The sequence below is a fragment of the Jaculus jaculus genome, chromosome 9 (assembly GCF_020740685.1).
Source record: "Jaculus jaculus isolate mJacJac1 chromosome 9, mJacJac1.mat.Y.cur, whole genome shotgun sequence".
NCBI classification, from domain to species: Eukaryota; Metazoa; Chordata; class Mammalia; order Rodentia; family Dipodidae; genus Jaculus; species Jaculus jaculus.
In genome coordinates, this window is record NC_059110.1 from 132,161,554 (window position 1) to 132,449,911 (window position 288,358).

The following is a 288,358-nucleotide window of genomic DNA, read 5'->3' on the forward strand; positions in this document are numbered from 1 at the left end:
AGCACCTTAACCCACTAAGCCATGTCTCCAGCCCAGAAGTTCATTTCTCACATATATGAAGATCCCTCAGCAAGGACAGGAAGGCAGTCTCTGCTCCACACGGTCACACAGAGACTCGGAGGCCCATGTGGGCAAGGTTGCTGAGCACGGATCTCCAGGGCAACAAGAGGGGGTGGTCTGCTGGGGTTACAGGACCGCTTTCTGTCCGTGTGACAGAATTCGTGCACATGATCCCCTCTACGAGCAAGGGAAAGGAGGAAATGCAGCCCAGCGGGAGGTATGGAAAGGAAAACAGTTTGAGGAAAAGCTGGCCAGTTTAAGGCCCCGGGTGGACATCTTTGGGTACCTCTTTCTCTTTTGCCAGCCCTCTCCCTAAGTTCTTAAAAGTGAGGTCTTTCTCTGGGACAGTGTCAACTTCTCTGTGTCCTGAGGCCTGTCCTTTGGCTCCAACATAATATCTGGTCTCATGTGTGCTTCAGATGTTCCATGTGTAAAACGGGCTCACGTTACCTTCAAACAGGAGGACCACGTTTGAGCTGGTCCCATACTAACAGCATCATTGAACACACACCCAGCAGGGCTGGCAAGTCCTTTAGGAATTGCCTCACCCCACTTGCTCATCATAGGAGAATTAAACCCAGAAAGGTGGGAGTAAGTAAAGGAAGGGAAGCAGTATTTTTTTATATAATTTTCATAACAGCCACGAAAAGGGAGACACCACCAGTGGGGGATTATATTGTACCCCAAACGGCTGTTACCAGTGTGTGGAGGCATTTTTATTTTTCTTGGAGAGAATGCAAGTAAATCAACTGGGGGGACACTGAGGAGGCTTACAAATAGACTCCGTATAGAATAACCTGTTCCAAAGACCAGTCCTGCCGAGGCTGAAAGCCCCCCACTACCCTGACTCCACATGGAGGGGCACAGCAGAGCCATCTCTTGTGCAAGATCACACAGAAGGTCTCACTTGCATCCAGGTCACGAGCCTATTAGGAAAGCTCGTGTGCTCCGAACGTTCCCTCTCCTCACAATGCCCTTAGATTTTTGTTTGCTTCCTCTTCACTGTTGAGCCACCAAGTTTCAGAAATAGAAGCTGAGAAGAGAAATGGAAAAATGGCCTTTGTCAGGGGTGAAGTCTTTGTCCCTGAATTTGGGAACAGAATGATGATTACCCCGAAGCCTGGCCCAGCGCGACACAGGGATTCGCAGCTTAGTGGTGTCCTCCTCTGCCCACAGCAGCTGCAGTGCCATGGCCAGACAGAGGGCCAGAAAGACGGGGATCAAACCCCAGCTCCCCCTTCCCTTCCTACCAGGGCAGCGCCAGTCAAGTCACCAACTTGCCAGAGCCCAGTTCCCTCTGTCAAAAGAGAGTAGTGCCTTACCACCAGGGCACGCTGAGAAATGGATTTAAGCAAACAAACACTCAGAAATACTCAGTTCAAAGGGTGGTATTGGAATATTCCAGGGCACTTGTTAATAGCACTTGTCCTGGTCAGCTTTACATTGCCGGGAAGAACCTCCCAGCCAGACACAGTTTATGGGAGGAATAGGATTTATTGAAGCTTACCGATCTAGAGGAAGTTCCTTAATGCAGGAAGAAGCTGACCCCTGTCACAGGCCCGGAGAAAAATACCACCAGCAGGACCACAGCAAGCCACTCCAGGAACAAAACAGCAATAGCAAAACAGCAGGGACCCAAGCTCAGACTTCTGTCTGCATTCAGATCCACCCCCCGTAATACCGTAGTACCGTAATACCGTAGTACCGTAATACCGTAGTACCGTAATGCCATAGGGCTGGGCCCTAGGATCCACCCACAGTGATACCTCCTCCAGCCAGGCCAGAGTTCTAAGTTACAAGCTTTAATAAACTCCTGAATCTGTTGGGGTGCGGGGACATCCATGCAGACTACCACAACACTCAAGTTGTTTCCCATGATGGATTGTTCTAGAACGAACCCTTGGAGGTCTGCTCTGAGAAGCAGACCGGTGACCACGCCCCCACCCATCCAGCAGTACAGTGGCACCTGGCAGAAGCCTCCTGGGGCCATCTGCTGATGTTCACTTACTCAGCCTTCCGTGTTTCCCAGGCTGTTAGGTAGTGATGCTCTTTTTTCTCTTTTTGGCCTCACCCAACAACCCCTGCATCCCTCCGGAGCATCCCTGGCTTCATAAACCTGACCCAGGCTGCAAAAGTCCAGGGCTGTCCATCCTCCAAGTGCCCTGGAAATCTGGCTATGCCAGCAGGGTATGTCCTTGGTGCCCAGTGAGGCACCACTGGAGCTGGATCCAAGGAAGAGATGAGAGCTCAGAAGCAGTCACATGACTCCTAACTGCCTTGGCTGGTGCCAGACACAACACCCAGCTTCCCAGCCCCAAAGATGGAAGGAAACACACCAAGGGAACCGAGAACCCAGAGGGGAGATGGAACACGTCTCCTGATGGAGGTATTTTTTATATTTGCAGCTTTCAACAGAACTGCTAGGAAGACTTTTGCAGTCAAAGAGGGTTGTAGGTTCCTATGCTTACGCCAGCTTAAGAGGGGCATCTCTCTCTGGGCTGGAGAGAAGGCTTAGCGGTTAAGCGCTTGCCTGTGAAGCCTAAGGACCCCGGTTCGAGGCTCGGTTCCCCAAGTCCCACGTTAGCCAGATGCACAAGGGGGCGCACGCATCTGGAGTTTGTTTGCAGTGGCTGGAAGCCCTGACACGCCCATTCTCTCTCTCTCCCTCTGTCTTTCTCTCTATGTCTGTCGCTCTCAAATAAATAAATAAATAAAAAGAGGGGCATCTCTCTCCCCGGCCTTTGTCCCCTGATAAGCATTCTAAGGGATACAGAAGCCCCTATGAAACACATCCCACAAATTAAATTGTGAAATGTCTGTGTTTCCTAATTCTAGAAATAATAAGTTTATCTGTTAAAAAAATGCAGGGCTGTAGGAGACCATGCGAGGGGAACAGGAAGTGATGAGAAGGGGCCGTGGACAAGGGGAAACATGTTGTATGAAAGCAGAAAGAAGATTAAATTGAGGGGAAGGCAAAGGAAGGGACAAGGGGGGAAGGGAAGCAAAAAACTTGTATAAAAGCACCATCATGTAACCTAATTCTTTGTGAGCTAATAAAAAAATTTAGGTCTCGAGAGAAGGCTCAGTGGTTAAGGTGCTTGTCTGCAAAGTCTGGCAGCTCTGGTTCTATCCCCGCACCCACATAAGCCAGATGCACAAGGTGGCACGTGTGTCTCGAGTTTGTTTGCAGTGGCTAGAGGTCCCGGTGTGCCCCTATTCACCCACTCTCTCTCTCTCTAATAAAGAAATAAAATATTTTTTAAAAATGTAACCAGGGCTAGAGAGACGGCCTGGAGGTTGAGGCAATTGGCCTGCAAAGCCCAAGAACCCAGGTCTGATGCCCCTGGACCCACATAAGCCAGATACATAAGGTGGCACATGTGTCTGGAGTTCATTTGCAATGGCCAGAGGCCCTGGCATGCCCATTCTCTCTCTCATAAATAAATAAATAAATAAATAAATAAATAAATAAATAAATAAATAAATTTTAATTAACAGTTAAAAAGAAATCCAGGGCCGGAGATGTGACTCAGTAATATAATACCTACCTAACATGTGAAAAGCCCTGGGTTTGAATCCCAACACCAAAATAAATCAAGATAAAACAAAATAAAATTTTTTTTTAATTTTATTTATTTATTTATTTGAGAGTGACAGACACAGAGAGAAAGACAGATAGAGGGAGAGAGAGAGAATGGGCGCGCCAGGGCTTCCAGCCTCTGCAAACGAACTCCAGACGCGTGCGCCCCCTTGTGCATCTGGCTAACGTGGGACCTGGGGAACCGAGCCTCGAACCGGGGTCCTAAGGCTTCACAGGCAAGCGCTTAACCGCTAAGCCATCTCTCCAGCCCAAAATTTTTAAAAAATAAAGAGAAAACAGGGCAGAAGCTGGGATAGGTCAGAGTGACGAGTTTGCTGGCGTTGAAGAGGAGAGGGGCCGTGACCCCAGAAGCGACCTTGTTGCAGTCCGGTTCGCATTGCGGGTAGAAATCACCCAACCAAGAGCAGCTTCTGGGAAAAAGAGATTTATTTTGGCTTACAGGCTCAAGGGGAAGTTCCGTGATGGCAGGGGAAAACGATGGCATGAGCAGAGGGTGGACATCACCCCCTGGCCAACAGAAGGTGGAACACAGCAACAGGAGGGTGTGCCAAACACTGGCATGGGGAAACTGGCTATAAAGCCCATAAGCCCGCCCCCAACAATATACTCCCTCCAGGAGGCGTTAATTCCCAAATATCCATCAGCTGGGAACCTAGCACTCAGAACACTTAAGTTCATGGGGGACACCTGTATCAAACCACCACATTCCGCCCCTGGCCTCCATAAACTGATACCCATACATGATGTAAAATACAATACATTCAGTCTGACTTTAAAAGTCCCCATAGGGCTGGAGAGATGGCTTAGCGGTTAAGCGCTTGCCTGTGAAGCCTAAGGACCCCGGTTCGAGGCTCGGTTCCCCAGGTCCCATGTTAGCCAGATGGACAAGGGGGCGCACGTGTCTGGAGTTCGTTTGCAGAGGCTGGAAGCCCTGGCACGCCCATTCTCTCTCTCCCCCTCTGTCTTTCTCTCTGTGTCTGTCGCTCTCAAATAGATAAATTAATTAATTTTTTAAAAAGTCCCCATAGTTTTTAATCATTCCCAATGATGTTCATACATCCCCATAGTCCAAGATCTTTTAACTGAGCCATAATACCAAAAAATAACCTCAAAAAACCCATAATGGCACAGAATAAATATTCACACTGCAAAAGATGGCATTGGGCATAGCAAAGAAACATTCAACCAATACAAGATTTAAAACAACCAGGGGAGCTGGAGAGGTGGCTTAGCAGTTTAAGTGCTTGCCTGTGAAGCCTAAGGACCCTGGTTCGAGGCTTGGTTCCCCAGGTCCCATGTCAGCCAGATGCACAAGGGGGTGCACGCATCTGAAGTTCGTTTGCAGTGGCTGGAGGCCCTGGCGCGCCCATTCTCTCTCTCTCCCTCTGTCTTTCTCTCTATGTCTGTCGCTCTCAAATAAATAAATAAAAAATGAACAAAAAAAAATTTTTAAAACAACCAGGGCAAATATCAAACTCTGTAGCTTCAAGTCCAGCAACTCTAACCAGTGACAAATCTTCAAGTCCGATAATTCTAACCAGCAACAAGTCTTGGCATTCCAATTCCGCCCCTCCAGCTAGGCTACTCACAGTCCTGGGAAACTTCATCGGGGCCAGCAGCCATCTCATAGTCCCGGCATCTCCACTGGGTCTCCACTGCAAGCCATGGTTCATCCTCATGGCCCCATGGGGTCTCTATGCAGACAACCAGCAAACCCGCTTCACACTGCCCATGGCCATTTCCAAAACACAAGACCATGTTGCAAACTCAATGACCCTCTTTCCAGCATTTCTTATACTCCACGATACCAGGTAGGATGCCAATTTGTTAATCCAGGGGGGAATAAAGCAGACTTTGAAGAACAGGACATTCCTTGAGCACTCAGGCCCCTTCAAAAGAGTCTACATTCTTCTTGTTGCCCCAGCACAGGTCAGCTAGCCCAGTCTCAAAGGTTGTAATCTCTCAGTTGCAGCTGAATGGGCAACAGTTCACCCAAAGATTTTTCTTTCTGTGCCATATCCCTCTGCACACACCAGTTCATTTCTATGCAAAGCAACCCTGCACAACTTCTCAGGACATAGGCGTAAGAGCAAGCTTCTCACATAAACTGCTTACCCAGTCCAGGCAAAGCTCTTTCTCACCCTCATAAGCCAAACCTCACAGTCCATAGTCCTTACTGCCTTCGGGTCTTCCAGCTCTGACCAGTTCATCAAGCTGTACTTACAGCACTGCAAGGCATTTCTTAGGCCAAGGTTTCAATTCCTTCCACATTCCTCTTGAAAATCAGCTCCAAAAGGCCAAAACCACATAGTTAGGCGTCTAGCAGCAATCCCACTCCTCAGTACCACTTTACTGTTGCAGTCCAGTTCGCATTGCTGGTAGAAATCACCCAACCAAGAGCAGCTTCTGGGAAAAAGAGATTTATTTTGGCTTACAGGCTCAAGGGGAAGCTCCATGATGGCAGGGGAAAACGATGGCATGAGCAGAGGGTGGACATCACCCCCTGGCCAACAGAAGGTAGACCACAGCAACAGGAGGGTGGGCCAAACACTGGCATCGGGAAACTGGCTATAAAGTCCATAAGCCCCCCCCCAACAATACACTCCCTCCAGGAGGCATTAATTCCAAATCTCCATCAGCTGGGAACCTAGCATTCAGAACACCTAAGTTTATGGGGGACACCTGTATCAAACCACCACAGACCTTCAGAGTGGGAACACAAGGAGTGGATTCTCCCCCAGAACCTCCAGGAGGAACACAGCCCAGCTGACGTCTTGATTTTTAGCCTGGTGAGACATCATGCACCGTGAGATAATAGATGTGAGTTGTTTGTATCTCTGAGTGTGACAATGTGTTCCAAAAGCGAGAGAAAATTAATACACTGTTCACAGACATACCTCAGTGCTTCCTTGCCATCATTCCTGATGTCCCATCTAATCTGTCATCTGTATCCTCACAACAGCCATTTTGACTTTCCCTGAATCCTTGGATCCTTCCCTATATCCTTACTCCCAACCTCTTGGGTCACCAAGGAAACAGAAGCCTTTAGAAGGTAACTCTATCAGCTCCTTGGGTCTCTTCCCCCTGCACCTAAATTTGTTTCATCTGTCTCGCCTTGACAGCAGAGGTAGCCCCCCTCTTCCTGTGCGATGCCAGTCCTTGCATCTGACCTCATTATCCCTTATCCCTTCCCCCTCTGGAATCTTGTTCCAATACATAAGCACATCTCAATCACCTCCTAAAATAGCAAGTTAAACTTCCGTTTAGCAAGTTACCTTCTCGCTGCTGGGACCAAACACTTGACCAGAAGCAGTTGATGGAAGGAAATGGTTAACCTCATCTGACAGTTTTAAGGAGGGGTTTGATTACGGCAAGGAAAGCAGGGTACGAGCAGGAAGCCAGCTCCCATCATCCCGTATCAGCAGCAGAGAGGAAGCAGCAAGAGTGAGCTGTCTAGCCCTGGCAAGGGAGGCTGGATTGTAAAATCCCAAGGCCCTTGGGGCTAGAGAGATGGCTTAGCGCTTAAGGCACTTGCCTACAAAGCCTAAAGGATTCAAGGTTGACTCTACAGGTCCCATGTAAGCCAGATGCACAAGGTCACACGTGCACAAGGTGCGCAAGCATCTGGAGTTCCGCTGGGAGTGGCTGGGGGGACCAGCATGCCAATTATTTCTTTCTGTCTCTCACCCTCCCTGTCATTATAAAAAAAAAAAAAAAAAAGCCAGTCTGTTGGGCTTACCTTAAAAAAAAATCTCAAGGCCCTCCCCCAGCGACACACCTCCTCCAGCAAGGCTCCACTGGCTGGGGAACAGGTATGAAGTTTAATCACAAACATGAGGCTGTTGGGGACATTTTACAGCCAAACCCCCTTCTTCCACATCACCTTCTAGATTTTACTCCTTCCTAGGCAAAGTACTTCCCAAGGATGGTCTATGCCAACAATTTATCTTTCCTCCTATTCCATCCATTCTTCACATATAAGAATAAATGATCATCCATGTTCTTCCTGTATTATTTTCCAGTGGGCAGTTTTTGATCTTTGCTTTGTCACATGTGATCTTGTAGACTGCTCTAACTTCCTAGAGATGTTTTCTCTGTCCTTGGCCTCTAAGACACCGTAATGGTTCAATTCTTGCCAGCTTGGCCAAGTTAGGAATGGAGTGAGAGAAGTGCTTCTTGGGCAGGTCTGCGAGGGCATTTCCAGGAAAGAGTAACTGAGAGAGGAAGTCCTTGCTCGGCAATGGGTGGCCCTTCCGCTGGGGGTCACATGGAAGGATGCTCCAGGAGAATACCGGGGCTTTTCTTCGTTCGTCCTGCTGCCCCTGCTTTTTGCCTGGCTCCCCGTGCGGCCTGCTTGCGCCCCTTTGCCATGGGACTGAGTGGCTCTCCGGCCCTATGACTCTCAAGTCCTCACCTAGCCCTGGGCACTGACCAGCTGCCGGAGTCTTCAGTTTTCCAGTCTGTGGACAGCTGTGGCTGGACTGCCCAGCCCAGACCTTGTGAGCTGACTTAATAAATCTCTAGGGAACCCTGACTCATACAAACACTAGTCCGTTTTGTTTTGTTTGTTTCTTTTTTTCTCTCTCTCCCTATATGCTTTGCTTTCATTCTATACTGTCTTCAGTTTGAGCCATAGAACCCCTGGACTCCAGTTTAGGTTTCTTCTCCTCCTCACCTGCACAACCTCATTATCTCTCACTATTACAAGCATCTCATTGAAACTAGTGACCTCTAAGTCCATATTTCTTTCTCTTTTTTTCTTTTCTTTTCTTTTCTTTTCTTTTCTTTTCTTTTCTTTGAGGTAGGGTTTTGCTATAGCCCAGGCTGACCTGGAATTTACAGTGTAGTCTCAGGGTAGTTTCAAACTCATACTGATCCTCCTACCTCTGCCTCCCAAGTTCTGGGATTAAAGGCATGCGCCACCACACACAGCTAAGTCCACATTTCTGGCTTGGATCCTTCCTTGAGCTCCAGCTCTCTGAGTATATACCTTTGGCAGACTATCCTGTTTTTCTAAAAGTCTCTTCCCCCTTCTGACATAGTGATAGAGACCTTTGTCTTGCTGTATGGACATCTAGCTAATCTCTGGTGCTGTTAGCCATGGTCCTGGTGAAACAGATAAGGGAGGACACACCCCTCCCAGAGGCGTTTGGCTAACATTTAAAGTTCACTGAGAAAGAATGTTAGTTTGGCGCTGGAGAGATGGCTTAGCGGTTAAGGCACTTACCTGCAAAGCCAAAGGACCTGGGTTTGGTTGCCCAGGACCCATGTAAGCCAGATGCACAAGATGGCACATTCTCTCTCTTTCTCTCTCTCTTTCCCCTTCTCCCTCTGTGTCTCTCTTTCAAATAAATAAATAAAAATGAATTTTTTTTAAATGTCAGCCAGCCTGGTGGCACACACCTTTAATCCCAGCACATGGGAGGCAGAGGTAGGAGGATTGCCATGAGTTCAAGGCTACCCTGAGACTCCATAGTAAATTCCAGGTCAGCCTGGGCTAGAGTGAGACCCTACCTCAAAAAATGTCAATTTGAAGCTGGGGAGATTGCTCAGTGGTTAAAGGCACTTGCTTGCAAAGCCTGATGGCCCAGATTCAATTCCCCAGTACCCACATAACACCAGGTCCACAAAGTGATGCATGTGTCTAGAGTGTGCAGTGGCAAGAGGCCATGGTGTGCCTACACTCTTTCTCAAATAAATAAATATGGTATTTTTAAAAGAATGATAACTTTATGTCTCAGCTTTGTTGTAAGTACTCCTTAAAGACCCACGTCAGGCACACGCAGCTGGCTGCTTGACTGACAGCTGCCTGGAGCAGAACCAAGTGACGTCCCCAAGGCAAGGACAGAGGGACGGAGGCAGGCTCGGGAGCAGCTGCTGTTATTGCCAAGGTTCCTGAGTATGGCATACCCACAGCCCAAGGTTGGGGACCCAACCACTACTTCAGGCCAGCTGTCTTGGAAGGAACTGTCAATCAAGCAGGGGGCTCCCTCAGCAGCTGCTCCAGTTGTGGAGACAGCCAGGGCTGTTTCAAAAACCTCACAAATAACAGGGCGTGGTGGCGCACGCCCTTAATACCAGCACTCAGTAGGCAAAGGCAGGAGGATCGCCATGAGTTCAAGGCCGCCCTGAGACTACATAGTGAATTCCAGCTAGAGTGAGACCCTACCTCAAAAAAACAAACAAAAATAAATAAATTAATTAAAAAACTCACAAATGCTCAGGGCGACTCTGACTGCACCATGGACATGCCCAGAAAACTTCAAGCCAGCAGATGACCCCCGCGGAAACTTCCTGCCATCAGGGGAACAACTGTGACTGTCACAGCCACTGCTCCAATAGCAGCCTTGCCACTGCAGGAGGGCTGGGGGCCTCTGAAATGGCTCCAGGAGGCTCTGCTCTGGTCATGACCATTTTGCTCTGGACATCCTTGAGGCAGACCTGGAGTGGCTCCCACCCATGACAGCTGTCACACGTGAGTACCCGTTCCCTTCTCATTGCTGGAACAAAACACCCACCCATAAGCAGCTTATGGGAGGAAAGGGTGGATTTGGGTTCACGGTTTTGAGAGAAAGTTTCATCATGGCAGGGAAGGCGTGGCCCGGCCGGTAGCCAGGGCATCACATCTTGTCACAGCAGCAGAGAGGAAGGCGTCTGAGCAGGTTAACGCTTCACACCCAGTAGGGCTGGACTAAGAAATCTCAAGGCCCCGTCCCCAGTGACTACACCCTCATCCTCCCAAAGGCTCTCCCAGCTGGAAACCAAGCAGGAGGCTTTCTCATAAGCATCTGAGGTTGGGGGGGGGGAGTGATTTACATTCAACCAACCTCCACGTGCATAACTGACCATATAAAGAGCACACTTCTTTTTTTTCTCAATTTTTATTAACATTTTCCATGATTATAAAAAGTATCCCATGGTGGGCTGGAGAGATGGCTTAGCGGTTAAGCACTTGCCTGTGAAGCCTAAGGACCCTGTTTCGAGGCTTGATTCCCCAGGACCCATGTTAGCCAGATGCACAAGGGGGCGCACCCGACTGGAGTTCGTTTGCAGTGGCTGGAAGCCCTGGCGCGCCCGTTTTCTCTCTCTCTCTCTCTCCTGCCTTCTCTCCCTGTCTGTCACTCTCAAATAAATAAAAATATTTTTTTAAAAAAGTATCCCATGGTAATACTCTCCCTCTCCCCCCCCCCCACTTTCCCTTTTGAAATTCCATTCTCCATCATATCCCCTCCCCATCTCAATCAGTCTCTCTTTTATTTTGATGTCATGATTTTTTCCTCCTCTTATGATGGCCTTGTGTAGGTAGTGTCAGGCACTATGAGGTCATGGATATCCAGACCATCTTGTGTCTGGAGGAGCACGTTGTTCCTTTGGCTTTTACATTCTTTCCGCCACCTCTTCCACATTAGACCCTGAGCCTTGGAAGGTGTGATCGAGATGTTACTCAGTACTCCAGCCACTTCTTTCCAGCGCTATAAGGGCACACTTCTTAGCATTCTTCTGGTACTCCGGGAGACCTCCCTCCTGTATGTGGCCCACTACCTGGTGCTGCCTCTCAGGTCCCCAATGAAGCCTCATCTGGATTTCCTACCACCCATGGGTCCTGCTTACTTCCCACCAGCCCTGCCTTGCCTCAAGACTTTGGGGACTGCCACTCGCTCTTACTGCTTCAGCCTCCCCCTTTTCTGTCACTTGCTGTATGCTTATAACCCACGTGGGTGCAAGACGCACAGATGTCCTGTTGAAGACCTCTCGACAGAGCCAAGCCTGGGCTGCAGGCCTGCTGTAATCCCAGTCACTCGGGAGGCTGAGGCAGGAGGATTGAAAATTCAAGGCCAACTTGGTTTACAGAGTGAATTCAGCTTGGTCAGCTTAATCAGGCCCTGTCTCAAAACAACGAGCAAAGCTGGGTGTGATGGCGCACGCCTTTAATCCCAGGACTTGGGAGGCAGAGGTAGAAGGATCGCCATAAATTCAAGGTCACCCACGTAAAGTGGGGCACGTAACTGGAGTTCACTTGCAGCCTGTAGGGGCAAGAGATCCCCGCATACCCATACACGCACATGCACACATACAAAGTGAACAAATTAACTTTTTAAGATTCCAATGACTTATCCAGGCGTTGTGGTGCACGTCTTTAATGCCAGCAGTCAGGAGGCAGAGGGAGGATCACAGTGAGTTCAAGGCCACCCTGAGACTACGTAGTGAATTCCAGGTCAGCCTGAGCTAGAGTGAGACCCTCCCTATGGCAAAACAAACAAACAAACAAAAATCCATGGGTTTGTAAGTTATCAGCTAGAACCAGTTCTTTGGATTGTGCAGACCTGGAACAACCCAGCCCTTCTAAGTTAACCCTTTACTGCATTCCCAGCGTGCCCTCTGCCTCGCCCTCTCAGAGCTGCCTTCACAGAGGACTCTCACTGACGATTCGTGTACAGCTGACCCACCAGTTTCTGCGGGGTTCAGCGGCTGTTTTGAAGTTGTCTCTGCATGTCCACCGTGGGATCGGAGTCTCCCTGAGCAGTTGTGCAGTTTTTTGTTTTTTATTTATTTGAGAGCGACAGACAGAGAGAAAGACAGATAGAGGGAGAGAGAGAGAATGGGCGCGCCAGGGCTTCCAGCCTCTGCAAACGAACTCCAGACGCGTGCGCCCCCTTGTGCATCTGGCTAACGTGGGACCTGGGGAACCGAGCCTCGAACCGGGGTCCTTAGGCTTCACAGGCAAGCACTTAACCACTAAGCCATCTCTCCAGCCCAGTTGTGTAGTTTTTGAAACAGCCCCAGCTGTCTCAACCCACCTCAAGGGCAGACCCTGTGTCTTTCTCACGCGATCAGTAAATGCCATCAGTTCACAACAAGGCTGGGCTTCAGGGCTATGACAGCAATTCCAAAAAGTCAATGCACCTTCCCCCAAAGGCCCTATGCTCCAAACATCTGCCATCTACACGGGCTTGATTTTTTTTTTCTTGCCACATCCTAAGTGTCACCCATATGATTAACTTCCACTCTTTCTTTAATTTGATGCTTTTTAGTTTGATCTTGCCCTTAAAAAATGCTATTAGTGGAAGCATGGCTTTGATAATTCTAATCCACATCAAAAGACATTTGTCCCTGGGCTGTCTGCTCTCCTCCCCTGGAGGGGAGCAGACAGAGTGTACTTTGGAAACTCCGCCTTTAGGCACAGACCTCCTAAGGCCTCTATGGAGGCAGACCCAGCACACAAGGGTCACCACGCTGTGTCCTGCCTGCAACTTTACAGCCCTCCATTCAGAGTGAGTTCTGGCCCATGAAGCCCCTCAGACGTCTTGGCCATCTTAATTGATTTGTGATCTGTGTGTGTGTGTGTGTGTGTGTGTGTGTGTGTGTGTGTGCACATACATGTGTGTGCACATGCACTTGGGACAGCAACTACAAAGGTCATGTTTCAGGCACCCTCTGTCTTTTCAGAGACAGGGTGTCTCACTGGCTTGGAGCTTACCAAGCAGGCTAGACTGGCTGACCAGCAAGTCTCAGGACTCTCTCTGCCTCTGTCTCTCCAGCACTGGGAGTGTAAGTGTTCACCTCCATGCCTGGCATTTTCTACGTGGACTCTGGGATCGAACTCAGGTCCCTGTGCTTGCCACACAAGCACTCTAGTGACTGAGCTATCTCCCCAGCTTGGCCCTTTGCTTCTCTGTTTGTGGACTTTTCAGTGAGTCAGGAATCTCAGGGGCAGAAGTCCTGGTGAGGGTCTAACCCCTGCTTTGGTTCACGCAGGACCCAGGCCCCAGCCACCTCGGATGCCCTGGAGGGTTTCAGAACCTGCATAAACAGGGCTGGAGACAGCTGTGGTCAGGGAAGTCATAAAGACTTGCAGGGAAGGTGGACACTGGAAGAGGAACGTTGCTGACCTAGAGGTCTTAAGGCAACATGATGAAGATGCACATATCTTGGGGTGCTAGAAAGCTAGGGGAGCATTTCATGGACTTCCCATGGCTGAGGTCAGACCTCATGACGGCAGCTTGCACCATTTCCTGCTTTGCTGGTCGGCATGGCGCGTGCGTTCTAGCTGCTCCAGCGGTAGCTGCCTCCCTAGGAAACCGCACGAGTGAAGGTAAAGGCGGCCCACTCATCTGGGTCCCCTCTGCAGGGCACAGGATGGTATTGAGGGACATATAGCAGGAGATAATAACAGATCAGGTGTGAACAGTTCCGGGAGTTAAGAGGAAGTTGTCTTGGGAGGTTGAGACCAATTGGGTGGAGCCTTGGTTTTTTGTTTGTTTGTTTGTTTTTTATATAGTATCTTATTGTTGTTGTATGGTTTTTCAAGGTAGGGTCTCGATCTAACCCAAGCTGACCTGGAATTCACTATGTAGTCTCAGGCTGGCCTTGAACTCATGGCGATCCTTCTACCTCTGTCTCCCGAGTGCTGGGATTAAAGGCATGTGCCACCATGCCCGGCTATAATGTCTTAAAATGAACACTTAAGACTGTTCTTGAGCCTAATGAAGCCCGAGCTCAAAATTGATCAGTGCATTATCAAAGAATGTTGACTTGGCTGTGACCTCCAGGCTTCGACATGAAGCCCACACTCTAGGAGATGATGTTCTCCTCCCCCTTAGTGATAGTCCCATCTTTCTTGAGAGAAGAAAAGTCTCTCTGGACAAATGAGAAGTGATTTATCTTGAGTGAACTGAGTGTGACCACGCCACTTTGAAGACTGTTGTGGAGATGTTGGATCTCAGGAGGCGGCTTCCTTTTCAACATGACCTCACCGAGGAACATCATGCCCTAAGACATCTTTCAGAACCTAAAAGCAAATTACTCATCTGTTCAGGCAGTACTAGATCTGCCCTTGTTGCCCTTTCCTGGGTCTCCTTGTGACTTTAAACCATTTGACAAGGTCTTTTGGACGACATGGTAGAGCAGAGTATTTGAACTCCTGTGCCCTTCTTTTAGCTTATCCACCCATCCACCCGTCCACAGTCATTCAATAACCACTTACGAAAGCTCTGTCTTGGGTTTAGAGCTGTGCTAAGCCCTTAGAGGAGAACTGGAATGGCTACCTAACATAGTCTCAGTGTCCTTGCCTTCTGGAAGTTTGCTACCCATTAGGGAAAATTGAACCATCTGTAGTAATAATAAAAGACATCCTGAGTCAATCGTCTGATGTATTGGTGTGCTCTGACTGCCCTAGCGGCCAGAAGTGCACTCTCTCCCAGTTCTGGAGGTTGAGAGACTAAAGTCGAGGTCCCAGCACATTCAGATGCTGCTGAGGGCTGTCTTCCTTGGCTCTCTACCATCTCACTGTGTCCTCGCACGATCAAGAGTGATTGGGACAGCTCTCAGGTCTGTTCTAATCCCATCATGAGGACTCCACTCGCATGACCTCATCTAAACCTAATTCTCTCCACAGGTCTCATCTCCAAACACCATAGCTCTAGAGCTTAGGACTTCTATTGGTGAATTGCAAGTGACATAATTCAGTACATAGCATCTGTCATGGGCTAAGCTGGTACACTCATCATCTTAATCCTTACGCTCGCTCCCTCTGGGCCTTTTGCCCTGTTTATATTATAGAGGAGGAAAGGGCAGCTTAGAGAGGCTCAGGACCTGCTGGAAGCCACACAGCTGGAGATCAGCCCAGAAGGGTATGATCCTGGTGACACTGGCTCCAGTCCCCAGGAAGCTTCTACCCACTCTCCTGCTGCCTGTGTGAGACGCTCCCCTGCCTGACAGCCCGGGCAGCAGAACATCCATCCGAGGAGGGCATGTGGTTTTGCCCTGCCCTGGCTCCCAGTAAACCCTTGTGATCATGTCCACTGACCTCTTTCCTGGACCAGCCAGGCCCTGGATGAACCAACCAGGAAGCCTGCCTGTGGCCTCTGAGCAGAAATGGTGTGTCTGAAGAGATTTAGCAGACAGCGAAGAGAAAGGAGACTCGCTTACAATCACTGGCGCTGCCAGCCAAGAGGAACACTTCCCACAAAGACAGCTTCAAAAGGAAGAGGCCATCAATCTGTAATGCTTCCACTTGCCAGGGTGCAGGGTTCAGCATAGACCTGCCCCCGCTGAGGGAAGCACAGTGAGAAGTTGCTCTGAGGCTTCCCTAGCCAAGACCTGGCTTCTTTGATGGCACCACAATCTCATCGTGACGGATATTGTGTACGTGTGCTGTACCCCGTTCATGGTGTTTCCTAGGACTCAAAAGACAGTGCAGGAAAGTAGAAGACATTCAAACACACACAAGAAAGTCAAAATTGTTCTTAAGGCCACGCATGGTGGCGCACACCTTTAATCCCAGCCCTCGGGAGGCTAAGGTAGGATCGCCATGAGTTCAAGGCCACTCTGAGACCACACAGTGAATTCCAGGTCAGCCTGGACTACAGCCACACTACCTCAAGAAAATTTTTTTTTCATCAAGCCACTCCACATTTCACTTGTAACATTAAACTTAGTTTATTATTATTATCATTACATTTGTATGAAAGAGAGATGTGTTTTTATGTGTGTATATGTGTTCCTGTGTGGGCATGAAAGTATGCTCCAGGGTGCATGTGGAGGTAATAATGTGGTAGAAAAGAAGCTAAAAGTTGAACTGATTCACTGAGTTACTCTAAGAGTTAATTGCTGAGGATCTAAACCTACCTTTGTCAGCAGATGGAAAAATTCTAAACAGAGAACTGTCCAGAAAGGGCCCAGAGGGAAGAGAAGAAGGAAAGACAGTTAAGGCTAAAACAAAGTAAAATGGAGTTCATAGTTAGGGTGGCCTGACTACAGAAATGGTTGACATGCAAATTGCCACATCCTGTTTATACACTTACCCCTCCCCTCAGCCACAAAAACTATAAAATGGAAATAAAATCTCAGCTGTGGGCCAGAGCTTCTTGGGAGAGCTATGTCAAGCTCTTTGGCCCCCAGGGAAATAAACTCCTGTACTTTCACTCATTCTGGCATTGGAGTGCAATTTCCAGAGAATTTCTGCAACAAGAGGACAAAGCTGAGTGTTGCTCTGCACCTTTCACCTTGTTTGAGGCAAGATCTCTCTGTTGATCGTCGCTACAAACATCCATCTAGCTGGTCCGCAAGCTTCTGCTATCAGTTTTGAGCACCACGGAGACTTGGCTCTGGTTAGATTAGTTTAGGGGTTAGAGTACCAGATACTCAACAATTACCAAGACTCCCCAAGACAGTGGCCGTTGAGTTCGTTGTCCCACAACAATGGACGACAAGCGCACACAAGTCAGAAGAGCAAGTGAAGTGAAGGGCTGTTTTTAGAAAAGAAAGTGGAAGTAAAACTGAATAGCTCCGGAGCTGGGAGGGGTCCCAAGCAGGTAGCCACCCAGTGACTTGGATCTGGGGGCCGTACCTTGAGCACACGTGGATTCTTCTGATAGGCTGATGATTTGGAGATGCAAATGAGGCATCAACTCTGGGTTAATTGGATTGGTTACCTTGACTGTATGGAAGGGTCTCATGACATGCTGGTGAGTTAGACAAAGGATTGTGCCGGCCAACTGGCCCCTGGTAAGTCAGCATTTAGTCAGGGCTTTTGACCTTCTGAAAGTCAGGGCTTTGGGGATTTTAGTTCCTGGACTTGGATTTCTGGACTTACTATAAAATCGCTGTTCATCCACTCTGTCAGGCCATACGGATATCTGATATTCATTTAGGGCCTGTAACCTTGACCAGCTGGCTGCAAAATGGAGGGTACCTTATTCCTAATTCCTGTAACTTCCAGTATTTTTCTGTCTCCTCCTTTCACCTCACTGTAAGAGGGATCACTATTGCATCTGGCTTTCACATAGGTTCTAGGGACCCAAGCTCAAGGACCCACACACATGCTACAGCAGGCACTTTACCCACTGACCATTCCTCCAGCCTGACATAATCCCTTGCTGCAAATTCTGTCACCAAGCACTGGAATCTCCTAGCTCTTTGCTATGTGTCTGGCTATGGACCATGAGTCTACCTGACGCCACCCAGCACCCTCTAGGCATGGGCAGAGTGAGGGCTTCAGGTCCCAGCTCCAAGTATGGACACAGTCAGTCTCCAAGCCAAGAGGGACAACGGCAACAAGTCCATCAGTAGTCCATCATCTGTGATAGACCACTGCGGGAATGCAGGGCTGTGGACAGGAGGAAGAAGAGCGAAGATGAGGCAGGATTGGAGAGAAGCTCTTGGGAGATTATATCCTGTGGCAGGAGGATGTTTTTGTTAAAGTGACGGCTCAGATGGGATTGCCCTGGATGCAGGCATGAGGTGTCAGCTTGGCCCTGAAGTTCATTCATCAGATAGCCCTGGCTTATCACATCTCTAAGCAGCCAATTCTTTGCCCCTCCCCTTAACCCGATAGATCTTGAAAGTGGCTCCCAGTTCCAACTACTGGTTCAGAGTTTGGGCTGTGAGTGTTGATATTTGGATTCACTATTTCCCTCTGTGTGATCTTACCAAACAACTTCACGTGTCTGAGTCTGTGTGTCCTTAATCTATAAAGTGGGAGTGAATGACAATTGTACTCACCCATGGGTTGGTATGAAGATGAGCCTGGTGACATGCTGTGTTCGTTGCTGTTCTCATTGCTGTGACAGATTGTCTGACAGACACAATTCAAGGGAGGAGGCATTTCTGTGTATGTGGTGTGGAGGGTGCGTGCACATGTGTTCATGGGTGTGTGGAGGCCAGAGGACAACCTCTCATGCTGTTCCCCAGCATCACCCACCTTTTTTAAGACAGTGCCTGTTACTGGCCTGGAACTCACCAAGTAGGCTAAACTAGCTGGCCAGTGAACCCCAGGGATGTCCTGTCTCGGCTGCCTCAGCATCAACATTATAAGTGCATACCCACCACCACCACCAGCAGTTTTTATTTTTTAACATGGCTTTGGGGGAAAGAGGTAAGACCCTCATGTTTACAAGACAAGCACCTTACTGACTGAGCTGTCTCTACAAGAGAGAAAGGATTCCACAGGCTCACAGTTCATAGGGTACAGTTCATCATGAGCGAGGAGGCATGACAGTCAGGACTCAGTCCCAGACATCAGGAGCTTGTGGCTCAATGTGTTACATCTCCACCAAAGAGGAAGCAGAGAGCTTTCTGGAAGTGGAACTGGCCCATAAACCTCAACTCAAAGATCCACCTCCAGTGAACCCTCTCCATCAGCCAAGCCTCCTACCTTCAGATTCATAACTAATCCCAGCACAGCAGCTCTTTTGGACCCAGTTACAGGACTGAGAAGAGAATGGAAAAGGATCCCATGTTCTCATGCTGGGTCAGGCCTGAAAACCAGAGGGAATCTTCCCGTGGTTTGGAGGGCAAAGTAAGACTTAAAGCGAACGTGCTTGCCGGGGAGGTGGGCTCCACGGCACCGGGCCAAGGTGCCTGTGAGGACCTCGGGCAAGTTCACAGGGTTCCCAGAGCTTCAAGATCAAGACCCACCTCACTCACCTCGGTCAGGCTGCCCTGACAGCATGAGACCGTTGGGTCAGGGAGCCTGTGGCTCTTGAAGTCCCTTGACCTGCCTTGGTAAGACCTTCCAGAGCAGGCAGATCCCCACACACCTAGTGAATCTGTCACCTGCCACTTGTTCCCTCCCAGTTCTACCCCACAAAGGTCTCAAGTCACCATCTGGAGCCTTCTGTCTTTGCCCCACCCTGGGAGTATTTCTGGCCACCCAGGCAAAAAGAAAGTTATGAAACTCGAGCAGAAGGCATCCTCGGAGACAAGCATTAATAGAAGCCTCCCTCAGGCCTCTGACACGTCTGGGCAGCTGCTCAGCCTGTCCAGTATCCCTCGCCCCAAGGCCAGCCCACTCTGGCTCAGCCAGGCACACTAAACTTAGCTTCCACCCTAAGCCCCCGTAGCCACCGCCACCACCTAGACGGCTGCCACCCGCCCTGGGAGATACGGCTGCCCAGAGCTCCCACAGCTCAGCGGTCACCATGTCCCAGACCCAAACACCGAAGGTGCGCGTGACCCTCTTCTGCATCCTGGTGGGCAGCGTGTTGACCATGGTGGCCGTGGTGACCGATCACTGGGCCGTGCTGAGCCCCCACCTGGAGCAGCACAACGCCACCTGCGAGGCGGCCCACTTCGGCCTCTGGAGGATTTGCACCACGCGCGTCGCCGTGGACAACAGGGAGGACAAGAATTGCGAGCGCGTCACGCGGTCAGGGGGTAAGGTACCCACTCTCTCCACCACCTCCCCACCTCTTGCCCTTCCCAGACGCCACCCCCCACCACCACCCAGGTAAGTTGCCCATGAAAAAGAAGGCACGTTCCTCAGCTTGGGAGCCGAGTGGCCAGCTGACCCTTCCCCGCAGTCAGAATGGAAAATGAGGCTCCTGAAACCACCCAGCAGCAGTCACTCAACCATGTCCCAGCTCCGTTCTCTGCCTGCAGAGCCAGGCTAGTGGCTTTGAGATCTGGGGCTGGAGGGACATGTGAGGTGGGTAAACGCCTTCCTCAGCTTTCGGGCAGGAGTCTAGGCAAGACTGCTGCTGGGTTCACGGGGGTGAAAGGTTCCTGATCGCTAAGTACTCAGAATTTCAAACTGCTGAGCGCAGAGCATGGAATCAAGCAGGGGCCCTGCTGGGGGCTGGGGCTGGCCCGGCGTGGCTACGCGGGCGCACGGCTGTGCAACGGGACGGGATGTGGTCGAGTCTGCTGCCTTGTTGGGAACACGCAGTCCTACTGTGCGCCCTCCACGCGCTCAGGTTGTTCAGTGCTCCTCAGCATGTCTTTGCCTGGTAACTTGAGGGTATTCCTCCATCCCCAGGACGAGATGGAGCCGCACATTGTAGGGGAGCTCCGTTCTCAGAAAACTACTATTACCACGACCAGGGGCTGTTCTGCCAGTGTGGAACCCTCAGGGTTTAGACCAAAGGGAGCATGCGTTACAGGAAAGAGCACGCCATGGAGAAGCAGAGGCCTGGGCTCCAGCCACCACTGCCCCCCACCCCCATCCTCCCAAAGACCTATTCTGGGACAGTAAGTCTTCTGCTTCACCTCCATAAAACACAAAACTTAAGCTGGGCGTGGTGGCGCACGCCTTTAACCCCAGCACTTGGGAGGCAGAGGTAGGAGGATCGCCATGAGTTCAAGGCCACCCTGAGACTACAGAATGAATTCCAGATCAGCCTGGGCCAGAGTGAGGCTCTACCTCGAGAAAAGAAAAAAAAAAAAAAAAGACTTGGACTCAGCGATGTAAATCCCCTTCCAGTACTTGCAAAGGCATCTCCAAGACCTCCACAGCATGTGTGACTGGCGGTGTTCAGAATGATTCCTCCCATCCCTTGAAACCTGTTCTTAGAAAGAGTCAGTGCTGACTCCCCAAAGATCTTGCAGTCTTGCATGTGGAGCAAAGGGCTGGCCCGCCCACTGCTCTTCTTTATCTTTTTTTTTCCCTCTGCTTCCTTCAGGAAACCCGGGTAATGCTCACTCCTGGTGGGCACCCAGAGACTTGTGAATACTCAGCTATCTTGGAAACACCGAGTCCTGGGACAGAGGGCTTTGACGGGCATGAGCATGTGCGTGAAGGGTATCGCATAGCATGGTGCCAGCGCCCTCGGCCAGGGCTGCACACTTGTAAACAGATGATTCATCCAGGCAATTCCCTGGGCAGGGCAGGGCAGGGCAGGGTGAGGCAGCTTCTCCAGGGACCACGCACCGCCGAGAGGGACATTTTGGTCCTGTCCACCTGTCCTTGGAGCCATCTGTCTTTTAAAGTTAGGGCAGATGAGCAGTGTCCACACACTGAAGAGACAGGCTGCTGAGAACTCCAGTCTCAGGGGACCACCCAGCAGGTCAAGGCTCAGCCTTGAGCCCAAGCAGTGTCTTCAGCCATGAATTGTACTGTCCACACTTGTGACGCCGAGCGCTGCCTCCCAATAATATTCCAAAGCTCACTCCTGCGTTCTCTTCTCTTTTCTCCCCTCCAAATGGACATTGTATTCCTTCATCCACCCTTCCTTGGATCTTTCTATTCTGCAAAGGGCTCGTATATGTCTCTCATTTGTTAACAATTATAATAATGGCACATTAAGCGTCGTGCTGTGTGTCAAATCCTGCTGCTGGTGCCTTGCACGTATCAACTTTATGCAATAGCAGAAAGGAAAAAAAAATGACAGGGGAGAACCCCTGCCCTGAATTTTCTCCTTCATAAAAGCAATGAGAATGCTGGGAGGAAAAAAATTACCAGATTCAACACTTTCAGAACTCTGGAAATTAACCAAAATTGTGTAACAATGCAGCAAGTGCTTATTAAAAAAAAAAATCCATGAGTCAAGAGAAACTGAATTTTAGGCAGCTTTTAACTTGCCCTGTTCCCATTTCTTCTCCCTCAACTCTTGCAGTCCTGAAAACCAACAGCCACCATCAGTGATAAACAGCAGCCTGGTTGACACTGGAGAGGACAGAATAGGATTGGATGCCTTCTAACTCCCCCCCAACCCCCCATTCCCCCCACCTCCCACCCCCCCACCCCACTGCCACCAGAGAACCCATCACCCACAGGGTCACTCCCTGCAAACAACCAATTGCAAAGCTGTCTTTGTTTGACCTATTTCTAATATCATTCCGTGCAAACAGTCTCAGGGAGGGGAGCATTTGTTGAAAATAATTACAGACAATTGTTTAACAGCATGGCTGTGGCAAGAGATAACAGATGGGGAAAACAATGGGCCAATCAAAGAGCTGGAGAATGAAATGTCTTCACAGGCCTTTGAAAAGTTTCAAACTAGCTAGGCTGGTGTCTCACAGCTGTAACTCCAGTGCTGGGAGGGCTGAAGGATTGCTGTGAGTTTGAGGCCAGCTTGGGTTACATAGTAAGTCCCAAGTACGCCTGTGCTAGAATAAGACCCTGTCTCAAAATAAAAAAGGGGGTGCTGGAGAGATGGCTTGGTGGTTAAGCACTTGACTGTGAAGCCTAAGGACCCCAATTCAAGGCTCAATTCCCTAGGACCCATGTAAGCCAGATGCATAAGGTGGCACATGCATCTGAAGTTCGCTAGCAGTGGCTAAATGCCCTGGCATGCCTATTCTCTATCTATCTGCCTCTTTGTCTCTCTGTCTATAGCTCTCAAATAAATAAAAATAAACATTTTTTTTAAAAAAAAAGAAGAAGGAGAAAGGCAGGAAAGAAAGAAGGGGCCAATATATTCCTGAGGAAGTACCTAAGTGGTAATATGCATGCAGTTAGTGGGAGATGTATTTGGTCCAAACATTTTAGAATATCTTTATTTATTAAGTGACCACTAAGTTAACAAGACATAGATTTTATTGATCCACATGATCAAGAAAATACTTTACAAGAGGGCTGGAGAGATGGCTTAGCGGTTAAGGCACTTGCCTACGAAGCCCAAGAGCCCAGGTTCAATTTTCCAGGTCCCATGTAAGCAGATGCACATGGTAGCACATGCATCTGGAGTTCGTTTGCAGTGGATAGAGGTGCTGGCAGGGCCATTCTCTCCCCCTACCCCCGTCCCTCTCTCTGTCTCTAATAGAGAAAGGAAGGAAGGAAGGAAGGAAGGAAGGAAGGGAGGAAGGAAGGGAGGGAAAGTACTTTTACAAAATTAGTCCAGAAGTAGCAACAGGAATAAAACTCAAGAAGGAGAATCAGACTTCCAGAATTGCCACATTATGTTATTAAAAAATAAAATAAAATAAAAAACATGAGCCAGGGCTAGGGAGATGACTCAATGGTTAAAAGCACTTGCTTGCAAAGTTTGCCAACCTGGGTTTGATTCCTAGAATCCACATAAAGCTGGAGCCAAAGGGGAACCTGCATCTGGAATTTGTTTGCGGTGACAAGAGACCCTGGTGCACCCATACATACATACACTAGTGCAAACAAACCTCATTTAGAAAAACACAAGCCATGCAAAGCACTAAGGTGGCGTGGGCAATATATGCGGGGGAGGGTGGAGCAGCCACTAGATTAATCTCTCAGGAAGTGCAGATAGTGGGCTTTTAGACAAAGACTTTAAATAGGCTGGTAAATACATTCTAAGAATTAAAAGAAACCATATAAAAAGAGTCCAAGATGAGGGCTGGAGAGATAGCTTAGCGTTAAGGCACTTGTCTGCAAAGCCAAAGGACCCAGTACCCAAGTAAAGCCAGATGCTCAAGGTGGCACATGCATCTAGAGTACATTTGCAGTGGCTAGAGGCCCTGGTGTGCCCATCCCCCCCACAAATAAATAAATAAATGAAGTATTTTTTAAAAGAGCTCAAGATGAGAATGATACCACTTGAAATAGATATCAATAGAGATAGAGATTCATTTTGAAAAATCAACTAGAAATTCTACTGAAAAGGATACTCATGAAATGAAAATTGCAATAGAGGGGCTCAAAAGCAGGTCTAAGCAGGCAAATAAAAATCTCAATGAACTTGAAAATAAGTCAATTGACATTAGCTAGTCTGAGGAACAGATAGGAGGAAAAAAATGGCAAAACTTCAGAGAACTATGAGATCCTATTATATACATTGTGAGTCTCAAAAAGGAGAAAGGAGAAAGGAGGTGTGAACAACAGTGGTTGAAAGCAACCCAAATTAGATGGAAATCTCAACTTTTTTGAAGAAGGTTGGCCTTTTTCAATATTTACTTATTTGAGAGAAGGAGAGGAAGAGGCAGAGAGAGCGAATGGGCACACCAGGGTCTCTAGCCACTGCAAACAAACTCCAGACACATCACTCTATGATGTTTGCCCAATAACAAAATTGTCTAATGATGCCTTTCTCAGAACTATACACATTGTTGAGCAGTGAAAATTCTATGAACTCATCTAATATCATGAAACCTCTAGGAGATCCATGCTTTCATCATCATTCTATGTTACGGAAAAAAGAAGAAAAAAAATGAAGCTCAGAGAGCTCGGGTCATTTGACCCCAACCACACAGTTAATGAGCAAGAATTTATATGTGAGGCACTGCCCATACCATGTATCTACTTAGACCCTATCTTATACCTCTGTATAGATTCTTGTTCTGTAAGTGGTTTTCATTTGACCAGGAGGAAGCTGAGCATGACCTAGCCACCAACACCACCCATATCACTAATCCAGAGCCTCCTTCGTCTCCAGAGCCCCCCCCCCATCATGTCCTCCACTAAACACACAAACACAGCTCCTGAAAGCTGATACCCAAGAGACAACAGAAGCCCTGTGGCATGATCTAGGGCAGCCTGGCCAAAAGCTGGTACAAAGAGACCTTTTCAGGCCTCATTCAGCCATGGAATACCAGAGGCTCTTCTGAGGACTGAGAACAGGAACTGACCAACGAGCCATGGAAGGATTGCCACGTACAAGGCCAACACTCGAGGTCAATCCAATGCCTCAAGAATGACAGGGGGAATGGAGACAAGGCTCAGCAGTTAAAGCACCTGCAAAGCCTAACGACCCTGGTTCAATCCCCAGTGCCCTCACATGGTGTGGTGCTCACAGATGGAGTTCATCTGTAGGGGTCAGAGGCCCAGCATGCCCATTCTCTGTGTGTGTGTCTCTCCTCTCTCTGTCTCCCTCAGCTTGCAAATAAATAAATGAAAGTAGGGCTGGAGAGATGGCTTAGGGGTTAAAGCATGTGCCTGCAAAGCTAGTGAATCCAGGTTCGATTCCCCAGGACCCACATAAGCCAGATGCACAAGGGGGCGCATGCGTGTGGAGTTCATTTGCAGTGGCTGGAGGCCCTGGTGTGCTCTCTCTCTCTCTCTCTCTCTCATAAAAATAAAACAAAATAAAAATATTATTTAAAAAAGAATGACAGGATGGGCTTCCCTGGTTCTCAGGGGAAAATGTGTGTAAGAAAGCCCCAGTGGGGACCATCCCCTGCCCTTGCCTCCTTCAGGCTCTGCCAATTAAGGGTAAGGCAGTAGCCTGCCCCAGTGCCCCAGTGCCCCATTGCCCTAGGGATCATCTTGCCCTCCAGCCTCAGCACGGGGGTTGAGGGTGTATTAAAGAACCTAGCTGCTCCTAAGAGTTCCCAGGGCTTCCTGCCCCTCCCACCCATCTGTACTAGAGGTCAATTCCTTAATTAACATCCTCATGGATGAGCAAGCAGCACTCCGCAGCTCTGGGCGTAGGCTTTGGGATTTTTTTCAGCACATTCTAGATAATTCTTCAGTCACAGTGGTTATACAGCATGTGGAAACTACTGTTGGGAGCAGATAAGACCTGTTTTTTTTTCTACAAAAAGGCATCAGGGGCTGGAGAGATGGCTCAGTGAGTGGTTAAGGTGATTGCCTGCACTGCAAAAGGCTAACGACCTGGGCTCGATTACCCAGGACCCATGTGAAGCCATATGCTTAAAGTGGTGTGTGCATCTGAAGTAAGTTTGCAGCAGCTGGAGGCCCTGGCATGTGCCCTTTTTTTTTTTTTTTTTTTTTTGCACTCTTTCTCATTCTCTCTGTCTCTTAATCTCTCTCTGCTTGCAAATAAATAAATAAATAAATAAAGGCACCAGTATATAGAAACTACTGAACTACTGTTGGGAACAGACAGAACTTTTTATGTATAAAAAGACAGCTTCCCATCAAGATGGTGTCCACCTAACCACGCCACACCTCCCAGGAGGAAAGATGTACACAGATCCTTAGGAGAGAATCAGCCCATCGCACCTCACCAGGGCCCCAGCTGAACCCACAGAGTGATTGGGGAAATGAGCAAGAGTGCTGCTTTCTTGTTGAACCTGGTACCAGCACAAGGGTGAAGGAGATAGACACAGAGAACACTCAACTCCTACTAAACCAGAGATCCAGAGACACAGAGGCTCCCTAGACCTCATCACTGAAGTGGATCTAAAATGAACCCACATGGCTCAGGGAAATTCACAGAAGAGGGGCAGAAAGATCGTTGGAGCCACATGTTGGGACATTATGCACAGAGACATTGCCTCTCCTTCCCCCCATAACTGATGGCCACCCCCACAATGCACAACCCACATTCCCCAACGAGGAGGGTCCCTGCAGAGTGGGGAGGACAGGGAGGAGGCAAACGATGGTACCAACATGGCTGTATTCACACTGTACACATAACTAATAAAAAAAAGGGGGGTAGGAAAAAAAAGACACCAACATAATACCCCTGAAGCACTAGTTCCTTGGGGTTTTGTACAAATCAACAAATTGTTTTTAATATATTAAATCTCCATCAACAGGCACTTGACTTGCTATGCTGATGCTTCCTCAGAACCATCCTCGGTTAATTCAAGTTCACTTTGAAGTGTAATGTACCCATTGTGCTAACCCTTTGTAATCGCCACACTGGAATCTGCGTAGCCAGTAACTGAACCAGAATATGGGGTGAGACAGTCCCTTCCAGCCCTCAGGCAAGCCCAAAATGAGTTCACTGTGGGTTTGTTTTTTTTTTTTTTTTTTGGTTGTCACTCTAGTCCAGGCTGAATTCACTATGTCTTGAACTCACAGTGATCCTGCTACCTCTGCCTCCCGAGTGCTGAGATTACAGGCGTGCGCCACCACATCCGGCTCATTGTGTGTTTTTATTCTTTGCTCTAGTGTATCCCAGACTGACTTCAAATTTGCCATATAGCCAAAGATGACCTTGAACTTCTGATCTTCCTGCCTTGACCTGTCGTGTGCAGGGATTAAAGGCATGCGCCACCACAGCGAGCTTTATCCAGTGCTGGAGATGGAACCCAGGGCCTTGTGCATGTTAGGCCAGCACTGTCCAGCCCTTCATTGTATTTGCCTTTGTGTGTATGTGTGGAATATGTATATGGTGCGGTGTGATGTGGTGTGTGGCATGTGCAGGCATGTGTGCTTCATGCCCGTGAATGTGGAAGCCAGGTGAGAAAGTTGAGTATCTCTTATTGTTCATCTGTGTATTTGCTTGAAACGGGGTCTCTCCCTTCCAGATTTCAGTCAGGGAGCCCCAGCAATTCTCCAGTCTCTGTCAACCCGCCCTCCCCAACTGTTTTTATAGACACTTATGGCCACGCCTAGACTTTTCCACTGGTTCTGCAGAGTTGAGGGCCTGAGAGGCCCTCACCCATAAGCGGCAAGCAGTCCTAACAACTATGCCATCTCCCCAGGACCCCTCCTTGTAGTTTTGGAAGAATAATCCTGTTCACATTTTTAAGCAAGTGAGGATCTATTTTTGGTTTACATTTTTGTTTTTTTTGATTTTACAAGGTAAGGTCTCACTCTAGTTCAGGCAGACCTATAATTCGCTATGGAGTCCCAGCGTGGCCTGGAACTCACCGCGATCCTCCTGCTTCTGCCTCCTGAGGGCTGGGATTAAAGGCGTGCGCCACCACACCTGGCTCCCAGTCAGTTTTATAGAAATAGAAATACTACACAAGACCATCACAATAGGAGGAAACGATGATGACATCAAAATCAAAGGGAGGCTGATTGAGAGGGAATATGATGGAGAGTGGAGTTTCAAAGGGGAAAGTTGGGGGGAGGGAGGGAATTAGCATGGGATACTATTTATAATTATGAAAGTTGTCAAAAAATTATTTAAAAAAGAAACAGAAATACTAGAATCATCAAAAGGCATTTGCGGAGATAAAGGATACTGGAGTAATCTCAGAGACTCCAATTATGGTTCCAGATGGCCTTCTTGTCATTGGCATCTCAACTGACTTGGTCCAAAGCCCTGGATATCTGGTAGGTAAAGGAGAGGGGCCCCTTGAGGCCCAGCTGCAAGCCCTTCCATGCACAGATGTTGAAGCTGGGGTAAGGAGCCGGAAAGGACGACAGAGAGGCAGAGGTGGGGAAGCTCAGAATCAGCAGAGACTGCACAAAACGGTCTCTCTTCCTCTCCTACAAAGCTTTACCTGTGACCAAGTGGCCCACTCAGGTCCTGCATCAGATAGACTTCCTTTTTTGTTGTTGCCATTGTCACATGTATATGTACCTACATATGTATGTGTGGCATGTGTGTGGTTGCATATGTGTATGTATGTGGACATGTGTGTGTAGAGGCCAGAGGTCAGCATTGGGTGTTTCCTCAATTGGTCTCCATCTTACTTTTTCAAAATGAATTAATTAATTTGCAAGCAGAGCAGAATACAGAGATGACAGAGAGAGAGTGATACAGAGATGAGAGGGGAGGGGGGGAGAATGGCCGCACCGGGGCCTCCAGCCACTGCAAAGGAACTCCTGACACATGCGCCACCTTGTGCATCTGGCTTACGTGGGTCTTGGGGAATTGAACCTGGGTCCTTTGGCTTTGTAGGCAAGCACCTTAACTGCTAAGCCATCTCTCCAGCCCAAATTTATTTATTTTTAGTAATAACTTCCATAAATATAGACAACAAACCATATTTCCCTCCCCCCACCCCATCCCTTTTTCCCCCTCCTAAATCATTCCTCCATTGAATCCCTTCTTCTTTCCAATTAGTTTCTCTTCTATTCTGATAACATCATTTTCCCTCCTGTTATGAAGATCTGTGTAGAGAGTGTCAGGCACTATGAGGTCATGAATATCAAGGTCATTTTGTGTCTGGAAGACAACCTTATAAGCAGGACCATCCTTCCTTTGGTTCTTACTTTCTCTTTTTTTTAATATTTTATTTTTATCTAATTATTTGAAAGAGAGAGATGCAGAAATAGGCGGGTAGAGAGAAAAAGAGAATGGGCACGCCAGGGCCTCTAGCCATTGCAAATGAACTCCAGATGCATGCGCCCCCTTGTGCATCTGGCTTACGTGGATCCTGGGGAATTGAACCTGTGTCCTTTGACTTTGCAGGCAAGCACCTTAACAGCTAAGCCATGTCTCCAGCCCAGTTATTACTTTCTTTCTGCCCCCTCTTACACAACGGACCCTGAGCCTAGGAGGGTGTGATGGAGATATCTCAGGGCTGAACACTCCACTGTCACTTCTTCTCAGCATTATGGTGTCTTTTGAGTCACCCAGATGGTCATTGCCATCTGAAAAGAGAAGCTTCTCTAAACAAAAGTGAGAGTAGCATTAATATATGGGCATAAACATCAATGTCTAGAGGGTAGAGTGGGTATACTATATATATATACATATATATATATGTATGTATACATATATATTATATATGTATACATATATAATATATAATATAATATATTATATATATAATATATAATATAATATAATACTATATACTATACTATATTACCCTGACAACAGTAGTTGTTACTTCCCAGCCATAGGCTTTTGACTAGATTTTCAGTACTAGTTATGAATTCCCTCCAGTGGATTGGGCCTCCAGTCTAATCAGGGAGCAGATGGTTTTCCCCATAGTAGACATGTCACTATTGCACCCGGTGGCACGTTTGGCTTGGCTGGCCAGTCATATGGCTGGCAGGGTCCACGGCTGGTTAAGACCATTGATGACTTCTCACACCCAACAGGCGGCCTAGCTCTTCCCAGCATCCTGACAGCTAGTCAACAGGGAGGAGGCTTCCAGTCCAGCTCCAGCTTGAATTCTCAGTGACCAGCAGTCCAAGCACACACAGTCTTCAACAGCAGGGTGCTACCCCACCCTCTAGTTCTGTCCACCTTACTTTTTGAGACAAGGTCTCTCATTGAAACTGGAGCTCACCCCATTGGGTTAGACAAGCTGGCCACCAAGCCCCAGGAATCCTGTCTCTACCCCAGCCCTGGGATTATAGGCACCAAAGCAGTGTGCATGGGTTCTGGGAATCTGAACTCAGGTCCTCACACTTACTCAATAAGCACTTTACCCACTGAGCACTCTCCCAGTCCACCACTTCCTTTGCAAATTCTTCTTAATATTCAGCTTTCCAGATACCACCTGTGATGGTTTATTTTGATTGTCAACCTGACAGGACCTACACTCACCTAGGAAACTGGCCTCTTGTGAGGAATTATCTGGGTTAGGTTAGTATCTGGGTTGACCTGTGAGGGATTATCTTAATCGTGTTAACTGAGCTAGAAAGAACCCTGGTATTCCGTTGACTGGGAATGTTGACTGTGTAGAAGGGAGCGAGCTGGCTGAGCGCCAAGCATTTACCACTGTGCTTCCAACTGTGGATGCTACATGACCAGCTGCTCCTGGTGCCCTGCCACGGTGGACTGTCACCTCAAACTGTAAGCCAGAATAAACTCTTCCTCCTTAAACAGATTTTTTTGTCAGGTATTTCATCCCAGCAATGACCATGCTAACTAATACACCACCCACTGAGGAAATGGGCAAGGATGGGCAAAGCTAGAGCACATGAGGCCTGCCCATCTGCAAGGACCTGTGCCCTCCCTGAACGATTCTAGCAATGGCCTAGCTTGATTTGATCTGAATGAGACCGAGGTCTGATGTGACCACTCTATCTTTCAGGTCATCAAGGGCTGTGAAAGGGCTTGTGGTCTCCCCCACATGGCCCTGAAGCCAACATTTGGTCCAGGTTCATGCGCTAAGTCCAACATGGTTCAGCTCATCCATCTCAGGTCCCAAGATCAGCACATCAGAGAAAAGCTAAAGGCTTCTAGAAGTCCCGGTGGCCACTGGTCCCTCATCTCCGTATGAGAGCTTTTAAGAGGAAAAGACCTGCGTGTGGGGGTGCTGTGAGTTCCAGGTCAGCCTGAGACTACATAGTGAATTCCAGGCCAACTTGGGCTAGAATGAGACCCTACCTTGACAGAAAACAAAAAGAGAGAGAGAGAAAGAGAGGAAAAGAGGAAGGAAACATTGTCCTGAACCATCCAAGGCAAAAATCTCCCCCAAATGTCCAGCCTGCCCCCTACAGATATGCAGCCTATGCCAGGGTGCCTGAGCTCAGCCGCTTTCCATCCTGACCCCCCACAGCAGTTCCTGCCTGCACAGAATGGGTCCTGGGGGTGGTCTGTCAGCACCTGACGGATGCTCTGACTCTCTGCGTGAGAGCTGACTTCACAACCCGAAAAAGCCAAGCCGTCACGGCCAGCAAACCCTCCAGGCAGCCTGTACCTCAGCCCCAGCTCGGAGGGCTTCTAATTCCCAGACAGCAGGCAGTCAGGGAAGCAACTGACCATGACAATCACTTCGATTCAGTTGATTTTTCTCGGAGGGTTTTCAATAACAACTGAAATTGGCCCTTAAAGAATGACTCAGACCTGTTCCTTTGTCCAGAGGGAAACCCAAGGAGGATTGCAATATAGCACAAGCCATTTTTTAAAATATTTTATTTATTCATCTATTTATTTATTTGAGGGAGAGAAAGAGGCAGGGGGGTGCACCAGGGCCTCCAGCCACTGCAAATGAACTCTAGATACATGCACCCCTGTGCATCTGACTTACGTGGGTCTTGGAAATTCAAACTGGGATCCTTTGGCTTCACAAGCAAATGCATTTACTGCTAAGCCATCTCTCCAGCCCCAGCACCAGCCATTTTAAAGAAGCTACTCAGGAGTATTTACAGCTAATGATCTAACACATAGACAAGGGCCTCACCGTGCTGGATAATAGTGGTGGTTGCTGTGAGAAAGAAACAAGCAGCCTGGATGCTGACATCACCACCGGCCGTCAGACGCTGCAGGTACCTCAGCTCAAAGGAAGCTGCTTTAAATATAGATGCTCATGGGGGGGAAAATGCCGCTTACTGCAGAGAAAGTCACTCCTGCTAAACCAAAGCCTGTCTCCTGATGTCAATGCGATCCTCTACTTCAAGAGAAGCAGCAATTGGAGTTTGGAGGAGTGAGAGAGGGTAGGGGGAACACGGGATTAAGTAGCAGTAAGGTAATATATCCAGACAGAAGGAAAGCTTTATAACAACAAGAGTCTGTGCAGCCCTGGGGCATTCTTCTAGAAGACACTGGGCATTGGCTTCTCTGAATGTTCAGATATAGCCTGGAGGTGAAGCAGGGAATTCACAAATTCAGTGCCATCTAAATTTAAAGGTAGGTGTTTTGTTGTTGTTGTTTGTTTTTTGGCTTTTAGAGGTAGAGTCTCACTCTAGCACAGGCTGACCTGGTATTCACTATGTAGTCTCAGGGTGGCCTCAAACTCACAGCGATCCTCCTACCTCTGTCCCCTGAGTGCTGGGATAAAGATGTATGCCACCTTGCCCAACTTGCTTTTTTTTTTTTTTTTTAATTCATACTGAGGGGCTGGAGAGATGGCTTAGCAGTTAAGCTCTGGCCTGTGAAGCCTAAGGACCCCGGTTCGAGGCTCGATTCCCCAGGACCCATGTTAGCCAGATGCACAAGGGGACGCACAAGTCTGGAATTTGTTTACAGTGGCTGGAAGCCCTGGCACACCCATTCTCTCTCTCTCTCTGTCTATCTGCCTTTCTCTCTGTGTCTGTCACTCTCAAATAAATAAATAAATAATGAACAAAAAGCATGGTGCACACCTTTAATCCCAGCATTCGGGAGGCAGAGGTAGGAGGATCACCCTGAGGCTATATAGTGAATTCCAGGTCAGCCTGACAGAGTGAGACCCTACCTCGAAAAACAAAACAAACAACAACAACAAAAAAAAACCCAAAAAATTTTAAATTAATTTATACTGAGGGAGACAGATCTACAGGAAAAAGACATCAAGGCAAGTCTTACACAAATAGAAAGCAACCTAATTTAGTTTCTGTTAAGAAACATAAAGTAAGAGACTAAGGAGGAGGCTCAGACAAGTGTTTGCCACACAAGCATGAGGCCCCCATAGTAGCAGCCCATCTGTAATCCCAATGCCTGGGGCAAGCTGGCTGGCTAGACTGGAGAAATCAGGGAGCTCTGAGTTCAAGCGAGAGAGCCTGCCTCAGTAAACAAGGTGACAAGGGCTCGAAGAAGACACCAGTTTGAACCTCTGGCTTCTACAAACTCACACACATGCATGTGCACCCACCAACGCATACATGCACCCACATGCATATGAACCTGCACATGCCAAAAAAAGAGAGAAAGAAAAAGAAACACGGGCTTGAGAGATGGCTTAGCCTTTAAGGCGTTAGCCTACAAAGCCAAAGGACCCAGGTTCGACTCCCCAGGACCCACATAAGCCAGATGCACAAGGGGGCGCATGTGTCTGGAGTTTGTTTGCAGTGGCTGGAGGCCCTCAGCGCCCATTCTCTATCTGCCTCTTTTCTCTCCTTGTCTTTCTCTCTCTCTCAAATAAATAAATAAAAACAAAAATACTTAAAAAAGAAACATAAGATGATATAAAGTAACCCATCTACTTCCTAAATCAAGGATAAAGAATATTAAAAGTATTCAACAAGGATTATGTTGACATTATGTCTAACTAACACAGAGAGAGAGACTAAAGGAGAAAATTATGTGTAAAATCAGCATGAATGTATTTATAGTGAAGCCCTCTCCTGCCTCCCCACCAAATCCAGGTCTCCGTTCCTACTATCCACAGACAACCCACAGCTTTCATGACGATGATCAGGTGGACAAGTGGCTTGACAGAAGGGGACTTGTGTAGGTTGTCACCCAGGCTGAGGTTCTGAGGGTCTGATAAGGTCACACGATGGTCACATGCAGCCCTCACATTAGGTTCTCTGCCAGCACCCAAGTTATCCAAGGCCACTCAGAAGAACCCTTCCCAGGGCAAAGCAGGAATACCCAACCTTCTGAGCACTGGAGTGTTCTGAAAAGCTTTTGGCCAATGCTGCTTTGCATAAATTAGGTGAGGGTGCTGGATCCTGATTGGAAACAAAAATCCAGGTCCCAGATTCCTTAACCTTGCCACTATTGATATTTTATTTATTTATTATTTATTTATTTATTTATTTATTTATTTATTTATTTATTTTGAGAGAGAGAAAGAGGCAGAGAGAGAGAGAAAGGAAATGGGTGCACCAGAGCCTCCAGCCACTGCAAATGAACTCCAGATGCATGCATCACCTTGTGCATCTGGCTTATGTGGGTCCTGGGGAATCGAACCTGGCTCCTTTGATTTTGCAGGCAAGAGCCTTAACCACTAAGCCATTTCTCCAGCCCCACTACTGACATTTTGAAATAGATAATTTCATGTTGTGGAAGGATGTCATGTGAATTGCAGGATGCGGCAGAGAGTCCCTGGCGCCAGGCATTGTCCTATATCCCCCTCCCGCACAGAGGGATCCCCTCACTGGGGGTCTCTGACTGGCTCTTTGCTGACCGTGTCCCCAGATCCCTGAGGCCTGCCTTGCGCTTGCGCCTGCCTAGTGGGGCTCAGAGCTCGCATGCTGTGTCTGCCCGGCTGGCGCGTTGGCCTTCGCTCCCCGTGCAACCCCTGCATCTGCTGGAATGACCTGCTGAGGGTCGGGGAAGCGTTCTCACCCAGATTCAGGATTTGGGGGAAGAGACGCAGCCAAAGGCCCCACTGGGCACTGGGAGCCTATGCCCTCTCTGCCAGCCCCCTGCAGGGCTTCCATCCTTCCTGCCAGCTCACGGGCTATCTCCCTCCTTTGCAGAGAAGAACTGCTCCTACTTCCGGCATTTCAACCCAGGCGAGAGCTCGGAGATCTTTGAATTTACCACTCAGAAGGGTGAGGCTATGGAAGACAGAGGCTGGCTTTGGGGAAAGGCTTCTGTCACATGCTGCTGAGCCAGGGAGTCACTTGGCAGGAAAGCGCTGACTCCTGCTCCTGATGAGAAACAGCTGCAGAAAAAGAAAAAAGGAAAAAAAAAAAAAAAAGCCCCGTGCCTTGTCACCTCCCTGGGCAGGAACACAGACGCAGTGCCTGAGCCTTGGCACTTACAATGTATGGGTGGGTGCTGGAAACATGATACCTCAGGCCCTTTGGTCAACAAAGCTCAGAGACCCACTACCATGGGGCAGAGCCTGGCCTGGCTGTTGCCATGGGGACGGTTGCACCCAGTGTGCATGATGGCACACAGACACACCTGTGCACACACTAACAGAGCCTCACATGCCAGTACGTGCGAACACATTGCCAGAGCCTCACACGTGGGGCACACACACAAATACCGACAGATACTTGCTCTGTCTCTCTCTCTTTCATACGCACACACGCACACACACACACAGAGCCTCACATGCACAGTATGACCACAAACTGACAGATCCTTACACATGGGGTGTGTGGCACACACACACGCACGCGCGCACACTGACAGATCCTCACACACATTCAGACACGCACTTGCACACCCTCTGACAGATCCTTACATACATCTCCAGGTAAGCCACCACACCCTCACACTCGCATGCTAGGTGACGCCTACACTCTGTCATTCTTCTTCCATCGTCCCCTCACCAATCTCAGACAGACCACCCACAGCCCAGCGCCGCCTTCTGCCTGTCACTCACGAGGAAAACCACTGGTCAGGCAAATCCTCCAGCCTCACATCTTTCTGCCCCTACTGGACTGTGTCCTGTAGCATCTGGCCTCACCCCTTCCCTCCAGGTGACTTCGAGTCAGGAATGAGCGAACCTCCCGCTTGGGTGTGAAGTGGGAATGGGGGATGCGGAGTCACCACTAGCCAGGCGGACAGTAGAGCCGGCCAGGACACGGCTCGGGGGGTGGCTTCAGTGCTGAGGCGAACCTCTGTTTTGCAGAGTACAGCATCTCAGCGGCGGCCATCGCCATCTTCAGCCTCGGCTTCATCATCGTGGGCTCCATCTGTGCACTCCTGTCCTTCGGCAATAAGCGCGATTACTTGCTGAGGCCGGCTTCCATGTTCTATGCCTTTGCAGGTGTGGCGGGGCCCATGGTTCCCCGGGTGGGAGAGGGGTCCCTGGGGGCAGGGGGGGTGTCTCTCTACTGCAGCTCACGCTTGCATTGGGGCGAGGCTCCGCCCAGGAGGGCTGGGAGGGAGAAACTCTGCTTTGACCATTTCCCCCAGTCCCCCTCCCCAAAAGGACACTGTCCTCGGGAGGGACCCAGAGAAAACGTCCCCAGAGAGCAATTAGCAATGGAGGGAAACGTGGCCAGTGTCTGGCTAACCTCTGCAGAATGTGCGTGGTGGCCTGTGGCAGGCCAACAGGCTGCTTGGCAAGTTCACAATTAGAATGGTGGTCCCAAAGGAGTTTTGTCTCCGGGTCAGAAGGACAGTGGACATGAGGGGGGGTGGGCAGGACATGGTAGGGGCACCTCGCTTACTGAGAGAGCTCTCGCTTTGCCCCAGGACTCTGCCTCGTGGTCTCGGTGGAGGTCATGAGGCAGTCGGTGAAACGCATGATTGACAGCGAGGACACAGTCTGGATCGAGTATTACTATTCGTGGTCCTTCACCTGCGCCTGCGCAGCCTTCATCCTGCTCTTCCTCGGTGGGCTGGCTCTCCTGCTCTTCTCCCTGCCTCGAATGCCCCAGAACCCCTGGGAGTCCTGCATGGACGCAGAGCCTGAGCACTAGCCTCCAGAAGCCGCCCCCAGCCCAGAACCTGGAGAGAGGAGCCCGGAGTTCATGGAATGCCCTGCCCCTCTCCACACTCGTCACAGGCTGCTGCTCCCTCACGCCCCCCCTCCCCAGCTCCTCGCGGGGTGGTGACGAGGCCTTCTGCCGACACAGCACGTGGACACGACCCAGACCTGCCCAGGGTCAGCTGGAACAGGGCCAGCAGGTGCGCAGACATCTGGGGCCGCTCCCGCTAGCACCCGCTTCAGCTCAAGGCCTCCCCCTGTGCCCGCTGTCTTTGACAAGCTGCTCCTGGTCAACTTTCCAAACCTTCCTGGGACACTCTGTGCTCATTCACCAGGTCTGAAGGTCACCTGTGTGAAGAGCCAGCACCTCTCTCTCTTTCTCTCTCCCTCTTCTTCTCCATGACAAGGCTCACTCTCCAGTAATCTAAACACCCCTTGGCTGCCAGGATCCCTGGGAAGCTTTGAACTGGGTAAAATCTGACTGTGGTTTGCAATAAAACTCTCAAAAAAAAAAAAAAAGACCAAAAAAAATTTTTTTTTCTTCTCGCATCTGGTAGAGTAATTGCTTCGACTTCTAGCCTCGGACACTGAAGGAAAGAATAGGAAGGTGACCCTCTGGAGTGCTGAAAACTTCAGAAGGAAGGGTGGAGATGGCTTAGAGCTCTGGAATCCCCATTCGTGTCTCTGGGCCCTGGGATTGTTTGGGGTGAAACTAGAAACTCTCAGACCCAGGCCAGGGTGTTAAAAATAGGAGGAGTTATTTCTAGAGTCCGGCATGCTAAGCATGCCGGGTCAGCACCGCACTGAAGTCCTGCTGCCCAGGGCCCAGGCTTCTGGTGCCAGGTTCTTGTTGCAAAGATCAGGAAGCCGGGCTTAGCAATCAGATGCTTAGGGCCACGCATAGTGCCATCGGTTAAACACCTCCCCCCGCACAAACCCCGCTGTACTTAACCCAGCCAATTCAGAAACTGAAGTCAGACTTGACTGGCAGGTGAAACCCTTATGGTCCTTACCATCAACACCAGCATAAAGAGCTAGGTTGCCAAACCTATGGGCCATACCTGACTTGCCCTCTCTTATGTAGCTGGTAAAATAGGAGTGGTCTTTAGAGCTTTAAAAGGGTGCTAGGATATAGCTCAGCTAGTAGAGTGCTTGCCTACCATGCAGAAAGCCCTGGGTTCAACCCTTTCCACAGCATAAGCCTGGAATGGTGGTGCAAAAAAAAAGAAAGAAAAGAAAAAAGCCATTTTAGCACGGGGAGGTGGTGGAGAGGAAGCACGAGGGCCCGAGTTCGGATTCCCCGGGGCACACATAACACGCCGGAAGTGCACACTGCCATCGCCGCGCTGGGGCGGGAAAGGCAGGGGCTCCCTGGGCTTAGTGACTCGCTTGTCTAGCCTGACCGATGAGCTCTAGTCCAGGCTCAGCAAGAGGCGCTGTCTCAGAGAAAGAGACGGGAACGGCTAAGGAAGACACTCTGTAGACCTCTTGTGAGGAGTCCACGTCACCTGGCAAGAGACCAGGGACTGCACCTTTAAGCTGTACGTTTCTTCAGGAAAAGACAATGCAGTAACACGGTCCAAATCTGTCTTTTCTGATCTCGTTTTCGTTAGCATTTGATAGGGAATCAGAACAAAGGCAATGGATCCTGCTGGCCTGGTGGCTTGGAGACAGTTTATGTGCTTCAAGATCTTGCCTCTCTTTGTAATGAGGAAGGATTCCGCCTTTGCCTCATTAGCGCCTTTCCATGTAACAGTTTGCATCTAAGTCTACCAAGCGCTGCTTTCTTCCTGAGCCTCCTCCTTTTGGATGACAACTGAACTGAAGAGAAACACAGAACAAGCAAACCATTAGCAGTGTGTGAGTGCAGAGCTGCTCCCAAGTTATATGTGCAGATTCCTCCCTACAAAATGACCTCATCATACAGAACAGAAAGCACCACCATTGTGTTCCCATCACCCTGGCTTCCACACACACATGTATACATATACACCCCCACATACAAACACACACACGTGCATGCATACTATATACGCATATGCAAAAAAAAAAGTCAAAAGAAGAACGTGTCGTGAATATCAAGAACATCACACAATGTGGAAATCATGTGAAATTCAAATTTCAGCCTCCATAAATCAAGTTTTATTGGCACACAGCCACAGCTGTTCTGATGGGTGTAGCAAGTGGCTGCTTTCATCACAACAATGTTGAATAAGCTGATCAGAGATGTTTTGCCCTGCAGAGTAAAAAAAAAAAATATGTACCTTCATCACTGGGTGTGGTGGCATACACAAATAATGCCAATACTCAGGAGGTCTGAGCCGGAGGGTCGTGAGTTTGAAGTTAGCCTGGGCTCCATAGTGACAGCCTGTCTCACAGCATAGAAGGTTTTTTAAGTTTCTGGTCCTCCGTGGAAAATGTTTACAAACCCTTGTGCCAGCTTTCTGTCACAGATAAACCTGTTTGAGACAATCCACTTCAGAGGAGGAGAGGTTTATTCGGGCTCACACTTTGAGAAGTTTTAGTCCACAGCGACTTCACGCAAGCTTCCAGACCTACGGGGAGGCGTACACAGTGGTGTGACGCCCCGCGATAGCCAGGAAGCCAGGAGAAAGGAAGGGGCAAGACTTCTCCACAGACATTCCCCCACGGACCCACTTCTTCTAACTAGTGCCCACTCTTGTGGGTCACAGCTTGGGTGGGCTTAGAATTCTGCAAGCCAGCGCTTCTCAAAGAATCTTACAAGCCACCAAGTCAGTGGCTTTCAAGTTCTTTTTTTAAAATATTTTTAAGACATTCTTTTTTTTTTCTTTTGTTTATTTTTATTTGTTTATTTGAGGGTGATAGAGGGAGAAAGAGAATGACACAGAGAGAGAGAGAGAGAATGGGCGCGCCAGGGCTTCCAGCCACTGCAAACAAACTCCAGATGCGTGCGCCCCCTTGTGCATCTGGCTAACGTGGGTCCTGGGGAATCAAGCCTTGAACTGGGGTCCTTAGGCTTCACAGGCAAGCACTTAACCACTAAGCCATCTCTCCAGCCCTCAAGTTCTTATCTATGACTAGCAAAGAAATGAAAAATGCAGACACAGAGAAAGGTAAATTATGAAAGATTTATTAAGGGAGAGTTGAGGTAAGAGAGGGGAAAAGTGGAAAAGCTCCCAAGTCAAGAGGAGTTTCCAAGAGCAAAACTGGGAAAGATCTCATGCAGAAGGCTGGATAAAGACCTTTTATAAAGTAGACATTCAATTAGTGTAAGCCTCATTGTCAAGTCCAAAGGTAAATGAAGAATCTAGGTTGGTTGCAAGGACTAGACTCAGAAAAGACCTGCCCACAGGTGCCAGGACCCAGAAAAGTCCAGGAAGAGCTTCCTATGAAGAATCAGGAAACTGATCTTAATCTCTCTCTCTGTCTCTCTCTCTCTCTCTGTCTCTCTCTCTCTCTCTCTCTCTCTCTCTCTCTCTCTCTATATATATATATATATATATATATGTATATATATATATATATATATAATATTATTTTTATTTATTTGAGAGAGAGGGAGAACGGGTGCATCAGGACCTCCAGCCCCTGCAAACAAACTCCAGACTCATGCACCACCATGTGCAGCTGGCTTACATGGGTCCTGGGGAGTCGAACCTGGGTCCTTTGGTTTTGTGGCAAGCACCTTAACCACTAAGCCATCTCTCAGTGGATCAGACTAGAGTTCTAGACTCAGCAGAGCAGGGCGGCATCCATGATCCCTTGGGTCTGAGTCCTGAGCTGAAGACCCGTAAAAGAAAACGGCTTTGTTTTGCCCTATTTGAGGGGTACAGCCCTGAATTTATAGAAGACACAACTCTTGGGATTTTCCTGTCTAGAAGTAGGCAAACTGCTGCTAGGAGCAGAGCCCCAAGAAGTGGGAGAGCTGACTCCTGGCACAGCCAGCCTGCAGCCTGAGGGAAAGGGAACTGAAGAGCAGTTGCAGCCATCAGTAAACCCACTGCTTCTGCTGTCATCGCAGCTCCAATCTTAGCGCAGCCACAGTTTCCTCTGCACACGGGTGCTCACTGGCAGGCCAGGGATATGTGAACAAGTAGCACATTGCACGAGCAAAGGACAAGGGACTTTCCACTTTGGGTAACTCCTAGACGTTTGTTAAAGGAAGGGACTTAGGCCGGGCGTGGTGGCGCACGCCTTTAATCCCAGCACTCGGGAGGCAGAGGTGGGAGGATCACTGTGAGTTCAAGGCCACCCTGAAGCTACAGAGTGAGTTCCAGGTCAGCCTGGACTAGAGTGAGACCCTACCTAGAAAAACCAAAAAAAAAAAAAAAAAAAAAAAAAAGGAAGGGACTTAGGGCTATGAGCTGCTGGGCCCTGCTGACCCAGAACACACAAACACTCTGACCACAAGAGCAGTCGCATTAAAGCCCATCTGTTGCCTTCAGCAGAGCTATAGGCCCTCAGTTCCTGACTCCTTGTCATCAGTGCTGTGGTCAGCACTTCTCACACACGTATGTTTGCTCTGAGTCTAGAGTCCAACCAGGTCACTGTGGAAATAGGGCAAGAAAAAAAGAAAAAGAAAAAGAAAACACCGCTTAAGATCAGTCACCATCTCTAAACATTGCTTGTCAATATTGGTCATCTGGGGCTGGAGAGATAGGCACAGCAGTTAAGGTGCTTGCCTGCAAAGATTAACAACCCAGGTTCAATTCCTCACTACCCCCCCCCACACCCCACCGCTAAAGCCAGATGCACACAATGATGTGTGTGTCTGGAGTTCATTTGCAGCAGCAGGAGGCCCTGGCATGCCCATTCTCTCTGTCTGTCTCTCTTCTCTCTCTGCCCTCTCTCTCTCTGATTGCAAATAAATAAATAAAAATATTTTTAAAAAATATTAATCATCTTGCCGGGCATGGTGGCGTACACCTTTAATCCCAGCACTCGGGAGGCAGAGGTAGGAGGATCACCATAAATTCGAGGTCACCCTGAGAATACATAGTGAATTTCAGGTCAGCCTGAGCTAGAGCGAGACTCTACCTCTAAATATATATATATTAATCATCTGTGCTACTCAGGCCAAAGGTACACCAAGGCAGAGGAAACCTATATTGCCTTAAGTAGGATTACATAGGTATAAGATTAACTTTAGGGCAAGTTACAAGTAAGGAACTTAGCATTTCGCTGCAATAATCTCAGGAAAAGTTATTTGTAAGGTCCATAAGAAATACTCCCACAGTTCTTTCCCACAGCTCATTAAAATTTTTTTTTCCATTTTACTTTATTTGCATGCAGAAAGAAAAAGAGAGAATGGGCATGCCAGGGCCTCTAGCCTCTGCAAATGAATTCCAGATGCATGCACCACTTTGTCATCTGGCTTTACATGGGTACTGGGGAATCAATCCCAGGTCATTAGGCTTTACAGGCAAATGCCTTAACCACTGGTCCATCTCTCCAGCTCATTATTTTAAACATTTATTTATGAAAGTGAGAGAGGGAGAGAGAGCATGCCAGGGCCTCTGCATGTGCCGCTTTCTGCATTATGTAGGTACTGGGGAATTGAACCCAAGCTTGCCTCTTGCCTCGTGAGTAGGTAGATCTACATATTTTATTTTTAATATTTTTATCTATTTACTTGAGAGAGAAGAGAAAGAGACAGAGAGAGTGTGTGTGTATAGACACACCAGGACCTCTTGCCACTGTAAACAAATTCCAGATGTGTGTGCCACTTTGTGTATCTGGCTTTAGTGGGTACTGGGGAACTAAACCCAGACAAGTAGGCTTTGCAAGCAAGTGCCTTTAACTGCTGAACCATCTTTCCCTCTTGGGTTGTTTTTTTTTTTTTTGGTTTTTCGAGGTAGGGTCTCACTCTGGTCCAGGCTGACCTGGAATTCACTATGTAGTCTCAGGGTGGCCTCAAACTCTTGGCAATCCTCCTACCTCTGCCGCCTGAGTGCTGGGATTAAAGGCATGTGCCACTATACCCATCTCTTGTTTTGCTTTTTGTTTTTTTATATATTTTATTTATTTATTTGCAAGGAGAGGGAGGGAGGAAGGGAAGGAAGAAGAGAGAAAAAAATGGGCACACCAGGGCCTCCTGCTGCTGCAAACAAATTCCAGACATATGTGCCACTTTGTGCATCTGGCTTTACGTGGATACTGGGGAATTAAACCCAGGCCATTAGGCCTTGCAAGCAAGCGCCTAACCACTAAGCGATCTCTCTAGCCCCCTTGTTTTGTTTTTGAGTATATAATATGTGTAGTTTGCATGGTGTCTGCATGTGTGTGTGTGGATGTGTTTGCCCATGCGCCTGCAAGGGGAGACCACAGTTGAACATGCAGGTCCTCTGTCACACTTTGACGTTATTTCCTCGAGATAGATTTTCTCACTGAACCTGGAGCTTTCTCAGTCAGACTGGCTGATCAGTGAGCCCCAGTGATTCTCCTGTCTGTACTCCCCTCAGAACTAAATTCATTTTTTTTAATTTTTTTATTTTTATTTTTTGGTTTTTTGAGGTAGGGTCTCACTCTGGTCCTGGCTAACCTGGAATTAACTCTGTAGTCTCAGGGTGGCCTCAAACTCACGGCGATCCTCCTACCTCTGCCTCCCAAGTGTAAATTCATTTTTAATTTATGCCCTGCCTGTTTTCAGAAAAGATCTGGGGGCTGGAGAGATGGCTTAGCGGTTAAGCACTTGCCTGTGAAGCCTAAGGACCCCGGTTCGAGGCTCGGTTCCCCAGGTCCCACGTTAGCCAGATGCACAAGGGGGCGCACGCGTCTGGAGTTCGTTTGCAGAGGCTGGAAGCCCTGGCGCGCCCATTCCCTCTCTCTCCCTCTATCTGTCTTTCTCTCTGTGTCTGTCGCTCTCAAATAAATAAATTAATTAATTAAAAAAAAAAAAAAGATCTGACAAGAAGGCAAGGCATTAATAAGCCCTTCGTGTGGAACGGATCTGTTAAACCAATGGCTGCAGGCAGAGGAGGATGGGCGGCCCTGCCTTCAGTTCGGTCTCCCTCAGCAGCGTCTGAGGCCAAGAATTAACCCCACGCAGGGCATTGATCCCACATGGCCGGGCAAGTTCCTTCTGGCAATTGCCGCTGAGGAAACAGTACTTTGCACTCTCTTGACTTTGCCCTTGACAAGAACTTTTGTCTGCATGGGAGACAGCTGACTTCCTGGACCTCTTTTTCATTTGGGTTTTAGACTCGTCTCTCTGGGCTCGCAAAGTGGTCCTGGGCTCTGTGGAGCAATGGGGGCTGGGGAATCTGCAAAGCAGATACGATATGAGAACTCTCCATCGGGAGCTAAGGAGCTCAGAGCCCGCAGTTCCAAGTCACAGACTTAAAGGGCAAGCCCACCGCCACCCTGCTGTCCCACTGACATGGACGCAAAGTGATCTCCAGAGGGGGTTCGGATGCCAAGCAGTGATTTCAAACAAAGCTCAAACGAGGCCAACGGAAACACCCAAGAGGCAGAGAGGTGACAATGTGTAACTGTCCATTTGGCGGGGAAGAAACTGAGGAAAGAGAAAGGGAAGAGGTCCATGCAACAAATGACAAAACGAAGGGTGTGGACGAGGCAGGCCACACGGCTGCCAGCAGCTCTTCAGGTGAAGCAGGGGGTGGACAGAACCACAGCTTGCACGCAGTGCCCCGAATCCAGGCCTGGCACTCTGGGTGGACGCCTCACGCGCCCTGGTACACAGGTTCCACTTTTCTGGAAGCAAAGCTGCCTGAGCCAGATGGCCCGTCACATCTCGCTGAGAGGAGTGGCCGGTCCTCCTGGCTGCCCTTAAACAGTACGAGATGGCTTCTGGGGAGTGTGTGAAAATGCAGTCCTGCCTCTCTGCCCACAGCTCTGCGTGGCTTTGATGACAAAGACCCCTTGAAAAGTGGAATTACTGTCTCTTCGAAGCAACTTCCTGCCAAGGTGTCTGCTTCAGGGAGCAGAAGTCAGTGGGTACTTGGGACCGGTGGACTGCAAGGATCTAACAGAGGGAGAAATAACAAAAGGAAGGAGAGAAGGAGGGAGGAAAGCAGGGAGAGGAGAGGAGAATGGAGGCAGGGGTGGAGAGGAGGGAGAAGAAACTGCTTCCAGGAAGTGATGTGGGCTTATGCGGTGCTGGTCAGCAGAGGACTCTGTTGAGATCCATGAGGACACTGGTCTACAGTTTTTGATATCACAGGACACACCTCAGCTGCTCACATCTCACAGCCCTTAGCTATGTCCCGGGCCGTGGAGGATCGATGCCTGGTGGTCCAGCAGGAAGTGAGCGGCAAAACCCTCTGCACTTCAGCTGTCCACGTGAGGAATCACATTACACTCACCAAGGGTGATTGCTCCATGGGCTCTTTGTTAAGATCCTTCCAGTCTAGAAAACAATAGTTTTAAAAAGAAAAAGAAAACATAAGATCTGGCCCCATAGTCTGAGAAATATGGACAACACCCTCTGTCTGGGAAGATGGCTCAGCAGGTAAGAGCACTTGCGACAAGCATGAGGAGCAGAGAGGTCTGAACTCGGTTCCCCAGGATCCGTGTAAATAGCTGAGTGTGGCCACAAACATCTGTAACCTCAGTCCTACGGGGCCCAGAGACCAGAGAAATACCGGAGCTCATGAACACCACCGCTCCACAGTCAGAGACAGATTTGGTCTCAAAGAAAAGATGTAAATGAACACACGCCCAACACTCTCCTCCGCCTCCATGTGCCCATGTGCACATGCACGCCACACACACATACATATGCACACACATGCATACCCAACACCACACCACATGTGCTATGCATGCAAAAATGATCATCATAAAACATATGTGTAACAACAGTAACGGCATTGAACCCATGCTAAGTGCTGAGCTACAACTTGATTGCTTTTTCTCCTCTCCCTTGTAACAACACTGAATGTTGGCGACTGTTATGATTCCCTTTCACAGAATAAGAAGCTGAGACCTGAAAAGGTTGTTTGGCTGAAGGACACGCGGTTGACAGCGGGCAGGACACTGAACTTCTGAACTGTCTGCTCCTTGCTGCACAGTGTGGGTGCAATGTCACTGGACTCCCGTTTTCTGGAGAGACAAGGTTCCCAAAGGAACCTCACAAGCTATGCAGACTAAACTCCAGATCATTCCAAATGGAGTGAGAACCAGGCCACGTCCATGTTAACACACCACTTTGGTACAGTAGCGACCTCCAAGGAGTTGAGGCTTGAGCTGGAACTTTCTTCTGAGGAGACACTAAAACAAAGTTCCTTCAGCTTTCTCTCTACAACTACCTCACCTTATTTTTTTTTTTTACTTATTTGAGAGAGGCATTGAGTATGGGTGCTCCAGAGTCTCTAGCCACTGCAAACAAACTCCAGATGCATGTGCCACTTTGTGCATCTGGCTGTCTGTAGGTACTGGGAAATCAAACACCAGCTGGCGGGCCTTGCAAGCGAGTGCCTTTAACTGCCGAGCCATCTCTCCAGCCCCCATTTCAACTTCTTGCATGTGTTGCATGAACTAGGACTTTGGCTCTGACTAGGACTGTGTAAAAGCTCAGGCCCCTGCGTTGTGCACAGACAGAATGAAACAAGCAAGCGGATTACTATCGCTTTTTTATGGATCACTTTCTTTGCCATATTGTCCAACCAAAGAAGATCTCAACTGATTCAGACATCAGGCTGCACGTGTGGGATGGTTTAAATTGTCAGCGAGGCAGGATGTAGGGTCACCTGTGGGGAATCATCTCTATTAGGTTGGCCTCTGGGCATTCCTGTGAGTGATTAACTTGATGAGGTTAATTGAGGTGGGAAGACCTACTTTAAGTGTGGGTGTCCTTCCATGGGCGGGGTCCTGGGCTGTATCAAGGAGCAAGCTTTCTTCACTCAGCTTCTTCACTGGGGACTGAACGTGACCAGCTGCCTCGAGCTCCTGCCCCTCTGCCATCCTGCTGGGGTGAACTGTGACCTGGCATTGTGAGCTGAAATAAAGTCTTCCGCCCTTAAACTGACTTTTAAAAGTATTTTTATGTTTATTTATTTATTTGACAGAGAAAGACGAAGAGAGAGAGAGAGAAAATGGGCACGCCAGGGCCTCCAGCTGCTACAAATGAACTCCAGATGTGTGTACCCCTTTGTGCATCTGGCCAATGTGGGTCTGTTGCAGTCTGGGTCGCATTGCTGGTAGAAATCACCCAACCAAGAGCAGCTTCTGGGAAAAAGAGATTTATTTTAGCTTACAGGCTCGAGGGGAAGCTCCATGATGGCAGGGGAAAATGATGGCATGAGCAGAGGGTGGACATCACCCCCTGGCCAACAGAAGGTGGACCACAGCAACAGGAGGGTGTGCCAAACACTGGCAAGGGGAAACTGGCTTTAATACCCATAAGCCCGCCCCCAACAATACACTCCCTCCAGGAGGCATTAATTCCCAAATATCCATCAGCTGGGAACCTAGCATTCAGAGCACCTAAGTTTATGGGGGACACCTGAACCAAACCACCACAGGGTCCTGGGGAATTGAACCTGGGTTATTTGTCTTTGCAGGCATACGCCTTAACTGCTAAGCCATCCCTCCAGCCCTAAATTGATTTTTTAAATTGTTTATTTATTTTTAAGCAGAAAGAGAGAGAGAGAAAGAGAGAGAATGGGTACACCAGGGCCTCTTGCTACTACAAACAAACTCCATATGCACAATGCCACTTCATGCATCTGGCTTTTTGTGGGTATGGGCAATCGAACCCAGGCCACCAGGCTTTGTAACAAGACCCTTTATCTGCTGAGTCCTTTATCTCCCCAGCCCTAAATTAATTTTTGTCATGTATTGTGTCTTAGCAAAGGTCACTGCTACAACTTGTTTTCCATGAAGTCCAATGTCAAGTGTATGTCTTCTTCAGAGTGTGCCAGTTACTCTACAGAGTGAGTTTTTCACACAGACACACACATTCCTATCCTCACGGCTTTCAGGAAGCAGAGGCCAGGGAGGATCATGAGCTCAAGGCTAGCTTGGCCTACGTAGAGTTCTAAGTCAACCTGACTATGATATCTTGTCTAAAAACCAAACAAACGGGGCTGGAGACATGGCTTAGTGGTTAAGGCATTTGCCTGCAAAGCCTAAGGACCCTGGTTCAATTCCCCCGGACCCACATATACCAGATGCATAAAGGGGTGCACACATCTGGAGTTCATTTGTGGTGGCTGGAGGTCCTGGCATACCATTCTCTCTTGTTTGTTTGTTTTTATTTTTGTTTTCAAGGTAGAGTCTCACTCTGGCTCAGGCTGACCTGGAATTCACTATGTAGTCTCAGGGTGTCCTCGAACTCTTGGTGATTCTCCTACCTCTGCCTCCCAAGTGCTAGGATTAAAGGCGTGTGCCACCACGCCTGGCTCCCATTCTCTCTTTCTCTCTGTCTCTCCCCCCCCCCTTCTGAAATAAAACAAATAAATAAAAATTTTAAAACAAACAAACAGGACAATGACACATGGTGAATTCATTTTTACCAGAAATGGTTTTAAATGCATATGCTTCAATTGCTGTAGAAAGGCACGCTCTGATCTGTCTTATGTACTTTAAGACTTTGTTAGAGAAAAAGGATCGAGGCGCCTCACATATTCATGCAAAGTAAGATGACACACATTTATTCTCCTGTGTCCTGGAGGTGAGAAGGTAAAATCATCCTGGGAGACTGAAATCCCGCCTTAGCAGGGTTCCGCTTGCGGCCCCTCGAGATGAACATGCACCTCCTGGCCTGCTCCATTTTTCTGACAGTCTGCCCATTTCCCTTGGATTACAGTGACATCACTCAGATCCCTGCTCCCATCCCCACCTCCGTCTCTGTCTCAGCCAACCTCCTCCTATGAGGAGCCCGTGATTACACCGCAGAATCACACTGTCTCAAGAGCCGTCTCTTACTTCCCCTCTGAAGTCCTAATAGCTAATAGGCGGTAATGCTGAGTAAGTGCATCAGCCGGGATGCTGTCAAGGAGAGAGAAGGGACAGGGCCAGGGCCAACTCACGCAGACACGCTACAAGGGCAAACGGGACAGCACCAAAAAGCCTTTGGAAGTGGAAGTGTGTGAAAGAGTTCTTTCCTGGTCCAGTCCCCGCCCCCCCCCCCAGCAAGATGTCTGCTACCAAAGTAGACACCCCCCCAACACACCACGCCTCAAGTCAGGTTCATGATACCAAGTCAGCTGCATTCACCACAGCAGAGCTCAGGTCTGCGTAGCTCTGAGAAGAAATGATTTTCTCAGCTGAAAGCTTTAATGACAGACAGATTTCCATGAGTGCTTTGCCACCTTTAGTTACATTAGATCACAAGTTTTTCAGAACAGTTGGTCTTCCACCTCAACAACTGCAGCAGGCCAGTGGGAATTATCGTCATATAGATAGGTACATTAGCTTTCCATGGTTGTAACAAATATGTTCATAAGCTTTCATGGGAGATAAATCAATATAAAAAGAAGAAAAGTATTTTGGCCCACAGTTTTGGAAGCTTCCATCCATGACTGGTCATCCCCATTGCTCTGGGCACAATACATCATGGGAGAATGCATGATAGAAGAGGCCAGTCACCTCTTGGCAGGGAAGTGAAAAATAATAAAGCAATCCCAACATCACATGTTCTCTCTCATATGTGGATCCTAGCTACAAATGGTTGGACTTCTATGTGAGTAGGAATAAAATTCAGTAGCAGAGGCCAGTAAACTAGAAAGGGGATATGAAGGGAATAGAAAGGGAGGGAGGGGGGATTTAATAAGATGGCATTGTATATATGTAAGTAGAAGAGCAGATTAACGGGGATGAAAAGGCCTAAGTGAGGTCAGAGGAAGAGATTGAGTAAAGGAAAGGTGGAGGGAGGGCTAAGCAAATCTAAAAGAATATAAACAAATCATTTGGAAACCTACTTTTTTGAACAACACTCAGAAGCCATAGATTGTTACTAGAAAATTTTCAGTGCTAGGAATGGGATACCTTCCAGTGAGTTATTGGCCAGGGAGATCCCTGATACTCCCAAAATATTGCAGGCCATTGCCGAGGCCATTGGTTTCCCAGGAATAGATAGTAAGACCCTATTGCTGAAGACTCCACATACTTGGGCTGCAAGGTCACTAAGAAATCCTGCTGGAGCTGAGCTGAAAACCTCCTCCATGTAGACCAGCTGACAGAAAGCTGGAAAAAGCCATGCTGCATGCAGTTCAATGGGAAAGAGAGAAATCACCAGTGAAGATACTCAACAGTGGACACTGCAAGCCTTATATTTGGCCAGCCAGGCCAAATGAGCCAATGGGTGCAATAGTGGCATGTCCGTTATGGTGGAAACCAACCACAATATAATTGGACTGGAGGCCCACTCCATGGGAGGGAATACCTCCCTGATACTGAAAACATACAACAGGGGTAGTCATGAACCCTAAGCGTGTAACGTCTGCTGCTGTCTGGCTAAATGTATATACTATGCTCACCAAACTGCCCAGTAAGCACTTCGCTTAATGTCCATAACCATATATCAATGCTACTCTCACTTTTGGTTAGAGAAGCTTCTTTTCAGATGGAAGAGACCTTGGGATGACTCAAAAGGCACCATGGTGCTGAGAAGTGACAGAGGAGAGCTCAGCACTGAAATATCTCCGTCACACCTTCCAAGGCTCAGGGTCCATTGTGGAAAAGGTGACAGAAAGAGCCACCTCTTAACAGAGTCAAAGGAAGGGTGGGGCTCCTTACAACATGCTCCTCCAGACGCAAAAATGGCCTTGGATATCCATGTCCTTACAGTGCCTGACACTACCTACACAAGACCATTATAATAGGAAGAAAAGATCATGACATCAAAATAGAGACTGAGAGGGGGAGGGGATATGATGGAGAATAGAGTTTCAAAGGGGAAAGTGGGGGAGGGAGGGAATTACCATGGGACATTGTTTACAATTATGGAAGTTGTCAATAAAAAATAAAATTTAAAAAAAGAATAAAACAATCCCATCATCCCCTTCAATATCATGCCAATGACTTAAAGACCTCTCAGTAGAATCCCACCCACTAGAATCCCACCTCTTAAAGGTTCCACCATGTCCAACTGCATCCACGCTGGGACCATGCCTTTAGCACACCAGCCTTTGGGACATACTTGACCAACTGTAGCACTCTAGAAATAGATGTCACTCCTCGGAATAAAGTCTACTTGCTTTCCCCAATTTCCAGTCATCTGTTGTGTCCCAGGTTATGGAACTGACTTTAAACCTGGTCCCAGAGCCAAGGAGATTGAATCCACAGAATTTCTTAGAAAAGGCCTTGGGGACTGGGGACATGGCTGAGTGGTCAAGGGCACTTGCTTGCAAAAGCCTGACAGCCCAGGTTTGATCCCCTAGAATCCAGATGTGCAAAGTGGCACAAATGTCTGGAGTTCATCTGCAGTGGCAGGAGGCCAACCGTGCCCATTCTCTCTCTCTCAAATATATATCTATATCTATTGATCTTCTAGGGGGGAGAGAAAGAGAATGAAAAAGTCTTGAGCCACAGAATGCACTGCTAGAAAGCTCTGTGGGACAGCAGGTGGACTGGAGAACCAGAGACAAAGACAACACTTCCTCCTGTGGTGACGTGAGTTCCTCTGAATCTCCTGTACGTGTAGAAAGCCAAACTGGTTGGGCATGGTGGCACATGCCTATAATCTTAGTCTCAACAGGTGGAATCAAGAGGACTATGTGAGTTCAAAGCCAGCCTGGGCTATATAGCAAGCCCAGACTCAAAACAAAGAAAAAGAAGCAAACCAACCTTTGAGACTAATTGGTGCGTCTCTGAGCTTCCTCAGCAAGGGTTCTGATCGAAACGTGTAGGCACCGCTCGCATCTATAAGGTTTGTCATCAGTATTTCTGCTCAAGCATGATCCTCTGAGCAGCAGGCCAGCCATGTCCACTTTCCAGAGTCCATCACTGGCTCCTCCTATCAACCACCCATCACCACCCATGCCACTGTGTGATAAGGGATTCGCAGCACAGCCACCCCCTCAACAATGGTTTTGTATCAGTTTATAGAGCATAGGTTTTACTGAGCCAAGGGTGAGATCAAACCACAGGTTTTGCAAGCTGCTCTGCTCAAATTTAATTACCTCCCTCTGCAAATTCAACATCAACCAGAGCTTCACACAAAGGAGAGTTCCGTGCGTTCCCCGGAGCTCCGCATGAGTGAGTAGGTGGGTACGTGCCCACAGATGGGGTTGTGCTAAAGGAGGCAGTATCCATCAAAATTGACAGAACCATGGAGAAACTGTCAAACAGAAGGCTCTTTTGAGACCTGCTAAGATGCAAAGTAACTTATGGAGGCTATTGTTCTGCCAAGCTCAGAGAGCTGCTGAGCAGTGAGTGGAGCCATCACCGGTGCATCAACTCCTCCTTCCCCTCAGGCCATCACTCCTGCTGAATGTTGTTACCTGTCCACACTGTGGCCAGTGGAGGGTGTCTTTGACTTGGTGTTTCCATCAAACCTTGATGTCCAGTTCAACAAACATCCCTAAAGGCCGGCTCTGGGAGGGCGGCGCAGGGCTGTGAGCACATGATCTCTGCCCCCCAGAAGCTCATACACTTTTGTATTTACCCCTACAAATGAACGCCAGATGCTTGCACCACTGTTTGTGCCTGGCTTTATGTGGGTTCTGAGGAATCAAACCCTGGGCCAGCAGACTTTGCAAGAAAGTACCGTTAGCCGGGTGTAGTGGCGTATGCCTTTAATCCCAGCACTTGAGAGGCAGAGGTAGGAGGATCACCGTGAGTTCAAGGCCACCCTAAGACTACATAGTGAATTCCAGGCCAGTCTGAGCTAGAGTGAGACCCTACCTCCAAAAAACAAAAATAAATAAATAAAGCACCTTTAACCACTGAACCATCTCTCTAACCACTCACACACTTAATTTTTTTTTAAATTTTTACTTATTTGAGAGCAACAGAGAAAGAGGCAGAAAGAGAATGAGCACATCAAGGCCTCCAGCCACTGCAAATGAACTCTAGATGCATGCACCACCTGTGCATCTGGTTCACGTGGGTCTTGGGGAGTTGAGCCTTGAACCGGGGTCCTTAGGCTTCACACGTAAGCGCTTAACCGCTAAGCCATCTCTCCAGCCCCCTCACACACTTTCTGATACAAAGACTGAGAAGGACTAATTACAAGTACAGAGAAGAGGCATTCACATCAACTGGGTACTGTGGAAGGTGGAATTTACTTAATCTTGATTACTAAATACAGCTCCCCAAAATAGTCTTGGGTGCTGGGGTGATAAGGGCAAAAAGACAAAGGAAGGAAGCAAGCGAAGGGCTTGTTTGGGAATGGTGAGAGGTCTGCTGTAGCTCGGGTGTGGCCTACCAGGGACTATCTGGACATCTGGAATGTCCACCTAAGAAAGGTAGGGTGTAATGGAGAACCAAGGATGGCTTTTCAGAGTGGCACAATCAGATGGTTCCAGAAAGGTCAGTTGGTGAGATAATGGAACCAACAGTTCTTTGAATGTAAAGTGTTTCCATTCATTAGGGAACTGGTTAGGATAACCAAGTAGTTTCCAGACTAAGTTCTTCTCAATTGTTTAAAACCAACCGCAGGGGTGTTTGCGTGTTCCTAATTAACCAAATTCATTGCAAGCCACTCTTGTTCCACCAGCCCAGACTTCCAACTGCACCTGTGCTTCATGGGGTTTCTCCACTTTGTAGTTTTGTAGGCTGTGATTATTTTTTACCGGTTATAATCTCATGTCAATTTTTGTACTAACACCATTCTCAGAAGCGTACTCTGGAGGGCACCAACATAGCAAAGAATTAACACCTCATGTTTACATTTGCCCACTGACCATAGAGCCTTGGGGTGCTTCATTAGAGCAGACTGCAGCTCAGAAAGTCTTTGAATCTATCTAACCTCTATGTAAGACACCTTTTCTTCTTAAAATTCCAAAATTGGTGTTTTGTCATATTATCAAGTAAAGCAAAATGCCTTGCTTAAAACCAGAGAATTCTGGATTGTCCTTGTGCAAGAATGACCATCCTAGGTGGTTACAAACCCTAACCACGGCATCCTGAAGCTGCATGCACAGTACCATGTTAATGGGACGTCAAAAGCAACATAGGTAACACAAAGCAGTCCGTGACCTGTGAATGCGTCTCAGAGTTGCATCACAGTAAATTTAAGTGATTATCTCTCCCAAAGAAACCAAGACAATTCAGGGAAACAGGGAAATTATCCCGACGACCAGTGATTATTATTATTACTTGCAAGTGGAGGGACAGAGAATGCACGTGCCAGCCTTCAGCCACTGCAAATGGACTTCAGGCGCATATGGTGCCGGGCATCTGGCTTTATGTGGGTACTGGGGAACTGAACCCGGGCCATTAGGCTTTGCAGGCAAGTGCCTTAACCACTGAGCCATCTCTTCAGCCCCTCACTTTTTTGCTAGTTGAATGAATACTTGTCACATACCACTACAAAGTGTATCAGTATACCTATAATGACATACTAATAATGTATATTAGGCTTATGATTTTTAAAATAAATTCTGGACCACCTAAGTCTAGAATTAACAAATTACTTTATAAAACCTAATTTATAATTTACTAAAGTAATTCAGATCAATGTTGAGTGGCACTTTGAAGAAAGTTCATTTTTCTCACTGATCTCAGTCACCTTGAAACTTGCAGGAACTTAAAGCTTAAAGCTTTTGCATCTGCTCAAATTAGGATGTAGAGTCACAGCCTGACAGCCTGACACTGGGCTCTCAGTTACGTGGCCTTGACCATGGATGAATTTCTGCAAGACCTTTAAACTCAGAAGTAAAAGGACACAGAAGTTTTGTTCACACAGAATAAATACATCCTCAAATTATTAAAAAGGCATTTTATTATAAATACATTTTAGTTGTAGCAGTAAAATACATTTTGTGTTACCATGAATCTTTTAAAACAAAAGAACTTCACTGAGACAATAATCACACTGTAGAAACTGTAGACCCCCGGGTTGAAAACTTGTTCTAAGGAACCAACGTTGCTAAAGTAATTCCAAAATCTAAAGTGGGAGGAATGGAAAAAAAAGACAAAGACAAAGAAAGGAGGAAAAAAAAATCCTTGGAGAATAGCTTTGGGGTTACTTAATGGTACAAAGTCATTTTTACTTTTAAGAATAAACTCTAGGTATTAGAGCCTCTCGGATGAGGTATTATTTACTGTGAAGGAAAGTAAGTTATAATTTTGCCATAATTGTTTTTCAGTGGACGACTGCACAACTGGTGTTCAGAAGAGATGGAAACTGACCAGCTTGGTTCATATTGCTGCCCCTCCCCCTTAGGAAAGAGTTCCAAAACAAAACCCAGTGTGAATTTGCTAAGTAACTGATCCTATAAAGTTAGTTGATCACATTTAGAGAACTGTATTTTAAAGCATTCAAAAATCCTGTGTCACTAATAGGACCCATTAATAAAACGCAAACCCCCAAACCCTTTTAATTTAGAGACTATTTTAATCACCATATTTAAACCTAGGATACAGCTATGACATATAACCAGTACCTTCACGGGTGTCTCAAGAGGATCAGATCAGATGACTGGCACAGAAAATCAGATACAGTACATGATGTACATAATGTCATATATATGGATTTACAGGATCAGGTGTGATCTGGGTGTATGAAAATCCAAGACCCTCCTTCTGTGTGGGGGAGGGGGTGCTGAGAAACAATCTCGGGTGTTAACTGTTGTTTTGGAACTTTAACATGGACAAAACAGCCCTCTGACCTACCAAAAGATATAAAATGGTCTTTGCATACAGGGCGTCATGCGAGGCAAACTTCAAATAAACCAAAGTCCCTGTAAGCCGGGGTGCACGGGGGGGGGGGGGGGGGGGAAGCTGTGCCGAGCACACCCACCTCTCCTCACTGAAGCTTTCCCCGGTGGGCGGTACTGAGGGTTATGAATTCCAAAGCCGTGCATTCTATGATGGCCATCGCGTGTTCTTCTATGCCTAAGTCAGTCTACATTCTATGACCTTAGAAACAGATTTGTTTTCTTGCTAGTAACTCAGTAAGTTCAAAGCCAAACTAAAAACCAACAGCAGGACCCAACCCCCACCCCCACCCCGCCAGGTGCAGTCCAGGGTGAACACAAAGAGCACCAACACCAAAACGTAAACCGATCTGAAGACCTGCTGGCTCCCATTATCCTGCAGGCAGCTCCTTTCTCAGTCAACTTGCTCATACGTGTTCACCCGTGACTCAGGAATAACTCGTGCTGTGAAGGTGGTAGATTCCCCTAGACTGTTATGCAAACATATACAGAATCTTTAAAAGGTAGCAAAGAAATCAGAGACAATCACTTATTTTTCTGCCACATACAACACCTCAGGCTCTCCCTAATACCTGCGGGGCACGGCAGAGATTCCAAAATAACTCTGTTAACCTGAGAAACACATAATTTGAAAGCAAATCATTTGCCCTCACTGCCCCCACAAACACACCAAAAATTAAAATATAAAAACACAAGCTACAGAATACATTATCTGGGGACTATCTATTGTTTTGGATGCTCCTTGTCACTGCCATCTTAGGACAGGGATGCTTATACTGAGTGCCGTGATAACTGCAAGGTGCATTCTTGTGACAGCTGATGGCTTCTTTCCACAGTGCTCATCTCCGTGTGTAGGGATGAAGGTTGACTCAAAGCATATGAAACAAACACACAGGCTTCCAGACCACAGCGGGGCAGCCGTGGACATAGACCAGACTTGCCCTGGAACGGGAAAGAGCTGCTGCACCTCGATGTCGAGGAGCAGTACAAAGCCCCCACGGGGGGGTGGGGGGAGGAGGGCAGCAGCCAATCAAAAGGTAGAGAGATCCTTTTTCCATGAATGAGCCATTCATAGTGTCAAGATTATTAAACTGACTCAAGAGCTCACTTCCTTACACCAAGCAAACGAACGTGTAAGGCTGCATTCAGACCTTACTTTCTCTGGTTGATCCTCAAAGTCCAGTCCCTGCATGGGCAGCAGCAGCAACCGTGGGGGTGCGTCCAGCAACCTGTACTTCCATAAACCCTCCACGTAGGCTGAGGCTGGTCCAAGATTGAGAACCACTTCCCTCCCCCCTCCCACTTTGCTTTATCCTGCTTATAATTCTAAAACCTTAAAACACGATAGATTTTTAAATAGATACTACTGTGTGGGGACCTATGCAGTTTGTCATCCTTTTCCCTTCACTTCTCAAACATTAAATTATCACAATATTTCATAAAAATCAACAATCTCTTAAAAGGTAATATTGACTTCCCCTCCTATATATAGTTCTAAGGCAGGCAATCACATGCTAGTAGGCAAAATAAAATACAGAAGAGACCTCATATATGAGGTAGAAATAGCTCAAAAGACTCCCCAAAACATAATGAAAACTTTCATAATATTGTTTAATGAACCCATAGAATTATATAAAACTTACTATGCTTTATGCTTAATATCTGTATCAAAATAAAATCTCTCTGTTGAACAAACTGCAAGTGAAGTCTGATCTAATACTCTGACTACTGAAGCCACCTGGACGTCTCTGGGCTTGCCCCACACTGCAGTTTCAGAAGTTTAGACTACCACTGTAACTAGGTCTTAACTGAAGTCTAGATTGTTCTACTAGGTGCCTCCCTTCAAAAATGTTTAAGAAACTGATGACTGTTTCTTTCAAGTTCACTCCAAAATAGGCAGTTTTAGGTGGTTCAACATTTCCAAATGCTACATTAAAATTGTTTTCCAATCTGTTTAACTTGATATTCTAGTTTAAAGTTGTAATACAATGCCACTTTCTGATGTGTGTTCTAATACAGCAGAGGGTTAGTAAGAGCCCTTCCCCTCAATGGTCTTGAGACTGCTAATTAAATGGGGGAAGCGGTGAGGAGTATATTTGGCAGCTCTGCGGTAAACTCTCAGGTGTAAAATGTGAGGTGCCTGCTGTAGTGAGCACTTTCTCTGTCAAGACAGCTTGACGTGACGGACTCACTATGGAAGATTTTAAGCCAAAAAATCCTAGTTGAACATTATTCACTTTTCCCTTACTTCTACACAGTTTAGATATGGGTTGGATGAAAAACAAGGGCAAGAGAAAATAGACCCACTAAGATCTTCAGGAGGACATAAGGGGTGACCAAGTAGATCCACTAAGATCGTCACGCCAGATTCAGGAGGACATACAGGGTGATGTGAAAACTGAGAGCTTTCATGCAATAATCGGATGGTTAGAAGACATCGTTATCTGGTTAATCAGAAAAGACAAACCTCTGAGGAGCTGGGGAGGGGGAAGACAGATAGCCTAATTGACATCTTACAGGAGTCATCTGTATGTTTTAATGTACAGAACATTTTGAACTTGTATGTTGGCAGCACTTTCTAGGGCTACCTTTTTTAAAACCACCCCACAATGGATGATGCTGTCATAGACAGCTCTTAAAAAATGACTACTTTAGGAAATCAAATTTTCTTCGTAACACCACAAACTGATCTTCAAATTTTTTTCACACCCTAACTTTTTGCCAAAGTGGCTAGAGATTCATTCTTTTATGTTTATAGCTTTGCTCTTGGCATGAAAAAATATTAAACATATAAAACCAACTACTCTAGGGCAACATAATACTATATATTAGCTACAAGTTCAAGAATTCAGTTAGGGCTCTCAGCAACTTCAATGCCTCCATAAACAAGAAAACCCTTCATAAATAGGTTTCTGAAATTACTAGGTTTAATTAGCTAACACTTATTCAGTGAGAATTCTGCTGATTTTACTTACTCTTCAGTTCTTTGAACTGAAAAGACCAGGTGATACTTACATCAAACCTCAACTTCTTCTAGGATTTTATTTAAAAAAAGAAAACCATGAAAGAAACAGTTTGATACATTACATACATAATATTGCCTAAATATAATGGATATCTGTGTGAAGAGAGGAGAATTAAGGTCATGTTGGTTTAAATGGTCAATAATTAACTACTGGGTGAGTCAAAAACAAATTCTGCTATAACAACTTGGCAAAGCATATGCCAAATTGGCAAGCAAAACTTCTTTCAAAACCATCAAAAAAAAAAAAAAATCCATGATACAATGAACGAGGTTTGTGAAGTATCAAAAAAAATCATTTTTTGGAAAAAAAAACACCAGCATCTGAGCAGGAATAATTTACAGACTGTCACCCAAAAGAACTGAGAGAAGAAAGGAAGAAAGAGAGAGGGAGGGGGAGAGAGGGAAAGAAGGAAGCAGAGCTGAAGTTGAAATGAAATTTTAAAAATGACACAAATAGAAACACTCTTGGTAAGAATAAGCTTTAGAGTGATCAAAAAGAGCAAAGAAGTTAAAAAAAAAAGGAACAATTAACCACAGAAGAAATCTGTTCTAGAATAAAAGTTAATAACTCATATTACCAGAGTTTTTCCTTAAAAATGTGTGTATACGCGGGAATACACACAAATATATACACATACATATGCATGTTCCATCTGAGCTCTGAAGTTGAACCTAGCACATGAAATAGGAAAACAAGTTATTTTCTTAAGTCTGGCTTCACCCTGAAAACAACGAAGAGCAGCAGCAATGCAAACGAGCAACGGCGCTCACACAGTCTTGCTGGAAACCACACGCCGTTACTACAAACAACAGACTCCTTCAAGCGTGCAAAGGCAGACAGTGCTGAGTAATGCCAAGAAAAGAAGCTGAGGTTAAAATAAGCACTCTATCCAGAACAGAAGAAGATGGAAACCACACTCACACCCTTGACTGGAAGCAAGAGACATGAGGAATGCTGGGAGACTGAATGGCAGACAGCTAGCAAGTAGCATGACCGATCACTTTTTAGAAACAGCCCAGCACGGGAACACAGGTTCCTCAGCCAAGGCTTCCTTCCCATCAGCAATATTTCTACATAAGATGACAGGGTAGAACTATGTATAATATAAATAACTCAAAAACTGTTATTTTTTTTAAAGGTTCAAGTATTTAAAAAAGAAAACAGAAAAAGGAAGGTGATAATCTCCTGAGGACAGGTGAATTGGAAGCCCTGGCAGTCTGCATACTTCCACATTTGTCATGGTCTTGTATTTCTTTGGGGGAGGGGGGCAGGTCTGGGGACCATCTCTGATGAGAGCATTCTTTTTCATAGACAACCTGACATTGACCAATCGTAATTTTCTTTTGAGCTATGTTTTGATTTGGAGCATATAGTTGGAAACAGAGCAGCCCTACAGCAAGATTTTTTTCTTCTTTTGACAAAAGTATGCAGATCAACATTTGATAGAGTTAAGTGACACCATCTGTCCTTGCTATGTGAAGGCTTGCATTTGCTATCTCAATGGAGGCTCAAACGCACACACAGTGGGGCTGAATTAAAGAGACAGGCTCCATTTTAACCAAACACACCTTCCATTCTGTGCTGTGTGAGAATTACAGGGGATTCTGCTGGTCAACATAACCTGCCCTCTAGTCATATAACACACTAAGGAATTCTTCCTTATCCTTGTCACTTTCATTTCAGCTTAAAACACTAATCAGTAAATATAGTGTGGCCTACCCACAGGAGTCTTCCAGAAAGCTGTTTAAATGATTATCAGAAATTTGGGCTCATAGGAGACCTTCCCAGGCCCCATCTCAGTTTTTTTTAAAGGATATATTATAGTTCAAGATATCTCAGAAATATAAAATTAGCACTACTGGATCAGGAAATGATACGGACATGCATTGCTTCAAATGTGTTACAAGACCACCAGTATTAAAAAGGTAAACATTTTCCTTACTGGAGAATATTTCGAACAGCTATTCAAATTTCATATTTTTGTATGAGCTCAATTGGAGAATTCTTAGGAGAATCGAAAGACATGAAATGTAAGGGTAATTTTCAGCCCCAGATTTTGATAGGTTTTTGCAAACATCACATTTTTTTCTTTAATGATGTTCCTCAAACAAAACTAGCAAAATATTTGAGTTGTCATGTATAATGTCATATTTTAATGTAAACATCAAATAAGGTACCAAAATTTTTACTGGAGGGAAAGAAACCCAAACCTTTACACGGCACACTTCTCGATGCCACTGGAGAAGGGGCCGGGCTACAAATGCTTACACATGCACAAGGATGAAAAAGGATGTTCACTAAATTCACGCAGTTTTCAAATAGTTATCAAGTCTACTAAGCACCAACAATCCTAAAAATTTTTCAGCTTCATGATTTGTTTAAAAAAACCACACTATCAAAGTAACATTAAAACAAGCTTAAAGTGTAGCTTGTCCAAAAAAAAAAAAAAAAAAAAAAAAACTAAGTATGCCATTGTTTTTTTTTTTTTTTCTTTTCACATTTCAAAAAACAGTGGCATACGGAACACACAGGCAAAAAATGCCTTTAGCTCTATCCTGCACTGGATGGAGATTACAACAGCACATCACGGAGTCTAAAACTGTAAGTTTTAGAATGCAGCATCCTGTCACAAAAAAGCTGATAAAACTTAAAGTATTTAGAAGGTGCTGCCCCTTTATTTTTTTTAAAAAATTTAAATGAATTTAATAAGCAAAAAATAACATACATTTGTACATCAACTGGCCATTTCTGGTACAGAAACCCAGCATATGGTAATATTCTTGAATAAATGTAAATGCTACTTACAGTTTTTTTTTCTTTTTAAATACATTTTAAACAAACTTTTTTTCTTTTTTCTCTTTTTTGTATAGTTGCACAATTAACCTCTTAGCTGCTAGCTTGATGCAAACATATAACAACAAATTTAAAAATATTTTTATTCTACATAAAAGCTGTCAAAATTCTGACTCACATTGAAAATGCAAAATAATGGAATATACTCTTAAAAAATTAGTTGTAAGTCTAGCAGCAAAGCAATTGAATGAGAACATATTTTAATATCAAAACAAAGGGAATTGTGCATCTATAGATGAAGTCCAGCTACCTTAATTCTACTGATGACAAACAGAAATTCAAACGTTTTCCCTTGAGGGGAAAAACAGATGATCATTTAAAATAGGAGTAAAAGCCATTACTGCCCGAGGAGCTCCCCAGGCTGAGTTCCTGGAACAGAGACAGGGGATCGCTGCTTTTCTTGGCCTGCTCAGGTGGGGGCCTGGGCTTCGGAGGCGCCCGCAGTGCACTGGCGTAGGACATGGCGGGCTTGCTCCCCACAGAGCTCTGCTGGCTGCTGCTGTTGGGCGACTCCGCGATCTGCTTGTGGGGCATGAGGGGTGGGAACTGGCCGAGGCGCTGCAGCGTGCTGTAGTTGAAGGAACTGGACACCTCCGCGTTCTCAGGCTTCAGGGGGTCCTCAGGGGGGCTGACAGTCTTGGGTGGAGCTACAAGCAGAGAACAGGAACTTTTCTACATTATCAGTTCAGGGCAGGTTTTAAAGTGATTTTTTTTTTTGGGGGGGGAGACTAATAATAGCAGCAGCAAAATAGTGGAGGAGAGGAAGAGAGGGAGGAGAATTTACTGATTTTATAATTTACTGATTTTATAATTAAGATGTTTCTCAGGAAATGCTAGTATAACAGACATGTATTGTTTCAGACCTTAACAATGACAAAATAACCCCAGAGGAAAACAGAAACTCACATACAGTAGGTACGGATGAATGTTTAAAATGACAATGTCTCTAACCAAGAAACAAAACACAGATTTTTATTTTTGGTGGTGCTGGGAATTGAACCTAAGGCCTCAAGCATGCTAACCAAACCCCCTACCCCTGCACTATATTGGCAGGACCCAGAGCAAATCCTTTCCTTCCTTTTTTCCTTCTTTCTTTCCTTTCTTCCCTCCTACCCTCCCTTTCTTTCTCATTGACAATTTTTATGCATGAATATAACAAGACAAGATCTTTTAGACAATTTTTCTGTCCATTGTTCTAAAAATATGCGTAATGGCAATACTCAGAAGTGGGTCAGATGTAGAAACAATGGGTTCACATTCCAGGGATGAGCAAAGTTAATTTCAAATATAAAGGTAGATACTACTGGGCAAAAACCCATTGCACAAAGATGGATGTCTTCAGCCTAAAAAAAGGACACTAGAGAACGGGAGGAGCACAATTGGTTTTTGTCATCAACACAGTAAGAAGTAGGAACAAAGAAAAGATGAAAATATCATTGTGTCCAGCCAGTTCAGATTCCCTGGGCCATGTCTACTTATGGTCCTGCCTATGCTTCTCTCTCAGCCATGGACTGAGAGTCAGTTTATGAGAATCCAAGGAATAAACACAGGATGTCTACATCCTTGGATGTGAGACTCTGCTGTCCCTCTTATGGCTTCACTTTTACATAGTGCCTGGCCAATGCTTTCCTGACAACAAAATCCTTCAAAACTGGTATTGGCTGAGAACACTCCCACATGCAACTCTGACAGAACAAAATAAACAAACATACAATTCTGAAAACAAGTGTTTCCTAAGCAAAACAAAAAAATTTTTCTCTTAACTTAGAAATACGTTTTAAGGGCCAGGCTAAGAGAGATGGCTCAGCAATTAAGGTGCTTGTCTGCAGAGCTTAACAAGGTTTGGTTCCCAGTGCCCACATAAAGCCAGATACACAGTAATGCAGACACATCTGGAGTTCATTTACAGCAGCTGGAGGCCCTGGTGCACCCATTCTCTCTCCCTCCCTGCTCGCAAATAAATTTTTAAAAATCATTTTAAATATTTTATTTATTTATTTAAGAGATAAAGGGGGGGAGAGAGAAAGAGAAAGAATGGGCATGCCAGGGGCTCTAGGCACTGAAAACAAACTCCAGATGTGTACGACCCCTTGTGCATGTGGCTAATATGGGTCCTGGGGAACCGAACCTGGGTCCTTTGGCTTTGCAGGCAAATGCCTTAACCGCTAAGCCATCCCTCCAGCCCTAATTTTTTTTTTTTAGTATCTATAGGGTTGGAGAGATGGCTTAGCGGTTAAGGCACTTGCCTGCGAAGCCTAAGGACTCATATTCTACTGTCCCAATCCCACACAAGCTAGACACACAAGGTAACGCAAGTGCACAAAGTTGCACAAGCACACAAAATGGCTTATGTGTCTGGAGTTCAACTGCAGTAGCTGGCCAATTTTCTCTTTGTCTCTCTCTCTCAAAAATCTATACATAAATATGGTTGGCTGGAGAGATGGCTTAGTGGTTAAGGCACTTGCCTGCAAAGCCTAAGGACCCATCTTTGACTCTCCAGGTCCTATGTGAGCCAGATGCACAAGGTGATGCCAGCGTGCAAGGTCGCACATGCACACAAGGTGGTACATGTGTCTGGAGTTCGACTGCAATGGCTAAGGCCCTGGCACACCAATTCTCATGCTTGCTCACTCATCCTTTCTCCCTCACAAAAAATAATATCGGGGCTGGAGAGATGGCTTAGCGGTTAAGGCACTTGCCTGCAAAGCCAAATGATCCAGATTTGACTCCCCAGGACCATGTAAGCCAGATGCACAAGGGAGTATACACATCTGGAGTTTATTTGCAGTGGCTGAAAGCCCTAGTACACCCATATTCTCCCTCTCTCCCTCCCTCCCTCCCTCCCTCCCTCCCTCCCTCTCTCTCTCTCAAATAAATAAATAAATAAATAAAATATTAAAAAATGATATTGGTAAAAGATCAGCAAGAAATATGGTTTAAGGGCTGGAGAGATGGCTTAGCGGTTAAGCGCTTGCCTGTGAAGCCTAAGGACCCCGGTTCGAGGCTCGGTTCCCCAGGACCCACGTTAGCCAGATGCACAAGGGGGCGCACGCGTCTGGAGTTCGTTTGCAGAGGCTGGAAGCCCTGGCGCGCCCATTCTCTCTCTCTCCCTCTATCTGTCTTTCTCTCTGTGTCTGTCGCTCTCAAATAAATAAATAAATAAATAAAATTAAAAAAAAAAAAAAAGAAAGAAATATGGTTTAAGTTCCATTACTTCTCTTATTCAGTCACAGGCAAAACAAATCTATTTCAAAACAGGGATATGCTTACTAACAAAATACACCATACAGACCTCACCAAGGCCAAAGCACTCCTTTGAGCTCAAGAATGGGGTGGTGGTTTGAATGCAAATGCCTCCCCCCCATAGCGTGAGGTATTTCTGACTACAATTAAGCTTCCTATTTAAGTCTCTAGCAGGCAGAGCTCTGCTGAAAGAGGTATGTCACTGAGGGTGGACGCTGAGACTAGCCTAAGATGTCCAGAGTCAGCTCCTGCTTGCTGGTGTTGGCTGTTGTCTCTCTGCTGTGGTTGTATGATGAAGTAAGCCAATTTCTTCTACCATAATGATGCTTCCCCTGGAATCTTCAAGCCTGAAATAAACCACTGCCTCCCGTAAGCTGCTTCTGGTCGGGTTTTGTCCCAGCGATGAGAAGGTAACTACAACAGATGGCAATGAAACTAGGCAAGGGATGTGGGTCATGAGAAGGTGCTCGTTTAGTATGGTTCAAGCCCCAGCACCATAATATAAGAGGAGAAAGAGAGACAGACAGAGAGAGACAGAGGTCGGGGGTTATGTCAACAGAAAGCTCCATTAAACATCCAGGAGTCATGCCAGGTGTGGCGGCGCATGCCTTTAATCCCAGCACTCGAGAGGCAGAGGTAGGAGGATTGCCGTGAGTTCAAGGCCACCCTGAGACTACAGAGTTAATTCCAGGTCAGCCTGGACCAGAGTGAGACCCTACCTCAAAAAAACAAAAAAACAAAAAAAAAAAAAAAACTCCAGGAGTCAAAACCACAGCTTCTGGAGACGCAACCATTCCTCTTACCTATCAACTCCCTGGGCTGAGCTGTCCTGCTGGATCCATTGCATGGAATGTTCTGGTAGGAGGCAGATGAAGTGGCGTTGGCCCAGGACTCGGGGGGTGGGAAGCTGAAAGAAGGTGGGGTGTTGTGGTCCTGCAGCTCTCTGCCCTGAGCCAGACTGTCTTGGGGAGTGCTTGTTTCTTCAGAACACGGCTGGGCTGGGCTACATGACCTTCTTCTTTGGTACAAGGGCCGACCAGGTCCCCTGGGCTCATACTGCACAAAGTAAAAGGACATTATTTAGTAAGTCAGTGCCCCTCCTCCTATTCCCCACATCCTTTTAGGTTCAAAGCAATCTTGCCTTGCAAGGCAGAAATTCTCAAGAAAATTCTCCACTGTGACAGTGATTCTTCCTGAACTCCTCACCTCACTTTCCCAGGAAAATAAAGTACGATGATGATGATGATGATGATGGGCAGCCTACACTAACATGGTGTCAGGGAACTTGGATCCAAAACTCAGTTCTGTCCTTTACAGCACAAATGACAACACGTCTAGCTTCAGATTTCATATAGCAAGAGAGAGTCGAAGCAGCTGTCTTCAGTTCTAAAGCTTTACTGATATTTCAAGAAAGTATAAGGAAGAGGCAGATGTGCTTCAATGTGAAGCCAGAAGTCTGCTGAGTCTCAGCATACTTGAACGTAGTCATCTAGCCTTACCTCATGAGCCTTCCTAACTCCTGAATTTCTTTTTCCTTAGACATGGTGGCAAGATATGGTTCTTGTCTTAACACAAGCACTCCTGATTCTTCTTAGCCAATTAATTGACACAGGGTGAATACTCATTACCTTCTCCAAGTACTTTTTAGGTTTGAAACCTAATTAACTTACTTATATTTTTCCCTTTCTAAACTTCCTAGAGTCCACAGCCCAACCTCCTTTGCCCTCCCCAGAAGCCGTCTGACAGCTATTTCAAGTCTCCCTACTGTCGGCAAGGCATCTCCAGCCGGCTCCTGCCTGACTGTAGTGGGTACCAGGTGTCAATGCTAAGGGGTGCAGTCACGAGCCAGGCTGGCTAGACCAGCTCCCGCCTACTTCACGCACGGCATCGCCCCGGACAGCTGACCAGGGTGGGTTGCACCCAGCACCCATTCTGCAACTCTGAGAGGACTGGCTCAGTGAGGAATGGGGAGCATTTGCATTGGCCCCTCTTATGTATAACTGTTTTACTGGTCACATAAAGCATTCAGGTCTAACTTTTGAGTGATAAGGAGGGCTTAGCTATTGTCCTACCGTTCCCTCTCAATAATGTTAACATCTGCCATTCCACTACGGTATTTCTGACTTGTAAGAATCTTTCTTGGGTGCGTGCCGTCGTCGCGGACCTCCAGGGCCCTTGCGAGTCCGCAGCTTGTGGGGGGGGTGTGGGCGGAGTGTGACGTCAGCGCCGGTCCGGCCTGCTGTCCCAACCCCACCCTGCGTCGGGGTGGGGGGCCGCCCGCCTGATTCTGCGCCTGCGCCATGCAGAATGTCATCAACACGGTGAAGGGAAAGGCTCTGGAAGTGGCCGAGTACCTGACCCCGGTGCTCAAGGAATCAAAATTTAAGGAAACAGGTGTAATCACCCCAGAAGAGTTTGTGGCAGCTGGAGATCACTTAGTCCACCACTGTCCAACATGGCAATGTGCCATGCTATAAAAGGTGCAAACAGATGGAGTATTCAAATGAATTGGAAGCTATCATTGAAGAAGATGATGGTGATGGGGGATGGGTAGATACATATCGTAATACAGGTATTACAGGAATAACTGAAGCAGTTAAGGAGATTACACTGGAAAGCAAGGACAGTATGAAACTTCAAGATTGCTCAGCATTGTGTGAAGAGGATGAAGAGGAAGATGAAGGAGAAGCTGCAGACATGGAAGAAAATGAAGAGAGTGGATCGTTGGAAACAGATGAGGCTACCCTTGACACCAGGAAAACAGTAGAGGCTTGTAAAGCTACAGCTGATGCTGGAGGTGAAGATGCTATTTTACAAACCAGAACTTATGACCTGTACATCACTTATGATAAATATTATCAAACACCACGACTATGGTTATTTGGCTACGATGAGCAACGACAGCCCTTAACAGTTGAGCTCCTGTATGAAGACATCAGTCAAGACCATGTGAAGAAAACAGTAACCATTGAAAATCATCCTCATCTCTCATCATCTCCTATGTGCTCAGTTCACCCATGCAGGCATGCTGCAGTGCTGAAGAAAATTATTGAGACTGTTGCAGAAGGAGGGGGAGAGCTTGGTGTTCATATGTATCTTCTAATTTTTTTGAAATCTGTACAAGCTGTCATTCCAACAATAGAATATGACTACACAAGACACTTCACAATGTAATGAAGAAGGCAGAGAATCCTAATTAGTGGCTGTGATTTTTTTTTAAAGAATTAACCCATAGACATGACCATTGACCACATTCACCAATATGTACAATTTCTCTAATAAAAGGACTTATGTTTATGCATTAAATAATAAAAATGTTTTACTACCAGCCTTATTTGTTTAATAAAAATGTATGTAAAAAAAAAAAAGAATCTTTCTTGGGCTGGAGAGATGACTTAGCAGTTAAGGCTTGTCTGTGAAGCTGAGGGACTCAGGTTCAGTTACCTAGGACTCATGTAACTCAGACGTGCAAAGTGGCACATGGTTTGCAGCAGCTGAAGGTCCCGATGTGCCCATTCTCTCTCTCTCTCTCTCTCTGATAAATTAAATTAAAATTACTAAAGAGGAAGAGGGAGGTAGGAGGAGGAGGGTTGCGCAGCAGCAGTATCTTCCTCTAACAGTGTTGTTGTCAGTCAAAATTGGATTAAAAAAGAGGGCTGGGAGATAGCTTAGTGGGTAAAGTGCTTGCTATGCAATTGTGAGGACCTGAGTGTGGATCCCCAGAGCCCACGTGCAGCTGGATGCTACAGTGAGAACACCTGTCATCATTCATGAGAAGGGAGGTAAACGGGAGAACACTGGGAAGCGTTAGGCCAGCTGGCCTGGTGAACTGAGACGTGAATAGTAAACAAGGTGGAAGGTAAGGAGCAACGTCCAAGGTTGTCCTCAAACCTTCACACTCACACTGTGGCACACACCTACACTCATGCACAAACATACACATTCAAAAAAAAAAGCTGATCAGGCCCAGCAGGATGTCTTTGCAAGTACAAGAGCACAGGTGGACATTATCAGGACAATAAGTGGGGCAAACTGAGCCTAGGCATCTAGTGTAAGCCTCAGACCAAAATCCCAGTGGGAAATAAGTCAGGGAGGCAGGGAAAGGCGGAGGAGATCCATCCTCTCACCTGGCATGCTGTGCTGTGAGAGGCCAGGTCACATCTGTGTTTCCAAAGCCTTAGCTACCTGATCGGAAGGTGAGGAATCAACTGCCATCTGGTTCATTCCTTTTCTCACATATTAATGTTCTCTGCTTCTTAAAATAACACCTAAATTCACCTTTCATTTTATTTTTCTTTAGAGGCTATTTTTTTCAGTGGTGAAAATCATTTTTAATTTAATCATTGTTTTAAGACCATCAAGCACTATATACTTAGCAGAAACCATGACTTTGAGCAGCTCAGCCTTAAGTCAGGGTCCTGAGCACAAGAGCCAGACTCCCCCAAGTGCTTCACGTTCTTTACGACACACAATCCTCCAAGGACTAGGCACAACCATTTGTAGAACCCCCCACCCTTTTTAAATCAATGCTTCTAATGAAGACAATTAGCTCTTAAAATGAGGAGTTTCTTTTCACTGTCATACTGGGAACTTCACCCTGTCACAGTCTGTAGGGGTCACACTCTGTAAGTCTATACATGTGACTGTTGATATACTAAACTAATGCCAGCTGCAGCCTTGGAAACAGCAGGTTCTCAGAGACTTCTGAGGACATGGAACACTCAAGGCAGTCTGGTGGCCTTCAGCCACTGACTTCCATAAGCCCTTTTCTTTAAACAATGGACACATAAAACAGTGGGACAGGCAGTGAACAGACACGATCCTCAGGAAAACAAGAAATCAAAATGAGACAGAAGGTGGGTACCAGATGAGACATACTCAAAATCTGTAGAATGTGTACTACTGTATCTGCCATGCAGCTGTCACTCAAATCCCCCAGGTGACACACAGCAGGACCTGGATCGGGCTATGTAACAGCTGTAACAGCTCCTAAGCAGCTAGTGACAGACTGATGTGCCAATAAAATACGAAATCCAATTTCAAATCACATTATGAATAACTGATCTTTTTTCTTTTTTTTAATATTTTTTGTTTGTTTTTATTTATTTGAAAGTGACAGAGAGAGAAAGAGGCAGAGAGAGAGAGAATGGGCACGCCAGGGCCTCCAGCCACTGCAAATGAACTCCAGATGCAGCGCCCCCTTGTGCATCTGGCTAACATGGGTCCTGGGGAATCAAGCCTTGAACTGGGGTCCTTAGGCTTCATAGGTAAGGGCTTAACCGCTAAGCCATATCTCTAGCCCTGATCTTTTTCTATTAGAAAAAAAAGGCAAAATGAACATATAGATTAAATATAAGACAGAAATTGGCACACAGAGCCCAGGCTGTCCTAGAACTCAAGAGTACTAAGAATACAGGCACATTGTATGATACCCAGCTTAATATTTTACCTTTTGGTTTTTTTCTTTCTTTTTTTAAATATGAATTTATTTATTTGACAGAGAAAGAGGGAAGAAGGAAGGGAGGGAGAAAAAGAGAGAGAGAATGGGCACACCAGGGCCTCCAGCCACTGTAAATGAACTCCAGATGTGTGTGCCCCCTTGTGCATCTGGCTAATGTGGTTCCTGGGAAATCGAACCTGGGTCCTTTGGCTTTGCACAAAACACCTTAACTGCTAAGCCATCCCTCCAGCACCCTCTCTTTCTCTCTCTCTCTTTTTTCCCAAGATATGCTCTTACTCGAGAGCTCAGGCTGACCTAGAACTCACTCTGTAGCCTAGGCTGGCTTCAAATTCAGTGATCCTCCTACCTCAGTCTCCCTAGTGCTGGGATTAAAGATGTGTGCCACCATACTTGGCTCCTTAATATTTTCTTAATTGGATAAATAAAATGAAGGTATATTGCTATAGCTATTTCATACAACATAAAGGCAAATGTGTAGAAAAGTGATTTCCTAAAGGTATGGCAAATATAAGCAGAGATACGCTGTTGGCAAGTGATAAGCAAATGCTTATACACACCAAAGAAGCTAGCGGCAGCTTCATTTCTTCTTTCTTCATTCCTAGGCCTGTTTCTGCCTTTTTGTACAGAGCACCATTCCTAGTGTTACACCGAGTAAGGGTAGAGAACACAAGCCCTTCTCTCCTCCTCCCCTCCTCTCTTTCCTCCCCCACTGCCTTCCCCTTCTTCCCTCAACACCTGGGATCAGAAATGAGAAGAGCCCACGCCTCAACCTCTTAGAAGCTGGGCACCACTGCCCACCAGTCTCCCTTCTCTCTAATCTTACAGCTTCGTCACTCACCCCTGACTACAATGGTAGTGACTGAACATGTATAGGTGCTTTCTAACAGTAAGTTAAGGAAATTTCCTACTTTGCCAAATATTTTTACTGTGACTAGATGTTGTGTTTTGTCCAAACATGCACGAGCCAGAGGTTTATCTCCTCCCCCCACCAGTGATATCTACTGATAGAATGATGGAATCTCCCTGCTATGGACTGCTAGTTCAGTAGACTACATTGCTTTTATTTCGAATACTGCATAAATCTTGAATTTCAGGGATAGGCACCACAGGGTCCTGGTTAAACCTTTTAATCTCTGGCTGATTTCAATGTACTGTAAATGGAAATCAGTCGTAGTTTTCTTTTTTGTTCTGTTTTTGCCTTGTTTTAAAGTCAGTAATGTTGGCTTTCTACAATAAATTGTTAAGTTTTCCCTTCTACACTTTGGCAAAAACTACAAATTAGTAAATTTTCTGCCTTATATAATTGGAGAAGCATCTGAGCTTGGCATTTTTTCCCACAGCACTTTAACTATAATTTTTTTTTAACAGTTCCAAGACTACTCATGTACCATTTATTTCACTGTTGGTGAGCTTTTGAGTTTGCAGCTTTCAGGAAGGTGCCACCTCATCCCCACAGCCGTGCTGAGGCGCACAGGGCTGTCTGCAGGGTTTCTGTCCGGACCCAGTAACGCCAGTGGGTCGGCAGTGTTCCTCTCCTCTCCCTCCTGGTATTAGTAGCTTGTGTCTTCTGTTCTCTTTGTTAATCCTGCTGAAGGGCTACTAGTTTTATTTACCTGTTCAAAGAACAAACTTGGGGTTTTAATGACTTTTCTCTCTTCCTTTCTGTTGTCAATTGTATTGAATTCTATTCTCATCTGTAGTCTTTTATAATTCCTTAGGATAGAAGTGTAAATTACTGACTGAATGCAGTAATAGACCCTTGACACTGCTTTAGCAAAAACACATTCTCACTTTTATTCAGTTCAAAATGTTTATAACACATGGGTATCAAAAACATAAATCAGAATACAATTCTTTAAAAATTAGTGTCTAAAGATAGAACAAGATATCAAAAACTGTATCTACAAAAATTAAAAAATTCAAATACATAATGATAATTAATAGTGGTTTTCAAAGTGGAAAAAAAAGATGGATCACAAGGCCTCAATGATCATCTTTGAGGCCTGCTAAAGCACTAATTTATGCCTCTGAAAAGTGATGAATAAATAACATGAATTACAGGACTGGAGAGATGGCTCAGTGGTTAACGTGCTTGCCTGCAAAGCCTAATGACTTCAGTCTGAGTCCCCAGTACCCATGAAAAGCCAGATGAACAAAGTGGCACATGCATGTGGAGTTTATTTAAAGTAGCTAGAAGCCCTGACATCCCCATTCATTCTCTCTCCCTGCAAATAAATTTTTAAAATATTTTTAAAAAGAAGATAAAGAACATGAAGACTGGAGAGATGGCTTAGCAGCTAAGGCACTTGCCTGTGAAGGCTAAGAACCCAGGTTCAATTCTCCAGTACCCATGTAAGCCAGATGCATAAGGTGGTGCATGTGTCTGGAATTCGGTGATAGCAGCTGGAGGCCCTGGCACTCATTCACACTCTATATTTTTTTGGTTTTTTGAGGTACGGCCTCACTCTAGCTCAGGCTGACCTGGGGTTCACTATGTAGTCTCAGGGTGGCCTCGAACTCAGGGCAATCTTCTTACCTCTGCCTCCAGAGTGCTGGAATTAAAGGCATGCACTCCACGCCCAGCTATAAATAAATATTTTTAAAGAAATACATGAATTAAGTATTTATCTGCCTTTCCTATGTAGATTGTATTTGAAGGAGTGGACAAATTTTCAGTGATGGAAATTCTCCTTTATAGAAGAAAAATAAACACAGGAGAAACTGAAAGAAATTTAAAATACCATCTGCCATCTCTAATGAAAAACAGATTGAAGTAACAACCACCAACAGCTGCTGCAATTGGAAAGGTTGCTGGGTACTATCAAAATTGATGGATCAGACTAATAGGATCCAATCACTAACATCAGAGAGCAACTTGCCATCCTTGAAGTAGGAAAACTAAGACACTGTCTGCATCTTTCTCCACATGCATATAAAATACAGTTACTGAAAACAGGACCATATTACATAGTACTTGTTAATTTCTTATTAAAATATCATACATATGGGCTGGAGAGATTGCTTACTGGTTAGTGCTTGCCTGTAAAGCTTAAGGATCCATGTTCAACTATCTAGGTCCCACATAAGCGAGATGCATAAGGTGATGCAAGCATGCAAGATTACACATGCACACAAGGTGGTGCACGCATTTAGAGTTTGATTGCAATGGCTGGAGGCCCTGGCACACCAATTCATATTCTCTTCTGTCTGTCTCTCTCTCATTAAAATTTTTTTTAAATCATAAGTATCTGGGCTGGGTAAATAGCTCAGCAGTTAAAGGCTCTTGGTTGCAAAGTCTGTTGGCCAGAGTTTAATTCTCCAGCACCCACCTAATGCCAGTTTGTAGAGCCCTGTGAACCTATTTCACAGAAAGTAAAGCACAGACACCTTTAGGTTTTCCTTCTGACCTCCTTACATATACCTGGGCACACATTCATGAATATACACATGCACACACACAACTAAAAAAAAAAAAATCCATAGCCGGGCGTGGTGGCGCACGCCTTTAATCCCAGCACTCGGGAGGCAGAGGTAGGAGGATCGCCGTGAGTTCAAGGCCACCCTGAGACTACAGAGTTAATTCCAGGTCAGCCTGGACCAGAGTGAGACCCTACCTCGAAAAACCAAAAAAAAAAAAAAAAAAAAAAAAAATCCTTCTGTACTATGAAAGCTTTTTCTATTATATTAACTGATTTTTTTCATTTATTTAATAAATGAACCTATTTAATTTTCCCAAGATTTAAATAAAGTATCAACTATGGACCACTCATGATTTATTTCAACTTGGTTCAATTCAGTTCTCCATAAGGTTACAATCTTATGTCTAATGCACCTATAATTTGGTAAAGAGACACCTATAAAGAAAGAAATCAAGATGGGTTGGGGAGATGGCTCAGTGGTGAAAAGCACTTTATCTGCAAACTTGAGACCGGAGTTCAGACTCCTAGAACCCAAGACAGCCAGACACAGATGCACCCAAAGTCGGGTGTGGGGCGCATGCTTTTAATCCCAGCACTCAGGAGGCAGAGGTAGGAGGACCACCATGAGTTCAAGGCCACCCTGAGACTACATAGTGAATTCCAGGTCACCTGGGCTAGAGCAACACCCTACCTCAAAAAACCAAACAAAAGCCGGGCGTGGTAGCGCACACCTTTAATCCCAGCACTTGGGAAGCAGAGGTAGGAGAATCACCATGAGTTTGAGGCCACCCTGAGACTCCATAGTGAATTCCAGGTCAGCCTGGGCTAGAGTGAAACCTTACCTCGAAAAACCAAAAAAAAAAAAAAAAAAAGTGCGTATCCACCTGTAATCCCAACCCTGCCTGCAGGAGTGGAAAGCAGAGTTGTAAGAATCAGAAAGCTTGCAGGCCAGCCAGGTCTGGCATTTTCAGTGGTAGAAAGCAAGAGGGATACTGCCTCAAGGTGAAAGGCAAGCACTGACACCCCAAAGTGGATCTCTGGCCCCACGTGCACCAGAGCATGCATGTGTGCATACATACACACCCTCTCCCTCCCCCAAAAATCCAGGATGAAGAACCAGTAAGGCAAAAGGCAGGAAAATACATGAAAAGAATGAAGAATGCTCTTCCAAAATTATTTTCAAAGGACTGTTTTAAATTTACTAAAAATCTCAAAATAATGACAACCTTCCTAACATGTTCACAGAAAAAACGAAACGAAGACAGAGAACTGGCCCAGCAGTCAAGTGCCTGACTAGCCCACATAGAGACCTAGGTTCAATGCACTGGAAAAAAAAAAAAAGTTATGAGAAAAATGAATAAAATCTGAGTAAATGCTTGAAAACAATTTCAATAATAAGCAAGTTCTTTTCCACTGAGCTACTTCCCCAGCCTAAAAATTCAAAATTTAAGGGCACAAATATAAAATGCAATAGAAAGTCATAAAGTCAAAGAAGTCTTTCCAAAAGTAGGAAAAATTAGAAGAATATTAAGATGTGACAGAGAAAAAAGATTTGGAAAATCCTGGTAGTTCAACATCTTATCAACAGAAATTTCAGTAAAAAAGAAGTTGGAGAAAAGATATGGTAGGAGGTTATCCAAGAAGTAAGTAGTTCTATGTAGCGGGAGGGCTTGAGTCCTTTAGCACTGGCCCAAGGCCTTTCTACAACCTGGCGACACTTTCCTCTGTTCCTCAGCAAGCAGCCCCTGCCCACAGGCAACTAAGTACAGGGCGACAGAATGTCCCCAGTGGGACTGAGGAAATGACCGTCAATCTTCCGTCAGAAATTCCTGTAGGCTCTACTAACATAGTAAATCCTGATTTATTCTGCTTCCCATCCTTCCTTCCACTGCTACAACATAGCCCATTCCACCATTATCTGTTACCTAGATAGCCATGACATCCTTCAATATTTATTTTTATAGTACATTATATTAACAGAATTAAAAAAATTTTTAGGGTCATATCAGTTTCACAAAATTCAGTAATAATAAAAGTAAAAGTTTACCTTAGTTTCTAGAGCCGCAGTACATTTATTTCTGTATTTTGTTATTGTTTTTCCTGAGAGAAATGTACACTGAAATGAAGTGACTTTCTGATAAAGTGCATTAAAACCAGTTGAGGTCTGCACAAAGAACCATGGGAAGCCTCTCACAGGCCAGGCACATGCTACCAATTTGCATGTGGTGTTTTTCTGCCGAACCATCGCATTTTCCTACACCCAACACAAGTAGCAGAGGAGATAGTAGGATGAAGACCGTGTCACAACTAAGAGAAATCTACCAGAGTCACTGTCACGACATTCTGGGTTACCTTCCGCTTACTTGGCCCTTGAATTCTTGAATGTGAAACAGCCAAACTATCAACTATAGAGCAAGCCATCTCTCCCCAAGGAGAAGACACCAGCTTGGGCAGCCAGGAAGAGAGTTCACAGGAAAGGTTTGCCCTTCCTCCTTAAACTATATGCAATTTTTTCTGAAAGATCAAAATTACCGTCATTAAATAAAGTTTTGCTGGCTTTTAAAAAAGAAGATAATGCCAGAGAACTTTTGCTTTATTCTTAAACAATACTCAAAAACTAATTGCTTATGGTTAATTTTCTGATGTTGGAGATCTCAGAATTAAATATCTGGGAAATCAGCCGGGCGTGGTGGCGCACGCCTTTAATCCCAGCACTTGGGAGGCAGAGGTAGGAGGATTGCTGTGAGTTCAAGGCCACCCTGAGAGTCCATAGTGAATTCCAGGTCAGCCTGGGCCAGAGTGAGACCCTACCTCGAAAAACCAAAAAAAAAATAAATTAAAAAAAAAAAAAAAAATATCTGAGAAATCAAACATTTTAGCAACTAGGTCTGGATGGATTTCAAAGCCCAAGCACTGCAAAGGAACCTTGCTTTCCTAACCTCTTTCTCCAATCCCCCTGCCAGCAAAAAGGGATAATTTTATGACTAAAGGGTTTTAAATCCCAAGAGTTATTTGCTTTCCCCCCAAATCCAGTTCTACATAATTATAGTCCTTATTTCTTGTAATGAAACCTACTCTGTGAAAACGTGAAGGACAGTATGATATTCCTGAAGCAAAATAGACACAAAAGTCAGGTGCGTCCACTCCACCAGCATTCAAAACTACCCTTACTGCATATGTCCTTCTGTCTGACTCTCTCACTGAACAAGGGACTGCCATTTGTGTGCAGACTAGGAGACCAGTGAGCCCCAGCAATTCTCCTGAGTCTTCTGCTCCCACAAAACTAAGGTTTTAGGCATGTGTGGCCATTTTACATGGGTGCTGGAGAACTTAGCTCAAGGCGAATCAGGCCTTCATGCTTGCAAGGCAAGTTCTCTTACCCACTGAATCATCTCCTCAGCCCCTGTATATAAAAATCCTTCACACTGAACAACAATATTATGTTACTAAACACACAATCACTACTTTCAAATTCTATATCTAATACCTCTTCCTAAATATCAAAACGTAATTCTCATATTTCAAATCCATTTAATATATGAAATCTAAACAAGAAAAAAAAAAATCAATCACAAAATTTATGTACAAATTTCTGTTAAAGATTAGTTTAAGCATGAAAATCCTAATTTCCTTTCTATTTTAAGATGTATCTGCAATTGCCAGATGTGGTGGTGCACGCCTTTAATCCCAGCACTCGGGAGGCAATGGCAGGAGGATCACCGTGAGTTCAAGGCCACTCTGAGACTACTTAGTGAATTCTCGGTTAGCCTGAGCTAGAGTGAGATCCTACCTCAAAAACACAAAAAACCAAAAAAGTATCTGCAATATATGGGGCTAGCCAGCCATTTCACATGTATGTGTGTAATAAAATAAGTGGGGGAAAAATCAGCATATTACTTAGGGCTCTATTTATAATTATGCTACCAAGACTTAATCACCAAGGAACAGCTAAACACTCCAGTGAGATTTCCAGGTCATATTAACTATGGTGCCAAAAACTTTAATTAAAGCTGAACATCTCATTGGAATGATGAGCTTTGACAATTTAAGCATGGTAAGGGCTGCCTTATTAATTTGGTGACCACTGGCTTCGTTGTGTATACTAGATGGCTTACTAGATACAGTACTGAGCAAAGCCAACAGCAGTATCTCCAGCTGGTTCACAACACAAGCTGTCGGCTATCAGGACCTGCTTCTGCACTAAGAGGAGGCAGCAATCACCTCAGCAATCACCAGCCACAGTCTCCCAGCTTCCCTGTACAGTGTTAGGCTCCACAACAGGGAACTTGAGGGGCAGGGATGGCAGACAATAGCAGTCAAATCAAGACTATTTACCTTCAAATGTAGGTGCCAGATAGCCAGGAGTGGTGGCGCACGCCTTCAATCCCAGCACTTGGGAGGCAGAGGTAGGAGGATTGCTATGTGTTCAAGACCACCCTGAGACTACATAGTGAATTCCAGGTCAGCTTGGGCTAGAACATGACTCTACCTCAAAAAAAAGGAGGGGGGGAGGGTTGTGCCAGAAAGAAAAGATGAAAATGAATGGGGCTGGAGAGATGGCTTAATGGCTAATGCACTTGCCTGCAAAGCCAAAGGACCCAGGTTCGAGTCCCTAGGACCCACATAAGCCGGATGCACAAGGTGACACATGCATCTGGTGTACCTATTCTCTCTCATAAATAAATAAATAAAAACTTTAAAAAAAATTAAAAAATGAACAACACCCTTACATCAGAGATAAAACTTCCTACAGTTTAAGCTACACATTTAGTATAACTCAGAAATCTAAGAAGTATTATAGAGGTGTGAAAAGAAAAAGAGTTCACGAAGACATTCTGAACATTTTTTTAGTAGGAAACCTTTTCCTCTCCTATCTATCCCCCATATAGAAACTGGAAGGAAAAGGGTAATATAGGAGATTTCACTGTGTTCCTTGGTTTGTAGTGTTGGCCAAAATACGTAAAAAGACTCTAAAGTTAAAAGATGGTAATTTGCAGGAGGGGGGAGGGTATTACCATGGGATATTTTTTTATAATCATGGAAAATGTTAATAAAAATTAGATAAATAAATAAATAAAAATTTTTGAAAAGAGTGTGATTTTGGTATAGAAACAGAAGGAAAGAGTAAATTCACAGTCCAGAAAGTGATTTTAGTCCAGAATATACTTAAGAATAGCATCTTCCTCAGGTGAACAAAGAGTTACCATGCAAATAAAAATTTTAGGGCTAGAGAGATGGCTTTGTGGTTAAGCACTTGCCTGTGAAGCCTAAGGACCCTGGTTCAAGGTTCGATTCCCCAGGACCCACATTAGCCAGACACACAAGGGGGTGCACGTGTCTGGAGTTCCTTTGCAGTAGCTGGGGGCCCTGGCGTGCCCATTCTCTCTCTCTCTCTCCCCTCTCTCCCTCTCCCTCTCCCTCTCTCTCTCTCTCTCCCCCCCCGTCTGTCACTATCAAATAAATAAAAATAAACAAAATTAAAAATTTATAGGTAAACACTACCCTTAAATGCTGGAAAGAAGGCTACATGGACTAACTGCCTGCTGCACAACTCTTGAGCATTTGAGTTTGGATCCCCAGACTCCAAGTAAAAGCTGGCACACACGTGTGCATGCATACGAAACAAGTTATAAATAAATAAATGTTATCTTGTTCCCCCAGAGGTAGGGTCTCACTCTAGCCCAAGCTGACCTGGACCTCACATTATAGTACCAGGCTGGCCTTGAACTCACAGTAATCCTCCTACCTCTGCCTTCCCAGTGCTGGGATTAAAAGGCATGCACCAACACTCTGTAATTTTTTTGAATTATTTTTAATTTCTTTTCATTTATTTATTACAGAGAGAAAGAGAGGATGGGCACCCCAGGGCCTCTAGTCACTGAAAACAAACTCCAGACGCATGTGCCACCATGTGCATCTGGCTTACGTGAGACCTGGAGAATCAAACCTGGGTCCTTAGGCTTTAACCACTACACCATCTCTCCAGCCAACACTGTAATTTTTAATTGCCCCTGAAAAACTCTTAATCATGTCAGACACAGAAGCCTTAAAGGCCCAGAAGCTAGAAATTAACTCTGTTGTGTGTCTGCACTTTCTTTCAGTAGTCCTCCTCTCTGCCCACTCATCGGCTGAAACACAAGAATGACACAGTGTCCTTATAAAGCATCCAGCATTTGATAAGGCAGTGCCTTCTAGTCAGAGATATATCATAATCTAATACAGGTATGAAGATAACCAACTAAATACTCACAGACAATTACAGTATAATCCCTAACGTATACTAGTATTTGAAATCAAACTGGAGGAGTCTATTAATCCACTGCCAGGTAAGAATGTCATGAAGCCAATTCCAGGTAAGAAGAGCACTTTGGGTGTACCAGCCTCATCCAAGCAGCTAAGGGCCACCCCCAGTTTTTGCTGCATTTCAGCTAAAGGAGGAAAACCTATGCATGGAGTTAGGCATTTGTACCTAAATAAGAGTGCTCTAAAAATTAAAAACAGCAAAAAGTGTTATAAAATAGGACCAAGATCCTATTGAGAGTACCCTGACCTAGTGAAAAGACTTGGGGGGTGTAACAGCTGCCAGTGATTGGTAGGGAAAGTGTTTCAGGTTTTCTTACCAAGTAATCCTATGTTAACTGATCATACATTCTTATGAATGGATGGTAGGAAAGGCCAAATTCTATGGTAGCTATCTTTGTATAGTAAAATTACATAAGTACTCTAACTTCTGTATTTTCTCTATTGGCCATGTATTTTATATGTCCAAAGAAAATAAAAATTAAAGCTGGGCATGGTGGTGCACGTCTTTAATCCCAGCACTTGGGAGGCAGAGGCAGCAGGATTGCTGTGAGTTTGAGGCCACCCTGAGACTAAACAGTGAATCCCAAGTCAGCCTGAGCTAGAGCAAGACCCTACCTTGAAAAAGAACAGAAAGAAAAATTACAAGTGGATGTTGGTGATAGATGTTTATAATCTCAGCATTACATTGGCCGAGGAGGAAGGAGGATCACCATAAATTCAAAGTTTACCTCAGTTCAAGGTCAGCCCGAACTACATAGCCAAACCATGTCTCAAAAACAAAAACAAAATTACTACAAATAAAAAAATTAGTGAAAATAAGATATGGAGAAAAACCCCATCTCTGTTCAAGTTGACTGCTGAGCTAGCATCTACATGTTTCATCCCACAGACCCAACCTACAAAGGTGTATGGCAATCAGAGACCACTGTAGGGAGGAAAGCAAGATGTCTTTGTACTGTTAAAGTTGAAGATATTATTTTAAAAGGATGGAAATAAACAGCAAGAACATAAGTCATTCATTGTGTGAATGACTCACACAAAATCATTTTGAACTCACAAAAGTTACCATAATACGCTAAATATGTCAGAATCTACAATGTGGTAAAAAATATTTTCCTTGTCCAAAAATTTTTCAGTGCTGCAAGTTAGTCATCACTTATAAATCCTGAGTACTAAAGCAAAAATGACCAAAAAAATGACCAAATGTTTTTGCAATGCAAACCAACTCACTGGCAACTCAAGGTACCTATTTATACATTCATAGCTTCATACAGATACCAAACATTTAGGGGCTGGAAAGATGGCTTAGCAGTAAAGGCAATTGCCTGAAAAGCCAAAGGACCTCAGTTCTCCCCAGGACTCATGTAAACCAGATGCACAAGGTGGCGCAGGTGTATAGAGTTCATTTGCAGTGGCTGGGGGCCCTGACACACTAATATTCTCATTCTCATTCTCTCTCTCTGCCTCTATCTCTCAGATAAATTTCTTACAATTTTTTTAAGAAACTAAATATTGAGAGCACCAGGGAACAAAAAAACTTAAAATTCCAAAATTAAGGATCATTTAAGAAGATCGGTGAATAAAAGAGATTATTCAGTATGAAGTATTATTTAGTAAAGTATAAACTTCATAAAAGCCTGGGAGGCCAAGTGTGGTGGTGCACACCTTCAATCCCAGCACTCAGGAGGCAGAGGTAGAAGGATTGCCGTGAGTTCGAGCCCACCCTGAGATTCCATAGTTAATTCCAGGTCAGCCTGGGCTACAGTGAGACCCTACATCCAAAAAAAAAAAAAAAAAAGCCTATAAACACTGCTGCGCATGGTTTTCCTACATATTAGAAGCTCATTTAGGAGGCTAAATAAGACATGAGACTGCTACAGTGAAAATGGCAGGTATGGAATGCCAGTCTGCTCCTCCACATAGAAAACACAAACACATCAAAGGCATTGTAAACAACTCTGGGACCCCAGGAATGAAAAGCTTACAGTTAACTGGGGGAATACTCAGACAAGAAAACCGAGAGAATTTCATAATGGCAAATTTTGTGGTAATTTAATTTATTTTAGGTCGCATACTGTGTCCTCAGGTTCAGTGATGGTCTTGAAGAATAAATCCTGAACCAGTACCAGGGGGACCAAAACAAGGCTCATTCTCAACAGAGTAATTATATGCTCTGGCTTGCCTTATGGCTCCTTGGAAAGACTACATCGGAAGGCCTGCTTTAGCTGGGAGGGGCAGCTCCACCGACACCCCACGATTCGGGGCTTGAGGCGGTGAGCTGCCCGTTCAAGAAGGCTGTGCTGGTGCTGCGCTGCGCTCCTGTTTCAAACGGCAAGCTGGGGCAGCGACACACGCCCGTGATGCAAGCATTCAGGAGGCTGAGATGGGCAGTGAGGTGTGAGAGCAAGAGCAGCCCGAGCTACGTAGCAAGAACCTGTCTAAACAACACTATAAATGTTTACTCCGTTTTAAGGTATCTGTGATGGATAACGACCTGCCCTTTTGTTTTCTGTTTTGTTTTGTTTTTCCAGGTGGGGTCTCACTCTAGCCCACTCTGCATTCTTAGAGTGGCCTTGAACGCATGGAGATCTTCCTACCTCTGCCTCCTGAGTGCTGGCATTAAAGGCATGTGTGCCACCACGCCCTGCTGTACATTCTTATCTTAAATCACTAGAAACTTACTAGGAATAGCTAGGCAACATTTTATAGTCCATACCACATGGCAGGGATATATTCCTATACTTTTCATATCAATGAACATATGTAATGATGATCTTCAGCAGTATCTAAATATTTTAAGGCTAAAAATTCAATTTAACTTAAACTACTTAGTTTAGCAGAGTCAACTTTATGTTAAATGATTATAGATCCAATGTGTTCTGACACGTAGGGACTGGTTACACTGGGTTATCAACTGCCCCAGTCCAATAAAGCATCCAGAAAAGCAGCAGGAGAAAGAACTGGCTCTTGGAACTAGCACTAACTAACAAATTTAAAATAAAAAGTTAAGTCACTCAACACCATTTCCTCAGATTAGAAAGGACATGGCTACTTTAATGTAAGAGTTCTCAAGTTTCAAATATTCCTAAACAACAGCAATAAAATCTCCTAAGGGACTTGATGTTTCAATGATATCCTACAAAATCTGAAAAGTATAATAAGGTAAAAGGAACTATCTTTAAAAGACTACCATACTTACTACGATCTCCTATTAGTAAATCAATAAATGCTGGTAGTGTTTCTTCACAGCCAACTGCAAAACAAAAATGTATGCATTAGGCACAAAACCTTTACCTCTTCTAAGCTGGGGAGCGAAGACGACGACACTGCTCGAGATGACAGCGGGTGACGTGGCTCTTGACTGACGGCATGCGGGTGATTCTGTATTTGTATAAACGGGCTCTGCGGTGGCCTGTGAGGTAAAGGAGGCAAGCCATAGGGAAATCCTGGCCCTATTAGGTGACTCTGTTGCAGGTTGGCAAAAGTCCACGCTCCATCAGGTGCCAGGTACTTCAAGGGAGGAGGGGCAAGGTGTTCAGACGGCAGTGAGAAGGGGGAGCTCAGGACCTGAGGCGGAAGGCGCTGTGGAGACGCCGGGTTATTGGCTACTTCAATGTCTCTGCCATTGCCACTCAGGCTAGAAAAGTGGCCACTGTGATCGGCAGTGGAAGGGGGTGATGGGATTGCTGGTGGGCTTCTGGCCTGGACTTGTCTATACTGTAAAAGTCTCGACTGGGGTGGTGGCATTTCTGCTGGTTCTCGTGCTTCTCCTTGATCACGATGAGACAGCTCTCTCACTACGTCTTGAAACCTACGAGATGACAAAAAGGAGAAGATAGAAAGTGAAGAAGAGGATAGGCAACCACATGATGCATTTCTACAAACCAAACGTAACGCTTATGTTACCATCAACCAATCCAAGTGTGAGCATAACAATCAATAGATTTGAACTGGAGACACCATAAACATACCAGTTACCTGATTTCTTGCTTTTCCTTTTGAAGAAAAAGCAACTGTACCTGCCTATACCTATGTGAAAGTCAGAAAAGGTCACACTATGATGATGGGCCTTTACCAGAAGAAATTAGGAAATATTTCACATCATGCACACAACATTGGCCAGACAAATAAGCTCAGCATTCAGAGCACTTGTAGTGACAATAAGGTCTAGTCTGCAGGACTAGAAAAAAAAAATAGTAACAAATTTCTAATTTTTAAAATAATTTTTATTTACCTATTTGAAAGCACAGAAAAAGAGAGACAGAGAAAAAGAGAATGAGATGGGACACATCAGGGCCTCCAGCCACTGTAAACAAACTCAAGACACATGTGCCCCTTGTGCATCTGGCTTACGTGGGTCCTGAAGAATTGAACCTGGGTCCTTTGGCTTCGCAGGCAAATGACTTAACCATTAAGCCATCTCTGCAGCCCTGACAAATTTCTAATTTTTAACCACTAATTTATCTTGTCCTTATTCTTTGTATTACCACTGATAAAGCAATAAATAATAAGCAAACAAAAACCCAACCCAAGCCGGGCGTGGTGGCGCACACCTTTAATCCCAGCACTCAGGAGGCAGAGGTAGGAGGGTTGCCATGAGTTCGAGGCCACCTGAGACTCCATAGTGAATCCCAGGTCAGCCTGGGCTAGAGTGAGACCCTACCTCGGAAAAAAAACAAAAACAAACCCAGCCCAACAATAGTATGTTTCTCTTACAGAAGGCCAGCATTCAGTTTCTTCCAGACAATATTCTAATTCAAAGCTGAAAGAACTGCCATCAAGAGGCAGAACACAGAGCCATTTCTGGTCTGTGGGATACCTGGAGAAGGCCGTTTCTGCCTCATCTTCAGCACTGCCAGTGAGCTTCCACTCTGTCCTCACTGGAGGCTGACGCAGGCCCATGGGTGGCTGAGGAAGGTGCTGAGGGTGGGGGTGGGGGTGGTGCGGGTACGCAAGACTGCTCTGGCTGAGGTAGGCCCGCTGCTCGCTCCACTGCTGCAGCCGTGCTTGCTGCTGCCTCAGGGCTTCCAGAGCTGCACTCCCATGTATTCGATCTGCAGAAATGTTTGTGGGAAAATTAAGTCTTTGTGAATTTGGGGCTTCAAATTAATTCTTTCAAGCGTCTTTACAATCTGATTTTCAACCTGAGGCCAAAGAAATTGCTGTTTGAAGCCAGGTGTAGTGGCACACGCCTTTAATCCCAGCACTCTGGAGGCAGAGGTAGGAGGATCACCATGAGCTAGTTTGGCTTGGGTAGAGAGTATTGCCAGAAAAAAGAGCTGTGAAAATGATGATTTTCCTCACTTGCATAAACACATAATGTGACATCAAGTTAATGCTTAATATTCTATCTATATAGTACTTGAACTCGAGTCTGATTATTACACCAAGTGGCTGGTTTTGCTGGAATTTTTTTTGAGAAATGAATCAATCCTGACCTAATTTAATACTGTATATGGTAGGTGTTATTTTAAGCAAACCACCTTCCTGTTTTGTGGATTTGATTCCAACTCAACCTAGTTGTGTATTATGTGAGATCCTAGGGCCTAAGAAAATTGAAGATGACTTCCCAGAGGCGATGGACAGTATTTTGAGTTGAATCTTACAGAAACAGCTGGGACATTCTGGGAAAGGAAGGACACTCTGACTAAAGGTGACAGCTTATACAAATTTTCAAAATATTTATTTGAGAAAGAAAGAGGCAGGTAGGTAGACAAAATGGGTGCAACAGGGTCTCCAGCCGCTGCAAGCACACTCCAGACACATGTGCCACCTTGTGCGTCTGGCTTATGTGGGTCCTGGGGAAATCAAACCTAGGTCCTTAGGCCTTGCAGGCGAGCACCTTAACTGCTAAGCCATCTCTCCAGGCCAACTGTTTTTAAACTTTTTACACATAGTTGTACTAGGTGCTTACCTAAAGCCTCTCCTATGGGCAGACCTGCGGCGCTCTCATCAATGAAGTTGTTCAGATGTGGAGGAAGGAGGGGTGCGGGCTGTGCAACGGCTCTCAGAGGACTGTGACCATCAGGCAGCATGGGAGGGGGCTGCTGCTCTGGAATCACAGCCTCTGTGGGAGGGGACTGTGGTCGGTGGGAAAGTGCATTATTGAAAACAGCACTGCTAGGGCCTGCTTGATAGGCAGGAGAGAGCTGAGGTGGTGGCGGGGGCTGGGGGCTCAGCTGGCTGTGGGGCTGGACTACCTGATTTGGCTGGGGCAGCACTGGATTTGCTTGTTCAGGCAAATTATTCTGCTGCGGATTTAACAAGGTGTGGTGCTGAGGAATTGGAAAGGGTGGTCGTGGTAGCGGGGGAAGCGGATGGAAATGGCGATTAGGGATTGCGTACTGTGCATGGGGAGCGGGAAGAGGAAGACTTATGTGTCTTGGGGTGAGATTATCTTTGCGAGGAAATTTGGTATTGGGATAAACAACAGCAGGACGTGATTCAGGACTTCTGTTTTGTGGATGTGACTCCAACTCAACCTAGAAAAAAAATAACAGGAAGCCTTTTAAACTGAGAGACTGGGCTCAGTGGTTCTTCACCTTTTCCAACCACAATGCACTGAAGATGATGTTCTGATCAGTGACAGCGGGAGTGGTAGGTGCTCCATCAATCATTTTCTGACAGTCAAATTAAAAAATAGGGCAAATGAAAAACAGTATATTAAATCTGAGTCACAAGAGAAGACACTGACATTTTATTAGCATATCCACTTTAATTTCAACACAATTTTTAATTTCACACTTTCTTCCTTAGAAAGATAACCATTAATTTCTTTCAGATATAAATCAATAAAATGTGCTCTCCCCTTCCGATTTCATTGTGTTTGTCTATCTCATCTTCTTCAAGCATGGCAGCATTAACAGGAGGTGCTTCTCTAACAACTTAGAAATGAAAAAGCAGGACCTGCCTCACTGTGAAGAACAGCCTGGGTGCTAATATTTGCACTGCATAATACTGATACTCCTTCCTTTAACAAACTTTTGTGGGGGCCCTACCATGTGCATTGTGCCTGCTTTTGGAAATTAAAAAGTAGCAATAAGATTTCGCCTATGCATTTAAGAGATTAAAGTAGGTGGCTGTAAAGTAGGGCCCTAACCGAACACTTACAACCTCCACCATAAGGCCTACAAACCCTAAGATTTATTGTCTGGCCTTTTATAGAACAAGCTTGTCAAAACTTCTTGTTTTAAATCCAGCAGACACAAGTAACCATGTAATCAGAGACATTCAAACAGTATGTTATGTGAGGAGATCCTAGGGCCTAAGAAAATTGAAGATGACTTCATAGAGGCAATGGACGATATTTTGAGTTGACTCTTACAAAAACAGCTGGGACATTGTGAAAAGAAGGACACTCTGACTAAAGGTGACAGCTTATGCAAAGTTAAGAGAGAAAAAAAAAAAATACAGCACAACAGCCAGGCGTGGTGGCACATGCCTTTAGTCCCAGCACTTGGGAGGCAGAGATAGGTGTATCGCCATGAGTTCGAAGCCACCCTGAGACTACATAGTGAATTCCAGGTCAGCCTGAGCTGGAGTGAGACCCTACCTTGAAAAAAAACAAAAAATAAAATAAAATAAAATAAATAAATAGCAGAACAAGGGATAGATGTTCTGTATATATAGAGCAAGGAAGAACCTCACTTGCTTACATGTTAGTTTCCCCTTTATGACCTAAGAAAAAACTGCAAGAGTCCAATTACACAAGGCCCTGAATGATCCCACACTAATTTTTAATCCTTTTATAAGCTGTGGTACACTACCAAAGAAATGTTTTTAAGTTAAAGAGAGCTGCTGTTCCAAAATGCAAACTTGATCATAATGCAAAGAACAACTATAAAATGGAAAGTTAGTAATTTTTCTTTTTACCCATTAAACCACTGCACACACTGTTTTGGCATGTATCACTAAGTTCTGGTGTTGACAGAGTCAGTGAGGACTGCAGAGCACTTGTGTAGCTAAAGACTGTCAAGTTGACCAGGGAACCAATCAGTCGCAACAGAACAAGTAGCTTGGTTCCTGAACTGACCTGGGCTACATGTGATGACCAAATGTTGCCACAGGTGGGGGCACGGCCGCTCATACTCCAGGAGTTCTCACTCATTTCTCACTCAAATGGACGGCCATTGTATTTGGTCCTGGATCCTTGGGATTACTGGGTGTGGTGGTTTGATTCAATGTCCCCCATAAACTTAGGTGTTCTGAATGCTAGGTTCCCAGCTGATGGAGATTTGGGAATTAAGGCCTCCTGGAGGCAGTGTATTGTTGGGGGCGGGCTTATGGGTATTATAGCAAGTTTCCACTTGCCAGTGTTTGGCACACTCTCCTGTTGCTATTGTTCATTTGATGTAGGCCAGGGGGTGATGTCCACCCTCTGCTCATGCCATCATTTTCCCTGCCATCATGGAGCTTCCCCCTCAAGCGTGTAAGCCAAAACAAACCTCTTTTTTTTTTTCCCACAAGCTGCTCTTGGTTGGGTGATTTCTACCAGCAATGCAATCCTGACTACAACACTGGATATGCATAAGTTATCTACAACAAGAAGGGAGGATGATGACAACTCTGTCCCAGGCTTCCTAAGCAGATGCCGTCCCTGCTATTCAAACCTCAGAACCCAATTAAGTAAGGTTCTTCAACCAAACATGTCCCTACAAATTGTCATTGTGTCAATGACTGAAGTTACAACACTCAGGGATGCAACTTTCTCCAGAAGACACTGTGGATGTGCTCACTACACTCACTACAACCACGTAATGGAGAAGCAGACCAGATGCCAGGACTGCTTACTGGCTCCCTGACCAGTACTTCTGACTCTGACACAGTCACACAGCTAGGGTGCGTCACCGAAATGCAGGTCAGCTGTGCTGCTCTACGATCCTACGCAGAGTGGGCTGCTCTGTAAGGCGCTGTGTCTACTAGTATCAGAATTCCATTTTCCTCTTATCATCTGCCTTTAATATGAAGGCAGTGAATCAAAGAGAGCTAGGAGTTTGCTTTTTATTTTTTCTGGCCCCCAGAAAAAGCATGAGGGTATAAAGAAAACAAACCATGTCTATGTCATGGTGGGCTTGTCCTCTCATAGAAAATTTAAAACAGAATTAATAAACAATGATACGACAGACACTTAGCTCTACCCTGGATTCAGACGCTTTTGTGTTACCGAGAACTCTTGTGCTGGGACCTGTCCCAACCTGCCTCTAAGTACACCTGCACTTGCTGTTCCTCCTGCTGCGTGACCCCAGCACACCGTTCCTTTTCCTCCACCCCTCCCAACCCACAGCACGTTTCCTTTCCCTAAAGCATCCCTCCACCCCTTTCAGGGATTCTCAAATGGTTTCATTCACACTGAAGCTCCTCCTACAATATGAACCCTCCATCTCTGACCTATCTGACAGCCAGAGATGCCTATGAGACACAAAAAAACGAATACAGAGGTGGCAGTTAGAGCTTAGATTTGAAAGTCTCTAGTATGAGCAAATGAATTGCACTAGTTTATGGTAATCAACTAGAGAATGCAAGGAGAAGTGGTACAAAGACAGAATTCTGGAAAATTTCAAAGTAAGGACTAGGATCATAAGGATTGGTATAAAGGGGAATGTATTAAAGAGCTCAAGAATTATATTAGAGAGTTGTAGAAGTAGAAATAGGGTGTCAAAGAGATCAGTAGAAATAAATAGTCAAATGTCAAACACAAAACAAGGTAAGAGAACACATGAGGTGCATATGAGACACGGTTACTTGGGAGCTTGGTCATGGTGAAAGTCTGGGTTAAACAAATGAGAGATAAGGTTTTTAAAAGTTAAAACGCCTATTAAGGAGATGAAAGCCAAAAAATAAAAAGTTGTCTTTATTTATTTTTTTTGGCAGTACTGGGGATTGAACCCAGGGCCTCACAAATGTGAGGCAAGTGTTCTACCATGGAGCTATACACAACCCAGCAGAAAGTGCTTTTTAAGAGTCTGTCAACCAATGTGCTCACCTGAGTACAAGCAAGCACAGTGGAAGCAGAATAGGAATAATCAGTGACTGGAAGAACCTAAAGATGGAGAGAAGAAGGGACGAGGTGCGAGGTGATGGGAAGAGGAGACATTGAGCTCTGGAGGAGCTCATCTGCTAGAGCTGGTGATAAGAAAACAAAGAGGTTCAGGACATAGAAACAGTGAGATACTTAACATTATCAATTAACAGGGTGAAATACTGATAATATTAAGTTTACAACAAAACCATCCTTCTCCCACCCCCCCCCCCCCGTCTCTTTGAGGCAAGCCCAACAGACTGGCCTTTTTCTTTTTATGGGGGGAGGGGAGTGGGGAGACAGACTACTCCAGATACCGTAAACAAACTCCAGACATGTGAGCCGCCTTGTGTGCATGTGCAACCTTATGCATGAGTCACCTTGTGCTGTCTGGCTTATGTGGGATCTGGCAATTTGAACGCGGGTCCTTAGGCTTCACAGGCAAGTGCCTTAACTCCTAAGTCATCTCTCCAATCCAGTCTCTTGATAATATAAAGACATCAGCAGGTAGAAAGTAATCAGGCTTGGGAAAAGCCACTGAGAAAAATGTAAAGGAGCGAGGTATATGCAAAAGAAAGGCAAGAAACCTCATTGTTCCACTGAAAAGTAGAAAACTTGAGTTTACAGGGGCACTAATCCAACCAGAGACATGATCTCTAACCAGCTCACTAGCACAGAAACAGGAAAGCTAGATGAATGGCACACCGAGGGAGGATTTCTATAGTGTAGGTGGCAAGAGAACCAGGAGAGGGACTGAAGAAGTGAGGCCTCCTTTCTCTTCACGTGATCATTCCTTTCCATTTGAAGGTCACTGTCAGTGATGAACCTGTGACTGTTTTCACAGCACCTAACCATGGAGAGTCTCTTTAAATCTATCACTGCAGCATGACCCACTGGATCCATGGGAAACAATAACCATAAAGATACATATAAAAAGGAGGTACTAAACTGTGTGTGGTGGTGCATGCCTTTAATCCCAGAACTCGGGAGGCAGAGGTAGGAGGATCATCACAAGTTTAAGGCCATCATGAGACTACATAGTGAATTCCAGGTCAGCCTGGCTAGAGTGAGACCTTACTTCAACTCCCCCCCAAAAAAGGGAGGGCTACTTTCCTTCAAGAGTATTCTGGGAAGACTGACCAAGTGTTCACTGAGCACAAGATGCATACCTGTTTTGCTTCTGAAGACTTCTTCTCGGGTGTTCGAATCTTACTCATTTCAGCTCCAGAATTATTCGCATCAGTTTTACCTAAGAAAATATTTCAAAATCCTTATAAATTTTCTTGTCAATGTGACCTTACGGTGACTATCCAATACTAAACAAAGAAGAATATTTTAAACATGATTCACTCATTGTTATTGATTTCTATTACCGTGTGCATTTTATTCTTCAGTTTTCAAAGTTTCAGTTTCTCTGCTAAAAAGGAAATCTGTAAGTGAAGCAAACCTCATTGACAAGGCAAAAATTTAATAAAGGGATAACCTTAAAATATCATATAATCCTTAGGAAACTGCCCAATCTCTAGGAATGTACAGCCTCATTTTTTAAAATATATTTTATTTATTTATTTATTTAATTACTTATTTAAGAGAAAGAGGTAGAGAGGGGGAGGGAGGGAGGGAGGGAGGGAGGGAGGGAGGGAGGGAGGGAGGGAGGGAGGGAGGGAGGGAGAGAGAGAATTGGTGCACCAGGACCTCCAGCCACTGCAAACAAACTCCAGACGCGTGCGCCTCCTTGTGCATCTGGCTTACGTAGGTCCTGAGCAGTCAAACGTGGGTCCTTTGGCTTTGCAGGCGAGTGCCTTAACCACTAAGCTGTCTCTCCAGCCCCAGCCTCATTTTTAAAACTAAACATCGGAAAGGTCTTGGCATTCTTGCTTATTTATAAAGGCTAGAGAGATGGCTTAGCAGTTAAAGTGCTTGCTGGCAAAGCCAAAGGACCCAGGTTCAATTCCCCAGTACCCACATAAAACCAGATACACAAAGTGGCACATTCATCTGGAGTCTGTTTGCAGCATCTAGAGGCCCTGGCATGACCATTCATTGCCTCTCTTTCTCCCCTTGTAAATATTTTCTTTTCCTTAAAAAAAAAAAAAAAAAGGTAAACTGGGTGTGGTGGCACACGCCTTTAATCCCAACACTCAGGAAGCAGAGGTAGGAGTATCGCCATAAGTTCAAGACCATCCTGGGACTACATAATGAATTCCAGGTCAGCCTGAGCTAGAGTAATACCCTACCTCGAAAAACAAAAATAATAAAAAATAAAATTAAAATAAAGGTTCATCACTGTTCATTTACAGATGCAATTAAGCAAATATCCAAATAGTGGACCAGTTCCATTTAGTGAATAATTTATACTGAATGTTACAGCTTGGTTCTTACAAGTTCCCTGCCAACCCATATGCTAACCAGCGTATTCTCCAGCCTGTGGTGTTATTGGGAGGTGTAAAATCTTTGGGTGTGGAGACTAGTGGAAGGAAAGTAAGGTGAATGGGCACATGACTTCAAGGGGATACTTACTGGAACCTTATCCCCTCCCTCTCTTCTTCCTCTTACTGGGTGTGTACGGGGAAGTGGTATGTTACATGCATGTGACGTGCCCTTGTGGATGCCCCATGTGCTCACCTGTGCTGGAAGGCACTCACCTGTGGTGGCTGGAACAGAACATCCAGGGTTCCATTCCACTGTTCTTTGCCCATTCTTACACTGAGCTTTTACTGGTACCAAAGCTTGCTGTGAGCCCAGGCAATTTCCGTAACTGTGCTCCCTTTTGTGGGAATGAGGTTAAAAGTGCGTGTGGCCATACCCAGCTGCTTATGTGGGATCTGGGTATTTGCACTCAGGCCCCCTCAGGCTCTCATGCTTGTTCAGAAAACTCAGTTACCCACTGAGCCATTTCCTCCACCTTCTTTTTCTTTTTACTTCCCTACCACCATGAAGTAAACAAGTCTGGTTACTTCCACCACATGTTCCCATATAATGTACTATGTAATATGTGATGCTGCCACAGACCCAAAACAATGGATCAAGCAAGTATGGATTGAAACCTTTGAAACCATGAGCCCCCCCAAAAAAACTTGTCCCCATAAGCTATTTATAACAGATGATTTGTCACAATGACAAAAAGCTGACTAAAAACTTTTAAAAATATTAAGTTATAATCTTTGAGAGTAACTGCAGGGCTGAAGAGATGGCTTAGCGGTTATGGTACTTGCCTACAAAACCAAAGGACCCAGGTTCCATTCCCTAGGACCCACATAAGCCAGATGCACAAGGTGGCACATGTGTCTTTGAGTTCATTTGCAGTGCCCATTCTCTCTCTCTCCACTTGCCTCTTTCTCTCTCAAATAAATAACTAAAAATAAAGTGGGCTGGAGAGATGGCTTAGTGGTTAAGCGCTTGCCTGTGAAGCTTAAGGACCCTGGTTGAGGCTTGTTTCTCCAGGACCCACGTTAGCCAGATGCACAAGGGGGCACACGTGCCTGGAGTTTGTTTGCAGTGGCTGGAGGCCCTGGTGCACCCATTCTTTCTTTCTATCTGCCTCTTTCTCTCTCTGTCGCTCTCAAATAAATAAACAAAAATAAAAATAAAAAGTAACAGCAAACTAAACATAAGTGGGTGATGAGTTATAGAATAGGCAAAATTAAGGTTTTCAAGCAACAATTATAGTAGACTTAAATATTTTCACATATATGAAAAGCTCTAATCTTTTAAGAACTAATCTTTTAATGTTTTTGAGTTCCTTGAAGGGTGCCTCAACTTGGGCTCCTGCTAAGAAACACTCCTTTAGTAATGCTACCAGAACTTTGCAAAATCAACACAACATAGTTAGCACTAAACTTCAAGAAATGGAAACGATAATGTCTGAGAGGAACACCACTGAATGGGCAGTGCTGGATTAGAGAGCACTTACGAAGAGCCTGGCAAGCCTGAGCTGAAGTAAAACAGAAACTGTCCAAGATGAAGAGAAAACACTGAAAACCAAGGAAAGGCACACCCAGGAACTTTGTGAAATATTAAGTACCCTAACGTAAGGATAATTGGAATCTCTAAAGAACAGGATAAGAAGGGAAGCAGAAAAAATATCTACAGATGTCCAGGTTAATCCAAGCCTCATGAAAAGTATAAAACAAAAGATCTGATACAAGGGACATGAGGAAAGCTCCTCAAACTCTTAATTGCTAAAACCACCGTAAAATAAAAATCTTTTTTTGTTGTTGTTTTGGTTTTTGGAGATAGAGTCTCATTGTAGTACAGGCTGACCTAGAATTTACTATGTAGTCTACTCAGGCTGGCCTCGCGCTCACAGTGATCCTTCTACCTCAACCTCCCAAGTGCTGGGATTAATAAGCCACCATGTCTAGCTTTAAAATAAAAATCTTTAAAGAAGCCAAAGAAAGCACGACATATTTCATACAGAAATACAATTAGGATTGTATCAGATTTATCACTGAAAACAATGTAAAGGAGAGAACAACAGAATGGCATCAGTGACAGACTCAACTGCAGTAAGGCTGACCGCAAGTTCCTTACCCTGCAAAAGTATCTTCCAAGAGTTCAATAAGGATATTTTTAAGATACATAAAAGCTGAAATAATTAATCACCAGCATACATTAGCTCAAACAGCATTAAAAGAAGTCCTTCAGGGGCTGGAGAAATGGCTTAGCAGTTAAGCACTTGCCGGTAAAGCCTAAGGACCTTGGTTCGAGGCTTGATTCCCCAGGACCCATGTTAGCCAGATGCACAAGGGGTGCATGCGTGTGGGGCTCGTTTGCAGTGGCTGGAGGCTCTGGCACATCCACTCTCTCTCCCTCTCTATCTGCCTCTTTCTCTCTCTGCCTGTCGCTCTCAAATAAATAAATAAAAATGATTAAAAAAATTAAGAAGTCCATCATGTTGAATGAATGTTTATTGGGGGGGGGGAGTGTGAACATGTACACACTGTGGGGCCTATTGCCCCTTGAAATGAACTCCAGATGCATGCACCACTTTGTGCATTTGGCTTTACTTGGACACTGGGGAATCAAACCTGGGCCAAGAGGCTTTGCAAACAAGCACCTTTTACTGCTGAGCCATATCCCCAGCCCAATGTTCGGTTTTTAATGTGGTGATGAAATGTAAGCCCTTTGAGCATGTTAAAACACATACCTTACTACTGAACTATAGTTTCAACCTCATAAAAGTACTTAAAGTCACAAATAGGTCAAAAGCAAAATGTTAGGGGGAAAACTATGTCATGCTGTCCTTAATCAAAAAGACTAAAGTCACTTCACTAATATTAACCAAAGTAGATCTCAGAATAAAGTATTACTAGACACAAAGACCAGCATTTCATAATGATAAGTTCAATAAGACATATTCTTCCCTGTGTATTGCCTAACAACAGAACCTCAACATTTGCTGAGGACTGACAGGACATAAAAGAAAACCTCGACAAGCAAGCCAGGAATGGGCACCTGCCTATAATCCCAGCACTGGGGAAGTGGAGGGAGGAGAGCAGAGTTCAAGATCATCTTTGGCTACAAGGGCAGTTTGAGGACAGCCTGGGCCACATAACACCCAGTTTCAAAACCACAAACCATCTAGAAACCCAGCTCTCTTCAGTAATTGACAGCAAAACCAGTGAGGACAGAATTAAGGCCTACCACCAACACACCAACCCCTAATATGCCATTCTTTCCAGTTACACATGGAGCATCTATAAACATGGACCATACCCTGGCTGTAAGACCAATCTCAGTAAGCTCAAAACAATCAAGTAAGACACAGTATAGTCTCTTACCACAACAGAGTTAAATTAGAAAATAAAAACAGAAAAAAAATCATAAATCTCCAGTATCTGGAAACTAAAAGTCACCATTCTAAGTAACTTATGAATCTAATTGTTTGTTTATGGTTCTGAGACATGGCCTTACTATGCAGCCTGGGCTGACCTGGAACTCACAATTCACCTGCCTCATGCACATACCATCCCACCTAGCTCATGTATCTAAATTGAAAAGAAATTAGAACGTATACTGAATTAAACAGAAGTGAAAATATACCAGAATTTATGGAACATGCTACTGAAGAAAAACTTTGAAGAGCTATATTAATCAAGGTTTCATGGGAACAAAATAATGTGAAAGGCCTTTTAGTTTAAAATCTTGCTTTACTCTGGCCTGCCCATTCTCATTCTCTCTCTCTCTCTCTCTCTCTCTCTCTCTCTCTCTCTCTGTGTCAAATAAATAAAAATATTAAAAAAAAAAAAGGAAGAGCCCAAGGTTTCCTAAAGAAAGAACTCCCCCCCAAAAAAAGGGGGGGCTGGAGAGATGGCTTAGCAATTAAGACACTTGTCTGTGAAGCCTAAGGACACAAGTTTAAATCCCCAGGACCCATGTAAGCCAGATGTACAATGTGGCACATGCATCTGGAGTTTGTTTGGCTAGAAGCATGATGTGCCCATGTTCTCCGTATCTGCCTCTTTCTCTCTCTCAAATAAATACATTGAAAGAAAAGAAGAGTGAACTCTCCTGCAAAGTGATGTGAACTGTGCTGAAGGCCTTCCTTTGAAGATCCATGCTGCCTCATATTAATAAAAATTTGCAAATCAAAATAATATGTAGGGATGCAGAGATGGCTCTGCAATTAAAGGTACTTGCTTACAAAGCTTAAAGGCCTAGGCTCTATCCACTGCCTCCATATAAAGCTAGATGCAAAGTGATGCATGTATCTAGCATTGTTTTGCAGCAGCGAGAGACCCTGGTACATGCATACACCACATATACATGTAAATAAATAAAAATAATAATAGATGAAATAACACCTAAAGCATATTTTAAAAAAAAGGAGAGCCGGGCGTGGTGGCGCACGCCTTTAATCCCAGCACTCGGGAGGCAGAGGTAGGAGGATCGCTGTGAGTTCAAGGCCACCCTGAGAATACATAGTGAATTCCAGGTCAGCCTGGACCAGAGTGAGACCCTACCTCGAAAAACCAAATAAATAAACAAATAAATAAATAAATAAATAAAGGAACTCAGGGCTGGAGATACGGCTTTGTGGTTAAGGCCCTTGCCTACAAAGCCTAAGGAACCAGGTTCAAGTCCCTAGGACCCACATAAGCCAGATATACAAGGTGGCACATGCATCTGGAGTTCATTTGCAGTGGCTGGAGGCCCTGATGTGCCCCCCATTCTGTGTGTGTGCGCGTGCGTGCTTTCTTCTCTCTCCCTCTCTCTCTCTCAACTAAATAAAAATTTTTTTTTTTAATTTTAAAAGAAAAAAGAAAAGGGACTCAATAAAGTGAGCAAAATGCATGAAATAACGTTTCATCAAAGAAGATACACACAGCGCAAGTGGTAGTGCATGCCTGTCACCCCATAGCTAGGAAGACTCAGACAGGAAGGTCATAAGTTCAAAGCCAACCAGGCTACATGAGACACACATACCACTGACAGCAAAGAAGATACATACATGGCAAAGAAGCACAAAGCAAGCAAACAAGACCGTTAGTCCTGAGGAATTGCTAATTAATATAACCATGACAAGCCATGCAAGAGTAAAGTCAAAGACTTGACACTATCAACAGATAGCTAAGGGCCAGGCGTGGTGGCACACACCTTTAATTCCAGCACTCGGGAGGCAGAGATGGGAGGATCGCCAAAAGTTCGAGAACACCCTGAGACTACAGAATGAATTCCAGGTCAGCCTGGGCTAGAGAGAGACCCTACCTCGAAAAAATAAAAAAATAAAAAAGAGAGAGAGAGAGATAGCTAAGGGCTGGAGAAATGGCTTAGCATTTAAGGCGCTTGCATGTGAAGCCAAAGGACCCAGGCTTGACAACCCGGGACCCACGTAAGCAAGATGCACAAGGGGGTGCATGCATCTAGAGGTCATTTGCACTGGCTAGAGGCCCTGGCATGCTCATTCTATCTGCCTCTTCTGATCTCTCTCTCTCTCTCTCTCAAATAAATAAATAAAAATAAAATTTAAAAAAAAAAGAATTTAAAAAAAAAGAGTTGAGAGAGCTGGAGGGATTGCTTAGTGGTTAGGGCGCTTACCTGCAAACTCTAAGGACCCAGGCTCACTTTCCCAGCACCCACCTAAGCCAGATGCACAAGGGGGTGCATATGTTTTGAGTTTATTTATAATGGCTGGAGCCCCTAGCATGCTATTCTCTCTCTTTCTGCCTCTTCCAATCTCCCCCCTCTTAAATAGATACAAAAATAAGTAAATAAATAAATAAATAAATAAATAGTTTTTACAAGAGATGGTGAGAATATGAAGCAATAGGAAATTGCATATATTACTATATAAACAAAAATAATTCAGGCACTTTGGAATACAACACAAATATGTAATACAGTGTATCCAGCAATCTCACTCCTAAGTATTTTCAGAAGATGAATGAAAACATGTATTCACATATATGTTCTTGGCAGCTTTGGTCTTAGGAGGCAGACATTAGAAATAATTGACATGTCCACTGACTGGCGGGCGGATAGATTTGGACTAAGCATGTACAGTGAATCCCTAGAGAAGACGACTAAACAATGGGGAACAAACAACTGACGCCTCATACCAGATGAAACAGCAGAAGAATGACATCAAGTGAACAACGCCAAGCAAAAGGCACTCACTAGGCAATGTAGGATTTCTTTCACACACTAAAGACAGAAGCAGGGAGCCAGCTAGTGGCCAGCTCAGGGTGTGGGCAGAGGAGGGAGTGGACTGCAAAGGAGCACAGGGAACTTTCTGAGATGCTACAAATAAACTACATCTTGGTTTTGATGGTGCTCACAACTCTGTAGTCAGGCATGGTGGCTCATGCCTGTAATTTCAGTACTTAGGAGGTAGAGACAGGTGGATCCTAAGTTCAAGGTCATCCTCAGCTACACAGGAAGTTCAAAATCACACTAGACCCTGTCTCAAAAAGCTCCCCCACAAAATTCTATAAAGCAAAGAATAAAACAAAAAGCCCAATTCTAATTAACAAAAATCTTTAATAGGAAGAAGACTTCTTACCTCAATATCTACATACATAGTTCTTTTTTATTAATTTCATTTTATTTATCTTTGCACATATGTGTGCATCTCTTGCCACTACAAATGAATGTCATATACATGCATCACTTTTTTTCTTGTTTTTTTTTTTTTTTTTGATGTAGGGTTTCATTCTAGTCCAGGCTGACCTAGCATTTACTATGTAGTCTCAGGGTGGCCTTGAACTCACAGTGATCCTCCTACCTCTGCCTCCAGAGTGCTGGGATTACAGGCATGCACCACGTCTGGCTTCCATTTTTTTTAATGTGGGAGAGCGGGAGTGAGAAAGCGAGAAAGCGGGGGGGGGGGGGGCGGGGGACACCAGGGCCTCCAGCCACTGCAGTCAAACTCCAGCCACTTGTGCCACTTTGTGTGCAAGTGCAACCTTGTGTACCTGGCTTACGTGTGATCTGAAGAGTCCAGTGTGACACCTAAAGCTTGACAGACAAGCACTTCAACTACTAAGCCATTTCTCCAGCCCATGCACCACTTTTTTGCATTTGGCTTCACATGGGTGAGGAAGAACAACCCAGCCTGGCAGGTTTTATACGCAATCAACTGAAAGTGCCGAGCCACCTTCCCAGCTGTCTACCTCAATTTTAAGTAACTACCATTTAAAGAACTCCAGGCATGGTGGCGCACGCCTTTAATCTCAGCACGTAGGAGGATAGCCAAGAGTTTGAGGACACCCTGAGACTATACAGTGAATTCTAGGTCAGCCTGGGCTAGAGTGAGACCCTACCTCAAAAAAAAAAAAAAAAACTCTAAATATTAAGATTTAATGTATTAAACTAGTTAGAACAAGCATAAAGAAGGACTTAATGGACATTACATGCAAAGTCTGTACATGCATTAACTGATCTGTACCATGTAAGCAGAAAATCCACAGGTATTTTGGGACAGAACCTCACTATATGGCCTAGACTGACCTGGATCTCACCATTCAGACCAGGATAGCTTCAAATTTGTGATGATCCTCCTGCCTCTGCTTCCTCAGCTCAGGATTACAGGTAAGTGCCAGCATGCTCAGCAGGATCACAGATTGATTGATTGATTTGAAAGAGGGAGATAGACAGGGCCTCTAGCCACTGGAAATGAACTCCAGACTCATGTGCCACCTTGTGAATCTGGTTCATTTATGTGGGTCCTAGGGAGTTGAACCTGAGTCCTTCGGCTTTGCAGGCAAGTGCCTTAACTTCTAAGCCATCTCCCCAGCCCAGATCACAGTTTTTATATCATGTTCTCTCTCAAAAAGGTATCTAACTTGGGGTAATAATCAGGTTGTAGGTATCATTCCCGTGCTATCAGCTTAGGAAGAGAAGAGCAGCACTGTGACTTACCATTTCGATTTTGCTCTTGCTGATCCTTCTCTGAGTGCTGACTCTGCGGCTGCCCTATGCTGACAGGTGGATGATGTCCAAGGCCATAAGGTATGGGAGATCCACGTCCGTGTGTCTGTAACAGGTTCATATTGTAGGCCATTGCTGCCTGGTGTGTAATAATTCGAGGATCAACTGCAAACCTACCCTGGTATCCTGTCCATGGTACCTAAATTGTTATTTAAAAAAAAAGAAAGAAAGAATTGTGATAAATGTATTTTCAGTATGAATTGATAATAGTGTTGTTGACTACAAAAATCCAAGACAGACAGACAAGACACATGCCAAGGTGATTATTTTATCAAAATGGGTAACTCCCAAGTCATGATTACTTAACAGTAAGAATCGACAGAATCATTGCTATGTTGTTACTGGCCAATACTGGCTCTCTCAATCTTTGACATGTAAGAAAAGCTGTATTGTTCTGAGGGGTTTATGCAGAAATTGAATACTTAAAACTGAGACTTATTCCTTGGGACATTAAAACGTTTTATCCTTCTGAATCATTTTTTTTCTCTCTCTCTCTCCATATATATATGTATATACATATACACATGCACACACACACATACATATATAGATAAATAGATAGATTACCATGAAAATTATATCTTAAAGTCATAATTGTATAGTTATACAGTTAAACAGACTGAGTAAGAGAACAAAAGGGAGAGTTTAGAATTTAGTCTAAGGAGTTTCAACTCAAAAACCAGGTATTCCAACTATATGCACTATCATTTCATGTTTATTAACTATAGGATAACATCCAAACAGGTCATTATTTTAATTAGTGCTTTTAATTAACTCTTTTTTTTTTTTTTTTGGTTTTTGTTTTTCAAGGTAGTCTCACTCTAGCTCAGGCTGACCTGGAATTCCCTATGTAGTCTCAGAGTGGCCTTGAACTCTTGGCAATCCTCCTACCTCTGCCTCCCAAGTGCTGGGATTAAAGGTGTGTGCCACCATGCCCGGCCTCAACTCTCTTTTAAAATATAGAATAGAAACAGAAAACCTGTTTAGCTATATCTCATTAGATAATCTCTGCATGTCAACTAAACAGAATAAGTACAATGGTATCTAAACTACTGCCATTGTTTTGGTTTTAACTGCTAGATGCAGACTCTCGGAAAGCTTATGTAATAAAAGTTCTTTGACCTAGTAGAATGAACTATAAATCCTAATGGACTATTTAAAGCAGATGATGTATTACACTGCCAGGCTGTCTGGAAGAAATAACTTTGGTAAAACCTAAAAAGTCTATGAGGACAGGCAGGAAGTGTGTGTATTTTATTGACAACTGCTCCTGCTTGGCCGCCATGACTGTGAACTACCAGGGCCAACATGGCAACAGAATGCCTGCAGTAAGCAGTTTTCTCTTCTGAGTGTGGCCAGGAGTGCCAGAGCACTCTGTCCAAATCACCTCTTGCTGGAAATCGCAGTACTTCACTTACATGAGAGAAATGATTTCCTACCCAAAGCTCCTAACTTTGGAAATGTTTATCTACAAGTTAATAAAATTTCCAAAGTATCCAAACCCTAAAAGACAATAAAAATAAGTGTATATATAAGATGAAAGTCCTCCACAACCTAGTCTTAAAGGTCTGGTAATGTTTGAAGAAGCAGTATGTTTCATGAGGCGTGGATTTTCTAGACAGCTTGGATCCAAGAAAACTAGACCAACCCAAGTCTCTCTGACTCCTCCAATGAACTCTATCCCCTAGGAAAAGTTCATGTGTTACACAAGGATTTAAAAAAACAAAAGATAAAAAGAGGCTAATTTACTAGCTCTGCTAATATTTTAAAATATTTTGTACCACAAAGACCACTAAATCAAAGCATCTAGTTCATACACTTTTTCAGTACCTATTAATCTAGTATCAAGTTTTAAGTAATAATAAACATTTACTTGGTCATTTCAAAATTTAATGGTTAGACCCAGGTGTGGGGGAACACGCCTTTAGTCCCACCACTTGGGAGGCTAAGGTACGAGGAATGCTTTGAGTTCAGGCCAGCCTGGGCTACAGAGTGAGATGCTTCTTTAAAAAAACAAACAAACAAAAAAAACCTCAGGCCGGAGAGATGACTTAGTGGTTATGGCGCTTGCCTACAAAGCCTAAGGACCCATGTCTGACTCTCCAGATCCCATGTTAGCCAGACACACAAAAGTGAGGCAAGGGCAAGGTTGTACATGCCCGGTGGTACAACCATCTGGAATTTGATTTCAGTGACTGAGGCTCTGGCATGCCAAATCTCGCTCTCCCCTCTCTCTCTCTTTCTCTCTGTCTCTCTAAAATAATTAAAAAAAAAACAACAACAACAACAAAAAAAAACACCTTTAATCCCAGCACTCGGGAGGCAAAGGTAGGAGGATTGCCCTGAGTTCGAGGCCACCCTAAGACTATATAGTGAATTCCAGGTCAGCCTGGGCTATAGTGAGACCCTACCTCAAAAAACCTTTAAAAAAAAAGTTAATGGTTAAAAGAGTTACTTCTAAAAAGCCTATAGGCACTGTTATGTTTAAAAAAAAAAGAAAAAAGAGGTGTGGGCTGAGGTTTGTGACATGGTGGTAGAGTGTTTATCTAGCATGCATTCGGCTCTGGGTTTAAGCCTTGGCATGGGGGGTGGGGGAGAACACCATGTGGGAACGTCATTATTTTAGTGAAGCCTATTTATTTTATTCAGTAGAAAGCATTACAAATGTCCACTTACAGGTAAAGGCACCGACATAACTACATTCCCTCCATAGACAGCAGGTACATAAAGAATACTTGTTCCAGTGTGAGGATCTATTCTTTGAACGGGGCTTGGAGATTTCCCCAAATTTGGGTGAGGTCCCAGAGGGGGTGGAGGAGTAAACGCTCTAATAGGATTGCCAATAAGTACGGAAGGATTGGGCTGAACTGAAAAATAAACAGAAAAGGATGCACTCAATAGCTGTACATATTCACCCAGACAAAGGTAATTTATGTCATCCAACAGCAAAGCATGTTTCCCAGGTGTGCCATAAAATACCTGATAGTCAAAGTATATCAGTATGGTGGAAGAAAACACATTAAGAAACAGAACCATTGTATAATGCTCTTTAAAACCAGCTTCAGCTGAACAAAGGATACTTTAAAAGCCTGTGTAAGTTTAGCTTCTGAGGAGCTTGAGACAAGCCCTTTAAGAAAGAAAACCATGTGTGCACACCCCTAAAGACAAGAAAAAACATGTAATTCTTCAGAAATAAGTTCAGACTTACATAACATAACCATACAGAGTGAAGATTATGTGATTATTACTTTCAAAGTATAACTCTGTAATATTTACAATCATTTAAAAAAACTTTATCTTGAAATTTAGTGACCCAATATTTATAGGACAGGAATATTTTCTGAATACTTTCATTGCATAAAAGGCTTAAGGTTTCCTCAAAAATCTGGCTATAGCCATGTGTGGGGCACGCGCCTTTAATTCCAGCACTTAGGAGGCAAAGGTAGGAGGATCACCCGTGAGTTCGAGGCCACCCTGAGTCTATATAGTGAATTTCAGGTCAGCCTGAGCTAGAGTGAGACCCTACCTCAAAACACCAGGAAAAAAAATTACTAACCCAGAACTAGCTGAGGTGCCAAGGTGGTTGTCCCTGTTTGTACATGCCTAAGAAAGAATGGTAACACGTAAATAAATGGCTTACCATAAAAGCAAACTAACTTCCACTTACCAATTCCATCATTCTGGAAATGATCACTCTGAGTGTGATGGAGGTTTTTCCCCTTTAAAGAAAAAAAAATGTACAATAACCTAAATATGTTAAACATTAGAGAACAAAGCTTTTCTTAATCATATGCAAACTGAGTAAAAATATTACCAAAAAGTTTAAACTGAGTCTACAATTAGTAGCTATTAACAACTGCTTTGAGCCGACTTCCTTCTGTGTGTGTGTATGTGGTGTGTATGTACGGTACACATGTGCCACAACATGTGTGTGGCACTCAGGAGAGCAGTCCTCATGTTCTACCCTGTTTTTGAGTCAGGGTCTCTCTTGTTCACCACTGTGAATACCAGACTTGGGATTCTCGGTACATGTGCCGCCACATCAAGCTTTATGTAGATGCTGGGAACCTAAACTCAAGTGGTCTGGTTGCATAGCAAGCACTTTTAACCACTGAGCCATCTTTCTAGCCCCAACTTCCTTCTGTTAATGTATGTTATCTTTGTATGTGGTGTGCATGCAGGTGCATGTACAGGTGTGCATATATGTGGAGGTCAGAGGACAACCTCAGGTGTAATTTTGAGATATTCTACCCACCTTGTTTGTTGATACAGAGTATCTCACTGGCCTGGAGTTCACTAAGTAGGCTAGATTCACTGACCAGCCAGCGCTAAGGAGCTGCCTGTCTTTGCCTCCACAATGGTAGGATTAGGTGTATGGCACCATGCTCAGCATTTATGTGGGTTCTGGGGACTGGACTCAGGTTCCCATGCTTACAAAGCAAGCACTTTACCAACTGAACTCTCTCTTCAGCCCCAACTTCCTTTAAATTTTTTAAACTTTTATTTATTTAGAGAGGGGAGGGGAGGGGAGGGAGAGAGGGTGAGAGAGAATGCCAGGGCCACCAGCCACTGCAAACGAATTCCAGATGCATGCATCACCTTGTGCATCTGGCTTATGTGGGTCCTGGGGAATTGAACCTGAGTCCTTTGGCTTTGCAGGCAAGTGCCCTAACTGCTAAGCCATCTCTCCAGCCCCCGAAATCCTTTTAAGCATTATATCATAGCCAACTCAAGTTACATTGCTGGACTTGAGGTTTTCTCAGCTTCAGAGAATCTAACATTCATTTAAAAAAAATTTTTTTTAATCATTTTATTTATTAGATACAGAGGGAGAAAGAAAGAGATTCCAGGACCTCTAGCCACTGCAAACGAACTCCAGATGCATGTATCATGATGTGCATCTAGCTAACATGGGACCTGGAGAACTGAACCTGGGTGCTTAGGCTTCACAAGCAAGCACCTTAACCAGTTGCTAAGCCATCTCTCTCTCCAACCCTAACATTATTTTTTAATAAAATCAAAATTTCTTGAGGCAGGATCTTACTATGCAGCCTACCTGGCCTGAACTCATTATATTCAACAGACTGGCCTCAAATTTGCAGTGACCGTCCTCCCCTTCCTCCCTCTATCTCTCAAGTCCTGGGATTACAATGATTTTTTTTTTTTTTTTGGTAAGGCAAGCCCAATAAACTGGCTTTTTTTTTTTTAAATGAGAGAGTGAAAGTAAGAGCAAGCGAGCAAGAGAAAGACAGAATTGACATGCCAAGGCTTACAGACACTGTGATAGAACTCCAGATGCATGCACTACCTTGTGCATATATGCGACCTTGGCATGCATCACCTTGTGCATCTGGCTTACAAGGGATCTGGGGAGTCAAACATGGGTTTTTAGCCTCCACAAGCAAGTGTCTTAACTGCTAAGCCATCTTTCTAGCTGAACAATGTATTTTTTTTAATAAAAAGAAATATGCAATCAACATAACTGAAACCTAAATTCTATTCCTTTGAACCTCTCTAAAGTTTCTAAAGGTAAAGTAACAGCTGGGTATAACAGCTCACTCATACCTGTAATACCAGCACTAGAGAAGCTGAGGCAGGTGGCAAACCTTGAGTTCAAAGCCAGATTGGGCTACAGAGTAAGACCCCATATCAAAAATACAAAACAAAACCAAAAAAAAAAAAAAAGGAATTAATAGAACACTAAAGCTGTTTTATCAAAGGAAAAGTTTAGCATTCTGTTCATGAGGTTAAGAACATACTAACATGTTTTGAGATTTATTATATTTTTAGTATGATTCGTAGTACCTTAAAGTATAAAATATTCTTTAAAAAGGGAAAAACTGATAAGCAGTAATTTGGCTATATATATCAAGCATTAAAATTATACACAACCTTTAATCCTGTAATTGTACTTCCAAGAATTTATCCAATGAAGTCATCATGAATTTGGGCACCGACATGCATCACAGTGTGGCTTATTTGTGTGGTCAGTGTTCACACAAATCCCATCAATGCAAGATTTATTAAACAGGCAACAGCAGATGCATATGGTGGTGTGCTTGTCTGCCACTAAAAGATGACACTTGGGCAAAGGATGTTTTGAAGACCAATGCTTCTCAAGCTTGGAACACAAAAATCAACTTTCTTTCTATTGCTGTTGGTGAGATGTAATTAACACATATGAAGCTAAAGAGGAAAGTTGCGCACTATGCAACTTACCTTCAAGTACCATACAGCTATCTGTACATGACAGCAGAGAGCTAAAAGGGACATTGTATATGAGGAAGGGAAAACTCATTCCTAGCCAAAGCACATACACTATGCTACTACCCACATGGGCTTATCTTTCTGTAAGCCTTGTTAGATACTCAGAACAGCAGTACACACTGAAGGATTAAGGTCTGTTTGTTATGGATAGACAAGAGCATCTAAGGGTTAACTCTACATGTCCAACAAATAGTCAAAAGAGAATCACAAGTGGCCCATTATTCAGAAAAAGAATGTTTGCAGCGATTAGCATCAGCTGTAATTACAACCTTATGAGGAAGAGAGAGGTGATAAGTAACGTGGAGGAAGGAGAAAAGCAGTGAGAGTGGGAACCTCGGAGATGGGAACGAGCTTCACACCCCACACGTTTCGTTTAGATGCTGAAGAGATTGCTGTGCCACTCCACACTACAGAAGAATATGGAAAGCAGAAAGCAATTTTTTTTTAAATTTTTGTTTATTTTTATTTATTTATTTGAGAGCAACAGACAGAGAAAGAGGCAGATAGAAAGAGAGAGAATGGGTGCGCCAGGGCCTCCAGCCATTGCAAACGAACTCCAGACGCGTGTGCCCCCTTGTGCATCTGGCTAACGTGGGTCCTGGGGAATCAAGCCTCGAACCGGGGTCCCTAGGCTTCATAGACAAGCTCTTAACCACTAAGCCATCTCTCCAGCCCAATAGAAAGCAATTTTAAAAACATTTTAGTTTAAACTTTTCCAGAGTGTGGTACGTGCACGTGTACATGTACTCATGTGTGCGCATACACGCGTGTCTGTGTCTAAGCCGGTCAGAGGACAACCCTGTACTGTCATTCCTCAGAATCTGTCCATCTTTTTGGAAACAGCACTTCTTGTTGACCTGGAGCTCAGCAGTGCAGTGAGCCTTGGGGGTCTACCGCCTCTGCCTCCCAGCACTAAGACAGCAGGCGCAGACCAGCATGCCCGGCAACGTCAGGCACGCTGCAGATCAAATCCACCCACTTTTTCTGACTGAGCTCTCTCTCTAATCCCATGATTTTGCAGCATTTAAAAGAAATAATAGAGACTGGAGAGACGGCTTAGTGGTTAAGGCATTTGCCTGCAAAGCTTAAGGACCCAGGTTCAATTCCCCAGTACTCACATAAGCCACATAAGCAAGGTGGTGCATGTGTACAGAGTCTGTTTGCAGTGGCTGGAGGCCCTGACGTGCCTACTCTCTCAACAAAAGAAATAAAATTTTTAAGAAAGAAAGAAAGAATAAAGCAGCTTCATCCAGGTGTGTACACCTCTGACCAAGCTCAGGACTGTGAAGGCTACGACAGGAGCAGTGCGAGTTCAAGGCCACACTGGGCGGCTACAAATGTGAGCCTGTTTTAAGCAACAACAACAAACACTTCTACCTGAGTTCTCGATTACTAACACACTAAGTTATTATTTGCTTTCCCCAGTAGAAACATCACCTTTCTCTCATACTGCACACCTTTTGTAAAAGCATGCTACAGTTTGGATTTGCAATGTCCCCCACGGGCTTGGCTATTACTTTCAGCTGATGGGGCCTAGTGGGAGGTCTTCAGGTCATTTGGAGAAAGCTGTGGAACCTGAGCCTTCCTCTTTCTATTTGTTTTGATCTTGCTTTGCTGTGTACTCCCAGAATGATGAGAACCCCAGGCTTAAAGCAAAGTGACCAACTAACTGATCATGTGACAGGAACTTCTAAAAATAATACCCCCCCCCTTTTTTTTTTTTTTAGTTTTTCAAGGTAAAGTCTCACTCTAGCCCAGGCTGACCTGAAATTCACTACGTATTCTCAGGTTGGCCTTAAACTCATGGCACTTCTCCTACTGTTGCCTCCCGAGTGCTGGGATTAAAGGCATGCGACACCATGCCTGGCCAACCCTACCTGTTATAGGTTAATTATATTGTGTATTTGTAACAGTAACAGAAAGCTAACACAAAGTTTTCTTAAGTTGCACTTATTTAAAGTGTTTTTTAGGGCTGGAGTGATGACTCCGCGGTTCTCTCTCTCCTTGTCTCTCTGACTGCCTCTCTCTCTGGTTCTTATAAATAAATAAAAATAAATTTTTAAGTGATTTTTAAAGGGGCTGGGGAGATTGCTCAGTGGTTAAAGGCAATTGCTGGTAAAAAGTGCTCCACTTGCCCTTCACAAGCCTCATGTAACCCAGGCTGACCTTGAACTCCTAATCTTCCTGCCTTCATCACCCAAAGCTAGGATTACACCACCACATCCAGATTTTTTTTAAATTTTTATTTATTTATTTGAGAGCAACAGACACAGAGAGAAAGACAGATAGAGGGAGAGAGAGAGAATGGGCGCGCCAGGGCCTCCAGCCACTGCAAACAAACTCCAGACGCGTGCACCCCCTTGTACATCTGGCTAACGTGGGACCTGGGGAACCGAGCCTCGAACCGGGGTCCTTAGGCTTCACAGGCAAGCACTTAACGGCTAAGCCATCTCTCCAGCCCCAAATCCAGATTTTGAAAATGCTTTCCAGCATCTACTGTGAACCAGACAGTGCTGCAGGCACCGAAGCCAGGACAGTGAGTGAGTGAGCTACTTCTTTTCTAAACTTTGCCCAACCTTCCACCTATCTCCACCTGCTCAATGACTGGGTAACAAGACTGCTGTGGTGGACGCGCAGTTCAATTCATCTGCTTTCTCTCACCATCCTGCCACCATCCACCCAACACCTGCCATGGAAGAAACTGGGGCTAATTTGCTTATCTGTGCTTCTCAGCATCTATGGTAACATCTGGCACTAAGAAGAAACTAATTTATGTGGAGACTTAATCCTCTAATAATGTCAAACTAGAAGTACTATTGCACAATGGGTACATTTTTATTAAACTGAGAACATTCCACTGTGTATGAACACAGGAAGTCATTCTAAGTGTAACATCTACTTAGGTAAAAGACCCTCAAGTGATGAAGCCATCCATTACTGCTTACATACTTAGTGTAATAAAGCTCAACTCTGACATACTCATATTTAATTCACTAAGTTTAAAGCCATGCTGTGGGCTAAAAAGGCACCAGCAAAATGAAACAAATATTATACACACCAGTCTCAGAATCTTCTTTTCGAGAAGCTAAATGCAAGAATTTCTCCCATGCACTCTCACTAACAAGCCACTATCTCTGCCCAAGATAACTATGGCTCAAAAGGGGAAATTGCCCTGATTCCCTACCTTCACTACCTTGGACCAAACTCCTTCCATGTGACAAAAACAAGCCAAAATCACTTAATTTTTAAGAAGTCAGCCAACTTTTCTCAACTATATTAAATAGCACTTAAAATGAACAGGTCATTTATAAAAGATTAGAATAGTCTTAATTCAAATATTGCTTTTACAACATAACCCTTGTGCATTATGACTTCTATGGGCATGCTTTTAAAATGTGTGATAATTGGGTCAGGCATGGTGGAACACGCCTTTAATTCCAGCACTTGGGAGGCCAAAAGAGGAGGATTACTTTGAGTTCGAGGCCACCCTGAGACTACATAGTGAATTCCAGGCCAGCCTGAGCTACAGTGACACCCTACCTCAAAAACCAAAAATGAAATCAAACAAAGAAAGAAAGAGAAGAAACGTGGTATCTTTCAAGTTGTGCACAGCTACAAGTCTGCACCAGCAGGGAGCGCTGGGAAGCTGCACTGTATTAATCAAAGGATACCAAACGTTTTTGGCTTGGTTATTTAAAGCTTTTTGAGAAGTACTGACCATGGCTAAGAACCACCCCGTGTCCTCACTGTAGAGAAGACCCTTGCAGATGCAGCTAGCCACCAGACGTCGCCCTCAACTGCAATCCTTCCAGTAAAGTGCAGCCAGCGTGCTGCTGCGGCACTCCAGCCTCCCCCAGTCCGTCAGCAGACCTTTACCTTGGGTGGTGACTGCTGCTGCTTGTTTCCACTTCCCGAATGCTGCAGCCTTAGGGCCCGGGGAATAAACTCAGGAGCCAAGGGGTTCAGCACATAAGTCTTCTTCAGTTCTAATGCCTCTAACTGGGCCTTGATCTGGTCAAATGTGATCCCATGGAGGCTGTGATTTTCATGACACAGGGCAATAAATCGTTCCCAAAACTTCCTAAAGAAAAGATTTAGAAGATCAGGTTACAATTTTAGGGGTGAATACAAGTAATTAAAGACAACTTTAAATTCTGCTCCCCCAAATTCTTTAGTCTAATACTCATCTGACTGTGATGGTGCTCTTCTTTCTAGGAAATGAACAAAACTTCAGAACATACTTTGATGTTCAAATCAGTCATTCTACTAGCCTGACACCGAGAGAAGAGGGTCACAAGTGGCTCTGGCTCACCAATGCAAGAACAAGCTCACTAACACAGAACCATGACTTTTATCTATAAGCAAGGGTTTAAAAACTGACAGTGACTCAGGTTTTGAAAATCTGTACTTCTCGTCACACACACACTCTTATCTCTGCACACAGTCATGCTTTGTGTAACAGTGTGGTCAACGCCAGGTTGCATACTGTATACATAACAGATGTCATGAGGTAAGATGGAATTTCCAAGTGATGTATAGCTGTACTGGTCTGTGTAAGTATATACTATGATGTTTCAGAAGTAATTCTAACTATTATAAATTATCCTACTTAAAGAAGTTCATAGCAGCTGAAAGGCCCTTGTGTGCCCATTCTCATTCTCTCTCTCTCTCTCTCTCCATCTCTTTCTCTCTCTCTCCCTCTGCCCCCCCCCCAAAAAAATAAAGTAAAACAGGCTGGGCAGATGGCTCATGGTTAAAAGTGCTTTCTATGCCGGGCGTAGTGGCACATGCTTCCAATCCCAGCACTCAGAAGGCAGAGGTAGAAGGACGGCCGTGAATCTGAGGCCACCCTGAGACTACATAGTTAATTCCAGGTCAGCCTGAGCCAGAGTAAGAAGACCCTATATCGAAAAACAAACAAACAAAAAAGGATGCTTTCTATGAAAGCACAGGGGACTGAGAAGGCCAGAGGCCATGAGCTCAATTGAACAGCACCATGCACACATGCACAGTCCTGTGGGGGTGGGGTGGGGACGGACTGGACAACTGCTAGGGTTTGCTATGGGGGAAGCACACAGGACAGGACTGTGAAAATAAGCTCTGGGGTGAGTAAAGACTCCATCTCAAACAACCAGGTGGCGAAGAGAAAAGAGGAGGAGAGCAGATCCTCCAATCTAGCCTCCTCACCTGTGCACACGGGGTGCATGTATTTACATTCACACATGTATACACTATGCACACATCACATCACACATGCCAAAACAAAAACGTAACATATGACTCTCAACAGGTTTGTTACAAACAGTAATGACTCCTTGAAACCCTTGACTGAGATTTGAGATTGTTAAATCTTTTGTGAATCACAAATCAAAGGAGGGAGAAGGCTAACGACTTCTTCCTTCAGACAATATATCCTTTGCATTTATATGTTAATTGTATTAGTTGACTAATAAAAGTTATTATTGACTGTTTTATTCTTAAGCTAGGACCACAAAGATACTAACCAAGTAAAACAGACAATCAACACTACCATTTGCCATGTGTGAGCTCTCACACACCTTCTGTGAACAAAGTATTAGTCTCCTGGAAACTCTGGCTTAGCATATAAATTATTTGCAGTCCTGGTAAACTTTAGCTTTGCAACTAGAGATAAGCTGCCAGTAGACCCAGCTTTGAGTTAAAAATTAGCCCTGGCCAGTTCTAACTGCAAGCCTCAGGAAGAATTGTTCACCTGTTTGCTTTGAGAGTAACAGCGTATGTCAGAGAAGGGGTAAAGTGCTGAACTTGTACAGTGCACACCACAATGTCTCCGTAGAAAGGGAATGGCTTCCATAGCCATACACAGGCTGGGAAGTATCTGGAGATCCTTACAAGGAGAACCTAACAGCAATGTCAACTTGTTTCCTCCAACAGTGTACAGTTGTCTTTCATATACTCCTTTTCATTTTATGCTGTTATAATAAACTACTCAGACTGTGTGTTCTCTCATTAGCTAACCACAAATATCAACCCAAGAGGTAAAGCACTACAGCAGCATTCTAATAACCACTTTTGATAGTAAGGTGACTACAGCAAAATTCTCAGGATGGAACCAATTTACTAGACTAATGACTGTACTTAACTCTATTCAGTAAAAAGTGGAAATTAATACATTCCGTTCCTCAAGTGTATCATTATCAAATAAATGGCAATCAATTTTTCAAAGTTGAAACTGAAGACATGTTGAAACAGAACTGTTTCTAGGTAAATCATGAAACCTAAAAACTTTTGGGTTTTGTTTAAAAGAATCTGTTTTCCCTAATCTAGGCATAAATTAAAGCTCTACTTGTCTCCTTTAATAACAGCTTTTTTCTGTAAAGATATTATTAACTTCTTTTGGGGTGTTAAATTTGAATATATCAGCTTATTCTTAAAGGTTCCAAACTGTCTTTTTTCCCAGAGAACTTTTCCCCAACAGAACATAAAACAGGCAATAGAACCCTATCCCATCCCTAGTGCAATAAAAACACATTTACTGAGAGTTGTGTCCTAACAGCTTTGTCTACATTTGTTTGTTTGCTCTGACCACTTGGGGACTTCCAGCTGTGGATGAGTTTTTCCCTTGGCTGGGCCCAGGCCCAGGCCCGGGCCCCTCAAGGAGCCCCCAGCCTTGACTCTCCACATGGCTCCTTTATCCCTTCCTCACATGGCAGGAGATCCTTGAACTCTTTTCTTTCCACAGTTTTTCCAGGCCCTCCACATGGGATCTTTTAGCCACGTGGGTGCCTTTCCTTGGCTCTGTGCTTCCCTCAATAAATACTGGAGGTCCTGGAGTGCTCATTCTCTCATTCTCTCTCTCTCTCAAATAAATAAATAAGAGTAAAATAATTAAATTTGTTTTAATAAAAATAAAATTAGAGGGCTGGAGAGATAGCTTAGCAGTTAAGCGCTTGCCTGTGAAGCCTAAGGACCCAAGTTCAAGGCTCAATTCTCCAGGACCCATGTTAGCCAGATGCACAAGGGGGCACACGCGTCTGGAGTTCATATGCGGTGGATGGAGGCCCTGGCGCGCCCATATTCTCTCTTTCTCTCTCTCTCTCTCTCTCTCTCTCTCTCTGTCACTCTCGAAAGAATAAAAATTTTTTAATACAAATAAATAATAAAATTAGAAATGAACCTAAATTTTGGGGTTCAAGGACTGTCCTGGACACTAAGCACCCCATTACAGATGACGACTCTGGCGGGACTATATTGAGAAAGAAAATTACGATTATTATATTAAGGGAGAAAATAGTAATCATGACTTGAAGTATTTCTACGGCTGCTCTCTCCCCACTTGTGGGAAAGCTGGCTTGCTTCCTCTTCTCGCTGGAGGTTAAGATCGCTGTCTCTGACTAAGCCGAGGGGAAAGGATGGCGCATGCTGTTGGCGGTTGGACTGGGAACTCGCCGCCACAGCCTCCGCTTGCATCTCAAGACACCTGGCCCCGCCCCACCCTGCTGGGACTGCGAGCCCTGTTAATGCACACTATTGCCTGGGACAAACCTGGAATGGTGCCAGGCGGGGCTCTTCTGTGAAGGTGACATCACCTTTGAAGGAAGACACACTTGGCTGAGCTTCTCTGACCCCCAGCCATGCTTAACAAGGCTGACCTCCAGAGCTTGGGAGCTTGTTCTGCTGAACTTAGAGGGGCCTCATGAGCACATGGAGGCTTGGGAACCAAAGATGGATGGCCTGAACATCTTATAAGTTTTTTCTTTTTCTTCTTTTTTTTTTTCCGTTTTCCCTTTTCCATTACAAGATCCGTGGCTACCCATGGAGGAAGGGGAGGATGGAGCTCTGAATCCTGCTCTGGGTTCTGCCCCTCCTGAGGCAGCAGCCTCTGCCCAGTTCAACTGGAGACTTCAGCCACACGTTTGGGAAGGAAGCCTCCAGCCTGAGGGTCCTGCTCTCTGGCCCCTAAATGAGAGGGAGGCAGAAAGGGCCCTAGCCAAGTCCCAGGCCTAGGTGCTTGGCTGGCTTGCCTGGAAAGGTTTCTTCAACAGGCCTGGGTCCTGGCCACATGCCTCCTCCTGGCCGCCATGGAGCTGAGGTCTGTGGCTGTGTCAGCTGGATGGGGGAGGTGACCATGAAGTCCTCCAGAAAATACGGAGAAACAATGGGAAAAAGACATACCTGATGGTTGGTGCTTGCTAAGTGCCAGGATTTTCTGGCAAAGTACTCTATGACAAATATCTCTTTACATAACTGCAAATAATTTATTCATACAGATATTATAAAAAGTAAAATTAGCTAGGCCTGCTGGCACAGGTCTTATTATCCTAGCTTCTTGGGAAGCTGAGACAGAAGGATCACCAATTCAAGATTGCAATATGACAGCCTGACCCCACATTTTAAAACCACGTGACTTTTAATTGTTTCGTAAAAATCAGTACATAAGTTAATTTGATGTTTACTTAATGATGATTACTTAATGATTAAAAACAACTCATTAGTAACCGTGCCTGATATTTCCTCTTTTGCTTAGCCCTTGAGCACCTGTTTGTTTGTTTCTTTGTTTAAGACACTCTAACTCAATAGTCAGCCCAGGCTGGCCTGGAGCTTAAAAGCAATTCTATCTCAGCTTCCCAAATTCAGGTGTTATAGGCCTGAACCATCATGCCTGGCTCTGTCTATTATATATAAGTCCAACATATCAAAAAGAAGTAATTACCAAGGCAAATTCAGAACTGTCTGAATTTCTTTTTACCATTCTGGACTCGCTGTGATAAGAACTACCACACTTATAGAATATTAAAGAAGTCCTGGCATATTTCTTTCTTTTTCATAAAAGAATGTTTCTTTGCAACTGCATCTTTAAAGTATCTTAACACAGTTTTTCAGTATACCAACAGGCAAGTCTTATTATAGTACTGGCTTCATATCAGTTTCAATTTTTATTTTATTTTTTCAAATATGTATACTTAATTATTTGAAAGGAGAAAGAGATTGTATGGGCACATCAGAGCCTCTTGCCACCGTAAATGAACTCCAGATGTATGTGCCACTTTATACAAATGGCCTTATGTGGGTACTAGGGAATTGAACCCAGACCAGCAGGCTTTGTAAGTAAACTACCTTTAACCACTAAACCATCTCCCTAGCCCTAAGTTTTTATTAACTAGTATAAATCACAAACATATAGAGAAATTTTTAGGTGGTATTTTAACTGTATTTTAGCAGAACACTGCTCCTTGTAACTAGTCTAAAGAATCCTAACAATGCTACCAAAGACTAGTAATGATCACTTATAAACCGAAAAGGCATCTTCATTTTAATCAGGTAATAATTAGTCACATTGAGAAGCCTTGAGAGAAAATGACTATAGAGGAAAGTTTACCAAAACCTGGAGCTAAAGACACAATGAAGGGCTTAGGAAAACAGGAGGCAGCAGACAATATAAATTTAAAGCTCACCAAGCACACACAGGCACACCTAGGAGACACCTGCGGAACGGCACCAGCTGCTCCTACTCCGTGAGCGCTGTAGCCCAAGACACTGCAGGGCTCACTTGCACAATCAGCTTGTCCTGGGGTCTTCTCTGACCACACCCTTCACTGTCCAGGCCACCGTGCCTCACCCCAATCCTAACTTCCCATTAACTTATAAAGTAAAATATTATGCAATATTTTGCTTAGTTTATTGTCAGCCTTCCTTTCCTACCCAATGTGTAAGCCTCCCCAGGGCACTGACTCTTGTCTGTCTTGTTTGATGGAGCTCAGCGGCCTGAGGAGTGCTGAGAACACAGAACATGCTGAGGAAGCAAGCCTCTGCTGGATAACTGACTGACTGACTGAACGAATGAATACAGAGTTATATGCACATCGTGAACAGACCCAATTCTTCAGCCTTAAACCAGCATGACATTCTGACACATACAACACTATGAATGAATCTCAACGTCACAGACCTCTGTGTGAACGGAGTAGGAGGTAATGTAAGCCTGATGTTAATTAGCCATAAGGTCAGGCAAACAAATATGTACAGAAGGATACCAATTATTTCCCATTTCCCCTTTCAAGCCTCAGGCAGTAACACACACTTACCTACATCTTCCAATAGAGCACAGAGCAACAGGGTCCCCCACCACAGCAACCAGGGACTGTGCTCTCGTGATGGCAGTATTAAGAAGTTTGTAGTTAGATAAAAATCCATAATCTAAGTCCTCAGTGGAATCTTCCAAAAGTTGTTCTTTCTTTTTAATCGGTGTCTGTTTATGCTTACAAGTATGTCTTGTACGTACTGTACTAAGAAACAAAACTCTGAATTGCTTTCCTGTAAGAAAAAATTTGAGGAAAAAAAAAGACAAGATTGCTATTCTGAAATTACTGACATAATACAGCATGGCATTTTGTTTGTTTGTTTTTGTTTTTTGAGGTAGGGTTTCACTCTAGTCCAGGCTGACGTGGAATTCACCATGTAGTCTCTCAAGGTGGCCTCGAACTCACGGCAATCCTCCTACCTCTGGCCCCGTCCCCACCCCTGCCCCCCTTGCTGGGATGAAAGGTGTGCATTCCCATGCCCCGCAGCACTGCAGTTTTAAGGCTGTGGTTGCTAAATAACAGATGTCAGAAGGACACCACACAGCCGACACCCTTGTTCGCTGCCAGAGGGCAGTGAGGTTCATGAAGGACTTGCTCTCAGAGCGGCAGCGGCTCCTAGAGAGCTACATGCAGATGTACTGCACTACAATTCCTCCTTGGACACCCAAGGGGACTGAAAGCAAAGTCTCAGTGAGGAATCTGCACACCAACACTCATAGCTACATTGTTTACAATACCCAAAAGGTGTGACCCCAGTGCCATGGACAGATCAGCAAACAGACAAAATGTGTGATTACATACAATGAATTCTTCAGCCTTAAACCAGCATGACATTCTGACACATACAACACTATGAATGAATCTCAAAGATATTGCGCTAAGTGAAAAAAAGCTAGCTACAAAAGAGCATATAATTTGAGCAAAGGACCTAAATCCTAAAGCTCTGAGACATGAAGCACATCTGATCCCAAGCATTTTGATGAAAAGACACTCGACCTGTGTGGCCCATGATTCAAACGACATGAGGTACTTAGAATGGTTAAATTCATAGAGACAGAACGCAGCCTGGGGCTGGGGAAGAGGAGGAATGGGGAGTTAGTGTTCAAGATGAAACAAGGTGTGAAGACACTGCATGGCCATGTCCATGTCCCAAAGTGGACACAGCACAGCAGTTCAAATGGTAAATTTGCTTATGGACATTTATCACACTGGAAAATTATTCCATGGTTTTACTGTACTTCTCAGATATGGTCTTGCTAAATAGCCAACACTGGCTTTGAACTCACTATGTAGTCCAGGTTGGCCTTGAACTGGCAATCCTCTTGCCTCAGCCCTCACAAGTGCTCACATTACAGGCATGTAACACCATATTTGCCTTAATATGTTTTTTCTTAATGTAATTGCTGGAACTAACATTGAGATTATCTAATCCATTGCCCCACCCAACACAAGAACCTTCCTTGACACAGGGTCACCTGTCCTCTAGCCAACCAGAGCAGACAGCTGACTTCCCAGGAAGCCTTGCAAACACCTGGTTTGCAAAGCCTTTCTTTTTAAAATTTTTTGTTCATTTTTATTTATTTATTTGAGAGTGACAGAGAGAGAAAGAAGCAGATAGAGAGAGAGAATGGGCGCGCCAGGGCTTCCAGCCACTGCAAATGAACTCCAGACGCGTGCGCCCACTTGTGCATCTGGCTAACATGGGTCCTGGAGAATCGAGCCTCGAACCAGGGTCCTTAGGCTTCATAGGCAAGCACTTAACCACTAAGCCATCTCTCCAGCCCAGGCCTTTGTTTCTTATGCTCTTCTTATAGCAACATACGTGTCCCCCTCATTCTATAACAAGTCTCCAAACATTTGAAAACAGTGTTAATATGAGTACTTCGTCCTCTGTAGTTCAAATAATCCCAGTTCTTTCAACTGTTCTTAATTCACTGGGTAGTTTCTAGAACATTTATACCTTCTGTCTTCCTGGAGTGCTTGTTTACCTCTAATCTTCTCCATAAAATACCCCACTTCAGTGTGACACAGACAGCTCGCGGCAGGATGAAGCTGTTTGCTGCCACCACTGCACAGGAGTGACTCTGTCAACTGAGAACTGCACCTTGACGCCGACCACGGCTCTGGACCTTTGCCAGTGCTCACTAGAAGTGCTTTACAGCAACTCATGACATGAAGAGTGCAAAAACATAGCTGGTGACTCTGCTTTTACAGTACATGGCACATGTTATATTACATGTTATTTTAACTATAGCATATACATATTATGTACACTATATAACTGTGGTCACAGAAAAAAAGCCCAACTATTAATGCTAGCCTTATTTGCATATAAAATTTTAATCAGAGCCGGGTGTGGTGTCACATGCCTTTAATCCCCGCACTTGGGAGGAAGAGGTAGGAGGATCATCTTGAGTTCAAGGCTACCATGAGCCTACACAGTGAATTCCAGGTCAGCCTGAGCTACAGTGAGACTCTACATCGAAACACCAAAAAAAAAAAAGTCATCATATAAGTAGGTTTTAATTGGAAAAATTAGCACTAAAGAGCTTGGTACGACATAAACATATCATTGCTGGTCCAAAAAAGTAATCTAAGATTTCTTAAAGCTCTAAGATCTTTAAAGAGAATTAAAAACCAAATCTGGGGCTGAACAGATGGCTTAATGGTTAAGGAGCTTGCCTGTGACGCCTAAGAACCCAGGTTCAACTCCCCAGTACCTACGTAAGCCAGAGGCATGCGTCTGCTGATGGTTTGCAGTGGTTAGAGGCGCTGGTGCACCCAATCATTTTCTCTCTCACTAATAAACTAATTAAATCAAATATTAACACATCTTAAGATATAAGCACTTGAATAAATTCATTCCAATAAACACTTACCTTGAACATTCAGCACCCTCTCCACATTAACATCAGATAACCTCTTTTTTCGAAGTTCAGCACGTATTCGAAACACTTGATCAGCATATGGAGTCACCACACCAATACTGCCATCATCTAACTTGCCCCACGCTACTGGCCACTTCCTTCTCAACTCTTCTACACGGTCCACCACTTCAAATACCTTTAAGCAAACACACACATCCATATTAAAGCTATCATTGGTGTTTGGGGAAAGAATATGGTAACTCAATTTATGAAGGATCACATTTGAGCAAATATAATTTAAAAGAGACTTCTAAATGGGAATAATGCTTTCCTAACATGAATACAGTGAGAAGAATATACTGTATTTGCATTTCAAACAGCACAGCAGGGCATGCCTTTAATCCCAGCACTTGGGAGGCAGAGGTAGGAGGATCGTTGTGAGTTCGAGGCCACCCTGCGACATACACAGTGAATTCCAGGTCAGCCTGGACTAGAGTGAGACCCTACCTCAAAACCTCCCCACCCGCCCCCCCAAAAAAGTACAATTCTATACTACAACCACTGGAAACACTGAACTCAGAGACCATGTAATTGGCAGTTGGCCACATCTACCATACTACTGCCACTGAAATGGGAAACAGCTCAAGGTTCTGCATGAGACAACAGGGACACAGCCATGAAACAAGGAAGCGGAGAAGCAGGTCCCCACCCCAACTGGGTTCTCAGTCCATTCCTCTGCAGCAGGTCAATGAAAGTAGCCAACCAACCAGGAGATCCCTGAATGCCAGCAGGACACAGTCTGGCACTGCCCACTTCCCCAGTGAGAGACCCCAGCAGAGCAGCCAATAGCCATCAGTGACACCAAACCACGGCTGGAACTAGTACAATTGCAACCAGAAACAGACTGAGGACTCACTGCCATCTCATTACTCCTGCAAGAAAATCATTTCATACAGTGAATCTTCTGGATCCTATTTACTGTATCATGGTATTGTTTTTAGTTCTCTGATCTATTTTATTTATCTCCATGAATTGGTTTTTGTTTAACACATTACATAAAACATGTCCCTCGACTACTAAGAGGTTACTGTTTAGAAAAGTCCTTTCTGTCTTGTATCTACCTGCCTGACCATCTATCTACCTATCGCCTACCTACCTGCCTGCCTATCCAGCAAGCTCTTTCCAAAGTCAGATAAAGCTCCAATGGCATAGAACAGAGAGAGAAATTTTAGATATCATTTAACTACATTTACCTATTTACCATTTATTCATAACATCTATTTGGACTTACAATGCTGAAAACACCTAGTAAAAATTGACAACTTTTGCCAGTTGTGGTAGCATACACCTTTAATCCCAGCACTCAGGAAGCGGAGGTAGAAGGATCACAGTGTGTTCGAGGCCACCCTGAAACTGCATGACTACATGGTGAATTCCAGGTCAGCCTGGACTAGAATGAGACCCTACCACGAAAGAACTCCCACACACACATACAAAAAAGGCACGTTTTCTTCTCAAGGCCTTGAGGGTTACTAGCTAGGAAATCAGTTTCTGTTTTTAGATACATTTTTTTTTGGGGGGGGTGTTAAGGTAAGGTCTCGTTCCAGTTCAGGCTGGCCTAGAATACATTATGTACTCTTAAGGTGACCTAGAATTCAAGGCAATCCTTATTCCTCTGCCTCATAAGTATTGGAATTAAAGGCAACGCCACAATGCCCAGTGCCTTTAGGTACAAAGTTAATAAGGAACAGGGATAAAGTCTACAGTCGCTCTATTGTTCTACTGTAACAAGTGCCTCAAGCCAAGCATGGTGGTGCACGCCTTTAATCCCAGCACTCAGGAGGCAGAGGTAGGAGGATCACCATGAGTTCGAGACCACCCTGAGACTGCATAGTTAATTCCAGGTCAGCCTGGACCAGTGTGAGACCTCAAAAAACCAAAAAAAAAAAAAAAAAAAAAAAAAAAAAAGTGCATGCATCAAATGTACTGACTCTGAAGAGCAAACACAAAGATAAAGATCATACAATCTGAAAAAGTGAGAAGGCATAATAGAGAGAAATGAAGGACTGACTATAAAGAACAATAAGGGTGGGGCTGAGTCTGGCAATAAAGAATGAGAAAAACCTGTCATTATTCTTAAGGCCATTTACGGGTAAATGAAATGAGGGAGACACCTCTGCTGTAAGCCCAACAGAGTTCATAACCACTCAGCAACAACATAACCACTGCTCTACTTCACCCCTCTACTCACACATTTATATTTTAGGAGGAATAAAACCAGTCAAATGAAACCTCTCCCCCAGAGAGATCTGTTTAGGCTGGTCAAATATAGCAAGACTCTGGAGATTGGGAGAGCGTTTATTTAACAAAATCTACAGACTCTGTAAGCATGGTGGAGCTGGGGTATTCAAGCTCTAAGTGAGAACAGTGGGAGGCTGGAGAGAGCTCCCACTCTGGAGCTCGGAGGTCTTCCAGAACAGTTCCAGCAGCTAACTTTCATCTCCCTCAGCTCCCTGAGCTAAAGAAGCTACTTCAGGGCTTTGGACAGATGCTAAACATGGGCATGGCCACAGCACCATGGTTTATTGTCTGTAATCATGGAAGTTACCAATAAAAAATAAAGGAAAAAGCCATATATATATAAAGAAAATCAACATTAAAAATATGATCCAGTTTTACCATTTCTGGGGATAACCCCAAGAGAATCAAAGTCAGCTTTCTATACAGATACCTATGTTTATCAGTGAAGTTTTTGCAAAGGCCAATCTATGGACTCAAAACAGATATTCATCAATGGATGAATGGATAAAGAAGATATGATATGTGCACACAGTGATGTTTATTCAGCCAGTCATAAAGCAAGACAAAATTATGGGCTTTTTAAAACAGGAAAATGGGTGGAAATGGAGATTTAGGAGGAGGGAAAAAAGGACATGGAGATGGAAGACTACCATGGATGAGCATACAGAAGGGGAACGGGAGAAAGAGGCAGGAGAGAGAAAAGGCATCAGAGGGGTGTCTATGAGCCAAAAGCACTGCATGTATGTTTCACATCATTTACAAAATTCATTACCCTATACCATTGGTAGAGGCTAATAAAAGTGTCCAAGGATACAATGGCTAAAAAATTCCATACGTGATAAGAAAACACTCCTGCCCAATGAGCTTGAAGGAAGATGAAAACACTCAGACACACAAGCAGACATATCACAGTCAAAATGTTCACCGTCAAAGACAAAAAATATTGAAAACGGCAAGAGAAAAATCCCAGAACTTATAGATTCCAATAAGATATACATATGAGCTGGGCATGGTGGTGCACGCCTTTAATCCCAGCACTCAGGAGACAGAGGTAGGAGGATTGCCATGAGTTCAAGGCTACCCTGAGACTACATAGTTAATTCCAGGTCAGCCTGAGCCAGAGTGAGACCCTACCTTGAAAACCAAAAAAAAAAAAAAAAAAAAAAAGATATACATATGAATTCTCATCAAAAATAATGGAGGCTAGAAAGCAGGGAGAAGACATAGTTCAGTGGGATAAAAGAACCAGACCAATGATCTCATATTCAACAAGACCTTTCACAAATGAAAGCAAGATAAAGACATTCCCAACTGAACAAAACCCGACACTGATTGAGATGGGGAGGGAATATGATGGAGAATGGAATTTCAAAGGGGAAAGTGGGGGGGGGGGGGAGAATTACCATGGGATTTTTTTATAATCATGGAAAATGCTCATAAAAATTAAAAAAAAAAAAAACCCGAGATTTCTTCACTAAGAGACTCACTATACCAGAAATACTAAATCAAGTACTTTAAGCTGAAAGTATCAACAAATAGCAATCCATATCCATAGAGAGTTGTTAAGAATGCAACTGTGTGAGTAATGGCATAAGGTGGAATCGAAGCGTATTTCTTCTCTTTTCTCCTCTGAACCGAGAGAGCAACAACATGAACCATCAGGCTACAACACACAGAAATGCACTACGTACAACAAACCACAGGGAGATGGGAATGATGCCAGTGTGAGAAGGGAGCAGAGTCATAAATATGAAATAAGAGCGGCAATACCAGTATGGGGAAGGATGGAGCTCAACAGTAGAGCATGTACTTGCCCAACACACACAAGGCCCTGGTTTTGAGCCCCAGCAATACCTCCTCACCCAAAAGAAAGGGTTGTCTACATAGTAAACTGCAGACATGCTCTTGCCCCTTTCCTCCTCTTGGGTTTCTATATTGTTTAAAGTTATACAAGTAACAATTGTAACAGTGCATTATTATCATAAAATATATATAACAACACAAAGAAGGCACAGAGCTATGCAGGAGTAAACTTTTCACATGGCACAGACATTAAGTTAGCAACCATATGAAATATATTACAAAATGTTATGTCTCATATGCTCTACAGACACCACAAATACATATTTAAGATAATTAAAGGAATGAGGATGTGACACTATAAAATATGCATTTAGTATAAAAATGGGTAGTAAAGTAGAAATAGAGGCAGGCAAGAAAAAACACAACATAAGATATAAAAGAAAAACAAAAACCAGAGGTAAACTTTTACAAATAGTAACATTAAATAAATTGATTGACAATCCAAGGGACCGAGGCTTTCAGACTAAATCTAAACAAACAGACCCATTGATACACTGTCTATAGAAGACACGTGTAAAAACTAAATAGGATCTCACTATGTAGCCTACAGTAGTCTGGAGTTTATGATCCTCCTGCTTCTACTTGCTAAGTGTAATGAATTCTAACTATGATCACTTAATTTTAAAGGGAAATAATAATTCCTGTAATACAATAGAAGCCATTTCTTCATGAAAAAAATGAGTGAAATATGAGAAAGCAAAAACTACTCCCTAAGAACAGCCACGCACTCTGGCTTCCTTCAGGCTGCAAGCCCTTCCCAGCAGCTACCATCTCATCCTTGGGGCTCCTGGCTGCTGAAGGGGTCACTGCCACCTTCCACTCTCGCTATCTCTTTCTCTTTTCTCTCCTCTTTCTTTCATTCCCTCCCTCCCTCCCTTCTTTGTTGTTGTTTTCATAGTAGGGTCTCGCTCCAGCCCAGGTTGACTTGAAATTCACTATGTAGGCCCAAACTAGCCTCCAGCTCACAGAAACCCTCTGCCTCCCAAGGCATATGTCACCACACCCTGCTTCATGCTGACAGTTTGACCTGGTCCCTGTGTCCAGCAGCATCACCATCTGGGACACATGGTGGCTCTAAAGTGGCCTCTAGCCACTGAAAACAAACCCACTGCAAACAAACTCCAGATATATGCACTACCTTTTGCATCTAGCTTACATGGGTACTGGAAGTCGAACTTGTGTCCTTTGGCTTTGCAGGTAAGGTACCTTAATTGCTAAGCCATTTCTCCAGCCCTGGATTTTTCTTTTTTTAATGAAACTGTGTGTTCTGCTTTTTATCATTAAGATAAAAAGTAAATCAAAATTTCTGTTTCCATAGGAGATTCATTTTAATAAGGCAATGTATGGGGAAGATTAAATTTTACGTAATTTTCATGTAAATGGAATCAACACAGATTTGTTTTGTTTTTGTTTTTTGAGGCAGGGTCTTGCACTAGCCCAGGCTAACCTGGAATTCACTACACAGTCTCAGGGTGGCCTTCAAGTCATGACCATCTTCCTACTTCAACCTCCAAGTGCTAGGATTAAAGGCATGCACCACCACGCCAGCTATTAATCTTAAATTTAAATGAACACTCAATAAAACCAGACCATCTGACTAAGAAAATGACAATAATATGTAAAATGAACTAGATACCTCTGCGTTATTATAAAAAGCTGTGCTATTTTTTTCTTGGACATCTTCCCCTCGTGCTGTAAAAAACGTCAGTGGGTAGAAATCCTTGTGTGCCGGCTGCTTCCCGCTGGCCATCAGCTTACCTTCATAGAACAGCTCAGAGGTGTAACTGCAGAGGAAGAAGAGACGAAGTCACCATGAAAATTAAGTTCACCCAGAGGGCTGGGGAAATGGCTTACCGCTTGCAGCATTTGCCTGTGAAGCCTAATGACCCGGGTTCCATTCCCCAGGACCTACATAAGCCAGATGCACAAGGGGGCACATGTGTCTGGAGTTCATATGCAGTGGCTGTAGGCGCTGGCACACCCATTCTCTCTCACCAATAAATAAATTATTTTTTTTTTTTAATTGGTCAGCCTGGGCCAGAGTGAGACCCTACCTCAAAAAACCAAAAAAAAAAAAAAAAAAATTAATTTCACCCATACAAACACACAAAACACCTATCAATTCTAATACTGCTTCATGTCCACAATTTTTTGTTCAAGCACTGATTTCTCATGGTGCCAATAACTTCCCACAAATAATAACAGCAATGATACTAAGTTCTTGGAATGCCATTGTTAAATGAATTAATTTTGATAAATATGAAACCAGAATATAGAAATAAATGATGCTGATTTAACAAGCTGAGACATTTGCTCTAAAGGAGAACTCTACTAAGTACTTTCTTTTTATGTTCATACTGTTCAGGCATGTACCACCTGACAACTCTTTAGTCAACAATGGTAGTAATGGACTTGAGAAGTTCTTAGTACAGCCATCATTGCATCATAAGGCAGTACCCATATGCCATGGTGATGCTGGCATAAGCAAACCTTGGTATGAAAGCACAGCAACATAGTAATGGAACGTGGAGCACACTTGACAATAAGTGATTAAGTGTGCACTTGTGCAGTTACTACATCTTATCATTACTTAGAGCGTGTTCGTCCACTTACTAGCTCACTGGAAAGCAGCCGGCCGGCCCTACGAGCAGCAGTCTCAAGCATCTCATATTTACCACATCTCTTGAATGCACCAGGAGACCAAGTTAGGTGAGTGACCTCTACCATTTATGTTAATGAAGAACACTATATAATACAACAATGACCAAAAAAAAACACTGTATAGGTGGCATGTGTGGACACTTGTGCATAGGTGCCATGTGCATGAATGTATACATGCGTGGAAGCCAAAGATTGGCATTTGCTGTCTTCCTCAATCACTTGTCACCTTATTTTTTGAGACAGGGTCTCTCATTGAACCTGGGCCTCACTTGATCTGACTAGTCTAGCTAGCCAGCAAGTCTAAGGCATCCTCCTGTCTCCACTTCCCCAGTGCTGAGATTTCAAGGACACACATGGTGCCCAGCTTATGCATGGGTGCTTGGGTCCTCATGTTGGCAGAGCAAGCACTTGACTGACTGAGCCATCTCCCCAGCCCACAACAACAAACTTCTCATGATACCATTCTCAGAATGTACCGTCATTAAACGCTGCCTAGCTCTACCATAGATCTGTGGCCACTAAAAAGATGTACATGACTACATACACTCACTCTGCTAGTACTTGATGGACCGCTAACTATAGAAAGTGACTGGCAACACTGAAAGGAACTGCATTTTAAGATACTGATAAAGTTTTATCAATGCAACTGTGCAACTGCTCTCAGAAACACCTAAAAACAGTTTCTGAATGAATAACATAATAAATATTATTAAATTATACTGAGCTTTTAAAAGGTTAGGGTAGGGGTGGTGACTAGAAAAGATCACAAAGGGGCTTCTAGCTGGCAATGTTTCATCACATGATGCTGATTACATGACTATCCAGGCTGTAACAAGTCACTGAGCTGTCACTCAGGAAATGTTCCCTTTTACACATGCATATTAAATTTAATAGGACTCTTTAAAAACTTCACTGTCACAGTTTTTCTCCCTCCATCAGTTTTACTTCTTTTAAAATTAATCATTAACTTCCAATACTGAAGATGCCATATTATCTATTGGTAATAAACTGTCCCTGGTCACATGCTGATCTGGGTTCCCTCCTGCAGGCTTACAAAGAAGTATAAGTGAGAGGGGGCAGCTCACACCTACTTGATGATAGCTTCATGGGAGCGGTAGTTTTCACACAGCAGGATTCTACATGGAAACTCGGCAGGGTAATGCTCATAAAGTCGATCAAGTAGTGAAACATGAAGGTTTCTCTCCCTGGCAAACTCGCTGTAAACAAAAGGACTGAGCTGTAACAGATAAACACACAAAGAAAATTTAACTAAATATACAAACTGTTTTTACCTATTTATTTAAAACTCTACTATGTTAGAATTTCTCAAGCACTTAACATATGCTAAATGCTGCAACAAACAAAAATCACTAATATTTTCTTTTAACCATTTTACTACTATAAGGAACTCAACTAAAAGTCCTAACTTTTTTTATGTCCTTTTCAATCAGAAAGAGAAAGGGGGGGTGGGGGAGGAGGGGGGGACAGAGGGAGAGGGAGAACACATTGAGAAAAATGACCATGTCAGGGCCTCTTGCCACTGAAAACAAACTCCAGGCACATGCACTTTGTGTACCTGGCTTTATGTGGGTACTAGGGAATTGAACCCTGGTTGGCAAGCTTTGCAAGCAAGGACTTTAACCTCTGAGCTATCTCTCCAGCCTAAAATTCCTAACTTTTCACTGCAGCATATCAATCCTAATCTAAACTTTCTACACAGAGGTTTACAAAAGGCTTCTCGGACATAAGTCACTTTAGTGACTTCAAGAATACAACCCACTGCACTGCTAAGGAAATCAGTTATTTCACCAAAATCAATCAATTGTCTAAAACAATGAACTCAGACTGGATATGGTGGTAAATGCCTGTAATACCAGCAGAGAAGCCCAAGGTAGTAGAAGAATCTAGAGTTTGAAACAGCCTGGGCTACATAACAAGATCCTATTTCGATCAAACAATTAAAATTAGCTCATAGGGGGCTGCAGAGATTGCTCAGTGGTTAAGGGTACTTGCCTACAAAGCCCGACAACTTGTATTTGATTCCCCAGTGCCCATGTGGAGCCATGCAGAGTGATACAAACACCTGGAGTTTGTCTGCCTTGACAGGAGGCCCTGGCAAGCCCATTCCACCACCACCCCCATCTCATTCTCTCACCCTCTCTCCTTGTAAATAAATAAATAAAATTTAAATAAATGGTATCAGCTCACAGGACATATAGACTGTGATTAAAAAATTATTTTTCCATGTGTATGTAGCAGAGCGTTGGTGGTATAGTGGTGAGTATGGCTGCCTTCCATGTGTAATGCATGCATACATGCATGTGTGTATGCATGTATACATGCATGTGTGTATGCATGTGTGTATGTATATGGGTCTGTTACTGTGCATGTGTGTGGAGGACAGAATCGACACTGGGTATTTTCCTTAGTTGCTCTCAGTCTTATTTTTTTCAGACAGGGTCTCACAATGAACCTAGAGCTCCCCAATTCAGGGGTACGAGCTAGCCAGCATGCCCTGAGGAAGCCCTGGTCTCTACATCCCTAGCCCTGGAATTGTAGGCACATACCACATCCCTACTTTTATAGTTTCTGGGGATCCAAAATCAGATTCTCATGCTTAAACAATAGTGCTTTATCCACTGACATCTCCCCAGTCCTAAAAGTTGTTTTTAATAATTGACAAGATTTTTGCCACAATGGGACCCATTAATTCTGTGCTATCCTAAAGATTAAAAAGGAGTAAGCCAGGCATGGTGACACACACCTTTAATCCCAGCACTCAGGAGGCAGAGATAGGAGGATTGCTGAGAGTCTGAGGCCACCCTGAGACTACACAGTGAAATCCAGATCAGCCTGAGCTGGCGTTGAGACCCTACCTCAGAAAAAAGAAGAAAAAAAAAAAAAAAAAAGGAGGAAAAACAAATACACGAAAAAAAATTAGAAATAAGGGGTATGTAACAAACCTGCTGAGAATAGATAATATTAAAATGTAAGAAATATAATAAGTAATTTTAACAACCCTCTTGGGCTAAGGAGATTGCTCAATGGTTAAAGGCACTTCTTTGCAAAGCATACTGGCCTGGACTCAATTCCCCAGCACCCATTAAAAGCCAAAGGCAAAGTGGTGCATGCATCCATGATCCCAGGGTGCTTATGACAATGGGAAGTGAAGCCCGAAGAATGCAAAGCTTGCAGGCCAGCTAGGCCGACGTTCCCTTTCAGTCTGGCAGTTCATCTGCAGGGGCAAAAGTCCCTGTCTCAAAGCAGGTGAAGCACACACCTTCGAGTTGTCCTCTGATCTCCACACAGGCTGTGGCACGCACGCACACATACACATCTTTCTAAAATCCTCTTGAACTCATAAAGCATAAAGAAGGAGCCATTCTAGACTATACTTTTTTTGTTTGTTTTTCTGTTTTTTGTTTTTCTTGTTTTGCAAGGTAGGGTCTCACTCTGGCTCAGGCTGACCTAGAATTCACTATGTAGTCTCAGGGTAGCCTTGAACTCTCAGAGATCCTCCTACCTCTGCCTCCCGAGTGCTGGGATTAAAGGCATGCGCCACCACGCCCGGCTCTCTCTCATTTTTTAAGCAGTTAAAAGTATAGTCTAGCTGGGTGTGGTGGCACATCCCTTTAATCCCAGCACTCGGGAGGCAGAAGTAGGAGGACTGTTGAGAGTTCAAGGCCACCCTGAGACTACATAGTGAATTCCAGGTCAGCCTGAGCCAGAGTGAGACCCTACCTCGAAAAACAAAACAAAAAAAAAAAAAAAAAAGAGAGAGAGAGAGAAAAGAAAGAAAGAGGGGGGAGAGGGGCTACTTAAGGCAAAGGAACAAACCCAGAATTTGTTCTTCTATATTCACTTCTTGCCTGCATGTCTTGGCAGCTGTAATACTATGTAGGTGCACTCTTAATCAACTGTGGCAAGGAGAGAAAGACTCCAAATTGCTCTTTGTAAAACAGGTATCTTAATAGAAAACTGATTCTCTTTTTTATATAAAAGTACTCAAATAACATAAAATCTGACATACTCTTTGAAAATTTGACTGTATTTTTATACACTCTTTGTTTCTTATGATATGAAAAAAACTCTGACCCTTCATGAAACAGACTAGAGACAGGAATTATAGAACCATAGAAAAGAAAATTTAAATTTCACTTTATAAAGACAAGTAAGTGAATTACAAGTGTGGCTCAGCAGGTGCCTTGAGTAAGTGGGACCCTGGTTCAGTCCCAGCATCACTCCCCCCCCCCCCCCACACACACACTTCTAATATTCCTACTATTAAGAAATGAATTTAGAAGCCTGGCGTGGTGGCCCACGCATTTAATCCCAGCACTCGGGAGGCAGAGGCAGGAGGATCGTTGTGAGTTTAAGGCCACCCTGAGACTCCATAGTGAATTCCAGGTCAACCTGGGCTAAAGTGAAATCCTACCTTTAAAAAAAAAAAATAAAGAAATGAGTTTAAGGTTGGAGAGATGGCTCAGCAGCTAAGGTACTTGCCAATAAAGCTTAAGGGGCCAGGTTCGACTCCCCAGAACCTACATAAGACAGATGTATATAGTGGTGCACCATCTGGAGTTTGCTTGCAGTGGCCAGAGGCGTTGGGATGTGTTCTCTCTCTGTGGCTCTCTCTCTCCTTTCTCTCTCTCAATAAATAAAATATTAAAAAATGATTATGAAAAAAGAAAAAAATGAATTAAGGAGTAATAAAAAAATACTAATATGGGTAAGATTTTCATTCAATCCAAATTATCTATCCAAACAAAAAAATTAGTAGAACAGACATTTTTCCACAGAAATATCAATATTTTCACCATTCTTCAAGAAATACTGGAAGTATTTAAAATGCAGGCATAATTTCACAGTGAAGGTTATCAGTTATTAACCTGACTCCATTTTCCTCTCTGACACACCCTTCCCAAAGGTGCTCTTTCCTTCAGTTTATCTTCAATCCTAGGACACAGGACTAACAGAAACAAACCCTGAGAAATCCTGTGCTGCCCTGTGCAGGGGGCAATTTCCTCAACACTAGGAAAACTGTACCTTGCAAATCCTTCAACTCTTTCTGATTTTTAAATTACATATATTAATTATGCTTAACAAGTTTCATGATGACACCTTCATACATGTACATGATGCAATTTGTTCATTTTCAACCCCCATTGCCCGCTCTTATCCCCCTCCAATTCCCACGGGTTTCCTGCCCTTTACCCAGCTAGCCCACCTTCTACTTTCGTGTTTTGTAGTTTCGGTGACGAACTGAATTTCATTAGCATTGCCTCTGTAAGCATGGGTGAGGGCTATTTACATGAGGCTACTCCACTAAATGAAATGTCTGTCTCCCCTAACCATCATTAATTGCCTATAAAACCTCAGGGGAGTGGGGTCTTATGAGCACCTCCTCTAAGCCCCCTCAACTCTTGCCTTTGTTTCTCCTCTTCATAATCTCAAGGCTGCTACTGACACCCCAAAGGTAGCCCTGAGACCTGCCTTCCCATTGTGGTCTCACTAAGCTAAAGGCTCTTTTCCTGTTTTCCTTTAGGAGGAATGGCCAAATCTAGTCAGATGGGAGCCCCATGTGCACGCTCCTGTTCTGGTAGCAGCTGTACAACTCAGAGAACAGACACTGAACATCAACGTATAATTAAAGTTACTTTCCAGACAATGACTAGGAGGACACTGACCTGCATGTGATCACCAGCCAGAACAATGCGCGTGGTTCTACTTGCTAAGGCTAGAGGCATGATGGTTTCACACTCCATGGCCTGAGCAGCTTCATCCAACAGAATGTGTGTGAAAAGCCCTACAAAGCACAAGGCAAGCCCAGTCAAGCAGATTACAATGGCCATAAAGGCAGAAGCAGTTGTTTTCTATTCTTTTTTTTTAAACTTTTTATTGACAAACTCCATTCATTATTTTCTATTCTGCTAGAGAAAATATTTAGTTTGTTAATTCTCAGTCTACACGAGGAACTATTTAAATCACAATTTAAAAGGCAGAAATTAAAACCAGTAACTAGCCAGGCATGGTGGTGCACACCTTTAATCCCAGCACTGGGGAGGCAGGAGAGGTAGGAGGATCGCTGTGAGTTTGAGGCCAGCCTAAGATTGCATAATGAATTCCAGGTCAGCTTGGGATAGAGTGAGACTCTACCTCAAAGCAAAACAAAAAAACCTAACCCAATAATAGATAGGCAAACACATCTGATGCTAACAACTCAAAGACTAATGGGTAAATCAGTATAGACAGAAAAGATTTTTAAAGTACAAGATAGAAGTTTTTGACAAAAAGAAGAGCTAAACTTTGACAGTCCAAAGTTCTTTCACTATTTATTTGGCAAAACAATATTAATAATGGTAGTTCACAAGTAGCTTTACTCTAAGCATGTATACCAGACATTAGAGAAAGTCATATTCAATATCTAATATACCTAACTTGGACTAAAAACAAAGGACATCTTATTAGCAAACATACTAGTATGGTTGTTTAGGATAATTTTGGTTTTTTTGTTTTTTTGTTTATTTTTATTTATTTATTTGATAGTGACAGAGAGAGAAAGAAGCAGATAGGGAGAGAAGAGAGAGAGTGGGCGCGCCAGGGCCTCCAGCCACTGCAAACGAACTCCAGACACGTGCGGCCCCTTGTCTATCTGGCTAACGTGGGACCTGGGGAATCGAGCCTCGAACCAGGATCCTTAGGCTTCGCAGGCAAGCACTTAACCACTAAGCCATCTCTCCAGCCCTGTTTAGGATAATTTTGTATACATAGCCATGTTTCACTTTATGAGAGAAATAGATTCCAAGAAATGTGACATTAAGTAATTTTTTCATTACATAAACATCACAGAGTATACTTACAAAAATGTACATGGCATACAGAGCCTGCTACACAACTACTCTAATATATATGTGTATATCTTTAGTTCCAGAATCACGGATCTGATAAATACCACATATAGATCATACCATTAATTTTTTGTGCATATGTGTGCTGTGCATGCATGCATGCGTGTGGAGGCCAGAGGTCAATGTGAGATATCTTCCTCAATCACTCTCTACCTTATTTTTTAAATAGTTTATTCATTTATTTATGGGGGAATGGGTGTGCCAGGGCCATTAGGCACTGTAAATAAACTCCAGACAAAAGCCCTCTTATGTATCTGGCTTACATGGGTACTGGGGAATTGACCTGGGTCCTGAGGCTTCACAGGCAAGTGGCTTAACTTAACTAAGTAATCTCTCCAGCTCTCCACCTTGTCTCATATATATATATATATATATATATATCTTTTATTTATTTGAGAGAGAGAAAAGGCAGAGTGAGTGTGTATGTGTGTGAGAGGGGGAGAGAGGGAGGGAGGAAGGGAGGGAGAGAGGGAGGGAGGAAGGGAGGGAGGGAGAGAATGGTTGCGCCAGGGCTTCCAGCTATTGCAAACGAACTTCAGATGCATGCACCACCTTGTACATCTGGCTTAGGTGGGTCCTGAGGACTTGAATGGAGGTCCTTCGGCTTTGCAGTCAAGTGACTTAACCGCTAAGCCATCTCTCCAGCCCTGCACTGTGTTTTTTGAGATATGGTCTCTCACTGAACCTACAGCTCACCAATTTAGCTAGCATGACTAGCCAGCAAGCCCCAAGGACCTTCCTGTCTCTGCCTCCCAGGTTGGGATCACAGGATGTGCTACTGTGCCTGACTTTTAGTGCATGCTGCAGATCTGAACTCAGGTCCTATGCATATGTGGCAAGCACTTTATTGACTAAGCCATTTTCTCATCCCCATGCCACCAATACATATGGTACAGCTTACTGCTCCTAGGACCACAATGAATAAGACAATACTAATTAAGCAAGGGATGATGGTGCAGTCAAACGATGCAAGTGAACAGAGGTGTGAAGTTGCTGCAGAGGCACAGGGCAGACTGTTGTACAAGACAAACATTTTGTTTATGTAGAAGGATCTGCTCTAACGTAGTAACAGAAAGCACAGGGTAGACAGAAACATCATCATGAGCCACTGTGTTGCCCCAGCTACCTTACCTGGAAAGGAGAAACTGCAGTATCAGCTGAGTACAAGACCAGCTTGGGCAACACAGCAAAACTGCATTGCAAAATAAGCAAAAAAAAAAAAAAAAAAAAAAAAAAACAAGTCGGGGGAGGAGGGAGGTATCATGGAAAATGTTAATAAAAATTGTGAAAAGAAAAAAAAAAAAATACAACAAGGAGGGCATGGTGGCACATGTCTTTAATCCCAGCACTGGGGAGGGAGAGGAAGGAGGAGTTCGAGGCCTCCCCTAAGACTACATGTGAATTCCAGGTTAGCCTGGACTAGAGTGAGACACTACCTGGGGGGAAGGAGGGCAAGTGTCCATTATCAAATGCTCCCCAGATTAAAAGCCCTAGGGCAGAAAGCATCCCATGTCTTGGGCACAGGGCTGTGTGCGCAGGAAGAAAGGAAATGTCCTCTCTGGCTCTAAGAGGGAGAAAAGAGGCAAAATCTTTTTGTTGACTTGAAGGGAAAACCCCCCTCCCAACACCCCTGCTAGGGAATGAGGGTCCTGTTTTACACAGCACGGCAGAAGACATAAAGTAGTCCTCACCAGAACAGAACAGACTTCAGAACACGCTCGGGTGGCTCAGGACCCTAAACGTACCTGCTAGCCCTACTTCCATGAATATCAAGAGCACCAAACAATTTGTGCATAAAATTTTCTAAGGTGGCTGCTTAAGTTGGGAACTTCCTACACCTTCCTGGATGGCAGTAATGACTATCAATAACCCATTCAACAAATGGCTATGAGCAATGGCACAAATATGACTGTCATCTATGCCAATGAGGGGCACCTGTGTATGTGTCTGCCTGCTGGGATCGGCGAGTGCTTTTGTTCTAAAGGATTAAGAAAGATGACTATATAAACATGGAATAAAACTGGAAAAACTGAGCCTTATGGGAAAAAATCTGTTTTCCTTAGATACCATTTTAATTTAATAGAGCTAGACTTCTATCAGGAGCCACATAGAATAATGACATTGTTAACTATTCCTTAAGGTAGAAAAGGCAACTTGAATTAATCAAACAGATTAAGCTTGCGCCTTAGATCTCTTAGTTCTGTAAAATAACCTGCCATATGGTTGCTAGGAGTAACTAAGTGAAATAAAATCTAAATATCCAGGGCTGGAGGGATGGCTTCATGGTTAAAGCATTTGCCTGCAAAGCCAAAGGACCCAGATTCAATTTCCCAGGACCCACGTTAGCAAGATGCACAAGAGGGTGCATGCATCTGGAGTTCATTTGCAGTGGCTGGAGGCCTTGGTGCGCCCATATTCATTCATTCATTCATTTTCTCTGACAAATAAATAAATAAACATAAATATAAAATATTTAAAATACTTTTAAAAGATCTAAATATCCAAAACAAGAGACCTAGTTGACTTTCAGTAAAGATGCCTTTACACTGCAGCTCTTCAAAGCCATTCTTTACTCTTTTTCACAAAATGACCCTGCTTATTAGGTCTAAGCTTTTATAAAGTGTACATGGCCGATATGCAGAACATAGTCAAAAAGTAATGAGACTCTCTACTAAATAAACATACCACAACTTACATGTCAAGTAAGTGTTGCCCCAGTCAAAGAAACCACTTGGGGTGAAATTTAACTCATTCCAATGATGCTACCACTGTTCAAAATGTTCTGAAGTCTGCTTTTGTTAAATGTGCCCACCAGCCAGCCAAGAGCTGCCTGAGAAGAATAACTCTCCTCCATTTTCAACCTACAGTGGTACTGCCCAGTTTCATCACCTACTTTTCTCATCAGACATATCCCAGAAAGATTTTGAAAGCTTTCTAAAATTAAATCTAGCCTCAATGAAAAAAAAAAAAAAAAAATCAGGGTGGCCACCATCCATTCAGATCAGTTTATCAAGGGCCTCCAGGTGTCTACACCATGGGCCAGATGCCAGAACTACAGGCTCTAACTTCCAGTGACTCAAAAAAATCTCACTTGATCTGGTGACAATCCCAACTGCAATATTAGTAATTACAGTAACACAATTAACAGATGAGAATCCTTCTATAGCACCTGTTTTAGAGGTAAAATCATAAGGCTGCAGAGATGGCTCAGTGGGTAAAAGCACTTGCTTGCAAAGCCTGCCAGCCCAGACTCAATTCCCCAGGACCCATGTAAAGCCAGATGCACAAAGTGGAGCATGTGTCTGGAGTTCATTTGCAATAGCAAGAGGCCCTAGCATGCCCATATACTCTCTAGTATTCTGCTTGCAAACACACACACACACACACACACACACACACACACACACACACATATAAAAGTAGCCAAGCATGGTAGTGCACGCCTTTAATCCCAGCACTTGGGAGGCAGAGGTAGAGGATCACTGTGAATCTGAGGTCACCCTGGGCTACAGTGAAACCCTACCTCGAAAAACCAAAATAAATAAATAAATAAATAAATAAAAAATAAAATAAAATAAAGTAAAAGTAAGCAAGGGCTGGAGAGATGGCCTAGCAGCTAAGGCATCTGCCTGCAAAGCCAAAGGACCCAGGTTCAAATCCCCAGGACCCACGCAAGCCAGATTCACAGGGTGGAATGTGCATCTGGAGTTTGCTTATAGTAGTAAGGAGGATCAGGTGTGCGTACGCATGCACGTTCTCTTTCTCTCTGCCTCTCTCTCACAAAATAAGTAAATAAATTTTAAAAAAAATCCAGGAATGTTGGCACATCTTTAATCTCAGAACTCAGGAGGCAGAGGTAGGAGGATCGCCATGAGTTTGAAGCCACCCTGAGACTACATAGTGAATTCCAGATCAGCCTGTGCTAGAATAAGACCCCATCACGAAAAACATAAATGAATAAATACATACATACATACAGTGATAATCATCTGAGTAACTTACCATCTTGTACACTCATATAAAATTAAACTGAGCTGGGTGTAGTGGCAGACATCTATAATCTCAGCCCTCAGGAGGCTGAGGCAGGAGGATTACTGTGAAATTCAGTGCAAAGCTAAACCACAAATTGAGGTCTTGTCTTAAAAACACAAAAGTACCTATAGCAGAATAAAATTAGACTGACTTTACACAGCTCCAAGCACACAGATGTAATAATCTCAATAGTATGTCATAAACAGTTGTGTGTACATAATATGATGCAAAAGCAATTTAAGAGAAAAACCAGAGGAAACTGTAAACAACAACAACAACAACAAAACTGCCCAACTCTGAATTCCTTACATGACCATAAATACTTACCACCAGGCCAATCAGGGAACAAATGAAAAATCAGTCATAAAACTGTCTATTGTGGGATGGGTCAGTGTTTTTTAGTCAAGGGCCACACAGCACGCATTCTGCTGCAATTACTACCCTCAGTTTGGCAGCAAAGGCAGCCATAGAGAAGACATAAGCAATGAAATGGACCTGGGTGGCTATGTTCCATCCAGTAAAACTTTACTGAAAGAAACAGGCATTGAGCCATATTTGGGCTCTGGAGTAGAGCTTGTCAACCTCTGGTCTAAAAGGAATGAATGCCCTAGCTCTAGGACGCTCCTCTATGTCTGAAGTGGGCATACCAGGTTCAAGGTCCAGCTGACAGAGGTACTGGGAAGTGTTCAAGGTAACCACCACCACTCGATGTTTAAGGATATCTTCCTTCTGGGGCATCTGAAAGGTGGAATGTGCGCTTGAAATCAAACAGTACTGATGCACAACTGGGTGGACAGTCTTCACCCAGCGATTTCGGAAATACACCCTACAAAAGAAGATGACATTTCCATTTGAAATTTACTAATAGTCTAACAATATCTGATTATCATAATACTGACATTGTTATTTTAAAACTATACCTGGAAATCAGCAAAAAGAAAAAAACATAATTGCTCACACTCTATTGGATTAGAATTTTAACATAACTGCCACTATACCTATTATGACCTCCCCCACTCCAAAATTAAAAAAAACTAAACTACGTATATATACTGCTACAAAATGAATTCCTTATTATTTTTAAGTGTTCAGATTAATCTTGCAACAGAAAAACCCACAATATAGGTTTTATGAACAAACTTTTTAAATTAACTTCAAAAACTTTCCACTCTTAAGTTTCTTTTGTTTGTTTGTTTGTTTTGTTCTTCAAGGTGGGGTCTCACTGTATCCCAATGACCTGGAATTCACTATATAATCTCAGGGTGGCCTTGAACTCATGGCAATCCTCCTACCGTTGCCTCCCAAGTGCTGGGATTAAAGGTGTGTGCCACTACAACTGGCTTTTTTTGTTGTTGTTGGTTTTGTTTTGGTTTTTGTTTTTGTTTCTGTTTTTGTTTTTGAGGTAGGGTCTCACTCTAGCCCAGGCTGACCTGGAATTCACTCTGGAGTCTCAGGATGACCTCAAACTCCCAGTGAGACTCCTAACTCTGCCTCCATGCCCGGTTCAAGTTTCTTTTTTAATAGTCTTACAAAAACATGCTAAAATATGTAAATCATGTATGCTAATAAACAATATAAAATTACATACATAGAAAAGAAACTCAAGCAATATTTGTATTTTACCCTAGAAAACTTCTTATAGGGCTGGAGAGATGTCTTAGCAGTCAAGGCACTTGACAGTGAAGCCTGAACACACATTCGAATGTCCAGGTCCCACATCGCCAGATGCAAAGTGATACAAGTCCTCAATGTCGCACACGAGCACCAGAGGGCACACGCGTCTGGCGTTCATTCACAGTGGCTGAAGGCCCTGGCACACCCATTCATTCTCTCTTTCTCCCCCTCCCCTTTTTGCTGACTATTTACAGTGAAGTTGGGGTGGGAGAACAGCATTGACTTATTTCTGTGGTGTAAAGTTACTCCCACAGCCAATTTCAGCCTGTCTGTATGATGGGGTGGCATCACAGCAGCCGGCGCAGCGCAGCACTGGGCGGGTGGCGGTGGGGACGAGGGCAGAGGCTGCGGTGGGGTCTCGACGGGCGGCGGCAGCAGAGGTATGAAGATGTATGATTCACTAGACGCTTCACACGCCGGCAGGAGTTGTCAACAGAGCAGTGATAGGATTTTAAAGAAAGGATGATTTCACACTTCTGGTTTCTGTTTGATATTTTGTTGTTTATTGAAACGGTCTCATATAACCCAGACTGAACTAAAACTTACTACGCAGCAAAGAATGATCTGAAATCCTGACCATCCTGTCCCCACACAACTTTTGAGACTGGATGATGACAGTACCGTTGACCACAGTGGAGAGGGACGGAGTGGGAACTGAGAGTTCAGTTGGGCACATTCTCAGTAGACCGCCAAGGGCAGCTCTCCAGTATGCAAGATGGTGTGTGTCTGGAGTTCAGGAGGATGCCCGCGAAAAGTGACAGAAGTTTGGAATGATACTAACCTACGGCCTGAATGAGCTCTTCTGGAGAGTTAGAGAATGACCGAGACTGCTTCAACACTGAGAAGCGGGGTGGGGGGGGCTGGAAGGAGCAGTCACTGACGTAAGGGAGAACTCAGGACAGTGTGGGGTACTGGAAGCAAAACACAGAAACTGCTTCAAGAGGTAAACAGACACAAGTAACTGTGCCAACTGCTGCAAGAAATGGAATGAACTGAGGTTAACATAGAGTGCAACACCACCACCCCTGGTGACCACAAATCAGTGACTCACAGGAAAATACATAGAGAAACCCGATTAGCTTAGCTCAAGAGAAGGGCAGGAATGAGAGCCAGGGATGCCAGGTGAGCTTTAGATTTGTTCACGAGACTAGTGCGACGGGACACCTGAGGGCTGCAGAGGAAGAGGAACACAGGCTAAGAATTCCTTCACAAGGACAGGCCTTCAGAGCAGGAAAGCTCACGGAGGAAGTCACTAGGCAGATGTGGGACACTGAAACCTCACTGGGAAATTGTGTATTCTCTGATGCTTCTAAACCATCCAGTGAAATCACAATGTTACCAACTAATTGCATTTTCATTTTCATTCCTTTTATTCAGTTAAGAAAACTGAAACGCAAAGGGTTGACTGACAGGATGCAAACCTGCATCCTTGTCCTCTAAACCTTATCTCGTATTTCAAAAAAGAAAGTAATAACTCAATCTCTCATGAACTTGAGAAAACAAACCGGGTAACCCATACAGTGCATAGTATAACAGATGAACCAGCTAAAACAAATTCTCACTCTTTGGCCCAAAGCAAAGCTGAAGCTGAAACTGCAGTTGCAGTACGCAACCAATACTTGTGTATAGCACAGGAATGCACAAATGGGAGCTTTCTGACAGGAATAACATCAACAAAAATAAAAGATCTCATCTACTCCATCCATAAGCATATATTGTGAGAAGAATTTTAATAAGCCATCACAAGAGTAAAATGATACTTTTACTCAGCTTCCAAAAGAAAAAGACAGACGGCAGGGCTAGAGAGATGGCTTAGAGTTTAAAGTATTTGCCTTCAAAGCCAAAGGACCCTGGTTCGATTCCCTAGGACCCACATAAGCCACACAAGGCAGCACATGCATCTGGAGTTTTACTTGTGGAGGCTGGAGGCCCTGGTGCACCAATTCTCTCTCTAACCCCCCCCCACACACACACGCGAGCGCACACACATATACTTTCCTCTTTTTCCCTCAAATAAACAAATACAATAAAATATATTTTTAAAAAAGAAAGAAAAAGATGGTCTAATGCTTAATTAGCATTCCATTAGTTATCCTAAAATTTACTTGTCTCTTATGTTAATGGTTCTCAATTTTAGGGGTTCTGTATATTTATCTGACTACCTTAGATTATTGAAATGATTACTTGTTCTTACTAACTAAAATAATTACTGTTTTCTTTTTTTCTTAGATATACTATAAATTTATTATATTAAACTTTACAAATTATAATTTAAAAGACAACTTGCAGGGCATGATGGCGCACGCCTTTAATCCCAGCACTCGGGAGGCAGTGGTAGGTGGATCACCGTGAGTTCAAGGCCACCTGAGACTACATAGTGAGTTCCAGGTCAGCCTGGGCTACAGTGAGACCCTGCCTCGAAAAAAAAAAAAAGAAATAAAAATAAAAAGAAAGGATAACTTCAAATATTCATTTTTAGGTTTTCTAGGTAGGGTCTCACTCTAGTTCAGGCTGACCTGGAACTCATTATGTAGTCTCAGGGTAGCCTCGAACTCACAGCGATCCTCCTGACTCTCCCCCTCCTGAGTGCTGGGATTAAAGGTGTGCACCACAAAGCCCGGCTTCAAATATTTATTTCTTAAATAAGAAATAAGTTAGTAACTTTTTTAACCAAAAATCACAACTTTTAGAGCAAGACAGAACTGAGTTCATTTTTCCTCTGCCATTCCCATTAAGAACATACTTCAAGTGATAGTTAGTGCAGCAAAACTTATACACAGTCTAGATATAAGAATAACAACTGCAACATCATGCTGTAGGCATGACAATTTTTATCAAAAGGGGAAGAGTTTTACTGGCTCATATGAAAACATCTCTAGGTGCACAAAGTCCAACAGGAAATCAGTCCTAATGAGTACTGATTCTGACCTACCTATCTAAACACTCAGGTTATGGTAAGCAAAAATTAAGGGGAAACTATTCATTTATGAGCATTAGTTGCAATGAATTCTACCAGCCATCAGTTAAAGCACCAATTAAATATCACAGGAGAATAAAGGTACTTTCAGATATCTAAGAGCTCAAACATATTACATCACCTGCGCCTATCTTAAAAGGGTTGAAACGGGGCTAGAGGGATGGCTTAGCAGTTAAGGTATTTGCCTGCAAAGCCAAAGGACCCAGGTTTGATTCCCCAGGACCCACATAAGCCAGATGCACAAGGGAATGCACATCTGGAGTTTGTTTGCAGTGGGTGGAGGCCCTGGCATGCCCATTCATTCTCTCTCAATCAATCAATCAATCAATCAATCAATATCTCCCCCCCCATCAAATAATAAATAAAAATAAAACTTTTTTTAAAGGGTTGAAATGCTAACAAGTATTTGCAGACAGGATTGATGCAACTGAAGGCAGAAAATCATGACAGAGTAAGACAACATCAGAAAACAGACTAATGGTAGAAAGAAGAAAAACTCCTAGGATGAAAGCAAAGCAAAGAAGCAGGAGAAAAAATAACTAGCTCCAAAATGGGGTGGAAGTCAGTCCAGGAGAATAAAATGTTATTAACTAAGAGCCTTGACAATGCAAACTGCTTAGATGGGTATCTGGTTACTTAGGGTATAAAGACCTAGTCAGATGTTCAAAGAAATGGAAGTGGGAAGAGAGTTATTCATGTTACTGGAAAAACAAAGGAAAAAAGTGCATGAGAGGAAATGCGCAGGGCTGGGGCTGTAGCTTAGTTGCCAGTGCTTGGAGAGCATGCATGAATCCCTGAGTTCAATCCAGCACCACATTAACAAGGTGTGGTGGTACATGCCTGTAACCGCAGCACTAGAAGTAAAAGCATGAAAATCAAAAGTTCAAGGTCACCCTCACCTACAAAGAAAGTTGGAGGCCAGTGTGTAATCTGTAAAACCTGGGAGATGGAAAAGATGAGGAAGGGAGGAAAAGGAAATATGCCTGTTATTTTTTAGGAGAAAGCAATTTACAAAATCATATTAAAAGCAGTGGAAATGAAGTCATCATACTAAAAAGTCAACACTTATCATCTATGATCAGATCAGGACAGCATTTTATATATGTGATATATAAGACTAAAAGTATCAAAGCAGGGGTTGGTGGCACACGCCTTTCATCCCAGCGCTAGGGAGGCAGAGGTAGGATCACTGTGAGTTTGTGGCCAGCCTGAGACTACAAAGGATTCCAGGTCAGCCTGGCTAGAGTAAGACCCTAACTCAAAAAAAAAAAAAAAGTAGTATCCACTTACTGACCTATCTCTTGCTCCTCTAATCATTCACTGTGATCTGCCTTCCATCCAATTGAGAGGCATAAACAATGGATAGTATTGTCATAAATAGCACAAGAACTTCTCCAGGCCCGTCAACTTCCTGGTCTTGAAGGCAGTTGCGGATCCATCTCCATCCCTGAAGCACTCTTTGCCCCCAGCCTCCCTGACTCAACCTTCTCTGTCTGTTTCCCTCCCAACTCCACAGCCTCCACCTTCAGTTCTCTTCTCTAACAACCTGGTCCATGCCCATGGCTCCCACATGCCTTGGTTATCCTGGTGACTACACATCTCTCTGAACCAAGACTGCCTGGAGCCAGAGTTGACAGGCCTGGAGAAGTCCTTGTGCTATTTATGACAATACTGTCCACTGTTTATGCCTCTTGATTGGATGGAAGGCAGATCACAGTGTGTGCCACCACACCTGGTAGAACTTACTTTTTAAATAATTTTTCATTTTTCAAGTTATCTGCTATGATGCAATTCATTTACCAAAATATGTGTGGTAAGTATATAAATAACTAAAACTTAAGCTCCAAAATGTTACTAATTTTCATCTCTGGCTGGTAAAATTATAAATTTATATTACTTTCTTCTTAGTGCTTTTCTATATTTTCTTCAATGAATGTTGCATTAAAAAATGGAGTGGGGCTGGAGAGATGACTGGGTGGTTAAGGTGCTCGCCTGTGAAGCCTAAGGACTCATTCGACGCTTCAGATCCCACAAAGCCAGGTGCACAAGGTGACATAAGTGCACAAAGGTCACACACGTGCACAAGGTGGCACATGCACGTCTGGAGTTTGATTGCAGGGGCTGGAGGCTCTAGTGTGCCAATTCATTCCCTGCACCCCCCCCCATAAAAAAGGGCCAATCTGTTGGGCTTGCCTCAAAAAAAAAAATTTTTTTTTTAAATAACTAACTCCAAGAACTGCTTTTTCCTGTAAGAAAGAAAGTGAAGTCTAAGTGACACTACTGATTTTTCACTCTTACTCTAGGAAAGTGACTCAAGGTGAAGCCAGAGAGAATACAAAGCTTGACCACTTGGCCTCTTATTAAAGTGGAATACTTTAGTGCTAACTTTAAAAAGATTTTAATATTTCCTGTTTTTCCTTTGTTCATTTGTTCAATAGCTAAGGTAGACACTATCATTAACATTATTCATAAAACATGTAGCATTTTTCCAAAATCTGCTAATAGTGGCTGATTAGAATGTTAAGGTCACCGCATGAAATCCAGGGCTGAGGCTACAGGGGAGCGGTAAAGCCTGGCACGCTCAAGACCCAGGGGGTTCAAGTTCCAGGACCACAGGGGAAAACAGACACAGAAATCATGTACCTGTCCACACAGCCCACATGACTTATAACAATTCATAAACAGGACAGTGTCTGTATTTAGTTTTAATTTACTCATTTATGCACTGAATCTCCACGCAGTTAGAAGCTCAGGTGGTACTATTTCTACTACCTTAGACACTATGAATTGCAGAGACCCAATCCACAGAGAAAAGCTATCTCTTTAAAGACCTATAGAAAACAACTGCCTACAATTTGCCTAGAATCCAGCTAAGGCAGACTTCCTCTGAAGACAACTCTCACCGGCTAATTCATAACTTTCCCACAGTTGGATGCTCAGCCGTAGAGCTATGCACAGAAAGCTGCCTGCCTCCCTATATTCCATTAAAATAAAATCTCCCCATTCTAAATGAAGGAAAACCTGAAACTAAACATAATGTATCCATGTCTGAAATCACTACCTCAAATATCTTGTGCTCCATTCAATTCCTAGCAACAGAAATTTTAGGAATTCTATCATAAGTGTGTGTGCTCAAACAGTTACTACTACATTTGCCCTGTAGGTGTCCTCACACACACTTCCCAGAGCCAGGTCCACACCTCGCACACAGATCTTCCTCAGCTTGCCTCCCTTGGAAACACCCATTCTTCTTTCTGGTCATCAGCAGACACCTAGTGCCCTCTTGTTTTCTTCCCCTGAATTTGGGGACAACACATTGAAGTTGATCTCATGGTAGAGCACTTGCCTAGCAGGGAGAAACGGCTGTGCCCCAGCACCACCAAGGGAAAAAAAATCCTCAAATAGAGCTCCTCAGAACAATTATTCATTCTAATTTTCTCTACCCCAAATCCCAAAAATCATTCATATTTGTTTTTCACAGAAAAATCACACATTAATTGGAGCTAATATAATACAGATGGTGCTAACAAATCCTGAGAATTTAATGCACTAATCTTCCTCGGCAATACATTTGCAAGTTAGCACTTTTCCAAAACAGAAAAACTATTGTGGGAATGTAGGCTTGCATAAAGGTAATGCTGAGAGGAGATGGGCTTTTTCTCGTTGCTTTCTGTTGACCAAACAACCTGAACTATGCATCTGAGAACTGAATATTTCTCCACTTGGGCCCTGCTAGTGGCAGTTCCTAATTTAGGCCCTATAACTACTTAGGATCTCTATCGGAATACCCTTCTTACACATATTTAGACGCACTACATGTTGGACTATAACCACCAATAAAATAATTTTATACAGAAAAAGCAAAATTATGGATTTTGTTTTATTTGAGAGAGAAAACAGGGCCAACAGTGGCTATAAACAAACTCCCGATGCATGCACCATCTTGTGTACATGGCTTATGTGGGTCCTGGGGAATCAAACCTGAATCCTTTGGATTTGTAGGAAAACAACCAACCACTAAACCATCTTTAAAGCCCAAAATGATAGATTTTAATGTTCCCTAACATTACCCCAAATATCAAACCACCTATGCTAAGTCAACCATGATTGTTTCAAGCCAAAAACACAATAACTGGCACTACAACAATTCCTGTGCCCCACAACACACACACACACACACACACACACACACACACAAGTTCTACAACACGAGGCAAAGAAAACAACCAATTTATCTCTATCAGAGTACTAACACTTAGGGCAAAAATGCCAAACACTCCACTTTCACTTGTGAGCTAACAAAGATTAGAACCAGAAGCAATCTACTTACTTATCCTTGAATAGATTTCATATTTTCACTTCCAGGGACATCTACACTTGATAGTTCAGGATTAAATGTAACTGGATTCTACTTAGAATTACTACTTTGTACGTGTGTGTGCGTGAGGTAGGGTCTCATATTAGCCCAGGCTGAACTGGACTTCACTATGTAATCTCAGGGTGGCCTCAAACTCATGCAATCCTCCTATCCCTGCCTCCCAAGTGCTGGGAGTAAAAGTGTGTGCCACCACACCCCCCTTTTTTTTTTTTTTTTATGAGAGACTGAGAAAGAGAGAGAGAGCACTGGTACACCAGGGCCACCAGCCACTATAGTCAAACTGCAGAGTATGCCACCTTGTGTGCATGTGCAACCTGGCATGCTTGCATAACCTGGGCACCTGGCTTACGTGGGAACTAGAGAGTCAAACATCGGTCTTTAGGCTTCGCAGGCAAGCACCTTAATACCTAAGCCATCTCTCCAACCCAGAATTACTATTTTTTTTAAAAAGTTCTTATTTATTTATTTGCAACGGGGGAGAGAAAGGATTGACATTGCAACTGCAAACAAACTCCAGATGCATGTGGCACTTTGTGCATGTCTTTGTATGGGTACTGGGGGAACTGAACCAGGACAGTAAGGTTTTAACCACTGGGCCATCTCTCCAGCCCTGAATTACTATTGTTGCTTTATGAGTGAAAAAAACCAACACAATACGAACACTCATGTTAACAGACCCTATGACTTGTTTTTTCTCTCCTTTTTTTCTCAATGCAATTCTAACATCTTTCATATAGCTTTGGCTAGAGTTAATAAAGAATTAAATAGCATAATTTCATTTTTCCATGCCTGGGCTCAACTAGAAATAAAAAGTTAGTAAATTATGAAAGTGTACTTAGAAATTAATTTTTAGGCAATAATTTGAACAACCTAGGCCATGACAGATTAGCCTGTAAAATGGCAAAACTAAACATTAATTCATATAACAATAAAAGCAAATGGTATAATAAATAACCACTTAATGATTATGGTTTTCTGAAGAAAAGGGTTTCTATTCCCCCATGATCCTATGTTTAAGTACATTTCATGTCCACATATAATTAGAGGACCTTTCCATATAAGCTTATTCTTTGACATTTTTGTCTCTTAAATAATAGCAGAAAGCCCTAAATACTAGTTACTTTTGTTGTAGAAATCATTTCAATATTTCATGCTTCTCTAATGTGTAGCTTCCATGAAATTAACCTGCATGATCACAATTAAAATTTTATTTGCATAAAGAACTGTCATTGCATGACTACCGTCATGCAAAATGTGCTAGAATTTTAATTAAATTGAATTTGATTTAGTCATATTTCTATTATGCTAGCTTTTAGAGGTACTTATTAAAAAGTACTTAGATTGTAATAACACAAAACTTAAAAAAGGATGTCTTTCTATATACTTAATGTTTCAGAAATGTTCACAATCATTACATTTTGCCTTAATTTAAAAGTGTTCTTCAAATGATAAAACCTCCAAAGGCCAATGCACAGTTTACAGTTTGGGTATTTTGAAAGCTACTGAAATCTTTACAGACATCTTTTCTTAAGAATAACAAAGTATCCAGCCGGGCGTGGTGGTGGTGCACGCCTTTAATCCCAGCACTCGGGAGGCAGAGGTAGGAGGATCGCTGTGAGTTCAAGGCCACCCTGAGACTACAGAGTTAATTCCAGGTCAGCCTGGACCAGAGTGAGACCCTACCTCGAAAAAAAAAAAAAAAAAAAAAAGAATAACAAAGTATGATACAAATACATAGTAAACCTTAAAAGATACCTGAGAGGTCTTGCCTGGGGATTGCCTGCTTCTACATGTGGGTGTAAATAATCCTTTATGTAGAGGTCAGCAGCACTATTAGAATGGGTGCAAATGAGAATCCTGCTGAAATAAATGGTGCAAACAAAAAGAATGATAAAACACAAAACTATTACAAGCAATATAACACCAAAAAGAAAGCAGTGGCCATTTTAGTAGTACCATTTCCCTCAACCTGCTCATGTTATTCTATGATGCCTTTAGCAAATTAGATTACTGGAAGCTAAAAAGGAAGTTCCCCCAAATAATTTAAACTTAATTATATCAAAATATATTTTTATGCCCATTTCAATGGGCACTGACATATATCACAATTCCTTGGCAAAGTTGAAGTTTTGATGGCTACTTCAAAACCATCAGTCTACATTGCCAATCTTTAAAAACATGGTGTTCTAACAGAATTTAAATGTCAGCACTTTAAATTTTAGTTTTTCTTTTCTGGAACTTTTAAGAGCTAGTAACACTCGACTGGCCCTGGTTCTACATGCCCGGCGGGGAAGAGGAGCATGTGGCCCCCACTCACCTGCTCTCCTGCTGCTGAAGGATGTGCTTGACAGCCTGAGCCAGCGTGAACGTCTTGCCTGTCCCATAGGGCCCGATGATGAGGACAGGTGGTAGCTGAATGGAAAGAGGAGTGGTAATGGCCAGAACCGCTTCCTTCTGCTTTGTATTTAGTCGAGGATCCAACTGTTCATCCCACTGCCTATGGAAAATAAAAACATGAGGTAAACATTTGTACCTTACTACTGAACAGAATGACACACAAGTACTGCCAGTTTTGCTGAAAGGTTAAATCTACTGCAGCAAGATAGCGTCTATAACAACTACTGTTTATTCTAAACCCTTTATTTAGGTCTGAGGAGATGGCTCAGTGCTTAAAGGCACTTGCCTGCAAAGCCTGGTAGCCTGGGTTCAATCCCCTTGTTCCCATATAAAGCCATAGCCCAAAAGTGGCATATGTACCTGGAGTTCAACTGCAGAGGCAGGAGACTCTGATGTGCTCATTCTCTTTCTCAAGGAAGGAAGGGGGAGAGGGGATTTTTCAAAATAAAAGTCAGGCATGGTGTGGCATGCATTTAATTCCAGCACACAAGAGGCAGATCAGGAGGATCACTGTGAGTCTGAGGCCACCCTAACACTACATAGTGAATTCCTGGTCAGCTTGGGCTACAGCAAGTGAGTCACTGTAGTGTATTTTACCAAGAAATCAAAAAGAGCTTGAGTCAGACATCTGAAGATATCAAATGTGCCTAGTCTAGCTGCTGCAAAATTTATACCTGGCTGCGGCAATATTACATGAAAGCATGAGAAGGACAGTCATTCCTTTCCAAAGTAAGTTGAACGCCAAAAAAAAAAAAAAGTGGGGGGAATAAAATGCATACTCCTGATTAAGAGAAATCAATATTCTACAAAACCTTGATTTATGGGCTGGAGAGAGTGCTTAGCAGTTGAGGCGCTTGCCTGCAAAGCCTATGAACTCATGTTCAACTCTCCAGGTTCCACTTAGGCAGATGCACAGTGACACAAGCACACAGTGTCACACATGCACGTAAGGGGCACACAAGTCTGGAGTATGTTCACAGTGGCTGAAGGCCCTGGTACACCCATCCTCTGTCTCTCGGCCTCTTTCTCTCTCTCTCAAAAATAAATAATAAAAAACCTTAATTTAGAAAAGTGATTTTTAAAGGTATACAAAGCCCAACAACATGAAATATTTTCTAACATTTTCATACAAATGCTGTACACACGCACTATTTTCAGGGTGCAAACCACCTGTCATGGCAGCATAGATGGCTGCTGTGACGAGATCCACCCTACCAGTGGCCCTTCTGTGGCATGGTAAGTTTGGAGATTGAAATGGACACCAAATGCTAAAAGAGAGCCAACTAACTAGAGAAACAGCAATAGAAATTCGTTCTCTTAACTACAGCTGAAATACTAAAGACTGTAACAACTATGGTAAAAATGATAGGGGTGTGAACCAAAATAAGAAGGGTGTGTAGAGACTTGCAAAATTTTTCAAAGTGCCTACAGTCTAACCCTAAAATAGGAGAACAGAGTTTAGACAAGAAAATCACTTCAGCGAGGGCTGCACCAACTTAAATCAGAAGCTAGCTATGTTGAAAAAAATCCCCTTAACACTTTCAGTATTAAAAACATGCAACTGCTACATTATTATTCTTCACTGTACAACCTGCTGGGAGAGAAAAGGCATCGATGGTCCTTGAGGGCAGGGCTGTGCCCTGCCTCACTCCTGGGTCACTAGACCTAAGGGCTTATAATTCTACCTGTTTCAGTAGGTTAGACCACTATGATTGTGTACTTCCTCCCATGTAGAGATATATTTTACCTCTACATAGATATGACAGTGACAGCTGATTACATGTGTCAAATAAGATCAAATAAGACAATAGGTACTAAATGAACTAAAATCTTCACCTAAAGCTATTTAGAAAAATTAACTAAGCAATAAAAATTCAACTGCCATTAAGTGTAAGGAAATATAAATAAACTTCAAGATAATTCCACATGGCTAGGGATGAAAACTTAGAGAAGAGCATGTCAAGCAGGAGAGCTAAAGAACTCTGAAGATACTACTGGAAAGCACAGTCAGTGAGACCTCGGATCAGAGTATATCACACATCAAGAACTCTGAAGATGGGGCTGGAGAGATGGCATAGTGGTTAAGTGCTTGCCTGTGAAGCCTAAGGACCCTGGTTCAAGGCTCCATTCCCCAGACCTACGCAAGCCAGATGCACAAGATTACACATGCATCTGGAGTTCGTTTGCAGTGGCTGGAGGCCCTCATGCGCCCATTCTCTCTATCATTCGCCCCCCCCCTTTCTCTCTCCCTCCCTCTTTCTCTCTCTCTGTCGCTCTCAAATAAATTAAAAAAAAAAAAAAACCCTCTGGACACTACTGGAAAGCACAGTCAATGAGACCTTGGATCAGAGTTTAGCACACATCAAGAACTCTGTGAGACTACAGATTAGAGTACATCACACATCAAAAAGACGACTCCAGAGTCTAGTGTGGTGAAATGACATGTTTACTTGAGGAAACTAGCTCTGGAAGAAATATGTGGGTTGGACCAGACAACAGGGATACAGAGAGCATAAGTTACAGAAGACCAATAAGAAAAGCTATGAAAACAGCAGGCCAATTTAAGCACTAGCTACAAGAACGTAAAGAGCCAGACGCAGAGAAACTGAACAAAATGAGAACAGTGATGTCTCTGGGCTTTTACAGTTAGATCATGTCCAGGCCAGTGACCAGTTGACCAAGAGTCTGAAAGAGAATCTCTAGAAACATGCACACTATTCTTCAAGAATTTTGGCAATAAAAAGAAGGGAGAGGGATATACCCCCAATAAGGGTAAGCCAAGACCCAGCAGAAAAATGATCTGGGGTTTGAACTAGAAGGCTTATTTTATTTTCTATTTTTAGGACCAGAAGCAATGGAATGCTGAGGGGAACTGATAAATGACTTCTGGGCCTGGCCCATTAAAATGTCCCACTTGGTCAATCCTCTGTGCTGATTTTTTTAATGCTTTTTGTAAAAAATTTTATTTATATTTTTAATTTTAGAGAGAGAGAACGAATTGATGTGCCAGGGCCTCAGAGACTGCAACTGGACTCTATATGCTTGCGCCACCTCGCGGGCACGTGCGACCTTGCACTTGCCTCAACTTTGTGTGTCTGGCTTACGCGGGATCTGCAGTCAAACATGGGTTCTTAGGCTTTGCAGACAAGCACCTTAACCACTAAGCCATCTCTCCAGCCCCTCTGCTTATTGGTCACCTGTCACCACGAAAGGCAACCTCGGAGGCTAACTGTTTAGATGATGGCCTCATCAGGATGAAGCAGGGTCCCCACCCTGCTAGGCGGCCACCCCGCCGCGGCCTGACTGCACAGAGCTGGTGAAAAGTATTTGTTTGTCTGACAAAGGTCAAGTGAGCTGGTCAAGGCACTGGCTAACGGGACAACATCCAAGGAAGAGGATAAAAAAGAAATCACAAAGCTGTCACTACTGTCTATTCTTTAGATAAAGCAAATTCATACTATTTAACTGCAAGTAGGAGGCCAAACAGAACTTAAGCAGATCAATATTTACACAACCATTTACTTCAGAGCAATTAATGAAGTAATATTTTCTATCACACTTTCTCTACTTTGCTAAATTACAGTATTGTCTACATTCCAAAATTACTTAAATTAACTATTACCATCACAATAGAAAGGCCATAATTTCCCCATTTGAGTTATACTCCAAAATATCCCTAACCTGCTTGACATCCTATTAAGTTCTGACAATAGAGAGAAGTCACAGAGCTCATTGGAAAGGCAAAGCATAGACAATAGACATCATGTGTCCAAGGTTTCTTTTACTATCCTTTCCTAAAACATAGGCAGCCTTTCTCATAAAACCGAGCTTGAGCTTGAGCTAGGCATTTCTCCTGTAATCCCAGCACTCAGGCAATGGAAGCAGGAAGACAAGTTCAAGGCCAGTCTGAGCTCCATACTGAGTTCTAGGACAGCCAGGCTACATTGTGAGATTTTCATTCAAAATAAATAAATAAATAATCAATGAATGCATACATACATGCAAGCATGTACTTGAAGTGGAACTGTCTTGAAGTTTATTTATATTTCCTTACACTTCGTGGCTGTTGAACTTTTATTGTTTATTTATTTTTCCAAACAGCTTTAGGTGAATATTTTAGTTCATTTAGTACATATTTTCTTATTTGACACATCTAATCAACTGTCATTATATCCATGTAGAGGTAAAGTATAACTCTACATGGGAGGAAGCACAAAGTACACAATCATAGTGGTCTAATCTACTGAAACAGGTAGAATTATAAGCCCTTAGGTCCAGTGACCTAGGAGTGGGGCAGGGCAGAGTCACTGAATTTAACACCCTTCATTTACAAAGATGTCCCCTTCTTCTGCAGAAGTGGCAGAAAGAATGTAAGAGCCAAAGGAAGAGGAGAAATGCATACAATACTGTCTTCCAAACACAAAGTGGCTATGGTATAACCTACAGCGGCTCACTCTGCCTATGTAAGATCTATGTAACGGGGGGGGGGGGGGGGGGGAATGATGACATCAAAACATATGAGAAATTAGTTGGAAAGAAGAAGGAACTCAATGGAGAGTGGATCAGGAGGGGGCCAAGGGAATGGGGAGAGGGGATTATGATCATGGAATATTATCTGTATGTAGAGGATTTGTCAATAAAAAAGTCCAAAAACACCTGAAGTTTGCCCTTTCTGTACCTGTTGGGACTCCAAGGTATGGTGGGAGTCATGCTGATGTCTGGAAACAAAATACCATTGTCCTTGATCCTATCTAGCGCATAATGCATTTCACAGAGGGGTAATCGATTTAACTGAAACTGAAGTTCAACCTAAAATAGAAAATGAACTTTAGAAAAAACATAAGCAAGCATCAATTATTCAGGCACATACAACACTTCATGGAAACAACAGTTTGGGGAGAGTCTAACAGTAATGATCATGGGTTAGATCTGCCATATTTAGTACCAGGCACTGTAATAAAGCAGTTTAGATGGATGATACTAATGGTGTGTGTTTTACTTTGTTTTATTTTTCTTATAAACATTTTTATTCATGTATTTGAGAGATGGAGAGGTACACAGAAAGAAACAATTGGTGTACCAGGACCTCCTGCCACTGCAAATGAATTCCAGACACATGTGCCACTTTGTGCATCTGACTTTATGTGGGTATTGGGGAAATGAACCCATCTTTCTAGCCCCTAATTTTGTTTTAGGTATTGAGAGATTAAGATACTTATAAATTGCATAATCCCCAGATAAAAGTGATCTGATTCTAACATTCTAATAAAAAAATACATTTGAGGGCTGGAGAGATGGCTTAGTGGTTAAATGCTTGCCTGTGAAGCCTAAGGACCCCGGTTCAAGGCTCAATTCCCCAGGACCCATGTTAGCCAGATGCACAAGGTGGCACATGCATCTGGAGTTCATCTGCAGTGGCTGGAGGCCCTGGTGTGCCCATTCTCTCTCTCTCCCTCCCCCCCCATCTAGAGCTCATTTGCTGGAGACCCTAGCATGCACATTCTCTCTCCCTCTCTCTCTCCCTCTTTCTCTGTCAAATAAATAAAAATATTTAAAAAAAAAATACATTTGAGTCGGGCATGGTGGCACATGCCTATAATCCCAGCACTGGGGAGGCAGAGGTAGGAGGATTGCCATGAGTTCGAGGCCACCCTGAGACTACAGAGTGAATTCCAGGTCAGCCTGAGCTAGAGTGAAACCCTACCTTGAAAAGAAAAAACAAAAGCAATATATATATATATATATATATATATATATATATATATATATATATATATATATATATATGCATGCATGCATTTGATAAGGTCAATAGAACAAGTATATAATATTATGGTTTGGGTGACAGCCAAGCCTGCTAACACTGTACAAATTTATTATAAATGAGTAATAGCTGCTAAACCTTCTAGTTAATTATGACAAAGTGACTCGGGATTCACTTCTCTTTAGGGACTGGCAATAAAGAAGACCAGTGCTGACAAGGAGAACAGAAGCAGGCCTGACTGCAGACCCCACGTCGCAGGGTCTTAGGACACAATGCAGTTATTTAACTGTTCCCCTACTGCTGGTCTGGAAGCTAATCAAGAAGCTCAACCGTGGATGACACTACAACAATCTAGATGTTACATAAATTTAACTGAATCTGTTGTGGGTGGAGAGAAGGCTTAGCAGATGAAGGTGCTTGCTTGCGAAGCCTAGCAGCCCTGGGTTTGATTCCACAATACCCACATAAAGCTAGATGTACAACATGGCACATGTGTCTGGAGTTTGTTTTGCAACATAGAAGCCCTGATACCCATCCCCCCTCAAATAAATAAATATTTTTTTTTTAAGTAAAAGACTTTGTTTCCTCTGCAAGTTCCCAAAGGTCCATTTTTAAACCGACCAGTCTGTAACTTTAAGGTCAACAGCACTCTGGGAAAACGAAGGGAAAAGGAGCCCGAAGACGGTGACAAGGGACTGTAGATGTTCACAGTTCCTGCTGCCTTTACACACACCTGGATGTCACAATCAGGTCGAAGACTGAGTTCTTCACAGCATTCCCTGGATATCCTTAAAAATATATAATCTTTTGTTTTTTCTTCAATAGTAGCTTCATAAACCTTCTCTTTGGTTCCCTGGGTCTGTGTCAACTTCTCTTTAGGGACTGGCAATAAATAAACAGCATTGACTTTGGTCATCACCAGTCGTCCAGCCAAAGTATCTTCAGAAAGTGTCTCAGTCAGCTTAAAACGACCAAAGAGTTGTCCATTCTGAGCATACTTTGCACCTCCAGAAACGCCAGTGAGCATGAAGCTGGCTAGAATCTGCAATTGCACTTTAAGGTTGAACCTAAGTCAGAAGTAAAAAACTAGGTTGAGTATTTCACAACAAAGCCATAAGATCTAGAAGAATGAGAAATAGTCATTCAAATATAAACATATCAGAATTTAAAACTTTAAGCCAATTCCACTCCTTGGAATTACAGACTACACACTATCTCACTGCCTATAATCCAAGTTGGAGACAAGAAGTTTTGGTTTTTTATTTTTTAGTTCCCACGTGACATTAACATACTTGACTGCTAAAGAATATGCACATTCAGGGCTAGAGAAGAGGTTACGGCACTTGCCTGCAAAGCCAAAGGACCCCGGTTCAATTCCTCAGGACCTACACAAGCCAGACGCACAAGGGGATTCATGCCTCTAGAGTTCATTTGTAGTGGCTGGAGGTCCTGGCGTGCCCATTCTCTCCCTCTCTCTCTCTGTCATAAATAAATATTTTCTTTAAAAGGACATACACATTCAGAAACGCCTGGATAGGGGGTGGGTGAGGGCTCAGGAAACACCTGCTTTATAAGCATGAGGGTCTGAGCTCCACCCCCAGAACTCATGTTTTTAAAAAAAGGCAGGAGTGGTGACGCACGCCTTTAATCCCAGCTCTCAGGAGGCAGAGGTTTGCCATGAGATCGAAGACACCCTGAGAATAAATAGTGAATTCCAGGTCAGCCAGGCCTAGAGTGAGACCCTACCTCAAAAAACAAACAAACAAACAAACAAAAGAGCCTGGCTGTGTACACCTGTAACCTTAGTACTGAGGGGGTGGAGGCAGAAGGATTGCTGGGATTCACTGGTCAGTCAGTGTAATCAAAACAACAGTGAGCTCCTGTCTCATGGAAACAAGGTTGCAGAGCAAAAGAGGCCACACAATATTCTTTCTCCTCCGGCCTCTGCACACATGGGTGTTGGGTGTGCACATCTGCATGCATGTGACGCACCGCACATACACACTCACATCATATACTACATACACCAAAAGAAAAAAATACTGACTATTTAAAATGAAATTAAAGGTGATTTTTAATGATTATGTTTGAACATGGTTGAGACAATTAAGTCTTTAAAGTCACCTGGAACCAAGGAGGATACAAAATCAAAATTGCAATGGATTTCAACTGATACTGTCCAAGTAGATTTTTCTAAGTGATTCTAACCATAAAATTTCTCTTTCAGTAATATTTATGAATAACAACCAAGGGTAACCTCAAAAAAATAAAAGCAGTATTTAGCACCATAACTTTATATGAGAATCAAATAAAATCCGGAAACATCAATTTAACGATATGAGACTTTCTAAAAGTATGCTACATTTCTCTCATTTTTATGCCTATTTCATTGCAGATATGTCTGACTCTTCAAAGATTGGAATTTTTACTAAGAATTCATATTAAAATAAGCCTATGGGCTGGAGAGAGAGCTAGGCTCGAAAGTCCAGCTCCCATGTAAGCCAGGTGCAAACTGACACAGGTGTGCAATGTTGCACATGCACACAAGGAGCGCACATCTAGAGTCTGTTCACAGTGGCTGAAAGGCTCTGCAGTGCCCAATCTCTCCTCCCTCTCTCTCTCCCTCCTTCACCGTCTCTCTAAAAGAAAAATTCTTTTTAAGCCTAAAAATAAAAATGAAATACTTTTCAGATTATAATCTGTTCATAGTATTCTCTTTTTTGAATACACATACGTTTTGAAAGAACAGGACCTGGGATGAGGAGATGATTCAGCAGTAAAAGGCACTTGCTAACAAAGCCTGATGGCTAAGGTTTAGTTCCCCAGTAGTCACATATCAAACACACAAAGTGGCACACCCATCTAGGGTTCCTTTGCAGTGACAAGAGGCCCTGGCGTGCCCGGACCTCTACTCTCTCTCTTTTTCTCCCTCTCCCTCCCTCCCTCTCAAAAGTAAGTCAATTTTTTAAAGGCTCAAATTGTCTTTTAAAAAAAGGAAAACGAAGCCAGGCGTGGTGGCACACGCCTTTAACCCCAGCACTAGGCAGGCAAAAGTGGGAGGATCACCATGAGTTTGAGACCACACTGAGGCTACACAGTGTATTCCAAGTCAGCCTGGACTACAGCGAGACCCTATGGGGGGGCGGGGGAGAGAAGGGAGAGGGAGATGGTAAAAGCAGAAGAAAAAAGAAAGAAAAAGGGAAAGAAGAAGAAAAAAAAGAACAGAAACTCTGTAGTTATCCAAGCTTCATTAAAGAAGTTTTACTAGCCTTTTGCCATGCAGGCAGTATGAGAAAGATGTAAGTCGTGGCGTCTTCCTGGGAGGGAATAGAGACTACTAATGTGTTCTTGAATCACAAAGGATCTCTCTGCTGCTAAAGGTAATGTACAGTTTCAGCTTTTTCTCCTGTAACCTTGCAATCACTCACCTGTGAATGTGTGTCAATGTATGTAGGTTCTGTTCATGTATGTATATATGTTTGTATGTATGTGAATATATGCAGGGTCTGTTCATGCATGCATGCATGCATGTTCATACATATGTGGGCATGTGTGTGAATGTATATAGGGTCTGTTCATGTATGTATACATGTTTGTATGTATGTAGGTACATGTGTACACAGGTATAACGTGTGTGCATGCATGTGGAGGCCAGAGGTCAACATCTACAGTCTTTCTCAATTGTTCTCTAATTTTAAGAGACAGTGTCTCTCACTGAACCTGGAACTCACTGATTTGGGTCAACTGGCTGGCCAGCAAGTCCCAGTGATCTTCCAGTCTCTGCCTTCCCAGCCCTGGGATCACAGGTGAGAGCTACCCAGTCCAGCTTTTTTACACGGGTGCTAGGGAAGGAAAATCAGGTCCTCATGCTTGCAGAGCAAGCACTTTATCAAACGAGCCCTCTCCTCTTTAAACTCCCTCTTCCATGGACTTCTATAAAGCCACACGGTTTTCTCATGCCTGTCTACCGGTGCCACCATCTTCAACCTAAAAGCAGCATCTTTTTAAGAGGCCAGCATGGCCTCTCTTACTCACTAGTGGAAACCTTTGTCCATATACACCATCTAACCTCCAAAATACAAATTTAAACCAATCTTTCCATGCATTATGCGAAATGAGCTATCATCTACCTAAGTATCCAGGCCGGAAGCTGAATTGCTTCTGCTCTTGCCTCTCTCACCACTGTGTACTCATTTCCCCCATTATATGATTACCAAATCTATAAGTTCTTCCTCCATGTAATTCATTTGCCTATCAACATTTTTAAATTGAACTATGACAATAATTAACTTCCAACAAGTCTTTCTGTCTCAAATCCATCCTCTAAACTATCGTTGAATTAGCTCCATTGAGCTGGAGAGATAGCTTAGTGCTTAAGGCACTTGCCTGCAAAGCCTAAGGACCCATGTTCGACTCTCCCGATCTCATGTAAGCCAGACACACACATAACACAAGTGCATAACGTAGCACAAGGTGGCTCCTGCATTTGGAGTTTGACTGCAGTGGCTGGGGACCCTGGCTCACCAATTCTCTCTCTCTCTCTCTCATTAAAATAAAAAATAAAATTCTGTAAAATGCAGGAGTGGGAAAATGCTCAGTGGCAAAAGGAATTTGCTGGCAAAGCCTACCGATGCAAATTCTATCTTCCCTGAACCCACTGAAAACTGGATGCGAATTCTATCTTCCCTGTACCCACTGAAAGCTAGCTGCCAAGTGGCACAAACTCTGAGCGCCAAACATGCCTATGACAATGGGAGGCAGAGCCAGTAGTAGCATCTGCAGCTAGTGGGCCAGACTGGTGTCCACCTACGGTGACAAGAGACTCCGTCTAAAAGAAGGTAGAAGACACTTCAACAAGGTTGTTCCCTAACCCCCACAAGCTCACTGTGGCACACACACGCCTACACATACACATGCCTACACACACACACCATGTATGTAAATAAATATTTTTTTAATCTGTAAAGTACAAGTCTGCCACTGAGAAGTTAAGCTTTGTCTCCTGTATCTCCCCACACAAACGTCTCATTTCAACTTAACAACCAATTTGCAGCTCCCACGCCCAACCTCCATGCTTATTCTCATATCCTGTTTCCTTTAGTTCAACACTTTTGTTCTACTTCCCCCTACACACACACCTAGCCCCCAGGTAAGCTCTCACTCTAGCCAGCCTGACCTGGAACTCACTATGGAGTCTCAGGGTGGCCTCGAATTCATGGCGATCCTCCTACCTCGGTCTCCTGAGTGCTGAGATTAAAGGCGTGTGCCACCACACCCAGCTTTCTTCTACTTCTTAATCTCACAGAACTGCCATACATGTAAGTGAAATCTGGAGTTTTTATCAAAATTTAGTTTAAACCAGGTGTGGTGGTGCAGGCCTTTAATCCCAACACTCAGGAGGCCGAAGTAGGAAGATCTCCCAAGAGTGAAAGGCTTAGCCTGAGAGAATAGTGAACTCCAGGTCAGCCTGGACTAGACAGAGACCTTATTGGGGGGGGGGGGGATATTTACTTGAAGCATCATCTTCCCCTGAAGGCACACGTGACTCTTTCCTCCTGGGCTCCTCAACCACAGTGCTGGTCACATGCTTGTAGGTCTAGAGGACAGCACAGGGAATGCGAGGCAGTCTCTCGTTTGCCTCACAATCAGCAGCGACCATCCTAGAACCTCTCACTGAACCCTCAAGACATTTTTTTAAACGTTTTATTTATTTAAGAGAGAGAGAGAGAGAAAGACAGTGTATGTAAGAGAGACAATGGGCACCTCAGGGCCTCCAGCCACTGCAAATGAGCTCAGATGCAAGCACCACCTTGTACATCTGCCTTTATGCAGGTACTGGGGAATCAACCTGGGTCCTTTGGCTTTGCAGGCAAGAACTTTAACCGGTAGGCCATCTCTCCAGCCTTTTTTTTCTTTTTTTGGTTTTTCAAGGTAGGGTCTCACTCTAGCCCAGGCTGACCTGGAATTCACTATGGAGTCTCAGGGTGGCCTTGAACTCACAGCAATTCTCCTACCTCTGCCTCCCAAGTGCTGGGATTAAAGGCGTGCACCACCACGGCCGGCTCTCCAGCCCTTTTATTTATTTTTTATTTATTTAAGAGAAATATCAATATATTTTGTTCAATGAATTAATTTTAAATTTCTATAATAATCTGGTTTTTGTCAAGGTACTATATTCTCATTTCAATTTTGCATTATTCCCTAACAAATTGTTGAAATTTCTGTAATATATTTCTCAACTATCTAAGGATATATGTATGTGTCACTGCTGTATTTACTTAAATCGTCCATCCCAAAGCACTTGATCATACTTTAGCAGGCATGAAAAATTAATCCCAAAATTTTATAGCAAGAGAATCCTCATGATATTTTGTTTGCCTCCTATAAAAATTCTTATAACAGAGGCACAAGGAAATGACAAAGCCAAAAAAACATGGCTTTTTCCACAAAAAAATAAAAAGAGAGTCATCACATGTTCAACATGCAGGCATACACTTTCTACTAGAAGTTATAATCCCAGGGTCTGGGGAGATGGCTCAGTGGTTAAAGGCACTTGCTTGCAAACTCTGCCAGCCAGAGTTCAATTCTCAAGCATCCCATTTAAGCCAAACACACAAAGTGCTGTTTGTTTGCAACAGCAAGGGGGGCCCTGGTACACCTATACACATGTACACACATACAAGTGCAAAAAAGTTAGAACTACTAATAGTTAGTCTTTCTTTCCACTGTTGCAACACTACATTTTGAAATCAACCTTAAAGCTTGCATAATTCCTAAAAGCCAGTCAAGTTTTCAACTATATTTGTCAGGGATAGAGACAGCTTAGCAGTTAAGGTGCTTGCCTGCAAAGTGAAAGGGCCCAGGTTCGATTCCCCAGGACCCACGTAAGCCAGATGCACAAGGGAGTGCACAAGTCTACTGTGAGTTTGCAGTGGCCGGAGGCCCTGGGCATGCCCATTCATTCATTCATTTTCTCTGTCTCTTAAGTAAATAAAAATAAAATCTTAAAATAAAGAAACATTTGCTGCTGTGCATAGTAGCACATACCTTTGATCCCAGCACTTGGGAGGCAGAGGTAGGAGGATCACCGTGAGTTCAAGGCCATCCTGAGAATACTGAGTGAATTACAGGTCAGCCTGGGCTAGAGTAAAACTCTACCTCGAAAAAACACACCAAAAAAAAAAAAAAAGAGTCAAAAAAATTTTAAAAAAAATGCCTAGCTAATAAGAAATATGTCCCTACCAACGATAACATTATTTAGAATGTATTTAAGTTTATTTTACTTTTTAAACATCAAAGGTGTATAGTGAATTTAATTTCATGAGATTTCTGACTATATGAACAACAAAGATCAGCCCAAGCAATAAGAAAACGCCTAGGTTTGCTGGTACAGGGTGAGAACTGAGGGGAACAACAGAAGCCACATTCATGGTCATGATGACATGTACCACATGAGACCTGCCATGCCAGCTATGGGCACAGAGCTGGCCACAGGGACCCAATTAGTCTGGCACTGACTGCTTAATGGACACAACTGCTTCAGCTCAGTTTCTTTAGAAAATGTATCTTAGCATCAAGCAGATTTCATTTCAAGGTAGGATCATTGAATGCATACCAACATATGAATGAGGATAACCGACATGAAAACAAACCTTGAAGAACTTGAAGGTGTTTTCTACAACCTAAGTGCAGCACATATTCCTCACTCCCTGTACATGTCCCACACTCAATCTTAATTTCTAGGCTGCAATAAAACAATCAACCCTTGGGCTGGAGGGATGGCTGAACAGTTAAAGGAATCTGCCTGCAAAGCCAAAGGACCCAGGTTCAATTCCCTAGGACCCATGTTAGCCAGATGCACAAGGTGGTGCATGTGGCTGGAGTTTGTTTGCAGTGGCTGAAAGCCCTGGCATACCCATTTTCTCTCTCTTTCTCTCTGTCAAATAAGTAAATAAAACTAAAAATAATAATAATAATCCCTTTAAAAAACAGATAAATTCCAATGCTAAATCTAGGTGCAAACCCAAACATATTTTGTCTAATCTTCTTTCAGTTTGCTATCAATGACAGAATGCCAAAGTAACTGTGTCAAAATCAGTCCAATCACTATCATCAAAATATAAGAAGCCACTAGGAATCCCCTGGTACTTTCATGATTCATAGCATTCTGTTTAAATTGTCAAAACTCACAAATAACTTATACATTCTCTCAACTTTAGGAAACACCCCACAAGCCCTGTAAATTCAACTACAAAATCACAAAAAGGCTGGGCATGGTGGTGCACGCCTTTAATCCCAGCACTCAGGAGGCAGAGGTACGAGGCCACCCTGAGATTACATAGTGAATTCCAGGTCAGCCTTGGCTAGAGTGAAAGCCTACCTCAAAAACAAAACAAAAAGTCACAAAAATACATCTTTCAATGGTCATAAAGCACACATTACTGTCAATACACATCAAAGTCATTTAAAGAGATAAGTCCACTTAGCCATACCATTGTTTTCAATCTTTAAAGCTGGGTCTCAAACCATAACAGAGCAATTCTAACAATGATTTAGATTCTCTGTGATGACTGTCATCAATTCAACAGACCAGACAAATAAAATGACTCACTTAGACACCATGGAACATGGTCTAAGCATATAATTCAATTTTCAGATTCTTTCTCTACAGCCCCTGACCACAGCTAGATTTTACAAAGAAATGGAACAAAGCAGATATAAAAGCCAAACTACAAGTCCACATACCCTGAAACATTTACTAAGTAACCCTTTCCAGTTGGAGAGAAGTTTAGGCCCTTCATTAGTCTAGTTCAGTAGCTCTGTATTATAAAACTCCCCAAAATTCTTTATAAAGAAAAAAATCTTAGTTACATTATTTGTGCTTAAAGACTTAACAATCACACATGAATTGAATTTAAGGCACGATTAAAACACACATAAACACTATCATTAAAGGAAGCGGTTGGCATATGCTTACAATCCCAGCCCTCAAGAATCTCAAAATAGAAAATTCAAGACCAGTGTGGGCGTTGTAATGCTTCAAAAGTGAACAGTAAGGGAAAACAAGGTAAAAATCTTTAAAGCAACATGAAATTTTATCAAAGACTTGGAAACCTCTATACTGTTCGGGTGTTCCTTGTCTAGCACCTCACAGAGGCCCTAAGAGCACTACACAAGCACTATAGGAAGCTTCTTTGTACGCGTTCCACTTCTGAACGGTTCTGCGCTACGTTTTACAAGCCTACCAAAATCACAAATACAATGTAACAGCTCCCATATATATAGATATGCCTTTGGGGGAGAGTATCACAGGAAATTTTCAAGAATTCTCACATGTTCAATTTACACCTGTGAATTCTTATTTCTAATTCAAAACTCTTATACAGTGAGCATGTATAAGACAAGAAAGTGATCCAATTGACTGAATTCAGCTTGTGAATATCCCCAATGTAGTTAATAACTATCACCTAGTTTTAAAGATTAAAAAAACAGAAAGGGGGCTGGAAGGATCACGTAGCACTTAAGGCACTTGCCTGCAAAACCCAACACCACAAGAGTTCGATTTCCCAGAACCCGTGTAAAGCCAGATGCACACGGTGGTACATGCATCTAGAGTCATTTACAGCGGCTAAAGACCCTGGGGCACCCATTCTTTCTCTCTCTTGCTATTTCTTTCTCCCTCCCTCATTCCCTCCCTCCCTCCGTCCCCCTCTCTGTCCCTGTCTGTCTGCCTCCCTCTCCCCCTCCCCCCCCCCTCTCTCTCTCTCTCTACTGGGCATGGTGGCACACACCTCTAACCCCAGCACATAGAAGGCAGAGATAGGAGGACTGCAATGAGTTTAAGGCCAGTCTGAGATTACACAGTGAATTCCAGGTCAGCCTGGGCTAGAGCGAGATCCTACCTCAAAAAAAAAGCAAAAAGCTCAAATGTTCTCATAAAAGGACTATAATCAGCCTGGTGTGGTGCACACCTTTAATCCCAGCACTTGGGAGGCAGAAGTAGGAGGACTACTGTGAATTCAAGGCCACCCTAAGACTACATAGTGAATTCCAGGACAGCCTGAGTGAGAGTTAGACCCTACCTTGAAAAACCAAGAAATAAAAATAAATAAATAAATAAATAAATAAATAAATAAATAAATAAGACTATAATTGGGCTGAAGAGATGGCTTGGTAGTTAAGGCATTTGCCTACAAAGCCAAGGACCCAGGTTCAATTCCCCAGAACCCACATAAGCCAGATACACAAAGGGCATAAGCATCTGGAGTTTGTTTGCAATTGCTGGAGGCCCTGGCATGCCCATTCTCTCTGTCTGTCTCTCTTCTTTCTCTGCTTGCAAATAAATAATTAATTTTTTAAAAAATTTAAACACTAAGCTGGGCGTGGTGGCGCACACCTTTAATCCCAGCACTTGGGAGGCAGAGGTAGGAGGATCACCGTGAGTTCGAGGCCACCCTGAGACTACATAGTGAATTCCAGGTCATCCTGGGCTAGAGTGAGACCCTACCTCAAAAAACCAAAAAAAAAAAAAAAAAAAAAAAAATTTAAACACTATAAGCTATCTCACTAACATGTCAGCACACTCTATCTAACCACAATCTCTTCTTTTCATACCTCAAGGTATTTTCACAACCATGAACATTAAGGGTTGCAATAGACACTGTGCCACATGACTTTATATTTATTTGTTTGCTTCTCCTTATAAAATGTGGCCATTAAAGAACATTTCAAAAGTAGAGGAAACAATGATCAGAACTTAAAAATCACCTACGGTGCCAACCAGTATATGTGATCAAACTCCTCTTCCCAGTGCTTCCATTAAAAAAAAAAAAAAAAGTATAAAAATACATATCTGTGGGTGGCATTGGAATGGCAGTGGGTAAGGTTTCATAATTACATTTCCTCCCTTCCTATCATTATTAGTACAAGATGCCTAAGAACATGATTCCACTAGTTTTAGGATGCTCAGCCTCACAGCTGCATGGCAATTAACTTATTCTTTCTTACCCTTTGGAAAATATTTGTGTACAGAAATACTACCTTTATCTCTATTTCTTCAGTGTGATTACCTAATAGATAGAATTAAACCACAAGGTTCAAAGTTTTGAAAAGCCACTCTAAGCCAGACGAAGTGGTGCGCACCTTTAATCCCAGCACTCGGGAGGCAGGGGTAGGTGGATTACTATGAGTTTGAGGCCACCCTGAGACTACACATGAATTCCAGGTCATCCTGAGCTACAGCAAGACCCTACTTTGAGGGAGGGAGGGAGGGAGGGAGGCCCACACTACAAAAGGCCAGATATCCTCCCAACACACCGACTTAGCTCACCAGCAGAGCTTATCTCACACTGATGTTATGTTCAAGACAGTTTTATCTTGGCTTTTAAATCCAAGAGTAATTATTTCTTGAGCAGTATCTGACCAGTTTAATAGGGTTACTTCTTTTTGCCATTCCGACAAATTTTTTTTTAATAAAATTTTGAATGTAAGAGCCAAAGGAAGGGTAGGACTCCTTACAACGTGCTCCCCACAGACACAAAATGGCCTGGATATCCATGACCTCATAGTGCCTGACACTACCTACACAAGACCATCATAAGGGGAGGAAAAGATCATGACATCAAAACAAAACAGAGACTAACTGAGATGGGGAGAATGGAGTTTCAAAGGGGAAAGTGGGGGGATGGAGGGTATTACCATGCAATATTTTTTATAATCATGGAAGGTATTAATAAAAACGATTTTTTTTAAAACAAAAAAAGTAAAATAAAAATGGTCTCCTGGTAAGGTGGTTGGGTTTTATTTTTCTTGTGTTGTGGACTGCAGCCCCAAACTGGTCTTGAACTCATAATCCTCCTGCTTTTGCCTCCTAACTGCTAGGATTGCAGGTATCTATGGCCATGCCAAGCTCTCTGGTAAGTTTAAACTCTATTTCATACCAATATTTGTGATTGATTATAATGTTCTTACCTAAGAAAAAAGAAGATATAGTAATGCAAACAATACACATACACATTAATGTGAGTAGTGTACACAATATAAGCCTCTATCATTATTTAATAATTTCATTAGAATAGCCTATAGACACAATCAACAAAAGCCTTTAAAGACATCATAAATTGTCCTGTAATCCCAGCACATGGGAGGAAAAGGTGATAAGTGGCAAGTTCAAGACCAGCCTAGGCTACGTATCAAAACTTGGGGTGAGGATGAATATGAGAATGAACTGACCACAGATGGACCATGATGCAGCCTTAGAACAATGGAAATAAATTACACTGACTTTGCACATTGTGATATGTATATATGTTTTTCGAGGTAGGGTCTCACTCTAGCCTAGGCCAACCTGTAATTCACTATGCGGTCTCAGGGTGGCCTCAAACTCACAGCAATCCTCCTACCTCTGCCTCCCAAGTGCTGAGATAAAAGGCGTGCACCACTATGCCCAGCTTTGTACATATATTTTGTATGAAATTAAATTCTTTAAAAGGTTAAATCATATTTATCATATTTATTCTCCAAATAGCTAGCATAATGTACTTTTCTTTTTTTGATTTTTCGAGGTAGGGTCTCTCAGGGCGGCCTCAAACTCACAGTGCTCCTCCTTCTGCCTCCCCAGTGCTGGGATTAAAGGCGTGCACCACCACACCCAGCTAGCACACTGAACTTTTAAGTTTTCATTTATTCTTTTCTGAATATACCTTTAACAAGTGTTCACAATCTATTAATTATATTAATGGTAAGGCACCAATAAAGCAGCTTGAACAAAAAAATATTTTAGCTAGCTGGGCATGGTGACACATACCTTTAATCCCAGCACTCAGGAGGCAGAAGGAGGAGGATCACTGAATTCGAGGCCACCCTGAGATTACACAGTGAATTCCAGGTCAGCCTAGGCTAGAGTGAGACCCTACCTAGAATAAATAAAAAATTATTGTTAGCTAGGCTACACTAAGGAAAAGTACTTACAAAACTGTAGTCATGTCTCATGGTAGTTTAATTTTTAAGGTATATCTTCAGTTTATCTAAACAGCAAAAAGCTACTCCCAAATATAACAATGATCTTATTAATAGTTTCTATCACTCATACTTTCATTTAAGATTATTTTTCTTAAAAGGATCAAATAAGATTTTGAGTTAAGTTCTTTGGTCTTCAGCTGTGATAAATGAAAACATAAAACATAATAAATACTTACAAACTGCTGTAAAAATATTTCATCATCAAATACCTTTTCTGAAAATATAAATCGCACCATTCTTAAATGAACTTTCAGAACACATGTTTTACTTTTTTCACATTTATTTAACAAATATGAACTGAATGTTTGCTATGACCATCCTCCACCACCAGGTTTCTAACAAACAAGACCACAGCTGTACCAGCGCGACAAAGAGCTGGTCCTCAGGAAGGTCTTGTGAAAGACAACCAAGTACCACGCACAATCCTTGCTCACACATCTATCACTTAAAGGCAGAATACAGAGCCAGGTGGGATGGCTCACACCTATAATCCCAGCACTCAAGACACAGAGACAGGAAGAGTTCAATGCCTGCCTGGTCTATACAGCAAGCTCCAGGGCAGCCAGAGCTACAGAACAAGACCCTGTCTCTCTCTCTCTCAATCTCTCTCACACATACACACACATACTGAAGACAGACTACAGGTAGCAAACAATAATCATTTACTACCCATATTCACTTAAGCACATTTCCATGGTAAAATTACAAATACCACCAAAAGGAAAGATGAAAGGGTTGGGGGAGGGTGAGCAGAGAGCAGTGTTAAGGAACTTACTTGCTGACTTCTTTATACTGGGCTATCTCTTCAATATAGAGCAGGTCATGCAACCGGGACTGATAGTTGGTCTTGGTCAATGATTTGTCTAAAACAGACTGGGTAAAAAGCTGGTCAGCAGAGAGAGGGATTTGGTATCTGATCAGAAGGCTCTTCTCCAAATCAGTAGTTTCATTAGGTTCAAAATCTATGACAGTCTTAGAAGAAGAGTCCCAACGCTTAGCTGTGGTCACCAGCTGCTGCTTTGCATGCATCAGGTATTCAAGATCTAAATGGAAGCAAGAAACACATTTTTAAGGAACACGACATTAAATTCTCAAACTACATATTTATACATCTGGTAAGAGAACGTCATATACCAGAGCTAAAATTCCTTAAAATAATACAAAAACCCACTGACAGTAGTTTCCCCATACCAGAACTACTTTGTGACTGTTTTAACAGAGCACTATCACTGGGAATCCATATAAGGGCCATCTTATACACCTGAGGCTAGGCCATGCCACAAGTAGTTAACAGCATTTAAAGGAGGATTAGCATTTAGAACTTAACTCTTTTTAGCCATGAAAAAGATCTGCAAGAAAAAAGAGCTAATGGATTCTTTGAAAGACAAATTTTACCAAGTGATAATCATCACTTTTCGCCTCCTACTACCAATCCCCAGCTCATTAGACAAAGAGGAAAGAGACTAAAAGGCTAATGGCTTTTTCTTTTCTGTGCACAAGCAGACTACCTACAAACACAAATCTTTTACAAGACACAAGTGCACAACACTGCTCGTTCCTCAGCCACCACGATATGAAGCTCATGCCATTTCTTTAAAAAAAAAAAAAAAAAAGAGAGAAGCCAGGCATGGTGGCCCACGCCTTTAATCCCAGCACTCGTGAGGCAGAGGTAGGAGGATCGCCATGAGTTCAAGGCCATCCTGAGATGACAGAGTTAATTCCAGGTCAGCCTGAACCAGAGTGAGACCCTACCTCAAAAAAACAAAAAAAAAAGAGGGGGGGGAGGGCTGGAGAGATGGGTTAAAGGTTAAGGTGCATGCCTGCGAAGCCTAAGGACCAGGTTCAATTCTTCAAGTCCCACGAAAGCCAGATGCACAAGGTGGGACATGTGTCTAGAGTTCATTTGCAGGGGCTAGAAGCCCTAGCATGCCCATTCTATCTCTCTTGCTCCCTCTTCCCCTCTCAAATAAATAAATAAAAATAAAATGTTTAAAAAAAGGGGGGTGCTGGAGAGATGGCTTAGTGGTTAAGCGCTTGCCTGTGAAGCCTAAGGACCTCGGTTCGAGGTTCCATTCCCAAGGACCCACGTTAGGCAGATGCACAAGTGGGCGAACGCATCTGGAGTTTGTTTGCAGTGGCTAGAAGCCCTGGCGCGCCCATATTCTCTCCCTCCCTCCCTCCCTCTCCCTAGCTCCCTCTTCCTCCCTCCCTCCCTCTCTCCCTCTCCCTCCCTCTCCCTCTCTCTCTCTCTCCCTCTCTCTCTCTCTGCCTCTTTCTCTTTCTGTCTGTCCCTCGTTCTCAAATAAATAAATAAAAATTAAAAAAAAAAAAACAAAAAGAGAGAGAGAGAAAAGCCAGGTGTGGTGACACATACTTTTAATCCCAGCACTCGGGAGGCAGGGGTAGGAGGATCGCCATGAGTTCAAGGCCACCCTGAGAATACAGAATAAATTCCAGGTCAGCTAGGCTAGAGTGAGACCCAACCTCAAAAAACCAAAAAAGGGGGGGGGGGATATGAAAGCCATCCCAAGAATGGCGCCCAGTCTGTGCCTGTTATTGTCTACTGAGTGAAATATGAGGACATCTAGAAAAAGGAATAAAGTTGTTTGACTGATCAGGATAAGACCTAGTTTCAATGAACTCAGGAGGCAGAGGTAGGAGGATCGCCAAGAGCTCCAGGCCACCCTGAGACTACAAGTGAATTCCAGGTCAGCCTGGACTAGAGTGAGACCCCATCTCAGAAAAAGGAACAAAAATAAGATACGAGAGCTGGACATGGTGGCACATGCCTTGAATCTCAGCACTCAGCAGCCAGAGGTAAGAGGATTATTATGAGTTCAAGGCCAGCTGGGACTATAAAATGCATTCTATACATCTGGGCTAGAGTAAGACTCTACCTCAACTTAAAAATAAAATTTTAAAAAAATTTTAAAAGGGCTGGAGAGATGGCTTAGCAGTTAATGTGCTTGCCTGCAAAGCCTAAGGATCTGTGTTCGACTCTCCAGATTTCATGTAAACCAGATGCACAAAAGTGAGGCAAGTGCAGGGTCGCACATGCCCACTAGTTGGAGGAAGCATTGGGACTTTGATATCAGTGGCTGAGGCCCTGGCGCACCAATTCTCTCCCCCTCTGTCTCTCTCTAAAATAAAAACAACAACAACAACAACAACAGTACTAACAATAATAATAAAGTATTTTTAGAGCAACTAGCCAGGTGTGGTGGCACACACCTTTAATCACAGCACTTGAGAGGCTGCAATAGGAGGACTGCTGTGAGTTTGAGGCCAGCCTGTGACTCCATAGTGAATTCCAGGTAGCTGGAGCTAGAGCAAGACCTCACCTCAAAAAACAAAAACAAAACAAAAAAAAAAAAAAGGATCTGACTGAAATCCCATTTTATTTATTTTAAACAGGGGAGAGTGAACACAGTCCCCTACTATCACAAATGCAGTCGAGTTTCCTGAATTTGGGGAAAATGAAGGAGTCAGCACATCCAGAGTGCAATGGATAAGCCTTGCCCTTAAAATGACTGTTTTAAGCCAGGTGTGGTTGTCCATGTCTTTAATCCCAGCATTCAGGAGGCTGAGGTCCAAGGATCAATCACCATGAGTTCAAGGCCAGCCTGGGGACACAGAATGAGTTCCAGGACAGCCTGGGCTAGATAGAGACACTTTTTCAAAACATAAAGGAAAAAATAGTAAAAAAGATGTATTGTTGAGTTAGTGCTTTTATAATTTTTATTTGTTTGTTTATTCACTCAATTTTTGCAGTGCTGAATGAAACTCAAAGTCCATACATACTAGGCAAGTCTTCTTCCCCTGGACTAACCCCGGATCTGACTCTGCAAACTCTAAATGTTACACACGCATTACAAACATGTATGTAATCTTCTACCCCTGGACTAACCCACGGATCTGATTCTGCAAACTCTAAATGTTACACACACATTATAAACATGTATGTATAGTCTTCTACCCCTGGACTAACCCCTGGATCTGACTCTGCAAACTCTAAATATTACACACACATTATAAACATGTATGTATAGTCATCCACCAAGGGCTTTTTCTCAATAGTAGTAAATATCCTATTATCTTAACAAAATTGTGAAGGTCCTGTCCTAATTTATAACTTTACTCCTTCAAAAAAGGATTTTTTTTTTTTGCCAGAAGTGGCTAAAGTAGGAGGAACACTGAGTTCAAGGCCAGCCTGAGACTAATTCCAAGTCAGCCTGGGCTAGAACAAGACCCTACCACCTCAAACTTCCTCCCCTCCACACACCAATAAAAACTTTTTGGAGCCTACAGCAGGGGAAACCAACCGCTATCTAACTGGACTGGACTGGAGGCCTGCTCCAAAAGAAGGAGTATTTGCCTGGCACTGAAAACCCAGTCAAAAGCCTACCGTGGGGGAAATCATGGAATAATGCCTGCTGTTGTCTGGATACATGCATACACTATGCCCACCAAACTGCCCTGTAAGCACTTTCTTAATGTTTCCATCCATATATTAATGCTACTCTCACTTTTGGTTAGAAAGAAGCTTCTCTTTTCAGATGGTGGTGACCACGGGGATGACTCAAAAGGAACCATAGTGCTGAGAAGTGACAGAGGAGTAGTCAACACTGAGACATCTCTATCACACCTTCCAAGGCTCAGGGTCCATTGCGGAAGAGGTGGCAGGAAGAATATAAGAGCCAAGGAAGGCTAGGACTCCTTACAATGCACTCTTCCAGACACAGAATGGACTGGGTATCCATGAGCTCGCAGTGCCTGACACTACCTACGCAAGACCATCATAATAGGAGGAAAAGATCATGACTGATTAGAAAAAAAGAAGGGATTCAGGGGGAGGGGTTGAGAATGAGAGAATGGGGGGATGGATGGAAACTATCATGGTTTATTGCCTATACTTATGCAAGCTGCCAAAAGTTTTTAAAAGGCTTTTTTTCTCTCAAATTTCTCTCAAATGCAAAGATAACTACAACTATCACAGATGTAAAGATGGCCTTCTCAGGCTGGAGGGATGGCTTACAGGTTAAGGCGCTTCCCTACAAAGCCAAAAGACCCAGGTTTGATTCCCTAGGACCCACGTAAACCAGATGCAGAAGGTAGTACATGTGTCTGGAGTTGAGTTTGCAGTGGCAGGAGGTCCTGGCATGCCCATTCTCTCTCTCTCTCTCTTTCTCTCTCAAACAAATAATTTTTTTTAAATGGCCCTCTCATTAAAAGTTTCTACTTTTAAAATCCTCTAGGGTGAGCCAGGCATGGTGGCGCACGCCTTTAATCCCAGCACTCGGGAGGCAGAGGTAAGAGGATCGCCATGAGTTCAAGGCCACCCTGAGACTACAGAGTTAATTCCAGGTCAGCCTGGACCAGAGTGAGACCCTACCTCAAAAAAACAAAAAAAAAAAAAAATCCTCTAGGGTGGATCAGGTGTGGTGGCACATGCCTGTAATTCCAATATTCCAGAGGCTGAGGTAGAAGGATCACTGGAAATTCAAGGCCAACTGGGATCCATAGAGAGTATCATGTCAGCCAGAGCTATACAACAGGACCCTTCCTCAAGTAAAACAAAACAAAAATAGTCTAGATTGATGGCCTAGCCTGTGTGGCAACCTCACAAATAGAGGTTCACTAAACTAATCTAACCACTCTTCCTATCAACTCTAGAATTAGCTCTGACTACTCATGAATTACAGCACAGCTGCAAAAAGCAGTTAAATCATGCCAATGCCAAGACTCCCAGACAGATCACATCCTCACTGAAGTTCAGGTGCTCACAGTCATCACATACAAGGGTGTATGCGATTGTTTCCATCCTTAAGTCAGAAGTCAAGAAGAAGCTGAGCATGTTGTAATGACAGCACTACGTAAGCAGAGGCAGGAGGAATGCTGCAAACAGTGAGCTCCGTATGATCCACTGCTACAGAGCAACTCTTACTTTAATAAATCACATTAAAAATATCAAAATGATACACAGCAGAAGTACAGCAAGAAACCAAATAATCAGCTCTTTATTTTTAAAATATTTTATTAATTTATTTGCAAGTACAGAGAGACACAGAAGCAAAACAGACAGACAAGACAGTACAGGCAGACCAGTGTTTCTAGCAGCTGCAAACAAACTCCAGATACATGTGCCACTTTATGCATCTGGCTTTACATAGTAATGGGGAACCTAACTGGGGTCATTAGACATTGCAGGCAAGTACCTTAGGCAATGAGCCACCTCTCCAACCCATCATCACCTCTTTAAAAATAAATGATTAAAGGATGTATTTGATATATAGTAGAAAGATGCCTATTATTTGGGGGTAGGAAATCTATATTTCATATTTATATTTTAAATTTTACTTACGTGAATTCAGACTATGCTAAAATTAATATTGTATTCATACTTTTTTGCTGGGTGTAGGAAATCTATATTTCATATTTATATTTTAAATTTTACTTATGTGAATTCAGACTATGCTAAAATTAATATTGTATTCATACTTTTTTGCTGGGTGTGATGGTATACACTTTTATGAGACAGAGAAATAATTGGTGCACCAGGGCTTCCAGCCACTGTAATCAAACTCCAAGCACATGCGTCACTTTGTGCATCTGGCTTATACAGAATTTGGGGAGTTGAACATGGGTCCTTTGGCTTCCAAAATTAAAGATCACACCCTTTGTTAGAAAATATTTTGGTCTGCAGCTTTACAAATCCTGACTGCCCAAATAAATAGTAATACAGAAGTTCACAACAATTCCAATGTCCTTCCTTCCCTTCCCCAACTGCAACCTTAAAGCAAAATAAGCCACTCTTGACTGCTGACTCCATCCGTATTCTCTCTTTAGGAAGCAACAGGACAGCATCAAGAGCACCTCCATTTTTTCACATACTTCTCACTTACACTGACCTTAGTCACAACCACTTTTAAAAATCTCTTCCGGGCTGGAGAAATGGCTTAGCGGCTAAGCGCTTGCCTATGAAGCCTAAGGACCCCAGTTTGAGGCTCGATTCTCCAGGACCCACATTAGCCAGATGCACAAGGGGGCACACGCGTCTGGAGTTCATTTGCAGTGGCTGGAGGCCCTGGTGTGCCTATTCTCTCTCTCTCTTTCTATTTGCCTCTTTCTCTCTCTGTGTCCATTACTCTCAAATAAATAAATAAAAATAAAAAAAATTTTTTAAAAATCTCTTCCTACTAGAAGTGACAGGAATGCTCAGCACTACAATACCTCTATCAACTTCCAAGGCTCAGGGCTTATTGCAGAAGAGGGGGTGAAAAGCCAAAGGACGGGTAGGACTCCTTACAACGTGCTCCTCCAGACACAAAATAACCTGGATATCCAGGGAATTACCATGGAATATTGTTTACAATTATGGAAGTTGTCAATAAAAAAAAAATTTTAAATCTCTTCCTATTGCATTCCCAATCACATATATGACTGTAAGTGCATACACGCGCGCGTGTGCGCACGCGCACACACACACACACACGTGCATATATATAGATATATATATATATATCCATCCATCCTTAACTTGAAGAGAACATAAAGGAAATTGGAAATTTTTTTTTTAATTTTTACTTATTTATTTGACAAAGAAAGAGGGAGAGAGAGCGAGGGGGAGAGAGAGAATAGGTGTGCTAGGGCCTCCAGCTACTGCAAACGAATCCAGACACATGTGCCCCCTTGTGCATCTGGCTGACATGGGTCCTAGGCAATCAAACCTGGGTCCTTTGGCTTTGCAAGCAAATACCTTAACTGCTAAGCCATCACTCCAGCCCTGGAAATGATTTTTATTTATTTTTTATTTATTTATTTATTTTTTTTTCGAGGTAGGGTCACACTCTAGCCCAGGCTGACCTGGAATTCACTATGGAGTCTCAGGGTGGCCTCGAACTCACGGCGATCCTCCTACCTCTGCCTCCCGAGTGCTGGGATTAAAGGCGTGCACCACCACGCCCAGCTCTGGAAATAACTTTTAAGTTAGACAATTTTGTGCTCAAGTCAGCATGCCCTACTGTCACACAGCACAAAAATGTGTACCAAGCTTGCAGATTTAAATGTAAAATTTTAACATGCTACTTCTGGATATTCAAAACACAATTCCAAATCAACATTTGAAGTCCAAAATTTTCTAATACTCCAAGTTGTAGGAGGCAGCGCATAAGGCAATTTCCTAAGCAAGGGAAAAATAACTCCTTCCATTGTAAGAGCCTTCTGCCACCTATACACTTTTTAAGTCATACCTACAAGTTCAGTCCAAAAGTACCTTTTAATACAGCATTATCTTTTTCTGAACCTGGATCTCATTAAATAAAAGAAAAAAACTGAAAACAAAGTTAAAGTTACATACACTTCTTAAACAGTTCACAAGATTACCATATAACTACTAGAGAAAAAATCCATTCATGGCTCATAAATAGGAAAGCTCTGGATACTTTACATGTCATGACAATAATGTTTAAAACAAAATCCATGGAGTTTCTGTTTTCTCCACTCCCCTCAAAAGCTGAGGGACAACCAATACGGAACAATAGATCAGGAAACCACCATCTGCTAAGAGTCACACACCATGTAAAGAAGCCCACAGGCAAAGCAGATAGATGCAGAGAACCTTCGATCACTGAGGCACACTGAGACTCTACGAGGGAATTTCTTACCATAGGTGTTGCTATTCATTTCAGCAGAACACAGGTTAAGAAACTGACTGTAAAATTGGCCTGGATATCCATGACCTCACAGTGCCTGACACTACCTACACAAGACCATCATAAGAGGAGGAAAAGATCATGACATCAAAATAAAAGAGACTGATTGAGATGGGGAGGGGATATGATGGAGAATGGAATTTCTAAGGGGAAAAGGGGGGAGGGAGGGTATTACCATGGGTATTTTTTATAATCATGGAAAATATTAATAAAAATTGAGGGAAAAAAAGAAATTTACTGTAAGGGGCTGGAAAGATGGCTTAGCAATTAAGGTGCTTGCGTGCACAGCCATAGGACCCAGGTTCAATTCCCCAAGATCCACGTAAGCCAGATGCTCAAGGTGGAGCATGCATCTAGAGTGTGTTTGCAGTGGCTAGAAGCCCTCAGGCACCCAAACCCATATTCACTTACTCTCTCTCTCTCTTTTGCTCTAATAAATAAATTTTTAAAAAGAAATTCACAGTAAACTAACACATGGCCTAGCAGGCCCAAATGTGTAATGGAAAAGAAATACAGGTACCCAACATCAACTTAAGAACAAAGACTTAGCTTGGAAATGCGTGCCCAGCCAAGTGGGAGGAACAAGCGGTGCTCAGAGGCATGTCTCACTTGCTCCAGTTTGACTTCACACTAACCTTCTTTGCATGAAGAAACAAAATTATATTGTAACTCATCATGTAATCAAAACATCAGGAAAAAGGATGGAGCCCAGGCATACAGACCTATCCCTAGAATGACTTTTTCTTCTAAATTGTAAACCAAACAAGTTCCAAGAATACTACTGGCTACGGCCAGATGTCAAAGGAGCCAGTCAGTCCCCGCACTCGGAAGGCAGAGGTAGAAGGATTGCCATGAGTTCGAGTCCACCCTGAGACTCCATAGTGAATTCCAGGTCAGCTTGGGCTACAGTGAGACCCTACCTTGAAAAACCAAAAAAAAAAAAAGTAGCTGTTTTGCTCTGTCTCTTAACATTACCATAAGAGCAATCCAGGAACAGATATAAAACAGGATACTGCCACTTTACGTTCTTCGTACAGTTGTACCGCAACAATTTTTTGCTCAGGTTTTTTGCTGCGAAGAACTCTGTCCTGATAATCAAAACCACTGACTGGTACTAAGATAGGGGTAGGAACAAGCACAACACTACTTATATCCTGCTTCTACTGCCTAAGAATGCTACTGTGACTCCCAGTACATATGGAAACAAACTGAACCGTGCAAGAAAACATTTTTATGAACAACAACAAAAAAAAAGACATTAGCGACATCAATTTTAAGTACAGAAGAACTAACAGATAGAACTAAAGATTAGTACAACAGGTCAGCTAATCCAAAGAATAACCAAAAATGGTTAGCCAAATGTCACTAGCTTGCCAAAACACAGATTTACGTTACTCCACTCTTTTTTTTGGGGGGGGGGTGTTTTTGATTTCTTGAGATGGGGGTCTCATTCCAGCCCAGGCTGATCTAGAACTAACTCAGTAGCTTCAGGCTGGCCTCAAATTCCTGGCAGTCCTCCTACCTCAGCCTAGCGAGAGCTGGGATTGAAGGTGTGCGCTACCCATGCCCAGCTAGTTTTTCTTTTTAAAATACTCAAAAGTTTGTAACAGAAAATAGATTTTGTACATTTTGTATCATTCTTTTGTAATAAGTTGTTCTGTCCTTGAACAACAAATTTAACTAGATGAAATTAATCTTTCCAACGTCTAATGTTTCCCCGTCCTTCACAAATTTTCTCATGTGAAATTATTTTAATACTCAAAAAATGTAGCTACTTAAAAGTAAAATATTGTTTAAAGATACCAAACTATGAGGATGTCACTAGAAAATTAAAAAAGAAAAAAAGAAAAAAAAAAAGAGTACCACCTGTGTTACAAGAAGGAGAAAATGTCTTTGATGTTCGCTTTGGCAACCTCTTTACTTCCTACATTGTATTCGGTTGCCAAGATCTGCAGGTGCTATGGCCTCAGGTCTTTATCTGTTTTTAATGTCCCTCTGCTAGCATAATAAAAATAAAAAGGTTCCTTTAACCTCACCTCACAAGTAAGCAATGAGCACGGAACCCTTGCATCTGATCATGAAGAATGCCCTGTCCCAGGTTCTTATAAATGGGACACCAGTCACAGGACGCTTGGTCAGCATCAACACAACACCGAGTTTCATATAGCTTTACTCCATGAAATGTTACTAAACAGATCCTTACGCATTTGTTGAATAAAATAATGCACCTATAAATCCAACCCTGCTTGCAGCCAAAGAAAAAGGGGCTAAAATGCCCTTCCCTTTTCCTCTTGGATCGAGGCATAAAATTGAGGTCAAGACACTAATATGACAAACATATACAGCAGGTAAGCAGCAGGGAGGCAGGCGCTCACTAACTGAAACCTGGGTTTCCTCCGCAAAGCACGGAGCAGGTCCTGTCAGACCCCTGGTCTCCTTTACACTGATGACTGTATAAACTGACTTTCGCTATAGTGAGGGCTTTCCATTCAAAGATAATGTACTAATATCAGCAAAACTAACTGTAAAGTCAGTAGACACAGAAATGGAAACTGCAGATGTACACACAATTACCATCAGAAAGACATTCTAGTAAGCCAAATACTAAAATATCTTACTTTAACAAAAAATCGGTTGACAAAATCATCTATGCACATAAGTTTAAGGAACCTCAAAATGAGATTTACCAATGACTGTCAATACAGAGATCAGAGCACAATGTGACCCACTTTGTGGCTATCATATAGTAAATGAGTCAATTAGCTGGGGATTCTTTTTCTTTTATCATTCCCTTCCTATCCATGGAAAACTTAAGGGTCAGTACATATCTTTTAATGTTGCCTTTTAATACATGGTATCAGGGGAAAAAAGTCTAAATATTACCTTCTGTAGAAGCTGCATCAATCATTACTCTTTGCATGAGTACTGGTTCCAATCCAAAGTCGAAAACTATGGTTTGGCGAAAAGTTCCAAATATTTCTGTGTTAAATGCTATCCCGACTTTATACACGTAATGATCTAATCCATTTTGGACCATCTTTCCTCCTATCCATTCTTGACAGTTTTCTGGGACTTCTTGTGATACCTGGGTAGTACTATCTCCGGCAGATATTGCAATGATACTAAAATGAGGACGATGAGCATCATAAAGCAATGCTACACGACACAGCATTCTTGCAGGCTACAAGGAAGTTAAAATAGTGCATTGAGTACAAGGGGGTGAAAATTCCAATTGTAACTGGGCTCTTCAATGAAAATATTTCCATAAGGGACTGTTACTTTCCCATGCTTCTAAGATACTGTTACATTACAAACTACTCAAAAGTCATTTAAGGAAAAGGATGAGAATGGTTAGAAAAAAAGTAGTAATTACTAAAAATGATATATTTCACTGACATCACCAGCTACTGTGTCCTACTACAGTATGTTCACCTTTCCCTGTGACAAAATTTACCACCTTGTATCGCCCTTAACCTCCAAAAGGGAGCGTGGAGACTAAAGTCAGCAGCCTCGTAGGAGGCCATTAGCTCTGAAATCGCTGGATTGTGTTCAGCGCTGAAGTGAAACACTCATCAATTTTTCTCAGCTCAAGATACAAATGGTACAGTAGGAAAAACACCACCAGGAAGAACAAAAAACTCTTCCAAGGAACATACTCACTATAATGTTCTTGGCTTTGCTCCAATCTTAAATTTTGACTATCATAATTTAAGATGAGAAGCACTGCAGAGCATGCCTCATACTAAATACCCTGTCTAGGACTGGGGACATAGCTCAGTGGTAGAACACTTGCCTAGTATGTTCATGGCCCCAGGTTCAATCCTCAGGACCACAAAAACAAACAGAATTTGTTAAATAATCAAATCCAATATAAAAACAAATTGCCATTGGTTTAAAATTCTTAGACCTGCCAGATTAAAATGATGCAACTATCAAGAAGTATATTTTAATCCATGAGCCCCATCCTATGTCCTAAGTTAAGAAAGCAATATATGTCAGACTGCTTTACTAATACAAAGAAAAGGAAGCATTCTAAACATCTACCATGCTCTTATCTCAAAGTGGGAATAAATGTAGTTTAATGACTGAAATGGAGGTCCATCTTAACGTAGTACACAGCCTACAGAAAATGTACTAAGACTATTAAAATGTTTTCAACGTTTGCTTAGCAGACATTGAAAGGTCCACGAGAGATTCAAGGAACTGAACGGAATGCATACTCTCTAGTGAGCACACAACCCATACCTTACAAGTGAGAGCGAAGGTCCACGTGTGGTGAGACTTTTTGGTGCTGACGGTCAGGGCCAGGGCAGGGCTGTGCTCGACCTCTACTCCCTCCACGCTCTCGCTGAGCTGCAGACAAAGCGCTTGTGTCAGGCACCACTGACAGCACACGGTACATTAGCACAGAGAACGCGTGTCACCGTTCACAAACCGATGGACTGTTTGCCAAACGAACTATTGAACACATTCATTATCAGTTATTTTTGTAAGAACAATATATAGTAAAGTTAACAGAAGAAAATTAAGAACCACAAAGTGAAGATCAAAAGCTCCCTGAGGTAGGGGCGGCTCAGCAGTTAGGCTCTTGCTTGCAAAGTCTGCCAGCCCAAGCTGTATTCCCCTGTCCCCACATATCTGGAATTCATTTGCAGTGGCAAAAGGCTCTGGCACATACATTCCTTCTCTGTGCTTGCAAAATAAATATATTTAAAAGCTTTAGGGATTGTAATGGGGATGTAATATGATGGAGAATGGAATTTCAAATGGGAAAGTGTGGGGGTGGGGAGGGAGGGAATTACCATGGGATATATTTTATAATCATGGAAAATGTTAATAAAAATTTTAAAAAAAAAAAAGCTTTAGGGGCTGGAGAGATGGCTTAGCAGTGAAGGTGCTTGCCTACAAAGCCTAAGGACCCATGTTCAGTTATCCAATAACCACATAAGCCAGATGCACAAGGTGGTGCATGCATCTGGAATTCATCTGCAGTGGATGGAAGCCCTGGCATGCCCATTGTGTTTGTCTGTCTGTCTGTCTCTGTCTCTAAAATAAATAAATAGAAATAATTTTAAACTCTTTTTTGAAGCAAGCCCAACAGACTGGCTTGTTTCTTAATGGGGGCGAGAAGAAAGAGAATGAGAACTGGCATACCAGGGCCTCTAGCCACTGCAATCCAACTGCAAACAGGCGCACCACCCAGTGCCCACGTGCGACCTCGCGTGCTTGCATAACTGCATGTCTGCCTCATGTGGGACCTGCAGAGTCTAACATGAATCCTTAGGCTTAGCAGGCAAGTGCCTTAACCATTAAGCCATTTCTACAGCCCAAAAGTTTCAATTCTCAAAAAACAAAAAAAAAAAAATCTGTGAAAGAAGGTAGTAAGAGTTTCAAATTTCCAAGCAAATGATTGTTATGCCCTTTATTTAATCGAAGGGGTCTACTTTTGCTATATATAACCCCACTTTATCAAAAACAAGTTCTTGATAGATAAGGGAATAAGCCAAAATATAGCACATGAAAAAGCAAAGATTCAATCAAGTTCATTGTTTAGCAGAACAATCAGAAACTGTTGTTATCCTCACCACTTTCTCAGGAGATAATGAGTTCATCCACTTCTCGATCAAGGACTCCATGTAGCTGCCTGAGAGCTGCTTGTTCTCGTTTTGCTGTTTCAGTTTTATCAGCCGTGAGGCGTATCTTTTCTGCCACTCTGCGAGCTCTTCCTGGGAATGTGCTGAAGTGCACTGGGCACCATACCTACAGATTCCTTGTTCTAAAAATCTACGTAGAACAGGAAAGACTGTTTTATCATAGCCTTCATTCAATCATTTAGATAACCTTCCACCATTTACCCTTTATCTCAGTAACAGTAAGAAAGCATCTTCTGAAAGGCCATTATCATCACCCTACTCTACCCGATACAATGGAAGGAGAGGAGGTTTATAGAACATGAGACCATTCAGGATAATCTAATCACCACCCTTCCACATTCATTAGCTCCATTCTTTAGAATATAACAACCCTTCAACACAGATGCTGAAAACATGCTTTGGTTGGAATATAAGCACTCTTATTAGGTAAGTCCTCTCCAGACAGACTCTTTCTAAAGCAACACTGACAAAAAGTGGATTAGTGGTTCCCACACAGGTATGCCCTGCTTCCAAAATGATAGGACCTCAAGAAAATGTTCCATACTCATGAAAAAAATTAAACTGATGTCTTAAGACTTCTACTTTTCTACTTCCAGATGTGATGCTTTAAATCTTTTCTACATTGGTATTATTTATATTTTACTAAAAATATAGGATAATATTTTCAAGTAAATTTAGAATAACTTTTATGTTACAGAGTCACAATGAATGAGATACTTATATTCAATTCTTCAAGGGATAAATACATAGCTAATCACTTCAAAGGATAGAGTTAATGATTTCTCAGTGGTTGTGACTCAGAACAGCAGGAGGACAAGCTGGAGATGTGGCTAGATGCATGAGGCCCTGGGTTTAATGCTGCATGCCAGGTGGTAGAGCACAGGACTAGATGCATGAGGCCCTGGGTTTAATGCTGCATGCCAGGTGGTAGAGCACAGGACTAGATGCATGAGGCCCTGGGTTTAATGCTGCATGCCAGGTGGTAGAATACATGGCTAGCCTGCATAAAGCCATGGATTTAATTTTGCTTATCAGGTGGCAGAGTGCATGGCTAGCATATATATGAATGAGGCCCTGGGTTTATCTTCAATACCACACACTAGGATGATGACAGATAATGATGATATAGTTATTTCATAAAGCTATACAATTTTAGGTGTTTTATCACAAAGAAACAAGTATTCAACATGACAGGGATTTGGTTCCTTATACAATATGCATATATACCAAACATACCCCATAAATATGTATAGTTATGTGTCAACCAAAAATAATTGTTTTAGAAACAAAAACTTAATTGATAATTTGGTAGTCAAAAGTAGAAAATTAAATGGATTTGGTTATTAATTCAGAGATTTTTAAATAACCTGTAGAATGATGGTAAAGCCAGCTTTAGGTCATAAGAAACATTTAAAAATTGGTAAAAAGATACGGGCTGGGGAGGAATAAAGTCCATATAGCAAAACAGACACAAGAGAGATATTTTAGTCAATTTTCAACTGGAAAAAAATATGGCTGGCAGGAATACAAAATAAGCACTGCTCAATACAAATAATTGCCATTGCTAAGTGGCTCATTACACTGAACAGCTGAGTGTCTCCAAATCTTCTGGTGTTGCAGTGGAGCGCTGGAACTTAAAATTACTGTCACAGTCTCAGATGCTTCAGGGACACAATTCAAGTCATGAATTTACGTGCCTTCAAGTATGATGACCTCATGAGACAGAAATCCCTTTGTCTTTTGATGGATTATTACTTTGCTATTTCTCTTTTAAAAGTCTTCTCATCTAGACTATAAATCTTAAATTTCCTTTTCACAGGATTTTGTTTTATATCTCCAGCAACTCAGTGTCACTAGCAATTTTAATATTTGCTAATTACGTTTCCTACTTTGACTACAAAATGAAATCTACTTCTTGACTACTATTAGATCACCAAAATTACCTATCAAGTCCTAGAGAGATGGCTAAGCAGTTAAGCTGCTTGCCTGCAAAGCGTAAGGACCTGTTTGACTCTCCAGGTCCCACGCAGACATACACAGTGATACAAGCATGCATGGTTGCACCTGCACGTACAGTGGCACATGTGTACAAAGTGGCACACACAACTGGAGTTCGACTGCAGTGGCTGGAGGCCTGGTGTGCCAATTCTCTTCCCTCTCCCTCTCTGTCTCTTGCTCTCACATTTAAAAAAAAAAAGGAAAGTCTGTTGGGCTTGCCTCAAAAAATATTTTTTAGCACAAATCAAGTTTCCTTCACTATCAGAAGCAATCTCCTAATTACTCATTCTTATAAAATGAACTGAAGAGTTCACCCTTTTAAATATAACTTTCTTCTTACATCAATATGTAAGTATTTTATTTGAAAGGTTAGGCCTACAAATATAAACTACTCAAATTCTTCATAAGGATTACAAGATTTTTTTAAAGAGTAAGAAAATAATTTCATGTCTTAATTTATATAATTTCACTTCAATTACCACATCTAAGTAAATCCCACTGCAACAAGAGACTAGAAATTAAGTTCCACCACAACACAATCATCACCACGAAAGACTTCTGAACTAAATCCTTACAACCTGCATTCTTACCATTGTTTAAAATGAAAACATGTCTCATGGATATAGTTTTGACTTTTATTATTTAGTGACAATGATTTTTTATAGCTTCTGTATCAAGTGGAAAATAAACCATTTTATTTAGTCACCCTTCACATATTAGCTTCTCGGAATTTGAATTACTGCTTCTCAAAAAGTCAAGGAAAATTATGTATCCTTTCATCAAAGACATGTAATTGTTTTAATAAAAAATCACATTACCTTTTACACAAAGTATATTCCTCGCTGCTTGTGATTCCCCTAGGTGGTGGGCGGAAATGCCAACCATTACAAGACCCTAGGGAATAATCAGGATATAGTCTTATCATTTGAGGCTACCTAGTAATACTGGTATTCAATGTGCAAGAAATACTATAATCCCTTCATACAAATTATCCCTGATGATGTAAAAAATATTAAAAATTAAAAAAAGGCATGAGATACTCACTCCATCATTAACTATGTGAAACATAGACCTTACTGGAAAAGCAGTTACCCAGCAGTTACATCAGGTTGGTGGCCCTGACTCTGACATAGCAATTGGTGGGCCTATTTCTAGAGCAATCTCTTCCCTAATAACACAAGCGGTGAGGCTGGAACGCTTGTCATTTTTCTAGCATCTCTATTAGAGATCCCTTGGGGAATGAAAACATGATTTCATCTTGGAAAGAAATCATATACAAATGCCACCACCACACGTTGAGTGAGAAGTTCCCCATTATCATTTACATTCCTTAGGATCTATGTGACATGCATTATTATATAACATTTTATAATGGAAATAAGTTCAAACAGCTAACTTCTGAGCTAGGAGCTACACACACACACACACACTGAACTGTGATTCAGTTACATCAGGCTTCAAATAAGCCAAGGAAAAGATTAATAGAAAAGGATAGAACTTACAAAGGCTGAGCAACCATTTTCTATTTTCACAAGTAATCCCCGCCCCAACCCCCAAAAAAGAAGATAAGGAGTTCAAGGCTAATCTCATCTACGTACATAGTTAGAGGCCAGACTAAGCTACATAAGACATTGTCTCAAGGCCCACCCCATCCAGAAAGAAAGCCCTTGGCCTTTCCTTTCTTGTGGAAAAGGGCAGCAAAGGAGATAATAGACTTCCATCAAGACAGAACTCAAGTTACAGATCTGAACTGCCAAAAGGTGAAGATTATAATCAGCCTAGGAATGGAGAACAGGGGAGTCCTCTCTATGGATGCTGAAAATAAGCTCCATCAAGGCAAGATGATGGACCTGATAACCTCTGAGTGACCTCCAACCACCACTCCCCAGCCATCCTATGGAAAGTGTTAGGCAGAAAATGAATTTCACCCACATCTACTTGTAAATTCTGATATTCTTAACATGTGCTGTGTAACTCAATAAACTTCCTCCCAGTAATCCATAAAAGCACAAGCCAGAAGCAGAGTGACCAGAAGGGTGGCAGAATGGGGTACATACCCTCATCGAAGTCTTCCATGCGATACCCAGAGAGGACATTACTCGTTGCTGTCTGCAATTGCACAAATGAAAGACATGTAAGACAAAAACTGCAACTGGTATTGACTTAAATTTGAACATCTTCAACGTTAGAAACAAAGAAAGAGTCTGACTGTAAGTTTTTAATAACATTAATGGTACATGATACTTTTTGCTCTTCATTTTGTTAAACTACAAAATTTGGAAAGCAAAGCCCTTCCCAGGCCTTCTTTTAGAAAACTAATGAGATACCCCCAAAAGATAAAGACAACCTATTCTCAGAAGAAAAGCCTCATGCCAGGCGTGGTGGCACACACCTTTAATCCCAGCACTCAGGAGGCAGAGGTGGGAGGATCACTATGAGTTTGAGGCCAGCCTGAGACTACATAATGAATTCCAGGTCAGCCTCGGTTAAAGTGAGACCCTACCTCAAAAAAAAAAAAAAAAAAAAAAAAAAAAAAGGACAAGAAGAAAAGCCTCAATTTTGAACCCCATGGGATGGTGGCACCTTCTATCCACATTTCACTCTCCTTGAGAATGACCAAGTGAACAGACAAGGTGCCTTTACTCCGGCAGCTACTGGTGTGCTATTACATCAGGGCTGAGCACCTCCTCCCATCAAGTTCCCTTCAACCTGGGGTGAGCCTCTTGCACAATGGAGATAAAGACTGGCAGCCAAAAGACTGCCCCTTGCTAAGACAAACACCCCTCTACACATTTAGCTATGAAGTCACCTTAAGCACCACACCCCAAATCTTGACCAAGCATCAATAGCAGCACGTTCTTAACTACTGCACAGACCTGACGTGCGGGAGAAGACTGCGGACAGCTCACCACCTTCCTGCGCTCCACAGACCACAGTCCCACACATAGGGAAGAGTGCGCCAGGGAAAAGATGGGGGATCGCCTAAGCACTTCACACACAGTGTGGCCAAAACAAAATTCACAATTTACCCAGCAAGTAAACCACTTCCAATGAATGGATTCTTCCTCAAAGAAAGCCAGGCTGGGGCTGGAGAGATGACTTAGCAGTTACAGCACATGCCTATGATGCATAAGGACCCAGGTTCGATTCTCCATGTCCCATGTAAGCCAGATAGATGCACATGGTGGCGCATGCATCTGTAGTTTGCAGTGGCTAGAGGTCCTGATGTCCCTATTCTCACACTCTATCTGTCTGTCTGTCTGTCTGTCTAATAAATAAATGAATCTGAAGAAAAAAATTTTTTTTTGTTTTTTTGAGGTAGGGTTTCACTCTAGCTCAGGCTCTCCTATAGTCTCAGGATAGCCTCGAACTCACGGCAATCCTCCTACCTCTGTCTCCCGAGTGCTGGGGTTAAAGTCATTGTGCCACCACACACTTTTTTTTCGTAATGCCAGGCTGGAGCTGGAGGGAAGGCTTAGCAGTTAAGACATTTGCCAGCAAAGCCAAAGGACCCAGGTTTGATTCCCCAGGACCCACATTAGCCAAATGTACAAGGGAACGCACGCGTCTGGAGTTCATCTGAAGTGGCTAGAGGCTCTGGTGTGCTTGCTCTCTCCCCCGCCCCCCACTTTCTCTGTCAAATAAACAAATAAATAAAAATATTTTAGGGCTGGAAAGATGGCTTAGCAGTTAAGTCATTTGCCTGCAAAGCCAAAGGATCCCCGTTCAATTCTCCAGGACCCAAGTAAGCCAGATGCATAAGGGGCACATGTATCTGGAGTTTGTTTGGAGTGTCTGGAGGCCCTGGCGCACCCACTCTCTCTGTCTCTCCGCCTGTTTCTCTCAAATAAATAAATAAAAATTTTTAAATAAATAAATAAAAGAAAATCTTTTTTTTAAAAGCCAGGCTGAATTTTAAGTCATACACTCTTTCTTCTATCCTCAGTATTACATAGCCTGCCCAAGAACGTCTATAATGTCTCTTTCATCTCTCTCATGCTCTATCCCACTGTCATTTACCCGTGAGGTAACTGCCTGCCCTCCTCAACCTTCACTTGGCTGTGCCCATCATCAGGCTCCTGCCCCCATACTTCCCTGCAGTACCAGCCTCCCTCCCCCTGCTATTATTTCTATTACTGCGCCAACTGCCCACAGCCTGCTCCGTGCACACACTGGTTACACACATCGCTGACTGCCCCACAAGACTGCTTGCCATTAGCTCAGCCCTCCAGAACCTTGAATGGTACAAGACTAAGTAAATGTGAAACTCAATCAGGAGGAGGAAACAGCACATCAAAATGAAATTTGGAATGTCTTGTACTACAGAAAGAATGGGACCAATGCTAATTGGGTATATGTGAAATCACACTGTCATCATCATATCTACGTGGTTGACTTGGTCGAACTTAGAGCTAAACCACTGTAATAATGCCACGATAAAGAAGGAAGAGTCTGTCACTGCCAAGCTACTTAGTATCATCTATGCGCTTAGCTGTGGGGTTTTGTTTTCCTGTTGTTTTCCTTTTCTGAGGTAGGGTCTCACTTCAGCACAGGCCGACCTGGAACGCACTCTGTAGTCTCAGGCTGGCCTCAAAGTCACAGCAACACTCCTACCTCTGCCTCCTAAGTGCTGGGTTTAAAGGCATGAGCCACCATGCCTGGCCATTAGCAAGTTTGTAATAAAGTTGGGACTGAATATGCATATACATATATAAATTGGCAAAGATGTCAGAAACAAATAGCCTTATTTCAAGCATTCTTTCATTAAAAAAAAAAAAAAAGATGGCTTCAAATTCTCCAAGTAAGGCCTATATGCCATAGTCCAACTTAAACCCTTAAAATAGGATAGTACTTTAAACATAAGCATGTTTAAACATAAAAGCTAAACATTCATTCCAAGTATGAAATGTTTGTTTGTTTGTTTGCTTGTTTGTTTTTCAGGGTAGGGTCTCACGCTAGCCCAGGCTGACCTGGAATTCACTATGGAGTCTCAGAGTGGCCTCAAACTCACAGGGATCCTCCTACCTCTGCCTCCCGAGTGTTGGGATTAAAGTTGTGCGCCACCACGCCCGGCTCAAGTATGAAATTTTTAAAGCAGTTCTTTTTTAAGCCTTATCCAAATAGCCAGCAAGCTGCACACACATGTAATCCCAGCACTTACAAGGCTAAGGCAATAAGATCCCCATGAGTTTAAGGCCAGGCTGAGCTACAGAGTTAAGACACTGACTCAAACAAAAAAGTATCAAAATTAATTTACCAAACTTATTGTGCAAGAAGAATATGAATGAGATGCTTGGACCATAAAATTAAGCCAAAAATCCTTGTAACTGCTGGAAGGAACAAATACATGCCCGCAAGTTGGTGCCTGAGAAAACTTGCAGTGGGCAGGCAAGCCTGTGCGCTGGTGTCAGGCTCGGTGCAGAACAGGTGAGGGTGGGGAGGAGCCCCAGAGGGAGCACTGGGAAGGTGAGCCACTGGGCCTGGCTGACTACTGGTCATCAAGCTTTTAGACTTCAGGGGACCGTGTTTGTTTTGGTGCTCGGACTCCAAGGAAGAAGGCAGTATCAGTCATTACTCCCAGCTTCAGGGAAAGGAGCTGAGGGTTATATCGCTAGAGTTCTTTCCTACTTGTTTATTCATGTTTGCTTACATTTTTGTTATACTAATTTGGGTTTGGTTTCTGACGCTCTCACTGTGTGGCCCAGCTTGGCCTGGAGCTTACTGTTTTGGGTAGGCTGATCTCAAATTCACAATCTACCTACCTCTAATACACTTCCCACAAAATTACACCCATCAACTCACTGAACAACCCGAGTTTTGCTGGAGATATTAGTTGTTTCCATTTTCCTAAGGAAGGTGCCAGCTCTGAGTCTTCATTCTCGTCCACTCACATTGACAGGGTTAATGCTATTTAGCACAATCCTTAAATGAAAAATGTTGTTTACTTCCAAATGTGTCAGGAGATGGTTTGTTTGTTGGTTTGTTTTGAGGCAGGGTTTCACTCTAGCCCAGGCTGACCTAGAATTCACTCTGTAGCCCCTGGATAGCCTTGAACTCAACTATTCTCCGACCTCGGGCTCCCAAGTGCTGGGATCAAAGGAGTGCACCACCATGCCAAGTAGATATTTATTTATTTACTTACTTACTTACTTACTTATTTGAGAGAAATAGGCGGGGGGGGTGGTGGAAATGGGCACCCCAGGGCCTCCAGACACTGCAAACAAACTCCAGATGTGTGCACTCCCTTGTGCATCTGGCTTACATGGGTCTGAGGACTCAAAACTGGGTCCTTTGGCTTTGCAGGCAATCACCTTAACTGCTATGCCATCTCCCCAGCCCAAATATTTTATTCATTTATTATTTATTTCAGCAAAAAATAGGGAGAGAGAAAATTCTTAATAACATCAGCTCACCAACCAGAAACAATATTACTGTACTCACATAAAAAAGAAATTACAAAGGCTGGAGAGAAGGCTTAGCACTTAAGGCACTTGCATGCAGAGTCTAAGGACTCACGATCTACTCTCCAGGTCCCACATAAACAAGACACACGGTGATGCAAGCACACAGGGTGCACATGCATCTGGAGTTTGAGTGCAGTAGCTAGAAGCCATGACACACACAGACACGAACTCTCTCTCTCTCTCTCTCTCTCTCTCTCTTTCTCTCTCTCTCTCTCTCTCATTAAAAAAAAAAAAAAAAAAAAGTCTGTTGGGCTTGCCTCAAGAAAAAAGTTGCAAGCACCTGCCTAGCACACATAAGGCCACAGGGTTCAATCTCTAGCACCAAGAGGGGAAACCCAGAGGCCCCGCTGGGTTCAAGGAGGGTGGAAGGTGCCACCATCCTCCTTTGTCACCTTGCATTCTTGCTGATGGCACAGTGATGTTTAAGTATAAACACAGGATGCTCAGCCAGACTCAGGTTCTTCCAAAAGTACCCTGAAAGAGACTTACCTCTGTTTCTGTGAGAAGTGTTTTTAATCTTGTCAAATCTTTTGTTACCATTCCATTCTGAAAAGAAATGAAAATAGAAAATCAATCAGTACATTAATTTGTTGTTATCACATTACTCAATTACTCAGTTACTAAAGTTCATCCAAAGAAACTGTTATTTGCTTCTTTCATCCACACTACCATTAAGGCTAGAAATAAAGCTACACATCTATAGGAAAGTCAAAAAGGTAACAAGGAAAAGTATTCAGTGCACCTTTTCTGGTAGAGAGCAACAATGAATTTACCTTATGGAAGAATAAAATTAACTCAATAAGATATTTGTAACAGGTATCACCACAGGACAAAATATGGTAAGTGAGAAAAGCAAACCTAAAACTACCTGTATTCTGTTTCCTAAAAGTAGTTTTAAATTTAAAAACCCAGTATGAAGCCGGGCGTGGTGGCGCACGCCTTTAATCCCAGCACCTGGGAGGCAGAGGTAGGAGGATCGCCATGAGTTTGAGGCCACCCTGAGACTACAGAGTTAATTCCAGGTCAGCCTGGACCAGAGTGAGACCCTACCTCGCAAAACCAAAAAAAATAAAAAAATAAAAAAAAATAATAAAAACCCAGTATGTAAAATACTTAAGGTATGTAGAAAAGCCCCTAAGACTGGGTTTGGTGGTACATGCTTATAACCCATGCACTCAGGAAGTTAGAGAGAATCCCAAGTTTGAGGACACTCTGGGCTATTAAGAGATCCTGTCTCAAAAAAAAAAAAAAACTTTGGATCCCCACAAGTTTGGGGCCACCCTGGGCTACCCAGTAAGTTCTAGGATAGCCTGGGCTTCAGAATGAGCACTGCCAAAAACTAAAATAGCACTAGAGTGATGGCTCAGCACTTACCTGCAAAGCCTAAAGACTTGGGTTCGATTCCCCAGTACCCACATAAAGCCAGATGCACAAAATGGCACATGCATCTGGGGTTCATTTGCACAGGCCAGAGGTCCTGGCTTGATACCCATTTGTTCACTCTGTCATTCTCTTCTAGAACTTCCCTTTCCCTCTCTCCCTCTCTACAATTAAATAAATAAAAATATTTTTAAATTATTTTTTTAAACTAAAATAAAAACAATTCTTCCCATCTAATGATAACTGATAGCTATACAATTTTGCTTTGTCCACTTCAGTGATTCTGGTGGGTTCACGAGACAATGCCCGATTAAAACAACGGTCTGTGTGTGGTAACTGCAAGACAGGAAGATACACGCCATTCAATAACACAGCAAGTCCTCTCCTGACTTCTGGATTTTTACCAGACATACTTCTTTGCAGAGAAAACTGCATCTGTGCTCTAGATGTTCAAAATCCCTATCAACTCCGAAGAATAAGTCACAAAGACTTCACAGTGTGTGGTAAAAATAAATATACTATAATTTTTTGCTTTCTGTTTGTCATGATTCCTAAAAAATAGCAGTCAGCTTCCTAACAACTATCAACTGCAGAAATTTACTCTTTTCTTACAGCTTCTACAGATCATCTACTGTAACGTTCCAAAAAGTAGTTCTTCAATTACAACAGTGGGAAGAAAATCTAGAAAATCTAGTACATGCTACATTAAAAATAGTATCCTAAAGTCTATACATAGCTATAGTTTCACCAAAGTAGGTATGGATATTAACTTACACACATTCCATGTTCTGAAACACAAGGAATTATTACTTATTTTAAGCATTTAACACACTGTATGAAATAAACATTTGAATTTAAGAAACCAAGTTAGGTGTAGCAGAACACTGTTGGATTCTCCATGCTTGGGAAGCTGAGGCAGGAGGATCTTGAGTTAGATGACAGCCTAAGCTACATAGTGAGTCCCGATCTCAAAACAGCAGTAACAAAAATAAAACAGCCAGGTGTGGTGGCTCATAGCTATATTCTAAATCCTTGGATGGTTGAGGCAGAAAGACCACTGTGAGTTCAAGGCCAGGCTGGACTACATAATGAAGCCCAATCTCAAAAAGCAAACAACAGGGCTGGAGAGATGTCTTAGTGGTTAAGCGCTTGCCTGTGAAGCCTAAGGATCCTGGTTCGAAGCTCGAGTCCCTAGGACCCACGTTAGCCAGATGCACACAGGGGCACACCCGTCTGGAGTTCATTTGCAGTGGCTGGAAGCCCTGGAGCACCCATTCTCTCCCTCTCTCCTTCCCTCCCTCCTCCCTCCCCCCCCCGGCACTCTCAAATAAATAAAGTAAAAATAAACAAAAAAAATTTTAAAAAGCAAACAACAGTGGGCTGGGGATATGGCTAGACAGCTAAGGGCACTTACTTGCAAAACCTGATGGCACAGGTTCAATTCCCCAGTACCCACATAAACCAAGGTGCACAAAGCAGCTCAAATGTCTGGAGTTCATTTCCAGCAGCAAAAAAAAACCCTGACAAGGCCATTTTCATTCTTTCTCATAAATAAATGAAGTAAACACATTATATAGTTGTAGAAAAAATAATCAGTGAAATAAAATGCAATAAAACTCTCATGCGCCCTTTCTCCCTCTCTCTCTCATGCTGATGTATAGGGTGGTATGGTGGTGCACGTCTTTAATACCAGGAGGGGCACTGTGAGTTCTAATACTAATTCCTGTCACCTAGAGTAAGACATTACCTCGTAAAAGGGAAAAAAAAAAAAAACAAAAAACAAAGATACTTTCAAGCTCTGCTAAATTATACTTTTAGAGAAAATCAATTAGCCATGATAAAACCCAAAACTCTATATGCCAACCTAAAAAAAAAATAGTTGTTTTTTTTTTTTAATTAAAAAAATCATTTAGGGCTTGGTGTGGTGGCACACACCTTTAATCCCAGCACTCAAAAGGCAGAGAGAGAAGGATCACTGTGGGTTTGAGGGCAGCCTGAGACTATATAGTGAGTTCCAGGTCAGTGTGGGTTAGAATGAGAACCTACCTTGAAAAAAACAACAGCAAAATAAATAAATAAAAGTTATATTATACTTCGGAATTTTTGTGCACATTGTCACAGACTACAAGGATTCAATGTCATGGGAGGGAGGGAATTACCATGGGATATTTTTTTATAATCATGGAAAATGCTAATAAAAATTTTTTAAAAATAATATATATTTTTAAAAAAAAGATTCAATGTCAGTGTGTTAAAAGAAATGAGAATCTCGCAATGTTGATCAACTCTCTTTTCTGACAGGAAACACTAAGATGAAATATGCACACATTTTCCACAATATACCCAAGGAGCCAAGCTTGATAGTTTCCAGGCATTCAAAACCCATGCTCACCAACGTACCAGGGACTCTCCTGACAGTGACGTGGCAAGGATGGAGGACACAGGCTGGAGCTTTCCCTTCAGCTGCATGCAGCACAGCACTGCCCGAAAGGCACCCTCTCCCTTGGCCAGTCCTTCCCCCAGCACTGCCATGGAAGAATACATCATTAACCACATTGTTCTTGATCACAACAGTTACACTCACAGGCAAGGCTTCGTATATGCAACAAGAGTAACTCCCAATGTAAGAGGGAAGCAGTCATGTCTCATCTAAGACTGCAAGGAAGAACAAGAAAGAGACATGTAGCAAAAAACATATGAACCAACTACAACCTCAGGCCAGTCAAGACCAGATCATAATCAACACAAAATTAACCGGAAAGCTCGCCACTATGCAGCTGGGGACGAGGGAAAACTTCACAGAAGGATAACTCTAGCAGCCAGGGATTGTATGCTCCTTGTTTGTTTGGTTTTTCTTTGATTTTTAAAATTTTATTTATTTACTTACACATGTGTGTATATGGGTATGCCAGGCTTCTTGCCACTGAAAACAAACACAGACATATGTGCCACTTTTTGTGTCTGGCTTTTACTTGGGTAGCTGGGGAACTGAACCCAGGCCGGCAGGCTTTGTAAACAAATGCTTTCAGCCACTGGACCATCTGCCTAGCCATGGAGAATTGCTTACTTCAAAACAGCAAATAGAAAAGGATTTTGAATGTCTCCAACACAAAGACATGATAAATGTCTGAAATGCTATACCAATTACTCTGATCTCATCATTACATACTGTATATATTCATAAGAATGTAAAATTATGGTGTGTTGACTAAAAAGAGTAAAACTTAAGTGATTAATTTTTTAAGCTCTAGCAGGGAATGGCAGTGCACACTTGTGGACAATACACTGAGATCTCAAAACAGAAAAAAAAAAAAACTCTACAGTGAACAATACCATTAAATCTATAATTTCTACCACCGGGCGTGGTGGCGCACGCCTTTAATCCCAGCACTGGGAGGCAGAGGTAGGAGGATTGCTGTGAGTTCGAGGCCACCCTGAGACTACATAGCGAATTCCAGGGCAGCCTGGGCTACAGTGAGACCCTATCTTGAAAAACCAAAAAAAAAAAAAAAAAAAATCTATAATTTCTAGCTATATAAGAGCTTATAAAGCTACAGACTTAGTAGCAAGCAGGTCCTGTGCCAGGAAAAAGTATGGCAGACCTGAAAATCTCAAGCTGGGAGTATGGCTCAGTTTACCAACTGAATGTTCTCATCATTCAAACAAACAGGTATCACTTACCCAGTTTCTATCAATATTTACCTAGTTTACATAATTACCACCAATATAAACATCACGGTTTGTACTGTGTTTCTTTCCACAGCAAATTCAATTCTCCATGTTATTAGTGTTTTCATTTATCATGTTATTGTCTAGACAATATTCTATCAAGTAAACACATCAATTTTTTTAGCCATTCTCTTGCTCTAGAAGGATTCTAATTTTTAATTTTAAAAATAGCTCTATAGCTGGACATGGTGGTGCACACCTTTAATACAAAAACTGAGAAGGCAGAGGTGAGAGGATTGCTGTGAGTTCAAGGCTACCTTGAGACTACACAGTGAGTTCCAGATCAGCCTGAGCTGGAGCGAGACCCTACCTGAAACACCAAAAAAGAAAAATAGTAACACTATGCTGCAAACTCAGAACCAGAATATCAAGAAGTGAATCAAAAATGAAAATGAATTCTAAGCTGGACATGGTGGGTTGCATCTGTAATTCCAGCTCAGAAAGCTGCAAGGGGCTGGAGAGATGGCTTAGCAATTAAGGAGTTTGCCTGCAAAAACTAAGGACCCATGTTTGATCTCTTTCCAGATCCCACATAAGCCAGACGCACAAAGGTGAGGCAAGCACAAGGCCTCACGTGCCCACTAGGTGGCGCAAGTGTCTGGAGTTCATATTCAGTGGCTGAGGCCCTGGCTTCTGTCTCTCTTCTCCCTCTGTCTCTTTCTACTCCTCTCGAAAATAAGAGAGGGAGGGAGGGAAGGAGGGAGGAAGGAAAGAAGGAAGGAAGGAGAAAGCTACCTAGCTAGCTACAGGAAGAGTATCAGGAGCTCCAAGCCATATAGGGCTCCACATCAAGACCTTCTCTTGGGGAAAAAATACTACAAAGCTAAAAAATCAAAATGATTATCTTCCAAAGTATCACTCATTTTACTTTTTAAAATTTTTTATTATTTGCAAGCAGAGAGGGGGAGGGAGAGAATGGACATGTCAGGATCTGTAGCCACTACAAAGGAACTCCAGATGCATGTGGTACTTTGTGCATCAGGCTTTATATGGGTACCGGAGAATCAAACTCAGGTCATTAGACTTTGCATGCAAGTGCCTTAACTGCTGAGCCATATCTCTAGCCCAGTCATTTTCTCTTTGACAATAAATTAACATATGGACACATACATAGATTCAGAAAGAATGATATATATATATATATATATATATATATATATATATATATACACACACACACACATATGTATATATGTATATATATATGTACCAACTCTAAAAAGTGGAAGGCCTAATAAATCAGCTTATTGGCCAGAGGCTAAAATGTCTACTTGGTATCATATGAAAAGGTACAAAATGACTAAATTAAGAACTCAACGGCTAATATTTCCCCTGCCCTCTTCTTTCTTTAGCTGTCATGAACAGATGCTTTTGGACATATAGGGCTGCAGCTTCTGTGGCATTTGATGCCCTTCCTACCAAGTTCTTTTTTCTAAATTTTTTTTTATTTTATTACTTTCTTTTTTTTTTTTTTTTTGAGGTTTTTTTGAGGCTGTCCTGAAATTCACTATGTAGTCTTAGGGTGGGTGGGCCTTGAACTTATGGCAATCCTCCTACCTCTGCCTCATGAGTGCTGGGATTATAGGCATGCACCACCATGCCTGGCTCTACCAAGTTCTTTGGTAAGGTCATTTTCTTTACAAGTGCATACAGAAAACAAAAAAGCTCTAACACCATTCTAAATTAGGCATCAACTAGGCCCCTGCTAGGTATTTCACCTCCAGTTTTAAATCCTGTAATACACTTTTGTTTTAATCCTGGTTATATTCCTCTTTTCCATATCTGGTCTCTAATCTGATCATAAAAGTCTTCATGGTTCACTCAAGCAATAGTGTGTACTATTCAAGCATGTGGAATTGAGTTCAGAAGTACCCAAATCTGGGTCTAACAGGACACAACTGTAATCCCAGCAGTGGAAGCAAGAGGATCCCTGGAGCCTACTGGCTAGGTACCTAGCTAAATGTATAAACTCCAGGCTCAGTGAGATACCCGGTCTCAAAAATAAAGTGGAGAGCAATTGATGAAGATACCTAATGTCAACCTCTGGAATCCACATACAACCATATACATATAAGCAAACATACTACATACACATGCAAAAGTAATCTTTGTGATCTGTCTTATAGCTTTAAATTACTACTTTTTTAATATTTTACTTATTTATTTGAGAGAGATGGAGAGGCAATGGTCTCCAGCCACTGCAAACAAACTCCACATGCATGCACCACCTTGTGCCTCTGGCTTATGTGGGTCCTGGGAAAACTGCCTGGGTCCTCAGGCTTCCCAGAGAAGTGCCTTAAGCAGAGAGCCGTAACTCTGGCCCCTCTACCATCTGTCTTCAGAAGTGCCCCTTCCTTCCCTGCAACTTACCATAAAGACTCCTGGATACCCTCCTCGTCATTCTACAGAAACACACGTCGTTGGCTCCTGACTGATTTTCAGTGTTCCAATAAAAATACTAGAGCTAATTCTTTTGCTGTGTCAAATATAAACATAATTATACACAAAAAAAAACTGGTAACAAGCTGGGTGTGGTGGCACACGCCTTTAATCCCAGCACTTGGGAGGAGGCAGAGGTAGGAGGATCGCCGGGAGTTTGAGGCCACCCTGAGACTCCATAGTGAATTCCAGGTCAGCCTGGGCTAGAGTGAAACCCTACCTTGAGAAACCAAAAAAAAAAAAAAAAAAACTAGTAACACAGGCAAGCATAGCTATAAACTTGAATCCTTGTTCCCTAGAACACTAGAAAAAGGTTCTGATTTCATGTATATGCTGGAATAAATTCTTTACTTCAGACACTGTTAAACTATTTGTAAGAACGGCCTGTGTGTACAGCTGCAGAGAAAGAATGGATGGTTTACTGTGCCTCTGACTTCCTTTATTAAAGAGCCCTTGGGCTGCAGGAATGGCTTAGCGGTTAAGGAGTTTTGCCTGCAAAGCCAAAGGACCCTGGTTCAATTCCCCAGGACCCATGTTAGCCAGATGCACAAGGAGGCACATGTGTCTGGAGTTCGTTTACAGTGGCTGGAGGCTCTGATGCACCTCTTCTTAACCCTCCTGCCCCACCGTCAAATAAATAAGTAAACATATTTTTAAAATAAAATAAGCCCTGGCTTCCACAGGGGCATCCCCATATGGTTGTAGCTAAGTTGAGCTCTAGTTACTGTTCAGTAACCAAATTAAGATGCTTCCACTGAAGAAGATGGTCAGTTTACCTGTATTTTTCTACATTAGTTCCCTGCCACCTCCTCTGTTTTAGAAGTCAGCATTTTGCCATCACTGCTGAAAGTCCCCAGAGGGTACTGTGATGGGAGAAGCAGCAAAACTCTCAACACCTCAGCTCAGGCACACCTTGTTTCTTTTCTTAAGTATTTTTTTAGCCAGCACCCCTTTAATACCAGTGTATTATAGTATATTATATATATATATGGAGAGAGAGAGAGAGAGTGCGCACGCACGCGCATAGTACATTACAGTACAGTGGAGGCAGTGGCAGGAGAATCGCCATGAGTTCGAGGACACCCTAACACTACACAGTGAATTTCAGATCAGCCTAGGCTAGAGTGAGACCTTACCTAGAGAAAAAATATGTTTTTAATATTTTATTTGTATTTATTTGAGAGAGAGAGAGAAAGAGGCAGAGAGAGAGAGAGAATGGGCATGGCAGAGCCTTTAACCATTGCTCAAGATGCATGCACTACCTTGTGTATCTAGCTTACATGGATTCTGGGGGAATCAAACCTGGGTCCTTTAGCTTTACAGGCAAGTGACTTAACTACTAAGCCATTTCTCTAGCCTAAATATTTTTATTTATGTATCTGTGGAAGAAAGAAACACAGAGAGAATGTGCATGCCAGGGACTCCTGCCACTGCAAACAAACTCCAGACACATGTGCCATTTTGTGCATCTGGCTTTATATGGGTACTGGGGAATTAAACCCAAGCAATCAGGCTTTGGAAGCAAGTGCCTTTAACCACCAAGACCAAGCCATCTCTCCAACTCCTCCCTTCTTTGTTTCTATGGTTAACTTGCTTGCTTTTTTCCCACTCAATAATTTGCTTACTGGAACAAAACAGACAGCTGGGCGTCGTGGCACGCACCTTTAATCCCAGCACTTGGGAGGCAGAGGTAGGAGGATGGCTGTGAGTTCAAGGCCACCTTGACTGAAGACTACAGAATAAATTCCAGGTCCGCTAGAGTGAGACTCTACCTCAAAAAAAAAAAAAAAAAAGAAGACATTTTGCGACTCTTGTATTTTCTTTGTCCTGTGGGGAAAGCTTTGTGTTCAAGACTTCACACTAATCTTTAGGAGCTCAGTGGTTAAAGCACATTGCTGTACAGTGTGAGGACATGAGTTCTGATCACCAGCACCCAGGGACATGTTAAGTGGGTCTGGCGGCATGACCATAATCTCAGCACTCCAGAGGCGAAGAGGGGGTCTAGCTAGACTAGCCAAATTGGCAAGCCCTAGTTTCAACTGAGAGGTGAGGAGTGATAAAGGAAGACACACGATGTCAACCTCTGGCTTCCACATACATGTATGTGCGTGTGTACCCACAAACATGCAAACATGCATATACACATGCGTACATACCTCAGATACACATATGCAAAAAAGAATCATTTATTTCAGTCCTTCTTTGGTACAAAATTTGTAAAGATTTTATAAGTCAAGGTATCATTAATCTTTAAATCTCCTTTTTTAAAAATATTATTTATTTGACAGAGAAAGAGGGAGAGAATGTGAGAGAATGGGCGCGCCAGGGCCTCCAGCACCTGCAAACAATTCCAGAAGCGTGCGCCCCTTGTGCATCTGGCTTACGTGGGTCCGGGATCCTTTGGCTTTGCAGGCAAACACCTTAACCGCTAATCCATCCCTCTAGCCCTGAATCTCCTTTTACGTATAAATAAATCTCAGGTTTAGGCATGTACCTCAGTGCTAGAACACTAGCTTAATATACAGGAAGCCTGGGTTCAACCCTAAGTACTTCAAAATAAAAAAGTTACTAGGTATTCTGGAGAAATTAAAGAGTGAAAACCAAAGTCCAATTCCAAAAAAACCTTAAATCCTGTAAGAAAACAAAACTATAAACGACTGATACACAAGCTGGACCTCAGGTGAGTGAAAACAGCCAGCACAGAAAGTCACCTCGCAGGAGTCCACGGATGAAACACTTGTAAAATGACAAAATTATCAAAAAGAGCAAGTTAGTGGTTACCAAGGGATAGGAATGGTGGAAAGTTGGGGAAAGAGATAGCACAAGAGAATCTTAATGGTGTTGGTGGCAGTATAAATCACACGATAAAATATGTATGTAATTCCTGGGCTTGATACTGTACCATAATCATGAAATGTAATCATCATGGGAAAGTGAGTGATATACAGGACTTCTCTTTGTAACACCCTAGAAATCTATAATTATTTCAAAATAAAAAGTTTTTTAAGCTGGGTATGGTGGTACACACCTTTAATCCCAGCACTCAGGAGGTTGAGGTACGAGGACTGGTTTGAGTTTCAGCCAGTCTAAGACTGCATAGTGAATTCCAAGACAGCCTGGGCTACAGCAAGGCCTTACCTCGAAAAACCAAGAAAAAAAAGTTTCTTAAATTCTAAATTCCTGTTAAGGAAATGTCTTTAAAATATGATTAATATACCAGAGTCTAAAGGGCAATGAATTAAGAACTAACTAGTTTGCTACCCTACTGAAGAAGCATGAGAAACAGAAATCACTAGATGAATAAGAATCTAAAGATAGGGCAGGAGAGATGGCTTAGTGGCTAAAGCACTCACCTGCAAAGCCCAAGGAACCAGATTCAATTCCCCAAGACCCACATAAACCAGACGCACAAGGTGGCGCATGTGTCTAGAGTTTGTTTGCAGTGGCTGGAGGTGCTAGACTGCCCATTCTCTCTATATATGTACCCCCCCCCTCGCCACACAAAAATAAATATTTTTTAAGAAAAAAGAATCTGAACATAAAGCCATGTATGGTGGCACATAACCTTTAATCCTATAATCCCAGCACTCAGGAGGCAGAGGTAGAAGAATCACTGTGAGTTCAAAGCCACTCTGAGACTACATAATGAATTCCAGGTCAGCATGGGCCAGAGTGAGACCCTACCTCAAAAAAAAAAAAAAGCCGGGTGTGGTGGTGCATGCCTTTAATCCCTTCACTCAAGAGGCCACCGTGAGACTACATAGTGAACTTGAAAAAACCTCGAAAAAACAAACAAAAAAAAACAAGCAAAAAGGGGGGAGGAGAAGGAAGAGGAGGGAAGAAAACTAATTTAACCACTTCACTTAAGCAGTGACACTGACTTGGCAAGCTTCACAATCCAGAACACAAATGACCTAGGAAAAACAAAGCCCAATACTTCATGTTCTACATGCCCTCCAACTGTTCACAGAGCTCCCCTGAGGTCGCCGATCTGTACATCTTCACTGGTACCAGAATCTCTTTCCTCTTGCTGAAATAGAATTCCAACATCAAACTTTATGACTCTTTGTTTAGTTCCCAGCTTAAACAAATCAGCTATGAAAATATTTTAGGAGAGCCCAGTAAATCAGATTACGGATAAGGTTTCAGATAATAGTAGGAAATAATTGTCTACTTTATTATGTTACTTTTTTTTTTTTTTTTAGAGATATACACTGAAGTATTTAGGGACAGATGCCATGATGTCTATAATTACATTACAATGTTTCAGAAAACAATGAAGTAACTATGGGCAAAACATTAATTGTTCAAACTAAGTTATTCTTTCAGAATGAGTATTACAATACACTTCCTCTGCTTTCGTGTACATTGAAGATTTTTCAAAAGAAAAATACTTGTTTTTAATTCCCTAACAAAGTCTGCCTGTCTGATTTCCTAACCTACAATGGGCCAGAAGCAGCAAGTGAAAAGAGGGAGGAATGGCACAAGGTATGTTAAAAGTTGCAAAGAGCAACGGAGGCCCTGGTGTGCCCATTCTCTCTATCTGCCTCCTTATTTCCCTCTTCCCCTAAATAAATAAATAAATAAATGCTAAGAATTTAATGCTGAAAAAGTCTTCTGAAAACAAACTGATCTAATAGCAAGAGGACAGCCATCAAGTCCACACCATGTGAAGGACAACAGGAAGGTCATGGTCTGAGACACTTACATAGGTGCTAACCAGGGCTGCACGTGGAAGCGCCTCAGCACAAGCATGCAGGTGACACCGAAAAGAGACCCAGCAGCTTGCTCCTTTGGAATCTGACTGACTGTCCAACCACCGTATCTTGTACAGAAATAAAATTATTGCAAAGTAGCCAGGCGCGGTGGTGCACGCCTTTAATCCCAGCACTTGGGAGGTAGAGGTAGAAGGATCGCCATGAGTTCGAGGCCACCCTAAGATTCCATAGTGAATTCCAGGTCAGCCTGGACTAGAGTGAGACCCTACCTCGGAAAAAAAAAAAAAAAAATTATTGCAAAGTTGAAAGAAGTTACATGTAATAGCAGGATTCTATACCAACATGAATATTCTTAGTTGCTATTCCGAGATGTCTATTTCAAATGATTAACTTTGTATGCATGATTTTGTACTAATTCTTTAAATGACCACTTCTAATTTTTTTCTGATTGTATTAAAGGGAATAAAAAAATTATATAGAAGACAGGCATGGTGGCACATGCCTTTAATCCCAGCACTCAGGAGGCAGAGATAAGAGAACTGCTGTGAGTTAGAGGCCACCCTGAAACTATGTAGGTAATTCAGGTCATCCTGAACCAGAGTACCCTAACCTTGAAAAAACAAAAACAAAAAACATTAAAAAACATAGAATATCATCAATGGGGCTGGAGAGATGGCTCAGTGATTAAGACACTTGCCTGCAAAGCCTAAGGACCCGGGTTAGATTCCCCAGAGCCCACATAAAGCCAGATGCACAAGGTAGCACATGCGTCTGGAGTTCCTTTGCAGTGCTGAAGGTCCTGGCGTACCCATTCTCTATCTGCCCTTCTTTCTCTCTGTCTAAAAACTAAAACTTTAAAAGAGAAATATGTCAGGGTTGTAGAGATTTAAACAAAATATCATCAATGAACTCCTTCCTTATAAGGAGCTAACCAACTTTTCATTTCTATACACAGCACTGCAAGGAAGACCGCCCTGCATACAACTCCTCCTCCCTTTGTACTGTTTACTTAGGACAGTGTCTCAGAAGTGAGGTTAGTTAAGTCAAAGGGTGGACAGCATCACCAGCTGAGTTCCACTGCTACTCCACTGGCAGCAGGGTATACACATCATGACAACTTCACCTTAGAACTGGCTACGTTTATATCTTGGTAATGCATTGTTTTAAAATAGTACTTAATTTGGGGCTGGAGAGATGGCTTAACGATTAAGGCGCTTACCTGCAAAGCCAAAGGACCTCTCAGTTCGGTTCCCCAATAGCCATGTAAACCAGATGCACAAGGTGGTACACGCATCTGGACTTTGTTTGCAGTGGCTGGAGGCCCTGGCACGTCCATTCTCCCCCGACCCCCCCCCCAAATAAATAAATAAAATATTAAAAATAGTACCTAAACCATGGGATATATTTTGTAATCATGGAAAATGTTAATAAAAATTTTTTAAAAAGTACTTAATTCTAAACTGCTAAGTAAAACAACAGGAAAACAAAACATTTTCCAACATTTCTTTACCAACATTGATTTTCCTGTGGCTTCACAGACATTTAACCTTCATGACCTCTGTTTGCACATTCCCAAAACGGAAGACTAGCTCAACTTTCCAAGTCCTCAAGAAAGTGAGAATTAAAGAAGCATGGACTGCTTCTCATACCTGAGACGGGCAAGATGCCAAGGCTGTTGGATTTTGGTGTTAGTAACATCATGGGAATGGACATGCTCGGGTAGTGCAGAAGGTGGGTGCATTTAACACTAATCTGACAGTGCCTATACAAGGCCAGTTTCATATGCTCCTTACACAACTCGGAGTAAGCCACCTTTGAACACTTCCTACAGAAACAAAGGCAGTAATAAGCAAGATCATGTTTCTTACAGACTGGCTCGGAGCAACAGACTGTAAAATTAGAACCGCCTGAAGCATGTCCAAGTGAGGAAATGCCTGACTAAATCACCACACACGCACACCGGGGAATGTTCGTCATGAAGCAGAGCTAAAGCATGAACTTGGAAAGGCGGTCATAGTATAATGATATATATGTATGCAAGCAGCTTTGTGAAGATCACATTAAAATTCTATGTTAGGGCTAGAGAGATGGCTCAGTGGTTAAGGTGCCTGCCTGCAAACCTAATAACCCAGGTTCAATTCCCCAGTACCCATGTAAAGATGTACAAAGTGGTGCATGCATTGGGATATCATTTGTAGTGGTAAGAGGCCCTGGCATTTATTCATACACTCATTCATTCATCCTCTCTCTCTCCTTACAAATAAATAAAATATATTTTTAGAAAATTCTTCCTTAAGCCAGGGGTAGTAGCACAGGTAGGAGGATCACCATGAGTTCAAGGCCAGCCTAAGACAACATAGTGAATTCCAGGTCAGCCTAGGCTAGAGAGAGACCCTATCTCGAAAAATAAAAAATAAAAAAATTCTTCCTTAGCACTCACTCTCTGTCTCTTCTCTTCTCCTCTCTCTCTCTCTCTCTCTCTCTACAAATAAAAATATAAAATAAATAAATAAATAGAAGTTGCAAAAGTTGGCTGTAATATCACAGGCTTATAATCTGAGCACTAAACCAGGCAGATCATGACTTTGTGGCCAGCCTGAGCTACATAATGAATCCCTGTATCAAAAACTGGAAATCGAAGCTGGGCGTGGTGGTGCACGCCTTTAACCCCAGCACTCAGGAGGCAGAGGTAGAAGGATCACTGTGAGTTCGAGGCCACCATGAGACTACATAGCGAATTCCAGGTCAGCCTGGGCTAGAGCGAGACCCTACCTCAAAAAAAAAAAAAAAAAAATTCTTTAACTTTTAAAAGAAAACTCAGGATAGAGATATAGAGATGGCTTAGTGGTTAAGGCGCTTGCTTGTGAACCCTCAGGACACAGGTTCAATTCTCCAGGTCCCATGTAAGCCAGATGCACATGGTGGCACATGTATCTGGAGTTCATTTGCAGTGACTGGAGGCCCTGGTGTGCCCACTCTCACTATCTCTCTTTCTCTCCCTCTCTCTGTCTCTAATAAATAAACAAAAACTCTTTTTAAAAAGTTCAATTTACATATTATAAACACTTGTTTCTACTACAAGTGAAAGGTACAAAAGACCCAGCAAACTACTAATGGTTTCTTCACATGGAAGCAGGAAAGGAATTATTCCGTTCTTTGTATTCTTCCATATTATTTGATTTAGTATTTATCTGCTTAGTAGTCTTTTATGAATGTCCAAAGATAACAGATATTTCTAAGGAAATTGCACTAGATATCTCAATTCTAATTTAACTCTCAAACCAGTACAATTCTACAAAGCCAAGTCTCAAATGGATGGTTAAATTATGTTCCATACAACATAAGACTATGTAATATATGGTTTTGTAAGGTTCAGCAAAAATATTTAACACTTGTTGAAGTGTTGATACAAGGGAGTCAGGAGGGGTAAATGAATCTGTGCTAAACACCTACGTCCCAAGCCCCACTTCTGGATAAATGAAAGGTGGTATTATCCAAGCCACTGAGCTGTGCACAACTGTTCCCCCAGAGCGCATGAGAACGCATGCTGATCTCCTCACCCTCAAGTCCTGAACTCATTCTAGTGGGACAGCAGCAAGCATAAGGAAAAGGACTTCTACACTGCTCAGAGAACATGAGTCTTATTGATCTCAACTTCCTTCCCAAAAGAAAACAAGAAAGCTAACAAGCGGTGAAGCTAGATTCTTCTCTCTAAGGAAAACCTCCTGATTAATGAAAACATTTTAGGAGAGATAAGCCCTCCTTTTCAACAAATCTATCCTTAACATTGTAATCAATGTAGGCTACAGTTCTTCAACATGGGCACTTATTGTCTGCAACTATTTACCCAAACTTTAACTATCAATGTTCCCAGGATGGGGAAGAGTAATGTTAACATTCATGAGTAGTGCAGCCCATGTGTTCTCTTTGGGAATGACTATCCTAGCACAAAAGACATCAACCAAATCAGCCATGAGGCACCACAGGAAGATAAGGGTTCTAAATATTGTAACTGCTTTTGAAATTGCCAAATTTAAAAAAGAATCAAACTTAACTTTGCTCAAACAATTCAAATAATTCAAATCAGAAAAGGTCCCATTTTTAAACATACCATGCCTACAATCTTCATCAGCTTGCCCATAGTTTTTCTGCAAAAAGAAAGACATAAGATAAAATTAAGCACTTCAAGGACCACTTTTAAGAAAATGTCACCAAAGAAAAGCTCAGTCCTGTTTGACAATACAATCATGAACATTGTAAATGTAAGCTTCATAGAGCTAACCCATGTGCTCTGTGAAGATTAAATACCCAACACTGTAAGTGAGCAACACCGTGAATCCTACTCCACTCATTCCCGACCTTCTCCCACCTCAGCTACCTACAGGCTCCTCTCCCACCTCCTCAGTCAACTATTTGGAAAATTGGAGGCATGAGAATTTCCACTGTCACCACCCCAGCACCCTGTTCCTCTCACCTGTTCCCAGATAAACTATCCCTTTCTAAAGCTGACTACTATGTAGTCAAGCCTGTCCCACCACCCCACCAAGCCTCCTCTACCTCTCCCACATCACCCTGGCTTTTTGCTAATATGCTATCAATTATTTCTGCCAACTTAAAAAAAATTTCCTGCTAACTTCACAGTTCCCACCAGCTACCCTTTTGTGTATGTGTGAGACTCCTTGTGGCAGAACTCCCCCGCAATAGTTACCTATACTATTGCCAAAGACTTCGTTACCCACCAGAGCTAAATGGTAAGACCTATTTCTGAAGACACCACAGGCTATGAGCCCAGGATAAGGAGACATCAAGCTGCAACTGAGAAGGAAGCCAGCTTCCTGATGGTCAGCCCTCAGAGTGCGGGAAGTGCCATCGGAGCTGCTGGTGGATAATGGCCACTAACAGCGTGAACACGCATAGGGATCCTACAAGCTACAAGATCAACAAACCAGGTAAGCACACACCTGTGCAACAGTGGCACACAGGCTGTGGAGGTAACCAACTACTCTCCCACTGGAAGGGAATGCACACATGATACTAAGAACCAAGGCAGAAGCCAACAGATAGGAAGGTCATCGCCTCCAGAGAGAAACTTCTACTGTTCTTTGGCTAAGAAGAAAAGGTATGCCCACCAGAGAGTTTTTTAAAGCCCTACATTTACCCTCTTTGATCCAAGCTACTTTCACTCTTGGTTGGAGAATCTGGATTTTTTTTTCAATTTTTTTATTTTATTTATTTATTTGAAGGAGAAAGAGAGAGAGAATGGGTGCACCAGGGCCTCTTGCCACTACATACGAACTCCAGACGCATGCACCCCCTTCTGCATCTGGCTAGTATGGGTAAGTCCTAGGGAATCAAACCTGGGTCCTTTGGCTTTGTAGGCAAGTGCCTTAACCACTAAGCCATCCCTCCAGCTCCCTTTTTTTGGTTTTTCGAGGTAGGGCCTCACTCTAGCTCAGGCTGACCTGAAATTCACTATGTAGTCTCATGGTGACCTGTAACTCACAGCAATCCTCCCAAGTGCTAGGATTAAAAGTATGTGCCACCACACCCAGCAAATCTTTTTTTTTTAACAGATGTTCCGAAAAAGCTGCACTCATCCCGTCCACCAATGACCTCCATTCCATCAGGTCACCCATACCCATTTAGACACACTACTACATCTCTAGTGAACATTCAGTCACTTTCTTCACACAGCTCTCTACAGATTCCTCTTCTCTCCAACCTCTCACAAGTGCACAAGACTAAGACTTTAGCCTCTTCCCTGGTGGTTTTAGCAACCATATCCCACATGTTCTTAACCTCGCTCCCCCCAGCTCCACACCATCACACCCAGGCACTCAAACAACACCTCTAGTTGGGGGCTCAATGACATCTCAATGCCAAAGGTCCAAAACTAAGCTCACAAGCCTGTTCCTATCTACAGGTTTCTCACTTTAGCTAAAAGAAACTCCATTCTTCTACTCAATCAAAACAACAAAAACAAGCCAGGCATGGTGGCACAGGCCTTTAATCCCAGCACTTGGGAAGTAGAAGTAGGAGGATCACCATGAGTCCAAGGCCACCCTGAGACTACATAGTGAATTCCAGGTCAGCCTGAGCTAGAGTGAAAAAAAGGGGGTGGGGAGAAAACAAGCTGTGTGCGGTGGTACAAACCTTTAATCCCAGCAGCACTTGGAAGGCAGAGGTAGAAGGATCACCAAGAGTTCAAGGCCACCCTAAGACTACATAGTGAATCCAGGTCAGCCAGGACTAGCGAGAAACCCCACCTCAAAAAACAACAACAACAAAAAAGTACCAGGCCCCCCAGGTAGTAGTAAGTGACCGGTGCCATTCCCTGCATTCACTGTATCAGGAACTCCTTCCTGCCTTCAGTTTCTAAGCAGAATAAAGTAGAGCTAGCTGCCACTCTGACTTGAAGTTGGACACTGAGCCGCTGTCACTACCAGCCAAGATTTCCAACAATCTCCAAACCCGTCCCTTGCATCTACTCTTTTCCTTTATAGTCTATTTTCAACCTCCTAAGACACTCTGCTCCAAGTGTGGGAGCAGCTTCCTGCCTCACCCAGAACAAGATGCAAGCCTTTGGGATAACTCAGCAGGTCCACAAGCCTCTTTCTCCTCTTCCTGGCCTCCTAGATGTTGCTCAATCACAGCAGGCCCGCTTGCTTCGGCCTCAGGGCCTCCACACACCCGCCCTTACCAGGGATGCACGACCTCTAGGCTTTCATAAGGCTCACTTCCTTATCTCCTTCCTCAAAGAGGCTTACCCATATGGCAAAAGTGTAACCCCGCCTCAAGCCTCACTGCTCAACTCCTCATGTCCTGCTCTCCTTTAGCATAATGCTCACCTGTAGTTTGCCTATCTGTGTGATTACTGCTCCCTGATGGAAAATATGGTAAGGAAGAGAGCTTTCTCTTTTCCATCAATATATGTGCCGAGTTGCCCAAACAGTGCCTGCTATATAGTATACACTCAATAAATACTTGCTAAATGAGCAATCTAGAAAGGAAGGGAGGAGGGTACTTAATAGGTTGGTATTGTATATATGTAAGTACAATGATTGTGATGGGGAGGTAATATGATGGAGAATGGAATTTCAAAGGGGAAAGTGTAGGGGGGAAGGGAGGGAATTACCATGGGATATTTTTTTATAATCATGGAAAATGCTAATAAAAATTTTTAAAAAATAAAATAAAGAAAAAAAATGAGCAATCTAAAACTACATGCCACAGCAAAACTTACAAAGTTTCAAAACAGTGGACTGCCATCAAGGGCATTCAGCAATCACCAAGCACTTCACTGGTACTCTTTAGGACTGAAGCCACTGGTTTTTATGGGATGGTTAGCAGTATGTGGTCACATAGTGGTGTACCAACAGCATTTACTCACCAGCTGTAAAAACGAGGCAATTCGGTAAAGAAGGCTCTCGATTTTGATGCGTTCTATCTCCAGTGGACACGGCCCTGGGGAGTCTGCCAGGGAGTGCTGGCCGAGAGAAAGGAGAGCCTCGGTGCAGTGCTTGAGGGCCACGTCATAGTCCTGCCTCCTCAATGACTCACATGCTTGTTCACAGGACTCCTCAGCTCTTCTGTCTTCCATGACTCAGGGACAAAAAGCCTAAGGACAGGCAAAAGGAGCACATAAGAGTTCAAGGCCCAGTAATTATAAATTCTAGACCCACTTCTGCCTCCACCAGCTTAATTATCTAGATGGATAATTTCTTTCATTTGGGCTCTGATCAAAGTCACAGCTAAACAGCAGATATTGGTGCTATAAAATCTAAATGACTCTTTCATATTTATGAAGTCTTTATTAAGACTTAAGCTAAGGGCTGGAGAGATGGCTTAGTGGTTAAGGCACTTGCCTACAAAGCCTAAGAACTCATGTACAAATCTCCAGGTCCCACATAAGCCAGACGCACAACAGTGCAAGTACGTAATGACGCACATGCACAAAAGGGGGCACACACGTCGGAGAGTTAGTTGCAGCGGCTGAAGGCCCTGGTGCATCCATTCATTCTCTCTTTCTCTGCCTTCTCTCTCAAATAAAGAAAATTTTAATAAAGAAGATTTAAGCCAAAAATATTCACCATTGCCAGGCATGGGGGCACATGCCTTAAATCCCAGCACTCAGGGAAACAGCAGTAGGAGGATCACTGAGAGTTCAAGGACAGCCTGAGACTGCATAGTGAGTTCCAGTCCAGCCTAGACTAGAGTGAAACCCACCTTGAAAAGCCAAACAATAAATAAATAAATAAAAATCCACCATGATCCAGAACCACATAGTAAAATGGCAGATTTATCAATGAAGGAGATCTACGAATGAAATGTGACCAGGTATGACAAAGTATAAAAGAAACACAAAGGATTCCATACTTGTGACCAAAGGTGAGCAAATGTTTTCTATCCAAGCCTTCAAAGCACAGCCTCCTAGCTCCAACCTCCCAATTCGATGACTATAGTTACAGAAAAGGAAAATCTATATTGTGTAGAATTTTTTAAAATATTTGTGCTTGTTTGTGAGCAGAGAGAGAGAATTGAGCACATGAGGCCCTCTTGTAGCTGCAAACAAATCCCAGGTGCATACACCACTTTGTGCATCTGGCTTTATGTGAGTACCGGGGAACTGAACCCAAGCCAGCAGATTTTGTATGCAAGCACCTTTAACCACTGAGTCATCTCCCCAGCCCCCTGTACAGGATTTCTTTTTTCCTACCCCTAGAAAACTAGCTAAAATGGAAGTTGGACCTGTCCATTAATTCCATCTAGCAAACGTGCTCTGTGAGCCATGACCTGTGCAGACATCCTCAAATGCACGGACAGAGCACGAGGCCACTGCCTGCAAGCTGGAAGCTCAGGTCTAACAAGGAGGCAGGGCACAGGGAGCATGAGCAGCTCTCAGAAACAGAGGGTGCTCACCTTACACATGGGAACAAGAGCAAATGTAAACTTTTCAGAGAAATCTGTGGAAAGTTCACCAAAAATCCAAGGATGCCAAGAAGGGACAGGAGGAGCTATGCATGACCTCAAATGTCACCATGAGAAATGACAGTTCTAGTCCACAGGAAACAGAGCATGACGGAAAGCGTTTACACAAAGAAGAAACCTGTCAAGGGCTGGGGATATAGCTCAGTGGTAGAGTACTTGCCTAACATGTAAAAGGTCCTGGATTTGATTCCCAGTGTGGTGGGAAAAACGAAACTCATTAAATCAATCCTATGAAGAACTGCTTAGAGCTGGAGAGATGGTTTAGTGGCTAAGGCACTTGCCTGCAAAGCTAAAGGACCTCGGTTCGATTCCCCAGGACCCACGTAAGCCAGATGCGTAAGGTGGTGCATGCATCTGGAGTTCGTCTGCAGTGGCTAGAGGCCCTTGCACGCCTATTCTCTCTCTCTCTCTCTCTCCCTTTCTCTCTCTCTCTCCCTTTCTCTCTCTCTCTCTCCCCCTTCCTCCCCCCTCTTACTCTGCCTTGTTCTCTCTCAAATAAATAAATAAAAATAAATATATTTTTTAAAATAATTGCTTAAAAGGAGAATAAATGGCAGGCAGCACTGCTAACAAAAAAAAAACCACCAAAATAATCCAAGTGAGAGGCAGTGAGTCCCAGCATGCTTCTCCCAGTTCATCACTTGGAAAGGGAAACCTGGCAGACAGAACCTCATTGTAAAACCTGACAGTCACAATACTGCCTCAAGGACAGCTCTTGCTGACCCCTCCTCACTCTCCCCAACAAGCTTATAGATTGTTCTAGTCACATGATCTCTTTCCTGCAGTTGCTGACTTTCACTTTCCCAACTGGCCTCAAGGTTCTTCTCTGCTCTTGGCCCCTCTGACAGCCTGCTTCTGCCCTCACCTAGCTGTTCTGCAGCCATACACTTCTGTGAAGAATGACGGGAGAATGTTGTTGGCTGGCACTCAAAAGACAGGATCACTGAGTGCGAGCAAGATGACAGACATCAGAAGTGGGCAAGTACTTTATCCTTCACCCCTGAGAGTATTACTTTATCAGAAAATACAGAAATACCCAATAAATGGGATGAGAAGCCAAAGACAACTTCAACAGCATTTGTTAGAATTTATTAAATACAGATGGTATATACGTAATGTGTAATTTCTAAATTTTTGTTTCAAATTTGTTTTGGGGGGGATACAGTCTCACTGACCTGGTACTGACTCTGTAGTTCCAGGCTGGCCTGGAACTCGGTGATCTTCCCACCTCCACCTCTGGAGTGCTGGGATAAAGGTGTGTGCCACCACACCCGGCTCAGATTGAAATTTTTTAAGTACAGCTAAGTGTGGTGGCACTGCCTTTAGTCCCAGCACTTGGGAGGCTGGGACAGGAGAATCACCATGAGTTCGAGGCCAACCAAAGGCTACAGAGTAACCTCCAGGTCAGAATGAGCTACAGTAAGACCTTGCCTTGCAAAAGCCCCCCCCCCCCCGCAAAAAAAAATTAACTAGAAGCAAGACATCGTTTTTTACATGTTGTAGTATATTTTAAATATTTACACTTAACAAATAATGTTAAAACAAAAATGAAATCTAGGGGTTGGGAAGGTGAATCAGTGGATAAAGTACTTGCTGTGCAAGCATGAGTACCAGAGTTCAAATTCCCAGAGCCACATAAAAAGCCAGGCACAGGGCTGGAGGAATGGCTTAGTGGTTAAGGTGTTTGCCTGAGAAGCCTAAGTAACCCCATTCAATTCCCCAGGACCCACGTAAGCCAGATGCACGGGGGGGGGGGGGGGGGGGGGCAGTGGTCACATGTGCATCTGGAGTTCATTTGCAGTGGCTGGAGGCCCTGGCATGCCCATTCTCTCTCTTTCTCTCTATCTGCCTCTTTCTCTGTCTCTCTCAAGTAAATAAATTAAATATATTTAAAAAAAAAAAAAAAAAAGGCCAGGCACAGTAGCAAGAAGGGAAATGGAGACAAGAGAACCTGTGGGAAACTCACAGGCCACTTAGCCTGGTGAACAGAGCAGTGAAGGTTAAGGACAGACACCTGAAAGTTGTCCTCTGACTTCCACATGGACCCCAGGGCAGGTGCACACCCACATTCACACACATAAACACACAAACATATACACATCATAATCAAACACAAAAAAAAAATCTAAGACATGGTTCAGTGGTTAATGCACTTGCTTGCAGAGAGGGCCTAAAGACATGAGTTCAATTCCCCAGTACCTACGTAAACCCAGACGCACAAAGTGGTACCTGCATCTGGAATCTGTTTGCAGTGGTTGAAGGCCCTGCAGCACCCATACCCCCCCCTTTCTATCTCACTCTGCTTGTAAATAAAAATATAAATAAATACTAAAAAAATATTTTTAAAAAAAAATCTAACTGCAGCCGGGCGTGGTGGCACATGCCTTTAGTCCCAGCACTTGGGAGGCAGAGGTAGGTGGATCTCCATGAGTTCAAGGCCACCTTGAGACTACATAGTTAATTTTAGGACAGCCTGGACCAAAGAGACCCTATCTCAAAAAAAAAAAAAAAAATCTAAGTGCATTACTAACAAGATAATCCAACAAATATTTAAATAACATAGCCTCAGTCTTTACCAGTCTTGGTTTTTATATTTCATTTATTTATTTGCAAGGAGAAAGAACAAGTGTGTCAAGACCTCTATCATTGCAAACAAACTCCAGATGCATGCACCACTTTGTACATCTGGGTCTATATGGCCATTGGGAAACTGAACCCAGGTCATTAGGCTTTGCAAGCAAGCACCTAAAACACTGAGCCATCTCTCCAGCCCTACAGGTTTCTTTTTAAAGTCTCTCAGCTTTCCTTCAGTGGGCTGTAATTCCCAGTTTAGTTTAAGAGCACTTATATATTTATGGTTTTGTTTATTTCCTTTATAAAAACATATATTGGGGGTTGGAGAGATGGCTTACTAGTTAAAGGTAGTTGTTAGCAAAGCCTGTTGGCCTGGATTCAACTTCTCAACCACCCAAATAAAGCCAAATAGGCATTCCTTTACAGCAGCAAGAGAACCTGGCAGGCACACAAGTGCACACACATGCACACACATACATGCAAATAAACAAAAATTTTAAAATGTGTCGATTTGGATAAACTCAATTATCAAACAAAAATCAAAATGGGGCTGGAAAAACAGCTCAACAATTAAAGCCCTTGCCTACAAAACCACACAACCTGGGTTCAATTCTGCAGTACCCGCATAAAGCCAGCTGCACAGCGACGAATGCATCTTGACTTTGTTTGCATTAGCTGGAGACCCTGACAGGCCCATTCTCATTCATTCTCTCTCTCTCTCACCTAATAAATAAATAAAAACATTTTTTATATTTTATATTTTATTTATTTATTTGAGGGGGGAGGGAGGGAAGGACGGAGGCAGGGTGGGTATACCAGGGCCTCTAGCCACTACAAACAAACTCCAGATGCATGCACCACCCTGTACATCTGGCATATATCAGTTCTGGAGAACTGAACCTGAGTTCTTGGGCTTTGTAGGCAAATACCCTTACTGTTAAACCATCTCTCCAGCTCAATAAAAATATTTTTAAAAATCAAAAGGGGAGCTGGAGAGATGGCTTAGCGGTTAAGCGCTTGCCTGTGAAACCTAAGGACCCCAGTTCGAGGCTTGATTCCCCAGTACTCACATAAGCCAGATGCACAAGATGGGGCATGCATCTGGAGTTAGTCTGCAATGGCTGGAGGTCCTGGTGTGACCATTCTCTTTCTTTCTCTCTCTCTCTCTTTCCCTGTCGTTCTCAAATAAGTAAAAATAAATAACAAAAAAAAAATCAAAAGGAAGCCGGGCGTGGTGGCACACGCTTTAATTCCAGCACTCGGGAGGCAGAGTCAGGAAGATTGCTGTGAGTTTGAGGCCACCCTGAGACTACATAGTATTCCAGGTCAGCCTGGGCTAAAGTGAGACTCTACTTCGAAAAAAAAAAAAAATCGAGATGAATCATTTCTACGTTACTGTACAGACTTTGTCCATTACACAGAGGAATGGCATTACAAGATAATTACAAGAGTGGCATTTGGGGCTGGGAACTTCTTTGCTGTAGGGAATTGTCTTGTTCACAGTATTCTCTTTAGCAGCACCCCTGGCCTCTACCTTCTAGATGCCTTCTATATCCCCTAACTTGTAACAAACAAAATTATCTCTAGACTTTAACAAACATCTTCCTGAGGAACAAAACCAGTCTTTTTTGAGAACTACTGATAAACATAAGCACACAGAGCTTGCTTCTTAGATACCAGAAACAGGAGAGGTGTGACAGGACCCAGCTACAGCCACTGGGGAGGCTAAAGCAGGAAGAGCGAAAGTTCAAGCCTAGCACAGGTATTGAGCAAGACCCTTATCAAAATTTAAAACAGCAAAAGAGGGCTCGAGATATAGCTCACTGGAAACTAGTTAAATCCCCAGTACCTTGGGGGTGTGGGACAGAAAGAGACAAATACACAGATGCTAATTAGCAAATTAACCCTGTAAAACTTCCAGCTCAAGCCAGGCGTGGTGGCGCACGCCTTTAATCCCAGCACTTGGGAGGCAGAGGTAGGAGGATCGCCTTAAATTCAAGGCCACCCTGAGACTTCATAGTTAATTCCAGGTTAGCCTGGACTAGAGTGAGACCCTACCTCAAAAAAAACAAAAAACTTCCAGCTCATACCTAGACAAATATTACAAAAAGAAATAGCATGCAAAACCAAAACAAATAATGCACAAGCTAAAATCCACCCTTGAGCCAGATGCAGCATGGTGATGCAGAGGACAGCTTGTAGCCAGAGAACCAGCCTGGAGATACACCAGCCTCACTCCCCAGCCGTGTGCCTGGAGCAAATAACTTAAACCCGAGGATTTCCATTTGATCACCTCAAACCAAAAACCTACCTCTTAGGGTGTGTCTGTGTAAAGTACTTAAAAGAGTATCTGGTACTGTATTTACAGAAAATAAAAGATTATTCTAGCCAGGCGTGGTGGCTCAGGCCTTTAATCCCAGCACTCAGGAAACAGAGGTAGAAGGACTGCCATGAATTCGAGGCCATCCTGAGACTACATAGTGAATTCCAAGGTGAGACCCTACCTTGGAAAACCAAAAAAATAAATAAATAAATAAAAAACACCACAAGATTATCTATGTACTTGACAAAGGATTTCCGCTGGGTACCTGAGGATGACCTTCAAGTTCTGATATTTCTGCCTGGGGACTTAATGTGCTGCTAGGGGTAAAACCCAGGGCTTTGTGCATGTCTACTAACTGAGCTACATCCCCACCTGAATTTTATGTAATTCCTACTTGACAAAGGAATGACTTTCACCTGTATTCATCTCAATAAATAGGTAATGAATATGCAAAACAGCCACTGGAGAAATCAAAATATTTGCATGTCACTGACAAAACCAATGAAACCATAAAACTTCCTATGATAGGCTAGAGAGATGGTTTAGTGGTTGAGGCATTTGCCTGCAAAGCCAAAGGACCTAGGTTTGATTCCCCCAGAACCAATGTAAGCCAGATGCACAAGGTGGCACATTCATCTGATGTTTGTTTGCAGTGGCTAGAAGCCCTGGCACAGCCATTCTCATTCTCTCCCTATCTCTTTCTCTCAAATAAATAAATAAAAATAAAACATAAGAAAGGAAAAGCATTTTTTAAAAACTGGCCATGAAGTACAATCACAAAGACTACTGTTAACATTACCCACCAAACATATTAGCCAGGGAGATCTGGGTAACATTTAATATACAACTAGAGATACAACTTTTTTTAGGGGCACTATTAAACGCAAGGAGATTGGGATAAAATGGCCTAGCATAGAGTTAAAAGTCCATAATGCATTAGGTTCAGATGCCTGCTTCAGAAGTGGGCATTAGGCTTCTACCACAATCAACTGTGTGAATCAGATCCTAATCCCAATTATTAGTAAAGGGGAACTTCATTATGGTGAAGTTTCAACTGTTTTTCCGAGTTTTTCACAACACAGCATGACTCTGCTATACAGTCTTTCAGAAGAGGCTAAAATGCTTATTATTTCTAATATAAAAACTTCCAGGACTGCAGAGATGGTTTAAGCAATGAAAGACACTTCATTATAAAGTGTGTTGGCCTGAGTTTGATTCCCAAATACCTACGTAAAGCCAGATGCACAAAGTGGCCCATGTTTCTGGAGTCCATTTGCAGAAGCCAAGAGGACCTGGCACACCCAGACTCTAACTACTAGCTTCCTCCCCCTCTGATCACAAATAAATAAAAATATTTTTAAGGGGAACAAAGACCTAGGTTATCCCAATTTCATGTTCCAACATATTAACAATTTCATGAAGGTTTGTTTTGTTGTTGTTGTGTTTGTTTGTTTTTTTTGGTTTTGGGTTTTGTTTTTTGTTTGTTTGTTTGTTTTGTTTTAGTTTTTCGAGATAGGGTCTCACTCTAGCCCAGGCTGAACTGGAATTCACTATGTAGTCTGGGGTGGCCTTGAACTCAAGGCAATCCTCCTACTTCTACTTCCCAAATGCTGGGATTAAAGGCCTGCGCCACCCCAGCTTCATGAAGGTTTTGTAGTTACAGAACAAAGCAAAGTCATAAGTCAAGGCACTTTTCAAATGTACCAGGTAGGTGGGTTACAACAAAGCCAACAAAGTGGGTGTTCCCATCTGCCTTGACTTGTTTCTCTTCCAATTAAGTTATCCAAGGGCTGGAGAAGATGACTTAGCAGTTAAGGCATTTGCCTGCACAGCCAAAAGACCTCAGTTAAATTCTCCAGGACCCACGTAAGACATATAAATGCACAAGGTGGAGCATGCATCTGAAGTTCGTTTGCAGTGGCTGGAGGCACTGGTGCGCCCATTCTCTCTCACACACTCTCTCTACCTCTTTCTGTCTCTTTCTCTCTCTCAAATAAATAAAGTATATTTTTTAAAAAAATTATCCAACCAGGCATGGTGGCGCAGGCCTTTAATCCCAGCACTGGGGAGGCAGAGGTAGGAGGATTGCCATGAGTTCAAGGCCACCCTGAGACTCTACAGTGAATTCCAGGTCAGCCTGAGCTAGAGTGAAACCCCACCTCGAAAAAGAAAAAAAATAAGTTATCCAAATTAGGACTGGGAGATGGCTTGGCAATAAAGGCATTTGCTTGCAAACCCTAACAGCCCAGGTCCAATTTCCCAGCATGCATATAAAGCCAAATGCAAAGCAATGCTTGCAGCTGGCACTACATTGGCAGTGACAAAGACCTATCCATGCCCATACATGCACCCACACAGATGAGTAATTTTAATTATCCAAAATTTCAAAAATTTAAAATGAAAACACTGTTACTTTAAAAGTAGGCATGCCTATAATCCCTGCACTCCACAGGTAGAGGTAGGAAGATCAGAGGTTCAAGGTCATCCTTGGTTACCTAGTAAATTTAAGACCAGCCTGGGATACATTGAAACCCTGCCTCAAAACATACACATGGCCGTTGTGGTGGTATGGCCTTTAATCCCAGCACTCGGGAGGCAGAGGGAGGAGGATCACTGTGAGTTTGCGGCCACCCTGAGACTCCATAGTAAATGCCAGGTTAGCCTGGACTAGAGTGAGACCCTATCTCAAAAAACAAAAACAGTCCAGGAAGCTTTGAGGAAATATCAACACTTGGTCATTGTGAAAGGTAACTTGTTTAACAAGGTCTGGAGAGATGGCTTAGTGGTTAAGCCCTTGCCTGGAAACCTGAGGACCCCAGTTCAAGGCTCAATTCCCCAGGACCCACGTTAGCCAGATGCACAAGGGGGCACACACATCTGGAGTTCATCTGCAGTGGCTAGAGGCATTGGCGCACCCATTCTCACTCTCTGCCTCTTTCTCTCTCTGTCACTCCCAAATAAATTTTTTTTAAAAATTAAAAAAAAAAAAAACACATATACATGCAGCCAGACATAGTGGCACTCACCTTCAGTCCCAGGGCACACTTTAGTCCCAGCACTTGGGAGGCAAAAGTAGGAGGACTGCTATGAGTTAAGGCCACCATGAAAGTACATAATGAATTCCAGGTCAGCCTGGGCTAGAGGAAGACCCTACATGGAAAAAAAATCAAACACACACACACACACACACACACACACACACAGAGTAACTAACTGCAAATGTCTATCCTCGTGAGGAATATTTACATGGACTACAGACAAGAAAGCCAGAATCAGAAACCAAGTCTCAGAGTGTAATTCAAGTCCCTTCACTTCTCTGATCTGCTGCTAACCAATAAAAAGAGAATGACAGCATGTAACAATCATTGTTTTGCAGCCAGGTATCCAAGTCTTTATGATGATTTCCCTTTGACGAGTGTCCTCTGCTCCCCGCCCCCATACAAGTGGCTCTGAGGCGCTAACTTCACCAGAAGTGACATGAGACCAGAACTAGACAACCAGGCCCTCACACTCACCCCACAGGGCTTGGCTCAGGCTAGGATAAGTGACCATGTAAGTTTTACATGTAAAACTTGTTTTTTCTGGGCTGGAGAGATGGCTTAGCGGTTAAGCGCTTGCCTGTGAAGCCTAAGGACCCCAGTTCGAGGCTCGGTTCCCCAGGTCCCACGTTAGCCAGATGCACAAGGGGGCGCACGCGTCTGGAGTTCGTTTGCAGAGGCTGGAAGCCCTGGCACGCCCATTCTCTCTCTCTTCCTCTATCTGTCTTTCTCTCTGTGTCTGTCGCTCTCAAATAAATAAATTTTTTTTTAATTTTTAATTAAAAAAAAGTTTTTTCCTTTAGTATTTCTTTTATTTCTTTTATTTATTTATTTATTTATTTTTTTATTTGAGAGAGAGAGAAAGAGACAGAGAGAGAGAGACCGAGAATGGACATTCAGGGCCTCCAGCTATTGCAAACAAACTCCAGACACATGCAAACCCTTGCACATCTGGCTTATGTGGGTCCTTGGTCCTTTGCAGGCAAATGCCCTAACAGCTAAGCCATCTCTCCAACCCTCCTTTTTATTTTACTTGACAGAGAGTGGCCTCTAGCCACTAAAAACAAAATCCAGATGCATATGCCATCTTGTGCATCTGGTTTATGTGGGTCCTAGAGAAACTAACCAAGGTTCTTTGGCTTTACAGGCAAGTGCCTTAACCACTAAGCCCTTTCTCCAGCCCTTAGCTTTTGTCTGTTTATTTTGTTTTGTTTTTCTAGGTAGGGTCTTGTTCTAGACCAGAAGGCTGGCCTGGAATTCATTATTTAGTCTCAGGGTGGCCCTGAACTCATGGCAATCCTCCTACCTCTGCCTCCTGAGCGCTGGCACTGGCATTAAAGGTGTGTGTCACCACACCTAGCTAAAACTTCTTATACTAAGGCCTCTGAGAGACAAATACTCTTTCCTCCTATATCTAAAACCAGAGGAGCTGAAATAGTATAATATACTAAGGCCATCTTTCTTAAAAAAAAAAAAAATCAAGTTTATTCATGGAATGAAACTGAATCTTTGCATTTAAGCAAGCCATAAATTTCTTCCTAGATTATCCACCCTACACTCTACATTGCTATTTCAGACAGGTGGAATCAAGAAAATCCTAACTGATTAACCTAGATAGATGAAAAGAATCTGAGTTGAAATGAGCTGAGGAGATAGCTCAGTTGGTAAACTGCCTGCAATCTCCAGTGCCTACAGAAAATGCCAAGCATGGTGGTACATCCCTATACTGCCAGAGCTGAAGAGGCAGAGACAGGAGCATCCCTGGGGTTTGCTGGTCAATCTAGCCTAACTGGCAAATTTGAAGCCAATGATAGAAAAGGTCCTAAGGAGCAAAACCTAAAGTTGTCCTCTGACCTCCACAGGCCTGTGCACATACAGGCATATACACCTGCACAGTAGAAACAGAAGCAGTACGTCGGCTGCAGCTGCTGCTTTTACCTCAGCACCAACTTTGCCGCCTCACGCAGTCGAGGCTCGACTGCTACTCCAAACTCAAATGAAAGCACTCTGTACTAATTTCATACAGAGCTGTAAGTTAGTGATCACAATGTGAAAAAGTGCAACAAACACATACCCATAAGCCAATAATCTCCTTTAGACAAAAATCTGATGTGTCCCCAAGACTTAGAAGTCTAGAAATTAGCCTCAATTTTTCCATAAGATTGCATTTTATGACTTTTGTGTACCTGTGAAGGTTAATGTTCTTTGTCAACCTGGCTACATCCCAAACCATATAGGAGATTTGTCTCTGTGTGTGTCTCTCAGGGAGTTTCCAAAGAGGTTTGACTGAGGAGGAAAGACCCACCCTAAATGCAGCTGACACCATCCCATGGGATCCCAGATTAAACAAAAAGAGAAAGACAAACTATACAGCAAGCAATCATCTCTCCGCTACCTGGGGTCTGTCCAGATGTGGGCAAGCAGCATTCAGCCACCATCCCTCCCTATATTAAGAAAGCCTGTACTCTAAAACTGTGGAGAGATAGCTCAGCAGTTAAAGGCACTTACCTGCAAAGCCTGAAGGCCTAGGTTCAATTCCCCAGTACCCACATAAAGCCAGGTGCACAAAATGGCATATACTAATCTGGGGTTCATTAGCAGCAGCCAAGAGGTCCTGCCATGCCCATATTCCTCTCTTTCTCTTCCTCCCCCACTCTTTTTTTATTTTTATTTTTTTGTTTTTCAGAGGTAGGGATTCACTCTAGCCCAGGATGGAATTCACTGTGTAATCTCATAGTGGCCTCGAACTCACAGCAATCCTCATACCTCCTACCTCTGCCTCCCAAGTGCCGGGATTAAAGGTGTGCACCACCATACCCAGCTCTCTCTCTCCCTCTCTCCCTCTCTCTCTCTCTCTCTCTAATAAACATATTGGACTTTTATCAAACTCAACATTTAATATAGCATTAAAAGAATGAAAATGACAAAAAAATGAGAAAAGGTATTTGCAACAAAAAAGAAAGAAAAAGTATTTGCAAATCAAATATCACATATCTGAAAACGCTGAAAAAGAATTTTTATTAAAACACTTAAAGACCAGGCTGGAGAGATGGCTTAGCAGTTAAGCACTTGCCTATGAAGCCTAAGGACCCCTGGGGTTCAAGGCTCGTTTCCCCAGACCCCATGTAAGCCAGATGCACAATGTGGCGCATGCATCTAGAGTTCGTTTGCAGTGGCTAGAGGCCCTGTTGTGCCCATTCTCTATCTATCTGCCCCTTTCTCTCTCTCTCTGTTGCTCTCAAATAAACAAATAAAAAATAAACAAACATAAAAAACTTAAAAGACCTTACAAACTCACTAATAAGAAAATTAAAAAAAAAAGCTGGGTGGGGTAGTATATGCCTTGAATCCCAGAACTCTGGGAGGCAGAGGTAGGAGGATGGCTGAGAGTTCGAGGGCACCCTGAAACTACATAGTGAATTCCAGGTCAGCCTGAGCTAGAGTGAGACCCTACCTTAAAAAAAAAAAAAAAAAAAAGTGGCTGGGCTGAACAGATGGCTTAGCATTTAAGGCACTTCCCTGCAAAGCCTAAGAATACAGGTTCAACTCTCTAGGACCCATGTAAGCCAGATCCACAAGGCGGTGCATGCATCTAGAGTTCATTTGCAATGGATAGAGGGCCTGGCGTGCCCACCTCTCTCTCTGCCTCAAATAAATAAAAATAAATATTTCATTTAAAAAATTTAAATGTGCTATTAATAAATGAAAATGAAATGAAAAATTCTTTCATTTTACTTCCTATGAAGGTTTAGAATTAGGAATGAAGCCTCAGAAACAACATCTCCAAGTAGACCAACCACTGAAGGTCATTTGGCACAAAATGAAGGATACTTTTGAAGAATTCCATCATAGCTAGATGGCTGGTCCAGGTCCAAAAGCAAAGACTCAAAGAACAACGAAATCAATAGCACACCACAGAGGCAGTAGGCCGACTAGTCTGGAGCAAGACATTTTCTGTCAGAGAAGGGACATTCTCCTCCGCTGTGAACCTGTCTGTCACAGAACAGAATACTCACCAAACCACCTTGAAATTACATCATGAAATCTACTTTTTTTCCCCTACCTCAGACTCTTGAGAACTGAAGTTACAGGTGTGTGTCAATCTGTATTTATTTATTTTCCTAGCAGAAAGAGGAGAGGCAGAGAGAGAGACAGAATGGGCACGCCAGGGCCTCTAGCTGCTGCAACCAAGCTCCAGATTCATGCAGCGCTTTATGCATCTGGCTTTACGTGGGTACTGGGGAATTGAACCTGGGTCATTAGACTTTGCAGACAAGCATGCGCCTTTAACTGCTAAGCCATCTCTCTCCAGCCCCAAAATCCACCTTTTCTTAGGAAAAAAGATAATTGGCTGTGGCATTATATGCCTATAATCCCAGCATTCAGGAGACTGAGGCAGGAAGATCACTACAAATTCAAAGTCAGCCTGGGAAACATAGCAAGAGTCTATCTCAAAAAAAAAGTCTCGAGCTTAAATTAATTTCATTAATATTATTAGCCACGGTCTTTTTTTATCTCAAAAGATCTGGAAGTCCTGTATCTGAGTAGAAACAAGCTTTCAAGAGCAAAAGTGAACAGTGATCAAACAGCAGGTGCCAACAGTAGAAATAAACTTTCTTCAGTCTATATTCAAGATGACTTCCGCATCTGTCTGCTATATTCTCTCTAGTAAGACAAATCTTATCTACTTCATAATTAGCTTACGTAGAGTCACACTGCATTTGTAAAGGCTTTGAAAGACTAATGAGTTATGCTAAGTATTACAACTCTCTCCCTTGACAGAAACTGCTAACAATTTTGTTGTTGTTCTTCTGTCACGCTGGGGATTGGCTCCCGGGCCTTGGGCATGCTAGGCAAGCACTCTGCCACTGAACAGTATCCCCAGACTCATAACCAATTCTTGATTAGACCCAAGATATCCTATATAAATGATAAAACCATGGAAGAAGTTAAAAGACAATCTAAATTCAAGATGACTTCTGCATCTCTCTTTAATATTCTCTCAAGTAAAACAAATCTCATCTACTTCATAATTAACTAATGCAAAAAGTAGGTGCTTAGACAAAGCGCCCAGCCAAAAGGAGCTGATGGGAAGAAAGATTTTTATTTTGGCCGTACAGCCTCAAGGGAAAGCTTCATAATGGGAGGGAGGAAAAACATGCCATGAGCAGAGGCTGGAAATCACCTCTGCCACAGTAGATGGAAACACCAACAGGAGAGACACAAGTTCTGGTGAGGGGGAGCTGCCTAAAACACCCCTAAGCTGGCCCCAACAACACACTTCCTCCAAAGCAAGACTCCATCTACGAAATTACCACCAGTTAGGGACCAAGCATTCAAAGCACATGAGTTTATGGGCCATCTGTTTCAAAGCACCACATGGGATGTAGCTCAGTTGGTAGAGCACCTGCCTACCATGAACAAAGCCCAGGGCTTGACACTGCAATGCATAAGACCAGACATGGGAACAAATACCTATAATTGAAACAGAAGGATCAGGAGTTCAAAATCAGGTACACAGCATAATTGGAAACCAGCTTAACTACATGAGGCCTATCTCAAAAAAAAAAACTTCACTTGGGCGTGGTGGCTCACGCCCTTATATCCCCCAGCACTTGGGAGGCAGATGAAGGCAAAACATCATGAGTTCAAGGCCAGCCTGGTCTACACAGCAAATTCAGAACCAATTGTCTCATAAAAGCAACAACAAAGCTGGGCATGGTGGTGCATACCTTTAATCCCAGCATTCAGGAGGCAGAGGCAAGTGGATCTCCGTGAGTTCAAGGCCACCCTGAGACTACACAGTTAATTCCAGGTCAGCCTAGGCTAGAGTGAGACCCTACCTCAAAAACACACACACACACAAAAAAAAAAAAGCAACAACAGGGGCTGGAGAGATTGTTTACTGGGTAAGGTGCTTACCTAAAAAGCCTAAGACCAGCAGGGCGTGGTGACACACGCCTTTAATCCCAGCACTCGGGAGGCAGAGGTAGGAGGATTGCCTGAGTTCGAGGCCACCCGAAGACTCCATAGTGAATTCCAGGTCAGCCTGAGCTACAGTGAGACCCTACCTCAAAAAAAACAAAAACAAATAAAAAAATAAAAAATAAAAAGCATAAGACCAGAGTTTGATTCCCCAGTACCCACATAAAGGCAGATGCACATGCATCTGGAGTTTGTTGCAGTAGTTGATGGACCTAGTGTGTGCCTATTCATTCATCTTCTCTCTCTGCTTGCAAATAGATAAAAGTTTAATAAAAAACAGCAAAGAAAATATTAATAAAACTTGAGGAAAAAAAAAACAGCAAAAACAAACTAGGCAAGGAGGCACACACCTTTAATCCCAGCATTCAGGAGGCAGAGGTAGGAGGATCACCATGAGTTCGAGGCCACCCTGAGACTACATAGTGAATTCCAGGTCACCCTGGATTAGAGTGATACTCTACTTTAAAAAAAGAAAAAAAGTTTCTGGGCTAGAGAGATGGCTTGGCAGTTAAGTGCTTGCCTGTGAAGCCTAAGGACCCCAGTTCGAGGCTGGATTCCCCAGGACCCACATTATAGCCGGGTGCACACATCTGGAGTTCGTTTGCAGTGGCTAGAGGCCCTGGCACACCCATTCTTTCTCTCTCTCTATCTGCCTCTTTCTCTCTCAGTCTGTCATTCTCAAACAAATAAACAAAAATAAAATTTAAAAAAAAGTTTCTGTATATAACAAAATGAAAAGTTTTTAAATAAGGACTAGAATAGAGAGATTCCTCAGTGCTTAATGCATTTGCCAGTGTTTTCTTGCAAAACCTGATGATCTGGGTTCGAGTTCCCCAGTACCCTCATAAAGAAAGCCAGATGGGGCTGGAGAGATGGCTTAGTGGTTAAGCACTTGCCTGTGACACCTAAGGACCCTGGTTTAAGGTTCGATTCCCCAGGACCCACATAAGCTAGATGCACAAGGGGGCACATGCATTTAGAGTTTGTTTGCAATGGCTGGAGGTCCTGGAATGCCATTCTCCATTCTGTATCTATTGGCCTCTTTCTGTGTCTGTTGCTCTCAAATAATAAAAATTTAAAAAAAGAAAGCCAGATACACAAAGTGACATGTGAGTCAAGTTTGTTTATAGTGCCCATTCTCATTTTCTTGTTCTTTCTCTCTCTGCTTGAAAATCAATAAAAAATATAAAATAAAAACTTTTTTATGTCAGGCATGGTGGCACATGCCTTTAATCCCAGCACTCAGGATGCAGGGGTAGATGGATTTCTGTGAGTTCAAGGCCACCCTGAGACTATATGGCAAATTTAAGGTCGTCATGGGCTAGAGTAAGAGCCTAGCTCAAAAATAAAAATAAAAAGGGAAAACCATTATCTGCCCAATATAACTACCTTTGGGGGACAGATGGCTTAGCGGTTAAGTCATTTGTCTGCAAAGCTAAAGGATCCCGGTTCGATTCTCCAGGACCCATGTAAGACAGACATACAAGGTGGTGCATGCATCTAGTGTTTGTTTGCGAGGCCCTGGTGCACCCATTCTCTCTCTGCACCCCCACTTTCTCAAATACATAAAATATATTTAAAAATAAAATAAACCATGGGATATTTTTTATAATCATGGAAGTTGTTAATTAAAAAATTTAAGTATTTTTAAAAGGAAAAAAATTAAATTAAATTTTAAAAATAGAACCTTTATTTCAGTTTAGGCTGGCCTGAAACTCAGAGACCCTCCTACTTCTGCCACCCCCCAGTGCTGTGATTAAAGATATGTATGCATCACCACGCCCAGCTTTTTCACCTCTGTTCTCTAAACGTATAAACACACCAAATAAACAAGAAACATTAGGAGAGACCAAGCCTATGGAGAAAAGGCTAGAAAACACATTCACCAATCATCATCTATTTGAATAAACTCTTTCACCAAAAGGTAAACACCACTGAATTCCAAAATCAATTGGGACTTGGGTACAATAAATTTAAATGTTAAACCAGGCATGGTGGTGCACTCCTTTAATCCCAGCACACTCAGGAGGTAGAGGGAGGATTGCCGTGAGTTCGAGGCCAGCTTGAGACTACATAGTGAATTCCAGGTCAGCCTGGGCTAGACCAAGATCCTGTCTCAAAACAAAACAAAACAAAAAAAGAAAAAAAAAAAGACATGCTTTACTTTCTTTATTTATATTTTGAAACAAGCGTTTCATATGCTGAAGATCAGGCCAGGCTGGCCTGATGCAAAGTGGTGCATCTGTGATCCCACTAGGAGGTGGGACAGGAGAAACTGAAGATCCAGGGACAAACTTTTTGACCACATTCATCTGCAACACCGACAGACCATGTCTCAAAGAAGGGGGAACACAAACAACTCCTCTGACTCCACATTTATTGGGTGACATGTATGCACCCATACACCTCCCCCACACACACACAAATGAATGAATAACAGTCGAGGCCTAAAGAGACATCTCAGTGGTTGAAGGTATTTGCGTGCAAGCCTGCCAACCTGAGTTCAATCCTCTTCAGTGGCCATACTAAGCCAGAAGCAAAGTGGTATATGCACCTGTAACCCCAACACACTTAAGGAGAGTCCAGAAATCTCTCAAGCAGCAATGGTAACAGTGACCCTGTCTCAAAGGAAGGTGAAAGAAGAAACACCTTGAGATTGTCCTCTGATGTCCACATGAGTGCCATACCACACGAATGCCCATACACATATACACTTAAGTATGTAATAAAAACACAGACTTGGGCTGGAGAGATGGCTTAGCGGTTAAGCGCTTGCCTGTGAAGCCTAAGGACCCCGGTTCGAGGCTCGGTTCCCCAGGTCCCACGTTAGCCAGATGCACAAGGGGGCGCACGCGTCTGGAGTTCGTTTGCAGAGGCTGGAAGCCCTGGCGCGCCCATTCTCTCTCTCTCCCTCTCTGTCTTTCTCTCTGTGTCTGTCGCTCTCAAATAAATAAATAAATAAAAATTTATAAAAAAAAAAAACAAAAAACACAGACTTGAAAGTGTGGGGGGGGGAATTTCCATGGGATATTTTTTTTATAATCATGGGAAATGTTAATAAAAATTTAAAAATAAAAATTAAAAAAATAAAGGCGAGCCGGGCATGGTGGTGCACGCCTTTAATCCCAGCACTCAGGAGGCAGAGGCAGGAGGATTGCCATGAGTTCAAGGCCACCCTGAGATGACAGAGTTAATTCCAGGTCAGCCTGGACCACAGTGAGACCCTACCTTGAAAATCCAAGAAATAAAATAAAATTTAAAAATAAAGGCGTTAAAAAAAAAACAGACTTTTAAACGTGCTGTAAAAACACAAAGTTGGAGAAACTACAATAGCCCAGAGGAAATAACAACTATAATATGGAATCCTAGAAAGATTCAAGAACAGATAAAGGACATTACTAGAAAAACTTGGTGAAAATCAAATACAGACTGAAAATTAGTTAACAGCAACTTACCAATGGTAGTGCCTTAAATGTGACAAATGTGCTATGGAATTTAAAATGTTAACAATGGAGAAAACTGGGTAAGACAAAGGCTATATAGAACTCTGATCTATACCTGCAACTTTCCCAAGATTTAAAATTATTCCAAAATTTATGCCCATTCCAAATAAAAATGGGCATCTTCGGCGATAAGATTAGTTTCTCCTAATACACCTGCATTTTACGATTTTGAACAAGCAACAAGTTTCATTGTCACAAAAAATAAACAGCCTTGGTCTCAAGAGATTGAATAATTAGCCCAAAACATAGATAACATAGGAACTGGGCAGTTAATCTGAGTTCTCTTCACTCAAAGCCCTTTCCAGAACCCAGGAACCACCTGACAAGCCATGCAGCTCTCTTTACTCACAAGCACACAACTGAGGGCCAGCGAATGCCCTCTCCAACCTACTCCACTGAACCTGCTGCAAAGAAGGCAACGGCTGCACCACCACTGAGACCTGCGCAGTCAGACGAATGCCCGGGGACTGATGCTCTGCTCTCCACTTTTCTGTCAGAAAGTTCCCGTGAAGTTATTCTCGGGCCAGGGAGGGGGCTCAGTGGGACTGAAAAAATAAAATAAGACGACTTGCTGCACAAGCATGGGGCCTTGAGTTCAGACCCACAGAACCCACGTAAAATGCTGCAGGTGGCCCCACGGTCTCTGGGGCTCAGGCTAGCTAGTCTGGAGGAATCAGTGAGACCCTGTTCTCGAAGGCACTGTGAGTTAGAAGGCACTCTGAGACTACACATGAATTCCAGGTCAGCCTGGGCTAGAGGGAGACCCTATCTCGGGGAAGGGGGCGATGATAAGGTGCAAAGTGACTGAGTCACTCGACTCTGAATTCTGGCCTACGCATACATGAACATACATACCACATGCACCCATACACATGAACATGCATACATATATGCATGTATACCACACATATACACACACATGCCAAAAAAAAAGTCGTTATCCAAAACGAACTGGGCTACTGGCATCTTAACAAACACTGCTGTCTGGGTGAGGATTTTCAGCATTTCTCAAGCCCGGGCATAGTGGCAAGTCCTGGACTGGAAACCAGACACTACAGACTTCACTCTGCATGAGTTGAGAAATCGCTGAGGCTTCAAGCTTCTAAAGACCTGAACTTTCTTAGCTGTTGTCCCAATAAATCTCTTAAGCTCTTTCTATGTTAAAAATTATTACTGAGCAGGGCATGATGGCACACACCTTTAATCCCAGCCCTCAGGAAGCAGAGGTAGGATCACCATGAGTTCAAGGCCACAGTGAGACTACATAGTGAATTCCAGGTAAGCATGAGCCAGAGTGAGACCCTACCTAGAAAAAAAATATTACTGAGGGTTGGGGAGATTGCTCAATAAATAAAGCACTTGCCAAATTGGAGTATCCACGTTCAATCCCCACATTCCACATACAAAGCAGTAAATTGAAGCTGGGCGTCGTGGCAGACGCCTTTAATCCCAGCACTCAGGAGGCAGAGGTAGGAGGATCACCATGACTCCAAGGCCACCCTAAGACTAAATAGTGAATTCCAGGTCAGCCTGAGCTACAGTAAAACCCTACCTCCCAAAAACAGAACAGAAATAGTCTTCTAAGGGCTGAGGATGTAACTATGGTAGAATGTTTTAGCTAGCATTCCCAGGACCTGAGTTCAATACCCAGCATTACAAGTAAGCATGCAAGTCTTCTAACTTCTTTGGAGAAAGGTAAGTGTTTGAGTTAGAGTCTCATATATCCCAGGCTGGTCTGGAACTTGCTGTGCAGCTGAGGTTAACCTTGAGCTCCTAATTCTTCTGCTTCTACCTCCCAAGTATTTATATCCCACATATGCACCACCATGCCCAGCTCAGTCTCATAATTGTTTTCTGAAGTATTTCCACTTTATGTCTAACAAGACCAAGAAAATTAATCAAACCATCTTTAATTAGCAAGAAATTCCGCAACAGATAATAATATGAAGGGCTAATAGCATAAGAGGTAGTACTGAACATTACGGGGGAAAGTCCAAACTTTTGAGCTGGGAAGATGACTCAGTGGGTACATACAAGTGTGCAAACCTGAGTCCAGATCCTCAAAACCCACATAAAATGCCAGGCTGTGATCCTGCACTGGGGAGGCAGAAACGGGAAATCCTTGGGGCTCACCTACTAGCTAGTCTGTGAAAACCATGACCCCTAGGTTCAGTCAGAGACCCTGTCTCAAAAAGTAAGGTGGGGCTGGAAAGCTGGCTTAGCGGTTAAGGTGCCTGCCTACAAAGCCAAAGTACCAAGGTTCGATTCCCCAGAACCCACATAAGCCATATGCACAAAGTGAAGCATGTGTTTGGAGTTCATTCCCAGTGGCTGAAAGCCCTTGCATGCCCATTCTCTACCTGCCTTTCTCTGTATCTCAAATAAATAAAAATAAAAGTAAGGCAGGGCATGGTGGCACACACATTTAATCCAAGCACTCAGGAGGCAAAGGTAGGAGTTTGAGTTTGAGGCCACCTGAGACTACTTAGTGAATTCCAGGTCAGCCTGGACTAGAGTGAAACCCCACTTTGAAAAACAAAAATAAGAAGTAATAAAAATAAAAGTAAGGTGGACAGCCAGGTGTGGTGGTGCACAACTTTAATCTCAGCACTTGGTAGGCAGAGGTAGGAGAATCGCTGAGTTTGAGACCACCCTGAGACTACATAGTAAATTCCAGGTCAGCCTGGGCTACAGTGAGACCCTACCTCTGGGGGCGAGGGGGGGAGTAAGTTGGAGAGTAATCTTGTCAACCCCTGACCTCCACAACACACACACACACACACACACACACACACACACACACAACAGCTCAAACTTGTGTTTCCCCTGATATGTTCTTATCATTTAGATACTTTAAAACACACATATGCACATATATACACCCACATACACGGTGATCCATGACCCTGCATGCAGATAAGAAAGCAACTCAATGTTTAACCTTTAGAACACAGGGTGATTAGCACTCAAGAATGCTGACCAAAAGCTGAAGAGTCTCTCCAGCTGCAATTACTCAAAGACGCACTCATCCTCGATGCAGACATTCTTTTAGGACAAAAGTAGAAGATTAACCCACCCTTGCTTCTTTCCACACCAGCCTGACACCGCAGGGCAGGAGGCAGTCTCTTCAGAGGCGGCTCATCACCCAGTCTACTCCACAAGGAGCCAGCTCGGTCGGGTCCTGCAGCTCCGTTCCCAGTCTCACCTCGTCTGACAGCACTCTGCTCTACCCCACGTCACCCTTTCTGGCCAGACTTTCTTGTCCAAGTCCAAACAGGACCAAGGTACAATGACAATATGCATGAACGTGTCAAAATGAAATCCATTACTCTGTACACTAACTTTAAAAATTAAATTAGCCGGGCATAGTGGCTCAAGCCTTTAATCCCAGCACTGGGGCGGGGGGGGGGGGGATTGGTAGGAGAATCATCTTGAGTTCAAGGCCACCCTGAGACTACATAGTGAATTCCAGGTCAGACTGGGCTAGACTGAGACCCTTCCTCAAAACGTAAAAAAAAATAATAATAATAATAATAATAATAAATTAAACTAAAATAGAAAGTCTCCCTTGTCACTTTTTCAGGAAATACCAAGTTTGTATATATAATGCTCTCCTAAACCTGACTTACCTGCAGTTCACTGCACTCGGTATCACCCAAATAGCCCATCAGAGCTCTTTATAATTTCTGAAAGAGAGAGAGAAGAAGGTTTTAAACACTTGGTAGAAAAGACCACTAATTGCTGGATGCGGCAGCACACACCTGTAATCCGATCACATGAAAGACTACGGCAGGAGGATCCGGAGTTCAAGGTTATTCTACAAAGGCTACAAATCAAGACACTGTCTCAAAACAAAACAAAAAAATAGCATCATTTCAGAAGCATGAAACTACTATTCACAGCCTCTGGTCTTCAGTCTAGTGATGGAACCAAACGTCCAAGCAGCAGCCCCCAGAGATCAAAGGACCAGTAAGTGGAGCACTGACCTGCGACAACCCTCGCGAGATCAAAGGACCCTACACTGAGACGGGCCTCCGAGAGCACAGCGCACTTCACTGAACTTGTGCTACTACCGAGCTGTGTGACTTTGGGCAAGTCAATTTCCCCAGGCCTACATGTCCTCATCTGGAAAACAAGCAGTCAGACTAGCTAGAGATAGCAGAGCAGGCTGTCCCATCATTATACTCGTCAGGTCACAAATTCCCCCTTTTGAAAACTGGCAATGGGGCTGGGGAAATGGCTCTCTGGTTAAAAGTACTTGCTTACAAAGCCTGACAACTAAGGTTCAATTCCCCAATACCCACGTAAATCCACATGCACAAAGTGGCACATGTGTCTGGAGTTCGTTTGCATTAGTAAGAGATCCTGTGTGCCCTAAGCTCTCTCCTCCTCTTTCCTTCTCGCTCTCAAATAAATAAAATATTTTTTAATTTATTTTAGTGCCAGGCATGTTGGCAAACACCTTTAATCCCAGGACTCAGTATGCAGAGGTAGGAGGATCACCGTGGGTTCGAGGCCGCCCTGAGACCACATAATGAATTTCAAGTCAGCTTGGGCTAGAGTAAGCCTTACTTCCTGCCTCAAAAAACCAAAAATATAAAAAATTTTATAGCCAGGTGTGGTGGTGTACACCTTTAATACCAGCACTCAGGAGGCAGAAGTAGGATTGTCATGAGATCAAGGCCACCCTGAGACTACAGAGTGAATTCCAGGTCAGCTTGGGCTAGAGTAAGCCTTACTTCCAAAAACCAAAAACCAAAAACATCTCATTTTATTTTATTTATTTATTTGACAGAGAGAGAAAGAAGCACAGAGAAAGAGAGAATGGGCACACCAGGGCCTCCAGCCACAGCAAACAAACTCCAGATACATGCGCCACTTTATGCATCTGGCTTACATGGGTCCTGGGGAATCGAACTGAAGTCCTTTGCTTTGCAGGCAAGCACCTTAACTGCTAAGCCATCTCTCTAGCCTCCAATTGGACCACAGAGATGGCTTAGCAGTTAAGCACTTGCCAATGAAGTCTAAGTCCCAGTTTGATTTCTCAGGACCTACGTAAACCAGATGCACAAAGTAATGCATGCATTTGGAGTTCATTTACAGTGGCTGGAGGCCCTGGCATGCCCATTCTCTCTCTCTCTTTCTCTCTGTCTGTTGCTCTCAAATAAACAAAAATAAAGAATTTTTTTTAAATAGAAATAACTGTCCTGTATGCTGTTAACAAGAATTAGGGATGATGAATTATAAAAAGCCCATAGAAAATATATTATGCAGTTTATCATAAAATGGAACAGTGGTAACTTATTATCACCATTCCCAAATCCCAAGATTATATGAATTCAGTTCACAAATATTGTTTTAAAACATCAACAAATCACCAAATGTGGTGGCACACATCTACAGTTCCAGCACTCAGGAGGGCTGAGGTAGGAGGATTGTCATGTGTCTGAGTCCAGCCAGAGACACAGGTGTTCTAGGTCAGCCTAAGATACAGGGAGACCTTACCTCAAAACAAAACAAAAAAGGTCAACAAATCAAAACTTTCCCTGGTGGGCCACAGAACTAACTGCCCAAATGTCTGACCATTCGATGCTATCTTAAACCGACAGTAGTTTCAGATTATCACTGCTACTTACACCACAACACAGCACAGCGTCCCCAGTGCCACGTTCAAGTGCTAGTTCCATGGCCACACCTGCCTCGCTCTTTTCACTATGGCTAGTACACTTGGATCACAGAGGTCGTCCAAAAGCTAAATGGTACCAGCTATTCGCCAGACCCACCCAGGGGAGCAAGACTAGAAACAGAAGAGAACAGGCTTTTTTTCTTTAATCTTTTTTATTAGTTTACTAAATTAGTTTACTATAAGCATGCCTGGCTTTTACAGAAAATAATCTTTAAAATTATATTGGGCTGGTACAGTGACACAAGCCTTTAATCCCAGCATTTGGAAGGCTAAGGTAGAAGGACTGACATGAGTTCAAGGCCCACCTGAGATTACACAGTGAATTCCAGGTCAGCCTGGGCTAGAGAGAGACTCTACCTCGGAAAAAGAAAAGAAAGCCAGGCATGGTGGTACATGCCTTTAATCCCAGCACTCCAGAGGCAGAGGGAGGAGGCCACCCTGAGACTACAGAGTGAATTCCAGGTCAGGCTGAGCTAGAGTGAGCCCCTATATCTAAAAACAAAACACAAAACAAAAAAAAAATTTTTTTAATTAAAATTAAAGAGGCCAGGTGTGGTAGTACATGCCTTTAATCTCAACACTTGGGAGGCAGAGGTAGGCGGATCACCACCCTGACACTACATAGTGAAATCCAGGTCAGCCTGAGCTAGAGTGAGATCCTACGTTTAAAAAAAAAAAAAAAACTGGGCTGGAGAGATGGCTTAGTGGTTAAGGCGCTTGGCTGGAAAGCCAAAGGACCCTGGTTCAACTCCCCACTACCCACATAAAACCAGAAGCACAAGGTGGCACATGATTTGCAGTTAGCCAGACACACTGGCACACCCATGCTATCTATCTGCTCCCTCCTTCAAATAAATAAACATTACACATACTGACTACTGACAGGAACCATAAGAATATTTCCCCAGTAGAGTAAATTTCCACAGAGGCAAATTCAAAATGTGCCAAAACACCTAAACTATGACAAAGAACTAAAATTCACAACCATTCATACTTCAGAATTGGTCAGTCAAAAACCTGCCATGTGCTGGGTGTGATGGTGCATGCCTTTAATTCCAGAACTCAGGACACAGAGGAGGATCGCTATGAGTTCAAGGCCACCCTGAGACTATATAGCGAATTCCAGGTCAGCCTGGACTAGAGGGAGACTCTACCTCAAAAATAAATTAAGTAATTAATTAATTAATAAACCTGCCATGCAGCCCTTGAACACTCTGATTGAGGGCTGGAGATGGCTCAGTGCTTACTTGCAAATCCAAGTGGCCCAGGTTTGGTTCCCCAGTACCCATATAAAGCCAGATGCACAAAGTAGCACAAGCATCTGGAGTTTGTCTGCAGTGGTAGGAAGTCCTGGGTACCCATATCACCACCCCCTCTCAAATAAATGTAAAAAACAACTTTTGGGGGGGTTTTCGAGGCAGGATCTCACTCTAGCCCAGGCTGACCTGGAATTAGTCTCAAGTTGGCCTTGAACTCACAGCAATCCTCCTACCTCAGCCTCCAGAGTGCTGGAATTAAAAGCATGTGCCATCACACCAGCAATAAAAAGCGGGTGTGGTAGCATATGCCTTTAATCTCAGCGCTTGGGAGGCAGAGATAGGAGGATCCATGAGTTCAAGACCACCCTAAGACTCACAGTGAATTCCAGATCAGCCTGAGCTAATGAGACCCTACCTTGAAAAGTAAAAAAAAAAAAAAAAAAAATTTAAGCCAGGCATGGTGACCCACACTTTTAATCTCAGCACTCTGAAGGCAGAGGTAGGGGATCATCAGGAGTTTAAAGACACCCTGAGACTACATAGTGAATTCCAGGACAGCTTGGGCTAGAGAGAGACCCTACCTTGGAAAAAAAAAACAAAACTTTTTTTAAAGAAAGAAAACTTTGAATCATGGGGTTTTTGTTGTTTTTACTCAAAAGCAAGATGAACGCATAAACTCTAGTTAAACTAGACAAGTTCCTGCTATTCATTAACATAGTATGCACGTACGCATGTTCACGCACATGTTCATATCCATGTGTGTGAATGAGGGGGGATGCTGCACCTTAGTGCACCTGAGGAAGTACGAGGACAACTTTTGGCTTGTCCTTCTACTCATTTTTTTTTTTTTGAGGCCAGCCCAACAGACTGGCTACAAACACACACACACACACACACACACACACACACACACACGGTGTGTGTGTGTGTCAGTACCAGAGAGGATTGGTGTGCCAGGACCTGCAGGCACTGCAATCGAACTCCAAATGTGCCACCTTGTACACATGAGAGACCTTGTACATGAGTCACCTTGTGTGTGTTTGGCTTACATGGGATCTGGGGAGTCAAACATGGGTCCTTTGGCTTCCCAGGCAAGTGCCTTAACTGCTAAGCCATCTCTCCAGGCCCTACCTCATTTCTGAGGAACAGTCACTTGTTCACCTTTACTTTGCAAGCTCTTGGAAAATTCTGGTCCTTCCACCTTGCCATAGGTGTGCTGAGGTAACAGAAGCCAGTGAAAGCTGCCAGCTTTTACAGTCTGTGGATGTGAACTCAGGTTTTCAGCATGCATGGCAAGTGCTTTATCCACTGAGCCATTTCCCCCTTTTTTTTTTTTAATTAACACTTTCTGCTCTTAAAGAAACTGACCCAGAGCTGGGCATAGTGGCACATGCCTTTAGTAGGAGGACCACCATGAGTTCGAGGCCCCCCTGAGACTACAGAGTGAAATCCAGGTCAGCCTGAGCTAGAATGAGACCCTACCTCAAAAAAAAAAAAAAAAAAAAAAACTGACCCAGTAGAATTTACAAGAGTATATATACTGATGTGATTACTGATTTAGACTGGAAACCTTAAATTTCTTTGAGATAACTAAAAGGTAAACAATAAATATTTTATATGTATGTAACATATATATACTCATACATATTGCACACATAATATAATATGCATCTTGCACATATAGATGTCTTCATATTATATTTGCAATAGTCTTAAAAAGAGAATACTGACTGTATCAGACTCAGAATTTCTCAAGAGCACACTGTCTCAGCCATTCCTGAAGTGACTAGACCAGTGTTCTATGCTTCTTCTAGGCCAGGCTACAGAAGTAATCCTGTCACAGCCATACACAGAACAGAAAAATATGCTGATGCAGCCACCTCCTCCATGACACACTTCTCTTCGAGAAAACATTTCAAAGTATTACTTAGCAATCCAACTGCATTTGCAAGTGTGTTTACTTATGTTTATGAAGGTATACAACCCTAGGCACCCTACTGCTTGTCCTGGGCAAGTATTTGCATTTTACATGTAGACTGGCAGACAATTATAGACTAATTTGCATTCAATATTAATGCCAACCCTACTTCTTCAACAGAGCACAGAGATGCGCTTATAACATCTGGTCGCTCTGCAGCACTCTAAGACTTTCATCAATACTCTGGAAATTGTTAAGTTTCACAGGCCCTGCACATGCAGGAATGACTTCTTCTATTTTGGCACAGTTCCCCTCACCAGTGAGAATTGCACATTCCAACATTCCATAAATGTGTATGGAACTCAATATAATGAAGATTGAATATTTATGCTTTTTTAAAATGAAGTCATTTACTAACAATTGCATAAAAGCAAATTCCCAAACTAATAAAGTCACCAGACTGTACTGGCTCCCAAAAAATAAAGCCTTACCTAAAAATAGTGTCCCAGCTTACCAGCCAAAAGGACAGACTAAAAAAGCCATGTCTTTATTCAGCTCAAAGACACAGACTTCTCTCTACCACAACCTTCAATACTATGGTATTTCCCATTTTAGAATACTCCATGTAACAAACTATTTGGTGGCCAACCACTAACTTCACTTTGGAGTGAATACTAACACTTGTATACATGTGTGGAAACTGGGAAAAATGCCTCGACACAATGCAAGCCAATAAACATAAGCCTCACAAGATTACCTACTTGTAAATACTCAATTTTAGACTACAAACGAACACCTCTGCAGGCAAAAAGCAGATACTTGGCTCCTGTCCACAGAATTATCTATAGGTTTAAAAAAAAAATGATAAAAGTGGCCAATGCCTTTAATTCCAGCATGGGAGAGACAGAGATAGAAGGATCACTGTGAGTTCAAGACCACCCTGAGACTACATAGTGAATTCCATGTCAGCCTGGACTAAAGTGAGACCCTACCTTGAAAAACCAAAAGTAAAAAAAGAAAAGAAAAAGAAAGATCAGTTCACTAACATATATCTATCAATAATGTCCTTTTAAAACATCACAAATTAGGGTACTTTGAATTTATACATCATACATGACCAGGAAATAACAAAAAAATAGTCATCCTTAATAAGCTAATAGAGCTCAACACTACCCTTTCTATTTTGAAATCATTGCTAGAGAGACATGCCATTTCTCAGAAAAGAAGAGCAAAGGCCTGGGAATGTAGTTCAGTGGTACAGTTCTAGCATGTGTGAGGATTTGGATTCCATCCATAGCAACCACACACACACACACACACACACACACACTCTCTCTCTCTCTCTCTCTCTCTCACACACACACACACACACACACACACACACACACACTACCCACCATAAATAACTACATGCAATAAAATAGAAGCAGAAGGGGCTGGGGAGATGGCTCAGTGGTTAAGGTGCTTGTCTGCAAAGCCTAAGGACCCAGGTTTGATTCCCCAGTACCAATGTAAAGGCAGATGCACAAAGTGGTACATGCATCTGGAGTTTGTTTGCAGTGGCTGGAGGCCCTGCTGTGCCCCCCTCCTTGAAGATAAATAAATAAATAATATTTTTTTTCTAAATAGAAGAAGAACTGTTTGACTTGCCTAAAATAAGTCTTTCCAATACAAAGGGCGTACTTTACAGAGTCCCACAAACTGCAGATACACAAACCCCATATATCCAAGCACATATACTCAATGTAGAGTAAGCAACGGACAGAAGAACAGATAAAATTAAGACATCCAATTAAAGTTACGCAAGGAAATTCGAAGAGGCGAACTATAATTACTCCTGGAGAAGACAGTGATCAGGATAGCTGCAAATAACATTTGGCTCTCTGGACAAGCTCCACTATGTCCAAATATGTTGGAGCCACTAAAGAAAAAAAAAAAAAAAAAAAGAATGGTAGGGCTAGGGAGATGGCTTAGCAGTTAACACACTTGCCTGCAAAGCTTAAGGGCCTGGGGTTCGATTCTCCAGGTCCCACATTAGCCAGATAGATGCACATTGTGATGCATGCATCTGGCAGAGGCTAGAGGCCCTGGTGTGCCCATTCTCTCTCACTCTCTCCCCCTGTCCCTCAGTATCTAATAATTAAATAAAACGATAAAAAACAGTTAAAAAAAAAAAAGAGTGGCATATCAATCAGTCTTTCTTCCTCAATCTAGCCCTACGTGTATTCCATTTGGCCCAGTGATAAATTTGGAAAATAAAGAGGGCCCCACCAAATTGCTGAGCTTGGGGCTTACTATTATGAGTTGGTTACAATAAAGTATGAAAGAGAAATCATTTTTAACTGGAGTCTCACCTTACACATCTCACTAGCACTGTTGAGTTCATTAGTGATCAACTGCTTCATCCAATTCCTGAGGCAAACAGAAAAGTACAATGTGTGTCAATACAATACCAGTAACAGGCACTCTCAGTGACAAAGTTTTTATCAACTTCAGAAAGAACACGAAGACTTTAAAATGGAAGAACTGACAAAAACAACACTGTTAAGTTTGGTAAACAAATGTTTGACCTAAAAATGAAAATACTGCCTCTCAACAATACATTACAAAACGTTCGTTAAATCGAAAACATAATCAAGTCTTATTTTCCAGCACTGATTAATCTTACTTATAAAAAAAAAAAAAACAGGAGGGAAAGAAGCGAAGGAAGCATACAAATATGTATGAGGAGGACAAAATAAACGAACACCAAACTACCCAAGATAGCTCCCCCCTCACCCCCCCCCCCCCGCCTTCCTGTGCTCTGGGAACCCACTATCTCTGGAGTTAAGACTTTTTTATTGTATTCATGACTTGCCTGAAAAGTTGTAAGGGAGAAAGAATGACAATTTGAAATCGCAGCAGCAGCAACAACAACAAAGAAAAAAAAAAAAAACCTAAGGTTCGGACCCCACAAAAAATCTGGACTCTCAGCTTCCAGCCCAGTGCGGAGGACCCTCCACGGAGGCCAGGGGAGGGGGAGGGGGGGCGGGGAGAAGGGACGGAGGACTCCCGGTAATTTAAAGGAGAGAAATCAAAGTTGTTAACTAAGACCGCAGCGCCCCAGCCCAGGACCAAGGGACCCCAGGAGCACCTCCAGGAAGTGCTCTTGTTTTTATTTTTGTTGGTGCGCTTGGCCCGGCGCAGAAGCATTTCCGAGGAAGGGGGAGGAGGAAGGGGGCTGGGGAGGGGGGGTTGGGGTTCGAAAGGGAATCGCGGGGCCGGGCCCCGGGCGGGGGAGGGGCGCCCCCCTGACCCACTTCCCGGGCCCCGCGGCCCCCTCCCCCGCGGCTCCTCACCTCGGGGCCGGGGGAGGCGAGGCGGGGCCGGGCGGGGCGGGGCGGGGCGGGGGGGAGGCCGCCGCGCGCACCCCACCCCCCGCCGCGACCCCGCCGAGCCCCGGGCGGCCCGTGCCGGAGCCGGCCTCCCTCCCTCCCTCCCTCCCTCCCTCCGTTCCTCCCAGGCCCGGGCGGGTGCCGGGTCCGCCACCTCCCCCCGCTCCCCGCCGCCCCCGACCCCAGTGCCCGCGCACCCCCACACCCCGCGGAGCCCCCGCGCGAGCCGCGGAGCGGGACCCCCCCCACACCCCGGGCACGGGGAGGAAGCCGTAAACAGCCCCCCAGCCGTCCGGGCCTCGCCTCGGACAGCCCCGCTTCTCAGGCCCCGCGGCGGGCCGCCCGGACCCCGCGCCCCGGGGCCGGGGCCGCGCCGCTCGCGGCCGGGCACGCCGACAGGGAGTCGAGGCGTCTCCGCGCCCAGCTCGGGCGGCTCCCGACGCCGCCCCGGCAGCCGAGGACCGGGAAGTCGGGACTTACCTGTCATTACTTTCTACGCCATCTTGGATCCACTTGTCAACGTCCCCACAAAGCATTGTGGGTAAGAAAGCCTTTAAAGCGGCCCCCTCCCTCGGCCCGCTCCCGCCTCCGCCGCCGGCGCCGCCCCCTCCGGCCGCGCCTCCCGCCGGAAAGTTGCCCCGGGCGTCCCGCCGGGTCCCCGCGCCCCGCCGTTCGGCCCCCCTCGGGGCCCGCCGGAGTTGGCACGTCCGAGTCGAAGCCGATTGCAAACTGCGGCTTTTGGGGGTGTTCACTCTGCTCCCCGCCCCGGCCTTTCCCCCTCCCTTGCCTCCCTGCCTCCTCTCCTCTCCCCCCCCCCCCCGCCCCACACCGTGGATCCCACCAGGGTTCCTTTGGCCCCGCCGCCCTCCGGCCCCTGGCAAGCAGACACCCCACGTCTGCATTCAATCAGCCCGAGGTTTCCCAGGCGCGGGCGGCGGCGGGCCGGCGGACCGACGGGGCGGATGGATGGATGGATGGATGGATGGATGGATGGATGGATGGATGGATGGATGGATGGATGGATGGATGGATGGATGGATGGATTTCCGAAGGAAGGATGGACAGACTGATGGGAGGACGGATGAATGGATGGATGGATGGACGGATGAGTGGGATGGAAGGAAGGATGGATGCGCACGCCGGGGAGCGAGGGTCCCGCTCCAGGTCCCCCCCGAGCGCTCCCCGCCCCCGGGGGGTGGGGAGGTCCCCGGCCTCGAGGGCGGGGGGTCGCCTGCGCCACGCACAGCGCTCGGGCACCCACGTGCCTGGAAGATACCTCGGTCCCGGGACGCCGCTCCCGGGCCATTGGGTTCCGAGAAAGGTTAAGCGCAATGAAAGGATGGGGCGGACGAGGGCTAAGTTCAGTGCAACTTTCACCCGCCCCCCAGTTGACGCTCCTCTCGGCCGGTCTGGGGATCCGAGCCCATCTGGGTTGGAGGATCGCCTCCCCTAAGAATGTGACTTGGGGTTCTCGGGAAGCAGCCAGGGCAGAGGGTCGGACCGAGAGTCCCGAGGCAGGTAACTTGGAGAGCCACGCGGGAGCTCGGGGCGGGGCCCGGCGGAGGGTCCCCGGGAGGGCCGGGGCGTGCGGCTGTGCCGACCGCGGTCCAACGGCCAGGTCCCTCCTGGGCGGAGAAGTCCCGGCGGCGGGGCGAGGGTGGAGGGCGGGCGCCGCGCTGGCTCGTGGGCCAGGCGGGAAGGGGGACGCACGGAGTGGCCGGGAGGCCACCAAACGCAGGAAGTAGGAGGCGACCAAACGCTGGCGGGGGACCTGAGCGAGCATCCCTCGGGCCGTCTGCCTGGCTGTGTGCGGGAGAGCCGAGCTCTCTCCCCGCCACTCCTGCTCGCTTCTGTGGCTCAGCCTGACATCCTCGCACGGCTGACCCCTGACGCCCTAGCGTTGGGCAGCCCGAGCACCGCCAGAAATGAAAGTCTCTTGATCAGCACACACGCTCATACACACATATACACACCCGCGCCCTCCACCTTCACCACACGCCCCTCACAAAACCTCTCGTGTCTGCATTGCCCACTACGGAGACCTCTGGTTGCACACACACACACACACACACACACACCAAGGTTTGTTGTACAAAAAAATGTGCCCAAGAAGAAAATCCTTCACGACTTGCAGTTAGAGTAATGCCTAGCATTGGCGAGGTCCTGGGTGCAAGCCACAGCAAAATAAATAAATAAATGAATTATTATCTTCCCAAGCATATAAAATACTGTCGAATGGTTCTGCAGCTACAACTTGAGATCATAGGTATTAACACATACAACCCCTTTCAATGCATGGGTGGGTGGGGAGGGATGGGGGTCTTCCTTTTTACTCATCTCCAGTTCCTACCAAAGGCCTCTCAAGGAACATGGACAGTTGCAGACAAATTGTGCCCCCAGGGAGCCAAAAGCTCTACTAGGCAGCTGTCCCAACCAGATGAGAGAAGAGTGAGTGAGGTGTGGACTCATAAAGGGTTTGGCCCCCGGGTCACTCTAGAGGGAGGGAACAAGGTGACTCATTACCAGTAGGCTGAGAAGAGGCATTCAGGGTAGGGACCTCCCCTGAGTCACTGCTTCTCAGAACTCCTCAGAAGCTCAGGAGTTGGGAAACTGAGGCTCAGATCCAGCTCCTTGGAGACTCCAGCTCTGGAGGAACTTCTGCTGGGGAATGGTGTCCCCTTTCACCTCCCACCTAAGAAATAGAATGCCTCTGCCACAATGAAGGCTCCAAAGGCCAGGATGTCCAGTTGCTGCTCCTCCATTTCCCCTTGTACGTCTTTAGCCACTAAGATGCACTGATTCAATGATTAGCACCTTAGAGGGTGAGATCTGAGCTTCCTTGTAATCACTGGTAAGCAGAGGCCAAGGATTGTGCCTGCCAAACAAGCTTCCCTGGAAGTAGGTAGCCTTTCCAATTTATGTCATTGTTTCATTTACTGCTTCCACAGTGGCTCATCCAAGACACCACTTGTTACCTGAGCTAGCATGGCCTGCAGCCGGCCCTTTACAATCTGTGGGCCACTTTACCATTGCACTGATATTTGTGAGATGTAAATTTATCAGGTCTTGTGACTCCCCTTAGACTAGCGAAGATTCGCCTGTCATAACTGAAATAAACCCCAATGCACAGTCATGGCCTACAAGCTCTGACCTGCCTTCCTTGTCAAGGATGGAACCAAAGGCCTTTTCTCCTGCCCTGCAGGACCCTAGGCCTTTGGAAGAGAATCCTTTTCCTCTAGATCTGTCAGTCTGCATCTTCTCATCACTCAGGTTTCAACTCAGATGTTACTCCTCAGGCACATGGTGGCCCACGTCTTTAATCCCAGCACTCTGGAGGCAGTGGTTGGAAGATGGCCACCGAGACTACATAGTGAATTCCAGGTCACTGGGCTAGAGTGAGACCTTACCTCAGGGGGTGGGGCAGTATCTGTTGCTATCTGTTGTCTGTCCCACTCCTGTCAGAGTGCCAGCTCTCTGAGGCCACAGCACCCTCTAATTGTACCTCTCCAAGGCCAGACCAAGACCTGCCTGTAAGAGATGCTCAGTGATTATGTGTTAAATGAATGAATGACTTATCAGGGCAAGGTGGTGAGGAAAAGTGATTCTGATGCCTGAAGTAGACTGCCCTTCTCTTCTTCATAGCACTCTGGCAGTGGGCAGCCAGGAGTCCCATGGGAATGGTGCTGGGGGAAAGCTGGCTTCTTGGCTCCCTTTAAATTGGTTCTCATCTATTCTGATGCCAAGCTGATGAACACCCAACTGCTTCCGCATCCCATGGCTCTTCCTTCTCCTTCTCTCCCATGCCCGCATCCTCTTAAGTGAGTCTTCATTCTGTATTTTTAATTTAAAAAAAAATTTTTTTTTCAGTGCTGAGGATGGAACCCAGGGCCTTGCACTTGCTAGGCAAGCGCTCATCCATTGAGCTAAATCCCCAACTCCTTAATTTTTAAATTTTACTTACTAGAGAGAAAGGCAGATAGAATGGGCATGCCAGGGCCTCCAACCACTGCTTACGAACTACAGACGCAGACGCATGTGCCACATTGTGCGTTTGGCTTGTGTGGGTCCCATTGCATTTAAGCTTTTTGTCTTTTTAGCCCAGGTTGACCTGTGTGGCCCAGACTGGCTTTAAATTCACAGTGATTCTCTGACCTTCTACCAACTCAGCCTCCCAAGCGCTGGGATTAAAAGCATGAGACACCATGATGCAACTCAAGTCTTTTTGTTAATTTCTTGGGGTTGGTTTTTTTTTGTGTGTGGTTTTTCAAGGTAGAGTCTCACTCTAGCCCAGGCTGACCTGGTATTCACTACGAAGTCTCAGGGTGGCCTTGAACTCAGTGATCCTCCTACCTCTGCCTCTCGAGTGCTGGGATCAAAGGCATGCGTCACCACACCCAGCTCTTTTTGTTAATTTCTTTAAACATTTATTTATATGAGAAAAAAAAAGATGAAAGAGAGGTGGGGGAGAATAGATGTGCCACAGCCTGTTGCCACTGCAAACAAACTCCAAATGCATGCACCACCTTGTGCTTATATGGATACTGGGGAATTGAACCTGGGTTCTTTGAAGGCAAATGTCTTAACTGCTAAGCCGTCTCTCCAGTCCAGCCCTTTCAGTTCTTTAATTTTTTTGTTTTTGTTTTTGTTTTTTTTAAGGTAGGGTCTCACTATAGTCCAGGCTGACCTGGAATTCACTCTGGAGTCGCAGGGTGGCCTCGAACTCAGGGCGGTCCTCCCACCTCTGGCTCGCAAGTGCTGGGTTTAAAGGCGTGCACCACCACATCTGTTTTTTTTGTTGTTGTTTGGTTGTTTTGTTTTGTTTCGAGGTAGGGTCTCGCACTAGCCCAGGCTGACCTGGAATTCACTATGGAGTCTTAGGATGGCCTCAAACTCGGGGCAATCCTCCTACCTCTGCCTCCCGAGTACTAGGATTAAAGGTGTGCACCACCACGCCCGGCTTTAGCTTTATTTTTATCTATTTGAGAAAGGAAGAGAGGGAATGGGCGTGCCAGGGCCTCCAGCCACTGCAAATGAACTCCTGATGCATGCACCCCCTTGTTACATGGGTTCTGGGGAATCAAATCGAGGTCCTTTGGCTTTGCAGGCAAACCGCTAAGCCATCTCTCCAGCCCCTGCTTTTTTTTTTTTTTTTTTTTTTTTGACTCAGAGTCTCACTTTAGCCCAGGTTGACCTCAAACTCACTCTGGAGCCCATGCTGGTTTCAAACTCCGGGTGATCCTCTTACCTCTGCCTCACAAGGGCTGGAATTAAGGGCATGGGCCGCCACACCCAGCCCCTCACCCGTTCTACTGTGCTCTTCCTTCCTCAGCTCCATCTTCGGCAACTCTATTGTCCAGGCTCCAAACCCTCCTGTCCTTCTTTCATTTCAAGGTCCACCTTCAACCAGGCACGGTGGCGCACGCCTTTAATCCCAGCCCTCGGGAGGCAGAGGTAGGAGGATCACCATGAGTTTGAGGTCACCCTGAGACTGTGTGGTGAATTCCTGGTCAGCCTGGGCTAGAGTGAGACTCTACCTCAGAAAAAAACAAACAAATAAACAAAGGAAGGAAGTCCACCTTCAACCTCTGTGCAATTCCTGCTTTGTCTTCCAAATCTGCTCAGGTGCTGATGGCCTCCTTCATTCAATCTGATCCAATCAGCTATCATCTCTTCATCTCCCCGCCCAGTTTATTCCCAAGGGAGCCGCCCTGCTGTAGATAAGAAGCAGATAAAGTCCTATCACCAGTCTGCACACAGCCCTCGGGATTCTACTTTCCTCTCTCAGAGGCCAGAGGACTGCGCCTCCACACCGCTGCCTCCCACCGGCCTCCGCCTTCCTCTCTCCCCTTGCTCGGCTTCAGTTCAGTCATAACTGCCTCTTTTTCACTTTGGTTTTGTAGGTATGTGGGTGTGTGGGGGGGTTGTTTCATTTTGCTTTCTCTCTGGGTCTCCTGAGATAGGATCTCATGTAGCCCAGGTTATCCTCAGACTTGCTATGTAGCCAAGACTAGTCTTGAATTCCTTATCTCCTTGCCTCCACCTTCTAAGTGGTGGAATTATGGAATTACAGATGTGTACCACCATGCTTTGCTTTCTTTTATTTTTTATTTTATTTTAATTTCTTTTTATTTTTTGGTTTTTTAAGGTAGCGTCTCACTGTAGCCAAGGCTGACCTGGAACTCCCTCTGTAATCCCAGGATGGCCTCAAAACAGCGATATTCCCACCTCAGCCTCCAGAGTGCCCCACCACATCCAGCTTTTTTTTTTTTTTTTTTTTTTTTTGAGACAGTGTCTTCCTGGGCTGGCCTTGAATTTTCAGTGCTCTTAGCTCAGCCTCCCCAGTACGAAGGTTTATAGGCATGTGCCCTCATTCCAACTCCTCAGCTGCCTTTTTAAAAATTTTATTTATTTATTTATTTGACAAAGAGAAAGAGGGAGAGAGAATGGGTGCACCAGGGCTCTAGCCACTGCAAACTCCAGATGTGTGTGCCTCCTTATGCATCTGGCTTTCGTGGGTCCTGGGGAATAGAACCTAGATTCTTTGACTTTGCATGCAAACACCTTAACCTAAGCCATCCCTCCAGCCCCCTCAGCCACTGTTTTGAGGCTCTTCATGACTTATACCTTCCCTTACAAGCTTTCGCCCACTCCGGTGAATTCCCATCTTGCCCTCCTATTTTAAATTACAGTTTTCTGAAACATAATCCATATTCCTTTCCCTGCTTTATTTTCCAATAAAGCATTTTCACTTCCTAGCATACTAAGCAGCTTGTTTATGCCTGTGGAGAGAACCAGAGTTATTGTAGGTCTCAAGTTATTTCTACAAACAATACAATATTACAATACAGGGCTGGGGAGGTTGCTCAGTGGGTAAATCACTGGCTCCAAATCATTCGAGTGCCTGCGTTTGGATTCCCAGACCCCACGTAAAGACTGCAAGCTGTGGTGGGCTTCTGTGTTCCCAGTACACTGAAAACTATTCCCACTGAACCAAAGTGGAAGGTGAGGACTGACTGGAAATTTGTCCTCTGATATGCCTGCACTCATACTCAGACAGAGATTAAATTGTTTTTTTAATATTTTGTTTATTTGTATTTATTTATTTGAGAGCGACAGACACAGAGAGAGGCAGAGAGAGAGAGAATGGGCGCATCAGGGTCTCCAGCCACTGCAAACTCCAGATGCGTGCGCCACCTAGTGCATCTGGCTTACGTGGGTCCTGGGGAATCAAGCCTCGAATAGGGGTCCTTGGGCATCACAAGCAGGTGGCTTAACTGCTAAGCCATCTCTCCAGCCCTTAAATTGATTTTTAAACAAAGATCTATTAGGGACTGGGGCAATGGCTCAGTGGTTAAAGGCCCTTGCTTGTACCATGTGCTGGTGCACCATGTTTTAGAAGCACCAATGCATATCAAAATAAGCACATAAGGAAACTGTGTGAATAGGAAGAAACAAAAGACAGCAGAAATGGTTACCACAGGGTATCAGATGTTGGAATTATCTGATATAAAAAGGTACTTACATGGCTGGAGAGATGGCTTAGCAGCTAAGCACTTGCCTGTGAAGCCTAAGGACCCCCGTTTGAGGCTCGGTTCCATGCCAGATGCACAAAGGGGTGCACACATCTGGAGTTCCTTGGCAGTGGCAGGAAGCCCTGGCGTGCCCATTCAATGTCAACCTCTCTGTCTCTCTCTCTCTCTCTCTCTCCCTCTCTCTCTCTCTCTCTCTCTCTGTCACACTCAAATAAGTAAATAAATAATTTTTAACGTACTTACAATAAAATATACTTAAAATGTTTAAGGAAATAAAATACAAGATTAGAAATTTCAAAGAAGCTAGGAATGGTGATGCATGCCTTTAATCCCAGCACTCGGGAGACAGAGGTAGGAGGATCACCATGAGTTCGAGGTCACCCTGAGACTACATAGTGAATTCCAGGTCAGCCTGAGCTAGAGTGAGACCCTACCTCGGAAAAAAAGAAAGAAGAACCAAGGGGCTGGGGATATGGTTTAGAGAGTTAAGGCGCTTCCCTGCAAAGCCAGAGGACCTGGTTCAATTCCCCAGTACCCACGTAAGCAATATGCACATGGTGGCGCATGTGCCTGGAGTTTGTTTGCAGTGGCTAGAGGCCCTGGTGTGCCCATTCTGTCTGTAGTAAATACAAATAAAGGGCTGGAGACATGCTAAGCGGGTATAAGCATGAAAGCCTGAGGAGAATGATCCTCCTTCCCAGTTCACATCTCCAGACTTCAGGTAAAACAGCCGGGCCCAGTCCTGCAGGGAGCAGAAACCCCAGATTGCCAGAGCCTCACAAGTTCTAGGGATCAGAATAAAAAAAAAGAGAGAGTCCAGCTCAAAAGCAGAAAACAAGACCTGGCAGAAGAGCCATGCATGGAGCAGTACACCGGCCTTCCACCATCCCAGGAGACCTACCTCAGCCACTGGCCAGTATACAGAACCTGTAAGGGCACATACAGGTGCATACACCGTACACCCCATATTACCGATGCAGGATTTGGGGCTTCAGAAGGGGTCCTACCTTCAATAAATAATTGAAAAAGACAGGCTCAAGAAGGATAATTTATGAATTATTAAGTTTATTGAGGGGAAAATCACAAATTGTGGAGCTTAGGAAACCCTTGTGGGAAACGCTGCATAGTTTATGAGGTTACGTTTAAAAGAAATTGAGGTTCTGGGGGAAAAAAAAACTGGAATAGAGCTGCAAGCACATGGATTTAAGAGAAACTGAGGCTTTTAAAGAGAGATCAAAATCGGGCATGGTGACGCACGCCTTTAATCCCAGCACTGGGGAGGCAGAGGTAGGAGGATCACCGTGAGTTCAAGGCCACCCTGAGACTACATAGTGAATTCCAGGTCAGCCTGGGCTAGAGTGAGACTCTACCTCAAAAAACCAAAATAGATTGATAAATAAATAGAGATTAGAGTAAAACTGCTGGCACATGGAAAGTAGAATCCAGGAGCTTGTGTATGGAAATTTGGGAAGAACCAGAGGAAAATCATATGTGCAATCAAAGAGAGAACTACAAAGGAAAGCCAAGCAGAAAAGCCGTTCAAACCAAGAAACAGGTTTTTGTCATTTTTTTTTTTCCCCGAGGTAGAGTCTCGCTCTAGCCCAGGCTGACCTGGAATTCACTATGTAGTCTCAGGCTGGCCTCGAACTCACAGTGATCCTCCTACCTCTGCCTCTCAAGTGCTGGCATTAAAGGTATGTGCCACCACAAGCAGCTAAAAAAAAACAGTTTTACGCTCTCCCAGCCCGGCAACCAGGCTATGTGAGGGGGAAGCAGAACCACAGGGTATGCTTGTGGCCCAGATGAAGAGAGGCAGGGTGGCAACGCAGAGACGCTGAGCAGAGCAGAGCCGGTTAGCAACAGGAAGAAGATAGAGGGAAATATCTGACTGACTAGGTTTACAGGGCAGGTCCCTGTGCCAGCCCATCCGGGGCCATCTGTCTTAGGTAGCATGCTAGACTGGGCAGCAGGTGGTGCCATAGATAGGTCTCTGTCAGATACACATTCTATTGTTTGTGGTAGCATGTGGATTGGCATCTCATTGCTGTCTTTGAGCCTCAATCCCTAACTGAAACTGCCTTAAAAAACACTTCCTCCTGGCTTGGAGGATGGTTTAGCAGTTAAGGCATTTGCCTGCAAAACCAAAGGGCCCAGGTTTGATTCCCCAGGACCCACGTTCGCCAGATGCACAGGGGGGCACACGTGTCTCGAGTTCGTTTGCAGTGGCTGGAAGCCCTGGTGCGCCCATTCTCTATCTATCTGCCTCTCTCTCTCTCTCTCTCTCTCTCTGTCACTCTCTCTGTCACTCTCAAAGAAATAAATAAAAAGGAACAAAAAATATTTTAAAAAATGAAAAGATATGGGCTGGAGAGATGGCTTAGTGGTTAAGCGCTTGCCTGTGAAGCCTAAGGACCCCGGTTCGAGGCTCGGTTCCCCAGGTCCCACGTTAGCCAGATGCACAAGGGGGCGCACGCGTCTGGAGTTCGTTTGCAATGGCTGGAAGCCCTGGCACGCCCATTCTCCCTCTCTCCCTCTATCTGTCTTTCTCTCTGTCTGTCACTCTCAAATAAATAAATAAATAATGAACAAAAAATATTTAAAAATAAAAAAAAAATTAAAAAAAAATGAAAAGATAAAACCAAGTAGAAATTATTAAATTGAAAAGTAAGATAAAATTAGAGGGTGGATTTTACAGCAGGTTAGATGCAGCTGGAGAGGAAAATAATAAATGGAAATTGTATCAAAAGCAAAACTCTGGGACTGGAGTGGCTTAGTTAAGAGCACTTGCCTGTGAAGCCTAAAGACCCAGGTTTGATTCCCCAGTACTCACATAAACCAGATGCACAAGATGGCATGTATGTTTGTTTGCAGTGGCTAGAGGCTCTAGCACTCCTGTTCTTTCTCTCTTTCGGTCTCTCTATCTCAAAATAAAATAAAATATATTTTAAATGGCTAAATTGAGCCCGGCATGGTGGCACACACCTTTAATCCCAGCACTCCTCGGGAGGCAGAGGTAGGAGGATCACTGTGAATTCAAGGCCACCCTACCTTGGAAGAAAAAAAAGTCTAAACTGCCAATTGAAGTTTATTTATTTTTAGGTTTTTCAAGTTAGGGTCTCACTCTAGTCCAGGCTGACCTGGAATTCACTATGTAGTCTCAGGGTGACCTCAAACTCACTGTGATCCTCCTACCTCTGCCTCCCGAGTGCTAGGATTAAAGGGGTGTGCCGCTATGCCTGGCTTTGAAGTTTCTTTATTTTTTTTTTGTTTTGTTTTAAAGCAAGCATCTAAAATAAACTATATAAACAAGGTAGAAAGTACAAATAAGGACTGGATAAAAGGGGGAAGTCCAGCTGAGCAGCAGTTCGCTACTCCATATACTTCATCTCTGAATGTGGCACCATCTGTCTCTCCCTGCCATCCCTGCCATGATGGACTTCCCCTCAAAACTGTAAGCCAGGGCTGGAGAGATGGCTTAGTGGGTAAGCACTTGCCTGTGAAGCCTAAGGACCCCGGTTCAATGCTCCATTCCCCAGGACCCACGTTAGCCAGATGCACAAGGGGCACACGCATCTGGAGTTCGTATCCAGTGGATGGAGGCCCTGGCACACCCATGTGGTCTCTCTCACTATCTGCCTTTTTCTCTCTATGTCTGTCACACTCAAATAAATAAATAAATAAAATTATTTAAAAACTGTAAGCCAAATGAAACCCTTTTCACTACCTTAAGATGTTTCTGGTATGGAATTTTGTCCCAGCAACAAGAAAGAAAGTGAAACCTTGGGCTACACTTAAAAAAGAAGGGCTGGAGAGAGAGCTCAGCAGTTAAGGCACTTGCCTTCAGAGCCTAATGACCAAAGGTCGCTGCTCCATTACCCACGTAAAGCCACATGCACAAAGTGGATATATATCTGGAGTCTAATTGCAGTGGCTGGAGGTCCTGGCATGCCCATTTTCTCTCTGTCTGTCTCTTTCTCTCTCTGCTTGAAAATAATTAAACAAACAGAAAGTGAAACATAATGATAATGTACTTGAAATTTGCCAAGAAGTATACTAATTCTAAATTTGGGGGCTGGAGAGATGGCTTAGTGGTTAAGAGCTCGCCTGTGAAGCCTAAGGACCCCAGTTCGAGGCTCGATTCCCCAGGACCCACGTTAGCCAGATGTACAAGGGGGTGCACGCATCTGGAATTCATCTGCAGTGGCTGGAAGCCCTGGTGCATCCATTCTCTCTCTCTCTCTGCTTCTTTCTCTGTCACTCTCAAATAAATAAAAATAAACCAAAAAAATTAAAAAATAATAATAATTCTAAATTTGGGTGCAATACAGATAGCCTCAAAGTATATATGGCAAAAAAAAAAAAATGGATGGAGTTGTAAGGAGCTATAGAAAAATCTGCAGTTATAGCACAAGTTATATTTATGTGTAACTATTAGAACAAAATTAGTAAGAAATAAGTCTGAACAAATGTGAAAGCAAACTGTAAGCAGCTGGACACGCATAGAATAGTGAATGCTTCCACAACTGCAAGTCACACATTCTTTTCCAGTGCTCGTGTGATGTTTATGAAATGCTAGGCAGTACAGCAAGTCCCAACAAATTTCAAATGATTTAAGTCATACAGAGTACATTCTCAGACAGTGATGCAGTTAAACCAGAAAATAAGAATTTTTTAAAAATGTAAATAGAAAATACCCACATGTGCAGAGATATATACGTGTGTGTGTGTGTGTGTGTGTGTGTGTGTGTGTGACAGAAATTTTAAAGATCACAGTGAGTATTAGAAAATATTTTAAGGGCTGGAGAGATGGCTTAGCGGTTAAGCGCTCGCCTGTGAAGCCTAAGGACCCCGGTTCGAGGCTCGGTTCCCCAGGTCCCACGTTAGCCAGATGCACAAGGGGGCGCACACGTCTGGAGTTCGTTTGCAGAGGCTGGAAGCCCTGGCGCGCCCATTCTCTCCCTCTATCTAGCTTTCTCTCTGTCTCTGTCACTCTCAAATAAATAAATAAAATATTTTTAAAAAATGTAAAAAAAAAGAAAATATTTTAAAATGAGAGTTAAACAGTGATGGCGCACGCCTTTAATCCCAGCACTTGGGAGGCAGAGGTAGGAGGATCACCATGAGTTCAAGGCCAACCCGAGACTACATAGTGAATACCAGGTCAGCCTAGGCTACACTGAGATTCCACCTTGAAAAAAAAAAACAAATCAGAGTTAAAACATGACCAGCACTGGGGGTGTAGACAATGGAAGAGTGCGTGTTCAGACCCCGGGTCCCATCCCCAGTCACAGCCAAAGAATATTAAATCCCAACATGGAGATTTAGGTAAAGTCACAAATACAAAGAGTTTTGTTTTTTTTCCAGTGCTGGGGACCAAATCTAGGACAATACTAGGCTACGTCCCAGCACTTGTCTTCATTTTTTTTATTTGTTTGTTTTTGTTTTTCGATTTTTCGAGGGAGGGTCTCACTCTAGCTCAGGCTGACCTGGAATTCACTATGTAGTCTCAGGGTGGCCTTGAACGCATGGGGATCCTCCTACCTCTGCCTCCCAAGTGTGGGGCTTAAAGACATGCGCCACCATACCCGGCTGTCTACAAATTTTTTGAATAGGTCCTGAGCTAAAACATTACAGAAGAGTGTAGTAACAGCCACGCATGGCGGCACATGCCTTTAATCCCAACACTCAGGAGACAGAGGTAGGAGGATCACTGTGAGTTCAAGGCCACCCTGAGACTACGTAGTGAATTCCAGGTCAACTCCAGAGATCTTGACCATCCTGACATTGTGGGAAACGTCGCAATCCAGTATGTTGATAACATGTTGAAAAGTCTGAGTGAGCAAGAGGTGGCTAGAAGGTTGAAAAACACCTGCATAGGACAGGGTTGGAGATGAACCTTGAGAAAAAGACTGAAGGTCACAGTCATAAAATGTATAGGTGTCCAGTGAAAGGCATAAATCATTGCATTGTGTAAGTAGGTTGTTGGAGGTATCAGTGGTGGGAAGACATGCCATGTAGATGTTAGTGGCCCTGGACCCAAAGGTAATAACACCCCTCACCAGAGGACACAGCAAGAGTCCCACTGAGGGCTGGAGGGATGGCTTAGCGGTTAAGCGCTTGCATGTGAAGCCTAAGGACCCCGGTTCGAGGCTCGGTTCCCCAGGTCCCACGTTAGCCAGATGCACAAGGGGGCGCACGCGTCTGGAGTTCGTTTGCAGAGGCTGGAAGCCCTGGCGCGCCCATTCTCTCTCTCTCCCTCTGTCTTTCTCTCTGTGTCTGTCGCTCTCAAATAAATAAATAAATAATTTAAAAAAAAAAAAAAAAGAGTCCCACTGAACTGAAAGGATGGCAGACTCCTGGACTCATGTTCAAGGCCATATCCAAGCCTCACTGTCTTGGGCAGGGTTACTTGACCCTGATCATTACAAAGAGGTAAGGCTGCTATTGCAAAATGGGTACATGAGGAATATTATAGAACCCAGGGGTGTTCTGTGGCAGCTCTTGGTACTCTCCTGCCCATATGTGACTGTGAATGGGCAGAAACAAGAGCTGAGCTTGAGAACATGATGACCAGGGAGCTGTGCCCCCAGATAAGGATCTGAATCGTTCCACCAAGCCATCCACTGAGCAAGGAACTAGGTGAGATGAGGGGAATCTAGAATAACACAGAATCCAGCCCTGAGACCCATGGCAGCAAGGAAAACAGCAGTCCATTCACTGACCCGTTTTCTAAGTTCCCTCTCTTCTCTTCTCTCTTGCTCTCCCTCTCTCTCTCTCTCTCTCTCTCTCTCTCTCTCTCTCTCTCTTTTCTTGCAAATAAATAAATAATTTTAAAAAAATTAGCAGCCAGGCTTGGTGGCACATGCCTTTAATCTTAGCACTTGGAAGGCAGAGGTAGGAGAATCACTGATGCCAGCCTGGGACTACAGAGTGAGTATCAGGTCAGCCTAGGCTACAGTAAGAAAAAAAATACTTACTTGTTTGCAAGCAGAGAGAGAGAGGCGGGGGAGGACCTACCAGGTCTTCTTGCTGGCTGCAGATGAACTACAAATGCATGTGCCACTTTGTGCAGTTTGCTTTGTGTGGGTACTGGAGAATTGAACCCAGACCATCAGGCTTTGCAGACAAACACCTTTAATCACAGAGTCATCTCTCCATCTCAGTAACATGGGCTAATTTTTTTTTTTTTTTGATAAAACACTTGTCTAGCACACATGAAGCCTGGGTTCAATTCCTTAGCACCAAAAAATTACTTAGTTTTAGAGACTGGAGAGATGCTTAGCGGTTAAGATGTTTGCCTGCTAAGCCAAAGGATCCCGGTTTGACTCTGCAGAGCACACGTAAGCCAGATGCACCAGGGATGCATGCATCTGGAGTTCATTTGCAGTGGCTAGAAGTCCTGGTGTGCCCATTCTCTCTCTCAAATAAATAAATATATATTAATTAATTTAATTAAATATGTAATTTTGTTATGTAAACTATGCCTCAATTTAAAAATAAGTAAAGTCAGGGCCTGGAGAGAAGGCTTAGCGGTTAAGGTGCTTGCCTACAAAGCCAAAGGACCTAGGTTCAATTCCCCAGGACCCACGTAAGCCAGATGCACAAGGTGGCGCGTGTTTCTGGCTTGTAGGATCTGTTGGCTCTGATGCACTCATCCTCTATCTGCCTCTTTCTCTCCCTTTACTTCTCTCTCATTCTCAAAAAATAAAAATAAAGTATTAAAATAAGAAGTATTTTATTTTCATATTTTAGTTCTTTCATTTATTTGTTTGAGAGAGGGAAAGAGACAGAGAGAGAATGGGTGTGCCAGGGCTTCCAGCCACTGCAAACGAACTCCAGATGCACACGACACCTTGTGCATCTGGCTAACGTGGGTCCTGGGGAATCAAACTTGGATTCTTTGGCTTTGCAGGCAAATGCCTTAACCACTAAGGAATCCCTCCAGCTTCATTTTTTTAAATAAATAAATAAATAAAATTTGTTAACCAACTTTCCTCCAATTGGACTGGAGGCCCGCACCAATGGAGGCCTGCTCCATGGGAGGGAATACATCCCTGATACTGAAAACTTAAAACAGGGGTAGTCATGAGCCCTAGGGGTGTAACAACTGCTGATGTCTGGATTAGTGTATATACTATGCTTATCAAACTGCCCAGTAAGCACTTCTCTTAATATCCATATTCTTATATTAATGCTACTCTCACTTTGGGTAGAGAATCTTCTCTTTTCAGATGGCAGTGACCTTGGGATGACTCAGAAGGTATCATAGTGCTGGAAAGAAGTGACTGGAGTATTGAGTAACATCTCGATCACACCTTTCAAGGCTCAGGGCTAATGCGGAAGAGGTGGCAGAAAGAATGTAAGAGCCAAAGGAAGGGTAGGACTCCTTACAGTGTTCTCCCTCCAGACCTGGATATCCATGACCTCATAGTGCCTGACACTACCTACATAAGACCGTCATAAGAGGAGGAAAAGATCATGACATCAAAATAAAAGAGAGACTGATTGAGATGGGGAGGGGATGATGGAGAATGGAATTTCAAAGGGGAAAGTGGGGGGAGGGAGGGCATTACCATGGGATATTTTTTATAATCATGGAAAATGTTAATAAAAATTGAGGGAAAAATGTGTCAACTCAGAGGATGTTTAATAAAACTGTTATTTTTTTCTTCTCTGATGAAACTTTTGTAAAGAGAGTAAGAATTTCTGGTATCTCCTGACCTGTCCATGGTTCCTGTGTCCAGCTTTCCAGTTCTTTTTTTTTTTTTTTTTTTAAACTGTTTGTGGTAGTTTGATTCAGATGTCTCCCGTAAACTTAGGTTTTCTGAATGATGGGCTTCCAGCTGATGGAGATTTGGGAATTAACGCCTCCTGGAGGCAGTGTATTGTTGGAGGCGGGCTTATAGGTGCTTTAGCCAGTTTCTCCAAGGCAGTGTTTGGCACACTCTCTTGTTCCTGTTGCCACCTTATGTGGTTCAGGGGGTGATGTCCACCCTCTGCTCATGCCATCATTTCCCCCTGCCATCATGGAGCTTCCCCTCGAGCCTGTAAGCCAAAATAAACCTTCTTCCCACAAGCTGCTCTTGGTTGGGTGATTTCTATCAGCAATGTGAACCTGACTGCAACACTATTTTATTTCTACTTATCTATTTGAGAGAGAAAGAGGAAGAGAGAGAGAGAGAGAAGAATGAATGAATATACTAGGGCCTCCAGCCACTGCAAACAAACTCCAGACTCTTGTACCACCTTGTGCATCTGGCTTACATGGGTCCTGGAGAATCGAACCTGGGTCCTTTGCCTCTGCAAGTAAGCACCTTAACTGCTAAGCCATCTCTCCAGCTCTTCAGTTCTTGACTGGATCCACCACCTTTCAGCTGGCCAGATAGGTTGAACGTATCCATTCGAGTATATAAGTTGTGTGTGTGTTCATTACGGGCATGTTCAGAGAGTGTGTGAACACAGGTTCAGCATGTGTGTGCATTCAGTGCGTGAGCATGTGCACATTCTGTATATGTGTACTTGCCTTCGCGTAGGTATACACACGCTCACTGTACGGGCTAATGCACATGCGCACAGGCGTGTGCACAGACACCTGAGTGTGCCCTCAGCTGCCTCTAGCCCTAGGCTCTTGCACGCAGAGCGTCTACCTCACAGCTGAGTGCATCTCTGCAGCCTGTTCAAACGGTCCCCCGATAGGAAGCCAAGCTTCCTGGGGTCGAGAACAAGCAGAATAGCAAGGGAGTGAAGGTCGCGGGCGTGTGGAAGAGGAGAAGCCAACTTAAAGACAGCAGCGTGCCTCCCAGGACAGGCCAGGGAAGAGTTTCCATCGTGGGGCCAAGAAGTCCCAGCATCCCAGGACGGAAGCCCCCCCTCTGAGTTTTGCTCTTCCTGCTATAACCTGAGGGAACCCTAGGCTGGGCCTGTGGCTTCTCTCTGCCATAGTTGTCTCCTTGGGAGATGGAACAGCACAATCGCCTTTCCCGTGTGTGTTGTGGGATTGCAAGTCTCTCTCTCTCTCTCTCTCTCTCTTTCTCTCTCTCTCTCTCTCTCCAGTCCAGGCTGTCCTGTAATTCATTGTATAGCCTTAGGCTGGTGGTGAACTTGTGGCAATCCTCCTGCCTCAGCCTTCCAAGTGTTGAGATTACAGGTGCTAACCACCACACCTGCTGTGACTAGGTAATTTTTGTGCCATGTCTGATGCTATTGGGTTTATTCTGTTCAAAAAAAGTAAAAAGAAAAAAAAAGTGGGCTGGAGAGATGGCTTAGCAGTTAAGGCACTTGCCTTCAAAGCCAAAGGACCCAGGTTCAACTCTCCAGGACCCATGTAAGCCAGATGCACAAGGGGGCGCACACGCCTGGAGTTCATTTGCAGTGGCTGGAAGCCCTGACGCACCCATTTTCTCTCTCTGCCTCTTTCCCTCTCTCAAATAAATAAATAAAAATAATTTTTTTTTTTTTTAAGTGAGAGAGAGTAGTATTTTTTCTTCTTCTTTTTTTTTTTTTTTTTTTTTTTTTGAGGTTGGGTCTCGCTCTAGCACTCTATATTCTCAGGCTGGCCTTGAACTCACAGCAATCCTCCTTCTGCTTCCTCCCAGGTGCTGAGATTAAAGGCATGTGCCACCATGCCTGACAAGGGTTTTATTATCACTACTATTATTTTGGATTCCACTTTCACAACCCAGTCCTTGGCAAGCTGCCCCTCATATGTTGTGTGTTTTTAGGCTGAGCAGTCTGTTTAATCACAATGCCTGGGTGCACTAGATGCAGAGTCACCAGAAGATTCTCGTTACATTTCCACCCCTTGGGGTTTCCCTTTGTTCTTCAAAAGTCTGGGGTCTTCAGAAGAATTTTTTCCACTGCAAGTTACGACAAACCCCTGACCATGGAACCTCTCTTCACTTACATGTTCAAAAGGATTTGGATCCTGATTTGAAAAATTCACAACCCCCCAAAAAAAACTAACAATATTAGATGTTTGTTTGTTTGTTTGTTTTTCGAGGTAGGGTCTCACTCTGGTCCAGGCTGACCTGGAATTCACTATGTAGTCTCAGGGCGGCCTTGAACTCTTGGCAATCCTCCTACTTTTGCCTCTTGAATGCTGGAATTAAAGATGTGCACCATCACGCCTGGCTTAGATTTTTAAATTGACACAGGAAATCTCCAAACATGAAATTCTCATGAGAGAGGTAGAGCAGATTTCTTAAAAGAAAGTGAGCTACAATCCCTCCAGCCTTCTCTAGAAGTATTGATGTATTTCTAGCTCTAGCATGCTGTCACAGAACCTCCAAGCGCAGGTTGATTTTTTTAAATATTTTATTTATTTATTTTCAAGCAACACAGAGAGAGAAAATGGGCATGCTGGGGCCACTTTGAGCATCTGGCTTTACATGGGAACTGGGGACTTGAACTCAGATCATTAGACTTTGCAAGCAAGTGCCTTTAACCACTGAGACATTTCCAGTCCCCAATGTTTTTGGCTTTTGTTTTTATCTTTCTCGAGGCAGGGTCTCACTCAGCCCATACAGGCTGACTTGGAACTCACTCTGTAGCTCCAAGATGGCCTCGAACTCCTTCTGCCACAGCCTAAGGCTGGTGAGGTTAAAAGTGTGTACTACCACACCTGGCTGAGATTAAAGGTGTGTACTACCACACCTGGCCTCTAAGTGGTTTTTTGTTTTTTCTCTTTTTCTTTTCCAATTATTTATTTGAAAGAGCAAGACAGGGAAAGAGGCAGACAGAGAGAAAGTGAATGGGAGCACCAGGGACTCCAGCCACTGCAAACGAACTCCAGACACATGGGCCACCTTGTGCAGCTGGTTCACATGGGTCCTGGGGAATTGAACCTAGGTCCTTTGGTTTCGCAGGCAAATGCCTTAACTGCTAAACCATCTCTCCAGCCTGCTTTTTTTTTTTTTTTTAAGAATATCTAAAGAGAGCTGGAGCGATAAGATGGCTTGGTGGTTAAGGCATTTGTTGCAAAGCCTGACAGCCTGAATTCGATTCCCCAGTACCCACATAAAGCCAGATACACAAAGTGGTGCATGTGTCTGGAGGCTGCAGCTCCAAGAGGTCCTGGCACTCACTCATAGTCACTCTCTCTCTCTCTTTGCAAATAAATAAAAAATTTTTTAAAAAGTCTAAACAACAAAATTTTAAAAATATTTATTGTTTAAAAAAAAAAAAATAAAAAAAAAAATAAATAAATAAATAAATAAATATTTATTTCCTGAAAAAAAAAAAAAAAAATATTTATTGTGTCAGGCACGGTGGCACATGCCTTTAATCAGCATTTGGGAGGCAGAGGTAGGAGGATTGCTATGAGTTGGAGATTACCTAGTAAGTTGCAGATCAACTTGGGCTAGAGAGAGATCCTACCTCAAAAAGCAAAATAATAGGGCGGTTAAGGCGTTTGCCTGCAAAGCCAAAGGACCAAGGTTTGATTCCCCAGGACCCATGTTAGCCAGAGGCACAAGGGGGCACACATGTGTCTGAAGTTCATTTGCAGTGGCTGGAGGCCCTACTGTGCCCATTCTCTCTCTCTATCTGCCTCTTTCTCTGTTGCTCTCAAATAAAGAAAATAATAATAAAATATTTAAAAAAAAAAAAAAAAAAGCAAAATAACTCGGGAGGCAGAGGTAGGAAGATCAAAAAAAATTCGAGGACACCCTGAGATGACATAGTGAATTCCAGGTCAGCCTGGGCTAGAGTGAGACCCTACCTCAAAAACAGACAAACTAAATCAATAAATAAATGTGCTTAGAGCTGTGTGTGATCATGTACACCTTTAATCCCAGCACTTGGGAGGTCAAGGTAGAGGATCATTGTGAGTTGGAGGCCACTCTGAGACTACTGGTGAATTTCAGGTCAGCCTGGGCCAGAGCAAGAGCCTACCGAGGGGGGCGGGGATCAAAAATCAATCTGCTTGGCAGTTTCACATGCTCCCCAGATTCCTTCCGTGCCACAGAACACACCCCATAATAACTTTAGTGCTGAGAGCAGAAGACATTATGATATTTTATAAATTCTGTATTGGCAGTGTACAAAAAAGTTACAAAATCCAGGAATGGTGGCACATGCTTTTAATCCCAGCACTCAGAAGGCACAGGTAGGAGGATTACCATGAGTTTGAGGCCACCTTGAGACTATATAGTAAATTCCAGGTCAGTCTGGGCTAGAGGGAAACTCCTCTACCTCGAAAAACAAAACATAAAAAAAGTGAGGGCTGGGGATTGGGTCCTCAGCACCAAAAGAAAAAAAAACAAGTTACAAGAATAGCAAATAGCGTGGGGAGTTCCCATACAGCCTTGACCCACATCCCCAGCTTTTGATATTTCACCACACTGGCTTTATTATTCTCTATCTCAATATGTTTTGAAACATATGAGAGTATTGCAGACATACTCCCCTTTTTCCTCTAAAGACATTTTTAGGTTCTTCTTCTCTTTTTTGTTTTTAATTTATTGCATGTGTGTGTGAGTGTGGGCATGTATGTGCTATGATGCATTTGGAAGTCAAAGAACAACTTTCCTCTACATTTGCCTGTCCATCTCATTTTTTTAATTTGGTTTTGATTTTGGTTTTTAAGGTAAAGGGTCTCTATCCCAGGCTCAACTGGAATTCACTATGTAGTTTCGGACTGGCCTCCTATCTCAGCCTCCCAGGTGCTGGGATTACAGGCGTGCGCCACTATGCTTGGTTCCATCTCATTTTTAAAAAATATATTTTTATTTATTTAAGAAAGAATGTGAGCCAGGTGTGCTGGCACACACCTGTAATCCCAGCACCTGGGAGGCAGAGAGGTAGGTGGATTGCTGTGAGTTTGAGGCCACCCTGAGAATAGAGTAAATTCCAGGTCAGCCTGGGCAAGAGTGAGACCCTACCTAGAAAAACCAGGAAAAAAAAAAAAGAAAAAGAAAAAGAAGAAAGAGGGCTGGAGAGATGGCTTAGCGGTTAAGCACTTGCCTGTGAAGCCTAAGGACCACAGTTCGAGGCTCGGTTCCCCAGGTCCCACGCGTTAGCCTGATGCACCAGGGGGCGCACGCGTCTGGAGTTCGTTTGCAGTGGCTGGAGGCCCTGGTGCGCCCATTCTCTCTCCCTCTATCTCTGCCTCTTTCTCTGACTGTCGCTCTCAAATAAATAAATAAAAATAAACCAAAAATAAAAAATAAGTCGGGCGTGGTGGCGCACACCTTTAATCCCAGCACTCAGTAGGCAGAGGTAGGAGGATCACCATGAGTTCAAGGCTACCCTGAGATGACAAAGTTAATTCCAGGTCAGCCTGGACTAGAGTGAGACCTTACCTCGAAAAAAAACAAAACAAAAAAAAATAATAATAAATAAATAAAAGAAGAAGAAGAAAGAAAAGAAAGAATGGGCATGCCAGGACCTCTTGCCACTGCACATGAATGCCATATTCATGTGCTACTTTGTGCATCTGGCTTTGTGTGGATACTGGGAAACTGAACCTAAAAACTGTATACTTTCCCAGCAAGTGCCTTTAACCACCAAGCCTTCTCTCCACCTCTCCACCAGACTGGCCTCAAACTCACAGGAGTCCTCCTACCTCAGCCTTCCAAGTCCTGGGATTAAAGGTATGTGCAACCATGCCCAGCTTCATTGCTCATTTTTTTATTTTTTATTTTTTAATTTATCATCAACTTCCATGATTATAAACAATATCCCATGGTAATGCCCTCTCCCCCCCCCCAGTTTCCCCCCAGGCCATTTTGTGTCTGGGGGGAGCACATTGTAAGGAGTCCTACCCTTTCTTTGGCTCTTACATTCTTTCCACCACCTCTTCCACAATGGACCCTCAGCCTTAAAAGTTGTGATAGAGATATTGCAGTGCTGAGCACTCCCCTGTCACTTCTTCCCAGCACCATGATGTCTTCTGAGTCATCCCAAGGTCACTGAAATCTGAAAAGAGAAGATTCTCTACCAAAAGTGAGAGTAGCATTAATATAAGGGTATGAACATTAAGAGAAGTGCTTACTGGACAGTTTGATGAGCATAGTATATACATTTAGCCAGACAGCAGCAGACATTACACCCCTAGAATTCATGACTACCCCTGTCTTAAGTTTTCAGTATCAGGGATGTATTCCCTCCCATGGAGCGGGCCTCCAGTCCACTTGGAGGGCAGTTGGTTTCCACCATGACAGACCTGCCACTATTGCACCCATTGGCTCATTTGGCCTGGCTGGCCAAATATAAGGCTTGCAGTGTCCACTGTTGAGTATCTTCACTGGTGGTATCTCTTTCTCCCATTGAACTGCATGCAAAATGGCTTCTTCCAGCTTTCTGTCAGCTGGTCTACATGGAGGATGTTATCAGCTCAGCTCCAGCAGGATTTCTCAGTGGCCTTGCAGCCCAAGTATGTGGAGTCTTCAGCAATAAGGTCTTACCATCTATTCCTGGTGGGAAACCAAGGGCCTCAGCAATGGCCTATAATGTTTTGGGGGGGCACCAGGGACCTCCCTGGCCAACAACCCACTGGAAGGTGTCCTGGGATGGAGGTCTTTCATAGGATTTAAACATTGTGATTTAGTTCCTAGAACTTGGTGCTAGCACTAATTAATCTCTTCCTGAGACAGGCCCTAGCCCTAACCAACCAGCTGGCCCTCCGGGGTTCACCTGGGCCAAAAGACAACCCACTACCCTAAGGTTATAAACACCTTTGCAATGGGAGGGCAGGCTCTCTTGTTCTCTGATCCCCTGGGAACTTCCAGCTGTGGATCCTTTCCCCCACTTTACTTCTGTGAGTCTCTGGATCGCTCCAGCTGCTGCTCCCATTAGTTCCTAGAGCCTTTATAACTTAGCAGTTTCTAGGAGTAAACACACTCCCCCCCAAAATTTTACTCATTTTTTTGTAGCCTCACACTGAGGAAGGTAGAAACTGAACAGAAATCAGATTTATGGTTTGCATTTTGCGCTCGTGCGTGCTCTCTCTCTTTCTCTCTCTCTCCCTCTCCCTCTCTCCCTCTCCCTCCCTAACTCTGCCAGGGCTTCTAGGCCTGGCCTGCTCCACCCTGCTGCAATCGGAGCCCTATTGAAATGTGCTGTCGCCAGAGGCCACAGCGGTTTAGGGACAGGAGGGGCTCTTTTGTAAAGGTGACAACTTTTGCGGGGATCCCAAGGCCAAACTCTGCCAGAGATTGTGATCCGGTTCCGCTGAGCTGAGGGGGAGGGGCCTCGTGGCGACAGGGAGGCCCGGAACCAAAGACCCCTGGCCAGAGTATCTAGTAGGTTTTTTTTGTTTGTTTGTTTGCTTATTTGTTTCTTTTTCCATTACAAACCACTGCGCCACAGACAGGGCTGCCCATGGGAGGAGGGAGCGCCAACTGCTGCTCTGTGCCCCTCCCGTGACACAAGCTTCTGCCTAGTTCAACTGGAGACTGGAGGCCGCACCTCTGGGTTGCCACCAGCTCCAGACTGTGAATCTGGTCACCAAAACGAAGGGGAGACTAAAAATGCCCCAGCCAAGCCTTGAGCCTAAAAGCTGAAAAAGGTTTTTCAACAGGCCAGGGTCCCAACCCCATGCCTCCTGCCCCTGGGGAGCTGAGGCCATGATGTTCTGCTACATTGCTCTGTGACAAATATATCTTCATATAACTTTATTCATGCAGGCATTATAAACAGTAATGTAAGCTAGGCCTATTATCCTAGCTATTGGGAAGCTGAGACAGGGGGATCACCAATGATAGCCTGAGTCCACATTCTTCTTGTTGTTGTTTTCTGAGGCAGGATCTCACTCTGGCTCAGGCTGATCTGGAATTCACTAGTCTCAGGGTGGCCTTGAACTCATGGTGATCCTCCTACCTCTGCCACAGTTTTAAACCATGTGACTTCTAAATTACTTGGTAAAAATAACTACATAATTTTACTTTATTTTTTATTTATATATTTGAGAAAGAGAGAAAGAGGCAGAGAAGGAGGGAGAGAATGGGTGCCCCAGAGCCTCCAGCCACTGCAAATGAACTCCAGACACGTGCATCCTTTTGTGCATCTGGCTAACGTGGGTCCTGGGGAATTGAACCTGGGTCCTTTGGCTTTTCAGGGAAATGCCTTAACCGCTAAGCCATCTCTCCAGCCCAATAAATATATAATTTTAACTGACATGTGCCTGACCTTGTTTGGGCTTTTTGTTTGTTTGTTTGTTTTTATTTATTTGAGAGTTACAGAGAGAGAAAGAAGCAGATATATAGAGAGAACGGGTGCACCAGGGCCTTCAGCCACTGCAAACGAACTCCAGATGCGTGCGCCTCCTTGTGCATCTGGCTAAGGTGGGTCCTGGGGAATCGAGGGGTCCTTAGGCTTCACAGGCAAACGCTTAACCACTAAGCCATCTCTCCAGCCCTATTTATTTATTTATTTTGTTTGTTTTGTTTTTCAGTAAGGATTCACTCTAGCTGAGACTGACCTGGAATTTGTATGTATCTCAAGGTGGCCTTGAACTCACAGTGATCCTCCTACCTCCTGCACCACCATGCCTGGATCCTTGTTTGGGCTTTAAGCAAAAGGTGTAGATACCTTTTGGTTTCTTTATTAATCCAAATAGCCTGGCAGGTCTATCCTAAAGTTTATTGTTGGCATTTGATTTATTTCAAGTTTTTTTTTTTTTTGTCTTTAAAAGTCAGATTTAACTAAAGCCTATGGTGAGCTAAAATTTATGTAAATAAAGCCATAATTTGTTACATGATATCAGTATATATATATAATTACTGAGTTTATGTTCTAGGTCAACCTCAATTTACATAGAGGATGATTGTTATGAGCATGTAAGGACCAGCATATGGTCCAGGGCCAGTTTAGGATAAACAAGTTTTTTGTGAGAGTAAAAAATGCAAAGTCAAAGCTTGTAAGCTAAACTCTGTGTGCAGTGACATAGTAGAGATTAGCAGATGTGTGTGTGAAACTATTAGATAAGCATTGGAAGGTATAAAAACCCCAGCTGCTCAGCAACCATTGTCTCAGTCTCCCCGACACTATGACTGACTGAAAGGTTGCTCAGCAGTCCTGACTGAGACCCCCGCGAGTACATCACCGATCCGAATTCATCAGCCCGACACTCTGTCCGAACGCTATCTGAACGCTGTCCGAACGCTGTCCGAACGCCCATCCGTAAGCTAAAGCACTAGCTTACGCCAGCGGACCAAGACTCGGCTGGAAGCGCAGCGAACCGAAGAAACAAAACGTCGCAGCTCGAACCCCGCGTTGGTCAGGCTGTAAAACGTCGTAAAGCGTCGCAGCTCAAATCTCGCGTTGTCAGGTCGTATACATGTTAGACTCATTAGAAATATTCTTGTGTTAGTAGCGATGAACATACCTTGGTTATATATTATATTAGCTATAATATTATTTGTGATAGTTTGGGCTTGCTTGTGCGTGACTTTTATCCCACTAAACTCCTTTGCAAGTATACCAGTGTCTGAGCATCATTGGCCTTCGCCGGCGGAATCCTCTCAACCAATCATCTTTGAGAGTGCTCGCAACAATTATTAAAATTACAAAATTCTGAGCTGGGCATGGTGGCTGAAAGACCCAGAAACTAAGGTGCTGCCCTGGCTGGGCCTAGCTTTCAGGTTTTCTGATTAGTCAGAAGGCAACTGCCCTAACATATGGTTAGGGAAGGGGCCCACCCAAAGGCCAGAGTCACCCCTAGCCTAGACATGCCCAGGACATGCCTGAGGCCTGTCCTCTCAGCTCTTCCTGCCCCAGCCAATCTCAATGAAGCCGACCTCATCTGCCTGGGGTTCCCCCAGCTCCCACCTCCGCCCTGCCCCCAACCTTGCCCGCAAATCCCGAGCCAATCAGAAAAATAATGTTTAAATCAACCAATCATGTACCATCCCCTTCTATGTTCAGATGCCTATAAAAACCCTCCCCCCCCCTACTCGGGGCCCCTGTATGGAAACACTGCGTTGGTGACGTCAAGGGACCCAGCTTAAGCCCAAATATTAAAAAAATGCTCTTGTCCTGTCATACGTGTTTGGTTCACCTCGGTGGTCACTGGGGGTGCCAAGAACTGGGCATAACAGGCACTCACCTTTAATCCCAGCACTTTGGAGGCAGAGGTAGGAATATCACCATGAGTTCAAGGCCACCCTGAAACTACATAATGTCCAGGTCAGCCTGAGCTAGAGTGAAACCCTACCTCAAAAAAAAAAAAAAATTATAAAATTCTCTCTGAGGTGGTGGCTCATAATTTGCCAGGTACTTTAAAATATTGTAATGTCCTGTGACTTAAAAGAAGGCAATTGACCAACCTGCCTCAAGACAAAAATAAAAATTTGCAGGCTGGAGAGATGGCTTAGTGGTTAAGCACTTGCCTGTGAAGCCTAAGGACCCCGGTTCAAGGCTCGATTCCCCAGGATCCACGTTAGCCAGATGCACAAGAAGGCACACGTGTCTAGAGTTCATTTGCAGTGGCTGGAAGCCCTGGCGGGCCCATTTTCTCTCTTTCTCTATCTGCTTCTTTCTCTCTCTGTCACTTTCAAATAAATAAATAAAAATAAACAAAAATTTAGGGCTGGAGAGATGGCTTAGCGGTTAAGCGCTTGCCTGTGAAGCCTAAGGACCCCGGTTCGAGGCTCGGTTCCCCAGGTCCCACGTTAGCCAGATGCACAAGGGGGCGCATGCATCTGGAGTTCGTTTGCAGAGGCTGGAAGCCCTGGCGCGCCCATTCTCTCTCTCTCCCTCTATCTGTCTTTCTCTCTGTCTCTGTCACTCTCAAATAAATAAATAAAAATTTTTTAAAAAATTAAATAAATAAATAAATAAAAATAAAAATTTGCCTTAGTTACTCTTAATAAAAGCATTTCCAAGTATGTTAAAGGTATTGAAAAAGATTATTCCCAAATGGTTTGTCATGTTTTGCCTGTATTCACAGACTTATAACTTAAAAGTGTTATTTCATGGGGTTTATTTTATTTTATTTTTGTTTATTTTTATTTATTTATTTGAGAGTGACAAACAGAGAGAGAAAGAGGCAGAGAGAATGGACATGACAGGGCTTCCAGCTACTGCAAACAAACTCCAGATGCATGTGCTCCCTTGTATGTCTGGTGTATATGGGTCCTGGGGAACCAAGCCTCGAACCAGGGTCCTTAGGCTTCACAGGCAAGCGCTTAACCACTATGCCATCTCTCCAGCCCTCATGGAGTTTATTAATAGGAGTAATCTCAAACCAATGGGTTATATAAAATCTATAGGTATATACTGGCGTTATTAAAGAAGTCTGGCTGTCAAGTAGAGATTTTTGGGGACATAAATACTAGGAATGTTGTAAGTGTTTCTGCTAAGGCTGATTCTCTGCAAATTTCCAACCTTAAGATAGTTAACTTTTTTTTTTTCCCCAAGGTAGGGTTTCACTCTAGCTTAGGCTGACCTGGAATTCACTATGTAGTCTCAGGGTGGCCTTGAACTCACAGTGATCCTTCCTACTTTGGCCTTCTAAGTGCTGGGATTAAAGGCGTGTGCCACCATGCCCAGCAAGATGGTTAACTCTTTAAAGCTATACTACTTGCTTCTTTGTCAGTGATTAATAAGATTAATTAATTTGGTGTAGTTTCTCTTAATAACCTTAATACGAAATATGATTAATTATGGGTAGAGATGAAATGATTGACAGAACTGGGAAGGAATTTTTCAATGTTGAACATAAAAATACTTGTTAAAAATGCTTTTTGAAAAAGCCAGGCATGGTGGCACACGCCTTTAATCCCAGCACTTGGGAGGCAGAGGTAGGAGGATTGCCATGAGTTCGAGGCCACCCTGAGACTTCATAATGAATTCCAGGTCAGCCTGAGCTATAGTGAGACCCTACCTCAAAAAAAAAAAAAAAAAAAAAAAAAAGATGCTTTTTGAAAGCAGAGGTAGGAGGATCTCTGTGAGTTCAAGGCACCCTGAGACTACAAAGTAAATTCCAGGTCAGCCTGGGCTAGAGTAAAATCCTACCTTGAAAAAACAAAACAAACAAAAAAATGCTTTTTGATGGCCAGGAGTAGTGACCTTTAATCCCAGCACTTGGGAGACAGAGGTCGGAGGATAGCAGTTAGTTCGAAGGCCACCCTGAGACTTCATAGTACATTCCAGGTAAGCCTGAGCTAGAGCGAGACTCTACCTCATGGGGGGGAGGGAACACAGACTGGTTTTTTACTTAGATCAAAATGTTAAAGTATGTGGATAAAGGTGTCACAGGTAAAAAGGATATAGGAGATCTAATCACCATGCCTATAGTTAAAGAATTTTCAACTGTTTACAGACTCTTAAGGATGCTCTAAATGTTTTATATAGGGACATGGACTTAATGTAAATTTAGCTTGCATTAGACACAGGTGATGTCCTATGCTAGGTAGGTCACAAAGTCATAAGCACAGATGTAATTCATATTCTCTGGAGGTCTAGACAAGACCCTATCACATTGTGTATTACAAAGGGGTAAAATAACTTTCCTAGGTAAAAACAAATGACTTCAGAGTGAGACAAGAAATGTCAGGATACTTAGCTCTCTGTTCTGTCATTTCCTTTGTTCTTGCTTACTGTTATATGCTATTTAAAGTCATGCCAAGCTGGACTCTGGAAAAAGGCTAGCACCCCCTTTATCTCACATCCCATACAAATTTAAGCCATATGTCCCCCAAACCCTGTCCAGAGATAAAATGGCCAATTGTCTCTGACAAAAGAAGAAAATGACAACATATAACTTTGTTTTGACCTTTTTTTTTTTGTTTGTTTGTTTGTTTTTCAAGGTAGGGTCTCACTCTAGCCCAGGCTGACCTGGAATTCACTATGTATTCTCAGGATGGCCTCAAACTCACAACAATTCTCCTACCTCTGCCTCCCGAATGCTGGGATTAAAGGCATGTGCCACCACGCCCAGCTGTTTCTCTTTATAGTTCCTCTCTTTTGAACACCTAAAGTTACCTCTATCAAATAAGATATCTCACTAGACAAAAAGGTCAGATAGGTAAACTGAGTCAAGGTACTTGATCAGGTTGCAAACTCCTTACATAAGACAAACATCAGATTTACCTAAAATGTATATCAGGGTATAAACAGATATGATAAAAAGGCATCAAGTAAATGATGGCTTAGCAGTTAAGGAGCTTGCCTGGGAAGCGTGAAGACCTAGGTTTAATTCCCCACCGCCCATGTAAACCAGATGCACAAGGTGGCACGTGTGTCTGAAGTTTGTTTGCACTGGCTAAAAACCCTAGCACCCTGTCATCTGTCTCTAATATCAACAAAGGGTAGGTAGGATCCCTAGATTTAAGGTAATAAAACCAAAGATTACCTTTAAAATAGTAACTTTTAGTCCCTAGATCATTCTGAAACATTCACAAATGGGGGGGGCTCATATCCCACCCCACAGAGCAGAGAAGGAAAAGTGGTCCCAGGAAGCCCCTCCCGCGGAAGGACAGATAGGCTGTCGAGACAGGAGGAGGTGCGAAGTCCTCACACTGGGCCCATCTTGCCAGGGGCACTGCTTATACGCCCTGACGTGAGACACGTTCCGGGCGGGGGCATGATGCGGGTGCTCGGGTTGGGAGCTGGCCAGGCCAGAGGAGCATGGCTATCCTTCCTGGACCTTCCTTGCTCCCGACGCACATAGACCGCACTGTGTGTCCCTGCTTGATGAGGGAGAAAACAGAGAACTTTGGGTGAGGACTCCTATAAAGCCCTAATTTCCTCTCCCAGATCTGGCCCAGAGGGACATGCTCCTTCTTTGAGAAAATAAAAGCCAGGATTGGGCATAACCTGGCTCTAGACTCTTCACTTTCCTCCACTCTGTTTCAGATAGGACAGTCAGCTTCCAGGATAGCCCAGAGGTCTCTGCTGGCCTATCTCCTGAGAAACTGGACTCATTTAAATATAAGGAGAACAGAAATTGCTCATTGCTTTTCCCCAGAGACTTACAAAAATTGGTAGCTGAACCACGTAATAACTTAAAACAGTTACTCTAAAGCTGGGTGTGGTGGCGCATGCCTTTAATCCCAGCACCTGGGAGGCAGAGGTAGGAGGATCGCCAAGAGTTCAAAGCCACCCTGAGACTACATAGCGAATTCCAGGTTAGCCTGGACCAGAGTGAGACCCTACCTCGAAAAACCAAAAAAAAACCAAAAAAAAACCAAAAAAAAAAAAGAAAAAACAACAGTTACTCCAGGTGACAACGTATGCTTATTATAATCAAAAAGCAAAGTAGAAAAGAAACTAGAGAGACAAATAAAGAAAAAAGGATAGAGGTGGACGTGGTGGTACATGCCTTTAATACAGGCCCTAGGAGGCAGAGGTAGGATTACTACAAATTCAAGGCCACCCTGAGATTACATAGTGAATTCCAAGTCAGCCTGAGCTAGAGTGAGACCCTACCTTGAAGGAAAAAAAAAAAGACAACCTATTTTATACTTTAGGACACAGCCTCATGCTCAAACAATGGTCCTCATCTGAGAGAAATCATTTCAAACTCTGTGAATTTGTTTCCAGTGTTCCCTGGGTAATTGGTACCCACACAGAAATCTGGGCTAATCAAAGATGTTTTCAAACACAGGTGCTAAGATTTTATACTGTCTTACTTGTCCTTTTCTGACAATTTCTGGGTTAAATTAATGGGTTTAGGTTTGTATTTGTTTTCAAGACTGGAAACAGGTTCTGCCTGTATTTGTGTAACTATTAGATATTTAAAGGCTTTATGTCTACTTTCTATGCCTCAGGTATGACTTTTGCTGCTACAGGATAACCAAACCTTAACAGTTGGACAAAATGACTTCAAGCTCTTGTCCTATTCGTTAACTAAATCAACTTCAGTAATCAAATGTGCTCTACATGTACATACATCCAGGCTGGTGTCACTTCCTTTCTATCTAAGTGTGTTAATCACCTATGTAGAAGTGAAAGCCAGTTGGATTCACCAGAGCTAAAGAGGCTAATATTTTGGTCCCTGCTCCCAGGTCTTGAGGCCACTGGAGATGATGGGACATTTCTACACTGGTCCCCTGGTAAGTCACCTGTCTTCCTGATCAAGGAGGATACAGACACAATTGAGGAATACTCAGTCCTCCTGGATTGCCAAAAAAGAAAAAACTTTTTGGCCAGCATGGCCCTGACTCAACCCTAACAGGAAACACACACACACACACACACACACACACACACACACACACCAATAAGCTATAGGACTACCCCTGGGTCCCTAAAGTCTCCTTTGGAGAGCCATTAGTGACCTCCAAAATTAATCCTTGATTACATTTTGGCTATCTGCTTGGTCTTAAATACTCAGAGAAAAACATATAATTAAAGATAAAGAGATACTTCAAATATATGAATGGGCTATTTATTAAGTACTACAACAAGAACTTTCCAGGAGGGGAACAAGCAAGACCTTAAGACATGTTGTCCCCCAAATAGTTCTAATTCTTTAATAAGAAAAACCAACCATAAATGTCAAAAGGGTTGTTTTCAAATCTGAAATATATAAGGAACTCTGATCAAAGATCACTTAACTCAAAAGACTTCCTTATACTGGAAACAACAGTAAATGTCTTCTAACTTCTGCCAAGACATCCTTAAGTAAGTCCTGAGACCAAAAACATATTTGTATAGCCTTTAATCACACCCAATGGCTCTATGGTGCCAACCTTTAGCCCTGAGTAGCCCCAGGACAAATTTTAAAAGGTACACTTTAGAAGGCTATTATCAAGGTTAAATGTTGTGTATATGTTTCTGATAACTCTGCTAATATCTCAATGTTTTACAAGCCATAAAGAAACAGATTCAGGCCATGTCAGACACTACTGTGCCATTCAATAAACAGTTCTGAAAAAAAAAATCTCCGACAGCTCATGCTCAGATGGTCCTGAGACAATCCAACTCCATCTACCCGGGTTCTCTCAAGTGCTCCCCAAAGCCTAAAAGTCTATGAAAAAATAATAAGAAAAATAACAATAACCCTAAAGGCAATAAGTTTGCTGTGTGCTCACTTCTCATTAACTCCTTACTTTTATTCTTTCTCCCCAACATTCTCTTCCAAGACAATCTTCCTGCACTCCGTCAATACACTACCAGGGTCCTTTAGACAGTTCCTCTGTGTGGGAGAGACTCTCACTTGCACAAACAATTCTGTACCCCATTCAGCAGGAAATAGTTAACTATCTGATGTCACAGCCCCTTATCCTCTAACAGCAGTTAGTGTCTTCGCATGAGAGGGGGAAATGGGAGGGGTAGAACTACAGTCACTGGACCCCTAAAGGTAAAAAGGACAAATTTTTTTTCTTGGCTGGAGAGATGGTTTAGTGATTAAGACCTTTGCCTGCAAAGCCAAAGGGTTTGACTCTACAGGACCCACATAAGCCAGATGCATAAGGGGGCGCATGCATCTGGAGTTTGCAGTGGTTTGAGGCCCTGGCGTGACTATTCTCTCTCTCAAATAAATTATATATATATTTTATTTATTTATTTGTTTGTTTGTTTGTTTTGGTTTTTAGAGCTAAGGTTCCACTCTAGCCTGGGCTGACCTGGAATTCACTATGTAGTCTCATGGTGATCCTCCTACCTCTGCCTCCCCAGTGCTGGGATTAAAGGGGTGTGCCATCATGCCCTGCAAATAAAATATATTAAGAAAAAAAATTTTTTTCTTATCTCTTGCCTAGTTCCAAAGAACTGTTTTTCCACAAATAGTCAAGACCCCTCCTGGGGCGGGGGACTAACTCTTACTCTCTGCCTGGGTTCTTAATCCCTCCAACTCACCAACATGGAAGGAGCTCCTTGAACTTTCTTTTTCTTTTTCTTTTCTTTTTTTTTTTTTTTTTTCCTTTTTCAAGGTAGGGTCTCACTCTAGCCCAGGCTGACCTGGAATTCACTATGGAGTCTCAGGGTGGCCTCAAACTCACAGCAATCCTCCTACCTCTGCCTCCCGAGTGCTGGGATTAAAGGCATGCACCACCACGCCCGGCTTCTCTTTTTTCTTTTTTTTTTCTCAATTTTTATTAACATTTTCCATGATTATAAAAAATATTCCATGTTAATACCCTCCCCCCCCACACTGAACTTTCTTTTTTCTTTCTACGCTATGGTGGTTGGATTCAGTGTCCCCATAAACTCAGGTGTTCTGAGTGCTGGGTTCCCAGCTGATGGAGATTGGGAAATTAAGGCCTCCTGGAGGGAGTGTATTGTTGGGGGCGGGCTTATGGGTGTTATAGCCAGTTTCCCCATGCCAGCGTTTGGCACACTCTCCTGTTGGTATTGTCCACCTTATGTGGGCCAGGGGGTGATGTCCACCCTCTGCTCATGCCATCATTTCCCTGCCATCGTGGAGCTTCCTCTTGAGTCTGTAAGCCAAAATAAACCTCTTTTCCTACAAGCTGCTTTTGGTTGGGTGATTTCTACCAGCAATGTGAACTTGACTGAACACGCGCTTTTTCCCCAGATCCCTATCTGGTCACATGAACTCCTGAGCTACGCATAGCCCACATGGGCTTCTGGGCTCCACGTGGTGTACTTCTCTTCTCCCCACTTTATCTCCCCTTACCTCCCAGCCTTCCCCTTTTCACACTCCTTTGTAAAATCTGAATAAAATGTAGTATTTTAAAAATTATTCTTGGGCTTGAGAGATGGCTCAGTGGTTAAGGCACTTGCCTGAGAAGCCTAAGGACCTAGGTTCGATTCCCTAGGACCCACATAAGCCAGATGCACAAGATGCGTGCATCTGGAGTTCATTTGCAGAGGCTAGAGGCAGTGATGTGCCCATTCTCTCTCTTCCTCTCTCTTTCTTTGCCTCCTTCTCTCTCTCAAATAAATAAAAGTTAAAAAAAACTCGATCATTCTTTTGAATCTAAAATTGCCAATAGTTTGATTAGTTTACAAATAGAAACTCATGATTTGGCGTTTCAAGAAACACCCCAGAGCCCCATTTTCCCTGTTACACTGTTCCTTTTTTCCTTTTCTTTCTTTCTTTTCTTTTCTTTTTTTTTTTTTTTGGTTTGTTTTATAAGGGTTCTTTTAATTTTAATTTTTTTTTAATTTTTTTTAATTTTTTTTAAATTGTTTTTGGTTTATTTTTATTTATTTCAGAGCATCCAACAGAGAAAGAGCAGAGAGAGAGAGAGAATGGGCGTACCAGGGCTTCCAGCCACTGCAGATGAATTACAGATGTGTGCACCCTCTTGTGCATCTGGCTAACGTGGGTCCTGGGGAATCGAGCCTTGAACCGGGGTCCTCAGGCTTTACAGGCAAGTGCTTAACCGCCATAATTTTTATTTTTCTTTATTTGACAGAGAAAGAGAGAAATAGGCAACAGAGGGAAAAAATGGGCACACCTCCAGCCACTGCTAACAAATTCCAGATGTGTGCGCCCCCTTGTGCATCTGGCCTACATGGGTACTGGGGAGTTGAACCTGGGTCCTTTGGTTTTGCAGGCCAGGGCCTTAATCGCTAAGCAATCTCTCCTGCCCCAGTTAAAAAAAAAAAAAATTAATATGAACATTTTAAGGATGTATGTGCGTGTGGCCATGGCACGCATGTGGAAGTGAGAGGGCAACTTTCACATGTCATTTCTTGCCTTACACTTCATTCGAGGTAGAGTCTTGTGGGCTGGAGAGATGGCTCAGAGGTCAAGGCGCTTTTCAGCAAAGCCTAACAACCCGGGTTCAATTCCCCAGTACCGATATAAGCCAAATGCAGTAAGTGGTGGAAGCATCTGGAGTTTATTTGCCGTGGCAGGAAGCAATTGTGCCCATTTCTCTCCGTCTGTCTCTCTCTCTCTCAATCTCTCTCAGATGAATAATAAACTTAAAAAATGGATTTATTAAAAAAAAAAAAAGTTAGCTGGGCATGGTGGCACATGCCTTTAATCCCAGCACTCAGGAGGCAGAGGTAAGAAGATCACCATGAGTTTGAGGCTACTCTGAGACTACAGAGTGAGTTCCAGATCAGCCTGGACTAGAGTGAAACCCTACCTCCGAAAACAAAAAAAAAAAGTAGGGTCTCTCATTCTTTTTTTAAATATTTTTTTGTTCATTTATTTATTTATTTATTTGAGAGCGACAGTCACAGAGAGAAAGACAGATAGAGGGAGAGGGAGAGAATGGGCGCGCCAGGGCTTCCAGCCTCTGCAAACGAACTCCAGACGCGTGCGCCCCCTTGTGCATCTGGCTAATGTGGGACCTGGGGAACCGAGTCTCGAACTGGGGTCCTTAGGCTTCACAGGCAAGCACTTAACCGCTAAGCCATCTCTCCAGCCCGGGTCTCTCATTCTTAAGTGTTGTTGACTCCTGTCTCCCTCCCCCACCCCCACTGGTCCCCAAGCTTCCTAGAAATTCTCCTGTCTGTACCTCACATCTCACCATCTCCCTGTCAGCATGCTGGAGTTAAACAAGCCCAGCAGGCTCCTGGTTTTTTACCTGGGATCTGGGGATCTGAACTTGGGGTACTGAGGCTTGAGGGACAAGCACTTTATTCACTGAGCCATCTCCTCAGCCCTGCTCTCTCCTTTCCCCCCGCCCCAGGGAGGGTCTCACTCTAGCCTAGGCTGACCTGGAATTCACTCCATAGTCTCAGGGTGGCCTCGAACTTTTGGTGCTTCTCCTACCCCTGCCTCCTGAGTGCTGGGATTAAAGGTGTGGCCACCATGCCTGGCATAGCCCTGCTTTTTTTCGTTGTTGTTGTTGTTTTAATATTTTTATATATATTTTATTATTTTTATTTATTTAAGATAGAGGAGAGAGAGAGAATGGGAGTGCTAGGGCCTCTAGCCACTGCAACTCCAGACTCAAATAGCACCATGGGCATCTGGCTTATGGAGGTCCTGGGGAATTGAACTTGGATCCTTTGGCTTTGCAGGCAAGTGCCTTAATGGCTAAGCCATCTCTCCAGCCCTAAAAATATTTTTGAAGTTGGGGATTTAGTTCAATACATGGGCGCTTGCCTAGCAAGCACAAGGCCATGGTTTTGGTTCTCAACAATGGGGGGAAAAAGCGGGCAGGTGTTGAGAGCCAGGCATGATGGTGCACACCTCTAATCCCAGCATTCGGGAGGTTGAGGTTGGAGGATCTCATGACGTCAAGGCCGGCTTGGAGCTACAGAGTGAGTTCCAGGTCAGCGTGGGCTTGAGTGAGACCCTGCCTCGAAAAAAAAAAAAGTGGGGAGGGACTAAAAACGATCTTTCTTTCTTTCTTTCTTTCTTTCTTTTCTTTATTTATTTATTTTGTTTTTTTGAGCCTCAGGGTGGCCTTGAACTCATGGCGATCCTCCTACCTCTGCCTCCCGAGTGCTGGGATTAGAGGCATGCACCACCACACCCAGCTAAAACGATTTTTATTTATTTACTTAAGGAAGAGGATATGAGCACACCAGGGCCTTTTGCCACTGCAAATGGAATAGAACCTGCATTTTTTTTTTTTTTTTTTGGTTTTCTGAGGTAGGGTCTCACTGTAGCCCAGGCTGACCTGGAATTCACTCTGTAATCTCAGGGTGGCCTCGAACTCACACGATCCTCCTACCTCTGCCTCCCAAGTGCTGGGATTAAAGGCGTGCGCCACCACGCCCGGCTTAGAACCTGCATTCTTGTGCTTTACAGGCAAGCACCTTAACTACTAAGCCATCTCCCCAATCTCTCCATCCCATTACTTTTTGTTTGTTTGTCTGTTTGTTTTGATGTAGGGTCTCACTGTAGCTCAGGCTGACCTGGAATGCACTATGGAGTCTCAGGGTGGCCTCAAACACTTGGCGATCCTCCTACCTCTGCCTCCTGAGTGCTGGGATTAAAGGAGTGTGCCACCATGCCCGGCTTCCCATTGCTTTTTTTGAGACAAAGTCTCACTATGCAGTCCAAGGTGGTCTCAAAGTTAAGGCAGTCCTCCTGCCTCAGCTGCCTCCCAAGCGATGGGATTGCCCATGTTCCTCACCACATCTAGCCCAGTAATGAAGATTTGTAACCACACTACTCCATCAAAGTTTAGATTTTCAGTCTGAGGTGATTGCTTAGTGATCAAAGGCACTTGCTTGCAAAGCCTTCCAGCTGAGGTTCTATTCCCCAGTACCCACATAAAGCCAGATGCACAAATTCAAGCATGTGTCTGGGGTTCATTTACTGTAGAGTGCCTCTGCTCTCTTTCTCTCAAATAAATAAATAAAAGCTTTTTAAGAAACTTTACACTTTCTTCTGGATCTTTCTGAAGCTATTCAGCCTTTTTTCTTTCTTTTTTGGCTTTTCGAGGTAGGATCTCACTGTAGCCCAGGCTGACCTGGAATTCACTCTGTAGTCTCAGGGTGGCCTTGAACTCATGGTGATCCTCCTACCTCTGCCTCCTGAGTGCTGGGATTAAAGGAGTGTGCCACCACGCCTGGCTTTTTCTTTTCTTTTTTGGCCAATTCAGGACCACCAACTCACCCTTTCAAATCCTGGCTTTGAACAAAATCACTGACCTCACTCACTGGGCTCTCTGGAGAACCTCTCAGTTCATGTTTACTTTGATCGCATGCCGGTGACACAGTTGGACAACCGCTCCTTACAAGCGCAGTGCCAAGCTACGTGCGTTCCCGTTTGCTCTAAATCCACTCGAATTCGGAACATGAGCGTGTTGTGATGTTTGTTCTTTTCCTCCTGGTGATTTGGACAGTGTCTAGCCTCTTCTGTGACATCCGGGAAAGAGAATCTCCTTCCTGTGAAGGACTGTCTTCTAGGACATGGGGTAGCCCTTACTCTTTTTTTTTTTAATTTTTTAAAAATTATTATTTATTTATTTATTTGAGAGCGACAGACACAGGGAGAAAGATAGATAGAGGGAGAGAGAGAATGGGCGCGCCAGGGCTTCCAGCCTCTGCAAATGAACTCCAGACGCGTGCGCCCCCTTGTGCATCTGGCTAACGTGGGACCTGGGGAACCGAGCCTCGAACCGGGGTCCTTAGGCTTCACAGGCAAGCGCTTAACCGCTAGGCCACATCTCCAGCCCAAGGGTGCCCTCCCCTCCTGGCCCCTCTCCCCTCTTTCAGTCTACAGTCCTCTACCAGCCGAGCTATCGGCGCCCCCTTTCTTCTCCAGTCACCACCTTTTCCTCCTAGAAATAACCAAGCCTCCCTTCCCCTCATCCTCCCTCTCTGTGTCTCCCAGATTTCTCGAGCCTCTAAAGTCAAAAGGGAGTGGATGGCTTTGCTCTGCCTATGGTCACAGTTGCACAGGTGGCCCGCCTCCTGGTTCGCCCTGGTTGATGAGAAGGAAGCTCTGTGATTTCAAAGATGAAGCCATGGCCTAGGGTAGCGGGGGTTGCTGTGGGGCTGCTGTCTGTCTGCCTCTAGTGTAAGAAAAAGTGGGAAAGAAACAGGCTTTATTCGGGAAGCGTGGGAAGGGCCTGACCAAACATTGTCCGAAGTAGCCCCCCCTTGCAGACTGGGGGATATTTCTGTGGTGGGGGTGGGGGTGTCATTGGAATTCCTTTGTCCCCAGCAGTCCACCTTGCCTCAGGGCTTGGGCCACCCCTGGGAAGTGATCATGCCCATGGGACTGGTTGGTCTGGGTCATTCCAGGAATGTGATCATTGGGAAGGGTAGTTGATCAGAGTCCAAAGATGGAGTCATTCTGGTTCTAACTCTCGTACATTTAAAAGCAAACCTACTTTGCCATGGTTAATGTCCTCCTGTCCGGACTACATGGAGATAGATGTGTGTTCTTTTTATCAACGTGGCTTTGTCTCTGCTTCCTGGAAATTAATGCAGGCCCATTTTCCTCACTCACAGTTGCATGCCAAGGCACCGTACCTTGACCAGGAACGAGCTCTGACTATAAGGACCAAATTACTAGGAAGTTTCTCCTTGTGCTCAGAAAGTGTTCTATCACCAAGGTGCACCCCCAGCGGGAGACTGGCATCTCCGGAGTTGGGGCAGAATGTCAGGTTGGTCCACCCAGCCTCATGACAACAGTGAGGGTTCCTCTTGCCTCTGTGCGTTAGCTCCAGGCCGTTGAGCCCAAGGAAGCAGTCCTTGCTATTTCCAAGCACTGAATGCCAGACCTGGTGGTGCATGCCTTTAGTCCCCGGTAGGAGGATCGCTGTGAGTTTGAGTCCTTTGGCTTTGCAGGCAAGCACCTTAACCACTGAGCCATCTCCAGCCCCTCTGACTTCCATTTGTTCTGTGACTATAAAAGTTCACACGTAAGAAAATCCACAGTGTTGTTACATTTGTTTATTTAATTTTATTAGTTGTTTGGCATATATGCCATGTTAAACACTCCTTGGTTACTACATGTAATAGTTATCTACGTTTTTCTTGTTCTCAGATTTTAGATGGATGCAGATGGTATTTTATGAGAGAAATTAAAGTTTTGATTCTCAGAGATGTGTGGAGGAATTTGAAATTAAGTTTTAAATATTTATGTCATTCTTATTAGATAAAAAGCCACCTGCTTTTCTTCTATAATAAAGTGTTTTATGTCATCTACTATTTTTCCTAAAAAAAAAAAAGTTCACACAACCAGCCGGGCATGGTGGCTCACGCCTTTAATCCCAGCACTCGGGAGGCAGAGGTAGAGGATCCCCGAGAGCTGGAGGCCACCCGGAGACTACATAGTGAATTCCAGGTCAGCCTGAGCCAGAGTGAGACCCTACCTCAAAAAAAACAAAACAAAAAAAAAAACGTTCACACAGCCACTTCCATGGGAGAGCATGCCATTGAGGCACGCGGACTCCTTCCCAAGCCACGCACAGAAGGGACTCTCTCACTCCTAGAGCACAGGCTTTTTTTATTGTTATTTTATTTTTTAAGACAGGCTGGACCTTGAGTTCACTTCCCGAGTACTGGGATTACAGGTGCGGGCTACTATGCCTGTCTGTGTACGATGAACCCAGGGCTTCATGCAAGCTAGACAAACACTCTACCACCTGAGAGCTACACCCTAGCCCAGAGAGCTGTACTTCACTAGCAAAAGAAAGGAAACTACAATCATTGTAGCTGTTGTTTTCAGGGTAGGGTCTCACTGCAGCCCTGGCTGACCTGGAATTGACTATGTAATCTGTCAGGCTGAAGGAATGTCTTGGCAGTTAAGGCACTTGCCCACAAAGCCAAAGAACCCAGGTTTAATTCCCCAGGACCCACATAAATCAGATGCACCTGGCGCGGCATGCATCTGGAGTTTCTTTGCAGCAGCTGGAGGTCCTGGCTGGCATTCCAATTCTCATTCTCTCTCTCTCTCTCTTGCAAATAAATTAATTTAAAAAAAAAAGGCGTGGTGTCACACCTTTAATCCTAGCACTTGGGAGGCAAAGGTAGGAGGATCGCCATGAGTTGGAGGCCAGCCTGGGGCTACAGAATGAGGCTGTATCTAAAAACCAAACCAAACAAAAGACAACAAAAAAGGCCACTGAAGAGGAATAACCAAACCAAGGGCAAGTTGGCGTGTGATCCCTGTAGCATTTTTCCTGGAGTCCTGTCCCCAGCTCATAGGATGTCTGGGTCACCCACACTCCTGCCTTGGCCTAGGACAAGAATGACAGAACCAAGATCCAAAGAAGAGTCTGCCATGAGGCTTTTCTGGACAGCCAGTGAGGCTCAGACGAATGAGGTGAGCACAGAGAACGTGTGGGCCAGGGGAAGGATGCCGTATAACCCAGTGATGGATGTCAGGACTCAGCAGTCCAAATCCCTCGAGTGTGGGTGCCCAGGCTGAAGAGCAGTGTACACCAGGGACTTTGCATGGTAATGAGGTGTCCATCTAGATCCTTCATTGTAATCAGTGTTCCACTCGAGTGGCATACTGATCGTGGGGGAGGCTGTCCATGGAAGCAGGAGATATATGGGAAATCTCTGTACCTCTCTGTTAATTTCGCCAACAACCTAAAACCACCCTTAATAATAAGCCAAGTGTGGTAGCGCACACCTGTAATCCCAGCACTCGGGAGGCATAGGTAGGAGGATCACCGTGAGTTTGAGACCAGCCTGAGACTACATAGGGAATTCCAGGTCAGCCTGGGGTAGAGTGAGGACCTACCTTGAGAAACCAAAAGAAAATAATAATAATAATAGTATATACTACTACTAATAATAATTAGTCTACTGGGAGAAAGAACGAAAGGCAAACGTGCCTCAATTTAAAAGTATCTGGGGTTGGGGATATACTTCAGGGTCATACCATATGCTTACCATTTGCAAGGCCCCAAGTTTGATCCCAGTGCCCAAACCATAATTTCAATAAAATTAAATGTATTCCATGTTTCCCATAGGACACCCTGTCCATCAAAGACTGTCAGATAACCTTTTTTTTTTTTTTTAAACTGCCCCCTTTTATTTATTTATTTATTTGAGAGCGACAGAAAGAGAGAGAATGGGTGCACCAGGGTCTCCAGCTGCTGGGAGCTATGAGCCTAACCTCGGCCATGTTGACAAAAACTGCCATATAGCAAGTTAACTTTCTATCTCCTCATCTAAATGCTCAGTTACCAGAAATGAAGAAATCGTACCCTTGGGTGATAAGCTCCCCCCCCCCCCCGCCCCCGTGCTGCCCGTAACTGATAAAGAAACAGAGATGAGCCGGTAACTCTGTGATCTTTGGCCTGATTACGTCCCCTTTCCGCTACAACCCTATAAACCTACATGTAAGAATAAACTCTTGAGGCCTTGACCAGAAACTCGGCTTGGTCTCCTTTCTTGTGTCTTTGCCTCTTCCCATTCAGGTTAACTTCCCTCGGGTCCTTGTTCAACATCCCACTGGCCAGGGCCTCCAGCCACTGCAAACGAACTCCAGACGCATGCGCCCCCTTGTGCATCTGGCTAACGTGGGTCCTGGGGAATCGAACCTCGAACCAGGATCTGTAGACTTCGCAGGCAAGCACTTTAATCACTAAGCCATCTCTCCAGCCCTCAGATAACCCTTTAATCAGAAGTTTGGTTAAGAGCCTGGCATGGTGGCACGTACCTGTAATCCTAGCACTTGAGAGACTGAGGCAAGAGGATATCAAATTCAAGGCCATTCTGGAACTGATCCCATCTCAAAGTAATTAAAATGGCTCAGTAAAGAAATTAAAATAAATCACAAAAAACTCAAATGTTTCACTTGTGGAGTTTATGAGTTTGGATAATGGATTCCAGGTTTGTATTGAGTTTTGATCTGGAAAAGAGCCGCGCCTTGTTCCTGATACCGATGGAACTCTGTCTGCAAGTACAGGAGCGCAGACCCACCTCGTCCCTGGCCACGGCAGCATCCTAAGCTGGAGCAGATGATCCAGTCTCTCCATGCTTTCCTCACATGTGCAGCCGGCAGCATGCCCATGAGAGCCAGCTGAGCTGGAGCTCACAGAGGCCCAAGACACCAAGCCGGGCCTCGAACTTCCACAGCTGAGCTTGCCATGTGGGCTGACCAGCCTTGGGATCTGTGGGTGTTTTGGGAAACATGTTTTCTCTCTCTTTTTCTGTCTTTTTTTGTTGTTTGTTTTGTTTCGGTTTTTGGTTTTTGGTAGGGTCTCTCTCTCAAGTCCAGGTTGACCTGGAATTAACTATGTAGTCTCAGGATGGCCTCAAATTTATGGAGATCCACCTACCTCTGCCTCCCGATTACTGGGATTAAAGGCATGCAACATCACACCTGGCTCCAGCTCACTTTTTTTTAGTTTTTTTTTTTGGGGGGGGGGTTCAAGGTAGGGTGTCACTCTAGCCCAGGCTGACCTGGAGTCTCACTATGGAGTCTCAGGGTGGCCTCGAACTCATGGCAATCCTCCTCCCTCTGCCTCCTCCCCAGTGCTGGGATTAAAGGCATGCACCACCACGTCTGGCTTTTTTTTTTTTAAGTATTTTATTTATTCATTTGAGAGAGAGAGAGCCAGATAGAAGGAATGGGCACATGAGGGCCTCTAGCCACTGCAAATGAACTCCAGATGCATGTGCCACTTTGTGCATCTGGCTTAAGTGGTAAGCCATCTTTCCAGCCCTTGCTTGAGTTTTTGTTGTTGTTGCTTTTTCTTCGTTTTATTTTTAGGCTGTGTGTGGAAGGGGGATGTGTATGTGGGCACATGTGCCTCGATGCTGGTGCGGGGTCACAGGACAACCAGGAAGTGTCAGTCCTTGCCTTCCACCTTGTTCGAGACAGATCTTCCTCGCTTGCTGCAAATGCCAGACTAGCTGGCCCACTTGTCGCAGTGCTGAGACGTGACAGTTGATACATCTCTGTTACCCTCCAGATGGGTCAGGCACCATGGTGGCAGAAAGAATTTAAGAACCAGAGGTCGGGGAGGAGTGCTTTGGAGCACTGTCTCCCAGACACAAAGTGAACACCGTACTCATGACTTCACAGCAGCTCTCCACTGTCAGTTGGGTCCATCAACAGGTTGTTGTGAATGCTGAAGAAGGGGAAAAAGAAAGAAAGAAAAGCTAACTAAATAGAAGAGGGAATGATAGGAAAGAATAAGGGGTTAGTGGAGAGGGATGAATGAATAAATAAAACAAAAAGTATGCTTGAGTCCCCAGGACCCATGTTAGCCAGATGCACAAGGTAGAACATGCATCTGGGGTTCATTTGCAGTGGCTGGAGGCCTTGGCCTGCCCATTCTCTCTCTCTCTCTCTCTCTGGCTTTTCTCTCTCTAATAAATAAATAAATAATGGGCTGGGTGTAGAGGTTCACACCTGTTAAACCAACACTTGGTAGGTTAAGGCAGGCAGATTTAGAGTTCAAAACCAACCTATGTCACATAGTGAGACCCTGTCTATCCCCACCCAAATTGTTAAGATGATAATATATTTATTACTATTATTATTTTGGTTTTCTGTGGTAGGGTCTCACTCTAGCTCGGGCTGACCTGGAATTCACTATGTAATCTCAGGGTAGCCTCAAACTCACGGTGATTCTCCTACCTCTCCCTCCTAAGTGCTGGGATTAAAGGCGTGCGCCACCACGCCCAGCAAGATGATAATTTTTTTTTAAATTTTTTATTTATTTATTTGAGAGTGACAGACACAGAGAGAAAGGCAGGTAGAGGGAGAGAGAGAGAATGGGCGCGCCAGGGCTTCCAGCCTCTGCAAACGAACTCCAGACGCGTGCGCCCCCTTGTGCATCTGGCTAACATGGGACCTGGGGAACCGAGCCTCGAACCGGGGTCCTTAGGCTTCACAGGCAAGCGCTTAACCGCTAAGCCATCTCTCCAGCCCAAGATGATAATTTTTATGTGATGATGTATATAACAATTTAAAACAATAAGCCATTTAAAAATATTTTATTTAATTGTGGTGCACGCCTTTAATTCCAGCACTGAGGGGCAGAGGTAGGAGGATTGCTCTGAGTTCGTGGCCACCCTGAGACTCCATAGTGAATTTCAGGTCAGCCCGGGCTAGAGCGAGACCCTACCTCAAAAAACCAAACCAAAACAAAACAAACAAACAAACAAAACAAGAGGGTAAGGGAGAAGGAGGGAGGGAGCAGAATGAGCACTCCAGGGACTCCTGCCTCTGCAAATGAACTCCAGACACATGTGCCTCTGCAATATGCACATGACAAGATGCCTTTTTTTTTTATACTTTGGTATTGTAATCAGTAAAAGTGGGTTACAGTGTGAGCAACCATACCAGAATCTCACTATGGCGCCTAGCTAGCCTCAGATTGTGGTGATCCTCTGATCTGTGCCTCTCAAATGCTATGGTTGCAAGCATGTGTCACCATGCCTGGCTTTTCCTCCCTTCCTCCCTCCTTCCTTTCCTGCTTTCCCTATTAGCCTAGAAACCTCCCCTCATCCCCATCTCCCCTAACTCCCACTACCTCCCAAGAGCGCCACCCTGCGGGCCATGCCTTCCATCACAGTGGATTCCGTCCGCAGCCAAGCCTTGCCTTAGCAAGAGCTCTCAAACGAGGAGGCCCTGCATCCATGAAGACACCGTCGCCTGCATCTTCAGCCACGCCCTCGTCCAGATGATGGTTGGATTCACGTGCAGAAACTGTCACTCACAACCTCGTTCTTTCTGAGTCAGCTAGGGAGGTTTGGCTCCTTGGTTTTCATGAAGGCAGGAGGGAAAGTGTAGAGTATATGCACTGAGCTGTTTCTTCCTATCAAATAAAATCACAGCTCCTGCGCGCACACACACAGTACCAGGAAACAGCCTGGATGAACATTTTGGCTGCTGAAGCAGGGATTTTGGTTTCCTTGGCTTCTGAGCGGTTCTTGGAGCGGGGCCATCTAGGGAAACTGAGCAAGTACATGGGTCCATTGACCTTGGGCTGGATCCATCAAAGACACAAAAAACACACTATACTGCCCTCTCCCCCAAGTGGGGCAGACAAAAGTGCCGTTGATGTTGAAGCCGTGGAAAGCTCCGCAAGGACCCGTGGGAGGAAGCTTGGCACGATCAGGGGAACCGCTCTGGCTGAGCCTGGAAGGAAGCAGCGGGCTCGAGTGAGATCAAGGGCGGTGCTGAGCTCTGCCTGTGTACACCCGCCACTCCTTGGGGCTGCCTGCCAGACACAAGGCTTTCCCTGGGTCCTGAGTTCTCTCAAGGGAACATCACCCGTAGGGAAATGTAATAAGTAAAAAAAGCCAGTCAACACACACACACAATCTATATAATCTGACCTGCATTGAACAATTATTTAGTGAGGAGGGTGGCTGAAGAGATGGCTTAGCAGTTAAGGCGCTTGCTTGCCAAGCCAAAGGACCCCGGTTCAACTTCCCAGGACCCATGTAAGCCAGGTGCACAAAAGGGCACACACATCTGGAGTTCGTTTGCCGTGGCTGGAGGCCCTGGTGCACCCATTCTCTCTCTCTACATGCCTATTTCTGTATTTCTCTCTTTCTCTCTCTCCCTCTCTGAAATAAATAAAAATAATATATATATATATTTATTATTTATTTTATTTTTTGTTGTTTTTCGAGGTAGGGTCTCACTCTGGTCCAGGCTAACCTGGAATTAACTGTGTAGTCTCAGGGTAGCCTCGAACTCACAGTAATCCTTCTATCTCTGTCTCCCAAGTCCCAGGATTAAAGTCGTGTGCCACCATGCCCAGCTTAAAAATAAAGTATTTTTTAAGGGCTGGAGAGATGGCTTAGCAGTTAAGCACTTGCCTGTGAAGCCTGAGGACCCCGGGTCGAGGCTTGGTTCTCCAGGACCCACGTTAGCCAGATGCACAAGGGGGCGCACGCATCTGGAGTTCGTTTGCAGTGGCTGGAGGCCCTGTTGTGCCCGTTCTCTCTCTCTCTCTCTCTTTCTGTCTGTCGCTCTCAAATAAATAAACAATAAAAAAGTATTTTTTAAATTATTTTCTTGAGCCAGGTGTGGTCGTGCTCCCCTTTAATCCCAGCACTCACAAGGCCAAGGTAGGAGGATCACCATGAGTTCAAGGCCACCTTGACACTATGTACTGAATTTCAGGTCAGCCTGGACTACAGTGAGTCTCTACCTCGAATAACAAAAAAAGAAAAAAAACTTCTTTCCTTACCTGGGTGTGGTGGCGCACGCCTTTGCTCCCATCACTGGGAGGCAGAGGTAGGAGGATCACTGAGTTCGAGGACATCCTGGGACTACAGAGTGAGTTCCAGGTCAGAGTGAGACCCTACTTCA

General features: G+C 43.8%; 2 protein-coding genes and 2 pseudogenes across 6 annotated transcripts; 2 read left to right on the forward strand and 2 right to left on the reverse strand.

Annotated features, from left to right (window-relative positions):
* The first annotated feature begins 19,554 nt into the window (after positions 1-19,554).
* On the forward strand, positions 19,555-37,186 carry Cacng1 (calcium voltage-gated channel auxiliary subunit gamma 1). Its single transcript, XM_004655128.3, has 4 exons — positions 19,555-19,816; positions 34,965-35,039; positions 36,074-36,211; positions 36,643-37,186. The coding sequence occupies exons 1-4, from the start codon at positions 19,582-19,584 to the stop codon at positions 36,867-36,869; spliced, it is 675 nt and encodes a 224-aa protein (XP_004655185.1). The 5' UTR covers positions 19,555-19,581; the 3' UTR covers positions 36,870-37,186.
* Positions 37,187-60,806: 23,620 nt separating this feature from the next.
* Helz (helicase with zinc finger) lies at positions 60,807-241,838 on the reverse strand. 5 transcript variants are annotated; one of them, XM_045159247.1, is made up of 33 exons: positions 241,793-241,838; positions 240,293-240,350; positions 232,705-232,761; positions 210,055-210,282; positions 206,776-206,812; positions 194,179-194,303; positions 190,888-190,944; positions 185,992-186,043; positions 184,753-184,828; positions 181,868-182,066; positions 180,528-180,635; positions 179,166-179,463; positions 168,347-168,614; positions 155,285-155,618; positions 153,466-153,596; positions 148,708-148,887; positions 148,146-148,247; positions 138,009-138,187; positions 132,109-132,227; positions 127,513-127,658; positions 125,397-125,544; positions 119,609-119,792; positions 116,733-116,961; positions 110,545-110,749; positions 104,069-104,120; positions 103,078-103,268; positions 100,333-100,540; positions 91,140-91,219; positions 85,867-86,434; positions 84,772-85,006; positions 83,247-83,763; positions 65,573-65,825; positions 60,807-62,173 (listed from the first exon to the last, which is right to left on the reverse strand). In XM_045159247.1, the coding sequence occupies exons 4-33, from the start codon at positions 210,262-210,264 to the stop codon at positions 61,839-61,841; spliced, it is 5,826 nt and encodes a 1,941-aa protein (XP_045015182.1). In that variant the 5' UTR covers positions 210,265-210,282; positions 232,705-232,761; positions 240,293-240,350; positions 241,793-241,838; the 3' UTR covers positions 60,807-61,838. The 5 variants fall into 5 exon arrangements, with proteins under 5 accessions (XP_045015182.1, XP_045015179.1, XP_045015180.1 ...); XM_045159244.1 differs by having other exon boundaries at positions 148,146-148,250; XM_045159245.1 differs by lacking the exon at positions 240,293-240,350 and having other exon boundaries at positions 148,146-148,250; positions 241,793-241,833.
* Positions 67,045-68,009, forward strand: LOC105943834 (annotated as a pseudogene).
* On the reverse strand, positions 170,983-171,123 carry LOC123463631 (annotated as a pseudogene).
* Positions 241,839-288,358: the final 46,520 nt, after the last annotated feature.

Bases quoted from the DNA above. Each gene is read 5' to 3' on its own strand.
- Cacng1 (XM_004655128.3), top strand. From the start codon at position 19,582: ATGTCCCAGACCCAAACACCGAAGGTGCGCGTGACCCTCTTCTGCATC. The intron at 19,817-34,964 runs GTAAGGTACCCA...CCTCCTTTGCAG, and splicing joins GCGCGTCACGCGGTCAGGGG to AGAAGAACTGCTCCTACTTC. The intron at 36,212-36,642 runs GTGTGGCGGGGC...GCTTTGCCCCAG, and splicing joins CATGTTCTATGCCTTTGCAG to GACTCTGCCTCGTGGTCTCG.
- Helz (XM_045159244.1), bottom strand. From the start codon at position 210,264: ATGGAAGACAGAAGAGCTGAGGAGTCCTGTGAACAAGCATGTGAGTCA. The intron at 190,945-194,178 runs GTACGTTGGTGA...ATTTCTTTTCAG, and splicing joins CACTGTCAGGAGAGTCCCTG to AATGGAATGGTAACAAAAGA. The intron at 85,007-85,866 runs GTAAGCACCTAG...ACATTTCTGCAG, and splicing joins GCCCATAGGAGAGGCTTTAG to ATCGAATACATGGGAGTGCA.